This window comes from Carcharodon carcharias, chromosome 9, assembly GCF_017639515.1.
Source record: "Carcharodon carcharias isolate sCarCar2 chromosome 9, sCarCar2.pri, whole genome shotgun sequence".
NCBI lineage: Eukaryota > Metazoa > Chordata > Chondrichthyes > Lamniformes > Lamnidae > Carcharodon > Carcharodon carcharias.
The window spans coordinates 134,614,880-134,887,573 of NC_054475.1; the positions used below are offsets into that span (position 1 = coordinate 134,614,880).

A 272,694-nucleotide genomic window follows, 5' to 3' on the forward strand; every position below is an offset into this window, starting at 1 on the left:
CTGCTCTGAGACACCAGAGGGATTCACAGTCCAAAGCTTCTGGCTTGCAGTGAGTGAGTGGCTGGCTGGGTGTCCTTTAAATATGGCACCAGATCTTTCAACCCCATAAGATAAGGGTGGGATCAGCGACTTCCTACCTGCCTCCACCACAAGATTTGCTGCGCTCCTCATGCATGCATATCTAATGAGCTGAGCAGCGTGCCATCATGTGTGGTCCCTGAACATAAGTCACTCTCAGTTTTGCTCCTGCCACCCAACTTATATTCCAAAATGGAACAGCCCAATGACTACACTTCAATAAATACTTCATCGGCTGTAAATGCAAGTCTTCCCCCTTGTGGGGCAGTCTAGTACAAGGGGACACAGTTTCATAAACTAAGGGGTCTCCTACTAAAGAAGGAGATTAGGAGGAATTTCTTCTCTCAGAAGGTTGTTAATCTTTGGAATTATCTACCCCAGAGATCAGTGGAAGCTGGGTCAATGGATACATCCAAGGTAGAGTTGTACAGATGTTTGATCTACAAGGCAGTCAAGGGTTATTGGGGGCAGGCAGGAAAATGAAGTTAAGGCCATAATCAGATCAGTCATGATCTTATTGAATGGTGGAGCAGGCTTGAGGGGCCTGTTCCTTTTTTTTCTTACATTCTTTTGTTCTTATCTGGTCTACATAAACACACAGACATACATCTGCATGCACATAGAAAGGTACACATCATACACACACATACGCACATATCCTAATATTTTCTTTGTGCATATCTACACTCCTCTAATTCTGACCTTCTGTACATCCCATTGCTGGGCACGATTTCTGTTGCCTGGACCCAAACTCTGGAATTCCCTCTCTATGCCTCTTGGCTCTCTACCTCCTTTAAGACACTCCTTAAAACCTACCTCTTTGACCAAGCTGTTGGACATCTGACCTAAATACCTCTTTTTTTGTGGCATGGTGTCATGATTTATTTGCTAATGCTCTTGCGAAGCACCTAGGGATGTTCATTACATTAAATAAACTGTGCTATATAAATAAATTGTTCTTGTGGAGTTAAGTGACCAAATGATAACAGACCTCAGTTTTAAGTTTTCACGTGTCACCAGAGAGAACAGGAAAAATCTTCTCCAAAGTTATAATTTGGCTTGGCTCTACCCATCACATTTCAGATCTGAACTTATCTCTTGATCTAATAATGATGATAATAGTGTGGGCTTCCCTTTATTCTCTTTAATAGTTTTCCCTGTAACACTTGAGTGGTCACACAGCTGTGCACGTACAAATCTTATTCCACTCTCATGAAACTAGAATGAAAAATATCTTTATAACAGAACAGAATGGGAAAGCAGCACCATTGATGGTTTTGTGACTAGGGTCACTAAAGAGTGATACCTAAATCTTCTGATCTCTGTTCATGCTGGTGGAGCTGATTTCCTCTCAGGCGAGAGTTGAGAGTCTACACATGCACTTTAATGTCCTTATCCTAGGGACAGGAAATATCAGACAGGCTTTCTAATCACTATCCAATAAACTTCTAGAAAGTGCATGTGTGTAAATGTCAGGTGAGGAGAGTTGTACTATCTCACATGGTGGAATAGTCTATTCACATACACTGTTTACACTCACAGTAGTAATTATAACTTTATTCCCTAGCTTACTGTGTTTTCAGCAAAAATGGTTCATTTCTTTTGTGTGTGTGTGTGTGTGTGTGTGTGTGTGTGTGTGTGTGTGAACGAAACATGCAATGAGTTGAAAAGGGAATGGTAGTTGAGAATAACTTATTTTTCTGTATGTGAGTTAGAGCTCACCTGAGAATTTGTCCAATCTGAGTTTTAAAAACTAAATTGTACAAGTCCATAATTCATTTTCTTCATTTAATTTATTTTTGATTTGGTTCCCTCCTTCTCTGAAAGCACTGTCTCTCACTGAATCATATTTCCTCAGATGTCAGTTCCTACGTTACCTTACCCTTCAGCCAGTCTTCAGGCATGATCAGAGACTGTGAGTGTCAATGGGCTATATGATTGCAAATGGACATCATCAGCAATCCCATTTCCAACCTCACCAGGTGTTCACTCCCACATACTTTCCTGCAGAAATCGCTGGATAGAAATCAGGTGTATGAACCCTGACTGAATTTCTTCTGCTCACTAGCCTAAGGGTGCTGAAGCCAATTATATTTTTATGTCTGCTGCCCCAGCTGAGATCAGGAAAATTAGCACAGACCCTGAATCAAACTTGGGACCTCCTGGTCTGTTTGACTCAGATACAGGCTGCAATACTAATTAGGTTATCATAGGAGCTTATCAAGCTTGTACAGCAAGGAAAAACAGCTGTGCTGGTTTGTCAAAGAAATTTCAGTTTGCAGAGGTGTAATAATCTGTCAGTACATTTTTCACATGATCACTGTATTCAAAGTGTTAACGTGGTGATGATTGTTTAACATCCCTGGAAACCAGAAAGCAAACTGAAATATTCCAGTGACATTTATCTGTTATCTTTCAAAAGATACTTAGCATTTTTCCATTTGCTGTTACTGTTAAATATTGCCATCAACCACCCTCCCCATCCCCTCCCCTAATGTTATTTGATAGGTGACAACTAAATATTCATGACATTAGCATTTCTTACATGATTGGCAGCTGCATCCCTGCTTGCTTGGTCACTGAATGATTAGCATGCGACGCCCGCCTCAGCTGTTGCCTCACACTGAGATACTGCTCACGGGGCTGTTATTCAGAAACTGGCACTCTCTCTTTCTTATCTACATATAGAGTGACGTGTAATCTCTGTCGAATGGGTTTTTGCAAGGAATTTAGTGCAAGTGAAGCACTTGAGACTGATGCTGCAATCAGCTGGAATGGAATGAATTAGAAGGGGAAGAAGAAATCTCATCTGGCATGGTGGATCTGCTGGACAATTTTAGTTCAGAGCCCAGGTTGACTTCACAGAGTCTGCCAGATCCGCATCTTGAGTACTACAGTCTCCTGCATTGCACCATGACCTTGGATATACAGACCATTGTTGTATTTGCCATTATCGTAGTGTTGGTGCTGGTGAATGTGATTTTAATGTTCCTGCTCGGCACACGTTAATGGATGACTCTTGAGGTATTGAGTGACACAGCGCTTCAGAGGGACAGCTACAGTATGGCCCTGCAGTGATATGAATGACGTTGGTATATTATCTACCTAATCTTTTGTCGTGTCTTGTCTTTAATATGCCTGTAAGTCTAGTTATTTGTTGGCTAGATCTTGTGTATTTTTAAAAAAGGGATAGAAAAGCTCTTTTGTGGCATTTTTCTAGCATTGGAAGCAATGCTCTGTAGAAATTTCTAGCAAGCAGTTATTGATGGTTTGTGTATTACTGAAGGCTTGTGTAAGTGTGTGCAGTTTCTGAGCAGTTGTGGCTGGAGGATTATTAATTTTGGTACTTACACATTACAAAAACAGGAATTATAAGTCATTCCCAAGAAAGATCCTTTGTAAAATTGACAATACCATTTACAGCAATGAATTTTCTGCTGGATTGTTGGCTTTTTAAACAGTATGACTAATTGTGAAGGATAGCATGGTTTTCTTTGATTTCTTAAAACACAGATTGTTATCTGCGAGGGAATTAAGGGGTTTATTATGCACAATATGGCAGATTTGTTTCTGCTGTGAGTCAGGTTGTACTCTGAAATTACAAATGCTGGCCTTGTCTCTTCTACTGAATGGGTGAAGAGCTAATGTTTCAGACTTGAGAGAGTTAATAAACCTATTGCAGATTAAGTCAAACCCTGAGGCAAACCTCTTATTGCAGTGTTAATCAAAATGTATTTGATTTGTTGCTATTTCTGTAAAACAGCATGACACAGCTTTGTTAATCTGGCTTTACTCATTTTTGAAGCTGTGGGGAAAAAAATTGGAACTTGTTTGTGTCAATTCCTATGTATTTTAACCAAATTAGTCCAGTAGAATGTATAATAATCTGCATTTTCCTTCAGCCATTTTTAATGTTTGGGCTCCAAATCCAGCAAGCTTGAATCCTTAGAAAATTAAAACCCTGTTTGTCATATCATAATGTTTAAATAACATAAGGGGTGGCATATTATGTGCAAGCTTTTTGTAACACACCTCTATGCACAATTTTCCTCCCCATTATTAGCAAGCACTACATAACACAATTCACCTTCAGGGCTATTACTGGGGTCTCTGTGACTGAAGGGACCTGAGACATGTTTAAAAATACCATCTAGTCAGAGCAAGGAGGAGGATCAGTCGTGATTCATGAGAGCTGTAAAAGAGATGTCAAGAAGCAAAAGGCAGGCCCCTCTGCCCTGCTATCCTTTAACTAAGATGAAAGATAACAGCATCGAATACAGGCATATGAATAGGATGTGCATGTAGGGTTGCTGATGGAAGAATGTCTTAGCTGGGTAAATCTCATTCAATCTTGCAGCCTTTACTTTTGTGTCATGATGGGGATTTTTACAAGTCAGAATTATTGCTGTGACATTTGGTACCGATAGAACCTTTGTCCATCATAACAAAATAAATGATCTGGATTTTCTTAATGCAGGGATTATCGTGTCAAAATCTGATGTATTTGCTAAGAAAGGAAAAAAGGAAATTTCCTCATTTTTATTCCCACACGATCACCATTTCTCTCCTCAGGCAGCTCGCCCCCACTCTTCTGATTAGAGTTTGGTGGGTGCGGTAAACACGCTGTAAATTTCCCCTTCAAACATTTTCAAATTAATTTTTGTCATCAGCCGATTGGAATAGCTTGAGCATCTTAGTGCCCATTTGCTCTCTTCCCAAAATAGGACCTCTTTTATTTCCTTGAAGTGTTCTGTCCAGCAAGTTGGGATGGAACTGGCAGAATTCACCTAAAAAAGGTAACTGTGTTTGGGACTCAGACTCATAAGCTTCCTGTTATGTAAGATGTAACCCTTTCTGTACAAAGTAAAAATTTTGTGTTTTTTTTAAGAAGTTCAAAAAAAGTAAAAATACATGAAGGTAGAGACTACCATTGGCAATGTGATTGTTCAAATGCAGATATCAAATTTCTCTATTTACTGTTTTAGTCCAGTTATTAACCTGTTTATTTTAAATGGAAAAGTAATTCCAATATGCTAGTAGAGAAGATTTTGATACAACAATACAGTATTTGCATCAAGAATGAAATCAAAATTGTGAAGGAAAAATTATTTTTCTTTTTTTTTTCCCTGACAATTTCCTAACTACCACTCCTCCGTTCCTGATGGCACTATCTGTTGCTAGGTTACAGTTCAATGAGCTTGATCATCTGCTAGTATCTCATGCTAATGTCTCCTTTCTCCATGTATTCATCTATACATTGGGGTAGATTTCTTTTCAATGTGGTGTTATTAGTTTAATTGACTGTCCATTACGGAAAGTGCGTAATTTAACTTCCATTGATCTCAGTGGACATGAATCAGGCATCTTCCATGATGGGTGACTAACCTGCAATGCCAGCTTTGTGTCCAATCAGTGAGTTAAAAATCTACCCTGTTGATCCATGGCAGGCTGTTTGACCACAAGGATATCATTTGCATTTATTTATTTCCAGTAGGGGTGACTGGAAAGTGATTGAGAACTCAGGCTGACTATTTAATACAGGAATACTGATGACATTTGCATCACTCTATTACTGCTTCAGCTGATGGTGCTTACAATGTACCGAGATCTCTGCATTTGTCTAATTCCAGCCTTTTGCGCAACCTTGATTTCCATCGCTCTACCATTGGTGACCATGCCTTTAACTGCCAAGGCCCTTAGCTCTGGAGTTCCCTCACTAAACCTCTCTGCCTGTTCCTTTAAGTTACTCCATAAAACTGGACTCTTTGACCAAGCTATTAGTCATTTGTCCTAATACTTCCTTATGTGGCTTTGTGTCAAATTGTGCTTGATAATATATCTCTGATACACCTTGACAGGTTTTAGTACATTAAAGGTGCTATAAAAATACAAGTTATTGTTGGTAGCATTTAATTCAGCAAACTGGGAAAGAACCTGGGACCTTCTTCATCTGAATGGCTTTGCTATTCACTGTCTTAACAAGCAGAACATTTGAAGAGCTTCATTTTTAATGCTTTATGGTAATACATTTACCCAACATTATATAAAACCATAAACACTCAACAAGAATTTCTAGTTAAGCTCTCTTCACCATCGAGGAAACCAATAGATTTTTAAGCCATCATATTGTTTTTTAGGTGAGTGATTTGCTCTTCAACGTTTTTTCATTGAATGTTACAACTATTGTGTTGGCTAAAACACAACTAAAAATTCATTGTCTTATTTGTTTTTTGGAATGGTAGCCAATTGGGTCTGTTTGACAACCTTTGGACTACTTGAGCTTTGAACCACCTGCATTTGAGAAGAATTGCTTCAGAAAAATTTAAGCGGTTGTGACAGTACATGTTTTCTAATTCAACTATATTGTGCTGTTTTTAAATATCCAATTGCGTTTCCAGGATTTTAATGGTTGTGAGAGATACTGCAGAAGAGTCTGTCTGAAGTACATTGCAGCAAACAGTCCAATTTATTTAATGTTATTTTATATAATTTACTTGTTTGGATTCTGCAGGCCCAATTTCCAAACATGGGCAAAATAGCTGAATTCCAGATGTATGTTGGAAGTGACTGTGCTTGATATCAAGGCAGTATTTGGCCGAGTGTATCATCAAGGACCTCAAGTAAAATTGAGGTCAATAGAAATCAGAGGAAAAATCTCCAGTGGTTGGAGTCATAGGAAGATGTTTGTGGTTATTGGAGGCCAATAATCTCAGCCACAGGATATCATTGCCAGAGTCTATCAGGGCATTGTGCTATGTCCAAACCATCTTCAACTGCTTCATCAATGACCTTCATAAGATCATATAAGATCAGAAGCAGGGATGTCTGCTGATGATTGCAGTTTTCAGTTCCATTCATAGCATCTCAGGTAATGAAGCAGTCCATACCCACATACAGCAATACCTGGAAAACATTAAACCTTTGGCTGATGAGTGACAAGTAACCTTTATCTTACATATCTACCAGGCAATGACCATTTCCAAAAAGAGAAAATCTAACTGCCTTTCTAATTTGACATTCAACAACATTATCATTGCTAATTACCCCACCATCAACATCTTGGAAGTCATCATTGACATAAATATTGTAACTTCAAGAGCAGGTCAGAGGTTGGATATTCTGTGGTAAATGACTGACCTCTTGACTTTCCAAATGCCCTCCAGCATCTACATGGCATAGGACAGGAGTGTGATTGAATATTCTACACTTGCCTGGATGAGTACAGCTTCAACAACACTCAAGAAGCTTGACACCATCCAGGAGAAAGCAGCCTGCTTGTTTGGAAACCCATTCACCACCTTACACCTTCACTGCTTCAACCGTTAGTGTATAGTGTCAGCATGGTGCACCATCTAGAAGATGGACTGCAGCAACTCACCAAGACTTCAAGAGCGTTCGAGAGGGCAATTGGCTGAAGGTGAGCATAGGCTGTTCAGATGAGGATGTGAGGAGATGCCTGGAGTGAGAGAACTGAATGAAGCTGCATGGTGTGTTGTCCTGAGGAGTGCTGCACAGCAGAATGCTGAGCAAGTGTGGGGATTGGCATTTGAAAGTGTTACACCATTCACCTGTCATGCCCCCTTACTGTATGGTCTCCAGCTTGGAGGGAACATACTCCAGCTGATGACATCCTCGTCCACAACCGTCAATACCTGCTTGCTTAGAGATGACCTCCTCCTCTCCCAGTCCTCAGCTCACTGCAGCCCCTCAGATCCCTTTCCTGAGCCTCCAGGCAGGAGTGAGAAACTCAAGGGACCGCCTTCCCAGGTCAGGTTTTCTCTCCACTCCTCTGCATGTTGGAGCCTGGAAAACCCAAGCGCTGCTGAATTTTTCTGAAAAATGCCATGGTCGTTAACACATCTTCATTTTTCCAGCAAGGTCTATCCCAATGTTTTAATGTAATGTGGGTTAAGGCACCATTAACTTGCCATTAAGACAGGCCTGTCACTTAGAAAAAAATAACCTGATCAGTGGTGATATTGGCTTTGACCACACTACAGTCTTTCTGTACATGAGACATTACCTATGATTTAATAACCTCAGCTGAAATACACATGTCTGGGCAGCAGATGAAGGCAAATTCATGCTTGACTGTGATGCTGTGATGTGTCCAAAAACGTAAGAACACTGACTCACATGTGAATAATGAGGGAGACCCCATAGGGCCACCAGCACCCTCTCCAGCAATAATCATTACCTTAAAGAGCAAAGCGAAGAGAATTTAAAAAAAAAATGTAGCTGGTACTGTTTAAGGAAGGAAGAGGAATAACGTTCAAATTAGCACACTTATGCTAGATGCACTGGTGCATACTGCATAATGAAGTGCCAAGTTCAGCCATTTCAATTAACAATTATAAGATTAGCATCTATGATGGTTGGAATGTGACCAGCAATCTTAAATTTCTGTGTGTGGGTTATGTAAATATCTACTTCAATAAAAATTACCGACATTGATTCCTGATGTGGAGCACAACCAGTGTAGTCAATACCATGGAAACTTAAGGGATGAGATTTATAATCAAAAGGAATGAGGCAAATCACAAACCTTTTTAAACATCATGTTTTAAACACTTCTGGCACCTCTTCACATCCCCCATCAGAACAACCTATGCTCATCTTCAGCCTACTGCCCTCTTGAACCCCTCACATCCATCACTCACAGCTCCATGCTTTCTCTCCTTGCAAACAAATTAATGAGAGGCAGACTCACAGGATGGGAGGAGGTGGGCAGGGATGTGATGGGCACCTTGTTGGCGACTAGCCACACATTCTTACCTGGTCTACTAGGAAGGAGGTCTTGTTCTATGAGTTTGCAGTTGTTAGCAGTGACCTGTCATGAGAAGCTGAGCCGCCTGAGGCACTGGTATTTATATAAATGTAAAAAAACCTGGGAGAGAAATTTGTTCATGTATCACTGCTGAATGAATTTCTTCCCCTAAATGTTTAAACCAAAATGAATGAATCTCATTCCAAATATGAGATTTGATAGGCCTGGATGTAATGCTTTAAAACATTTTTGTATAAGTTTTTAAAAATTCATTTACAGGATTACAGCTAAGTCAGCATTTATTGCCCATCCCTAATTGTCCTTGAGAAGGTGGCGGTGAGCTGCCTTCTTGAGCCGCTGTAGTCCCTGTGGTGTAAGTGCCCCCACATTGCTGATAGGAAGGGAGTTCCAGGATTTTTACCCAGCGACAGTGAGAAAGATAAATTTATGACTTTTTGATAATTTTCATGTTCCAGTATATTATGAACTTTTAGTCAAGACTTTAAAATTTTGAACACAAAGAGACTAGTAAATGGCTGCTGCATATCATGTGACCATTGACATTTCGAGCGTTGGACAATCCTGAGTCTCAAGCAAATATCTAATTAAATATGGATATTCACAGTCATCTGGGGAATTCATACATTCCTTTGTTTAAGGATAGACCATCAACCAGAGAATTATAGAATTCCAGCCAGCTCTTCTTTCTGTTGCACCATGGACGAAATTAATATCAAAACTCAATGTGTGTTAGACGAATATGAATGAATTCTGTTGACCTCCCATTGTATTACGAAGGCCCCTCATCCAAACTAGACAAGGTAAATTTCAAGGTGTCAGATGACAACACAGGGTGTATAATCAACACACCACCCCTTTTTGGAATACAGGACTTTGAACTTATGGTGATGAAGCCATTTTGTGCCTGCTTTTAAAATAACAGCATGAAGTTGTTCTGCAGGCGGAGTTCTGTCAGAAAGCCATAACCAGCTGCAAGACATCTAAGGAGCCAAGGTAATAAACAGCAATATCTTGAAAGTGGGAGAAGGACTCCCCCTAACTTGTTCCAACTTCAAGTTCACATGAGAACCAAACTCCTGGAAATTTAACTACGAGAAGCCTTGCAGCTTACCAAGAATCCTCTGCTTTACAAGACCTTCACTTCAACTAAAGCATCAACTTATCTAAGAAAGTTCAGACTTGCCACAAAAAGAGATGGAGACAATCATAAATTGTAATTGTGTTGATTTATCTTCATACCTATCTAAGTGTGTGATAGTGTGTTTGAGTCAAGTAGTGAGACATCACATCTTAAACACCCAGGGCAAGTGAGTGATAATAAATAACCTTTTTAAAAAAAAATTCAAAAAGCTTGCTGCTGGGATCATTTAAATTGTGACAATCACCCTGAGGGTGAAGAAAACACACACCTCTTACTTACAAACATGTCTATCATGGGTAATAAAAAACAACAATAATTTTTTTTTGTGACAAAATTGGGGACTCATCTGGGATAAGATGTGTTTCAAACAAGCCAAATCTGGCTTCAAAGTAATTGGAAATAGAAGGGGAAAAGTAACTTAGCCAAAATTGTTCAAACAAGAAACAAAAGGGATGACAGCAGTAAGCTTTGTGAGTACTAACAATAGATAGTAAGATGGCTACTTTCAATGTGAAAGCATTGATGCAAGTGGAAGGTTTAATGTGACCGAAATTAGCATCCCTAAATATAGAACAGCTAAAAGACATAGTAAAGCAGGTAGAACTTAACATACGTAATAAAGCACAGAGACCCAAGGTACAAAAGTTGCTTGCTGAACATCTCAGTCCAGAATCGGAACAGGTAGAAGATACAGAACTGAAACAAACCAGGGGCAACATTTTCCCCCTGTTTGTGGGGGGATGTGCGGGAGCGGGTGCAGGCGGGCGGGGTCATCATTTTATGTGGGCAGGCCAGTTAAGGCCCGCCCAGTGTGACATCCGCTCAGAAGCGCTGTGCGGGTTGGGGGGTGGGGGGGAAGAGATTCCCTGAGCCAGGAGTGCGCTTTTTCATGCATGCATGTGAAAGAGTGCACAGATCTCCCTGAGGCAAAGTGCCGCCTCAGGGAGATCACTGGATGTTTTAAAAAATTTTGGAAGTGTGGAAAAAAAATTCCTGACATGTCCCCTCACATGACACTGTCACATGAACATGTCAATTTATTTAGTTCCAACATTCCATAAACATTTTAAAGCTCTCATGAAACCTCATCCCACCCGTGGATAAGGTTTCATGTTTTTACAAATGCCGCCTGGCCTCCTCGCAAACCTTAAGGTTGGACGGGCAAGTCCTTTAATTACTGTAATTACTTTTTTAAAAGCCTTAAGTGGCCGTTGACAGTTCGGAGTTGGCTGCGTGCTTGATGAACTGAAAATCTAAATGACATGGGGTGACGTCGGGACACACGCCCAATGTCACCCTGTGTCATTTTACGCATCGGTGAGGGGGGTGGGGATGGTGGCGGGTCCCACTCCCCCTCTCGCCGACCGGAAGTTGCAGCCCTAGGTTCCCTTAGCCAAAATTCACCTAGAGGAGTGGAGGCTAGTGTTACAGTTCCAAGAAAAAGAGAAAGAAAGGGAAGCCCACAAGGAAAGGGAGCAAAGAGGATTTTCTAGCTGCAGAAATTGGAGATAGAATTTCAGGCACAGAAAGATAGGGAACTTAGATTGCAGCAGCTAGAGAGAACCTGACTTTACCTGGTGATAATTTAAATACCCTTAACCTAATCACAATTTTTGATTTGCTAAAGTATTTCTAATTTGCCCCCATGTTTGAAGAGGAGGATGTGGAAACTTTCTTCACAGCCTTTGAGAAATTGCAGCTCTATTACAATGGCCAACAGAGTTTTGGACACTCCCGATACAAAGTCAACTAGTAGGAAAGGCTCATGAGGCTTATTCAATTCTGCCTGCTGAGAGATCTGCCAGTTATGATCAGACAAAAGGCTACTATTCTCAGTGCCTATGAACTCATGCCAGAGGCATACCACCAACAATTCTGGAACTCTCAAAAAAGCCTAGATTGACTTTTCAGGAATTTGAGAGAATTAAGCAGTTACTTTTAAATGGAGGGTGTGGTGAGCACCCTAAAAATTGACTGCACCTACAATAGATTAAGAGAAATAGTGCTACTAGAGGAGTTTGAAAATTGCCTCAAAACTCAAATGCAGGAACAAAGGGTTTCCAATGTCAGACACAGGGTATCAACTCATCTAGAAAACTACAGACCTACCGTGAAAGAGACTGAGACAATCATAAATTGTGAAGCATTGTTTTACCTTTCACTGCATCTAAGCTTTGTGGGCAGAATTTTCTGCCTGTCGGGCCCGACCCAATCTCCGGTGGGGAGCCGATCCCCACCGGAGAAGCGGGCCCCGCCGCCATTTTGCGTGGGCAGGCCAATTAAGGCCCGCCCAGCGTGACATCCAGCAGGAAGTGCTATGCGCTTCCTGTGCGGGCGGGGGATGGGGGGGAGGGGCAGATTGCCCAAAAGCGGGAGCGTGCTCTTCTGCGCATGTGCACGAAAGAGTGCACATCTCCCTGATACTAAGTGCTGCCTCAGGGAGATCACTGACACTTTTAAAAACATTACAAATGGAAAAAAAAAATCCTTCATGTCCCCCTCATGTGACAATGTCACATGAGATGGGATATGTTCATAAATTACACTAAAACTTTGTAAAACTTTTTAAATCCCTACATGAAACCTCATCCTGCTGGTGGATGAGGTTTCATGTTTTTTCTATTTGACACCGGGGCTCCTGGCCTGTCCGCCAACCTTAAGGTTGGACGGGCAGGTCCTTTAATTGTGTAATTGATCCTGTCAATGGTCTGAATTGGCCATTGACATGTCGGCGGGCACACAGCTGATTTTGCAGCAGGCCTGCCTTCCTGAAAATTTAAATGGGGCGGGATGATGTCGGGGGTTCCGTCTGACATCATCCCGCATCATTTTACACATCAGCGAGCGGGTCCCGCCCCCTGCTCGCCAACGGCCAAATTCAGCCGTGTGTGTGTGATAGTGTGTGAGTCGAGCAAGTGAGATGTTGCATTTTAAATATATGGGACTAGTGTGTGATAATAAATAACCTTTTTTTAAGATTCACAAAATGCTAGCTAGTGAGATTATTTAAATTTGGACAATCACTGTCTGGGTAAGAAAACAAACACTTTTTACATGCAAACACATTGGTCATGGGCAATAAAAGGAAAACATAAATTTTGTCCCTGACATAATCTTCACAGAATAACTTCAAAATATCATGCAGAAGCGTAACGTGGAAACTGTCCAGTGCATGCTTGGTGACAACCATTGCATCCTGAACTTATTTAAGGTGTTGCTTCGTTGGTCTTTAATTGAACAATCACTTTTTCAATGGATCATCTGGAGTTTTCAGAAATATAAATGAATGAGATTTGTTTAAGTCTTTTATCCACAAAGACAGTAGTTAACAATTGCTCTCTTCTCATTAAGGTGCTGAAGGCAATGCTGTCAGCTTCTAGTATCTCATTCAAGTCTTTCAGTAATATTTTATGATGGTCATTACAAACATCCAAACTGGTGCCATGCTCCTATCTTGTTTAGCCTCTATCCTGCCACTCAACCACCAATAATTCTGGCATAAATCCAATTTAAGGCCTGCAGCATGGAATCAAATCAGTAAATAACCTTGCAGCATCTGATATCAAATGTGAGTCCTTCATTAATAGAGAAATAAAGGGCTAGGTTTAATGGAGGCACTGGAGCGGGCTAGGTGGTGGATGAGCCAATATAATCACGGGGGAAGCCATTCCTGCCAGCAGGAAAACTAACTCCTTTTAAGCCAGTGGCAAGAGTGGACTGATACAGGGAGCCTGCCCACTGGTTAATTAGCCTCATGAGTGAGGTCAATGTCCCTGAGCCCACTGGGATTTAGTGGTGGTTCAGGGGACTAGTTTCCTTAGAGAAAAGAAGGCTGAGGGGGTATTTGATAGAAGTATACGAAATCATGAAGAGTCTGGACAGAGTAGATAGGGAGAAACTGTTCCCACTCATGAAAGAATTGTGAACATGAGGACACAGATTTAAGGTAATTTGCAAAAGTGATATAAGAAAAAACATTTTCACGCAGCGAATGGTTAATGTCTGGAATGCACTGCCTGAGAGTGTGGTGGAGGCAGGTTCAATTGAGGCATTGAAAAGGGAATTAGACAGTTATTTGAAAAGGAACAATGTGCAGGGTTACGGGGAAAAGCCAGAATTGCTCATTTGGAGATCCGGTACAGACATGATGGGTCGGATGGCCTCCTTCTGTGCTCTAAAAGCTCTGTGATTCTGAGCTCCCAGTTCCTCCAGAAGTGTACTCAGCAAATTCTGTTGGAGTTGCCAGCAGCCTCCCAGGGAGTCCCCTCTTTCAAAGGCATTTAGTGCCCAATTGAGGGACCTGGTTTTGGGAAGGGGGGTGCCCATTGAAAGCCAAGCCCTGCCTTGTTATCCAGCCCCCTTCTCCTCTCACCACCAGCCAATCCCTCTCCATGACCCCCAACCCATCCCACTCACCTCACACCAGAGATCCCACTATGATCTCTGATGAAGGTCTCACATGGTACTTGCAGCAGCCACCACTCCCAGTGGCACTGCCTGTACTGGAGAATACTGATTAAGGTCTGTGCTGGCCACTTATGTGCTTATCACTGATATTTAATTTGGTCGGGCCTTCCACACCAAAGAGCCATGAGCCTCCCACTAGTTTTCCAATGTGGTAGGACCCACTTCAGGAACACTAAATCAGCCCAAAATTTCAATTGAATAAAAAGATAAGTATCCACTCTGTGTGTGCTGAAAGTAGAATTATTATGAGTTTATTTTTACTTATTAATTAAGGATAGCAAGGCCTAGTTTTTGGCCACAATATCTGTTTTTTGGACACTAAACAGCCACCTCAGCCTCCAATGTGGCAGACAAAAAGTGCATCACCCATGATATTAGCGTAGGCCAAAAAATCAGTATCCAGGGCTCACACTTGAAACAGTGCTTAAGACCTTTTGTGGATTTGAATGATGGACCTAAGGCCTATTTGAAGCCACCGCTACAAAATTGGATTGCCCTGATCATTGCTCACACCAAGCCTACAAGCGACCTATCAAATGGCCCTTAAAGATGAAGGTCATAACCAACAAGGAAAACATTTAACTAAACCTATCTGAATTTGGAGCCCACATCTGAAATTTGCCCTCACCAGGGACAACTACCCACCTCCTCCCTGCAACCCTACCCTCCCAACCTGATTGCCTAAGGCCTAATAGTGTGTGTGCCTTGGATTTCTTTGTTCAGGAACAGTGCTTGTTCTAAGCATTTTTAGGAAGAGGATAAATACTTGAGCCACATCACACTTCTTCAATGGTCAGCTATACCTATTCATCATGTCATCATATTCCCCAATCTCATCTCTCCTCAGAAATGCATACCTTGAATGGAGTAAGCTATTCCATAGCTTATCCAACTCATAGAATCACCTCCAACAAGTGGAAATTTGCAAGTCATTTTATGTTGATGTCCCATTTCAAATTGCTGTTTAATTTTATAAATTTTCCCATTACGTTTTATCAACGGAATACATAATGAACATGCATTGGATAGAGTTTCACTTGTGTTATGACTGTTACTTGTTTTTGAATTATAAGATCAGTATGATATAAATAATATTCCACAGCTTTTCATTATTTAATGCTTTGAATTCAATATGAATTCTCTAATCAGGGATTCTCACAAGAACAAGAGTTATGGGTGAGCTCCAGTATAGTTCATCCATCCAGAAGAATCTATATATTCCTATCACAGTGTCCAACTGTTCCTTAAGTGATTCCAAGATGTGTTCCTCAACTATTCTAACCAAAATTCCATTCCTTGAGTACATCGCTCATTGTTTGAATGACTTCATGATATTAGTCCCTGAATTTGGCATTTCCTATTTCCATTCTGTACTCTTTTTACATTCATCATCATTTCAGTTAAAGTAGTAGTCAATTTGTATTTTTTACTATCATGTATAGCTCTAAGGTCACTTCTTAGTCATTCTTTGAAGGTTGAAGGGCCTGGGTTTCTCCAGTCTTTCCTAATAACAGTCCTTTGGCATCATGCCTCAGGTTTCAATGTCTGATAATTCATGGCAATCTGAGTCAATCACATGATTCTGGTGGTAAATTTAATTTGGAAACAAAGTGAACTATGAGGATTTAATGCGAGAACAATGGTATACTTTGGCTCTCACAGTGCAGGCTTTATATGGTGCAGTGATAGTGCAGTTGTTGACTATTGATCGGTTTTGGAAGGTAATATGGCTGATATTATCCATACACCATTTTACTCCAACTAATATCAAATGGGATCAGTCATAATTAAAGCCAAACACACTTCAAATAAATGGAAAAGGAATGTGGGCTTTAAAATTGATGTCCAACCTGTTAATTTCACATAAAAGCCCTTGAAAAAGTCACACCTTATTAAATGAGGTGTAATTGGGGTTTTAACAGCATATTAAGTTTATAATTATTGATTAACAACCTCATAATCCCTGAAAAACAAATTTTATATTAGTGGAATATCCAATTTCTCCAATTTTGATTAAAAAAATCACATTTTTAAAACACATTTTTTGTTTTCTTGGTTTATGATTTTTCAGTTTCTTCCTTAATCCAATAGGTATACTCCATTCATTTATTTTGCTCTTTAAAATTTTAATTAAAAGTTTAAAATTCAATGCACGCTACTTCCAGGTTTGCTGTCTGTGAGAATACTTCAATATGATTAGCTGCTTACCATCCTTGATGCCAAAACTGATGCTGGGTACTTGGAGATCCCCTTGACTTGTTGTCAGATTCAAATTGACATGAAGAAAAGGGAAATCCATGCCACAAGGTTCACTTGGTATTTGTGGGTAGCTTTCTTCAAGAGTGGTGGCGAATGCTATCACTTTGCTATTGACCACAAAATCTGGGCCATTGAATCAGTAGTCAGTGGAGTACTTAATGCTACAGTACTCATGTCGCACAACTCATGTAGGAAACTGTGTTGACAATGCGTGGATTTTCAATATTTTCATTTCCATCTTTAACTAATTATTTCAGTCAGATACAGTCTCATGGGGAAGAATTTAATGCTACCCTAGCAGCAAATTTGGAAGCGGGGGTGGGGGATATTAAATTGGGAGGGTCAGTGCAGTGTGGGATCCTGTTACCTCCCCACCTCTTCCTGATTGAGCCCAGGGCAGGAAGCCTCATGGACAGCCTTCCCACCGGAAACTAATTGAGGTCCTCAAGTGGACAATCACTACCCACTTAAAGGCCTCAACATGCTGCCACTGGTATTCAAGCAGCTGCAAGCAGGGGAGTCCCCATGTGAGGATCCCAAAAAGCAAATGTTATTGGGCATGTCACAAATGGATTAACACTTCTGTTAAAATAGCAGAGGAGAAAAACATTAAGTGCTCATATAAATTGTTGCCAGCTACAGTTTCTACCTTTTAGTCTTTTCAATTAGCTTTGGTCTTTCACCTTGTTTCTCAAGAATGTTTTCAAAACTTGTGAAAAATGAAGCTTTAATTCATATTCCAAAATAAATTAACAATTGATACAGTCAATCCAGAAAGATCAGTCTTCAAACAAAGTAAAGAAAAGACATTTCTAAAGAATATAAAGGCATTGAAAATGTTATTCACAAACTGAATGTTAGATGTATTCATTGCATTATGGTTGAACTGACAGCATATTATGCTAATCCTTATTGTTATCTCATGACGCACCACCTAACACAGGTGCAACTGAAGAATAATAGCACTTATAGAACAGAACATGTAGTATTTATTTTAATCAAAATATAAGAACATATAAGAACAGGAAAACACTATTAGGCTTAACAAATCTGCTCCTGATTCAGAGTCCAGCTGCATTTTGTGTTTTTTCATCATTATCCTCAATCTCCTTTTTCCAGAGAAACACATTCAGGATTTTTAATCTTTTTTTTACAGAGAAAGGATTTTGGGATTGGGTTATGATTAAGAGGCATATTGTGACACAACAGAATGCCTATTTCAAATGGATTCAATGGTGATCATTAAGGGGAGAATTTTCTGCTTGTTGGGCGGGCTGATCATGAGTGGGCGCAGGGGGGCACAGAGTCGATCGCTGCCTGCGATCGGCTCCGTGCCACCATTTTACATGGGTGGGCCAATTAAGGCCCGACTAGCGAGACGCATGGCCAGTAGTACTCAGCGCTATCTGTGCAGACTGGGGTAAGAGGCAGAGTCGGAGCCTGTGCTGTTTAATGCATGAGCACGAAAGAGCGCAGAAATCTCCCTGCGGCATGGAGCTGCCTCAGGGAGATTAAGTCCATATTGTGAATTTTTAATGAAGAAAGATAAAAATTATTTACACGTCCCCTCATGTGATGGTGTCACATGAATTATGAATTGAGCAAAATGTATTTATTTATTTAATAAAACCTTCAGGAAACCTCATCCCGCCCGTGGATGAGGTTTCCTGAAAAACACATGGCCTCTTGGGTTCTCTGCTTGCCTGCCAACCTTAAGGTTGGATGGGTAGCACTGATAATTACTTTAATTGGTTTTTTAATGGCCTTTGACAATTCAGCGGGCACGCAGCCACCTCCGCGCGCCATTTAGTGCGTCGGCATGCCGGGCCCATTCCCGCACGCCGACGTGAAAATTCTGGCCTATCTGATCTTTCCAGAATTCTGAAGTCCTCTAATTCTGGCCTTTTGGTGCATCCCCAATTTTGTTCACACTGTTGCCGTCCATTGCTGACCAGGCCTTCAGCTATGTAGACTCTTTAAACTTCTCTGCCTTTCTCTCTCTTCCTTTAAGATGCTCCTTAAAGTTTATCCCTTTGACTAGACTTTTGGTGACCCATCCTAATGTCTTCTCTGGCTCAGAGTCAATTACTATGTGATTGCACTGCTGTGAAGTGCCTTGGGATGTTTTAATAAATTAAAAGGTGCTATATAAATGTTTCTGTTATTACACTGACCGCTGTGTACGCTTCCCTTATTTTATTATAAAGGCTTTGGTCCAGTCCCTTTTGAGCTGATGGACTATATCAAATGACAACTGTTAGCCATAGGGACAGAATTCCAAAGCAGAGAGATAAAAGCAAAAAACTGTGGATGCTGGAAATCCAAAACAAAAACAAAAACAGAAATACATGGAAAAACTCAGCAGGTCTGGCAGCATCACCTTCGGTCTGTCCGCAAGAATGACCCAAACCTCCCTGTCGCTTGCCATTTTAACGCTCCACCCTGCTCTCTTGCCCACATGTCTGTCCTTGGCTTGCTGCATTGTTCCAGTGAAGCTCAAGGCAAACTGGAGGAACAGCACCTCATCTTCCGACTAGGCACTTTACTGCCTTCCAGACTGAATATTGAGTTCAACAATTTTAGATCTTGAACTCTCCCCTCCATCCCCGCCCCCCTCCGTTTCTTCCCCCTCCTTTTTGTTTTTTCCAATAATTTATATAGATTTTTTCTTCTCCCACCTATTTCCATTATTTTTAAATGTATTTCCACCCATTGTTTATTTCTACCTTTTATTATTCCCCCACCCCCACTAGAGCTATCTGTACCTTATCTGTCCTGTCTTCTACTCTTAATTAGCACATCCCTGTAGATAATATCACCACCTTCAGCACCTCTTTGTTCTTTTGTCTGTGACAGCTTTTGGTTATCTCCACCTATTACTGGCTGACTGTCCCAACAACCCCTGCACCCCCCTCCCCCCCACCCTTAAACCAGCTTATATTTCACCACTTTCCTATTTTTACTTAGTTCTGTTGAAGGGTAATAAGAACTCAAATCGTCAACTGTGCTCTCCTCCGCCGATGCTGCCAGACCTACTGAGTTTTCCAGGTATTTCTGTTTCTGCTTTTGTTTTCAAAGCATAGAGCCTGGCAGCAAAAGCCAATGGTAGGTTGAAAGCAGAGGTAATGTGCAAAAGGCTGGAGGCAGAGAAACAGCGAGTTTATGAGGCAAGCAGTTGTAGGGCTGAAGGAGGAAGCAGAGACAGGGAGGGACAATGCAATGAAGTAAGTTAAGCACAAAGCTGGGAATTTTAAATTTGAGCCTTGAGGACTCAGCTATTGTAGAGCAGCAACTTGGTTTTAGACTGCCTATGGCAGCAGAGTTTTGGATAATTTGAATATTAAGACAGGAAATTTTTGGGAGGCCACCAGATGAACATTGGAATAGTTACATCTGGAGGTGGCAAAGGCATGAATGAGGATTTAAATAAAATATGGCTTAAGGCTAGGGTGAAATGGGTAATATCAAGGAGGTGAAAGAGGCAGTGACTAGCTTGTGTGATGGAGATTATATGAAATTGAAAACTAACACCAGCCAGTTGGTTTAGCCTGAGACAATGAATAGTGTGAGGGATGGGATTGGTGGCGAGGGTATGGATTTTATGGCAGGGGCTGAAAATTATTGCTTCTCCCTTCCCCAGTATTTACCTGAAGGAAATTGCGGTTCATCAAGAGCCAACAACATAGAGACAGTGGACTAATCAAGGGAGTTGATGGAGAGGTAGAGTTGGCTGTAATCAGTGTACAGGTGGAATGTCTAAGGATAATATCATCCAAGTGTAGCATGTAAATGAGGAAGGCGGCGGTTGCTGGTGTGTCAAGGTAAGGGGTCTCCAGAGGTGATGGTTTTAGAGTGTGAGGAGAAGGTAGATGTTCTGCTTATGTTTGCGTAAACATAGTGGAACCAAGCAAGAGCAATCCAACTGTGCTATGCAGCGGAGGAGAGAGGTTGGCGAAGGATGATATTGTTGACTATGTCAAAGGCTGCATATAAGGGGAGGGATAAGCACCATAGGCACAAGCCCATACAGTGTTAATTATTATTAATCTTCATATTAGCTTTAAGGTTCTGGGTTTCTTGGGCTCACTAGCATAACTGGAAAACTGTTAGTCTAGACCATCATGAGGAAGATTTCATAATCCTGAATGCACAAGACACCTGAGGTAGTGCTTGCATTATGATGTGTGTGGAGGTTTTGTGATTGAGTCCATCCCAGTGTGAATCACCAAGGGTGGGTTGGGTGTGGGGTCAAAATACATAACAAGATAACTAGAGCTTATCTAACCAAATTTCCTCCTCCCCCCTATGCCATGCCTTGCTCAACCTTTTCAAAGGAAAATAAGGACTGAAATGCTCTGGGCCCTCCTTCAGTTGGTGCAAGTCCTTTTTTGTGATACTGAAATTTAAAGGGCACATACAAAACTTAATTATTCAATTTTTATTGGCAGTGTTGGGAGCATTTGTCAGGCAGGATTGTAGCCTGATCACTGGCTCAAATTCCTCTAGAGGTTCCCCTACAGTGTGTACAAGAATGTGGGATTAATCCTATAGCATCAAACAACTACTTGGCCCATCTTTGTGACAGTAAACAAATCTGCAGCTAGACTGTATTAGCAGAGAAGTTCTAACATTTCATTGTCACAACAGTTTCAGGGTATTTGTGTCCTGCTGCAGTACAAAAGGCTGTAAGTTATCTTAATACCTTGGATGGCGTTGCCAAAACAGGTTATGAGGTTTGCATCTTTGAGGCCATTAGTTGTCAAAGAGCTATCGTTTAGCCTTTGCTCAGCAGTTTTGTTCACTTCTTTCTTGTGCGTTTGGAACCATATCTTCTGAGTGTATCATCATGTCAGCTATCTATTGCCAAACTTGTTACACCATTCTTTACTGTTGAGTCAGCCCTTCAGTGTCAAAGCGGACAGCCTTGTCTTTGTTTAGTGTGAATTAAAGTGCACCATTAGTGAATTTAGTGGTGCATGGGCAACAAGCCTCCATTGTGCAGGGATTTTACTGCTCAAACCCCTTCTTTTATGTTGCAGGCAAGAATGCCGCTATGTAAATTATTTGCAACTGTGACCTAGGTACAAATGCTCCATCGCTGGGCTGATGGGAATTTGCAGGGAACAGGTAATATAAGTGTAGCCAATGGAAGAACTTGCTTTACACTTTTTCCCTCTTTTGAGTGTAATCTGGAATTTCCATTATCTAATTATCTAATTTCATTGCCTCCTTCAATGGACGAGCCTTCTATTCCACAACCTGCCTATCTTTGGTAAAAATCTTCCACTTGAATTACATTCTTATTTTGAGCTTCCTGGTTGTTAGCTTGAGACACCTGATATCTGCATAATCAATAATTTATCTGTAGTTTATTTTTTGGTGATTTCCTTCATAAACTCAGCAGCTTCAATAGAATTATCTCATAGTCCCCTGTTTTGAAAATAAACTGAAGTCATTTTCCATAACCCTTTCTCAGAACTTAAATTCTTGAAACTAGAATTTCTGATAAAACTGAACTAAAAATGGGTGGGAAAAATCCCAGATTATATTGTTTTTAAGCTTAGAATGTTGAAGAACTTTATTATTTTTAATGGCTTGAGATACCAAAATCTAAATATTAAACTGAACTCATCCAATTTAAATAGCTCTCCGTGCCCAAAGATACCAACTGAGTCAACTAAAATCAACAGTTCTTTTCCAGTTATTCTCCTTGAACAATGATTGATGATGCTCAGGGATTGTTCTATCTATTTACATGACTTTTCTCTCACTGTGCAATGGAACAAATTTATATTTAGTCATGATACCTCTGAAACCTACAAGAAAACCAAATTGTGACCAAATTAATGGGATTAATAAATGGGTTGGTAAATAGAAGAAAAGCTTAGTAGACATAGTTGGAGAGAGAACTGTGTGGTGTTAAGGACCAAAAAGCTATCCTGTTTTGTTATCCATTAAAAGGATATATGTTCATTATTATCAGGCTTTACTATCTGTGAAGGATCAGCCCCGAAGATCTGGTTTAAATGTGTAGGATGAAGCGTGATACCCAGGAAAGTATATTGCGGTACAGCACAGCAGTTTAGGCATTACCTTAAATTTATGAATCTTGGCTCGAGAGCATTCAAAATCATCTTATTGTTTCCTATCTCTCTGAGATTGACATGGATGTTTTTGAGAGTAATGCACGGATGACTTAAAATTTTTCCCTTACCTACAATCTAGTTCAATACTCATAGGATTTATACGCTAAGATAAGTCTGTTGAATACTTGCTGTTGTTACTAGATATAGGAAAGACAATATACTGGTTTCCATCATTGTTAATCCCAAGAGTAGAGAATAGTGATCGGTATAAAGTGGACTTGTAATTATCTGTTTGCAATGGCCAAGTGGCAGAAGTCTAAACCTATTCTCATCGTGCAGCAATATTCATAGCTTTGTATTCCCACTGGTAAGGGATTCGATCAAACTTTCTTTCAAATGTCTGTTTGGGTCGATACTTGCCTTGACTCTTATATGGCCTTGCTTAATGAGGGAAGATGAAACTGAAGGGACAATTTTAACCCTCTTCTCTGATGAAAACCAGGCAGGCAGGTAGTTAAAATCAATCAAAAGGCTTACCTGTCAACTTCCTGCTCCTTTTCTGTAATATTCAATTTTAATCTGCACTTCTGAGTAGGCAACAAGAACACATAGCTGAAACTAGCAGGATTCTTCTTTTAGCTCTACAGTTAAGTCACGGGACTGATTTCTATTTTAATTAGTATCCTGAATGGGAAAATTATTGTGGCTTTTCTACCAGGTGAAAATAGCAGGATGAAGCGTCTGGCCAACGACATAAGTTTTTAAACATTTTCTTAAAATTTCCTTATGAGGCTACAAGGATAGAAGCTCTCCTCTGGAGCCCACAAATAATGTTCAGGTCTCCCTTTCCCTAGGGTCCCCTTCAAGTCCATCACAAGGCCTTCCTGAAACGCCTCCCCTTGCACAACATACCCAAGCACCAGGAACCATAACTTCAGTCCTGACCAACCATATCATGCTGCCTGATATTCACTCATGCTCGCTGGCCAGCTGCTGCTTTTCACAGGTTTAGTTGTTGGTTCTTTCCTCAATTACTTTTCCCCTCCTTCAAATCTTTCAACATCACCTCCTCCTCAAAAAACCATCAGTTAAACTCTCTGTCCTTGCAAATTACTGACCCCTCTACAAAATCCATGAATATGTTGTCTCCCAAATCTGTGTCCAACTTTCCTGGAACTCTATTTTGAATCCCTTCAATCAGGTTTCTGCCCCTGCCATGGTTCTTATCAAAGTCAGAAGTGGCATCCTATAGGACTGTGGCAAAGCTAGCTACCATTTCTCGACCTGTCTGCAGTCTTTGACATGGCTGACTACACCATCCTCCTCTAACACTTCTCCACTGTCTTCCAGTTGGGTGGGACTGCACTCTGCAATTCTGTTTCTCTCTCCATAGATGCTGCCAGGCCTGCTGAGTTTTTCTGGTGTTTTCTGTTTTTATAATCACCTCCAACAGTTTTTGTTCTTGTTCATGTACCATTGTTTCCAGTGCCCCAAAAGGATCTATGATTGACCCCCAATATTTCTCATCTAAATGCTACCTCTCGGTGAATCCTCAGACACTGAAGCAGTCCATGCTTGCATGCAGCAAGACGTGGACAGCATTCAGGCTTGGGCGGATAAATGATGAGTAATATTCTCACCCAAGTGCCAGCCAATGATCATCTCCAACAAGAGAGAATCTAATTATCTCTGCTTGACATTCAATGGCATTACTGTCACTGAATTCCTCCACCATCAACATCCTGGGTGTTACCATTGACCGGAAACTCGACTGGACCAGCCATATAAATATGGTGGCTAGAAGAGCAGGTCAGAGGCTGGGAATTTTGCAGTCAGTAATTCACCTCCTGACCCCCCCAAAGCCTATCCACGATCTGCAAGGCACAAATCGGGCATGTGTCAGAATACTCTCCACAAGCCTGGATGAATGCGGCTCCAACAACACTAAAGAAGTTCAACACCATCCAAGACAATTGTTTGATTGCCACCTTATCCACTACCTTAAACCGTCATTTCTGGCAAACAGCAATAGCAGTGCACACCATCTACAAGATGTATTCCAGTAACTCACCAAGGCTCCTTCAGCAGCACCTTCCAAACCCCTGACCTCTACCATCTGGAAGGACAAGGGCAACAAACGCATGGGGACCTATAAGCTCCCCTCCAAACCATGCACCATCCTGACTTGGAACTATATCACTACTCCTTCACTGTCGCTGGGTCAAAAACCTAGAAATCCCTCCCTAGTAGCACTCTGGGTGTACCTACACCAGATAGACTGCAGCAGTTCAAGAAGACAGCTCACTGTCACCTTCTCAAGGGCAATCAGGAATGGGCAACAAATGCCAGTGATGGTCACATCCCAGCAACAAATCATTAAAGACTGAAGTCATTGTCTTCGGTCCCGGCCATGAGCTCTATTCCCCAGCCACTGAGTCCATCCATTCCCTGACAACTGGCATGAGGCTGAACTAGATTCTCAACCTTGGTGTCATTTTTGACACTGAGATGAGCTTTGACTATATATTCACTCCATTAGCAAGACCATTAAGTTCCACCTCTCTAATGTCACCCAGCTCTTCTCCTGCCTGAGTTCATCTGTTGCTGAAACCCCCATCCATGCCTTTGTTAATCCTGGACCTTACTATTCTAATGCACTCCTTGATGTTAAAATGCACCCCCTCATTTCCAAATCCCTCCATGTCCTCCCTCCTCCCTAATCCTGTAACCCCCTTCAATGCTACAATCCTCCAAGAAACCTGTATTCCCCCAATTCTGTTCTCATGAATATTCCTGATTTTAATTACTCCACCATTGGTGCCCATGCCTTCAGCTGCCAAGTCACTAAACTCTAGAATACCCACCCACCCCAAACCACTTTGCCTCTCTTTCTTTCTTCCTTTAAGACATGCCTTAAAACCTATCTCTTTGACCAAGTTTTGGTCATTGGCCCTTGCACCTGATTTCCACTCTGAGTTAAAATGGAGGCTAAAGCAATGATAAACAGCTTGGTACAGCTGTGCCAGAACAATGTTGTGAGGAATCCAAATCTTATTCATCATTATTTTTCCCCCTGAACATATTTGCTCCTCACATGTGTTAGCTACTCGCTAACAGGTAGCCATTATTCATCTATCAGCCTTGCCAATAAAGACCTTATTTTCAGAGGCATCAAAGGTAGTGCAGGGTAGGTAAGAAAATCATGTCCCTGGCTTCATGTGATTGATTTGCTATACACCTGATATTCCACTGGATGATTTGGGACAACAAGTGATCCCTTGCAACTGGCACGCAGAAGTCTCATTTAATTTAAATAATTCACATTGTTTGAATTACGCTTACTGATTCTTCCAACTTCAGTGAAGCTCCATGAACAACGTGCACATCACCCATATAAGTGGGATCCATTGAAAATCCTGACACATACCTTGCTTAAGTAGGTTCCTCAAGGTAGCTTCACATTGCACTATTATAAAAGTCATTTCTTCATATTTTTGGTAAATATTGCTACATTTTGCTCTGTACATTTGCTGGATAGACATTTATTTTTGCACATTTTATTTCTGCCAGTATTTTCCTTCATAATGTTTGGTTGCTGTTGCTATTTAAATAACACCACATAAAGTGGTGAGACTGGGATTCCTTTGGGATTCCAACAGTGCAGATGATTCAAATAAGGAAGATAAGCACATGATAGGCCAACAAGTGCATGTAGAATAAGCCCTGAAATGTTTTGCCTTGGGATCTGCATATAGAACATGTTTCATTAATCTGAATATGAAAATGGGCTGGCATGGCTTGTAGGAGAAGCGCCAGGGTTCAAATTGTGCTTTTCCTCAACTTGTTGCTGTGGTACAGTGAGATCCTTTTAGAACAATATTTTGTTCTGATATGCTTCAGCTCTGCTTAAGGAACTGCCATGACTGATCTGCAGCTGGCATTTTCCCACCTATCTCTGCATTTCTCACTGTTTCATCCATATGCCTGCCAAGTTCCAAGTTTTCTTCCTGATAGGGCAAGAGACTAGAGGCTGAAGGTTCTCCCACTTGTAACTCTCTGCGGTCATTGATCATGGACAACATTCCACTTTACTAAGAAAATAGAGGTCTGAATTTTCAGCCTCGAAGTAGGTTGTGGGAGTTGAGAAATTTCTTGGCTTCATGTGCACTGAAATAAGCATGGCACCTCAGGTGCTGGTACCAGGACCCTGCATGCAGACCCTTCATGTCCAGCCACATGCCATTTCATCTGTCCACTTCTGGAGAAAATGGCTCTGAAGACATGATCTTCATTGCTAGGAGGTGGGTGTGAGCTGAAGTCAGGCCTGTCGACCCTGGAAACACTTTGGAGACAGAGAAAGGACCGATTTAGGAGGCGGACCTTTCATGACTCAGGGTCTATATAAAGGGACCACCCTGGAAGACACTCACTGTGAAAGGAAGTTGTGAAGGGGGGGCAAGGCTGCATGTGAGGAGACTTCATTGCATTGTCAGATGAGTACAAGTTTTAAGTGTTGGCCACCTGGTTATATTTGTTGTCAGAGATGGCCCATTAAGAGCCTTCCATGGGAAATTTTAGATGCTGAAGTCTGCTTATTGCAAAAATGTCAGGAGTGTCCAAACACCTGATATTAACTGTTTGCAAAGATCCACCGCCCCCAGCTGTGTTGATGTCAGCATCTTTGCAGCTACACCAGTCAGAGTACATCAAGTGAAATGAGCATGGCACCTCAGGGGGCTGGTACCAAGACCCCGCATGCAGATCCTTCATGTCCAGTCACATGCCATTTCAACTGTCACATTTTCAAGTGCAGCCACCCAAAAGTGCATCACCCACAACCGTCACATCAGTGCACTGTCCTCACAGGCATGTGACTCCAATGTATATTCCAGCAGGGTCCTATAAGCTCCAGGTCACACCATGACATTCTGGGGTGCTCACACACAAGCACAGAACACTCAACCCACAAATGGACACACCATCCCCCTCCCCACACAACCCACCAACAACATAAGTCTGTGCACTATTCAAGAAGATAATCCCAGCAGGTGGTTGCACATTGAGTAATGTGGCATAAAGAGGGAATCATGATTCATAGGTGTGCTTTATTCATTGTCAAGTCAGAATGTCCCAGAGGAGCGGAGTGTCTGATTTTCATGGATTAAATGCACCTAAATTCTGTGCCCAGGACCTGGAGATCCTAGTGCAGGAGGTTAAAGGCTGGAGGGATGCCCTGTATCCAGCAGGTAGAAGGAACGCTCCTGCCTTCACAAAGAGTGTGTGGCAGGCAATTGCTGCTGCTGTGAGTGTTTCAGGAGCATATGGCTGAATGTGGATTCAGTGCTGCAAGCGATTTTGTGACCTGCTGCATTCAGGCAAGTTGAGCTGTTTGACTGAAGCATACATTTGCCTCTGGTTTGGATCCTGGAAAACTGAGACATCAGATGGGGCACAGATGCTGTGTACGTCACCATCAATAAGGATGATCGAATAGACATTCTTGTTTGTCTTGTAAGTATAAATGAGATGGCACCTGAATGCCCACTTTGACACCTGGCCACATATTTCATGCACGTACATGGATACAAGATTCAAAGTCCCCCAGTTTGTCTTCATTGTTCACTTGCAGCTCAAAATGCTAAGGCGATGGCCCGGACAGTGGGTGGGCGTGCGAACCTTGGGGTAATTCATCCAGTGGGGGAGAGGGTAATGCAGAGAGTGTGTGAGCCTTCCCAGGCCAGTGTAGGAGATGATGAATAGCCCATCGCAGGTGCCAAAAGTGGCGTTAAAACAACCTTCAATCATGGCTGCACTCTTGGTAATGATTGTTATTCAGCAGGGTGGAGGTAGAACAAACGTAATGGGAGGTTGGCTCATCATACAGCATAAAGGGAACATTCTGGGCCAAAGCTACTGCTCATATAGTTTTTGATAATGACCTGTAACTCCATGTATGCTCACATTGAGCAAAGGGTTACACTAATTACCTCCTGTTGTGTCTCACACAGATCCCACCACTGCACACCCAGCCCCCAGAGCCAGAACTTCCATTGGACATCAGAAAGGGGATGAAGAGATGTCTGAGGAGCACGATCCTATCTGACCAGCCCACAGGTCACCAACATAGATACTAGCACTGCGTAGGGAAGTAGTGAGCGTTTAGAGTCAGTTGCACGTGGTGAAGGTCACAGCACCAGAGTGCAGGAGGAGGTGTCTGAGTCAGAGACATCTGTGCATAGCCCACCTCAGAGGAGGGAGGGCAGTGATGATGATGCTCCAGCTAGCATAGAGGTAGAGTCTCAGGTGTCACCTTATGGGGCACAGTACTTGGACCAGCAGCAACAGATGTATGGACACCTGGAGGAGTTCCCTGAGGTAATGTGTGCTCATGCACTGCGAGTGGAGCAGTCCATCACAGTGATGAGCTCAAACTTGTCTCGGGGGATCGACTGTGTGAGCTTTAACTATGAGAGAATGGTGAATCTCTTGGAAAGTCACAAGCAACATCACTCCCAGTGGATGCAAGAGCAGTGAGAATTCCTGCAAAGGGAAAAAGGCTCACTCAGTAGGTTGGAGCAGTCTGTCCAGAGTGTGAGCGCTGACCTCCATGGAATGCATGAGGAGCTGTGTACCCATAAGAGGGTGTCCTCACTGGTCGCATAGCAGATGCTGCGCCCCAGCAGCCCACCCCATCCAACCCTCCAGAAAGGCAATGCAGGGCTGAGGAGATTGCAAAGGATTGTGAGTCAGCTGTGAGCATTTCTGCACACTAATCTTCCACAGCTTCCCTGGCCCCTCCACCTGTGCCCTCATCTGTGTTCCATGGTACAGAGACCATGGCTACCCCTGCAGAAGTGCAGCATTGAGGCAAGGAATAATGAAAAGGAGTCCACACGGATGTGCCTTTGCTCTTTTCTAACCTACTCTATGCCACTTCCCTGAGGTCATATAGCAGCCTTTACCTCAGAGGAAGATTCAACTTTAAATCTGATACCTCTGACAGGTCTGTATAATGCTTAGAATTCTTTACCCCAGACCCTTCAGAACTGTTCACATCTCCACTAGAAAGCCATGGAACACACACAGCAATTTCTGTGCCTTTTGATAGTGAAAATCACAACTTCCTGTTCTCTCCTATCTCTTTAAATGGCCTGGCTGATTCATAAATGCCGTATGTGTGCTTTCACACATCTTTCAATATCTGAAATGCCATGAAAGGGGGCAGGACTTCCAGATCTAGGTCCCGCCCACCCTGTTGACCCCCCAATCAAGTCTCCCTGACTATGAATATTTAACTCAGCGAATGTGAAGGAACATTTGGTTGTCCCTGTAAGAAATGCAGTCTTGGTGTGAAAAAACATTTATTAAAGGAGTTGCTAACAGGTGTGCAACATTAAAAAAACACACATATATATGACTCATTCAGTCTTTCCCTTCTTGAAAGTGGAAGGGAAAGCATGTGGAGATTGTATCTTGTCTTCCTCCGCTCTAATGGTACAAGACACTGCATTTCTTTCACTGTGTTCACAGCTTGTGCTCTGAGCTTTTCCAATAATAAGGACCTATTTTATGCGGGCACATGATGAGCTTGACTTAGGACTTTGGACCACAATGACCAACTAGATGCGACGGGGGATTGCCATTCCATTCTAATTGGTTGGAAGTACCTCACTGGACATTAAACCAGAATTCAAAGCATTTTACCTCGGCGGGCCTAAAATACAGTCCTGATGTACTTCAGGTGACAAAACTGTCATGGGGAAAATCCCAGCAAAATTTAAGCTAGGCATTTGAAGACAAAGGTATTTAAAGGATAAGTGTGCAATTGTAACACTTTTTGAAAATTTTTTTCATCATCACCTTCTTCTCTATTGCAAACCATCTTCTTAAGCCCCTCTCCCTTGTTCCTGCCATCCTCACCTCCAACAATAAGTGTGAGGAGCTCATGGACATTATTAGGATTGAGACAATCCAATCAGCTGTTTCTGCCATGTCACTCCCTTCCACTAGCCCACCTGGCCAAACTTCCTTTAATGTTCCCCGCTGCCCTCGACCTTTCCCCAATTTCTCCCCTATCTCCCCTCATGCCCTCTCTGAACTCAAGCAGTCCATGAGACCCACCTACTATGAATTCCCTCCTCCTTTTCCCAGTAAACTGATGATCACCCAGAATAGAAAATAGGATAGAAGGGGAGATACAAAAGGGGATACAACCATGGATGAATGAATACAAATAAAGATAAAAAATAAGTGGATAAAAAGTAAAAATGATGTAGAAAAAAAAAGATTAAAAAAAGGGGATGGGGATGGAGGAGAGAGCTCATGGTCTGAAGTTGTTGAACTCAGTGGGAAAAATTTTCCCCCATTGGGGGGGGAGAAGTGCAGGAGCGGGCGTGGGCAGGCGCACCTTCGATCCTTTATCGATCCCATTTGACATCCGCCAGGAAGTGCTATGTGCTCCCTGTGTGGGTGGAGGGTGACTCCCTCAGCCAGGAATGTGCTCTTTCACACGTGCGAAAGAGTGCACAGATCTCCCTGAAGCTAAGTGCTACCTCAGGGAGATCATCTCCGATTTAAAACTTTAAATAAAGAGGTTTAAAAATTTTCCCTGACATGTCCCCTGTCACATGAGTTGGGACATGTCCACAACTTTTACTGAAACCTTTAATAAAAATTTAAATACTCTTATGAAACTTCATCCTGCCTGTGGATGAGGTTTCATGCTTTTTCCGAAGCCCGCCAGGTCTCCCGGCCTGCCTGCCAACCTTAAGGTTGGGTGGGCAGGTCTATTAATGACCTTAATTAGATTTTCAATTGCCTCAATAGGCCGTTGACAGATCGCCGCCGCCAATCTGAAAATGGAAATGACGCAGGCTGACGTCAGGAGTTCAATCCAATGTCATCTCGCATCATTTTATGCGTCAGCGAGTGGGCCTCGCCCCCACTCGCCAACTGGAAAATCCTGCCCAATGTTAAGTCCGGAAGGCTGTAAAGTGCCTAGGTGGAAGATGAGGAGTATTCCTTCAGTTTGCATTAGGCTTCACTGGAACATTGCACCAGGCCAAAGATGGACATGTGGACATGAGAGCAGGATGGTGTGTTGAAATGGCAGGCGACCAGAAGGTCTGGGTCATGCTGGAGGCGTCCCGCTAAGTGGTCACCCGGTCTGCGTTTGATCTTTCCAATGTAGAGGAGACCACATTGGGAGCAGCAGATGCAGTAGACCATATTGAAGGAGGTGCAAGCGAAGTGCTGCTTCACCTGAAAGGAGTGTTTGGGCCCTTAGACGGTGAGGAGGGAGGAGGTAAAGGGGCAGCTGTTGTACCTTCTGTGATCGCGTGGGAAGGGGATGAGGTGTTGGGGGTGATGGAGGATTGGACCAGGGTGTCCTGGAGAGAACGGTCCCAACGGAATGCTGACAGTGGGAATGAAGGGAAGATGTGCTTGGTGGTGGCATCATTCTGGAGTTGGCGGAGGATGATCCTTTGAATGGGGAGGCTGGTGGGGTGAAAAGTGAGGACAAGGGGGACCCTATCATGGTTCTCGAAGGGAGGGGAAGGTGTGAGGTCAGAGGTGCGAGAGATGGGTCGGACACAGCTGAGGGCCCTGTCAATCACATTGTGGGGGGCGGTGGAAGCCTCGGTTACGGAAAAAGGAAGACATGTCAAAAGCACCATTTTGGAAAGCGGCATCATTGGAACAGATCCAATGGAGGCGAAGGAACTGGGAGAATGGGATGGAGTCCTTACAGGAAGCAGGGTGTGAGGAACTGTAGTCAAAGTAGCTGTGAGAGTCGGTGGGCTTGTAATGAATATTGTTGAACAGTCTATCACCAGAAATGGAGACAGAGAGATCAAGGAAGGGAAGGGAAGTGTTGGAGATGGACCATGTGAAAGTGATAGAGGGGTGGATATTGGAAGCAAAATTGACATATTTTTCCAGGTCCAGTCGAGAGCATGAAGCAGCCCCGAAATAGTCATCAATGTATCAAAAGAAGAATTGTGGGAGGGACCCTGAGTAGGACTGTAATAAGGAATGTTCCACATACCCCATCAAGAGACACATATAACTGGTACCCATAGCCACACATTTTATTTGGAGGAAGCGAGATGAGTTTAAGGAGAAATTGTTTAGTGAGAGAGCAAGTTCAGTCAGACAGGAAAGTGGTGGTGGATGGGGATTGTTTGGGCATCTCTTCAAGGAAGAAGCAGAGAGGCCTTAGACCATCCTGGTGGGAGATGGAGGTGTAGGGGGATTGGACGTCCATGGAGAAGAGGATGTGGTTGGGGCCAGGGAACTGGAAATTGTTGATATGACATGGGGCATCAGAGGATTTGCTGATGTAGGTGGGAAGAGATTGGACATGGGGAGAGAGAATGGGAGAAAGGGGAGTCAAGATAGGAAGAAATGAGTTCCGTTGGGCAGGAACAGGCTGACACAATCAGTCTACTGGAATAGTCCTGTTTGTGGATTTTGGGTAGGAGATAGAAGCGGGCTGTCCGGGTTTGGGAGACTATGAGGTTGGAAGCTATGGAGGGAAGATCTCCAGAGGTGATGAGGTCAGTGACAGTCCTGGAAACAATGGCTTGACGTTCAGTGGTGGGGTCATGGTCCAGGGGGAGGTAGGAGGAAGTGTCTGCGAGTTGCTGCTCAGCCTCTGCGAGGTAGAGGTCAGTGCGCCGGACAACAACAGCACCACCCTTGTCAGCAGGTTTGATAACAAAGTCAGAGTTGGACCTAAGAGAACGGTCTGGGGCAAGTTTAGAAGGAGACAGGTTAGAGTATTTAGGTGTTGTGCCTCTCTACTTTGAATCTGCTGGCATCATCCCTCTCCTCAAAAAACAAACCCTTGACCCATCTGTCCTTGCAAACTATTGTCCCATAACCCACCCCCCTTTCCTCTCTAAAGTTCTTCAACATATTGCCTCCAAAATCTATTCCCATCTTTCCCAGAACTGCATGTTTGAATAACTCAAATCAGGTTTTGCCCCTGCCACAGTACCAAAATGGCTTGTATCAAAGTCAGAAATGACATCCTATGTGACTGTGATAAAGATAAGCTTTCCCTCCTCATCGTTCTCAACCTATCTGCAGCCTTTGACATGGCTGACCACACTATCTGCCTCCAACAATTCTCCACTGTCCTCCAGATGGATGGGGCTGTTCTCACCTGGTTCCATTCCTATCTATCTAATGTAGGCAGAGAATCACTTGCACTGGTTTCTCTTCCAGCTCCTACATTGTTACTTCTAGTGTTCCCCAAGGCTGTGGCATAGTGGTATTTTCACTGGACTGGTATTCAAGTGTAATGCTTTGGGGACCAGGGTTTGAATCTCATCACGGCAGATGGTCAGATTTGAATTCAGTAAAAATCTGGAATTAAAAGTCTAAAAACTTTGCTGATTGTTGTAAAAACCCATCTGGTTTATTGATGTCCTTTAGGGAAGGAAATCTGCCATCTTTACATGTGACTCCATTGCAATGTAGTTGACTCTTAAATGCCCGCTGAAAAAAGGGTAATTTAGGGATGGGCAATAAATGCTGGCCTAGCCAGTAACACCCACATCCCATGAGTGAATAAAAAAATTATCCTTGGCTCCCTCCTAATCCTCATCTACATGTTGTGCTGCATCTTGGTGACTTCATCCAAAAGCACACTGGTATTCGCATATACACTGATAACAATCATCACTTCTCTCAATTCCTCCACTGTTGCTAAATTCTCAGACTGCTTATTGAACTGGGTGAGCAGAAATTTCCTTCAATTGGACATTGGAAAGAGTGAAGCCATTGTTTTTGGCCGCCATTCCAAACTCCGTTCCCTAGTTACTAACTCCATTCCTCACCCTGGCAATAGCCTGAGATTAAGCCAGCTGTTTGCAACCTTGGTATCACATTTGATCCTAAGATGAGCTTCCAACCTCATATTCCTGCATAAATAAGACTGCCTATTTCAACCTCCATAACAGCACCTAACTTTGCCCTTGTCTCAGCTCATCTGCTGAGGAAACCTTCCTTCATGCATTTGTTACTTCTAAACTCAACTATTCCAACCCACTCCTGGCCGGTCTCACATTTTACCCTATGTAAATTTAAGAGTCATCCAAAACTCTGCTTCGCAGCAAGTCCCATTCTGCTAATTCCCCTGAAATATATTGGCTCCCGGTCAAGCAATGTCTTGATTTTAACATTCTCATCCTTGTTTTAAAGTCATTCCATGGCCTCCCCTCTCCCTATCTCTACAATCCCCTCCAACCCCACAACCCGCTGAGCTAGCTACACTCCTCTAACTCTGGTTTCTTGTGCATTTCCAATTATCTAGCTCCATAACTGATGGCAGTGCCTTCAGTTGCTTAGGCCCCAAGCTCTCAAGTTCCCTCCTACAACTTTCTGTCTCTGTACTGCATTACCCTCCTTTAAGGTGCTCCTTAAAATCTACTCCTTTGTTCAAGTTTTTGATCATTTGTTCTAGTATCTCTTTATGTGGCTCGGTGTCATATTTTGTTTTATATCCTGTGAAGCGCCTTAGGCTATTTCATCACCTTAAAGGTTTTAACCAAATATAAACTGTTGTTTTTTGCTTTTTTTAATGTCGATTTTTGCGGGGGGCTCACCTATGGAGAGGGTTTGTTTCAGCCCCTCAATTTTTTGCTACCAAGCTATTATAGCTATTAAATTGAGGAAGTGGGTATTCCCATGGAAATCACTATTTACGTTTATACTGTTTGGAACAGGAGGAGGAAGCAAGTGAAGTCAGACATGTCAGATTACACCAGAGAAGAATTGTGACCAGCTGAGATTATCCTCCCAATTCCATAGGGGCAAAAATGAATTTATATGGTGTTTTCAGAGGCCTGTGATACCTAAGAAATCCTTAGGCCTAATTGGCCTGGAGCTTCTTTAAACCTTCTAGTTCCCTCCTTCTTTGCATTTGTTGGTGGCGCTGAATTCAGTGTCTACAGTACCCATGAAATGTTCTTTGGCTGAATTAAGGCTGCAGTGGTGGATTTTGAGCTGTCAGAGGCAACATTTTTTCAATCTCCAAGTCCAGTAATTTTAAAGAGCCGAAGTATAGCCTCTCATTCCCTCTTGCCCCAGTCAAATCTCTTTCACATATGCAAGCAGGTTCATTGCACAATCATCTTTTGAAGTGGTGTTATGTATGGGTAGTGGAATCTTCTGAATGATGTATTGCAACGTGAATGAATGAGAGAGAAATTGAGAGAAAAGCAAAGAAAGAACCAGGCTAGACAGAGGGAGAGAGAGAAGGGTCGGAAGTGAGAGAAAGTGGGAATAGAAGAGGAAGGATAGAGAGAAAGGCACAAAAACAGGGAAAGAATGAAAACAGGAGAGAAAATAAACTGACCTTTGGAAAGGGAAGATGAGGGTATGGGCAAAGGAGGTGGAGATGCAGGGAAAGTGGAGGATGGGCAAGGCTCAGTGTTTTCTTTTTCTATATGGAGCATTTGCTTTTGCCTGTATGTGGATTAAACTTATTTGTGCCTAAGAAAAATTGCCTGTTTATATATGCTGCTTACATTATTGCATAGTCACACTTGACACATGTGTCAGGCTTGCAACTTCAAAACATTGGACAACCCTGTCATGTGCTGGGGTTCATTAGGTGGGAATAGAATTGTACAGCCTGCTGAAGGGGTCACACTGTTACTGCTTATATGGTCACTTCAGCCTGGGCATTTTACAGGGGACATCAATAGTCATCAGTGCAGAAATATGCAAGCAGGTATGATGCATTATTTACCAAACTAAGCAATTCCATCAATTCCTTTGTGACCAACTATTATCCACAGTTTTTAAAATTGCACAACTCCTCAAAATATAGGACATCATTGATTGCACCAACATTGCACACACGTACTGGATTCATTAATTGCAGGGGCATTCAGTCTATTAATCAGCACAGGATCAGGCATGCCAATGCTTATTCCCCGGGCAGCAAACGTGATGCCTTTTTATAAGAAAATTTATCATGTTACATACGAATTAGGAGCATGAGTAGGCCACTTGGCCCCTCGAGCCTGCTCTGCCATTCAATAAGATCATGGCTGATCTGAACGTAACTTCAACCCTACGTTTCTGCCTACCCCCAATAACCTTTCACCACCTTGTTAATCAAGAATCTATCTAGCTCTGCTTTAAAAATATTCAGACTCTGCTTTCACCACCTTTTGAGGAAGAGAGTTTCAAAGACTCACAAACCTCAGAGAGAAAACGTTTCTCCTCAGCTCTGGTTCAAATGAGTGACTCCTTATTGTTAAACAGTGACCCCTAGTTCTAGATTCACCCACAAGAGGAAACATCCTCTGCACTTCCATCCTGTCAAGACCCCTCAGCATATTAAAGGTTTCAATTAAGTCGCCTCTTACTCTTCTAAATTCTAATGGATACAAGCATAACCTGTCTAGCTTTTGCTCATAAGACAACACACCCATTCCTGGTATTAGTCTAGTACACCTTCTCTGAACAGCTTCTAACGCATTTACATCTTTCTTTAAATAAGGAGACCAGTACTGTACACAAATTTCCAGATGTGGTCTCACCAATGCCCAGTACAACTGAAGCAAAACCTCCCTACTTTTGTAATCAATTCTTCTCAGAATAAGTGATAACATTCTATTGGTTTTCCTAATTATCTGCTACATCTGCAAACTAACCTTTTGCGATTCAAGCATTAGGACACCCAGATCCCTCTGAATCTCAGAGTTCTGCAATTTCTCACCATTTAGATAATAAGTTTTTTTATTCTTCCTGCCAAAATGAACGATTTTACATTTGCCCACATTATACTCAATTTGCCACATCTTTTCCCACTCACTCAACCTACCTGTGATACTTTGTAGCTTCCTTACATCCTTTTAATAATTTACTTTCCTACCTATCTTTGTGCTGTCAGCAAATTTAGCAATCATTCCTTTCGTCTCTTTGTCCAAGTCATTTATATAAATTGTAAAACGTTGAGGCCCCAGTATTGATCCCTCATCACTCGTCACATCATGCCAACCAGAAAAAGACCCATTTATGCCAAGTCTCTGCTTCTTGTTAGCTAGCCAATCTTCTATCCATGCCAATATGTTGCCCCTGCACCATGAGCTGTTATTCCGCAATAACCTTTGATGTGGCACTTTATCAAATGCCTTCTGGAAATCTAAGTACAATACATATCAGTTCCCCTTTATCCACAGCACATGTGACCCCCTCAAAGAACTCCAACAAATGGGTTAAACATGATTTCCCTTTTACAAAACCATGTTGATTCTACCTGATTGCCTTAAATTTTTCTAAGTGCCCTACTATAACATCTTTAATAGCTTCTAACATTTTCCTTGACAGATGTTAGGATAACTGGCCTGTATTTCCCTGCCACACCCCTAGCCAAGCTGTTCCAGTACAACTACAACTCTGGCATCTACCCGGCCATGTAGAAAATTGCCCCAGTATGTCCTGTACATAAAAAGCAGGTCAAATCCAACCCGGCCAATTACCGTCCCATCTGTCTACTCTCAATCATCAGTAAAGTAATGGAAGGGGGCATCAACAGTGCTATCAAATGGCACTTGCTTAGTAATAACCTGCTCACTGAAGCCCAGTTTGGGTTCCACCAGGGCCACTCAGCTCCTGACCTCATTACAGCCTTGGTTCAAAAGAGCTGAACTCCCAAGCTGAGGTGAGAGTGACTGCCCTTGACATCAAGGCAGCTTTTGACAGACTGCGGCATCAAGGAGCCCTAGCGAAACTGGAGTCAATGGGAATCAGGGGGAAAACTCTCAGCTGATTGGAGTCATACCTAGAACAAAGGAAGATGGTTGTGGTTCTTGGCGGTCAGTCATCTCAGCTCCAGGATATCACCGCAGGAGGTCCTCGGGGTAGCGTCCTCAACCCAACCATCTTCAGCTGCTTCATAAATGCCCTTCCTTCCAACATAAGGTCAGAGGTGGGGATATTCGCTGATGATTGCACAATGTTCAGCACCATTCGTGACTCCTCAGACACTGAAGCAGTCCATGTCCAAATGCAGCAAGACCTGGATAATATCCAGACTTGGGCTGACAAGTGGCAAGTAACATGTGCACCACACAAGTGTCAGGCAATGACCATCTCCAACTAGAGAGAATCCAACCATTGCCCCTTGATGTTCAATGGCATTACCATCACTGAATCCCCCACTATCAACACCCTGCAGGTTACCATTGACCAGAAACTGAACTGGACAAGCCATATAAATACTGTGGCTATAAAAGCAGGTCAGAGGCTAGGAGTTGTGCGATGAGTTACTCACCTTCTGACTCCCCAAAGCCAGTCCACCATTTACAAGGCACAAGTCAGGAGTGTGATGAAATACTCTCCACTTGCCTGAATGATTGCAGTGCCCACAATACTCAAGAAGCTTTTCACCATCCAGAACAAAGCAGCCTGCTTGATTGGCACCCTATCCATAAACAATCACTCCCTGCATCATCGACACACAGTAGCAGCAGTGAGTACTATCTACAGGATGCACTGCAGGAATTCACCAAGACTCTTTCGACAGCACCTTCCAAACCCACCACCACTACCATCTAGAGGGATTGGGCAGCAGATAGATGGGAACACCACCAGCTGGAAGTTCCCCTCCAAGTCATTCACCATCCTGACTTGGAAATATAACGCTGTTCCTTCACTGTCGCCAGGTCAAAGTCCTGGAACTCCATTCCTAACAGCACTGTGGGTGTACCTACTCCACATAGACCACAGCAGTTCAAGAAGGCAGCTCACTACCAGCTTCTGGAGGGCAATTGGAATGGGCAATAAATGCTGGCCCACCCCTCCCTTTTTGAATAAAGGAGCTATTTTTGCTATTTTATAATCTAATGGAATCTTCCCCAAATCTAGGGAATTTTGGAAAAATTGAAATGAATGCATCAACAATCTCACTAGTGACTTCTTTCAAGACGTTCAGGTGAAATCCCTCCAGTCCATCCAGAAATGTTACCATCATTTGATCAAGGAGAAAATGTGAAAATTGGCATCTGGGGAACAAGGCTGCTTTCCACATCTTTCTTACTCATGACTCTTCTCCAGCAGTCATGTGTACCTGGATATATCATATGTAATAAAGTATAGATATAATGAAATGTACCTATCTATGACTATCATCATTATGACATGTTAAAGCAAAGTGTCAGATGTTTAGACAAATCAGTGGATGCACTGTAATACAGTTCTAATAAAGCCTCCCATATTAACTCATGCTATATACAACTTATAAAATTCAACAACAAGGCATCACCAAGAAGTTTTGTTGCAATTATGAGCTTTATAAGATTATTATATTTTGGGACTGTAGCTTTAAATTTAGGATAAATGAAGGGGTCATGTGACTTGTTCTGGCACCTACCTGACAGTAGTCTTGGGTGGTTTGATTATTGGAGATCAAAGGAAGGCTTAGATTATTTTACTGAGAAGAACGTGCAAGGTATTTATGCTAGGAGACAATAGCAGCAGTCTCTGGGTTTGCAGTGAGTAAACTCTGAGAATCCTGAAGACCCAAAAAGGTATTGAAGATAGTGGGTTACAAATAGTTGTGCTGCAAACTGTCCATCTGCTTTTAAGATAAAAGGGAATTGGGATCAGGAATAGCTAATTAGCATTTCTACCTGGATCCAAGGTTAATGTGTTTCACATTGCCATGGGGAGGAAGATAGAGAAAGCTATTTTTGACATCAGGTTACAGGCTTCCTTACAAATCAATGTACATCACAGAGAGACAGCAGTTCTGTGTGGTCAGCAAAGGGAAGAGACTGTGGTTTTGCAAGCAACCACAACTAAATGCGGGAGGGAGATGGTCCCTCATCGAAGAGAAATATCCTGTAGCCATTTAAAGATTCCAGGCCGGTTTTATTCTTCAACCCCCTTTTTCTTAATGGCACTTAACTCATCTTCCCTTGCCTTCCCTCCTTTTCATCTGAGGCATTGACTTCTTGCTGGAAAGTCAGTCACTCCCCATATCTCACTTAAGTGGTAATTTTTCACATTGACACTTGGCAAGTTATTTACACATGGCAGCTTCTCCCCAGGTGTTCACATGCATGCTTTTTCATTGGACAAGAATCAGAAGCAGTAAACTTTTTCATTCTTCCCCTTTCCCATCAGGGAGACCAACTGGAATGCCCTCATTAATAACCAAACTGAGATTTACTCATTCAATATAGAATATTATGTATTGCCATCTCTGCTCTAGTATAATTATGGGCGGGAATTTTCCATTCGCACTCTAAGTGCAGTGGTGGGTGGGAAAAGCGATGTTTTCTCCACAGAACCTAACCACATCTTTTTGCACCATATTGTCTGCTCCTGGGGAGTGGGTTATTGATGCAAATACTGGAAGCACGTTGGATTGCGGGTGGGCAGCCACTGATTCACCCACCCTGCTGTTACCCCAGCGTTTCTTCCTTCCAGGCACCATATTTAAAGTGCAGCTGCAGTCAGCTTTCTCAATGTCTTCAGGTCAGGATAGCCCACGGAAGAAAAGGCCCCGAAAGGCAAAAAGATTGCGGCTCCCAAGTTCAGTGATGCTTCGCTGGGCTACCTGCTGCATGCTGTCGAGATGCGCTGGGATATCCTCTATCCTAGTGATGACTGGAGGAGGTTCACCAATACCACCACTCCGGCTTGGGAGGCAGTGGCTTCAGTGGCCAGCACAAACAGGGTGCAGAAACGTCTGCAATCCAATGCAAGAAGAGGATGAATAAGCTCATCCGTTCCAGCAGGGTAAGTCAATTGTCTCATCACCTTGAACTCACACATTCACAAGCCCATCAGGACTTAGGAGGATTATACTCCGCAGGGATCTCACACATTGCCAGCTGACGGCACATCGCAATTCACTGTCTCACACATACCTTCGGATCTCCATCTGGCCTCATCTCCTGTGTACATCACATCCTCATTCCATCCACTGTTCCGCTCGCCACACACACAAAGCAGGCATCCTTATCTTCTGCATTGGCATGTGTCCTGCTCACAGTCTCTCCATTTGTCTTCATGCAGGACAGGCTCACACACAATGAGCACCATATTGTCTGCTCCTGGGGAGCGGGTTATTGATGCAAATACTGGAAGCATGTTGGAATGGCTGAAATCAAGGCCCTCACTCCATATGAGGAGCGTGCCTTTGCATTGGCCGGAGAGGACAAGGATTTGGCATGTGGCAATGGTGAGATAGGTGGCACCAACTCACTGATGACCCTGTACCAGCTCATCCCTCAGACAACTATACTGTTGTTCATTCTGCTATCCCCCAGTCACTTGTCATCCTTAAGTAATCTGATCAGCTGTTCTGTTCTTCATCAGGTGAGACACGATGGCCCCTATCATCACTTATCACAGATGATGAAACCAGATGCCTCAGGTTGATGTTGTCAGCTTCCGTATCACCACAGTGTGTGGTGCGCTCTCACATTATTTCCAATATCATTGATGTCTCATCCTTAGTGTCAAGTCTGCTTGTGTGAGGAACCTCATTCACATGATGTGCTGCTTGATGTTTTCTTTATTCTTGCCTGTTTAAAATTGAGGCTAAGGTGTTCACCCGTCTCGTTAGCATTACTATAAGGTGAAGGCCTCATGTCCATTGAGATGTGTAATAACATGGAGAAGTGTCATACATCCTTACACTCCATTTACTCATTGTCATCTGGCAGGATTTCCTATCTATGAGACATTACTCAGAGATCATGTGTGATCCTGTCTGCCTTGCACATATCCAGCTCTCAGTGCTCAATTGCTAAGCTCAGAGACAAATGTGAGCACTTCTCCACATTTAAGTGCCGGAACTCTGACTCTTGAAGGCCCTTCATGTTGTTGGCCCTCAAGCCTCCAACCTTCTGCCTTTCTAACTTTGCAGTTGTCCACATGGCTCTGATCACAATGTAGAGTTGCAGAGCTGAGCCACACATTTTGAGTAGCCTACTCTCATTTGTAGCCTCACCGAGGTCATTGAAAATAAAAGCAAACGGTCATGTGGTGTGATCAAAGGAACCGTGGCACGCTGCATTTGGTAGCTTTTGACACTTTTGTGCGTACTAATTAAATGCAACTCAGATTGTAATGAATATGATGCATGCTCTTTATTATCAAACAAGCAGGGCCAAGGCTGTCCATGAGGGAAGACTGTGTGAACTTCGTGATCCTAAGGTTCTCTCAATCCATGGAAAAGTCAGGATGAATGCCTGCCCACATCCCTAACTGAGAGTGACAGATGTCAATATGATGGCAGAGAAGGGGACACAAAGGACCATGTGATGTCAAAATGGAGTTATACATGCATAGCATCCCCTGCTGCCTTGGCCCAAGTGTGACCTCTCAGTTAAATCATCAAGATGACACAGTGTTGTCTTGTTTTGGCAGATGGATCTCCTGAGGAGCTTTGTTAGAGTGAAGGCATACTGCCAAGGGTGCACTCAGGGTTGTGGAGCTGCTCCTGCCTCTACCAGTCTTCCTGGATTCGTTGCTGCCTGTAATGCTGTAGAGGCTTTACAAGAGTCCTGTGGAGCCGAAACTCCTTTGCCAGGTTGGACTTCCTCTCAACAAGGATACATGTTACCCATCTTCAACATCCTTCGAAGGACCAGGACTATGGCTGGCAGAATGGTTGAGAGCTCACTATCAGATTAAAGTGCATGGTTCAATGGTAGGGTTAGCAATGCTGGTGTTCATGTGGGTCCATGAGAGAGGACACTTGTGCAAGAGGATGGAGACTGTTACCCGTCATCCTCCTCTTGGAATCTGGTGCCTAGAAGGGCCTTACATGCCCGCCTGCCTCATCTGGCCCATGCTGTAGCCTCTTCCTCTGTAGCCTCAGCTTCTTTGAACTCTTTGCCCTCATCCCTTTTAATATCCTCCTCATCGGAGGAGATGTGTACATCTTCTATGTCTGCACCTGGTAAATCCTCCTCTCTTTGCAGTACCAGGTTATACAATGTGCAGCGATGATCCAGGAGACCCTTTGCAGAGTGTACTGGAGTGCTCTGCCAGATCTGTTGAGGCATCAAAACTGCATCCTCAAGATGCCAATGCCCTGCTGTACCAATGTTTGGGTAGCAATATGAGCATTAGTGTACCTTCTCTCTGTAGGGTTTTGTGGCCATGGCACGGGCGCCATTAACCAGGTCCTTAGCGGATATTGAGGAGCCAATCTGAATTCTGTCTGGTCCCTTGAAGATGTTGGAGACCTGTGATCTGTTCAAGATGTATGAGTCGTGATAGCTTCCTGGGTATCTCGTACATAGCTGCATTATTTGCTTCTTATGGTCGCAAACCAGCTAAACATCGAGTGAGTGGAATCCTTTCCTGTTTCTGTATTGGAGTGCCTGTCACCAGGGAGCTTTAATTGCACTCACGTGGCTGTCAATAGCACCCTGTACCTGTGGAAAACTGGCAATCACAGCAAAGCCCAGTGCTCTGGCCTGCTGGCTCTCTTGATCTCTGGCGCAGTGCCTGTAATTATAGGCCTTCACAAAATGGGCGTCTGTCACCTCATGTATGCATTCATGCTTTGGCACTTGAGAGATCCCACACAGGTCCCCGGTGCAGTCCTGGAAGGGGCCATTTAACTAGAAGTTCAGTGTGGCAGTGAATTTCAGAGCCACTGGCAATGGATGCCCTCCCAGTTCCCATGGCACCAATTCCTGAAGAATGTGGCAAACGTGAGTCACCAGATCCCCGGTCAAGCGGAGGCATCAGTGACACCATCTCTTGCTCATCTGTAAATAAGACATGCAAGGTTTGTGGGCCCTCAGTTTCAAGAGCTGCCTTGGCACCACGTTTCTGTTAGCCTCATCCTCTATATCCGGACGTGGCTCTGCTGCCCCTTGCTCATGAAGGTTTGCATCCTCCCTCTGGTGAGCCTGACACTGCAATCACAATCGTCTTTGTCTTCTCTTGTGCCTGTATGCGAGAATGCAGGCAGCAACAATCCAATATCCATCTTCCTAACATTTCCCTCTCTGTGGCATCAATGAGAAAAAAATGTGTCAGCATGAGCCTCCAAAGCTCCAATTTCTATATGTTTCTATTGTGTGACTGTGGGTTTAAGAACTTGGATCCAGTGATGGCACCTATTCAACACTGAAATTCTGGCCAGTGCAAGGAATGGTTGATGGTACACCTTCCCCTCCTTCCCCCCTCTGCACCCAGCTTGACATGAGCGGCAGTTATGTGATTGGTTTGTCTGGGTGATGGGATCCTCGATCACTGCACTATCATACTACACTCTGTGATACTCGTGAGGTCTAATGTTCATTGAGGAACTGTGATTATTGGATGAGGATGACTTCTCATACGTGAACCTGCCAGCACTAAGACTGTGAGCTCCTGCTTTAAAAACACATCTGGCATTTGTCCAGTCCCCTAAATGGTCCAGTTCTCATTATCACTGTGGGCAGTTGGCACTCTAAGAACAAGGGGTTAAAGAAAGGGGTTCTATTACTGCCGGTTATTAATCTCAAATTAATGTGCTTCATTGCTTTACTGTCTTGATTCCCTGCATTATCATTGAAAGGCTCCTAACATGTCTCAGATGTGCATCTATTCTCCTTAGGCAATACACAATTCACTTGGGTGCCACTTTAATCGGCCCCCCAAATGGCCCTCAGAGCCCTCAGCAGCTGAACTATTTCTCAGGTTAATTTTGTGCAGCGCCATCCCTTCAGGTTGCAAGATGGTGGTGTTAAGGCCTCACTACAACCTTGGGCCCTCCCTTGTGTGAGTGCTATGATCCCTGCCATCATCGATGGTGTGAATCATGTTCAGTTTTCCCTTCCTCCAAGAATTCTCAAGCCTTCGACTCCAAAGCTTTATGCTATTTTGATTGTGGGGGATATCCCTGTGTGACCCCCTGAATACATTGAGGCAGAGCTGCCTATGATCCATTGGCAGATTAACCTACCCCTTCTTGAGCCCTATTGCACAGTGAGCTTCTGAACCCACCCCACCCTCCCAGCAGCCAACTCCGGCCCATTTTTGAGCCAGAAAGCCACCGACTGAGGTGCCCATTACAATGACCATGCCCTACGCACAACTTGCTGGGCACAAATGACATTTTACGTACATGCCCTCCACCTCCCTTGCCTAGGAAAGGGACAGTCATTGCAAGATCAGCACTATAAAGTTAAGCCTTGTCACTCTGCCATCTTCCAATTCTGTCCCCAGCTCGCTTATGACCCTCTCTGAGACACTTATGACCCCCATTTCCTCATTCTGGCCCAGGGGACACTTCCAACCTGCACCCCCCCACCCCAGTCATGTGTCAGAGTGCATCCTTTTCCACTTTTTCCCTCCTCCTCATGGAGCCTTGCGCTGCGGACCCTTCCACAGCAGCCCAGTCTTACTGCTGTCTGGTAGGTAGAACCTTGCCTGTGAAACCCCCCCTGAGAACGATGTGCTGCTGCCTGCGAAGCATGGTGCAGAGTTGAAGTGCCACGACCACTGCATGATGAAAGGTAGGCAAACAAACCTCAAAATCACGAACGAAGCGCTGGTCGCCAGGTGTACATTGCTTAAATACCTTCGTGAAACACGTCAGTCAAATTAGAAGCTGACGTGACCTCTTGATCTAGCATGGGGGATTGATTCTGGCAAGCAGGCTTTATCATGAGTATTCATCACAGTTAAATTTATTCAAAAGGCTTTCCCAACATTGCTCATAGGGAAATGCGCTCCGCCGTTGAGGGCTGAGCTGACAATAGGACCCTGTTTTCAGCCGATGTAAAACAGATTTTTAGGCCATCGCAATATTTTCCACTCCTGCCAGTCATGACACCCATCACAGGCAGGAGTGGAAAATCCCGGCCTACATCCCTGCATGCACAGTTTAGATTTCCTCATTCTGGATTCCTTTCTAAGGAAATGCACTGAACAATTTTCTGTTGAGTGCCTCAGCCATGTATAGTTGGTTGTCTTTTTCACAAAAGGAGTCTCTTTCTTGGCAGTAATTTTATTTTCCTCTGTTGGGTTCTATTCACATTTTGTCAATTTTACCCAGTCATACATCATATAATTATCTAGTCAATCAACTGCCAAATGGAGTGTGATCATATACCAAAGATTGTGTGTGAGATGGCTCATCTTCATTTGTAATGATAATAACCTTAATCTCTGGTGTTTTTTCTTTCTCCCCTTTTCTGTGTTTATTTTTAGCTGATCAGTGGCGGTTACATTGTCAGTGCTGAGGCAGTATGGGATCACGTCACAATGGCCGACCGTGAGTTGGCATTCAAAGCGGGGGACGTTATTAAAGTCCTCGATGCCTCTAATAAGGATTGGTGGTGGGGACAGATCGATGATGAAGAAGGTTGGTTTCCGGCCAGTTTTGTGAGGGTAAGTGAAGGAGAAAAGGATATTTTCCATTTATGGTTGATTGCAGCTTTCACGGAAAATTAATCACTACAGTGGCACAAACTGACATTTTGTGAACAGAACTGAAAATCTAAAAGAGATAAAGAAAAACACTGCAAACGTTGAAATCGTGAAATAAGAACATAAAATGCTGGAAATACACAGCAGGACTGTTAACATCTGTAAAGAGAAAGGATTTTTTTTTAAAGAAAATATTTTAGGTGGAGATGTTTTGTCAATTATACTGAAGGGTCTATATCCCAAATTTTAGCCTTTCTATTGTGTTCACAAATGCTCAATAATTTTAGTTTTTATCTCTGAAAGCTAAGATCTGAAAATAGCATACCTGTATTGTCATGATACAAAACAATGAATGTATCTTGAAACTAATCAAATGTTTAGGCTTTCTAGTTGCCTTCCTCTGCAAGTGTACATGAGCAGTCAAGACCAATGCTCTTTGTTTATCCTCTGTCCCCAACTGCTGTGCACCTGAATTAAATTTATGTTCAGTGATGCATGACGAGGTTTATTTCATTGACCAAATGTAGCTATCATTTTGTTGTTTAATATATTGTCCAGTGATTAGAAGCAGTCAATATCAATTCCCAACTGACTGAATGAATGAAAACAGATTAAACTGTTGTCCACTCCAAAACCTTACTATTTATGCTGCTGTAGAAACTGGCCACAAATGGATGCCTGTCACTGGATGCACTGCACAGGCTGCCTTTGTCATTTTTTTGGGTTACAATGGCTATTGCTAGCAGTACAATAGAGAACTGAAAAGTGCATTGAATGTAATTCAATGAGGCTGTCACACAGATAGACCTGAGTTTGTCTAAAGTACCCATTTGGACCTGAATGTTTGGGGCTTGATGTGCAAACTGTGTTAATGGCATGCTACTGTATTTACTTCCATGCCTTCCAACTACATTCTGCTCTTTATATATCTTGCAAATTGAAGTGAAGGCCAAACAATTTCAGTCTTGCAGATCAATAGATGTAGAACAATGATCCAAGGAAAATACAACACTGTACAATAGTATACTAACATAAAGAGGTAGTCTCCGCAGAGCTATTTTGCATGATTTCTGCTGTAGATACTGGGCTAAATGGGTTATTCACATGTCTTTCATCTCTGGGATTTGGAGTCAAGTCCAGCCCAGACTGAAAGGATAATGTGAAATGTGTTTCTAAGGTATAGGTGTGCGTGACAAAACTGCCGATAATAGGTAGCTAAGTTTTGCTTACAAAATAAATGGCTGCTATATAAATAGAAAACTATCAGGAGCATGTGCTTTCTTGGGTTTGAAAAATTTGATGGGATAGTTTTATTCTGTAACTAAACATGCTGTGTTAATTAGGGAGTTATACAGCTGTTACATCAGAAATAGTGGTATTTCAGCATTGTTACAAATTAAATGTAACAGAAAGGATGGTTTATCTATTAACGAGATATAGAAGCAACAGCTTCAGAAATTGTCCTATATCAGTGAGTATTAGTGGGATCCCAAGATGCTTCAAAGCAAGTAAGTGTTGTGTGGTTTATTTGGGTGGCCATATTTACAATCATATTTAATTTGATTGGATTTACTATTTGAATACAACTATTGAATAAAAAAGACTAACAACTGGGACTAGCAAATGTATTTTACTTTACAGGGGCAAAAGTACTTCATATGAGGGAAGAAATTATCTCTCTGTTGGATTTAATTTTCTCTTATAATGCACAGCTGAATGAATTAAATCCCCCTGTTTTTAGTTGTTAAGCTGAAACGTAAATGGTTAAGCAATACGTTAAACCAATGTGTTTCTAATTCCCTGTATTAAACAGAACAAAATATGCATTTATCAAATGACTCATTTTTTCTTAAAGATGGACATTTTCTTTCGTAGACTTAAACTGGCTTTCAAAATTTTACAGAAGAGAACCATTTTTTTAAGTTCAGGAACAAAAGCATAAATAAGGAAGTAGAGTTTAGATGATGCTAAAGTTGAATTTTGAAATTCTGAAGGTTGTAAAGAAACTATAAAAATGTGCAGACCCCAACTGTTTCAAAAATTACAGGGTCAATCTGATGAACTGAATGAAAAAAGTGGTGGTCAGCTTCCAAAGTGTTTGGTTCAAGCTTGATCCCCAATCTGTGTTGAGTTAATTGATTTTGGTGAAGTGTCTAGACTATTATTGTCTCCATTTCTTATGGTAAAATGAGTGATTAATGCTTTCCTTCACTATCCAGAATCCATGGTAGGAATGTGCATTATAAAAAGAAAATGCTGGAAATACTCTACTCAGCAGGTTAAGCAGCATGTGTGGAAAGAGAAACAGAGTTAATGACCTGGATTTTCATCGAGTCGAGATGACTCAGGAGCCCTTTAAAAATGGAGGGCAGGTCTTGATCCTGGGATTCCTAGCCCCATTCCCGGCTGTCTGATTTTCTGGAGTGCCTCTAAAGAGTGCGGGCTGCTTCTTGTCGGAAGTCCGTGTCCGGCACTCCCAACCTGGCTGGCTCCATTGCACAAATAGGCATGTCCTACTCCTCTGCAATTTTCATGGAGTCAGGCCAGGCAGGGATTTTTTGGCCCCTCCATAGTGGAACACGCCATGGGGGATGCAGCAGGCCAGGCAAAAGTCCATTGACTTTTGGAGGGACCAGAAGATTGCGGCGGTGTGCAAGGTTGTAAAATCCCAGCCCAGGTTTTTAAGTGTTGTGGTTCATGGCCCCTTGGAGGAGGCGTGTACCCTAGTCTGCACGAGGGGACATTCTAAAAGGTGAGTTTAAAAGGTCCCCCTCATGCCCCCTGCGCCAAGCGCTACCCATGTATCCACTCCCTAGAGTCTGGCTGTCCATAAAAAATGGACATTTTTTTTGCAGATGGTTCATTGTTGATAAATGGAATTGTACTCTAGCAAGGAGTTGCAATTTTGGGAGAAGAGGAGGTATGGGGAGGAAATTAGCAGAAAAGGGAGGGGAATAAAAATAGTTACATGATACTATAGTATCGATAAAGGCCATTACAAGTTGACAGATAAAGTAACAGCATTTGTAATGGTTATAAAAACATGTTGAAAATAAAAGCTGCTGTCGATTAACATGTTATTCACTTTAAGAAAGCATTCAAAGTTGCTAACAATTGCTTAAGTCAGCTTTTATGATTATCCCTTGCTAACAAGCTGCCATTTTTTGTACAACACACATCCATTATGGACTAAAAATAGCTCCCGATTTCACCATCTGTAATACAATCCTCTACATGTTGTTTCTGATCATGAATCTGATTATTTTGGTGATATATAAAATTTTTAAAATGGAATCATTAAAAATCAGACAGGCCTCTGATTGATGTTACACAAGAATGTGAGCTCAGAAATGCAGACTAATATAATGAGTCAATGACACAAGACAGCTTTGTGAGATTAGTAAACTCCAATGTAGACAAGCTTGAATTTTGGTGAGGGTATACATAGTAAAGGAAAAGGTGCAGTGTGGGACCTCATGACAATATCTTTTCATTTTGTGAATTCCCTTAAAACTGTCTTATCATCTAACAGTGACCTGCTCATAAAGAACTGATATGTAAATAATAAAATAACAAAAGAAAACTCATTAAGAACTTGTTAACCTTAGTGCTTTTCTCAACTGAGAGAATTGTAAGAGGATGAGGTTGTCTAGTCAGACCTGATGTTAATTTACTCTCAGATGTAAAGCTGCTCAAGGGGATAATTCTTCTTCTACTTATAAAATTAAAGAAGAAAATATTGAGTAAACTGTCATAATGAACCGATGTTAGTACAGTTAATTCACACACCCAGGAAACCACAGCTTCAAGTCCCTGCAGGCAAGTCAGTCACTGCCTGAGATTTTTCATTCCAGGCCTAAGTCCTAAATGTTCCCTGTTGCGGAGCCCGGTGGGAATTCACGCCAAATTGTGCAATGCTGGGCTCATTAATTTAGCAGCAGAGGTTTCCCGATGTATTGCGTGGCAGGGCAGGCTGGATGGCATGCGCCCCGCCATCATATCCGGTTGCCCTATCCAGCATCAACTTCTTTGTTGCAAATCCACCACGTAAGTAGGAGATGGCCCGCCAATCCCAGGGAGCTCTGGCCCCAGATTCAGCGACACTCCCCTCGATGTGCTGGTCAATACAGCGGAGGCCAGGAGGGGCGTCCTGTACCCCAAGGGTGAAAGGAGGAGGCCGAGCCATGTGACGAACCCTCCGTTGGAGGAAGTCGCCAGGGTGGTTAGTGCCCACGTCCTCCACTGCATGGGCTCACTGCTCTGGAGAATGCTTTACCAGAACCCTTGTGGACAACCTGCAGTGCATCAATCATATGGCACACTCTCCAGGGGGTTATTTGTAAGAGTGGAAGCTTGAGAAAGATACATGAAACCCAATAGCTCTCAACCCCATCTTTCTTTGCACAGGAAAAGTTGCAGCACAACAGGATGGCAAGAGAAAGAGAGAGATGGGTGGGGCTCGCCTGAACTGAGGAACTTTACAGAGTTTGGGGAGTGGGCAGCCCAGCTGGCAGGTTGGGAGGATGGGTCGGGGGGGGGGTGGGGGGGTGGTGACCAGACCAAGCCTGCACAAATGAAGAGATTGGCGGGTGGCCTCCATCCAATAAGGATCCATGCAGAAAGTAATCACATAAAAACCCAAGGGTCATGCATGCCTCCATGTTGGAGGCAGCTCAAGCAGTCACTTGCTCTCTTCCCTCTCACATACAGCGGAAGACCAGAAAAGGAAGCCCTGTCCAGCAGTACCTCCAGCCCACAGAGGACTGACTACATTATGGGGGAGGAAGAAAGTGCACGTGTAGAGGCATCACAGCAGTTGCCTGCATCCTCCACCAGCCCAGAGACACACACTTCGGTGGATACAAAATCTAGTTCAGGCAGGGCCTCACATTCTGGTGGTCACTGTATGGACAGGTGAGCACAGCAGCAGGAGGCAGGGTCAGCCGAGCTCACTGGTACTCGGTGGACTGCTGGGGAAGAGGCATCTGCGATGTCCATGCTGGATGATGAGCCTCTGGGATCGGCCCTGCCCAAGATGCTGGAGATGCTGTGAGAGGCAGGGGAACGTCAGACAGAGGAGGCTGAGGCCCTCAACAGAGTGGCACGTGAGGCGGAGGTCCATCCACCTGCTGTCTGGTGAAGTGGTGCCAACATGTGCGCACGTGGAGGTCTTCATGGGGAGGATGGTGAACACTATGGACAACATCGAACAATGGAATGCCAAGTTTCTGATGGAGATGTGTGCAGACCTGCACTCCATTGTTGTAGCCATGGATAAGAACTTGCTGTTACTATGTGAGAGGTGGACTGGGCACCTCAAAATCCCCCCAATTGCCCCTTCTCCTCAAGGAGTCAGGCAGGGGTTATCAAGTACCCAAAGGGAGGAGGAGCAGCTGATGGACACCCCAGGACCTCTACACAGGACTCTGAGGGTGTCCGGTCCTTCGGAATCCCCCTTGTTTGTGACCCCTTCAGCTTCTTCCTCTGTGGCTGCAGAAGGAGCAGCTGCCCCACAGCAGGACAGCCAAAGTAAGCCTGGCCCTCTAGGCCTTGGGTCTCCACAGGATGGCAGCCAAGGTCAACCAAGCCTATACAGCAAACTGGTCAGCAGGCTGCCTTCAGCCCTGCTATGGACGTCAGTGGAGCACCTAGAAGTGGTAAGGAATGATAGATTAAGAAGTTATAATTTGACATGTGGTTGCACAGGTGCATTATGACTGTTAGTGTTCTGACACTTTTGTAAATAAGATTACACTTGCACTTTAATGAAGTTTGATTTGACTTAATTACGATTCATAGTCCTTAAGCCTGTGCGCAACCATCACCCTACATTCCCCACCCTACCACCCTCAGGGGTACACCCCAGGCTGGGTCTACTTCCCCTAGAATCATGTGCAGGCAGGCAAAGATCTTTGCTAGGGCCCTTGTGAGGCCTGTGCAAGAAGCCTTCCACGCACGCTGAGCCTTTGCCCTTCATGCACTCATCTGTTGAAGTGCCTTAGCATTGTCAGTACTATGTGCTGGGATTCCCCTTTAGTGGTCTAGTTGAGCTGGCCAGTTGACACTGGCCCATGTCCATTCACACCTGTTTGCACTCCCATGCCCATTCATACCTGTGTGCACTCCCATGTTATTCCACCCATTCCCGATGACCCAACTCCCATGCTGCATCTCTAGATCTCCACCTCGAGGCTCTAGATAGTTGCATGCAGCCATGGTGTGTGTGACTTTTCAGGTAGAGCTCAACACCTTCCACTATCCCATGTGACCCACACCCTCCACCCCATAACCATTGACACCCACAGGTGCGACATCCCCATAGTCACTGTACAACACTTTCCCATCACCCACCATCCCATGCAGGTGAATGCCCATGTCCCCGACCTTCCTGAGGAGCCCACCCTTGTGACAATAGTCATGCGCCCCTCATCTTGCCCACCCCCAGAATCTGGTTTTACTTCTGTGTCCCCCCAACAACCCTCAGCGTCCCTTTACCTGTCATTGTAGGATCCTCACCCACCCACTCTACTGATTCCCACTGCCCCCTTTAACCTCAACATCTCTTCCTATCAACAATTCCCTCAGTATGCTCCCCAGGACTCATTAGTTGACACTGTGGACCCCTCCCACCCTCTACTCCCCAATGCCGTTTCACACCTGCACACCCCTCCAAGTTGGTTCACACTTGTACACACCCCCATGCTCATTCACACCTGCACACACCCTCATGCCTGTTCACATCTGTACACGCCCCAACCGCCACCCCACCCCATGCCTGTTCACATCTGCACACCCCTCCACCACCACCCCTGCCCTGCATTCCACCACGGCCCTTCCCGCACTCCCACTCCATAAGCTACCTCATCCTTTCCACAACCCCAGGAGCATCTTTCCCTTTCCCCTACCACTGCTAACCTCCCCTGCTCCCCTTTAGGCCTCTACACCTGCCCCATCTCTTCATTCCTCTCCTCCCCATCTAATCCCACACCCCCCAGCACAGACTGTCATTGCCCAACAGTACCTCATGCAGCTGACCACTTGCAGTGTGTGAAGATCCACATCCTGAAAGGCCCTACACCACAATGATCCACACGGCAGATGCTTCACCCACTGCTGCATGTGGTGTTGCAGGGCCCACACTGTTGCTGGAAACCTCCACCTTCCATCCTGCAAGCTGCCCAGGCCTCCTTCCAGGTGAGTCCTGGCATGACCATGCCATGTTGGTTTGGATGTGTTCCGAGTCGGCGTGATATCCCACTGGCAGCATGGATAATTGGATGGGGGGAGGGGGTGCAATTCGATCGGAGCTTCATCTGCTTCCCATTAACGGGATGCAAAGTGTCTTCACGCCTGCCTGCTGTGACAGGCGGAAGCATGTATTCCCATCGTCATTTTACACTGGTGGAAAAGCGATTTTTCAGCTCCCACCAAATTGTTCTCTCCACCCGCCATCAAACCCACTGCTGTTGGGACTGGAAAATGCCGGCCATTGCCTGCAAATTTAACCTCGCCTGGCTCTATAGAATTGCAGCTTGACATGAAGCATTTAAGATGCTGGTGTATTTTCTTTGCTGGGTAACACTACACTTTTAGCATATTATAGCATTTACGTAGAAATTTCTGCTGAGCATTAACATATATTGTTACTATCAGCCACATAAATTGCTCTTAACACATTGACTGATAAAGCCATGCACTTTCATAAATAATGTAAATGCTCGCTGTGCCTTAACTATGCCTTTATCTTACTTTTATGCCCAGCATTTAACATAACTGCAGTTGATATTAGAGAACTATGAATCTTTTTCTGCAACCCAGTCCATACACACAATTCTTTACACTCGTTGGAACTAACCATTTTCAGCTGCCACATCAATGACCTTCCTTCCATCATAAGGTCAGAAGTGGGGATGTTCACCGATGATTGCTCAATGTTCAGCACCATTCGTGATTCCTCAGATACTGAGACAGTCCATGCACAAATGCAGCAAGATCGGGACAATATCCAAGCTTGAGCTGACAAATGGCAAGTAATATTTGTGCCACACAAGTGCCAGGCAATAACCATCTCCAACAAAGGAGAATCTAACCATCGCCCCTTGACTTTCAATGGTATTACCATTGCTGACTACCCCACTATCAACATCCTGAGGGTTACCCTTGACCAGAAACTGAACTGGAGTAGCCATATAAATACAACGGCTACAACAGCAGGTCAGAGGCTAGGAATTCTGCGGTGAGTAACTTAACTCCTGACTCCCCAAAGCCTGTCCGCCATCTACGAGGCACAAGTCAGGAGTTTGATGGAATACTCCCCACTTGCTTGGATGAGCGCAGCTCCCACAACACTCAAGAAGCTTGACACCGTCCAGGACAAAGCAGCTCGCTTGATTGGCACCACATCCACAAACATTCACTCCCTCCACCACCAATGAACAGTGGCAGCAGTGTGTACCATCTACAAGATGCACTGCAGGAATTCACCAAGGCTCCTTAGGCAGCAGCTTCCAAACCCAAGACCATTACCATCTTTCTAGACAAAGGCAGCAGATACATGGGAACACCACCATCTGGAAGTTCTTCTCCAAACCACTCATCACACTGACTTGGAAATATATTGCTGTTCCTTCACTGTCGCTGGTTCAAAATCCTGGAACTCCCTTCCTAACAGCTGTGGGTGTACCTACACCACATGGACTGCAGTGGTTCAAGAAGGCGGCTCACCACAACCTTATCAAGGGCAATTAGGGTTGGGCAATAAATGCTGGCCTAGCCAACGATGCCCATGTCGTGTAAATGAATTTTTAAAGAAGTATTTTGATCCCAGCAACCCAGTGGAATGCCTGATTCCCTTAAGGTTAAAGCATTTAGTATACACATAGCTGCTTATCATGGCGCCTCTCCCATTTGTTATACCTTTATAAAAGTGAAGTTTAGATTCTTATTCCTCTGGCTCCAGATCCAAGCTCTGAATTAATTTAGATGGTGAGCTCTCTCAAAACCTATTTACTGTTTCTGGCAATTTAACCTTTAGTCTGTTGAGAAAGTAGGCATTTCATAAGGCCCCGATTTTCTGACATGGACTCTCAACAAGTATGGCTTTCCACTGGAGAAGCAAAATCACCCTTTTAGTGGGACCAAAATAATAGATAAACAGATAGAGTGGGAGGGAAGTTTATGAACAAATATGACACTTGGTCTCTGAGTGGAGGGTGCTTGATGGACAAAATTGTTCTTTTACCGCTTTCCTTAGTTCTGATGAAGAGTCATTCGGACTCAAAATGTTAACTGTATTCCTCTCCGCAGATACTGTCAGACCTGTTGTGTTTTTCCAGGTATTTTTGTTTTTGTTCTGGGTTTTCTTATATTCTAATGAGCTACTATGACATGGTTGATAAAGACACTGCTACAGCAGTAAACTGTACAGACAGGAAGGTAATAATCAGTGCTGAGTTATGTGATCTTACCAGAAACAGTAATTGAGAAGGGATAAATCAGAAATCCAAAGTTGCCAAACAATGTCTTCTGCTGAAAAGTGCTAATGTGTGGACATCAGATGAGGAACCAATCACGTATTGATTTGAAGTCGTCAATGATTCAATAACCTGCTGGCAATCGCTGCCTAGTCTCTTATATAAAGAATGTGGCAACTTGAGCAAGGTACTAGCACTTGTGCGTGCAATCAGCAAATGAACTTCAATATAGATAAATGTTAGGTAATACATTTTAGTAGGAAGAGAAAGGAGGTCTCGTACTTTTTGGAAAATATTGTTTAAATGGAGTAGAGGAACAGATGGGTCTGGGGGTGCAGATAAATAGATCACTAAAAGCAGCGATGCAATTAATAAGGCCGTTAAGAAAGCAAACACAGTGCAGTGGTTCATTTGTAGAGGGATAGAATTGAAAAGCAGAGAAGTTATGCTAAGCTTGTTCAGAACCTTTGTTAGGCCACACATGGAGCAATGTGAATAGCTCTGGGGCCGGACTTTTGTCTCCCAATGGAAATATGAATTAGGTTGCAAAACACTGGACTTAGTTCTATTTTTCTGAGAAAACAAATTTCCTCTGTCTTCCTGAGCCCATGTAATTTTTGTGTGGCCTTTTGGTGGGTCAGGAAGGCTTTGGATGCAAAATGCACACTTCTAATTATGAGATCCTTATTGTGAGGACCACAGGAAAATTGTATTTCCTTTCTGTATGCTACTTTTGTGTGTAGTTGTGGGTTTTGAAAGCCCTTTAAAAAATGAATCACCTTGGGCAGTTCATGACCACTGAGGGAAGACTGCAGAGGAGTCAGAAACATTCTGAAAGGTAAGTGCAAAATGTTTCCACACCTTCAAATGTCACAATTAGATGCTGTATTGTAATGTAAATGTGTTTTAATGCATTGATTGATCAAAGGGCTCTGCTCTGCAAAGGTAAATTAACTATTACATTCATCAGCATTGTGTAAGTGTTGACCTGCATTACGATATTTTTTCCATTCGAAAAGGTACAGTAATGCATTCAAAAATATGGAAAATGTGTTGGTAAACTCTGTTTGTCAAATTTGGCACTGGGACTTATTTGTGCAGATAGCCCTGACTGAAAAAATCATCCTCCTCCTTTTGGAAGGTAAGAAAAATTCTGAACGTCTGTTCTCCTCCATTGATTGACAGGCAATCTGCTTTTAATGGAGAAGACAATGTTCTTTCAATTTCAGGCTCTTGCAGTTCCAATAATATTTTGATATCTGTGGCCATTATGAATGTGTGACTGAGTTCCAAAAAACTATTGAAGCATTCAGTTCTGTTGACACAGTTGTTTAGGGGAATGACTGGCAGCTTTGTGAGGCTGTAATAACATGTTCAGCCTTTGGGTGGTTTCAGAGTGCATGGTTGTTTGTTTACACAATTTAATGGCCACTTAAAGGATTAACCTATTTTTCAATGGGGCAGTTTTTTTGCAGCATCAATGACAGACCTTTGAATGAAAGTTTTATTACATTGTCACAGGGTTTTATTTTACCCCTGCATTTAAAATAATCCCTATTTCTATTGCATGGCCCCTGAGGACTTTACACAGTGGACACTGGGTGATTGACTATGGAGGATACATTGGGGGGCAAGGAGATAGCATGGAGGATCTGGGAGGCATGGATGGCATGGAGGCTCTGAGGGGACATGGAGGTGGCATGGGGATCCGAGTGTGCATGGGTTAGCATGGGTATCTGAGGGTCATGGAGGTGACATGGGGGATCTGAAGGGGCATGTAGTGGCATTGGTGATCTGACGGGGCACAGGGTGGAATAGGGAGTGGGGGGAGATGTGGGAGGGGTGAAGGGTGAAGTTTAGGGGGCCTTTAAACAATGTTGAGACCTGGGCTGCGCTGTTGGAGAACAGAGGTGAGCCTTCTAACCAGCCCACCTCTGCACTCACTCCTCCCGCACTCCATCGTGGCTTGCAAACTGCACTGTGAGCCCAAACCCTGAGTGAAGAAACAAAAGTCCCAGGCAAAGTCATGCATGGGTTAGGCATGCAGCTCAGAAGCCGGAAAAGTGCGTAAATTGTGTTTTCCCGAACCACATGAAAATCCGGACCCCAGTATTCATATTATAAAAAGGATAAAGATGCACTGGATATGGTACAAAATAAATTTACTAGAATGATAACTGAACTGAGAGATTAGTTATCAGGAAAGATTGAACAAGCTGTGGTTCATTTTTCTCGAAAAGAGAAGCCTGAAAGGGTGACCTGATAAGAGGCCTTCAAGACAATGGATGGATTTGATAGGCTGGATGTAAAGCAGATGTTTCCACTTGTGGTTAAAATAAGAACAAAAGACTATAAATATAAGATAGTCACTAACAAATTAAGAATTCAGGAGAAGCCCCTTTGTCCAGAGTGATTGAAATGTGCAACTCCCTACTTCAGTAAGTATTTGAGGCAAATAGCAGAGATGCATTCAAGGAGGAGCTAGATAAGCACATGAGCAAAATAAAAGATTAGGATATATTGATGAGGTTAGTTGAAGAGGGTTTTGATGAGGCTCATTGGACTTGTTGGGCCAAATGGCTTTTCTCTGTGCTTTGTAATTATATCTTGTCAACAGCTAACATCTTCAAGAGATGATCAAAGTCCTGCAAACTGATGTGCCTGTATCCCTTGACTGCATGTTGCCATTAACCAAAAGATTGAACCAAAATGTTTTGACACTCAAGTACTCAACCCATAGAGCTACAATTCATAGAAGGTATCCTCACTCTACTAGCCTCAAAAGTACTCTCTCAGTGGATTTAGCAGAGCAGATGGAGGCTGTTGTTGCTCATTTAGGGGTCCATGAGGTGACCATGACTGATGATTCTTGAGTGCTTGAACCTAAGAAGACCAACTGAATGCTGCTGCATTTTGGCTGCTGCTGATTTTTGGGCACCATTCTGGGTATTGATCAAGGGGCTAATGAAAGATCAAGCATGCTCTTATGAGAAGCCAACACATGTCAATTCTCACTGCACCTCTGCCATACTAATGGAGTCAGACTCATCGCTTCCACTGAAGTGCGGGAGAACAAATCGCAGTGGACAAGTAAGTCACCTGTTTTCCTATTCCACCAATTTGTCTAAGGTCTGTCTATCCAAGGTAAACCACAAATTTAAGCCGAGAGTCAGCATTGCAGCCATTTGAGCTCCCACCAAAGCTGAGAATTGTGCAGACATGGGCTGGGATTTTCCATCCCCATGGCAATCCCACCCAAAGTCAGCAGAGCTTTGGCTGGTCTGTCAAATTTTCTGGTCCACCCACGATGATTCCTGCCATAGGTGGGACTGGAAAATCTGGGCCTATAGACTTCTGTTGTGAGAGCTCGGCTACACCATTTCTGGAGATGGTCACACTCTCCAAGCTAGAGTGCTGAAGCCATGTAAGATGACACCACTCAGGCTGGAAGCAGACTCCTTTATACCTTCAGCCATGTTGATTAAATTCCTTGGCAGGGGATCCAATATTTGGTATAACTGGTTGTATGAGGCAAGCAATTTTCTCCTCATTGCTGGGATCTTGTTGTCCACAGTTCTTTTTCCTCAGATCAGCTTTGAGAGGACCTCACCTACCTGTGAGCTGTCTTCTGGACTGTCCCTTGCAGCACTAGTACTAGATGCATTAACCCTTGCAGACCCCTTAACCTCATACTGTAAAGCAACTGTGATGCCAATCTCTATGCTGGTGACTGGGGAGTGATGCAATATATGATGGTGCTTCCTCAGAAGGATTCTCTTCCTCTGAGGTGTCTTTGTCTGGAGGTTCTGGGTGTTAAGAAAGACCCAGAGGAAAGAGACAAGATTTAGGATGCTGCACAAATGGAATACACACATGGCCGAAGCCATGTATCAAAATGTAATTTGACATAGTGGAGTTGACTGCATTTTCCAGTGCTTAATGAAGGGTTACAAATAATGTCAGATACTCTTATAAGTGAAGCCTTCAGACTCAAAATTGCTGATGCACACAGCCCAGGAAACCTCACAAATTTCTATGGTTTGCATGGCTTGTTGCTTCAGCCTCCTCAGGCTTATGAGATTATTTGGTTCTTCCTCAGTCTTGTTGCTCTCATGATTATTGTACATCATTTGGAGAGGAGAGAGTTAGCGAGTAGCTACTGAAAGGAGTATGTAGCTGTGTAGGATTTGTGCTGTGAGTGTATATGCTGAGATGGAGAAGAAACAAGACACAAGAAAGATGAGGGGGGGTGTTGATTGAGAAACAAATGTGCGGAATGTCAAGTGAGGAAGGAATCCCGAGAGATTTTACAAAGATGACCAGGTGAGCAGGGAGTGGTGTTAATGTTTGGATGTGAAGGGAACAAGGAAAAAGTGAATGTATTTTAGTAATGGAAATGAAAGGTGTGTAGTATGTCCTTGTGCTGGGTGGTGAAGTAAGTGATGGAGGGAAGGGAATTGTTGATAGTGATGGAGCAATGGGGTGAAGGACTGCTACCATGCATTCTAGAGAGAGGAAGGTAAATGAAGAGCAGTACTCACCCTTACTGCTCTAGTGAGGTAATTGAAGCATTTCCTGCACTGTATCCAGGTCCTGTGGGATGACAATTTTGGGGTTGTGGATGTCTGAAATCTCTCTCCATGTTGGAAGCCAGAGTGTTTGGGGACTGTCTTGGCAATTCTGGCAAAGTGGAGTTCACCTCACCTCTTCCAGAAGCATATCTAGGGAGGCTTCTGAGGACTGTGATGCACACTTCCTACTCATTTCTCAGAATATTCTTCTTCCAGCACCTTGCAAACAAAACAATCTACAAGGGAATGCAACCTCGCTTTAAGAGGTGAATTCTTGTTTTAAACAGATTTCTTGCTGACCCATTGCAGTCAGCATGGCTTCATGAAGGGGAAATCATGCCTGACAAATTTATTAGAATTCTTTGAGGAGGTAACTAGCAGCATAGATGAAGGGGAACCAGTAAATGAAATATATTTAGATTTCCAAAAGGCCTTTGATAAGGTACCACACATAAGGCTACTTAATAAGATAAGAGCCCATGGTGTTGGGAGTAGCATATTAGCATGGATAGTGGATTGGCTAACTAATAGAAGACAGAGAGTTGGGATAAGTGGGGCATTTTCAGGATGGCAACCTGTAATTAGTGGAGTGGCACAGGGATCAGTACTGGGTGCTCAATTATTTATAATGCATATTAGATGAGGGAAGTGAATGTACTATCGCCAGATTTGCAGATGATACAAATATAGGTGGGAAGGCAAGTGGTGAAGATGACACGAGGAGTCTACAGAGGGATATAGGCAGGTTAAATGAGTGGGCAAAAAAGTGGCTGATGGAATATAATGTGGGAAAATGTGAGGTTATGCCCTTTGGCAGGAAGAATAGAGGAGCTGAATATTATTTAAATGGAGAAAGACTGCAGAAGGCTACATTACAGAGGGATTTGGGAGTCCTTGTGCATGAATCCCAAAAAGCTAATATATAAGTTCAACAGGTAATAGGGTGGCAAATGGAATGTTGGCCTTTATTTCAAGGGGAATGGAGTATAAAAATAGGGTAGGGAAGTCTTGCTAAAACTATACAAGGCACTAGTTAGACTACACTGTGAACAATTTTGGTCCCCTTATCTAAGGAAAGACATACTGGCATTGGAGGCAGTCCAGAGAAGGTTCACTAGGTTGATCCTGGGTAGGGAGAGATTTTCTTAAGAGGAGAGGTTGAGTAGTTTGGGCCTGTGCTCATTGGAATTTAGAAGAATGAGAAGTGACCTTATTAAAGTATGTAAGATTCTTAGGGGGCTTAACAGGGTAGATGCTGAGAGGTTGTTTCCCCTTGTGGGAGAGTCTAGGACCAGAGGGCATAATCTCAGAGTAAGGGGTCAACCATTTAAAACAGTGATGAGGAGGAATTTCTTCCCTGATGGTAGTTAATCTGTGGAATTCTTTACCACAGAGGGCTGTAGAAGCTGGGTCATTAAGTATATTGAAGGCAGAGCTAGACAGACTTTTAATCAGTTAAGGGAATCAAGGGTGATGGGGAAAAGGCAAGAAAGTAGAGTTGAGGATTATCAGATCAGCCATGATCTCATTGAATGGCAGAGCAGACTCGATGGGCCGAATGGCCTGCTTTTGCTCCTACATCTTATGGTCTTATTGGAAGCTACACTGCGAAAGTGGGCAGGTTTTGCCATTGGGTTGGCCAGATTCAGTGAGAATTCTATAGGTAAGATTGATAATTAGGCCCAATAATTAAAACTACTCTACCATTGCAGCAAAGAAACAGATTCAGAGGCTCAAATTTTTCCAGCTCATCACACCATAGAGCGGGATCTTCTGGTACCGCCAATGTGAACAAAGATTTCAATGGCTTGCAGGCCCTGCCGTGGGGGGTTGGGGGGGGCGGCGGTTGGAAAATTCCGGCCTCTGAGTCTGTCTCTTTGCTGCAGTGAGTGAGTTTTAAACTGAAACTAAACTGCATCTGCCAAAACCTGGCTGAGGGTGCCACACTCCTGGGATGCCAGTGTGTCAATTTAGCACACAATCATTGTCTAGATCCTAACGATGCCCAGAGCTTGGTTATAACAACATAAAGTGACTTAAAGCAAAAATGTCAGTGTATAAATGAGAAAGGGCACCACGGTAGCAAGCCACAGAGATTTCTGGATCATACAATATGAAAGCAATTACAGGTCCTGGAGTTGGAAGATTAATACCTGAGAGAAATGTTGAAAATAATTTCATAGTGTTATCCCAGCTGAGGTACGAATAGAATAAATTATTCTGGTCTCTGATTTGTGAATTAATTTAATTTGAGTTGTCCCTGGTTAATGGACTAATTCAATCACTTTTAATGTTAATTAACTGATCTGTTTGGCACCGTGATATCTAGCTAGTGGAATACTTTGGCTGAAATAATCATTGAGTCAATAATCAATGGATTACTCATCATTTAACCAGGAGGTTGTGTTCAGTCCTCAGCCATGACTAGCCCAAGCATTTCGAGGACTCCAGCAAGGGCAGGTTGAAAAATTGGAGCTCCCACCTCACATGCCTGAATCATCTGGCACCAAGTTTTCTGTGTCAGAATTTTTGGATCCAGGGGAAGCTGTAATGCAGGCATATACAGCTTTGCCTCAATGAACAGTTATGGAAATCAGGTCCTGTGTTTCATTTTATAATTTGGGCAGGGTTCTGCTCCCACTGTATATCCCGCCTTTGCAAACTGGGTACAAAATGGCTAGCATGCTTTACAATGTCTCTTACAGCAAGGTTGCAATTGTATCATTAAAGCTTGAAGTTTATCTTTTGCCTGGACCATTTCTGTGCTTGTTCATTGAACACCTTTCACACTTTATTTCACTTTGTACCTTTGCCTCTTTTGTTAAAATCTTCAATTTCCGAAGGCAGGCTTTCCTGGAGCCTAGGAAATTATTGTTGTAATACAATATATAGCTGACAAAGTCAGGAGGATGGGAATTCCATTGGTTGTTGCTATTGGGATTCATTTTTATGGATGAGTCCTAGATTAGGCCTCAACTGCCAATAAACGTCACCGATTCGGCGTCAAACCCACTGCATTTCTATATGTTTCCATATTAGATTGCTCAGCAGTGGGAATGCAACCCATATGCAACTTCCAAAAATTCCCCACCCTCCTGCCTCCAAACCTGCATCTGTTGGTAAGATTCAACCTATTATGTCCTGCAATTTTGTTAAAGGGGGTCAGACCAACACTGGTGGCAATTATATAAAGGCAAAATACTGTGGATGCTGGAAATCTGAAATAAAAACAGAAAATGCTGGAAAAACTCAGCAGGTTTGACAGTATCTGTGGAGGGGGAAACAGAGTTAACACTTCAAGTCTGTATAACTTCTTCAGAGCCAGTGGCAATTAACTGGACACTTGGGGAGATTGGTGATGCCACTAGGATTTTCTTGACAGTAGACTGGCTCCTTGCTGAGACCAAAGCTCAGCAGACGGCTGGAGGTAACTTTCTGGCTACAGGCTGGGGGCCATTGTAACTTCCCCCTGCCACTCCGGAGCCATAGGTATCAGAGGGTTACAGCTGCAGCCACAGGCCATCCTGTAGAGGAGCTTCCCCTCTTCACAATGGTGGCCTGTTAGCTGTGGGCACACTTGTTTTAACCAATATCTGAAGCTTTCAGAGAGCACTTCCTGCATTGGTAACGCCCACCTTTCTCGGAGGGGTTGCTGGTTATCCACAGAGTCAGGTGCCCTGGTTGACCCTTTGCCTGCCATCCCTAATCAGACAAGGCGCCTGGAGTCAGCTTGTTAACTGGGAAGGTCACGCAAGCAGGCAGGACTTCTAGGGTTGCGACTTATTCCCACCGACTCTGCCTGCCCCGTGTCAGTTGGCTGCAGGTGGGACTCCTGCCCCTAACTTGGGAGGAAGTTCTGCCTTGAGAGCTGCTGGCCAATCTGATTGGCTGGTAGCTCTCTAGTCCCTGCAGTGACAGAAGCTGCAGCGGACAGAAGAGAACTTCATGAAGACAACTGAACCCATGTCCCAGGACTGGATGGAAAGGTAAGTTTTCAGGATCTCAGGGCAGGGAGGGTAGGGAAGGCCTGGGGGGTGGATAGTGGGCAACTGGGAGAGAGGCCAGGGAGGTCTAATGGCCATGGGACCTTAAAGGGAGGCGGGTGTGGCAAAGCCCCTTCCCCCCACCTCCCTAATCCCCTTCCAGCCCAAGGCCTAAGCCCAATCATTTTTGGGCTTCCCCTACACCTGGGAAATCCTCCTGCCAACCTAAAAATTGAGGCTAGACAGAAACGGCCCTTACGTGGCCAATAATTGGCCACTTAAGGGCCTCAACTGGGGCAAGAGCGGGCAGCCCATCTGAAGCCTCGTCACCCCAGCTTAAAATTGCCGAGAGGTCAAGATGGGCAGGAACCCAGCGGGAAGCCCATTCATTCTATTTCACGCTTCCCCCCACCCCCCCCCACCCATCTAAAACCCACCAGCGGTGAAGCATGAAATTCTGGGTTTAGTGTCATCAAATGATGGTGATTCATTGCAATTATCCAAATGGAATGTTTGATTAATTGTCCTGTGACAATAATGCTTCTTGTTAATTTAATAAGCATAGCTGGTGGCTCAAAACCCATAATACAATACATGACCAATGTTGGGACCAGCAAAAGAGAACTTGAGAGAAATCACAAGGGAGTGATTAAAATCCAAGCTTGGATTTAAATCATGAAGATTGTATGAGGAGGGGAAGACTGATGAAATAAGATGTTCTACAGTTTGGAAATCCTATAAAAGGGCTCTAAAAGGAATCAGTTGGAGTGTGATAATATGCCATCCTCTTTGATGTCCTTCGCACCAGAAAGAATCCCTGTGTAATCAGGCAATTCCTCATAGGTGCCAAAATCATGGACACAGGCCCGTGAAAGCTATATGAACTCTGGGTAAATATTAAAACATTATCAGCGAGTGGGTATGTATATGATGCCATTTTTAGATTCAGTTGGACGTAAATATTATAATTTTGTGTGTACACTAGATCATGTAAAATTCTGGAAGCTGATGAGACCTTATCATTAAATCCATTTTGCTGCAAAGAAGGAACTCTTTGCATGTGTACCTGTATAAAAGAAAGTTTGCATCTATACAATGTCTTTTAACAGCCTCATGATTCCCCAAACTGCATTCATCAATAAAGTACTTTTGAAATATAGTCACTGTTTTAATTTAGGCAAAGCATCAGTCCATTTGCACAAAGCAAGGTCCCACTTTCAGCAATCAGCTAATGGCCAGATAAGCTGTTTTAATGATGTTGGTTGAGGCATAAATATTGGCTAATACAGTGGGGAGAAATCTCCTTTCCTTCTTTGAAATACTGTACTGCAATGTAAAATCTAAATTTATGTCCATCCGAGAGGAAAGACAGGGATATGGTTTAATATCTGATCTGAAAGACAGCACTCTGATATTGTAGCACTCCCAAAGACTATGCTGAACTGTCAACCTAGATTTTGCGCTTGAGGCTCTAAAGTGGATTTAACGAACCTAATACCTTCTGACTCAGAGACGAGGGTGCCACCACTGAACCATAGCCATGCAGAATAATAACTCGGGTTAACTGATCTCAGCCAGGGACTGCAGTGTCTCTGAGCAAGGGAAATAATGAAACAGCTTAGGTTCCCACTCCAGATCAATAGGCAGTGACCCCTGCTAGCAATTGCATACGTGCATTTTGGACAAGGACAGGATCAGATCCAATTGTAATGCCCTCACTGGTCAATAATGCTGAAAATGCTTGTCTCATTCTGCACATGAATAATGGCCATTTGAGTAAGAGACTGAAGAGCTGCAACAGCCCATGAAACTGTAAAGCAGCAAAAGCCACAGATTTCATTGAAGGGAGAAAATTGAAAACAGTCAGTAAGCGAGATTCACAAGTGTCAGAGAACTGAGTTTTAAGGGACAATGAGAAAAGCTGAGCATTATCAGCATTAAATAAAAACGTGCAAAGTAATATTTTATTGAAGTATTTAAGACACTAAGTGGAATAGAAAAGGTTAATCGAGCATTATTTTAAGTTAAATTACAACTGCAGGTTAAAGGTATATAAGTACAATCTGATAAAAGTCAATGAAGTACAAGGTTGATGCCAGAAGGCAGTTCTTCATAAAAAGAGTGATTAATACTGTTGTACAATGGTTTTCCAGGTAAGGTAGTGGCAGCAAAAATTGGAGGGACACATTACAACAAAAAAAAATCTTTGTACATTAGATACTGGTGATGGGAAGGGAACATAGGCATAGGCTATGCAGCCCCTCAAGCTTGCTTCGTCATTCAATGAGATCATGGCTGATCTGCAACTTAATAGCATATGCCTGCCTTTGCCACATCTCTACTAATACCTTTGGTTAACAAAAATCTATCAACCTTAGAGTTAAATTTTAACTCTATCTAGCATCAATTACCATTAGTGGTGGAGAGTTCCAAATTTCTACCACATCTTGGGTGTGGAACTGTTTCCTAATTTCACTCCTGAAAAGCCTAACTTTTAGACTATGCCCATCTAGCCCTAGACACCCGACCAGCAGAAATAATTTCTATTGACCCCATCTGTTATTCCCTAACACTCAAAAACATTTTAAATTCTAGGGAATACAGCCTAGTTAATGTAATCTCTCATTGTAATTTAACTTTTGGGACAACTTTTTCCAGTTGGTGTGTGGGGGCGGGGCCCAGTCGCCGACATGTAAAATTACGCAGGGTGAGGTCGGGCATGTGTCCCGACATCTCCTCGTGTCATTCAGACGCCAACCTCTCAATGGCCTATTGAGACCATTAAAAAAGTAATTGAAGTGATTAATGGACCTGCCCGTCCAACCTTAAGGTTGGCGGGCAGGTGAAGAGCCCATGTGGCCTTCCGGAAAAGCATCCACGGCCGGGATGAGGTTTCATGAGGGATTTAAAATTTTCAGAATTTTTAAAATAAAAGCAGTGGACATGTCCCAGCTCATGTGACAGTGTCACACGAGGGGAACATGTCAGGAACATTTTTTCTAACTTTAAAAAATTTTTATAACTTCAACCGATCTCCCTGAGGTGATACTTTGACTCAGGGAGATCTATGCACTCTTTCGCATGCATGCGTGAAAGAGTGCACTCCCGGCTCGGAACCCCCATCTCCCGCCCGCCCAGGGAGTGCTCAGCACTTCTGAGCCTTAATTGGCCAGCCCACGTAAAATGGCAGTGTAACCCCAACTGGGGGCGCTGATCAGGAACCCACCCGTCTGTGCCCGCTCCAGCAAAACCCCACCACCCCCCCCCAACCCCACCTCCAATGGGGGGAAAATGCTGCCCTTGGAGTCTAGGTATTACTCTGGTAAACCTATGCTGCATCCCCTTCGGGGACAATATATCCATCCTAAGATGGTGTAACCTGAACTGCTGACAGTGCTCCAGGTATGGTCTAACCAGGGCTTTGTATAGCTGAAGCATGACTTCTAACCCTTGTATTCCAGACCTCTGGGCAGAAAGGCCAGCATTCCATTAGTCTTTTTGATTATTTTCCGCTGTTCATGGCATTTTCATGATCTAAATATATGGACCCCCAAGTCTCTTTGGACGGTCACTGCTTCTGTCTTTTCACAGTTTAGAAAGGACTCTGTTCTATCCTTTTTTTAGCTCCAAAATGGATGACCTCACATTTGCCTACATTAAAATCCATTTGCCATAGTTTTGTCCATTCACTTAATATATTAATATCTCCTTGTAATTTTGTGCCTCTTCCTACAATGCTGCCTATCTTTGTCTATCATCTACAAATTTGGATATGTTTCTTTTTATCCTGTAATAATAATAATAACAATGGTATTTTATTCAAGAAACATGTTTGTATCAAAAAAACTCATATAAGGGCTAAGTAATCAGGTTAAAAACATGTAAACATATAACAATCATGTAGTAACAAAAATAGACATAACAAATTTGACAGGTAACAGGGAAGTGTTGAAAAGGATATTAAAAGAAAGATAAAATTTAATTAAAATGATAATAAAATTACAAACCAACACATCATTCCTACATTAAAGGCGCTGAAGTACATATAAATTTAATCATTTACGTGCTTTAGTGAGGACCCAAACCATGTAAGCAATAAAATTACATCAATACCTTTCCATCCTGCATCAGTTGAATTTAGTCTAACTTCTGGAGTTGCCTTGATTGCTCTGGGCATGGTGGGGGCGACCAGTTCTGAAACACGGTAGATTACATAAGAGATTTTCCTAACTTAGTAAAAAAGCGGGGCAGTAACTTCCGACTAGTGTTGTAAAGTGCTGGCCCGCAGAAATTAGAAGAAATAAATGCACTCTTACCTGGTCTTGAAAATTACACTGACACTTCCGTTCACCGGAGCTGCTTGGGGCCTGCATCAAAAGACCCCTCACAAGTTCCAGGAAATCTAAATCCAGGAGGCATGCCCCTTTTTGTACAGCACTTGCTGCTGTAAAGCTGGTAAGTTTAAAGGGCCAGGGAAATTGACAGGCCAGGACGAAGGTAAGTGTCTAAGATAAGTAGATAGGATTTGGGATTGTGGGTGTTGGGTCGGGGGGTTGTTGGGGGTGTTCAGGAGGTGTTGGGGGCGCTCAGGTTGGAGGGAATGGGTATGTCTGCAGGTCGGTGGGCTGGAGGGTTGTCCGGAGGTCAGAGGTTGAAGGGGGATGGGGGGGGGGTTCTGGAGGTTTGGGCGGGGGTGGGAGAATGTGGGTGTTCGGAGGTCAAGAGTTTGGGAGTGTCCAGTGGTCTGGGGGAGTGGGGGTTGGGGGTGTCTGGAGGTTGTAGGGAGGGGTGGGGGTGTCCGGAGGTCAGGGAGGGATCCAAGGTTGGGGGCAGGAATCCAATATTGTTGGGAGGACGGGGGTGGTGAGGTTGCTGTGGGGGTGAGGTAGGGCTGTCGGAGGTCCGGGGGGATGGGGGTGGGGTGGGGGGGGCAGGGGGGGCGGTGGGAAGGGTCCTGTGAGGTTGGTCTGTGTCTTTACTATGGCTACCCAGAAGTTAGAAGAGGTTTTAATTCTTCTAACATTTTCTGGGTAGCTATTGGTATAACCCCAGCTGAACCATCTGAAGTTTGCAATTTAAATCGCATTTTTGGATGGCTCCCAGCACAGCACAATTGTCCAGAGGAAGTTAGTGTTTCTGGGCAATTGCTGTGCAAACCCTTACCTGGGAACTGGTCAGAGGGATTCCCCAGCGCATCTTTGGGGTGCCCCCTAAATCCGACACTGGGGAGCACAGAAGTTACTGGCCATTAACTCTCCCTCTTTGTAGAGTTTCAAGCTTTGTGCCATAAAAATTAAACTGTTAAATTAAATTAAATTGTTTATACATATAGTGCATTTACATAGGCAAGAATTTTCCATCCCTGTTGGCATCAGGCATCCTGATGGGCGTGGGGTGGAAGATATGGCGAGAAGGCCAAAAATCAGTTTCACACCGTTGTGAAACCAGTTTGCGATCATTTGCTCCACCCGCCAATGGTGGGCCATGTTTCCTGCCGCCACACATCGGAATCATCATTTTAATAGATTTGCATCTAATTATAAGTCCTGCTTGCAGGAAGCATTTCCCCACATCAAATTTATCGCCCACGCCATCACGGAGGTAATGGTGAGGCGGGCAAATCAGAGACCACCCCACCAGCAATCCAGCGTGTTTCCCGGGAATGCACTATTAATGAGGCAGGAAGCACTGGAAATAGGACAATATGATATGAAAACCCGCCACTGTGGCCAGCAGGTAAAACATCCTTTTTCTAGCCTGCTACCGCATTTTGTGCATACCTGGGACAATTCTGCCCATAGATTCCAATTACAAAGAGTTTGGTCCAACTAAACTCCTCACACCTTACTTCATCTAAACCTATCATTATCACCTTCTGTTGCTTTCTCCCTCGTGTGTTTACCTAGCTTCGTCTCAAAAGGAGCTATGCTATTAGACTTAACTATTCCATGGGGGGAATTTTCTCCCCATCGGGCGGACCGGTCGGGACCAGGCATGGAGCCGATCGCTGCCCACGATTGGCTGTGCGCCACCATTTTACATGGGCTGGCCAACTAAGGCCCGCCCAGTGTGACGCGCACCCAGAAGCGCTCAGCGCTACCTGTGCGGCCGGGGGGAGGAGGGAGATTCGGGGCCAGTGCTCTTTCGCGCTTGCGCGTGAAAGAGCACAGGAATCTCCCCGAGACATGGAGCTGCTTCAGGGAGATTAATTTAATAATAAAACATTGGAAAAAAAAAATAAAATTACTCAGACATGACCCCTCATGTGCCACTGTCATGAATTCTCATAAGACATTTTATTTAATTAATAAACGCTTCGTGAAACCTCATCCCGCCCGCGGATGAGGCTTTATGAAAAGAGTGAAGGCAGCTTTGGCTCTTCGCCTGCCCACCAACTTTAAGCCCTGATAATCACTTTAATTAGTTAAGTAATGACCTTAACTGGCCTTTGACAGTTCGGCGGGCATGCAGCCAATTCTAGTGCACGCCCATCGAACTGAAGATCGGAATGACGCACGGTGACGTCGGGACACACACCCAATGTCACTGGGCATCATTTTACACATCAGCAGACCCCGCATGCCGAACAGAAGATTCTGGCCCATATGATAGCAAGTTCCACATTCTCACCACTCTCTGAGTAAAAAGTTTCTCCTGAATTCTTTCTTGCAATTGTTAATTAATATCTTACATAGGGTTCTATGGAAGGGAATAGATAAATAAAGTGGCTTTCTCATCTTTTCTATCATTGTGATGTGTGAGTATATGGAATGAGACTGTACAATTATTTAACCCCAGGGGATATCACAGCTAAACTTGATCCTTTCCTTACCTAATATCCCCATGTTGTGCACTTTGCGGGTTACTGGATATTGCTTGGAAATCAGAACTTTGGATAATTTTTCCCATGGACCACTGAAGCCAATTCCAGCACCCTAAATGCTGCATTGCCTGGGTTAATTCATCATAGGCCTGGTAAGCATCAAATCTGGCATCCCCTGACCTGTATATCTATATGCTGCACTGAGTGATGCCTTTACCCACTGTGTCATTGGGTAGTTGAAGTCAATTTTTAGATTGTAAGAAATCATTTTCTAAATGATCCAATGCACAAAAATAAACTGTATTAATCGAGAGCACAATGTTGATCAAGAACAAACACATGGATTAGGTGACTGTATGTAACATGGGAAGTGGAAAATTGCAATTGTCTGTATTAATTCCTGTTATTGTCCCTTTTGGTTTACAGCCAAACAAGTGGCATCAGGATTTTGCTGCCATCTGAATGCATTTCCTTGTTACACAATTTGTTATGAAAGTTGTGTAAAATATACCACCTGCTTGTTACAATACTTGCTGTTGCAATCGAGGGACAGTTTGAATACATTGGCCTGGATTTTCAAGGAATCGGGGAGAGGCTGTGGAGGGATGAAAATGGCAGCTGGCGCTCAATTCTGGGATCCCCAACCCTGTTCCTGGGGTTTCCAATTTTCACGAGTGTCTTTTAAGGGTGCGGGCTGATTCGAGTTGTGAGCCCGCATCCCGCACTCCCAACCCGGCTGGCTGCATTGGATAGGCATGTCCTAATCCTCTGCAATTTTCATGGAGTCAGGCTAGCTTTTCAAAGAGTCATTCATTGATAAATTCATTGATAAGTCATTCATTGAAAAATTTCTACTTGATTAAAAAAATTTATTTTTTATTACAAGTCAATAGAAGTGTCAGTTGAATATCCTTTAAAGCTGAATCTGCTAGCATTTGAAACCTCTTTATCTTCTGGAAATAAACATTGTGCAATTGACAGAAGAGATCAGAGAGCCAGTGCTATTAATCAAGCAATGTTTCCCCTGGGGCGTAGGTGTTTTTGTACTCTGATGCATTTCTGGGCTCTCAGCCAATCCTCACCATGCATTCTTGGCTGAGCGCCCAGGCATCCAATATATTACCACACCTAAGCCCCAGGGAAAACATTGCTTGACTGATAGCTCTGGCTCTCTGATCTCATGTCAATTGCACAATGTTTAGTAAATGAGCACCTGGCTGCTTTGAATTTACATTGTATCATAAAATAGTAATAAATGTATTTTTGCATTCATATGAAATTCCTTTTTCCTGCTAATTGAATACAGGTATTAACCTTTAACAAAGGAATGTGTTAACATGTTTGACACCTCATGTAATTTCCAACCATTTGTATTTTAAACTGTAGACACTATATAGGAACAAACATTATAAGTTGTAAATTGTTGTAGAAATAAAGTACCAGGGAAGGCCATTGAAACAGTTAGTATAAATGGATTCAAGGAAGAATTGGATTTTTACTGGTGAGAGGTAGGATGGTCTGTCACATTGACCTTTCCTTGTTTCTAAAATTTATTCTGAATGCCAGGTATCTACAGTACTGAAACAGGCCATTTGGCCAAGTAGCTTCATCTATTATTCAGGCCTCCTCCCATGCTTCTTCATCTACCCCGTCAACATATGCTTGTATTTCTTTCACCCTCAAGTGCTTTTCTAGTTTCTCCTTAAACGCATCTGTTATTCATCTTGCCTTCTCCTTGCAAAACATTAGGAAGTTATGGTGAACCCATATAAAACACTGATCCAAACTCAATTTGAGTATTGTGTCCAATTCTGGGCACAACACTTTAGGATGGACGCTAAGACATTATGGTCAGGATCTGAAATGCACTGCTTGAGAGTGAGGTGGAGTTGGATTCCATTATGGATTTCAAAAGGGATTTGGATAATTATCTGCAAGAGAAATATTATTGCAGGGTTCTGAAAAGGTGGAGGACTGGAACTTTCTGATTGCTCTTGCAGAGACACTGCATGCACATGACAGGCCAAATGGCCTCCGTCTTTGCTGTAACCATTCTACGACTGTGGCATCGAGATCCACATTCTAACCATTCTCTGGGTAAAAATGTTTCTCCTGAATTCCTTGTTGAAGTTGTAGTGATTATATCATGTTTATGGTCCCTAGTTCTGACTTCATCCACAAGTGGACAGGTCTTCCCCACGTCTATCCTATCAAACCTATTCATAATTTTAAAGCTCTCTAACTGTTTAAATTTCAGTCTTCTCTTTTAAAGAGAAAAGAGCTGCAACCTGTTCAAAAGCAAAATATTCTGGATTCTGGAAATCTGAAATAAAAACTATAAATACTCAGCAGGTCTGGTAGCATCTGTGGAGTGAGAAACAAAGAACAGGTCACTGACCTCTACCTCGCAGAGGCTGAGCGGCAACTCGCAGACACTTCCTCCTACCTCTCCCTGGACCATGACCCCACCACTGAACATCAAGCCATTGTTTCCAGGACTGTCACTGACCTCATCTCCTCTGGGGATCTTCCTCCCACAGCTTCCAACCTGATAGTCGCCCAACCTCGGACGGCCTGTTTCTACATCCTACCCAAAATCCACAAACAGAACTGTCTTGGTAGACCGATCGTGTCAGCTTGCTTCTGCCCCATGGAACTCATTTCTCGTTATCTTGACTCCCTTCTCTCTCCCCTTGTCCAGTCCCTTCCCACCTACATCCGTGATTCCTCTGACACCTTAAGTCACATCAACAATTTCCAGTTCCCTGGCCCCAACCGCTTCCTCTTCACCATGGACGTCCAATGCCTCTACACATCCATCCCCCACCAGGATGGTCTGAGGGCCCTTAGCTTCTTCCTCGAACAGAGGCCCGAACAATCCCCATCCACCACCACTCTCCTCCGTCTGGCTGAACTTATTCTCACACTGAACAATTTCTCCTTCAACTCTTCTTACTTCCTCCAAATAAAAGGTGTGGCTATGGGTACCCGCATGGGCCCCAGCTATGCCTGTCTCTTTATGGGATATGTGGAACATTCCTTGTTCCAGTCCTACTCCGGCCCCCTTCCACAACTCTTTCTCCGGTACATCGATGATTACTTCGGTGCTGCTTCATGCTCTCATCGGGACTTGGAAAAATTTCATCGCATCTGTTCCAATGATGCTACCTTCAAAAACAGTTCCTCTGACATGTCCTCCTTCTTCCTTAACCGAGGTTTTCCACCCACGGTCGTTGACAGGGCCCTCAACCATGTCCGACCCATCTCCCACGCATCCGCCCTCACGCCTTCTCCTCCCTCCCAGAAACATGATAGGGTCCCCCTTGTCCTCACTTATCACCCCACCAGCCTCCACATTCAAAGGATCATCCTCCGCCATTTCCGCCAACTCCAGCATGATGCCACCACCAAACACATCTTCCCTTCAACCCCCTATCGGCATTCCATAGGGATCGTTCCCTCCGGGACACCCTGGTCCACTCCTCCATCACCCCCTACTCCCCACCTATGGCACCTCCCCATGCCCATGCAAAAGATGTAACACCTGCCCCTTCATTTCCTCTCTCCTCACCGTCCAAGGCCTCAAACACTCCTTTCAAGTGAAGCAGCATTTCACTTGCATTTCCCCCAACTTAGTCTACTGTATTCGTTGCTCCCAATGCGGACTCCTCTACATTGGAGAGACCAAACGTAAACTGGGCGACCGCTTTGCAGAACACCTGCGGTCTGTCCACAAGAATGACCCAAACCTCCCTGTCGCTTGCCATTTTAACATTCCACCCTGCTCTCTTGCCCACATGTCTGTCCTGCTGCATTGTTCCAGTGAAGCTCAATGAAAACTGGAGGAACAGCACCTCATCTTCCGACTAGGCACTTTACAGCCTTCCGGACTGAATATTGAATTCAACAACTTTAGGTCTTGAGCTCCCTCCTCCATCCCCACCCCCTTTCTGTTTCTTCCCCCTTCCTTTTGTTTTTTTTTGTTTGTTTTTGTTTTTTCCCCCAATAATTTATATAGATTTTTCTTTTCCCACCTATTTCCATTATTTTTAAATCTTTTATGCTCCCCCACCCCCACTAGAGCTATACCTTGAGTGCCCCACCATCCATTCTTAATTAGCACATTCGTTCAGATAATCTCACCAACTTCAACACCTCTGTGTTCTTTTGTTCTTTTGTCTGTGACATCTTTTGATGATCTGCTCCTATCCTAACACCCACCCCTCCACTTCTCCGCCCACCCACCCCCCCCCCACCCAAACCAGCTTATATTTCCCTCTCCTTGTAAAGAAAGATCAGTTCTGTTGAAGGGTCATGAGGACTCGAAACGTCAACTCTGTTCTTCTCTGCCAATGCTGCCAGACCTGCTGAGTTTTTCCAGGTAATTCTGTTTTTGTTTTGGATTTCCAGCATCCGCAGTTTTTTGTTTTTATAAGAACAGGTCATGCCTGTTCAATCTTTTCTGATAAGCATAGCCACTAACTTCTGGTATCATTCTAGTGAAACATTTTTGCACCTTATCCAGTGCCTCTATATCCTTTCTATAATATCGAGATAGAACTCTTCACAATACTCAAAGGTCAGAATTTTCAGTTTGGGTGGGGGACGGGGCGGGGCGGAGCGGGAGCGGGCGCAGGCGCAGGCGGGCACGGACCTGATCACTGCCAGCGATCGGGTCCGCGCCGCCATTTTGCCCAGGCGGGCCAATTAAGGCCCGCCCAGCGTATTTCCCAACTGCCATGGATAGCAGGAGCGTGCGGGCAGTGGCGGGTGTGCACAGACCGCCAGGTCCAATGGCGAGCCAGCAGTCTGTTTAAAAGGAGGCCTGGCAGCCTTTTGTAGACTGCTCACAATGGCCAGTTCTAGGCTGCAGCAGAGGGGTTCAGGTGAGCAGGCCAAGCTGGAGGATTGTATCGTTTTTCTGATGACTGCCTTGCCGCCCTCCTCGGGGAGGTGGCAACATGGTGGGAGGTGTTGGTCTCCCAGGATGGGAGGAGGAGGCCCCCCCCCCACATGACGAAACATGCCTGGGAGGAGGTGGTGGAGGTGGTGAGCTCCCGTGATGTGGCGCGATGCACCTGGATCCAGTGCCGCAAGCGCTTCAATGATTTGTTGTGCTTTGGCAGGGTGAGTACCATGTTGGTATTGGGCACTTCACCCAGCAGGTAGCCTTACCCTCTGCGGCCACTCCACCCCACCAAGTCTCAGTGTCGTGACTGCATTGAATCATTGACGGCATTTTTCCTTTGCTGGGCCAGCAAGAAGATACTGCCCATGCTGAGGTCAGCCTGAGTGGGTCATGAGGAGATGAGCTTTACCCCGCAGCATGTGTCGATCTGAGTCCCACATGACTGGTTTGGGGGTAATTTGGAGGAGCTGCACCTAGGCTCAGATTCAAAACTCCAGGACATGGCCTAGTCAAGGTTATGAGTTGGTGGAAGGGGAGCCTCTAGTTAGCGTGGCAACGAACCATCTGCTGCCCTCTACGCTGCACGTGCTTGCGCCTCCTTGCTGTGGGAGGAAATACTGTATGGTTCCTAATGTGATGTAGGCAGCATGTGTCCAAGGCAGCGGTGGGGAGGTTGGCAGCAGGCCTAGCATCATTGTCTGAGTGATCAGCAGCAGCGGGGTGAAGAGGCACTGGAGGCTTGATATGTCCCACTCTGGTTGGGGTGTGCCATGCGTGAACAGAGTCCAGGTGAAATTTGCTCTAATCAATGGTTCTTTCTCTTTTTCAGGAGAAGAACGCGCAGAACATGGCCAAGCGTGAGAGGCTTGGAAGCGGCCAGGCACAGCTCTCTATACTAAGCCGCATCGAGCAGGTGGCCCTTGAACTGGAGAGGCGCCATGCACCCAGGTCTACTCGTGTCGGTGAGGCTGGGCTGACACTGCCGGGTATTTAAGGCCAACAGTGAGGTCCACATTGTCCTCCCAACAATCATAGCACTGATGATTGTTAAATTAGTTATTGTTGCAACATTGCTGGACCATTGGTTATGGAAGGTTGAACGCATAACGAGCCGGGGGGACAGGGATGAAGTTTGTAAGTGTGTGCACGCTAACTGATCCAATGTCCTTGTTCTTCCTTTCAGCATCATCAGAGCACAGCTGGGAGGAGGAGCAGCAGATGCCCCCTCTCACACTTGAGGGGCCCGAAGTCTCACCAGCGTCACACCATTTCTGTGAAGCAGGCACCAGCGCAGATAGTCGCACATCGGTGGGAATTAGAACAACGGCTAATGTCCTGGGGCACAGTGGTGAGGGCACTTCACACTTGCTGGAGGAGCTGGCAGAGACAGAGAGTGCCCATGGTGCCAGCAGTCGGAGGACTGCAGGGGACCAGGCACATGCTGAATCGGTGCCTGATGGTGTGCCTCTGGAGTCATCTGCGACACAGCATGTGCAGGAAATGCAGTCGGGTCTGCGGAAGCATCTGGATGTAATACATGAGGCTATGCTTGGCTTGGTGTCTGTGATGGAGGAGTCTATGTGGACGCTCACTGAAGCAATGAACCACATGTCCGAGTGGCAAGCGTCCTCCATGGAGAGAGTGGCAACTCTCATAGAGAGCCTACTCCAGGATACCGGCCAGGGCTTCCTGGGAAGGCGCTCTGACCAGCAAGCCCTCACATCGGCAATGGCCTCAGCTGGTCACTGCCAGTGTGGGAGATGGTGTGGGCTTCAAGCTTCCCAGCTCGTTGCCCATCCATCCACAGTGAGCACGGAGGTCCGAAGTGATCTCACGTCAGCACAACAGCTGCCTGTTGTCTCTGCGGGCTCCTCTCAAGGCGCTGCGGATGAGGGCGGCAGCTCCTCTGCCCCTCTGCCAGTGACCGTATCATCCATTGAGGCTGCGACGACTGGGGAGATGCCAGCTGTGGAACTGGCAGCTCCCTCCCAGGCGGGGCCAGCACAGGCTCCACGGGCCAGAGGACGACCGCCAAGGTCATCAAGGCCAACAGGACAGCAGAGTCAGCAGGCTGGCTCAGGTGCCACTCCGAGTGACCAAGAGGTAGCACCCGTAAACTAAAGCATAAGGCACATTAGGCACACTACGGGTTTTTCACTGGTGCTTTTGTGTTGGCCTGAGATGGGGTCCTTATGATTTCTTTTTGATTGTTTACACTATTGTTTTCTCTTTGTGATAAGTTCTTTTGCTTCACACATTAAATGCAGATGTGTCACCATGGCTGAGGGTGCCTCGTTTCTTCAGTATGTGTATGGTTGACAAAAGTGTAATGAGTGATTTGTTGGACATTCAGCTTTATTTACAAGGCCCTCAGTTGGTGCTGCTAACCCGACAGATTTTGCACTTAGGTGTTGAGTATCGAGACGGCAGCCCAGTCTTGTCCTGGTGATCCATCTGCGGTGTGCTAGCTGAAGGTTCATTGGATTAAAGCATCCCAGGTATCCCTGCCTCCTTGGAGTAGTCCCAGGTCAGCGTCTACCCCCTCAGGATTTCCCTGTGCGTGCTCATCCTCGGACTCACTGCTGGACTCATCGTGTGCAGCTGCAGCAACTGCATCAAAGTCTTCATCATCCACTGCGTCTCTCCTTCCCAGCACAAGAGTGTGGAGAGTGCAGCATGCAACCACTATCAGCGACACACGATCTGGGGGGTATTGGAGTGCGCCTCCTGAGCGGTCCAGGGACATGAAGCTCATCTTGAGAAGACTGATGGCTCTCTCCACCAGAACCCTTGTGGACCCATGGCTCCTATTATACTGCTGCTCAGCTTCTGTTCTTGGATGATGGAGAGATGTCTTGAGCCACCTTCTGAGAGGATAGCCCTTGTCACCCAGCAGCCATCCATCCAGCTGGGCTGGAGCACTGAAGAGCCCAGGCACCTGGGAGTGTCTGAGGATGTTGGCGTCGTGGGAGCTGCCTGGGTACCTTGCACAGACTTATAGAATCTGCATCCAGTGATCACACACTATCTACACTTTCATGGAGTGGAAGCCCTTCCTGTTGACGAAGGCACCGGGCTCACCTGCTGGTGCCTTGATGGCCACACGTGTACAGTCTATTGCACCCTGGATGTGGGGGAAGCTAGCAAAGGCCGCAAAGCCTTTGACTCACTGTGTCTGACTTACCTGGTCCCAACGGTAGTGGATGAAGGTCAATGCATGCCTGAAGAGCCTCTGTGACCTACTTGACACAAATGTGGATAGCTGATTGGGAGACACCGCAAAGATCACCCACTGAGCCCTGGAAGGAGCCAGAGGCATAGAAGTTGAGGGCAGCTGTGACCTTCAGAGCCACTGGCATGGGGTGTCCACCCACACAGTTAGGGGAGATCTCAGGCCCAATCATCTGACAGATATAGTTGACTGTCTCCCTTGAAAGATGGAACCTCCTTTGGCACTGCACCTGAGACATATTGTGGTAGCTGTTTCGTCACCTGTATACCCTGGCAGCAGGATAGTGGCACATTCTGCGGCCCCTTGCACCTTGGACTACCTCTTGGCCCTGCACCCCTTGTGCCTGTGCCTGTCCTCCCAAAGCTGGCTCCCCTGGAGGCTGAATGCGCACTCCAGGCCACCTCCCCCTTCTCTCCCTCCCTTGCTCCTCAGAGGAGCTGCCTCCAGTGGACAGATTAGCTCCCATACCAAGGCTAAGGGAAGGCTTCCTGAAACCTGCAGGCCCTGAAAAGATTCCTCACTGCAGTGTGCTGACCTGACGATTAAGAGTCCAGAAAAAGCAGCTAGGATGCATTTTGAAATACTGCAAATCACACAGGCAAGTTTGAAAAACTTTCAACAATAAATACTTCACAAAGCAGATTCACGACCCCACTGAGCCCCCTTATTCTGCCCGTGGATGAGGTTAATACAAATGTCACCTACCCGCCTGCCTGTTGCACCCATGCGCAGAATTGGAGATTGCACGGGCACTGAAAAATTGGCGTCGATTGAAGAATAAAGGGCCTTAAGTGGACCGTTAATTAATGGTGAGCACGCATTGGACTTCATCGCACGCCCCCTCAGCGAAATATTGCGATGGTGTGTGGTGACATCCTGACGCTCGCCCAATGTCACCACGCGTCATTTTACGTGTGGGGCCCGCCCCCCTGCACGTCAAACAGAAAATTCTGCCCCAAGTGTGGCCTAACCAAGGATCTGTTCAAGTTTAGCATAATTTCTCTGCTTTTTAATTCTATCTTTCTAAATGAACCTCAGTGCTTTGTTTCATTTTTCTCTGTCTTCCGGCACTCTTCCATTTTTGAATGACTTTATAGTGTCTCTGTTATCTCTTTCCTAACTTCTTTCATTATGCAATCCATCATTTCAGGGGTTTTAGCCTCTCGAAATTAGATTAATTTATCAATTATCCCTTCCACTTCTATCTTAAATGTCTTTCTATATGGTTTTATCTCTTCCATTGTCGTATCTACCATATTACCTTTCTGTTAAATACAGAGACAAAATAATTACTTAATATTTCTGTCATTTTGCTGTCATTACCTGTGAGTTTATTGTATGTATCCCTTAGTGGTCCTATCCCTATTCTGAATTTTCTTTTGTTTTTTATGGGCAGAATATTGAGCTCGTCGGATGGATGAGCGCCTGACCCGAACGAGTGTAAAATGACATGCAAAAATATATTTCGGTCAGCAGGCATACACAGGAGTCAGCAGCGCGCCTGCTGACAATTAACAGGCCTATTAAGGCCATTAAAGTAATATTTAAATGAAATTTTTTGCTGCCTGTTCAATCTTACGTTGGCAGGCAGGTGATAAGACCAAATGGCCTTTGGATTTTTTAGGAAACCTCCACCACGGGCGGGATAGGCTTTCCAACGGCAAATAAAAATTTTAAACTTTCATCCATAACATGTCCCTGCTCACGTGACAGAGTCGCACGAGGAGACATTTTTTAACATTGCTTAAGTTTTTAGTTTTCTATTTTAAAAATCTTCAGCTCCCTGAGGTGGCTCTGTGCCTCAGGGAGCTTTTACTGTGTGCAGCCACGCACATGCGTGAACCTCAGTGCCCGTGCTCCTCCTGCCTCCACCCCGGCAGCGCTGAGCGCTGCAGCATGCATTTTATGCTGGATGGCCATTAACTGGGCAGCCGGCATGAAATCGCGGTTGGAGCCTGATCGCAGGCAGTGATTGGCTTCCCAACCACTCCCGGGCCTGCCTACCGAGTCCACCCGACCACCGGAAAATCCTGGGCTTTGTGTCTTTCGAATACTTAAACTTTTTTTAATATTCCATAATAATGTTGTCGGTTCTTTTTGCCTTCCTATTTTTTCATGCTTCATTCCTAACATCTAGCATTTCCTCCTTATCATCATTTGTTGTCTATGTACTTAATGTATGCCTTTATTTTAGTTTCAACTTTGCCCTTTTTTTAATTCCTCCATGATATGTTATTATTGGCTAGTTTGTTATTGCTCTTTAGTATGAAATATTTCTCCTGGACTTCACTGACCACGATTTTAAATGGTTCCCACTGCTGCTCTATTACCTTGTTTGTAAATGTTTTCAATTTATTTTCCCTATTTCCATTCTCATCCCTTTAAAATCAACATTTTCCAATTTATTACTCTGGACTTTGTCTTATCACCATCTCAATATTTATCTTAAAACTTAATATATCTTGATCGTTATATTGCCTACACTTCTTACCTGTTCTAATTCATTTCATATGGCTAGATCATAAAATCGTTAGAAATAGAAGCACTGGCCCATCAAGCCTGCTCTGTCACTCAATAAGATATGGCTGAACATTGGCTGATTGTGGCCTTAACTCCACTTTCCTGTCTGCCCTCCATAACCCTTTACTTCCTTGAAGATCAAAAATCTGTCTAACTCAGCCTTGAATATACTCTATGACTCAAACTCCACTGCTCTCTGTGCAAGATTGTTCCAAAGACTAATGACTCTCTGAGAGAACCGTTGACCCTCTGAGACAAAGCTAAGTCTGGGGGTCTCATAGCAGGGACAGGAAGAAAGAACACTGAAGGAAGTGGAGGGGCAAGGGGGACGGGAGTTGACTTAGAAAGTCCAGAGGGAAGCTAGGGGGCTGACAGACCTTTGTGGGGTTGGGGCGGGAGTGGATGGTGACGGCTACCCCGATCAGGAAAGGGGACCAGTGATGGAAGGATCCTCCAGTCTTTCCAACCTGAGGCCTGAGTAGCCTTACCTGTTGGGCTTCCCCCTGCCCCACATCCTCATCTCCTCTCACCAGCCACAAAATTGCACCTGAACATTAAGCCAATAATTGGCCACTTAAAAGCCTCAATTGGGACAAGGATGGGCAGGCTGCCCCAGCACCACTAATCTACATAAAATTTCTGACAGGTCAGAGCAGGCAGGTAGGTAGTGGAAGGCTAGCCATTGAATCTTATGGGTCATGCTCCACCTGCAAACTCGCTGGCACAGGCCTGTAAAAATCTGCCTCATGCTTCACTTATTCCTAGAAAATTCTTGGAGAAAATATTATTTCTCACTTAATAAGTCAGTGACACAGCAGAGGTAACTTTAGTTTGTATTATTGAAGTGAAGGACATATATGTGTTATTATTTGTAATAATTCTTTCATGTTGAAGTCCATTTGTATCCATATTTAAAGTACAGAGTTTATTTCAAAGTTTGGATCATGTATTTTTTTTTACAACAGGGGAAGCATATTACACGGGGGCAGATGGATTGCCTCACACCCCACCACACCAGAAGTAATGCCGGTATGGAACCGAGCCATTCCATGCCAGCCCACCCCGCAGCCATAACGTGCTGCTGGCAGGCTGAATTGGGACAGTGTGGGACTTCTGCTCCTCACTGGGGAGAAATTTCCCACCCTTGGGAGCTGCCAGCCAATCGGATTGGCCAGCAGCTCCAGCAGTCCCGGCAGTGCCGAGTTCATTAATTGGCACTGCCAGGCCTACAAGCAGGAACAAGAAGGCGGCCCATGGATCCTGGAGCCAGGTAAGTCTGGGGTCTTGGGCATGGAGGTTTTGGGCAGTTTAGGGAGAGGGGTTTGAGTGTTTTGTCGAGCAGGTGGGTAGGAAGAAAGGTTGCGGCTATATGTTCCCTAGGCTACCTTCCTGTGGACATGCGACCAGCGCTGGCAGCTCACACCAAATATTTTGATGAAACCTGGAGGTAAGTTCCCATCAATCTTCATTCCTTTCGTTTCGGGTGAGTGCTGATCAAGGCATCAAGTCTGGGCTTGAAAGTGGGCCCAAACTAATTTCTAGTCCAATTAACTTTTTCATAAGAACATAAGAAATAGGAACAGGAGTGGATCATTTGGCCCCATGAGCCTGTTCCGCCATTCAATATGATCATGGCTGATCTTCTTATGTTTCAATTTCCACATTCCCATCTAACACTGATAACCTTTGATTCCCTTGCCTAACAAGAATCTATTTACCTCTGCCTTAAAAATATTCAATGACCCCGCCTTCACCACGTTCTGGGGCAGAGTTCCAAAGTTGCACAATTTCCTCACCTCTGTCCTAAAAGGGCGATCCCTATATGCAAAGGCCCCAACTCTGAAGAAAGTAACCCCTTCCTTCCTGACCTTTGAAAAAGTTTTTTTTTAAAATGAGGGCTGCCCACTTCCCCCCACCCCTGACAGCCCAAGCCAACCATTTTATGGGGCAGAATTTTGCCGTCGGCAAGTGGGGGGGGGCAGGGCCCACTCACCAATGCGTAAAATGATGCGGGATGACGTCAGGCAGAACCCTCGACGTCATTCCGACTCATTTAAATTTTTAAGAAGGCGGGCGCACAGCAAAATCAGCTGTGCACCCGCTGACCTGTCAATGGTCAATTGAGGCCATTGACAAAATCAATTATACAATTAAAGGACCTGCCTGTCCAGCCTTAAGGTTGGCGGACAGGCCAGGAGCCCCGGCGGGAATTAGAAAAATCATGAAACATCATCCACCGGCGGGATGAGGTTTCATGTAGGGTTTAAAAAAGTTTAATAAACTTATTATGTAAATTATGAACATGTCCCATTTCATGTGACATTGTCACATGAGGGGGAAAATGTTAAGGAATTTTTTTTTCTATTTTACATATTTTTAAAGATGTCAGCGGTCTCCCTGAAGCAGCACTTAGTCTCAGGGAGATGTGCACTCTTTCGTGCGCGTGCGCAAAAGAGTGCACTCTCGCTTTTGGGGAATCTCCCCCGCCCACACAGGAAGCGCATAGCACTTCCCGCCAGACGTCACGCTGGGCGGGCTTTAATTGGCCCACCCACTTAAAATGGCGGTGGGGTCTGCTTCTCCAATGGGGATCGGCTCCCCGCTCGCCGGAGATTGGGTCGGGCCTGAACGCCCGACAGCCAGAAAATTCTGCCCATGGTGTGGGCAGGGTATTGTTAACAAGCTCAAGTGACCCTAATTATTTAAGTATGGCAGGTAGGCTGCCAATTTCAGTACTCGCCCCCCCCACCCCCCCGCTATTATGGTGGTGAGCTTGCGGGTGGGTGGGAAGGTGGTTTTATGTGCACTCCCCCCATCAAAAACACACCCGGTGGGGGCACATAAAATGCAGCCCCCTATTCATTTGGATTCTCTTAATATGGGTAATATAAAGTTAGAGATAACCAGCAAACAAAACTACTTTATCACTAGTGTCAGTTCAGTATTATCAATCTCATCTGGAAGGGTATTTCTGGATATTTTCAAAGAGAAGAGACCAACCTAGGAAAGATTGGTGCAGAGGAAGGAAAGGACCAAAGGTACTGAAAAAGAGAAAGGTTTTTAGAGACTTTTGAAGCAAAAGAAAGATATCACAAGATGAGATTTGGAGCAAAAGTACCAAAGAGCCAAGGAATGGTTACTGAAAGATTGGCTAGGGTCGATAGATTGGTGAAGAAGGGAACAGACAGTAATCTGGAGGAGCTGAAACTCACTGAGGTAAAGTGGAGAGATTGAGGAGAAACTTGAAAATGAAGACTGATTTTCTGGCAAATTGATTCTGAGGCATGCAGGAGAGCATATGGAATGGAATGAGCTGGATTTACTGTTAGGAGCAGCAGATTAGAGTGGGCAGTTGTTCCAATTTGCCATTCTGAGTTTAGTTAGCAGTGGAAGTATTTTGGTATTAATCTCTCCTCAATTTTTCTGCTCATCTCTGTAAGGTAATGCACAGCTCAACACTCACCAATAGGACTATTGCTTATGGGTCAAAATCAATTGAATAGTTTGTACAGTTGCATTTTAGATCCTTAGAATGTATCTTCAAAGAGATGTTCTAGTGGTTCAGTAAGTAAAGAACATGTAACTCAGGCATACAGTTCAAAAAACTAAGATTCATGCCCTGGAGCTGCAGTAGACATTTTGCAATTGCCTCCAGTGCCTCCTTGACAAGGGATCGAAAAATCTGTCAGAGTTGCTGATCCTGGTTCTTATTCAATGATTGCATCTAGAATGTGTGAGCACTGCCACTGGCAGAATCGGATTTGAGTGCAGTGCTCCTATATAGATGAATAGTCCAATGGTACTTATTACCTAGACTCACATACAGAATGATCATTTTAGCAAAACTTTGGTGGACTGTTTGGCAGCATGTCATCCCCTTTAGGAGTGAAGAGCAAAAAAGAAGAGGCTTTGTATTATATCTTTGCACCTCAATGTCACCAGATACTTATGGACATGATGATAACCATTTTGTCAGGAAATCCTGTAATGGTCTTGAATGTGCAGATAACAATCACTTACAAGTTAACCGCTTGGGATATTTCCCCTTACAGTTACTTAAATATCATCAGCAAGCTGTTGTTGTATTAGAAACATTTAAAAAAATGATGCCAGTCAATTATCCATATTGTTTTTCTTCATTTAATGGCAGCTTTGGGTGAACCAGGAAGACACTGTAGATGAAGCCAGTAGTGAGATTCAAAATGGGCATCTGGACCCAAACTCTGACTGCCTGTGCCTTGGCAGGAGTGTTCAGAACAGAGACCAGATGAGGGCAAATGTCATCAATGAAATTATGAGCACAGAACGACACTACATCAAACATCTGAAGGACATCTGTGAGGTAATAATAACATAACTACAGCTTAAGTTCCATCATACTGATAGTATAAATTACATGGAAGAGCTTTGAAATACAATAAGCAATTGTTACACATTTGTTTTTGGAAACATTCAGTGCTACTTCAAAATGTCATCAAGAGGTTTAGACTACTTAATTATTAACAAATTGTGTCTGCAACTAAAACTTAAAGCTGCGGTATAGTAAAATATCAAGTTACTCATAAAAAGGTAACATATTCTCATTTAAATAATATTTCAGCAAAGTGAATTCCAAGTATAGCGATCGAATAACATTACAATTGAAATATTCACTGGAGGTAGGATAAGGTGTAAGATGTTTTAACTCACAATTACATTATGTATGCAGTGACTGTTTTTACCCCTGAGAGTTGAAACACAGGTGATTTGTATTTGCCTGTAAATCCCTCAATTCCATTGTTCAATATCTTTTACATGAGTCAACTCTTCTGATGGCTCAGTTAGTATGAATGAGTCACATAATTAAAAATCCCAATGTGAACTCAGTTCATAAAAGTGGCATTTGGACTGCTACATTTGGCCTTAGGAGCAGTGAGCACTTTGATTTCTATCCAATAACCCTTTAGTTTGAAATTGTGTGTGTATGTGTCTTGTTTTTAATTGTAGTTCTCTGATATATCTCTCTGACTGTTACAATACCAAAACTGGTAACTTGTAAATCATGTTTATTTTTGTAATGATTTTTAAAAAAGAACATTGACTAAGGAGCTCACTCCCTTTTTAAAATGTTGGGTTTGATTTTTTTGTCTTCAAAGTGACATGCTGAGACTGGGGAATGAAACTTGGTACTTAGGTCTAGAGTTATGTGGCATCACCTTTAAACATTGCAGGGGTCCTGGATATGGAAGTCCCACTCCCATTTCCACCAGTTCCAATTTTTGCCAGCAGGGGGAAAGGGTCATGACTCATGCAAGAGGGAAACGTGAACTCAGCAGGGCCATTTGTACTGAGTGCTGAATTCAAACAGCCATTTTGGCTGTTGCAAGGGCCTTAGCCCACAGTGTGGGAATTACAAATTGATGGAGTAGACATAAACACTCAAGAGGAGTAGATATGGTCTGCTTACGTGTAAGGATCCGAAGTGTTTTAAATCCCCCACTCTTTAAACATGAAAAATTCAGGCTGAAGCTATCAGTAAGAGTTAAAAAATATTCCTCTGCTGGATTGCTTTGATTGACAGGTCATCTGATGTGGTTAGAAAAATAAATATTGCCATCTGGTCATGCAGTTTCAATAGAGGCATTTCTTGACATTTACCCAAGGGCTATTATAAATGCTTTGCTGAGTTTCAAAGCTATAATTTTCTCAGCAGGGGGTTCTGAGTTCACAGTGTAATTGACAGTTTAAATAGGATATCAAAGCATTAACTGTCCTTGATGTGGTGTCTGAATAGAAGTTTGTTTTTATAAGAAATCAACGACTTCAGATTTAAAAGCTTTGAATGGGTTTCATGAATGGAATTTTTTTCACTATCAAGTGTGTATGAGTGTGAGGTGTGGAACGTTCGAAGTTTTTTTCATCTCCATGTGGCTCTTGAGGTCTGCCCATGGAAAGATACTAGGTGAGTGACAATGGAGGTGGCTTAGGGCAATGAGGGGCCATGGGGGGGTGGGTGGAGACATGAGTTGGCATGGAGGTGGCATGGAGCTATGAGGCAGCTTGGGGGACGGGTGGAGGGATGAGAGAGTGTCAGGGGCGAGGGCTAGAGGGCTTAACAGCTTTTTTAAAAAAGTACAACGTTCCAGAGAACCAAGGTGGGCCTTCAAAGCAGCCTGACTTGACACTCACCACCTCCCACCCACCATGGACACCTATGATCTGCTTCTGGGGTCAGTGGGCCCAATGTATCCCATCCCCAGCTCCCTGGAATGAAAATTGGGTGTAAACAAACCTTTTAAATCGAGGTGGCACTGCCAAGCCCAAGCCAGGAGTTTTCTTGACTCGAGCTACATCCCATGGTAATGAAAACCTGGCCCTTACTGTTGGTATCAAACACTTCCCGATCAGACATACCATGGACTAGATGCTGATTAAAACATTCAGCCTTCTGCTTCACAAATAGGAGTAAGAATTCTTCTATATGTAGCAGTAAATGCCTTTGTGAAGATTTCCTTTGTTTGGTATAACCTGTGTTTAAGACACCGTGTTTGATGCTGGCACTGAAAAAAAGGTCAATTGGAGCCTTTAAGGCTGGACTAAATTATTGTTGCACAAATTACCCCAGCATTTTAATATATTCCGAACTTCATTTATCCATGACTTCATTCAAATTACAGAACTCACTTGGCCCCCAAATGGAATTAGTTACTGCATATCAGATTCAACTTGTTAACCTCTCCCACAAATGTTTTATTCAAATGTTATTCATTCTGTGAAAAGCTACTTGGGTGAGGAAAAAATAGGTCAATAGAGAGTGAATATTGGACTTGCTTTTCATGATTAATCATTATGATTAAATTTGCTAGCACATGTAAAGTTTGCTAGAGGGAGCTAAATGTTTTATTTCTTATTTTAGGGGTACCTTAGGCAATGCAAGAAACGCAGGGACATGTTCAGTGATGAACAGCTGAAAGTCATATTTGGAAATATCGAAGACATTTATAGATTTCAAATGAGCTTCGTCAGAGACCTGGAGAAGCAGTACAACAAGGAAGATCCTCATCTGAGTGAAATTGGGCCCTGCTTCTTGGAGCATGTAAATTATAATCCTGTTAGATTAGATTATCATTTCCCATCATCGTCATTTCTGTGTGTAATTGTTGTGTTCCTTTGTGCTGACCTGATGTGCTGCTACTGTAAAAAAAATCAGAAGGGTGTTGAAATTGCGGTGTGCTTTATTAATTGTTAATGTGTATGAAATTCCTCTGCCTGCTATTTTAATGAAAACATTAATCCCCTTAATGGGCCTTCATTAAAAACAGTGGACAAAGGAATTTCAAATTAGTGCATTCATTAGCAACATTGCACATCACAATTTCAACCCAAAGCTTATTTTGTTAACATTATCGCCTTTATTTGTACACCTCAATGGCACTTTTGTACATTTTTTTCAAATGATTCTACCACTTCAAACATCAATATTATTGAATCGTGAAAATACGCCACAGAAGACAATCACTAATCTCATCAAATCAAAACCAGCACTAATTTTTCAACTGTAGCTATTTAATTCTATGTAATTTTTTATGCCCCTTTTTGTGTCTTTTAATATTTCTTTTCAAATATAATTCCATTTCAGTCAATTTATACTCAGTAGCCACTTGTAGTAATGCAGGTCATTTTTAATAACTCTGTGTTCTAGTAATAACCCTGAACCTATGTGCAATCCCCTTGTTATTTATTTGTCATAAATGGAAACAGTAGCTGATAAATATAGGGGGAAATATTCCTCTTTTAGATGGAGAGGAAGTGGATGGATTGTGTGCCTCTAAGGAAGCATGTTTAATTTGTTGTCCAATAATTGTACTGGACAAAAAATTGGATGGGTTCTGGTACAAATATGTTAGCTCTTCACTTGATGTTCCTCCACAAACTCCATCCAGGTAATGTTACATCCAAGTACAAAAAATAAAAATCTGCCCCATAGTATTATAATAGCTGGCTAATCAATAACTGAAAAAAATCCCAACTCAAATAGAAAAATAGACACAACTCAGGAGCTTGGATTAAAGTAGTTGGAATGCTAGCTGACACCTGCTTTAGAGTACAAATAAAGAAAGAACTTGTTCCTTTTGTGAACTCACAAAGGGGGTAAACGTCAGCTCTTTTCTTCTCCGCCAATGCTGCCAGACCTGCTGAGTTTTTCCAGGTAATTGTTTTTGTTTCACAATGTCACAAGGTGTTTTCCAGCCAATTAACTTGTTTTGAAGTGTAGTCACTGTTATAATGTAGGGAAACATAGAAGACAGTTGGTTCATAGCAAAACAGCAAAGTGACAATGGCCATATTATCTGTTTTAGTAATGTTGGTTGAGGGAAAAATATTGAGCAGAACACCAGGGAAACATCCTCTGCTCCAGTAATGCCATGGGATCTTTTATGTCCACCTGAGAGGACAGATGATGCCTCAGTTTAAAGTCTCATTCAAAAGACAGCACCCTCTCAGTGCTGCACTGCAATGTCAGCCTAGATTTTTTGCTCAAGTCCCAGGAGTGGGACTTGAACCCACAACCTGCTAAATCCAAAACAAAAACAAAAGTACCTGGAAAAACTCAGCAGGTCTGGCAGCATCTGCGGAGAGGAGCGCAGTTAACGTTTCGAGTCTGAATGACGCTTCAACAGAACTAAGTAAAAATTGAAAAGAGGTGAAATATAAGCTGGTTTGGTGGGGGGGGGGGGTGTGTGTGTGTGTGTGTGTGTGTGTATGTGTGTAGAGCTGGATAGAGGGCCAGTAGGTGGAGATAACCAAAAGATGTCACAGACAAAAGGACAAAGAGGTGTTGAAGGTGGTGATATTATCTGAAGAATGTGTTAATTAAGGGTAGAAAGCAGAACAAGCAAGGTACAGATAGCCCTAGTGGGGGTGGGGTGGGGGGAAGGAATCGAAAAAGGTTAAAAGGTAGAGATAAAACAATGGACGGAAATATATTTAAAAATAATGGAAATAGGTGGGAAAAGAAAAATCTATATGAATTATTGGGAAAAAAAGTTGGGGGGGGGGGGCAATCGGAAAGGGGGGGGGGGATGGAGGAGAGAGTTCATGATCTAAAGTTGTTAAACTCCATATTCAGTCCAGAAGGCTGTAAAGTGCCTAGTCAGAAGATGAGGTGCTGTTCTTCCAGTCTGCGTTGAGCTTCACTGGAACAATGCAGCAAGCCAAGGACGGACATGTGGGCATGAGAGCAGGGTGGAGTGTTGAAATGGCAAGCGACAGGGAGATCTGGGTAATGCTTGCGGACAGACTGAAGGTGTTTCCAAACACAGACTGGGTGACCACTTTGCAGATCAGGAGTTTGTCCAGGTATTTTTGTTTTTATTTTGGATTTCCAGCATCCGCAGTTGTTTGCTTTTACCTGCTAAATCCAACCTGCTAAATAACAGGTAAGAAAGCTACCACTGAGCTATGGCTAACACCATGTGGGAGCAATTCTCTTTAAGATTTGTCTAAGGGTATAAAGACTAGACATAGAGAATTAAAATGCACTGCTTAATTTATTATGAACATAGCCCCTTAATGTCAGCCAGTTATCTCTGCTGCCCACTCTGACGTATTCATCTATCAGCTCAGAAAATTGATTGTTTGGCTTTGCTTGCACATCTGATATACACACACACACATATATATATATATATAATATATTTTGTATTCATTTACAGCAAGATGGATTTTGGATTTATTCTGAGTACTGTAATAATCACCTAGACGCATGCATGGAACTTTCCAAGCTGATGAAGGATGGCAGGTATCAGCATTTTTTTGAGGCCTGTCGACTCCTTCAGCAAATGATTGACATTGCCATCGACGGCTTTCTCCTCACTCCTGTGCAGAAGATCTGCAAATACCCACTACAGCTTGCAGAATTACTCAAGTATACAGCATTGGAACATAGGTAAGAATTGGTAAAAAAAAAATTGTTTTGAGGCCTATTATCACTCATTTTAGAATATCACACTCTGACTGCCTTTGTGAGTTTAACATTGTTCAGCAAGAGCCAATGGCCTCAACGGGGGTTTGGGAGTGGAGTGCCTCAACAAACCTTGGGGTCCTCAGGGAACAAAAGTCGAGGAAAAAATATACCAAGTCATAGAATGGATCAGTGAAGGATGTGGAAATTAAGTTCTCTGGTACCCCACGACATGCACTAACAAAAATGATTTTGTCTATTAAATTACTTGGGTAAATTTAGGCTTCCCTCTAACTAGCCAAAGACTAGCCCCTGGAAATGCTTGAGATTTCTGCATCCAAATAAATAATGAATGGCACTGTCCATGCTGTTCCTAATTCTGACAACTTCCAGTACATGCTGCATTGAGAAACTATGAAAGCACCTGCGGCTGTACTCATTATTCTGAGATTTGGGGGAAATACTGAAATGGTATTCGTGTTCATTAATGGTCGGTTAATGAATTATTGCATTTGCGATTGCAACTCTTTTACTTTAAAAATAGGTATACTGTAGAACATAAATGATTTCAACTCCATTGGTTTGCACATGTCAGTAATCTGGATTGGATTGATATCTCTAAAAAGCAAATGGAAAGCAAAGATAGATAGGTAGATAGGTTCTTGATGGGTAAGGGAATCAAAGGTTACGGGGAGAAGTCGGGAGAATGGGGTTGAGAAACTTATCAACCATGATTGAATGGCGGAGCAGACTCGATGGGCCGAATGGCCTAATTTCTGCTCCTTTGTCTTATGGTCTTAAAGAGCTGTTGGAATTTTGCAGTGTGCTTTGCCGTAGCCCTTTGTCAGTTTTTGTAGATTATTCTTTACTTAAAACAAAATGTTCACCAGATTTCTTCCATGCTTTAAACCTTTAGCTTCGAATTTTTAGCTATAAAATGCACAAAGAACATGACAATTAGCAGGAGTCCATAAATCAGGGCCAGTACTTTGTGCTAGGCTTGTAGCATTCAGATTATGCATCCTGCTGCTAATTTAAAACTGCAGTTTTTATGTGGAGTTTAATGTGGAATTTGTCATATTGGTTTGAAATTTATATGATTGTTTAACATTAGTAATGTGAGCCATCAGTATTCAATGGTTAGCTGGCCTAAATGGCTGTGGGACGAGCTCCCCAACTGGAGGTGGGCTTGACCCCGGATTTTCCATGTGGGGTTGGGACACCCCCACTGTAAAATCTAATCCCTATTGTTTTGAGATTCTGGAAAAGAATGAGGAAAATTTGCAGTTTAGTTGGAAACATGAAGGAAAATTCAACGGACTACTTTGCATAACACAGAGTCAAGAAAAAGAGGTTAGAGGCTGGACGTGAGAAAAGAACTGCACATAAAGTACTATTTTGCTTTTTTTTTCTTAGTTTGATGTAACGTTTTCCTTTCTTCCTATTTTCGTTCTGTCTCTATTGTTGTATCTTTTCTTTATTGATCAATGCTGTTTATGTGGTTTTATAAGGAGGTAAAGAATGTATTTATGAATTTGCTGCAAATGACAAATGGAAGAAATGCTCCTTTCACTGTTTCTCTTTTTTGCAGGTATTCAGCACCTGTTCTATTTTTCTCCATTTCTCTCATTTACCCAACGCTGATCTCCATATCTCTATTGTTTGTTCCCAATCTTTAGCTCTATCTATCTCACACTTCCTGTTCACTCTGCCTTATCTAGAAACCTTAGATTGGACACCGGGGCTGGGATTTTCTAGCCGTGTTGTGGTGGGAGCCGCTGGAGGAGATTCGGCAGCCCAGCTAAAAGTCCATTGACTTTTGAGGATGGAAAATCCCGCCCCAGATCTTTAATTTAATTGTGTTAAAAATGAACAGTCAAAGTCAAATCAGGATTTGAATTTTCATTGTGCACTCTTTGAATGTAAATTAATTGTATACCACAAGGTTTGAAGGAAAAACTGGGAATACTGGGATTTTCCAAGTCAATACTGCTGTCAATCCTGAAAGACTTTAAGAAAATGGGTGTAAAAAAACCCACTGGTGTCTACCCTCCCCTTGCACCTCAGCTCAATGAATTTATATCAATGGTTGAGCTCCATTGATCAGGTTAATTCTTGGCCTTTGCTGAAGCTGCTGATCTTAGCTTATTGTAAAGGCAGAAATTATACAATTGCTCTCAGAACCTGTTGATTCAAAGCAAGGGCCCATTCTTGTCCTCAGTTGTGATTCACTCACATCTACTTTCCAGTTATTCACTGTGTAGGATTAAGGGATGCATCCAGGTTACTTCTTACCCTCACCAGCTCAAGGTCTGTGAATATAATTTAGGATTCCCCGTTTAAGAGCAGCTTCCATGTGGTGGGTAAAATGGCTTCTGCCCAAAGCCTTTGTTTTACCCAAGGTGACCTCAAAGTTCACATGACTATGGCACACAATTACCTCAGAGGTCACATGACTATAGCAAGCCACAGCACACAAAAGAAAGTATTGTACAAAGGCATTTCTCCAAACATCCCTGTTATGTTCCTTCTCTGTCAGGTCACTTTGCTCATAAACACAGTTGCACACCTATTTACTGGTAGGTAAGTTGGCAACAATATACTGTAGACACAGAGACCAATATAAGATGAAGCATATGTTGTTTACTTACACAAGTAACAGAGCACTAACACAATGTGTGCTTCTCCGATGAGACCCTACTCTAAACTACTGATTAATATTGTAGCCCGCGCTACACAGCAATTGGGTAATACAGTCACATGGTCAATCTGTTTGCATTCTCTTAAAGGTGTATTGCACCTCAGATTACCACAATCCCCTTTCATAAAAATAAAGAACAAATTGCATGCACTAACCTTTGCAATTGCATGTTACCGATATAGATGGTCTATTAAGAAAATCATCATGCATGCACATAAATCTGTTTGTTCTTTCCAGTCTGTTCTTGGATATCATGTATTATAGCAACTCTTTAGTTTACTTAGCTTGATGTTCATTACATGCATTGCATTGGCTGATGTGGTCCTTAATCTCATTGCTCATGTTTGGCCAGACTAGACTTCCTCAAACTAGATTCGATTCCTTGATGGCTTGTGTGGATGCACTTCAACGTCTCTTTTCTCATCTCCTTAGGGATGATGACTTTGGCCCCTTTGTATAAATTGCCATCTTGGGCAATCACTTCATTTCTGTATGCCTAATACTCTCTTTTAGCAACAGCTATGTCCTTGATGGTTTCAGGACATCCTTTCATCACCACTTCCAGTCGCACTTGGAGAGTTGCATCTCGTTATGCAGTTTGCTTGATCTGAGCAAGAAGCTTGTCTGTCAGATTCATTGCCTTTGCTGGGTTGATGATATCCAGGGTGTATCGTGCAGTTGCTTCTCATTAAATCTGGAAAATTTCACACTCTGAACTAGCATCATCAACTTCCTTCAAAGGGAGTGTGGCTCTTGACAGCATGTCGGTGATGTACATCTGCTTCCCTTGCTTGCCCTTCACTTCCAAATGATATCTCTGCAAATAAAGTAACATCCTTTGCAGATGTTTTGGAGCAGATAGAAGCTGTTTGAGAAAGATGCTTTGAAGTGGCTTCTGGGCAGGCACTACCATCACTTTCTCTCTCCCAAACAGGTACCCATTAAAATGCTCATAAGCAAAGACAACAGCCAAGCACTTTTTCTCAATTTGTGCGTAGTGTCGTTCAGTTTTTGTCAATGCTCTGAATGCAAATGCAACTGGTTGTCTTTGCTACATGAGGTTGCTCCAAGTCCTATTCTGCTAGCATCACACTGCAGAATGATTTTGTTGTTGACATCATAGTACCTCAGCATTGTTGTCACCAGCTGTTTGATGCAAGTGGAAGCTGCTTCTTGTCCCTTGCCCCAATACCACTAAACATTTAGAGGAGGCAGTGGTGTAATGGTATTGTCACTGGAGTGGCATTCCAGAGACCCAGGATAACGTTCTAGAGACCCCCATGAAATCCCACCATGGCAGATAGTGAAATTTTAATTCATTAAAAAATCTAGAATTAAAATTCTTTTGATGACCATGAAACCATTGTCAATTGTTGTAAAAAACCCATCTGGTTCACTAATATCATTTAAGTCTTCCATCCTCACCTGGTCTGGCCTACATGTGGCTCCAAACCCACAGCAATGTGGTTGACTCTTAAAATGCTCTCTGAACATGGGCAATTAGGGATGCGCAATAAATGAAGATCTCTTCAAAGCTTTATTGAAGTCCTTTGGACCTATACACACTCTCAGCTTTCCAGGTTTATTCACTGCTTCCATGCTGCTAATCCAGTCTGTAGGAGTTGTCACTTTCTTGATTTCTCCCATGCTGTCAAGCTCGTCTATCCTGTCTTTCAGGCTGGACTTGAGGGCAACTGCAACTCTCCTCGGAAGGTGCTGAACTGGTCTCACACATTCATCTACTTCAAGATGATATTCATCAGGAAAACATCCAAGACCTGTGAAAACAACTTTGTAATTTTTTAGGATCTGTTCAGCAGTCAATGGCTTGGTGCCATGCGTAAAACTGCAACCTCTTCTGGTACATGGAGAATTACCAGTCCAAGCTTTTGAGTTGTTTCAGCTGAGATGAATGGATTTTGTATAGTGTCTACTGTCTAGAACTGTAGATCTTCTTTCATTGCATTGGGCTGACAGATTAATTTGCTCTCTTGGGCTGAGCATCATTCTATTATGTAGCTTCAACTTTACCTTCGATGGCTTCATTTTTAGATCAACATCTTGAGCCATTTCACATAGGTCTGTGAAGCTCATTATGTTGCACGTAGCACCAGTGTCTATCTGACACTTTATATTAACTTGATGGTCTCCTTCTGCAGTCATCATTCCACTAGCCACAAACCATTTTTTACCTTGAGACTTGATGGTGCCAACCTGTTCTAGGGCATAGAGTGATTCATTAGAATCATTGTCCGACATCTCTCCAGCAACCATCTACTTAGGCTTGCTTTTCTTTTTTCCAGCAAAACACTTGCTTGCAAAGTGATTCCGTTTCTTGCAGTTAAAGCACTGCTTTCCCCACTCTGACCATGTTTCCTTTTCTTTTGCGTGGTGTCCTCTACAATAGTTACATCCAGTTCTCCGGCCTTGGTTTTTCTGCTGGCTCTCCTGTAAATAGTTCTTCCTTTTCTCCAACGTCTTGTGCTTGAAAGGCCTGAACTGAAAAGCCTCATCAGTTCTCCCATCAATACTCCTCAGTTGATGATTAAACATCTCAGAGCTTCTGCACGTCAATATCTTTCTTGAGAGTAAGTTCCTCTTCTCTCAGTAGATGTGCTCTTATGGCAGGATCTTTTGTTCCTAAGACAGTCCTAGCTCTGATCAGATCATCCTTGAGTTTCCCAAATGCCCAACATTCAGCTAGATGTCTCAGTACAATGGCATACTGGTCAATCTCCCTGAGCTCTGGTGTTGAACACGCAGCATTCATAAAGAACATTAGAAGAGAGTTCAAACTGGTTTTCAAGGCCTCCAAAATTTCACAAGACTAGCTTTTGTGCTGCTCAGTGAGGCCTAGGATGCAATACAGCTTGTAGCACTCTTACCCCAGCATTGATAACAAAGTTGCTATTCTTATTTTCCAGGCTTCTTGTTTAACTCTGTGGCAATTTTATTTCTCTGTCTACCGAGACTGGAAGCATTTCCAATTCATTCTCAAATCTGCCTTCATCTCCATAGCAGCCGGCACTAGAATGTTCAAAGCCACATTGACACCCCCAGCAGGCAATGTCTTGTACAAAGTTGCAGACTGAAGTTTAAATTATTCTCTACTGTTTCTCACACCGGCTGGCTCTCTTACAGTTATCAAAATCCACTCAATTTCAGTTGCACACTCCTGACACTGTGTTCCATGTGGTGGGTAAAAGAGATTCTGTCCAAAGCCTTTGTTTCACCCAAGATGACCTCAGAGGTCAAATGACTATGACACACAATTACCTCAGAGGTCATATGACAAGGCAAGCCACAGTACACCAAAGGCAGCAGTGCATAAAGGCATTTCTCCACAGAGCATAGAACATTTATGGAACTTTGAACCTTCCTAGTCTAGTGGGGGCTTTGTTCTACATTGGGCAGTGAACTTGCCGAATGAGCTATTGAAAGTACCAATGTCGCCACTTTGAAAGGATTGCTGAAATCGGGTATTTTCTTTATGTGGAACAAGAGTAAACTCTCATTCTTCCCCATGTCACCCTGTAAAATGAGGTTCTTACATGTGATTCTATGAATTAGATACTGAAACACATGAATAAAGGTTTTAGAAAAAGTATGTTAAAACCACCAGTAGTTAAAAGGAAAATAATGATCTTGAAAGATATCCCAGTACGCAGATCTTTGGAGCTAATTTTCCAAAAAGTTGAAATTTCCCTCAGAATATTTACCTAGTCCTGAGATTTTGTTAATTAACTGTTTTGGGGGCGTTCTTTCTCCATCTTCCGAGATCATGCTTCAATCAGCAAGACATAAAAAAGAAATGTCAGGCAATGCTGAACAAATAATATGGCTTTTTTTGATAGTGTGTCACTTCTAGACATCTTTGTCTCAACTCTTCACTCACACACTTCATAAATGACTTGTATTCTAAATTTCAGTATGTCATTGTTCATTTTGAACATTTGAGGTCCCGATTTGTTTAGGGTCTTGCAATAATAGCTGAATAGGAAACAGACTTTTCAGATTTTAACCCCCCACCCCCCCCACCACCTGCCCAACTCAAACTGCCCCTCCTTAGATTAAAATTCAGCCTGAAGTGTCTTACGCTGTAGGCTGTTACAGTCCTGTATGAAATGAGTTTTCGCAGTTTCAAAGCAATTCATAAGAGATAAGAGCCCACGGCATAAAACTGCTTCTAATTTGGCATTAAACTAACGATCTCATTCAGAAGAAAACCTTGCACTGATATTCTAGATTACTCTAATATTATCCTAAGGCTGAAAAAAGCAGCGAGAACCTTAGATCTATTATTGTGATACCCAAATTGAATTGGGACCTCAAATGTTCAAAATGAATAGTGTTTCATTCAACACAGCTAAGATCCCTCATGCTGAATGACATAATTAAAATGTCATTTTAAAAAAAAAAAATTCTTCATAATTTAACATTTCTTTAAAGAACAATTAGAGAAACCTGCCTCCAATCCATCCATTTCTAGCTTTAACTGATATTAGAAGTTGATTGGCAGCCAACCTGCTCCAAGGAGGTGGGGTGGAAATTAAATATGAGAATGAGGTTGAGATTCCAATTGAGACCCAGATGCCTGTGTCTGAGAAGCTTTTAGGATCGGGCATCCCCCACAAGGCCCCCAATCCCACCACTGGCCCAAATTCACCCCTCATCAACAAGAGGCCTCCGATTGTTACAACCATCCTCTGAACATTGATTCCCCGCCCTTGCACCCTCCATAACCCAGGTCTCTGATTCCTCACCGTAAGTATCTGGCCTCCACTGCTGAGATTAGCAATGCAACCAATTGACATGTCCCTCCTCTTCCCACCACCCCCTCCCCACCATGCCCTTGGTGGTAACTTACCTGCTGCTCAGGCCTTCATTAACTTCCTCTGACTGGAGGCCAGCATGCCATCAAGCTGACTTCTGGCCAGGGAACCCATCAGTGACATCACTTTGGAGCAGGGGAATCTCTAGCTGTGGTGCCTTGTGACTCCCTCAACAAATCTGTTCCCTGAAGGTTGAGTACCATTTTCCCATTGCATCTTATTAGTTTGTCCTGGATTTGTTTGAATCTAAGTCCCAGAAATGAATGTCAAGTCTATTTTGAACAATTTTCACAGTTTGTTATTTTAACCTCTTCATCATAGTCATCAGTCTCTCGAAACGAGGATGACGTCGGCCAGGCTGCATTTTTTGTGTGCCCTCCGGTGACTCAGCAGGCTAATCCTGGAATCACAGGTCTTTAGGCAGAGAGGACAAGAGTTACCATGAGGAAGGATGTTCCTTGAGCTGTGATTCTGTTCTTTCTCCTTCCACTTTAGTCATTTCTCCACAGCAGAGTTTATGCAGTCAGTTTCCGACTGTGTTGTACCCTGTTGGATGAGGCACTGCAATGTGACAAGGTTAGCAACAAGTCCGTCCCACGCAATTATGTCAATTTGTCCCCATTTCAATGAGGCCTTCAGAATGTTTTTAAAACATTTCTCTGTCCTCCTTGAGATTGGGTTCCATCTTTAAGTTGTGAAAAGAGAATCAGCTTCAAAAGCTATTTATTTGACAGACAGATGCGGTATCCAAACCAGCAGAGCTGGTTTCATATGATCATGATTTCAATGCTGGAGGAATTGGCTTTAATAAGAATGCTGGAGATTGTTCACCTGACCCATCACTTTACGTATCCTGTGAATCTATTACTGTTATTGCCTTTTTTTTTATTCATTCATTTGCAGTTTTTATTTATTGCCCATCTGTGGTTATCTAAAGTGCAATACACCTTTAATAGAATGTGAGCAGATTGACCAGGTGATTGTATTACCCAATGGCTGTGTAGCGTGGGCTACAATATTAAACAGTAGTTTAGAATAGGGTCTAGTTGGAGAAGCGTACATGTGTTAGTGCTTTGTTATTTGTGTAAATAAACAGCATGTGCTTCAACTTACATTGGTCTCTACGTCTGCAGTATATTGTTTACCAACTCACTCACCAGTAGATAGGCGTGCGACTATGTTCACTGAGCAAAGCGACCCAACAGAAGGAACACAACACCATCCCTAATCGTCTTTTAGAAGGTGAATGTGAGTCACCCTGTTGAAATGCTGCAGTTTGTGTGGTGAAAATGTTTCCAAAGCACTGTTAGGAAGGGACCCAGGATTTTGACCCAGAGATGATGAAGGAACAGCAATATATTTCCAAGTCAGGTGGTGGAAGGAGTGAAAGTTTAAGCTGGTGGATCAGCTGCTTGCTTTATCCTGGATGTTGTTGAGCTTCTTGACTGTTGAATGTACAGGCCAGCCAAATAATGAAATTGATACATTTCATGTGGCTGTGTAAGTGGAGTGGTCAGTTCTGCTGTGCACAGTTAAATTAATGGTCACTGCACATCCTATTGCTCTCATATGAAATTTTAACACTCATTTACACCAGTCATCATTGCAATGAGATTGTTAATTCAGAGCTAATTAGTCCTAAATTAGGCAGAATTTTGTCTGCTAATCACTGGATTAAGACAGTAAACAGGGAAAAGGAGACTTTCATCCCATTGCTTTAAACTGGATTTAACCCTACTGAAGGAAAAAGGCTAGGGTACAACCCAAACCCCAATTTCCAGAATGTGTATTCCTGCTGCTGTTGGGTGTAGCTATAATAATATATCAGCTGCTATGTTGGCCCATTGTGCTTGCATTAGCTCTTTCAAAGAGCTATCCAATTAGTCCCACACCCCTTCCCTTGCCCCACAGCTGCACATTTTTTCTCTTTCAAGTGCATATCCAATTTCCTTTTGAAAGTTACTATTCAATCTGTTTCAGGTTATGAATTCCAGATCATTACAACTTGCTTCATAAAAAGATTCTGTTTATCTCCTCTTTGGTACTTTTGCCAATTGCTTTTAGGAAGAGATATCAAAACTTGTTTTTATTCCGTTCCAGTGATTATAGGTATGTAGCTGCAGCTTTAGCAGTCATGAGGAATGTGACTCAACAAATCAATGAACGCAAAAGAAGACTGGAAAATATTGACAAGATGGCTCAATGGCAAGCTTCAGTCCTTGACTGGGAGGTAGGCCTTTCACTGTAGGCTGTGAAACATTTCAATACTAATGTTTAGTACAGCATTTTAACTTAAAGGTTTTTTCACAAGTTAAAGAATTCAATTTAAGCAATTACAGTCACTCATCACAATTAATAATGTTTTAAATTACCTTTCATATGAAAATACTGCCATTGCTATGAAGTCAATCTAAAAATTACATGATTGTAACTATAATAATGTTATATATACACTTTCATATTCTTCTTTCTTCATTAGATTCCATATACCGTGGCTAATTTTCACAATCAAATGAGCAAAACCACTAGAGAAAGACTGTCCATTTAGATCTCCTTTTTGAATCATGCAGTTTTTTTATGGTTCCCACTATTCCCTATCCTTAGCTTTCAGTTTTCTTTTATTCCTCATTGACATTAATCATAGGCTGAAATTTCAGGTCCTAATGAGTGCCGGCAGGGAGGGAGGCCTGGAATCTCACGAGCTGGTGTGCTGATTCCCTGGATCCCTGCAGGATGGGGGTGGCTATATGACTACCCGCCTGCAAGCAGTGAATAGTCAATTCAACTAAATTAAGGTCTATTGTACGAGGCTAACTGGAAAATTCAAACAAGTCAAAGGACAGTGTAGCTATCTGGATGTGACCTCCCTGTGCCAGACTGAGGCCAGCCCTCTGGGCAATCTTAGAAACCTTCATGGCCTGCCTAGCTTCAACTGCAGCTGCAGACCTGCCTGTGGAAGGACCCCTCTCCACAATCGTGGCCCAGCTGCTAAGGCCATTGTTTAATTTTTTTTTAATGAAGAGAGAGTGCCTCCATCTTGGGTCACATTTTCTCTCATTTGCATAAAAAGGCAACCCGGTGCTTCTTCTGAGCTGACGAGCTTCCTATTGGCCCTCCTTGAAAGCCTATCCCCCATCCTTAATTCAAAATCAAGCCTGCCCTCTCATTATTAATTGGCCAATTCAGGGAAAATCACAGCCAGGCTACTGTTTCTCTCACAATTCAGGGCCCACATTTCCACTGTTCTCACAGCAACACAATAAGCCTTTCCAGATATTGCAATGTGCCTTCTGAGCTACAGCATGATTTATATTCTTGGAATTCAACAAATTCACCAAAAATGCCAAGTTAGTTTAAAATCTGTATCAATAGCTACAAATACATCTGGACTTTCTATGTAATATAATCTTCAATTCAGAACTTCCAGCTTCGTTGTCTCTTTGCTATCACTTTTCTCAACCTTGGTGACATCCTGTGCGAATGTGCTGCTGTGAAATCACACATTTACAGCAATCACAATATCATAAAGGTTTCTGGAATTAAAAAAAAACCCTTCACATTGTCTGAATTCTGCCAAGATGTCACCTATAATACCAAATCAATTAAAATATTCTGGCTGCTTGAAAAATTGCTAAAATTGGTAATGGCTGAACAGAAACTTACCCAGCAGTCAAACCCAAAAACATAAAGTGTGGTTCAAAAATTTTCATTTTTTAATGTCCACTTGCTTTGGCGAAAATTAATGAGAAATCATTCAGAATGAAATGGTTCTGTTTTGTTGCATTATTACAGTTGTTCATTCTTGGGGTCAAATCTTTGTTGCTATTGTAGGGATACTGAGTAAGCATATTACACCAGCCTAAGTACAACGAGAAAGGTTGCCATTATTAATTTAAATCAAGACTTAATGATTGAGTGTGTCGGCTAATGGTTAGGATAGAACTGGTCAGGATAGGAGGTGTTACAACTGATTTTATCTCAGATGTCAATGCAGTAAATGTTTTTTTCTGCTGCTGCTGCCCATCCCCCACATCAAGCCTTTACAAAATCAACAAGAGGATAATTCTGTATTTATAAACAAAATGACAAATATGATTTTATTGTCACTGGCCATAAAGTTCCCAGTTTGTTAATCATCAGATTTCAACAACTTCCCTGAAGAGGAAAGAACATCTTTGCCAGTCATATCAGAGACTGATATTGTTAAACATCTTCTAACATTCTTTGTACCAACTTGACACTCCCTATGGAGAATACATTCAATGCCATTGAGCAAATAGTTAAGTAACTTATCAATCAGCTTCTAATAAACATACCATTCATAGGAATTGCATCTTCATTTGTGAAATTGTGGGGATTGTCTCATCCAGGCTCATAATTTTTAAAAATCTTTGTACTACCAGTTTTTTTCTGCACCCCCCCCGAAAGTGTTAACCAATAAATAGAGTATAGTTCCACAGGTGGAGATTATCTTCTGGATTCTTTTCCATTTATGTATGAGCCATGGTAAAGAATGTTGGAAAGCTATTTGACCATACATATGGGCATTTCTACTGTCCTCATCTAATGTTCACAGATGTGCTGTTGTAGATTCACCCAACGAAGAGCTCAGAATATACCAGTTGTACTGCTGCTCCAGTTGCTGTTAATATTCAGAAAGCCAGCTGGAGTCAATTTTTACGTATATTTATCAGCATTCATTTACAAAGTTACACATTACAAGGATACACCTCCTATCCCAACAATCACATTTTCAGTCTTTTAGAACAACATGTTATCAAGTTTTTTTAAGAGGGGGAGAATCATTAAATCAACACTTCCTTCTCAAGTTATCACACCCAGTACTATGGAATAGCAATCAACAAAGCAAATAGAAAGCTACACAATATCATCAGTCAGCATAGCTTAAATTGTTGGTTGTCATACTGAAACTGTACAGTGCTCTGATCTGATGATGTCTGCACATGTCCACACTCACTCTCGAAAGCCACAAAGCAAATGTGCAAGTCCAGCTGGAGGCAAAAGGAAGGACCCATGAGACTGATCCCTACTATCAAAGGACTGAATTATGAAAATAAAAATCTTTTGTATTGGCTTGAAACAAACCAACGGAGAGGGAATACATAAAATATTAAATGGTATATAAAAGTTAAATACAGAATCCTACTTTAATATATTCATTGAATATGGCATGGGACAGTAGCAAAAGGCAGATTTAAGACTGATGGCAGGCAATTCTTCACACATAAACAGGGCAGAATTTTATGCCTTGCGGGGAGGCGGGGGGGGTTGTGTTGGGGGGGTGGGGGGGGGCGGGGGGGTGCATGTGCCTGACCTGATTGGGCGTAAAATCGTGCGAGATGATGTCAGGCGAGCATCCCGATGTCATCCCGCACGCGCACAATCTTCAGGTTGGCGGGCGTGTGCGGGTGTCGGAGCTGCACCTGCCTTCAGCTAAAAGGCCAATCAATTGATCCAGATTTCACATTGCCCGCACGATTTCATGCTCGTTGCATGGGCAAAACGGGCAGGTGGGCAGTCCACATTTTGCAAAATCTCATCCAAAGGCGGAATAAAAAATGTCAGCAGCATTGGCAGTGTGGGTAGCGAGGAGTTTAGGAGATAGTTTGCTACTGGTTGCTTATTGGAACTTGACAGCTTCATTTCAGCACTGAGCTTCATTCTTAGCATTTCCAAGTTTCATTGCCGGGCTCATTGGTGTCTCCAAGGCCCCTGGAGAACTTTGACTATGTGGATCCTTCCAGGTATCAGATAGCCTTCTGTTACCATGGTAATGGAGATTATGGTCTCTGCTGGTGGCACCTCCTCTGAAGAGGAAGAGAGGGGCAGAAGGGAAAGGAGACCAGGTGTCCCAATGCAGCTTCTAGGGGAGCGATCTGTGGGACTAGAGGTGCGGGTACAAGGGGCGCAGGGCTGGCAGGTAGACCGAGGCGGAAGGGGCTGCAGAAGATGCCACTATCCTGCTGCCAATGTTTCCAGGCAGCGATGCAGTTATCTCAATATGTTCAAGACGCAATGCTGAAGGAGGCCCCACCTCTCCAGGGAGTCTGTGATGTTCATTTGTCAGATAATTGGGCCTGAGATCAGCTCCGACTGTGTGGGTGGATACCCCATGCCAGTGGATCTGAAGGTCACAGTGGCCCTCAACTTCTAAGCCTCCAGCTCAGTTACGTCAAGCTGGTGACAGAAGCTCTGTTCAGGTGGGTAATGACAGTTATTCTGTACCATACGGGTGAGGCCAGCCAGGCTGAGCGAGTCAGAGGTTTTGCAGCGATCGCTAGGTCCCCCTCATCCAGGGTGCAATCGACTGCACATGTGGCCATCAAGGCACCAGCAGGTCAGCTGTGTGCCTTCGTCAACAGGAAGGGATTCCACTCGATGAATGTACAGATAGTGTGTGACCATAGGATGCAGATTCTGTAAGTCTGTGCAAGGTAGCCGGGCAGCTCCCAAGATGCTTATATCCTCAGATACTCCCAGGTGCCAAGGCTGTTCAGTGCTCTAGCCTGACTGGGTGGATGGCTGATGGGTGACAAGGACTATCCATTGAAAAAATGGCTTCTGACGCTTCTCTGCCACCCAAGCATAGAGGCAGAGCTGTGTTATAATAGGAGTCATGCCTCCGGAAGGGCAGTGATAGAGAGGACCATAGGTCTTCTGAAGATGTGCTTCAGATGCCTGGATCATTCAAGGGGAGCACTACAATACCCTCCAGAGTGGGTGTCACTGACAGTAGTTGCAAGCTGCACTCTCCACAATCTGGAATAGCAAAGGGATGACCCACCGGAGGAAGAGGATCTTGACGCAGCTCCACAGGCCACAGAGGATAAATCCAGCAGTGCATCAGAAAAGGAGCATGGTGAGGAGAACACTGAGGGTATGGAGGCAGACCTCGGTAACCTCCAGAGAGGCAGGGACACCAGGGGCACCTTGATCCAATGCTCCTTCAGCTAGGCTGCCAAAGATCTGCTTCCACCTCATGGCAAGTCTGCCACCTCCATCCCGGATGTCTGAAATGACCCTTTCATTTGAACCCAAAGTCCACTCAGTGTCTGTGCAATAAAGTTTAGAGCCACTCAGGTCCAGCATTACATACTGGCATACCCTGCACCAAAAAAAAGGTGAAGTATACGCAGGCCATTATGACAAAAGCAAAATTTATGTAATTTTCACATTCAAAACAAATTTACATTGCCATCTCTAGTGTTCACTTCCACACCAGTAAACATATAAACAAAACATTACAGAAGAGATGATCACCAGTGACCAGTCCCTTTTGTGCTCACGCTGCCTTAAACTTACGTTTACCAACGCTGCCCCCACCCCCTGGCAGGCAGCATCATTGGAGACAACCTGTTGACTCTGATGTCTTGTTGGCTTTAATGACCTTGGTGGTGGCCTCTGACCAGTGGAGCCTGCGCTGGCCCCACCTGGGAGGGAGCAGCCAGTGCCACGACTTCCATGTCCCCAGTCATCGCAGCCTCATCAGATGCCACAGTCACTGGCAGAGAGGCAGAGGAGCTGCTGCCAAAATCCAAGCACCCTGAAAAGAGCCTGCAGAAACAACAGGCAGTTTATGCACCAACGTGAGGTTGCTCTGGACCTCCCTGCTCACCATTGATGGATGGGAACCTGGCTGGGATACTGGGTGCCTCATCCATCTCCCACACTGGCACTGACCACCTGAGGTCATTGCCTGTGTGAGAGCTTGCAGGTCCAAGCACAACCCCAGGAACCCCTGATTCTGTCCCTGGAGCTGCCTCACTATGAGAATCGACACTTTCTCAATGGAGGGAGCAGTGTGCTTGGCCATGAGGGTTAACACAGTGCTCACAATCTGCATGGACTCCTCCACAACAGAGACCACAGCATGCATACCCTCATGGATTTCCGCCAAATCCGCCCACACATCCAGCATTTGCTGCCTAATGGATGCCTAATGGAGCCTCCAGAGGCTCATCATCTATCTTCGACTCAGCATCGTCCTGGGCTTCAGCAGCCCTCCAACTGCCAGTGTCCTATGCACTCTCTGCCTCCGCTTGCTCCTCAGGTGAGTGTGAAGTGCCCTCACCTGTCCTCAGTGGCACTGCAGGGGTTAGGGAGTTGCTGGCTATCTAACTGCTATCTAACTTTTGGAAGCGGGATTCCTCAAAGGTAGGGGTCAAAGTCTCACACTGAACCAATTAACAGCACTGACATTCTAGCCAAAGATCTAATGCCCACCGAGGTGTTGGTATCTGCACTGGCGCCTGGTTCAGAGAACAGGTGTGACGCAGGTGCAGTTGAAGCCCAGGTGTCCTCTGGCATCAGGGGTGGCTCTTCGGGATCCTGCATGTGAGCACCTGTTGGTGAATCTAAGGGAGAACAACAACATGTCATTAGTTTAGGTCATCACACTGTCACTGTGCATGCCAGGCACCCTGGTGAGACAATGGAGATCTGCACCATGGTGCCATCATCTTTCAATGATCAATGGTGGCTCCAGTTTTGATGCTCCCAACAATGAAGAGACTGCACAAGAATATTTGCACCGTCTGAAACTCTCACCTCTGTGAATTGCACTCTTACCTTCGCTTGACACGCCCAGCCTCTCCACAACGAGCTGACCGAAGTGCGTAGTGGCTCTCCAGCTCCAAGGTATCCTGCTCAAGTCTGGTCAAGATTAGGAGGTTTGGGGGGGCCTTCGCCTGTCTGTGACCCCTCAATGTGGTTATGGTTCATCTTCTCCTGATTAGTCCACGCTCTACCTGCAGCATCATTGCAGCCTGGCCAACCCCACCTGAGGAACACCTTGCAGGGCACATCCAAGTTGTGGCTCTCGAGCCACAAGGCACTTAGTCCAAGCAGACAAAGCTCACCCCCTTGCCCAGCTCCGGCATCATTGACATTTGGCACTTGGACTCTAACACCCCTGAGCTCCATGGGGAACGGCCAGCCCTTAACACTTCCCCATGCTGATCCATGCTAACATGGTACTCACCCTTGTTGAGTGCAGCAGGCCGTTGATCCTTTTGCGGCACTGCACCCATGTGTCCACACAACGTCGTGGCTGCTGACCTGCGCTGCCACCTCCTCCCAAGCTTCTTTTGTGTGGTGTGGTGGCCTCCTCCTTTCATGTCTGGGAAAGAGGGTGTCCTTCCTGGCAGCCACCTCCTCCAAGAGCACCGTGAGGCACTCATCCGAAAAGCGGGAGGCCGAGTGCCCACCTGACTTGCCTTCCCGCCTGGTGTCTCCAGCCGCTGTTGAGGCCTTAACTTTGGTCTCCAGAATGCAGAAGATATGTTCTTCCCTGACAGACTTCAAGGAACTGCCTGGGCCGTTTTTAAACCGTCTGCCGGATTGCCATTGGACACAGCTCCCAACAGGCCCCCACCCAGCTCTTCCCGACTATTAGGTAGACGCATTTCATGCTGGGCGGGCCTTAATTGGCCAGTCAGCATGAAATCGTGGTCATGGGCTGATCACAGTCAGGGCCCTGTTTCTGACCAGTCCTGGGCCTGCCAATCACATGCGGCCGCCAAGGGTTAAAATTCAGGCCGCAGTGATTAACTGAATTGGAGAACCCAGTAGCGTCATAGTAGCAAAAACCCTGGAAAAATTTAAGAAATTGATTTTATGATTGGGCAATTCATGGCTGGATTTTACATTTTACATCTTAATTGTCATGGTAAACCTGCCTCTGCTTGATTGGGTTACCTTGAGCTGATTTTACAGCTGTTGGGCTGTTAATTGGTTCAGTGTGAGACTTGGACCCCTACCTTTGAGGAATCCCAATTCCAAAAGCTGCAGGGCAACTCTCTAGCCCCTGCAGTGCCACTGAGGACAATGGCCAGTGCTGGGACTACAGACAGTTCACCATGCCAAGGAGATATGGACTGATTAGAAGGCGCATGGGGGCTTTTGCCAGGGCCAGTCTGGCAGGCCCCTGCGAAGAGGGTGTGGATGACCAGGTTCAGGAGGATGGGGAGGGGATAGGTAGTGGAGCACATCATGAGGAAGATGGGTACCTAGGGGGTTATCCCCAAATGGGAATGACACATCCCCACCAACAAGGCTGCTGGATTTCATCTGAGGTCTCGCCATGTGGTGTGGTCACCCCCATTGCTGGTAAGATATCCACGATAGCGTGAGGAGGCCCATAAGTGGTAATTGGCAAAATCCCAATGGAGGTGGATAGGTGACAGGCACAGTGCCACTGCCACACTGCCCAATTTTGCACCCCCACCCACCTGCCAGCTCATTCCCAGTGGTTGGGTAGGGGTGGTGGTGGTGGGTGGTAGGACTGTTAAATTCCGTCCACAGATTTTTCTAGAGGCATGAATGGAAGCAAACGTCCTAAAGTATGACATGGTTTAAGAATTTGCCTTTGAAAGTGGAGATGAGAAAGACGTATGCAAGTGTGGTTGAGTCAGGAACAGAAAGGATTTGCATTGGCGTTAAAGCTTCAGGAAGTTGCAAAGGAAGAGGTGAAGTGGAGTGATTTATAAATGCGAAGAAGGATTTTGAGTTTGGTCTGGAATAATTTGCAAGCTTCAGGATTTGAATAAACTCAGTTCTGTTTTCCCCAGCTTGTGAAATTATGCAGTTTCTATGTGGCATCAGGAAATTTGAGCATTGAATTGCATGGCATTTGAGGAATTTGCAGGCTTCATTACAAGGTTAAATTCATCCATGGCAAACTGGGCATTTTGGTTATTTGGAATGAACTTGGGGCAACAGCAAGCTTTACATTTTGGATTTTTTTTTTACAGCTTCAAAGAGCAGCCTTCAGAAGACTTCAAAAATATAAAATAGGGATTAAAAGATGGTCTCCACTTCTGTTGCCTTTCGATAGTGCAGAGCTGACATGATTGCCATGGGAACAGTTAAGACTGTTACTATGATCACAATGTTTCCTCAGCCTTCCTGAGGGAAAGCAGATGACCTTTATGTTGTAAATGCTGTAGTCTCCTGATGAACAGAAAACCTCCATATCTAAGACAAAGTGGCTTCATTTTGCTTTCTATGCACTATTTGTGTACCTTGTTCACATATTCACTTTAATTCTTGCCTGTCTTATTTTAACAGTGATTCCCTGCTTAAAATAAATACATTAACAACTGTACAGTTAACACAACTTTAAGTAAGGCACTAAAAATAGCGCACACAAGAAATTACACCACAAGTGTGTCTACAGTTCTTTAATTAAAGTTTGATAAATTTTCCCAGTGTTTAGCTTGTTGTGTACTGATAGTATATTTCTAAATTCCATATTTTCCTTTATTTTATCTTTGTGCTCATCGAGATATGTGATGCCAGTCTCTCACCACTGCTGTTCTTGCATACTGAGGGTATGCTACTGTTTCCTAAGAAAAATTTGCATTTATGTAGGCCCTTTTATGACCCCAGGATATTCCAAAGTGCTTTACACCCAGTGAAGTATTCTTGAAGTGTAGTCATTTTTGTAACGTAATGTTCATTTGGAGTTTTCATTTAAGACTGAGAAGAAGAGAAATTACTTCACTCAAAGGATCGTGAATCTTTGCAATTCTCTATCTCAGAAAGTTGTGGATACTCCATCGTTAAATATATTGAAGGGTGGATAGACAGATTTTTGGTCTCTTAGGGAATTAAGGGATATGGGGAGTGTGTGGGAAATGGAGTTGAAGCCCAAGATCAGCCATGATTGTATTGAATGGCAGAGCAGGTTTGGTCTACCCCTGCTCCTATTTCTTGTGTGTTCTCATCTGTTCTTGTGAGCAGCTCTTTGGTCAGTTGTATACCCAGAGCTAAAAGATTCATAGGACCTCTAACAATTTTCATATTATACCTTGTAATGTTAGTTGATTGGTACATCATTCAGTGGGGTTGTAGTTAGGAGGTTTGATTTGATAAATGGTATCTGATAGTGGGTAAATGACAGACTGGGATATATCTACTTGCCTGGATGAGTGCAGCTCCAACAACATTCAAGAAGTTCCATCCAGGGCAAAGCAACCTGCTTGATTGGGACCCCATCCACCACCTTCAACATTCACTCCCTCCACTACTGTGCACTGTGGTAGCAGTGTGTCCCATACACAAGGTGCAGAAACTCATCAAGGCTTCTTCGACAACACCTTCCAAACCCGTGACCACTGCCACCTAGAAGGACAAGGGCAGCAGATGCATGGGAACACCACCACCTTCAAGTTCCCTCCAAGTCACACATCATCCTGACTTGGAAGTATATCACGGTTCCTGCACTATCGCTGTGTCAAAATCCTGGACCTTCCTTCCTAACACTGCTGTGGGTGTACCTACACCACACGGACTGCAGCGGTTCAAGAATGCAGCCCACCACCACCTTTTCAAGGACAATTAGGGAAGGGCAATAAATGCTGGCCTAGCCAGCAACGTCACATCCCATGAATTAAGAATAATTTTAAAAATGGATCTTATGGGCCACTGGGGAGGTATTATCATCCAAGTTACTAAGAATATGGGCACCTTTGTCCATAGTATTCCCCTCCTTTCAAATCCCTAGAGAAATGGATTTGTTGTTCACTTACTCCCAAATTGACATAAAAATAAGGAGTATTTAAAAATTCCACAAGGTCCAGGGATTATAGCAAAATAGTGTCATGAATAACCTGAAGATAAGAGGGTGATTTTATTGAAGTATTCAAGATTGTAAACAGTATAGGCAAATTAAATGCCAAGATGTGGGGATAGAAAATGTATGGAATGGGCAAGCATGGAAGTAATGGGGTAATTGTATCATCAAGTTCAAGCAGTAGTTTGATAATTACCTGACAAAAAATTGGTGGAAAGTACAATATATTTCCTAGACACTGGATGAGCCAAATAGACTGCAATGGTCTTTTCCAGTCCAATCCGTGTTCCTATATAAACTGCCCTAAAGTAAACTTCAGTTAAATAGTACATCAAATGCATAACTTTTCTACCAAATAAACCCAAGGGAGATGGACCATGTATCTTACTGGAACGCTGGATGTACCAAATGTGTACTCGCTAGGTCACCACATGAGCAGCGTATAGCTGTCAAGTTCAGTGCTACTTTTCTTGAGCTATCTGTTAATTTACATCAAAATTGTTCAAAATGCCTCCTATACTGCATTATTAAAACTTTGACAGAAGGCTTAAGAGGTATCATGGTTTGAACTACTGGATAATTATAATTTCTTTTGAATAAAAAGTGACCTTGAAATAACAGGAGTAGTCCGTCTATAAAGCAGGTTTTGTTCACAGAAACATAAACATCAAAATTTCTGACTGCACAACTGTGACGCTAACCACATTGTCTCATGGGAAGCTTTCCTGTATTTTGAATAAAGAATTATTTCAGTTATGGCAAAAGCTTATAACTATACTTGTATGAAAATAACCCTATAATTAGCTTTTTGGTATCTATTTTTTCAATTTAGGCATTTTTATGGCCACATTTGGGCATTATCTTTCCACCAAAAGGCTTAAAAATGTTGTACTCAATCCCAAATCAAAAATTAGTGCTAATAACAGGGTTTGAAATTACATGGAGTCAAAATCTCTGTGGCTGTTTTTAATGCCTAAATTGTTAAAATAATGCTAACATTAACTTTTGCAATAACAAAATTGTTATTTACATTTTGCAAAACATTTCACTTATTACTTCACTAAAGAAAATATTCAAACATACAAAGACCTGAGAATCCCCCAAAGGGTGTGGAAACTTTATTTAAAGGCCATTTTTGCTTTTAGTCAACATTCTCCAGTTTTTCCAGTGTTGATTTCATAAAGACCCAGTTTCAAAGTTTTGCCCTCTTTTGCTTAACGGACAGTTTTCACTTTAAATTGGGTGTCGAAATCTTCAAAAATGTAAAATTATAAAATGTAACATCAAACTCTTAGGGGATGGGGACAACTCCCAGTTGTGAGATATGTGTGATAATTTGTGTAATTTCTGATTTCTGAAACAAAGTTTTTTCAGACAAAGGTTGTGGAATGAATTACCGGGAAGGTCCTTGAAGCAGATGGTTTAAACAGAAAATCATAAAAATTAGTCCAGATGAGAGAAGCTTTTCAATTGATCTAGTTCATCCTTACTGTGGACACCTATAGGGCATAATTATCCCAGATTTGCACTAAGTTCGGTAGCAGGCAGGTAAAACAGCCGGCCGTGATGGCGGGTTTTCATGCCATATCATCCCAAATCCACTGCATTACTTATGCATTCCCGGGAAACATGCCATTTCCATGGCAGGCAGACTCTCATTTGCCTGCCACGCCATCACCTCGCCACTTCATCACACTGGGTGCCATATTTAAAGTTGAGCTGCACACACACATCTCACTGCTTCCAGCTCACAATACTGCAAGGAAGATATCCATGAAAGGTAGAAACACTGCAGCCCCCAGGTATAAAGACGTGTCATTGGAATACCATTTGGACACTGTGGAGGCCCGCAGTGATGTCCTCTACACCCACTCTGGCCGCAGGACGGGCAGTGGCATCACCACTCCAGCATGGCAGGTGGTGGCAGTGGTGTTCAGTGCCAGTGCTGCACACAAGAGGTTGGTCATCCGATGCGGATAGAGGGTGAATGATCTTGTCCGTGCAGCCAGGGTATGGTAACCATCTCATCACTCTAAACTCACACAAGCCCAGCACATACTCACTGGCATCTCACTCACTGCCAGTTCAAGGGACATCACCACTTATTTTCATACACACACCCTCAACTGTCCACCTGGCCTCATCTCCTCTGGAGACTGCCTGCTCAGCCCTCTCCATCTTGAGGCCACTTGCACAGACTAACATGTGTCTCCCACACACACCTGGGGATACCCTCCTTCCCCAGTACAGCTCTCATCTTGCAGCCTCTTCCCTTGCCTGAGGCCACTTCACCCCCTTCTCCAAGCAAGGCCTTGCCCTGCAGCCATTGAAAAGCCACCTACATATGGCTGATCTGGTAGATAGAGACTTGCTGTGAGCTCCCCTAAAAGTGATATGGTGCTGTCTGTGAAGCCTGGCACTGATGACTGCGAGTGCTGACTGAAGCAAGGTAGCAAACAAACCTTGAAGTCCCAAGCGAACTGCAGCCCGCCAGGTACACGTCACTTATGTACTGTTGTGAAGCACGTGTGCGTGTTTTCCTGCCGGTGTGGACGGACGATCCAGTGGGGGAGTTGGGGGGGTGGGTGCGCGGAAGAGTCTGGCGGGCTGACTTTATAATGATATGCTGATGTATTACAATGAGGCCCCCAATGCCCGATAACAGAAAACGCGCCCCCCCCACCCCCCCCATTGATGGGCTGAGCGGACAATCGCAAGCTGGTTTCAACCATCGTGTACGCTCACGCCACCAAACTCGCCCAACGGCAGAGGGCACGGAAAATTCCAGCCATGGTCTCCCTATCGTCATGCTTTACTGACTACTGAATAGCTCCAGCTTTGTTGCCTCTATTATCCCATCTGAAAACAATCTGCTGTGCTTCATGACATCGGTTCTGAATATGCCTTTTACCAGTTTGTACTTCAGTTGCTCCAGTTGTTTTTGAAATTAAAACCACGCTCTGGATTAATCCTTTTTATTCCACTCAAGTGGGAAATAACTTCATTCTGGGTGGTAGGGAAACGTCAGCCCATTTTGAACTCTTTCCAATTTTCTTTTCTATTGAATTTATACCCCAGAATCAGAACTAACATCAGCAGTGTTCAAGGTAGGCCTTGACCAGAGTACCTACAGCTTCATCATAATGGTCCCAGACTGATTTAGCAACAGACAACTGGGTGCATTTCCAAAGTGAACGTGGATTGAAGATATGGCGAAACAGCATTGATCTATGAAATATAGATTGGTGTTTTGTGCCCGGTGGCTGCCTGATCAATATATCGCCGTATGAAAGATTCTTGCGGGAGAAATTTGTCGGTATCTGGTATTGGAAGAGAAGGCAGTGGCATGGTAATACAGCTGATCATACCTAGAAGCCCAAGGCCAGCCCAAAATCTTGGAGAGCACTTCCACAGGCAGCTACCCTTCTGCATGAATGAATTTCAGGTCACCCACCTAATGGCAGTGGCCTTAAGTGACTGCCGGGAGTGGGGACAAGGTGGGGTTGGGGAAAATGAAAGATGGAGCTGGAGGAACACACCTTCTGGTTCCACATAAAGTTTAAAAAAAATGTATTTACTAAAAAGAAAAAAATAGAAAGACTTGCATTTATATAGTGTCTTTCATGACTTCAGCGAATCCCAAAACACTTCACAGCCAATGAAGTCCTTTTGAAGTGTAGTTTCTGTTGTAATGTAGGAAATAAGGCATGGAATTTGTGCACAGTAAGCTCTTATAAACGGCAATGTGATTTTTTAAATTTGTTCACTGGATGTGGGTATCGCTGGCTGGGCCAGCATTTATTGTCCATCCTGAATTGTCCTTGAGAAGGTGGTGGTGAGCTGCCTTCTTGAACTGCTGCAGTCCACAGGTACACCCACAGTGCCGTTAAGGAGGGAGTTCCAGGATTTTGACCCAGTGACAGTGAAGGAACAGTGATATATTTCCAATTTAGGATGGTGAGTGGTTTGGAGAGGAACTTGTAGGTGGTGGTGTTCCCATGCATCTGTTGCCCTTGTCCTTCTAGATGATAGTAGTCATAGGTTTGGAAGGTGCTGTCTAAGGAGCCCTGTTGAGTTCCTGCAGTGCATCTTTAGATGGTACACATTGTGTGTTGGTGGTGAAGGGAGTGAATGTTTGTGGATGGGGTACCAATCAAGCGGACTGCTTTGTCTTGGATGGTGTCAAGCTTCTTGAGGGTTGTGGGAGCTGCACTCATCCGGCAAGTGAAGCGTATTCCATCACACTTCTGACATGTGCCTTGTAGATGGTGGACAGGCTTTGGGGAGTTAGGAGGTGAGTTACTCGTGGCAGGATTCCTAGCCTTTGTGGTCAGACACATCACTCTGCAGAGTGAATGGGATAATGACTCGATAATCTGTTTTAGTGATGTTGATGGATGGTTAAATATTCGCTAGTTATAGAATAAACATTACTAGACCTCACCTTTTCAGTGGTGCTGGTTACAAGTCTACAATCTAGGCCAGCTAAGGCTGAGCATTACAGGTCAAGTGCCCGCTCTGCTCTTTGGGACACCAACTTCCCAAGGGGTCCTAAAACAGCTGTTTGTTTCCTCATTTATTTATATATGGTCCGTTTTGAAAAATGGTCCAACCCAGTTTCCAATTGGATGTTTTTCAAGCATCGTTGTCCCCCAACATTAACTCTCATTGCAAGTAAAATTGTTGCAACTAGGTCTTGTTTCTACCCCAGATGTATTAATGGTAAAAAAGGATTGAATTGGATTCGGTTGGATAGGTTACTATTATAAATCTTGCAGGCTACCAACACTTCAATATTAAGTCACAAGTTGTTATTTGAGTTTTTTTTTTCAATTTATTTTAAGGGTGATGATGTTCTGGACAGGAGCTCTGAGTTGATCTATTCTGGGGAAATGACATGGATTTACCAGCCTTATGGACGGAACCAGCAGAGGACATTCTTCCTATTTGACCATCAATTGGTGATGTGTAAAAAGGTAAGACAATATTGCTGACGATCCTTTATGTTTGCGGTTACCTGGCTGTGGTGAGAACTTAAGGTAAGTTTGAATAAATAAAACTCATAGACTATTTGATCTCATACTTACAAAATTTCAGAACTACCACTTTCCCATTACAGCAGCTGATACCAACTGGGGCAAAAGCTGAAGTGCTACATTTAGTCTTGGTGTCTATCTGCTACTGAGGCATAAAAACATATCCAGTGCTGCTGCTTTCTGTCCATTGACCCCTGATGATGAATAATCCCCTGGGTGAGGTGGCAGCAGTCTGCTGGTATATGAGGGACTGTGCCAAGGAGGTTTCTGTGGATTAGAGACTGTATTTATTAGCATTGTTACGATCCTTGGCCAGACCCTGCAACGTGGCAATGTTTGGTGAGGGACCAGTAACGTTTTGTTTAAAGTAATTAAAGGTTGAAATTAAAGACACCTGCTTTTTGGAAAAAGCCACAAGGTTCCACGGGATTTGAACAAACACAATAAACTTTATTATACAAAGTTAGAAAAGTAAAACAATCATATGTGTATACCTTATACCCTAACATTTAGAATTAGTATGAATTAACAGACAAACTGTGGTCGGACACACCACACTACACAGTAAGTGACAGATTCAACCAAGACAGAGTCCTTTGATTTCTCAAGAACCCACCCAGATGTTAGTCAACCAATCTCACTGAAACTTTGTCTTTCTCACAACAGTTTCCAATCTCCACCTTTTGAAGATCCTTTTTTTGGTATTCCCTCCATTACCTCAAATTGATTGAAGAAGGGTTGTCCACTGAGAGTTCATTCTTTTATGGGGATTCCTTTATAGGGATCTCCAGATTTCACTGCAGAATCTAATCACTAGCACAATTCCAGCTTTTTAGCTACTCTGAGCAGAACACTGCTTCTGGGTTTCTCTAAGCTCCAATCCCCCCAGTTGCATTGAACAAATGCTGCTTGTGGGCTTCCCTGAGCTTCTCTGAGGCCTACCCCTCAGCAGCACGGAGCCAGCGACGTTCCGCTGCCTTCTCAGCTCCCGATGGGCTTCTTCTCAACTCTAACTGCGCAGCGCTGCCAAATGGCTCCAGGGCTTTATTTAGCCCCCAGCATTTCAGCTGTATGTAGCCAGCCACCTTCTTTTTCACCCGTTCCTGACCAACTGACTAAAATTGACTGACCTTTGAACTGCTCTTCACTGATATTTGAACTGCTCTGGGGAACCAATCAAAATACTCCCAGTGGGTCCCACCCTTGTTATTAGTCAGGAACCAATGTAACAGCATTGGAACATGCCGTACCTTTAATTGTTACAATGTCCATAGACTTAGAACTTACATAACACACATAGACATAATGAATTGAATTCATAACAGCGTAATTTCCTTGTACCCTTAGAGTGCCCTTAAAGCTCCAAAATTGCAACCATGGCGCATCACACTCTTCTGGGGTGAATCGCGTTGACCATCATATTTTTTAGCTCGTGCATTGATTGTCCACTAGAAATTTGCTTAGTAGCCAGACCGTCATGTCAATCAGCATGCAACATTGATTTGATGCCAGTGGTGCCATTTTGGAGCTCAATGCTTTGGCTAACACCCTCTCTTAGCATTGGACAAGTGTACATGTGTTCAGGAGGAGGAAGGACCCCAAACCAGCACTACTTAAAGAGATCATCAACTGCTAACAGGTTAGCTGCCGGTTGTTTTCTTCTGTTACTTCAATTTTACAAATATTTTGTGTTTTTTTTTGTAGTTGTTTACAGTTGTCAAAGTCTAAAGGGAGTCTTGTGGAAATTTTTGAAGTAGTTCTGACTGACTTCAAGGCTTTTGCACAAGCAGTTGCTCCCAGATATGGAAGCAGTATTAGGTTTTCCCCTTGGAATGTAGAATGACTTGGAGAATGAACAGAGGCCACACAGAACAGGACAAGCTGCTGAGGGAGAAGGGCTCTCAGCAAGAGATCATCTCTGCCCTGGGTGTTCAGGGAACAATTTGCCCACCTGAATCTCTGCGAGGAACAATGTGTGAGATGTCTGTTTTTCGTAAGGATGTCCACACTGAAATGTGCAACCTGTTTCAGCCAGAACTGGAGCCTCAGAACAGGGCAAGAACCACATTGCCAGTAACTGTGAAGGTGATCATGGTAGTGAAGCTTTAAGAGACTGGCTTTTACCAGGTTGAGTTGAAGATATTTCCAACACCTCGTAGTTTTCCATCCACTGCTGTATAAGGGTCCCTGAGGCTCCATATTCAGTGAAAGCTGATTATAATTCATTCCCTCTTGCCAGAGACAAGAGGTGAGTGAACATGTATCTTCATTAGGTTTGCAGGCTTAAGTTGCTGGTGCCATTGACTGCATGCATATCATTTTGCAGGTGCTACATGTCAATTCTGCCCTATAACAGGACTGGTAAGGATTCCATTCCCTCAACGCCAGCTGATGTATGACCATAGGTGATATTCATGTAGGTCACATGATATCTGGGCAATAGTTTTGATGCTTTCATTCTGCAGCAGCAGTTCACTATGCCAGTTACATCTGAGGCATGATGGCAAACCAAAGAGTGACTAATGGGCATCAAGGGCTATCCACTGACAACATGACTGCAGCTGTACTCATTATTCTGAGATTTGGGGCAATACTCAAATGGTATTCATGTTCATTAATGGTCGGTAAATGAATTGTTGCATTTGCGATTGCAACTATTTTACTTTAAAAATAGGTATACTGTAGAACATAAATGATTTCAACTCCATTGGTTTGCACATGTCAGTAATCTGGATTAGATTGATAGCTTTAAAAAGCAATTGGAAAGCAAAGATAGATAGATAGGTTCTTGATGGGTAAGGGGATCAAAGGTTACGGGGAGAAGGCGGGAGAATGGGGTAGAGAAACTTATCAGCCATGATTGAATGGCGGAGCAGACTCGATGGGCCGAATGGCCTAATTTCTGCTCCTATGTCTTATGGTCTTATGACTGATGACTCCTGTCCGCAACCCATACTGAAACAATGCTGGATCAGTCTTGAGGAGCCCTGCAGAACTCTCCAGAGTGGGTGTCAAGATTTATGGTGATAAGCAACCTGCTGTATAAGGTCACCACCAAAAGGAGGCAGCCCTTGCCATCAGCTATACAGCAAACAGCTGAGTAGCAGGGGAATCAGGAAGGAGAATGAGGAAAGGAGGATTTAGACAGCTCTTTTCTGCCAGGGCTGTCTATGAGCAACTCATCTGAGTGCTACACTGGTAACTGCAACCCCAATTCCTCGTGTACCGACTGCCCCACACCTATTCCGCCTATCACTGACCAACACAGCATCCTCTTGAACACAATGAGAAACATCAAATCACTACAAACCAAATTTATAAATAAGTACATGCCGTATTGCATATAGTAGTAAACTAATTATCTCTGTGCATTCACAGTCCCTGCCTTTGTGTACCTTTACTTGTCCTAGTCCCCCTACACTGTGCTACTCCAGTGGCTGCAGCATGGCTGCTGGAGGGTTGCTGACTTTCATTGGAGGAAATTGCAGATGGCTTTACAGGACTACCATGAGCTCCTGGGCCCTGGAAGACCAATCTTTGGACTGCACCAGCATGGGCAGCATCAGTCTGAGCTGGCTGGCTGACAGCCAATGGCAAGTATTCTGGCAGATTGACAGGGGTGGGATGAATGCTTTAGGTGTTTCCTCAGCAATCATAGTAATATGTTGGAGGACAGATTGCTGGACTGCAGCACTCAGATGTTAGGTGGCTGCTGTTTGTGTTGCAATCGAAGCTGCAAAATTGGCCATCGGACATAGCATCAATTTTGAGTCCATAAGTGAGTGAATGAAGTTGGCCATCACTTCTAAGGTCTAAAGGATTGGTTTCAAGCTTTGCACAAAGCACTGTGCCAAGTTTGTGCAGAACTCTTCCATGTCTCATTAACATTGACCACAGGCTCTTTGGCAGACTTCCCAATGCATTAAGCATTTTATGGTGCACATCCATTAGCATTCTTCTGTAGACCAACACATTAAAGTGTTTACCTGAGTACTGTGCAATAGAACAAAGATGCAGCCTTGCACTCCAGTGAACTGGCACCTGTGCTATCCTTGCCTCCTGCCTTGGCTGCAGCCCACTAGTGCCAATTGTTTTACCATGTGCAGATCTTACTACCAATCCAGTCTCTACGATACAGGCAGTATCATTATCTCAGCTAATGGCTGTTAGTGTTAAATCAAGGTATAATGCTGTGGTTCCTCCACTGCCTGGTCAGGATGCAACTCATAGGAATCTGAAGGGAAAAAGGCACAAGGCAAAGATTGTGGCCTGGGCAAGAAAGAATAAGTAGTGCATGCCTACATTATCTGCAACTTGGAAGTTAGATGAGAGTGTGCGATGGAGGGGAATGGGATGACAGGAGGAGGATTAGTTATGAGGACATTGTCATCTTCGATGTTTTCAGCCTCATGGCTGACCATGGCCTGAGCAATGAGTGACCCAGTAATGGCCAGATGGCCAGCAGTGTCTCCTTCATTAAGGTTAGGACATGCAGGTGTTCCTGTTGATCTCTGATTTGCTTCTATTACTTCCATTTGTGTGCCAACTTGTCCTGCAAAAGAGAAGGAACTCAGTGAATGTCAAGCAATCCGTTTCACTGATGTGCCTGTCATGGTTTAATAGCTGGCAGTGTGTGTAAGCTATCAGAAGAGGATGTGAGGCTTATAGCAGTACTAAGTGTGTGAGGGTAAGGTGAAGCATATGATTGTCAGGTATGAATCCTGATGGTTAGAAATTGTTGGTAAATGAGCAATGGGGGTGTAGTAACTTGAACAACATCTAAGGCTAGAAGTGTCCTGGTAGGATTTGGTATTTGAAGATCATTCAATGATCTTGACTACCTGTGTGAGGTCACTGAACTTCTTGCAGCACTGCATTTGGGTTCCTGGGGATTGTCTCCTGGCATTGATGTCCATGGCTCTCTGCATCCAATGGGGATCCTCCTGGCTCCTGTTGATACAGGACATCTTTCCTACTTGCCATTTTTCCATCAAGGCCTCTGGTGCAGCATCCTAAAACCTTGGATCCTGCTCTTTCACATGTTGTGTCATTCATCACTGTTTCTCAGGTTACATCCACTTTCTTCACGACTGCCAACACCTGCTCCAGAGGTGCATGTTAACTTTAAGCAGTTCAGGCAAGTGGTGATGGGGGGGGGGGGGGGAGGTGGGGCTAAGATTTTAGGCCCCCTGCTGTGCAGTCAAAGAATAGCATGGCTATAATAAGGGCTACACACAACAATCAATCAAATGCATGAAGGTGCTGTGCTGCTTTCATTGCATTGAGGTTAACTGGGTATCACGATCCTTGTGCTTGTTTTTTAGGTCTATCCAATTTAGGGCCCCCACCCATCCACCAGATCCCCCACCCCCAGCTTTCCCACCAACCCAGAGTCTTTGGGAGATAAGGGGGGCGGCGGGGGGCAGGGTGTGGAAATTGGGGAAACTGGAACTACCTAATTACAAATGACCAGAGCACATCATTAGAAAGTCTTCAAAATATAGTCCTCGTTTAAGATTTCAAGAAATATTAACCTCCCAAATCAGTGTTCATCTTCCCTGTAACTCACTGTTTGAATCTCACCAAGTTTCTGTCCTTGGAACAGCACCAAAACAGCCTGATTCAAATTCACAAATTACATCATCTGTAATTGTGACAATGTCTTTTTTGACCTCTGAAGCCTTTGGATCTATTTACTATTGCTCCCACATCATGGTCAGTGTACTGATGGGTGTAAAAATAGCAGACCATTGCTTGTAGGTCATAAATTCTGCTTCAGTACTGCTCTCCCAGTGACCCAATAACAGTGCCAAAAAAGATTTGCAAGTTGATTTTCTACCATCCTCTTCTGAAGTGTTAATTGTTTCTGAAGTTTGGCTGCACAGATACGGGTTAATCTCCAACCAATTTCCCAAGTGGTCACTCTTTATTACAGCCTCAATCCAACATGAACAAAAGAGCTGAATCCCAGAGGTGAGGTGAGAGCAACTGCTGTTAGTTTAAAGATGGTTTAAAGGAACCCTAGTAAAATTGAAGTCAATGGGAAACTCTCCACTGGTTGGAGGCATGCCTAGCACAAAGGAACATAGTTGTGGTTGTTGGAGGCCAATCATCTCAGCCCCAGGGCATCATTGTTGGAGCTCCTTGGAGTCATGTCCGAGGGCCAACCATCTTGAGCTGCTTCAACAATGACCTTCCTCCATCATAAGTAAGACATTGGGATGTTCGCTGATGATTGCATGATGTTCAGTTGCAGGTCCTTAGATACTGAAGCAGCCCATGCCTTCATACAGCAAGACCTGGACAACATTCAGGCTTGGGCTTATAAGTGGCCAGTAACATTCACACCAACACAATTGCCAGGCAATTACCATGTCCAACAAGGTAGAATTTAACTACTTCCCATTGACATTCAACAGCCTCAGCATCACTGAATCCCACACCAGCAACAGCCTGGGGGGGCACCATTTACCAGAAACATAACTAGACCAGACACACAGGGCAGAATTTAATAGGAACATAGGAACAGGAGAAGGCCATTCAGCCCATTGAGCCTGCTCTGCCATTCAATACGATCATGGCTGATCAATCACTTCAATGCTTTTTACCCACACTATCCCCATAACCCTTTACATTATTGTTAATCAGATATCTATCAATTTCTACCTTAAACATATTCAATGACTGAGCTTCCATGGGACTCTAAGGTAGAGAATTCCAAAGATTCACAACCCTCTGAGTAAAGAAATGTCTCCTCATCTTGACCCTAAGTGGCTTCCCCCTTATGTTGAAATTGTGTCCCTTGGTTCTCGACTCCCCAACCAGGGGAAACATCTTAACTGCATTTACCCTGTCTATTCCTTTAAGTATTTTGTAGGTTTCAGTGAGATTACCTCTCATTTTTCGAAACTCTAGAAAATACAGGCCCAGTTTCCCCAATCTCTCTTCATAAGACAGTCCCGACATCCCCGGAACAAGTCTGATAAACCTTCATTGCACTCCATCTATGGCAATAATATTCACTCCAGGTGCAGTCTAACCAAGCTTCTATATAATTGAAGCAAGACTCTGCTACTCCTGTACTCAAATCCTCTTGCGATAAAGGCTAATATCCCATTAGCCTTCCTAATTGCCTGCTGCACCTCAGTGTTAGCTTTCAGTGCCCTTCCCCAAGGATAGTTTGGAGGAGGGGCATTTAATCAGGCAAGAGAGTGAAGGGTGAGGACCCTACTGCCTTCCCGCTTTTGCCTCGATTAAGTCTGTGGTGGAAAAGCTCAAGGATGGCTTTCCCACCCCATGCCAATTGAGGCCCTTAGGTGGGTAATTAATGCTGATGTTCAACAAGCAGCAGCAGGGCAGTCATCATGCCCACTTTGTGGGTGCTGAGCCCACAAAGCAAAACCCTATTGGGGTTGCTTGCGGACTTCCAGGGGAGGTCACCTGTTGTGCCTGATTGAGGGGCATGGTATTGGGGAGTGGGGAGTGGGAGGAACTGCTGAGAGCCTTCCCCAGCCTTTTCGTCTGACCCCCCTGTTCCCCACCCCCAGCCAGCCGGCCTTCCCCATCCTCATTCCCCCATCCTGCCCTCATTCACCTGCAGCATGGGTCCCACACTGATCTCCTGGGTCTCTGTTGAGCCCGTTGCTAGCAACAGCCACTGCTCCTGGTGGTGCTGCCTACAAGGGAGAGGTGCCAGCCTCTGATTCACCAGCAACCCTTGTTGGGGGGAGGGGGGAGTGGGATTTCCACTCCAAGAGTCCTTGATCCCAGGGAAGGCTTGCTGCTGGCCACTTTACTGTCTGGTTGGCATTTAATACAGCAGGCTCTGCCCAAGGGAGGTGGTTCGGGGTTCTCATTGGCTTGGCAACCAGCAGGCAAGACCCCTGTAGTCTGGATTAATTTCCGCTCATAAAGACTTTAGCTACAAGTGCGTGTCAGTTATCTACTTGGACTTCCACAAGGCCTTTGACAGGTGCCGCATAGGAGACTGCTTGGTAAGATAAGAGCCCATGGTGTTAGAGGCAAGGTACTAGCATGGATAGAAGATTGGCTGTCTGGCAGGAAGCAGAGAGTGGGGATAAGGGGGTCCTTCTCAGGATGGCAGCCGGTGACTAGTGGAGTTCCGCAGGGGTCAGTGTTGGGACCACAACTTTTCACTTTATACATTAATGATCTAGATGAAGGAACTGAGGGCATCCTGGCTAAGTTTGCAGATGATACAAAGATAGGTGGAGGGACAGGTAGTATTGAGGAGGCGGGGAGGCTGCAGAAGGATTTGGACAGGTTAGGAGAATGGGTAAAGAAGTGGCAGATGGAATACAATGTGGGGAAGTGTGAGGTCATACACTTTGGTAGGAAGAATAGAGACTATTTTCTAAATGGGGAGAGAATTCAGAAATCTGGAGTGCAAAGGGACTTGGGAGTCCTAGTCCAGGATTCTCTTAAGGTTAACTTGCAGGTTGACATGGTAGTTAGGAAGGCAGATGCAATGTTGGCATTTATTTCGAGAGGACTAGAATATAAAAGCAGGGATGTGCTGCTGAGTCTTTATAAGGCTCTGGTCAGACCACATTTAGAATATTGTGAGCAATTTTGGGCCCTGTATCTCAGGAAGGATGTGCTGGCCCTGGAGAGGGTCCAGAGGAGGTTCACGGGAATGATCCCAGGAATGAAAGGCTTAACATATGAGGAACGTTTGAGGACTCTGGGTCTATACTCGATAGAGTTTAGAAGGATGAGGGGGGACCTGATTGAAACTTACAGAATACTGAAAGGCCTGGATAGAGTGGACATGGGGAAGATGTTTCCATTAGTGGGAGAGACTAGGACCCGAGGGCACAGCCTCAGAGTAAAGGGAAGACCTTTTAGAACAGAGATGAGGAGAAACTTCTTTAGCCAGAGAGTGGTGAATCTATGGAATTCATTGCCACAGAAGGCTGTGGAGGCCAGGTCATTGAGTGTATTTAAGACCGAGACAGATAGGTTCTTGATTGGTAAGGGGATCAAAGGTTACGGGGAGAAGGGAGGAGAATGGGGTTGAGAAATTTATCAGCCATGATTGAATGGCGGAGCAAACTCGATGGGCCGATTGGCCTAATTTCTGCTCCTATGCCTTATGGTCTTATGGTCAGAGGCTCGGTATTCTCCATGGAGTAACTCAGCTCCTGATTCCCCAAAGCCTGTCGAACATCTATAAGGCGCAAGTCTGGAATGTGATGGAATACTCTCCAATTGTCTGGATAAATACAACTCCAAAAATCTTCAAGAAGCTCAACACTACTCAGGACAAAGCAACCATCACATTTGGCACCCCATCCACCATCTTAAACATTCACTTCCTTCAGAACCAGTACACTGTGGTTGCAGTATGTGCCATCTATATGATGCACTGCAGCAACTCTCCAAGGTTTCTTAAGCAGTAACTTCAAAACCCATGACCTCTACTGTCTAGAAGAATAAATTCAGCAGACACATGGGAACAGCACCACCTGCAATTTCACCTCCAAACCACACATCTTCTCAAGGGCAATTAGGGATGGGCAATAAATGCTGGCCTAGCCAGCACGCCCACATCCCACGAATGAATTAAAAAAAAAACCATCCTGACTTGAAAATATATCACCGTTCTCTTATCATTGCTGGTCAATATCCTCGAATCCTCTCCTTAATAGCGTTGTGGGAGTACCATCATCACACAGTAGTTCAAGAAAGCAGGTCACTATCACCTATTCAAGGGCAATTTTGGATGGGCAATAAATGCTGGCATTGCCAGTGGTGTCCACATTCCATACACAAATTTCTTAAAAATTGTGAACCTGAGCGTTGACAGGTTACTTAACTGAAGTGCATCACAGCCAAGCCTGTTGATCTTTTTATCTGTTGTCAACATTTGGTCACCTTCCAGCAGAGGTCACTGGACAACAAATATGAGTGTCTTTTTTACCCCTGGCTTTCTAACATGGGGTGCAGAGACCAATTGCACTGTGTCAACTTATGCCCATGTTGATACTTGCATAGGCCTACATCAAAATTTGGACCTTCTGATCTGCATGTAAAGAAAGACCTTGCAAAAGGTATTTACAAAGTACTTTACAGGGTCCAAAATAGTTCTGTTTTGAGCTTAAATGGAATGGCTAGCGACAGCTGAATTCTAGAAGAATTTACATTTGCACCAGTTAGATATCATAAAGTAAAAATTACAATCATGGAATTATTGTGTGAATGGCTAATATATTAGTTTCATACACTTCTTTCTGCTATTTTCATGAAGTTTTTAACCCCATTTATTTAACGTTTTAATTTTAAACAGGTTAGTGACTCAATTAAAATAGCGATCTAATATTTGGATAAAGCATTGACATGATAATATTGCCAGACCTAATTTCTGACCTGTATCTTCTGCATGCTCTGTAAGTGCCTTTGGACATTTTGCTATGTTAAAGAAAGTTTAAAAATGCAAGTTTTTACTGCTCAGCCTTGACATACTCACCTACTGACTCTTCCACATTATATAATGCAGATCAGCTTTTCATCTAGCAACCTTTAACAATTGTCAATGGGGAATGGCATTTTTTTTGTGCAATTGTGAATTTTGAACTGAATTTGAAAACAGTTTTAGAACTAGGAACATCTTTGCTCAATTCAAATCTGAACTAGGATGGAATGTTTATAAATGGACTGTATGCCTGTACAAAATGGCCCATTCATGGGCCAAGATTTTACCGCCCTGCAGCGGTGTGTCTCCCCCCCCCCCCACCACCACCGTCCCACCCCACCAGCGGATGTGGTGAGCCATTTAAATATCCATTCTGTTTGGCAGGACTGTAATATCCCGCCGGGCGGGAGGGGCCATAAAATTTTGGCCATGGATGTTTTAAATGGCTGTGCCAGCAGACCATTTTGCATATTTAGAATCAAACCGTTTTCCATTTGACTGAATGGACTCATTTCACACGTGTACCTTTTGAAAAATATCACACCGGCAAACAAAATTTATTTTTCTTTTGATTTTTCATTTCTGATACTGGGAAAAAATGGACTGTTCACCACAAAACCAAATGGGTGGTTATCCTAGTCAGAACAATCATTAATTGCTTGTCAGCTGGATTCAAGTTAGTTATGTATTAAAAACAAAAAACTGCGGATGCTGGAAATCCAAAACAAAAACAGAATTACCTGGAAAAACTCAGCAGGTCTGGCAGCATCAGCGGAGAAGAAAAGAGTTGATGTTTCGAGTCCTCATGATCCTTCAACAGAACTGATCTTTCTTTACAAGGAGAGGGAAATATAAGCTGGTTTAAGGTGGGGGGGGCGGGGAAGAGAAGTGGAGGGGGTGGGTGTTAGGATAGGAGCAGATCATCAAAAGATGTCACAGACAAAAGAACAAAAGATCACAGAGGTGTTGAAGTTCTAAACGAATGTGCTAATTAAGAATGGATGGTAGGGCACTCAAGGTATAGCTCTAGTGGGGGTGGGGGAGCATAAAAGATTTAAAAATAATGGAAATAGGTGGGAAAAGAAAAATCTATATAAATTATTGGAAAAGAAAAAAAAACTAAAGGAAGGGGGAAGAAACAGAAAGGGGGTGGGGATGGAGGAGGGAGCTCAAGACCTTAAGTTGTTGAATTCAATATTCAGTACGGAAGGCTGTAAAGTGCCTAGTCGGAAGATGAGGTGTTGTTCCTCCAGTTTGCGTTGGGCTTCACTGGAACAATGCAGCAAGCCAAGGACAGACATGTGGGCAAGAGAGCAGGGTGGAGTGTTAAAATGGCAAGCGACAGGGAGGTTTGGGTCATTCTTGCGGACAGACCGCAGGTGTTCTGCAAAGCGGTCGCCCAGTTTACGTTTGGTCTCTCCAATGTAGAAGAGACCGCATTTGGACCAACGAATACAGTAGACTAAGTTGGGGGAAATGCAAGTGAAATGCTGCTTCACTTGAAAGGAGTGTTTGGGGCCTTGGACGGTGAGGAGAGATTAAGTGAAGGGGCAGGTGTTACATCTTTTGTGTGGGCATGGGGAGGTGCCATAGGTGGGGGCTGAGGAGTAGGGGGTGATGGAGGAGTGGACCAGGGTGTCCTGGAGGGAACAATCCCTACGGAATTCTGACAGGGGGGTGAAGGGAAGATGTGCTTGGTGGTGGCATCATGCTGGAGTTGGCGGAAATGGCGGAGGATGATCCTTTGAATGCGGAGGCTGGTGTGAGGACAAGGGGGACCCTATCATGTTTCTGGGAGGGAGGAGAAGGCGTGAGGATGGATGCGCGGGAGATGGGCCGGACATGGTTGAGGGCCCTGTCAACGACCGTGGGTGGAAAACCTTGGTTAAGGAAGAAGGAGGACATGTCAGAGGAACTGTTTTTGAAGGTAGCATCATTGGAACAGATGCAATTCCTTCGCCTCTGTCGCATCTGTTCTGATGATGCTACCTTCAAAAGCAGTTCCTCTGACATGTCCTCCTTCTTCCTTAACTGAGGTGGGGGGGTGGGGGGTGGGCTCTCAGCCCACCTTATTCCATCCAGACTAATATTATATCTCCTAATGTTGCATCTGTTTTTTCCTTAAATCATTCCAAGGTTTCTTGCTTCCACTGCTATTCCCAAATCTTTCCGCCTGTTAAGCATTCTTTGCATGAAAAGAACCATCTGATGCCAATCCTAGTGTAATTTTTTACTAGTATGAACCTTCTAACTTAATTTTTTGTAAATGGGATTTACCTATTCTGTGTATTTACCATCTTTCTGCCTCTATTAGTTCACCTCACAGACACTTACATTGCAGGCTGAAAAGCCTAAATCTCTCCAAACTTTTCTCACAATTCAGCCTCCTGAGACTAAGAGTATCATCTGTGTGACTCTTCTGTGTCTTTCCCCTAGCACATGAATCTCTCACCTTCTCAGTGATCAGAACAATGTTGTTATGTCAAGAAAACTTCGAGTCCTGAGTGATGATAACCTTATTTAAAAGTAAATGCCCCAATGTTCTAACAGAATTTTGAGGTCCACGTTCTAAATTCAATGATATGGAAATTGGTCAAATTTACAATTCATCTGGTTCCAATTTCTGTAGGCTAACTAACTTCCAGTCTAATTTACCTGACTTGATTTCCTCTTTCTGATTTTCCTTGTGCAGCTGAGCTAATTTGGATTTATTTTGTTAAGCTGAATTACCTGTTCCAGTTGAATTTCACACCACTTGAAATGATATGTGTTTTACAGAAGTTATTCTGAGTGCATCAGCGCAGATCTTAATTTTTTATGGCATTAGGTGTTGTATTTGTGTAAAGTGTTGAAACACTCAGGGTGGAATTTCTTGCCCTCCTCCTCCGTGGTGAGTTTGGTGGCAGGGGAAGGGTGAGATTGGCATTTAATCAGGCTGGAGGGTAGTGGGTCAGGATCTCCTTGCATTCCAGCTTCCAGCCTCCACCCCAATTAGGTCCAAGGCCAGAAAGCCCGTGAACAGCCTACCCACCCCATCACCCACTGAGGCCCTTAAGTGGTCTATTAATGCTCATATAATGCCCTCGTGCTGCTGCCACCACAGGCATTAACCCAGTGGCGGGTGAGAGGCTCACCATGCAGGAAGCATAACAAGTAAATCCATGCAGAGTTGCTTGTGGGGTCCCAGGTATCCCTCATTCAAAGGCACATGGTACCTGATCGAGATTCCCAGCATTGGAAAGGAGGGGGAGGGGTGTTGCCTGCTGAGAGCCACCCTCCTGCCCTTGCTTCTAACCCCCTCCCCATGACCCCACTCAGTGATCCCATTCCCACCATTATCTTAGCTGTGGCCTGAGACCCAACGAAGTTACCAGGCCCCTGGTGGGTGTTGTACCAGTAGTAGCCACTACTTCCCTGGTGATGTGGCTGTTCAATAAAGCTTACAGCCTTTGATTAGCCAGAAGGCAGGACTTCTGTCCCCAGGGTCCTTGATCTTGGGGAAGGCCCATCACTGTCTAATTAAGTACCTGAGTGGCACCTAATTTGGCAGGCCTTCCCTAAAAAGGCATGCAGGGCTCTTGCCATCACCTCTATTAAATACCGCTCTCACAATGTCATAGAATAAGTGCATGAGTCCTACACTATGCTCTCAACTGGCACAATGCTATCTTTTACTTAACAATGCTGTTGCAATCAATGCTTTTCTGAACTTTCCTCTTTCCACCTCCCAAACTGCATCCTACTTGCAATTTTCTGCTTTGTGCATCATCATACTTGAAATCAGGGCTCTTCACAGTTGCCCACTCTAACATTACAGCCTGGAATTTGCAACTATAATGACAGTGTAACTGTCATCATTGACGTTATTATTCTGTAAAGTTGACAGCCACTTCCAGTTTCTGCATATGCAAACTCACGTATCCGGAAGTTGATGTTAGTAATACACTGCTCCTTCACAGGATGTTGTTGAAATCTTGGTAGATGCTGTCAACATGAATTGACATGAATTTCAATTTTTTACACAGTTTTCTCACTGTAAAAACCATTGAAAATGTTAAGCCTTGTTCGACGTGAGCACTTTAGGGATTTTATCATCAGACATGTCCACTCCATCTGAGCTGGGCTTTGGTGACGAGTTCTTCAATTCCAGGTGTTTCTACTCTTTTAAGTACCTTAAACATCATGGGCACTTTGTCCTACAATCTGATGCCCATGATGTTATGAATGCATCTCATGTGGAACCTGTCCAGCTGCTTAATATGTTTGAAGTAGGTAGTCCATGTCTCACAGGCATATAAGAGGGTAGGTATTACCACAGCTTTGTATACAGCAAGTTTCGTTGCAAGTTTTATATCACGTTTCCTCCACAGTCTCTTGCATAAAAGGGCAAATGCTGATCTTGCTCTGATAGTTCGTTTGCCACCTTGCTGTCAATACAAACATTTCTGGAGATTGTGCTTTTGAGGTATGTGATGTTATTGCAGCCTTCAGAGTTATGTCATTGATAGTTATAGTCGGTGGGGTATAGTCCGAATTTGGTGGTGGCAGGTGGAGTATCTCTGTCTTCCTTAGGCCGACGTTTAGCTCATAGCTGTCGGCTGCTTTTGAAAAACAGTTCATAATCCTTTGTTGGCCATGCTTACAGTGTGACACCAGGGCACAATCATTGGCATATAGCAATTCCCATATCACCTCTGATACCTTAGTTGAGGATCTCAGTTGCCTCAGGTTGAAGAGATTGCCATCTGTTCTGAATTGGATGTTTATTCCTTAACATTCCCATCAAATGCCCAAGAAAGCATGGCAGCGAAGCATATAGTGAAGAACACAAGGGCCATGATACATCCCTGCTTCACACCACTTGTTACGTCAAAGAGGTCAGTGTATTCATCACAGTCAGTGACTCTGGCTGTCATTCCATAGTGAAACTGCTGCATCAGATTTACAGCTCCAACAATCTAAATTTGGCTAATACTTTTCACAAAGACTCTGTATTTACTGTGTCAAAGGCCCTTTGTCAGGCCAGCAAAGGCACAGCAGAGTCTCATCTGTTGTTCATGGTATTTCTGTTGCATTTGCCAAAGGGTGAAGATCATGTTGCAAGTGCCTCTGCTTTTCCTGAACCCACTTTGACTTTCTGGCAATACACATGCTGCTTTGTGGCTTGCCAGTCTGTTGAGTAGAGCTTTTGCTCAAAACTTAGCACCTATTGCAGGCAGCGAGATTCCTCTGTAGTTGTCACATTCAGATTTTTATCCTTTTCTTTGTACAAGTGAAAATAGAAACTAGGAGCAGCAGGCAGTAGGCCATTCGGCCCTTCAAGCCTGTTCTGCCATTCAATATGATTATGGCTGATCTTCTTTCTCAACACCATATTCCCACTTTCTCTCCATGTTTCTAATGTCCAAAAATTTATCAATTTCTTTCTTGAATATACTCAGTGACCTGGCCTCCACAGCCTTCAGTGGTAGAGAATTCCACAGATTGACCACCTTCTGAATGAAGAAATTTTTCCTCATTTCAGTCCTAAATGGTCCTGAGTCCCTGTGTCCTGAGACTGTGGCCCTTGGTTCCAGACTCCCCAATCAGGGGAAACATCCTCCCTGCATCCAGTCCTGTCAGAATTTTATACATTTCAATCAGATCCCCTCTCATTCTTCTAACCTCTAATGAATACAGTCCCAGTTGAATGTCATATGTTGTGTGTGGGGGAAAACACATGGCAGATGCAGTATAATGTGGATAAATATGAAGTTATATGCTTCGGTGTGAAGAACATAAAGGCAGAGTATTATTTAAATGGTGATATATTGGGAAATGTGGATGTGTAAAGGGATCTGGGTGTCCTTGTACACCAGTCAATTAAAGTAAATAGGCAGGTGCAGCCAGCAATCGTGACATTCTTAAATTTCTGGGGAATGGTTTGTTGATCCCACATTCTGTGATATAATTGTGCAAGTTTGATGTCTAGCTAGGGGCCCCAGATTTGTAAATTTATCCTGGGATCCTGTTTGAACTTGGAACTTTCCTTGAGGGTGTGGATCTGATGGTTTTGTCAACCTCCACAACAAAGCTTTTGCTGTCCAGGTTTTCACATTTGGGCCAGTCTGGAAGTTTGTATATAGCTACCACATTTACAGTGGATGGGCAGTTAAGTACACCTCTAAAGTGCTCATCCCAGCGCTCTTTGATAACTGTCCTGTCCATCAGGAGAGATTCGCTGGTAGTGCTGAGACCAGGCGAGTAGCTGTGTGAGGGAGGACTTTACTCAATCTTCAGGGCTTTAGAGAAAATTTTTCACATTGTGCTGATCAGTATAGGCTTGAAGCTCACTGGGTTGTTTGTCCCACCGTGTGTCTTGCATCTTATGCAGTTTCTGTTGCAGCTTCCTTTTGTTCTCCTGGAGTGATTTCTTAGCAACAGATGTGTACTTGTTTTCCAGCCACGCTTCACATGCTGCATTTTTCTCTTGTAGCAGTTCTTTAATTTAATCATGTTTTCATTGAACCAATGTTGATAGTTTCTCTTCTGTGTTCCCAGGACATCACTGGCAGTTTCCAGAACTGTTGATTTGCAGCATGATGATGTCACTTCAACATCATCACATGGGTTTTCTCAAACCTGAGCCCGAATTGTTCCCAGCACTCCGGGGATGCCAGTTTCTGCACACCAAGCTTTCTTGGGAGCTTTAGTGCATGTTGTTATTATTCTCAGTGAGATAGCAAATTTCATGTTGGAGCGTAGCATCCTGGGGTCTGTAGAAAACTCTTCCCCTCTCATAACCATGATCATAGCATTTTTTATGTTGCTCTGCGATGTGAAATTAAAGTCAATCTGATCCCTATGTTTAGATCTTGAGTGCTTCCAAATGTTTTTCTACTTTGCTTACTGCCTACAGATGATCTTAGTAATTGACATATCCCAGTGGAAGCAAAGGCTAAAGAGAAGCATGCCATTGCTGTTGCATTTTCCCACACCTTGATTCCCCAGGACACCATCCCAAGCCTGATAGTAAGCTCCAATCCTTGCCTCCTGTCACAATGGGCTCGTCCTCCTGTGGAGTATTTTCTGTAATTCTGTCCAGTTCCTCATAGAATTTGTCCTTGATAGCCTCAGGGCTGGTCATTATTGGAGTGTATGCACTGACTAGTCATTATTGTCACGTTCCTGTTGTTCACAAGAGGTAGGTGTAGAGTCATGAGTCAATCATTTATGCCCCTAGGGAGAGTAACTAAGCATTTTGCAATGTCAGACTTGAAAGCAAAGTCGACACCTGCCTCTCACTTTTCACCCTTTGGCAGGCCTACCCAGAGGAATGCGTAGCCTGCTGATAGGCCTGTAGCTGGCCCTTCTCTGCTAGGCTGGTTTCACTTAAAGGAGCAATGTTAATATTGTAACAAGATGCCCTCTGCAAACCAGAGCAGCTCTGCACTGGGCTCGGAAGCTGTTACCTTTATCAAGTAAAGTTTGTACATTCCAAGCTAAGCAGAGTTTGTGTTTCTGCTTCTTTTTGTTTCACCCACAATATACTGTGGGGTTTGTGTGAATATTAACACAGTACATTTTGGGATATGAAGGGATGTATGTGAAGGAGTCCATAAGATGTGAACCCAAGAAGTACTTGCACATGAGCTGATTACAGTGGAGATGGATTGCACTTGGTCAGCACCATTCTCTCAGTCTTACAAATCTGTTCCTAATGGCTTGACAAGTCACGTTAACTGGAGATCTTGTCGCCTGCAGTGGATGATTTGCAGCACAATCTGGAGCACGTTCTGCTCCCATGCCAATGAACTTTGCAGCTGTCCACACAGCTGTGCTGCGATGCTTTCAGTACCAGTAAGGAATACAATTTCTTCTGCTACATCTGTCAAGGCAGCTTCTTTTTTGTGCACTTGAGGAAGGATGGTTGGAGATAGGAGTTCTCCTTAACATATTGATGCTAGTGCGAATGCTACCCTCACCTGGTTTGGCCTGCGAAACGTTTCAGTTACCAGAGTAACGATAGTGTACGAGTCATCATTAATGATGAGCAATCTCTATGGCCCTGAAAAAAATATTTTCTAAGTGTGGGGTCTCATTTCAATTGGATAATTTTTAAATTTCCGAGCTGTTTATATTTCAACTTTTACCTTAATCCCATGTGAGATGGAAAAGCCCTCACACTATATTTTTATATATAATATATTATATATTATATCCTCATGCCTATTTCTTAATTTAAAACTGGACCTGGACTTAATAAAGACTTAAGATGGCTGACCCTCTTTCTGTGAGTTTTTGTCTGTGACCCCAGAACAAAAGATGCCACTTTGCAGTTTTGGAAATCTCACACCTCATTATCTCTGAGGAGCTACTAATGATCATCTGGGGATTGCACAGCCTAACTTCAAGGGGAGCTACGTCGAAGGCCTTTTGTATTTGATAACCCAGAATTGCCAACGGAGACAGATCATCCACGAGAACAATGGCCTCTCAAACATTCCTTTTAACCCATAATGGCAGGGATGTTTAGCAGTCTTAAAGACTGAATCCCAGACACTGGGTAAACATCCCTGTAGAGAGGTAATGTCACATGACCTAAGTCGCTGGCTTCTTGAACAAATTAATAATGCTTTGTGGAGCTGCATAGCTCAGTTTACTCTTTAACATCTGACTAGCAGCCACACATACAAAGGAGTTCTGCCTAGGTTGGACACCTGGTCCCATCTGCTCTGCTTTTGTTGGAAGTTATGTACCAAAACTGATTCTTCTCTGAGTGCCTATTTCATTGTGTGAAGTTAACACCACCATAAAATTGAATTATACTACATTAGTTTCCAGCCTGTAGAACTCCGTGAAGGAAGGCTTCATTGGACTTTGGTTTTGGACTCTGGAACCCACATTAACCAATATTTATTTTCTTTGTAGTCTCTACTGTAAATCCTTCTTTTCTCTATCCCTCTTTTTACTGTCTGAGTGTGGAGGTGATGTTGTGAACCCTCTTTTCCACATCTATCCTGGTTTACTGTGGGGTTATTAATAGAAAATTGGTTCACATTAAAACCAAGGGGTTGAGGAAATATACCACCACTTATGAAGAGGGAAATAAATCAAACCATCTTTCTGTTTATGGATGGGTGGTGAGAGGAGAAATTAGTGCTGTTTAAATTAACCCCCCTCCTGTCTGTAACACATGTCCAGATCTTTACTTTGTTTTGTATACAATGATTAAAATGTGTTTTAACCCCTGCTTTTTACTTTATGCTTTGTTGTCTATGGAAATTCTTCAATCTCTTTGGTTGATCAGCCTGCTTGCTGTTGTCGGGCGCCACAGACAGTGCCAACTTCAAAGTCACGTCAAAATAGCAGAAGTACGTGCTCTAGAGCCTGTTAAATCTTTATGGGCTATTTTTTTCAAGGTCTGTGGTGAGCACCGTCCGTTGATGCTAACCACAAGCACTGGTCGTTTTTTTTTCCCCAAAGACTTCAATACGTTTAAACTCTACTTCCTCCTTCAGCCTTCAGTCCGTCCACCATTTATCATCAAGCTTCTAAAATTGAAATTTAGCAATATCTGAACATTATTTCCTGACATTACTCATTTTCTCCTTTCCTTTCTTCAGTCTTGGCAGCATCTTCTCTGAGAAACTTGCCTTTACACCTTGATTTTCAAATATCCATACATATATTTTTAATAAAAAAATCTCATTTCCCACAGTTGAGGCCTGGATCCATCATGTCAAGAATTCCAGAAGGGGCTGAAATTTCTAAATCTGCCCCCCAAATGCGTCTCCCATCTTCGCGGGGTGGTACTGGAGTCAGGGCAGGGTTCATGCATGCGCAATTTGTGGAGGCAGCTGGGAATTTAAATCACCAGCTGCCTCCACTGAAGTCAGATTTTGGAAGAACAGGAGTGTGAAATCTGGAGTGTGTAGTTAAGAAGAGGTATGAGGAGGTCTGAACTGGGTGGATGCATTTGGGAAGCTATGGTACCCCTTTTGATAGGTAAGGTATTCTTTTGGATAGGGTGCTGGGAGACCTTTGGGAGAGGTAAGGCACCCTTTGGGGAAGATAAGGAGCCCTTTGGGATTGTTAAAAGTGAGCATGTTTACGCACTGTTTATGCACAAACTCACTGGAACTGTCAAGGTCAAAGAGCTGTCCAGCTGTCAAGGAACAGTCCAGCTATCAAGGAACTATCAGAGAGCTGTCCAGCTGTCAAAGCTGTCCAGGGAGTGTCAAAGCTGTCGAGGAAGTGTCAAACCGCTCAAAGCTGTCCAGGGGTTGTCAAATCTGACAAGGAGCTGTCCAAGAATACTAGGTGAGTTGGCATGGAGTTGATAAGGGCAAAGGGTGGGTGGTATGAATTGGCATGGATGGGGCATAGGGGGTGTGTGGCGGGGGGGTGAGGGGTGAAGAGATGAGAGGGCTGAAAGGCTTTTTAATTATTATTTTTTTATTTATTTAAACACAGTGCCGGGGCACAGAGGCAGGCCTTGCATCCAGCCTGTGCAGTCACTCTGGGGTCGCCTGCCCTGACTCCTGTTTCAGCCTGCCCCACCCTCCCCTGACCAAATGTCTGACATGAGGGTGGACATTTTTAAAGGTCGGTTTCGCCAAGCCGGGAAATCTCCTGTCTCAACAAACAAGGCCCGAAACGTGGGGTGAAAATCTGGGCTTGAGACTGTATTGAGGCTTAGTGTGAAACATTTTTGCTTTGCATTGATGCTAAAGGTTTAATGCAAATACAAAGCCAAGTTGAATTCAATACTGGAGCAGCCATGGTAGGTTAGGTCAGGTCCGGCTCTGAATTTATGCTTTGCTTTCTTTTACTGTAACTTCTTAATATTGGTGTGAAGTGAAACTGCTTCTACGAGTTGTAATATAAATCTGGCTTGAGTAAGCAAAAGAGTGATTTGACCCAAGGCACCTGCCATTGCTGCCTGCAATCGATCTCTAGGAGATGGATGAGAGTGGCCCAAGGTGACTCATTCTCTGCTTCTCCCTACTTTCCCTGTTGCCATGTTACTGTTACCAAGCACATTTTCTCATAGTAACCCAAAAGTGGCAGCAGATTCTGTGTAAAACCATTGGTATAAATCTGTAGCCTATCACTCTGTGGCATATGCTGTTACAACAGCAGAATAAGTGCACCAATGTCATCTCACAAAACATTCTAAAGGACAACATTTGAAGACAAACATCTACCAGATTGAGAAAAATATATAGGACATAGTACTTTTATCGGAAAGGATGAGATTTGAGCTGAGCAGTAAAATTCAACAATTGCGTAATTTATACTTAACTGTTCTTCAAGTAATTCAATCTGAGCACTCAAATTAATCCAAAGTGGCAACAAAATCAGTTAATAAAATCCTTGATTCAGGTTGTTAAAAGCCTCCTGTAAAGGTTAATGCACTCTCGATCAGCACAGTAGGGTGAAATTTTCCAGTCCTAAGAATGGCAGGTTTTATAGGGGGCGGGGGGAGACAAGGCTGTGGGAGATGAAAAATCGGTTTCCCACCGGCGTGAAAGTATGGTGGGAATGTGCACTCCCACCCGTTATGGCAAGTAGCCATTCCCACGAGAGGCTGGCGTCAAGCAGTTTTGCATCCCATTAATAGGGTGCACATGAAAGTCCAACTGGAATTGTCCCACTATGTCCAACCATTTGTGCCATCAATGGGATACCAAGCCAGACCAGAACACATCTGGACCAACTTGGCATGGACGTGTCAGGACTCACCTGGAAGAATGCTTGGGGCAGACTGTGGACATCGGAAGATGGAGGCCTCCAGCAACCCTGGACCCTGGAACACCACGTGCAGCAGTGGGTGGGTGGAGCATCTATCACATGGATCATTGCACTGCTGAAGCTTCCAGCAGGTGGATCTTCTAGTTGCAGGTGGATGGTTGCATGAGTTACTGTTGGGCAGTGATGGTCTGTGCTGGGGGTGGGGGAGGGTGAGGATTAGACGGGGAGGAGAGGAATGAAGAGGTGGGGCAGGTGTGGAGGCCTGGGGGGCAGCGGAGGAAGTTGGGGGTGGTAGGGGAAAGAGAGAGATGCTGCAGGGATCATAGAATGAATAAGCTGGTGGAGGGTTGGAAGGGCCATGGTGGAGTGTGGGCAGGGAATGGGGGGGCAGGGTGTGATTGGCATGGGGATGGAGGAGGGGAAAGGAGTTCAGAGGAAGGTGTCTGTGGTGTCAACTGATGAGCCCTAGGGGGCATACTGAGGGAAATCTTGGCAGGAAGAGATGGGGAGGAATTCGGGGGGCAATGGGAGCCAGTAGGGCGGGAAGGTAAGGGTTTGGCGATGATGGGTGAAGGGCGCTGAGAGATGTCAGAAGGGATATGGAAGTAAATGTGGATTCTGGGGGTAGGCAGGATGAGGGGGACATGTCTGTTGTAAAGGGGTTGGGCTCTTTGAGAATGTAGGGGAGGTGGACCACGGAGGGTAATGGGGTTGGGTAGAAGGGTAACTGTGGGAAGGTCAAATGTTACACCTGGAAAGGTGGATCGTTATGAGGGGGAGGCTGTGGGTCATGGGGGGTGCGGTGGTGTAAAGGTATTGGACTGCACGTCGAAGGTAACGCAGACAATGGTCACTCGTAGCGATCCAGAGCCTCATGTTGGAGTTCACGCGATGCTGCATGAGAGTTAGGTCATTGGGAGTGGGCAGAGATGTAGGTCTTCTCAGTTGAACAACTGAAGGTAAACCCCGGTATGTAATACTTACAATGCTAGGGTGTTGTAACTGATGAGCACGTGAAGGACAAAGGGAGCAGGGGAGCACAGCTCAGTGTGCACGGGAGATTTCTCGCACATGGCTCGCAAGGCCCCTGGCACATACCTTTCCCTCTCTGCACGTGCCTGTTTCCGGGGGACATATACCCAGCCTGGGGTGTCCTTCTGAAGATGTTGGGGCAGGGTTAGGGTTGGAGGGGGGCACACGAAATGCAAATAAACTATATCAGACCTTATTAACGTCCAAGCGAACTCCATTTACAAAGATGTCACAACATTAACAATCATAGTGCACCCGTGCAACCCTTCAGGGGAAGGGGCACCTGGAGGGAGCTTGAGGTGCCCCATCCCCCTCTTGCGTAGCCACTGCAAAAGCTTACCCTTGGTTACAGCGATGGATTGCAGTTCTGCGCACATCTCCAGCAGAAACTTCTCACGTTGAGTCGCTCTTCCGTGCAGGGGCTGCACGGATGATGCCCTTGCCACTGAGGCCCATGTCCCCTCTACCATTCAGTGAGGTGACTGTGAGCAGCTGAGGGTTCACTCATCCTTTTGCAGCATTGCAAGACATTCCTCCAATGGACGCTGTGGGCACTGACCACCCTGGAGACTTCCTCCCATTCAGGGTTGGTCACACAGCTCGGCCTCCTCCTTCCATCCTCAGGGTACAGGGCACTCCTCCTGGCCTCCGCTGCTTTGAGCAGCACATCGAGGGAAGTGTCACTGAATCAGGGGCACTAAAGCTCCTTGTGATGGGCAGGCCATCTGCGTGGTGCGTAAGTTGATGTCTGGGCGCCTTTTAAATATGGCACCCAATATAATGACAGGGTGCACGGCATCCAGCCCGCCCTGCTGCGCAAAACATTGTGAAATGCCTGACTGCATAATTAATTAGGCCAACATGGTGAGATTCGGCGTGAATTCCCACCAGCCTCCGTGGCAGGAAACACTCCTGGTTCCCACCCCTTAGGCCCAGAATGGAAAATTCCGCCCATAGTATCTGCATTATGAGTGATGCTCCATAAAGTCAGACAGGCCTCAATAGGAACATTTTGGGCAGAATTTTGCCCTTGGCATGTGGGCTTGGCGGGGGCGGTTGGTAAGCCGCCCGCCGCCCGCAATCGGGCCTGGAAGGCAATTTCACGCTGGTGGGCCAATTAAGGCCCGCTCAGCATGAAACGCGAGTGGCAGTGCTGAGCGCTGCCTGTGCGGCGGGGGTGGAGCGGGGTAGAGGATTGTGAGCCAGGCGAGTGCAACCTTCGCGCAAGTGCTCACTGCATAATCTCCCTGAGGCAGAGAGCTACCTCAGTGAGATGAACTGATTTTGGACAAAAAAAATTAAAGACTTTATAAATGTTATGAAACGTGTCCCCTCATGCGACTCTGTCACATGAGCAGGGATATGTTTTCACTTCACGTGTAAAGCTTTTCTGTGATTTTTATTTACTTTAGGAAACCTCATCTCATCAGTGGTTGAGGTTTCCTAAAAAATGTAAAGGTCATTTGGCCTTTTCGCCTGTTTGCTGACCCATTTGGTTGGACGGGTAGCGTAAATTTGAATTTAATTAACTTTTTAATGGCCTTAATAGGCTTTTTAATTGTTGGCGGGTGCGCTGCCGACATCATCACGTGTCATTTTACGCTCGGTTGTGTCGTGCGCGCGCACGCCTGCTGAACGTAATTTTCTGCCCTCTGCCTCTGATTAAGTGGTCAGATTCTGCAGCAGGTTCAGTGTTGAAATAGAGGCCAGAGAATTGATTGCAGCACAAGGTGGAGATCTTGTGCTTCAATTAGCTTGAGGTCCCTTTGTCCAGTGTAGAATCTGCTAGTCTTAAGCATTACCAGATTGATTGCATTTAGTGCCTCTTTCAGGACATTATAATGTTATTCAAAAGTAAGGCCCTCCTGGGGATTAGTGCGTACATGTCAGCTAAACCAAATGTGTAAAACATGTAGCCTAATCAGTCATGGTGTATAGGGAAATGTAAGTCATACATTTGAAAACCATTAAAAATGAAACTATACTGTCAAATTTAGAAAAAAAAAGATATTTCACAGAGAATAGTACTCAGTCTGCAGCTTAAAATAAGTTTGCAGTGGCTTCCTCAATATCCATATGTGTGCCTTCTCTCACTAGGGTAGCCACTCTCAGGCTGTTTGACAATGGGGAAGCATGATAGCCCTGTCCTCACTCAACAAGGGTCTTTCGTTGTTGGACCAGAAACTTCAACTGAGGTCAATGGAAAAGAAAATTGGGTAAAACTGTAAATCTAGCTGCCAAATCACTATCAAGCATTTTTTACCCATCAATAAATGTTCAAATGACCCCCAGCATCCTTAGATGTGCAGTTTCCAGCAGGAGTCATGAAATTAGGTTTGATCATTTGGAATCCTGGCTCATTTTTTGCCCCCATAGTTTCTTCAATGGCTCAGGGGATAATTGCTGCACAGCGGGTCCATCAGAAAGATTTGTGATTTGGTTCCTGCAAGTTAGTCACTCCTGGGCAGTGGGCATTGTTGGCAAGGCCGGCATTTATTGCCAATTCCTACAATTGCCCTTGTGAAAGTGATGGTGAACTGCCTTCTTAAATACAACTGAGTGGTTTGTTAGGCCATTCCAGAAGGGCAGTTAACCATCAACCTCATTGCCGTGGGTCTGAAGTCACATATAGGTCAGGTCGGATGACGATGGTAGGTTCCTTCCCCGAAGGACATTAGGGATCCAGATGGGTTTTATAAAAATCTGTTAGTTACATGTCCACTGTTACAGACACTAGCTTTTTATTTGAAATTTATTTAATTTATTGAATTTAAATTCCCCAGCCACTGTGATGGAATTTGAATTCATGACCTGAATTTTTAGCTTGGTGGGTGGAATCAGCAGGCCCATGATCAGCCGGGGAACTGACTGCCGACAGCGATTGGCCCCCGAGCGCGACTTCACGCTGGTTGGCCAATTAACAGCCAGCCAGTAAGAAGCGTGCGCTGATAAGCTTAGCGCTGCCAAGGTGGGGGCAGGATAAGGGTGGGTGATGACCTCAACACGGGCACAGGTGAGCGCTGAGAGAAAGCTCCCTGAAGGCAGAGAGCTGCCTCAGGGAGCTGAAGATCCGAAAATGTTCCAAGAAAGTTTTAAAAAGCTGAAAAAACTGTCCGACCATCACAATTAGGCACCTGAAAATATAGATGTTAAAAATGCTGCCCACAGATTTTTATTTTTACTTTATTTCATTTTGGAAACCTCATCCTGCCCTTGGATGAGGTTTAATGGAAAATGTAAAGGCCGCCTGGCCGATTTGCCCATCCGCCAACTGTAAGGTTGGACGGGCGATAAAAAATAGCAGACAATTGTGTCATTAATGGGCTTAATTGCCCTCTTGTCGGAGGGCGTACTTCTGACTTTTGCATGCGCCTGTTGAGTGAAATATCGCGCGAGTGCGCGATGACATCAGGAAGTTTGCCCGATGTCATCTCGTACAATTTCACACCCGATCAGGTTGGGTGCATACCTGCCCAGTCAACGTAAAATTCAGTCCCGTATCTCTGAATAGTTAGTCCAGCCTCTTAGTTTACTATGTAATTTGATAATTATGATACTGTTCCCTCAAAGTCTGGTAACTGCTGAACCAGGGTCAATAATTCGTCATGAAAACAGTTGGATTTTCAGTTGGCCAACTGACGTTTTTCAAGGAAGAAATTCACTCACCTGCTTGGTTTACAAATGACCCCAGTTCCAGATTATGTGATTATCTATCACTTAATCACCTCAGGAAAATATGGATGAGTAATAAATGTTGCCCATGACCCCAAAACAATTTTTTTCAAATGACACATAGTAAATTTTGCCTGAGCTAATACACACTGCTAAAGAGTTTAAACAACTAAAGATAACTAAATTAAAATAAACTTAAAACACAAATTATAGTATAATGTATAAATGGAATGTAAACACTTATGCCTCCAAACTCTTTTTGCCTCTCACACTCCATTACTTTCTTTCAATATATTTCTTGAGCATGAAATCAATCAAAATCTATTTACTAGATCCATTTTTCCTGTTTAAAGTTGGTTGATTGATTCCTAGGGTATACTGAGTTAGCTCATCATAGCTGTGGAAATAGGACAAACACTGTAATTGATCTCAACATTGCTGAAGAAACATCATCCAGGGCTCTCATTTCTCATTGTTATCTAATGACATCTGTTGAAAATGTGTGAAGGTCAGAAGGGGGAGGTTTGGGTTTGTGTATGATATCTTCTGCAATCAAATGGGCTGCAGAATCTCTGTCTGGGCTTACACGTGAAGAATGCCTATGTGAGTGAGGTGCTACTTGGCTGCGGGGGTAAGTGCAACAACAAATATCTGCATCTGCCAGAAAAGTTGGGAGGGAGAAGGCGGCAAAATATACATAGATACGAACATACAAAATAGGAGCAGAGGTAGACCATTTGGCCCATCGAGCTTGCTCCACTGGTCAATAAGATCATGGCTGATCTGTTTGTATTACTAATTCCACGTTCGCATCTAATCCCTATAACCTTTGATTCCCTTGCCTAACAAGAATCTATCTTCCCCCGTCTTAAAGATATTAAATGACCCTACCTCCACTGGAAAAAAAAGAGAAAGAACTTTTGTTAGTAGAGAATGTTCTAACCAGTAGCTGTTCGCTAACATCATCAAAACAAGCCAGACTTGGCATTTGCATTGTCACAGCTGAGAACTACATTTAAATGTCTTCTATTACTAGTTGATCAAGCATTCTAATACATTGTCCTCATGATCTAGGGAAAAAAAGAATTGCTAGCAGCAGTGCAACTTCATAAAAACAAATCGGAAACCCACAAAAGCTAACATTAGAGAGCAAATTCACTTGGATTTTGATGTAACTGGACAGTTTAATGGTAGAATTGTCTGACAAAATGGTAGCCTCGGATATCTCAATGAAGTAGATTTCACTACATTACAGATTTTCTTCAGGAAATGCCTGAGTTAACAGACAGTGCTAACAAGCTAAGTGAGCACAAATGACTTAATGTTTATAATTGGGAATTCTCTGTAAAACCTGATGGTAATATCTCAAGAAATGGAAAATAGAAAGATCAAAGACTATATTGAAATTCTGAAGCCAGGAAGGAACTTCTAAAAAAAGAAAGATATGTTAATATTTCAGAAAGATACAGATAAATTGATGCCTCACATTGAAAATATATTTGCGGACAGCATTGTGGAAGAAATAATGTTTCATTTCCAATCCTTACTGATGAAGCTATTAATTCACAATTTTTAAACAATTTGTGTGGGATTGGATTGACATTACTGGAAAATGGAAAGACTCGGGATCCTAACTTCTTCCTATTGGGTCAGGAGCAACATTTCCTGATAAATTTTGTTGTTGTGCTTGGCCAATATTTTTCAATGTGCAGTAGCTTTCAAATTTTTTGTAGTTGCATGTAGACAGTATTTCACAGAATCACAGATTTGTTACAGTACAGAAGGAGGCTGTTTGGCCCATCATGTCTGTGCCAGCTCACTAATGAGCATTGTGACTTAGTGCCATTCTCCTGCCTTTTCCCTGTACCCTGTACATTGTTTCTATTCAAATAATCATCCATTGCACTCTTATATGCCTCGATTGAACCTGCATCCACCACACTTCCAGGCTGTGCGTTCCAGACCCAAACCACTCATTGTGTGAAGAAATTTTTTCTCACATCGCATTTGCTTTTTTGCAAATTACTTTAAATCTGGACTCTTTCGCTCTTGATTCCTTTATAAGGGGAACAGATTCTCCCTATCTATTCTGTCCAGACCCCTCATGACTTTGAACATCTCTATTAAATCTCCTCTTAGTCTTCCCTTCTCCAAGGAGAACAGTCCCAACTTCTCGAATCTATTTTCATAACTGAAGTTTCCCATCCCTTGGAATCATTCTTGTAAACCTCTTCTTCATTTTCTCCAATGCGTTCACATCCTTCCTAAAATGTGGCGCCCAGAACTGTACACAGTACTCCAGCTGAGGTCTAGCCAGTGTCTTATACAAGTTCAGCATAACATCCTTGGTCTTGTTCTCTATGCCACTATTAATAAAGACTAGGATACTGCATGCTTTATTTACTGCTCTCTCCACCTGTTCTGTCACCTTTAATGGCTTATGCACATATACACCCAGATCCCTCTGTTCCTGCACACCCTTTAGATTTGTACCCCTTATTTTATATTGTCTCTCCATGTTCTTCCTATCAAAATGGATTACCTCACACTTCTTCATATTGAACTTCATCTGCCACTTATCTGCCCACTCCACTAACTTGTCTATGTCCTTTGGAAGTTCTATACTGTCCTCCTCCTAGTTGACAATGCTTCCAAGTTTTGAATCATCCGCAAACTTTGAAATTGTCTCCTGCAGTCCAAGATCTAGATCAATAATATATATCAGGAGAAGCAAAGGCCCCAATACCGACTCCTGGGGAACTCCACTACAAACTTCCCTCCAGCCAGAAAACTATCCATTAACCATTCCTCGCTGTTTTCTATTACTCGGCCAATTTTGTATCCACATTCCTACTGGCCCTTTTATTCCAAGTCTGTTGTGCGGCACTGTATTGAATGCTTTTTGGAAGTCCAAGTACACCACATCAACAGCATTAACCTCATCAACGTCTCTGTTACCTCTTCAAAAAACTCCAGCAAGTTAGTTAAATATGATTTTCCCTTAAGAAATCTCTGCTGGCTCTTTCTAATCAACCCATATTTTACCATGTGACTATTAATTCTATCCTGAACAATTGTTTCTAGAAGCTTCCCCACCACTGAAGTTAACCGTCTCCGACTGAAGTTAATCTGACTGGTCTGTAATTGCTGGGCTTATCCTTACAACATTTTATGAAAAAGGGTGTAATGTTTGTAATTCACCAGTCCTCTGGCACCCTACCTGAGTCTAGGGAAGACTGAAAGATTATAGCCAGTGCCCTGCATTTTCCACTCTCACTTCTTTCAATATCCTTGGATGCATCTCATCCAATCCCAATGCCTTGTTAACTTTAAGAATCGACACTTTATCCAATATCTCCTCCTTATCAATTTTGAACCCTTCGAGTGATAAGAGTTTCCTCCTCTCTCACTGTGGCCTGGGTAGCATCTGCTTCCTTGTTAAAGACAGATGCAAAGTGTTTATTTAACACCTCAGCCATGCCCCCTGCCTCCATGTGTAAATCCCTTTTTGGTCCTTAATCAGCCCTACTCCTCCTTTTACCACCCTCTTACTATTAATGTGCCTATGGAAGACTTTGGGATCCCCCTTTATGTTGACTGCTAATCTCTTCTCACAATCCCCCTTCACTTCTCTTATTTGTTTTTTCACCTCCCTTCTGAACCTTCTGCATTCAGCCTGGTTCTCAATTATATTTTCTACCTGACACCTGTACTTCGCACACTTTTTCTTCTGTATCTTAATTTCTATCTCTTATTTCATCCAGGGAGCTCTGAATGAAAAAGGAGATGGAAATCTCCCTTTTTAAGCTAAAAAAAGGCCTGTGCTGTATCTTTCAGTGTGCTCTGTGGCCTACACAGTTTAGCTGGACATTGATCAGGAATACATATTCGGGTATATAATAATGAAATAGGAAAATATCAACAAATAGGAAGCGATTTATTGCACTAGATTTTTAAAAATTGAGTCAACAAGATATTTTGATTTGATTATTCTTTCACAGAAGTAGGTTATTTAACATTTTAAGGACATTAAAACATTGGATTATCTATTTTGTTTCATTTTCTCATCTGTAGCTGCTGAGAATAATTATACATCTTTTCATAAACACTTCCTTTTCTAATTTCTTTCTTCCTTCTATCTTTGTTATTGTAAGTATTACTCGAGTTGGGTACTGTGCACTAGGTGCCATTCAATCTTCTGTACCTGGCACATGTAGCAATTTGTATGCATCTGTGTGGGCGCTATTTGACTGTGGAGGCTACTGCAGGTGTGGCTGATTCTGTTTAATTTGATGTACACACACACACACACACATATTGCACAAGAGATCACTGGACTGTGATCAGTAGTGGGATTTTTCTCTTTTGCTAGCTGAGTAATAGTGAAGCCAATTACAGCAATCAAATCGATGTAGCTCAAGTAATTCACGCAAGAACAAAGTCAAAATTGAAAGGGAGGTTAAGCTTGGCTTCTTTGACATTTTTCACAGAGGGTCCAGGGCTGATTCTGCCAATTGCACACGTTGTTAACTGTAAAACGTAGATCAACCTGTTGTGAATTTTTGTAGTGCAAGTTCATCAAGCAAATCATAACCAAGATTCTTTGTTTGTATATTTGAGTTTTACATTTAATTATTCATATCACAATCCTTATTGAGATAGATGCCTTGCTTGAGGGAGCCACAAGTTATCTTTTTACCCCACCTATCACGTACAAACCTTTGATTTCTGTCTATACATGCATTCCTCGCTTGACCTTTATCCTCCTCCACCTCACTATCTGCCCTAACACTCCGGTTCCCCTCCCCCTGCAAATCTAGTTTAAACCCCCCGGAGCAGCACTAGCAAACCTACCCGCAAGGATGTTAGTCCCCCTCCAGTTCAGGCGCAAACCGTCCCGTCGGAACAGGTCCCACCTTCCCTGGAACAGAGCCCAATTGTCCAGAAACATGAAGCCCTCCCTCTTGCACCATCTCCTTAGCCACATATTTAGCTGCATTATCTTCCTATTTCTAGCCTCACTAGCATGTGGTACGGGTAGCGCTCCTGAGATCGCAACCCTGGAGGTCCTGTCCTTCAACTTTGCACCTAACTCCCTAAACTCTCTTTGCAGGACCTCCTCCGCCTTCCTATCCACATGGACCATGACATCTGGCTGCTCACCCTCCCTCCTGAGAATACTGAGAACTCGATCCGAGATATCCCGGACCCTGGCACCAGGGAGGCAACAGACCATCCGGGATTCTCGATCTCTCCCACAGAACCTCTTATCTGTCCCCCTAACTATCAAATCCCCTATCACTACTGCTCTCCTCTTTTCCCTCCTTCCCTCCTACCTTTCTGAGCTGAGGGTCCAGTCTCGGTGCCAGAGACGCGACCACTACAACTTGTCCCTGGTAGGTCGTCCCCATCAACAGTATCCAAAACAGTATACCTATTGTTGATGGGAACGGCCACAGGGGTGCTCTGCTCTTTCTGTCTATTCCCCTTCCCTCTCCTGACAGTCACCCAGCTACCTGCCTCCTGACCTTTAGGGTTGACTGTCTCCCTGAAACTCCTGTCTATTACTGCTCTGCCTCCCGTATGATCCAAAGTTCATCCAGCTCCAGCTGCAGTTCCCTAATTCGGTTTGTCAGGAGCTGTAGCTGGATGCATCTTTTGCAGGTGTAGTCATCAGGGACAATTGTGCTGTCCCAGACTTCCCACTTGCTGCATTCGGAGCACTCGACTGCCCTAACTGCTGCCTCCGTTACCTACTCCTAATTTAATTACAGGAACTTACCCGGCCTTACCTCACTGGGAGCAAGCTCGTCCTCAGCCTCTGCTCGCCGAAGCCTCTCGAGCCAAAGCCTCAAAGCTCCACTCCACCTGCCAAACAAAAACCCATACAACTGCCCAGGTACTTACCTCCACCCAGATATCACCATCCGTGACTTTATTCAGACTTCTGGACAGGCAGTTTGTTTACCCTTTCAAAGCCACCAGGATGCCACTTTAAATATGCTAAATGGGTTCTGATGATGTCAACTCAACCTTGGCAGCATTTTCGCAGGCACGCAAGTAGGCAAGCAGCTGCAGTTTTGCCAGCAGGTTAAGCCGAGTTAGGACTTGCCAGTAAAAGTAAATTTGAAATTTTCCTTTGTGGGGACATTGGTAGCTGCATGTCCTATTCTGAACCCCACATGGGAAGTCATGGTCTCCCTGCCCCAGAATCTCGCCCTCTTGCTTCCCTACCACAAGATCACTTTCTTCCACTTAGCTGAAGGCCAGTGATTTTTGGAAGGTTGGAAGGTGCATCCTGCCCACATTTCACACCTACAGTGTGGGAAATGGACTGACACCATCTTAATGAGGCATGGCAGCTGCAATCACCATGGCCTCGCGCTGCCATGATGGATGTGAAACTAACTGAAATCATAAAATTAAATGAAAGACCTTACTGGTGATAAAAGCCTTTTATAATAAAGGAAGAGCACTTGGCACATCATAACATTCAAGGCTATGGGCCAAGTGCTGGTAAATGGGATTAGGTAGGTAGGTCAGGTGTTTCTCACGTGTTGGTGCAGACTCGATGGGCCGAAGGGCCTCTTCTGCACTGTGTGATTCTGTGAAAATGCTAGCATAGATTAGCACTTTCCACATGTACACCATGAGAAATATCATCATGAGGACTGCCAGTTACCAGCCAGCCTCAGAAGCCAGTGGGGAAAAGTCATGACATGCAACAGCAGCTGACAGACAAAATGCCTGAAATGGCAGATTGAAAAATAAATACTTTATATAACATCTTTCATGTCGTCAGGGTGTTCCAAAGTGTTTCACAACCCAAGAGATCTTTTTGAAGTGTAGTTACTGTTTTAAGGTAAGCCAACACATCAGGCAATTTATCCACAGCAAGATCACACAAATAGCAATGAGAAAAATGGCCTGTTTTCCAGTTTTTCTTGATGTTGGCCGGGAGAACTCCTTTGCTATTCTTTGAATTGTGTCATGGGATCTTTACATCCACCTGAGTGGGTAGGACCGTAGAGATAGATTATCATCTGCATTAATGTAAGGTACAATAGGGCATCTATTATCCATAATTGTTTTATCTGTTCTTAAAATTATTCAGCAGGATTTTTGCATGGCAAAACTTTCTGCCACACATCACCTCAGGGAACAATTCTTTAGTTATAGTCTACTCCTGTTAGTTTGACATTGCTTAATACAAATTACAGAACTATTAAAATTGCTTGACACAAAGAAATGTTTGAATTAACTGGACTAGACTAGACTATATTTGTGTTTCTTTTTGGATCTAACTTCATTGTACTTTTCTTTGGGCGGGATTTTCCAGCTCCACCCACGGCGGGCACCTTGGCGGGTGAGAGTGGAAAATACCGCGAGATTGGAAAAATCAGTTTACTGCCATCGTAAAAGCAATCTGGTGGGCCACGTTTCCCACAGCGCCATGCCGGGGACATAATTTTAATACATTTGTATCTAACTATAAGTGCTGCAGGCCAGGATCACACTCCCCCCTACCCCCACCCCGCCACGTTCGATTAAGAGGACACCTCAGCATCCAATTAGAGCAACATGTTTCACAATGATATATAAGCAACGTGCACCCAGTAACCTGCACTTCGGTCATGACTTAGAGGTTCATTCGCCTACTTTGCATCGCGCAGTGCCCTCAGCAACTCAGACTCAGCGTCAGGCTTCACAGGCAGCAGTACATCACTTTCAGGGAAGTGTCAGCTGCAATTCTCTATCTACCAGACCAGCGGTGAGGTAGGAGTGGCTTTTAATGTACTGCGGGGTAAGGTCTCCACTGGGGAAGGGGGTAACTGGCCTGAGGTAAGGGAAGCAGCTGCAGGACAAGGGCTCTGGGGCGGGTGGTGGGGGGAGGGGGGTAAGAGTGGGCAAGGTTGCACTCAGACACATGACTGGGAGGGTGGGGCAGTGTGTAAGTGTCCTCAGCACCAGGATGCAGAGAGAGTCGGTTACAGAATCACATAAGAGACTTTGGGCCAGAATGGGAGGATAGCTGAGTGAAGAAGCGCTTCAATGTTGAGCTTGCAAAGGCTGTCCCTGTCCCAGTCCAGGCAGCGGGAGGGCATGTCAGTCATGTCCAGGATGTTGTGTGCAGGGCACTGTTGTAACATGACATGCTTTGGTCCGGGGGTTTTTTCTCGCATTGTACTGAGCCCCAGATGGCACAGTCTGTCAGGGGAAGCATCTGAAGCCTTCAGATGGGGAAAAATATTGTGGGGGCATTCAAGGGTGTTTCGGAAAGGGGGAGGGTATACGTCAGACTTTGCAAGTGTCATGAGTGGGGTGGAGTGAGGCCTACATGGGGCATTGGCACATTTACCTCACCATGTTCTGGGGGCAACAAAGGGTTATCCACCATAATCATAATTGGATCAAGGGATATAGGGCGAGGATTGAGAGGCTTTGAAGGGAGGGAAAACTGATCATTAAGCTCTTCCAGGACAATGGGAGGGATTTTCACAATCACACAGGGAGGGTCCAAGCTGGTCTGCTGGTGAGACCTCAGCACCATTATCTTCCAACCTGCAGTGATGACGCAGTACAAAATTAAACTGAGGAGATACTTTGCTGGTGAGGGCGTTGAGGGCTGATTGGAGGGCAGGTGCATGCACTAGTGGGGCGGGGGGGCGGGGAGGGGGGGTGCAATTAAAGGAGCACCCAACTGAACTGTGCATTCCTAAATGAGGAGAGACGCACAGCTGAGAAATGTTAGGAACCTTTCAAAGTCAATGCAGGGAATCAGGAAAGTGAAGCTATAATGTGCGTTCATGTGAGACTAATTCTGCAAAGTGGCACTAATCGATCTCCTTGTATTAACCCCTTGTTCACAGCCTGGAGATTCCCCAGAGCAGTAACGCACTCCAGAGCAACTGGGAAACTGGGCAAGCTTCAGAGGCGTGTTACAATTGTGGCACTGGCAGATTCACTGGAGAGAAGCATCAGGCCCCCCCTCTCAAATAATCTCAGTTCCTGACCAAACAGTTTCCCTCAGGTATTGAAAATAGTGTGGTCTTAGAGTGCAGTGAATGAGGATCCAAGCACCTGGGCTGAAAGCAGCACATCCAAGCACCTGGCCAAAGTAATCTCATAGCAATCTCATAGCACCTCACAACATTTAAGAAGTATTTAGATGAGCATTTGAAACACCATAGCATACAGTGCTATGGGCCAAGTGCTGGAAAATGGGATTCGAATAGATAGCTGCTTGATGGCCAGCATGGACACGATGGGCCGAAGGGCCAGTTTCTGTGCTGTATAACTCTATGACTCTTTGACTCAGTTGGTCATGTAAAAATTGGGACAAGAGGGGAGGAGGTGCACCTTGAAATGAACCCTGCGCTGGCCTGGAGTTTTAGGGCGATTAGTTTCCAATACTGGATCAAAGCCCTTGAACCCACATTCACTGACGAGTCATTGACAGAAATGGGACCTTTGCAGGCTGATGGTGACTCACATCTGCTTCTCATTGACGCTGCAGAGGGGAGACCATTAGGAAGACCCTGGATTTATTGCTGCCTGCATAATCACACACAGGCAGGAGAGAAGAAGGAGAAGATTGTGATGGAGGCATCAGGCTCACCAAAAGGAGGAGCTAAACTCTCAAGAACATGGAGCAGCAGGGCCCCCTCTAGATGCAGTGGATGAGGCTCATGAGACATCGTGCATTGGCACCTCGAAAGACCGAGGGTTTACAGAACTTGCATGTATTACTTGCAGATGAGTGACAGTCTTGTCAACGTCTTCACATGTCGAGGAATCTGGTGACTCAAATTTGCCATGTTCTCCAGGAATTGGCGCCACGGAGCCTATGAGGGCATCCATTGCCACTGGCTGTGAAAGTAACCACTGCACTGTACTTTTACATGAGTGGCTCCTTCCAGGGCTCTATTGGGGACCCCTGTAGGATCTCTCAGGCATTCACTCATAAATGCATACACAAGATGACAGATGCCCTTTTTGCCTAGGCCCACAATTACATCAACAGAGTTCAAGCAAGCCAGGATGCCAGAGCAGTGGACTTTGCAGTGGTTTCCAGATTCCCACAGATGCAGAGTGCCATCGACTGCAGTCATGTAGCTATAAAATCTCCTTGGCAACAGCCACTCCAATTCATAAACCGGAAAGGCTACCACTCACTCAATGTACAGCTGATTTGTGACCATAAGCAACTTATCATGCAGGTTTGTGCCAGATACCCAGGAAGCGTCTATGACTCATATGTCTTGAGGAGATCACAGATCCCGGACATCTTCAAGGAACACAACAGGACCCAGGACTGGCTCCTCAGTGACAGGGGGTACCCGCAAAGAGCGTAGCTGATGACTCTCATGCGGTGGCCACAGAATCCTGCAGAGAGAAGGTACAACGATGCTCATGCCGTTACCCGAGCATTGGTGCAGTAGACCACAGGCATCTTAAAGATGCAATTCCAATGCCTCAACAGATCTGGTGGAACACTCCAGTACACTCCCTAGAGGGTCTCAAGGATCATCGTGGCTTGTTGCACTCCGCATAACCTGGCACTGCAAAAGTGGGAGGACTTGCCAGAAGCTGACATGGAGGAGCAGTATGTGCCCTCCGATGATGAGGCCATTGAAGGGGATGAGGGATAAGACGTTGAGTACGAAGAAGCCAAGGCTGCACGGGAAGAGGCCCTAACAAGAGCCAGAAGAGGCAGGCATATGTGTGAGGCCCTCATAACAGATTACATGAGGAGGATGATGAGTGCTAGTGAGTACCCTCTTGGACAAGTGCCCTCCGTCATCAGCCAACATTAAGACCAGCGTTGCTATTCCTCTCATTTCAACCATGCACTTCAATATGAGTGACTAGTTATACATCAGGCTCACATCATCCTGATCTTTTGAATGATGATGAAGACTTGGCAGCATGTGTCCTTGTTGAGATGAGGTGCTAACTGGAGGAGGGAGTCCCAGCATCAGACATCAGAAGGTGCTGCCTTTTCCAGCTTCTCTCCAACATCCCAGTTGCAACAGCATTCTACAAGAGCCAGGAACTGTTCCACTATCCTCAGTGGGCTTGTAGCTATATGTTTTCAAAATGACAAAGCTTATCAAGGAGATCCATCTCCAGCAATGGGACAACACATTCTGTGTCACCTCTCTGGTGAAACTGATAGGTGACACTTGGGCCAAGGCAACCGAGGACATTCCACAGGGGTGCAGCTAATTAGAGATGACTGAATCCTTTGTGCCACCTTCTTATCTATCACTTTCACATCCAGCACTCTCAGTTAGGGATGTTGACCTGCTTTTATCCTCACCTTGCTATGCATGTGGACCACTTCTGTGCCAGACATTAAAATGCCTCCTCTTTAAGCCACACATTGTGCCCTCATGGCCAGCTCTGGATCCTTGCAAACTCCAAAATGCCCAGACACCATGAGGCCCTCAAGGTGACGAGTCATTGCTAATTAAAAAGCAGACTTCAGCTTCAGTACATCCTTGCTGCTATCCCATTGCTCCCCTCAACATTGTCTAAAGCTACAATGTACACTTCCAGAGCATGCTCAAAGACTCTATTGATTGCCAAAGATCACCATTTGCAATTAGCATCACACGTCTCAGCAAGTGCTTAGGTGATGGGACGCATAGCTCTGCATCCCAGCATTGTGATGAGAGTCTTGTGGCCGCAATACAGACAATTACTCGTTGAGAAACAATCAAGGTTGTAAGATCGAACGCCAGGGCATTAATGTGGCTGAGAGGGGCAGAGCTTCAGCACCTTCAGGTGCCAAGGTGCTCCCACTTATTGGTGAGTTCAGCAGATGTACACTCGGAAAGTCGGAGATGTGGTTAGCAGACAGGAGCTCACACAAGCTCTGAGTATGGGCTCATAGCATGAAAACCCTGCCAGATGACAGACAGCACATGGAGTTGCATGATATATGACCTTTCACCATGCGTGAACACATCTCTCCTTGTACACTACGCCATCAACTTTCAAGAATGCACATGAGATAAGAGAACACTCCTACCTCAGTCTTACACAGCCAAAAATAAACATGACATGACATGCTGTAAAGCATATGAACCAGGTTCCTTCCACAAGCACACTTAACATTATGGTCGAGACATCACTGATATCGGGAATGATCTGAAAAATGGGCACATACTGTGAGGATATGGAAGCACACTACATAGATGAGAAGCCATGATAGCAACATCTGCGATAAGTGGGGGGAGGGACCATGGTATCACATCTGATTGGCAGCAAATCAGCTCATCATAAAAAGAAGGCATATACAAGAGGAGATGTGAAATGGGTGTGATTCTGTTTAAATTTGTGAATATTATACATATGCTGTGAATGCCCGTGCCACTGTTGTGCTTCAAAGTTTTTCTAATTTTCTTAACCCCACCGTTACGTCTGGGTGCATCTGTGACATTCACAGTGGAGGTGGAGGCAGCCTGCTGACTGTTAAGCCCTGTTGTCTGTGATGAGTTTAGCAGGCGTCCCCTGGAGGACTGAGACTTGGAAGGCCCCAGCCTGCTCTGGGTGGCCTGCTGTGGGGTAGGTGGGTCCTCCTCCTGTGCAGCTGGAGGTGATTGTCCCGTGAGCCTACTCACCAATGTTCCACTTAAAGTAGCCATAGATATCATGGTGAGCTAGGCCCGCCACCATTGTGCGAATCAGTATTCATTGAACTTATGAACTCGTCAACTCACGCAGTTGAGTTCAGTTTTAATGACACCGTGTATGCACAAATAGACGGTGTTGCCATGGGATCCCCTCTAGGCTCAGCTCTTGCAAACATCTTTGTTGGGCTCCAAGAGAAATGTGTCGTCGTTGGAATGACACCTAACCTCCTAACCTTCCCATATTTCCGATATGTGGATGATATGTTTGCTATATTTAAATCTGCAGCTGCATTTAAAAATGTCCTTACATGTCATAATGGGCTCCCCTATGTGCTCAAATTCACCTATGAAATGGAGCAGCCAAATACATTCCCCTTCCTTGACGTACTAGTTGAGAAACCTGCCATGGGGGTTCTCTACCACGGTCTACCGCAAGCCTACCTTCACTGGTTAGTGTACATGTTGGGATTCCTACAGTTACACATGCTATAAGATTGGTCTTATTGGTAACCTTGTAAATAGGGCCTGGGCCATTTGCTTACCATGCAGGCTTGCTGCTGAAACAGAGTGCATCAAAGGCATCCTGAATGATAATGGTTACCCTGATCAGATCATTTCACACTGTATATCACGCAAGCTCATGAATGGACCTAAGGCTGTCACTTTCTGCCCTGCAAGTGTTCAGTCTATCTCAGATTACCCTGGAAGGGCAAGGTGTCTCAAAAATTTGAGCAATAGGTGAAGCTAGCTGTTTCATGCTGCTACTATGCAGTAGCAACACGAGTGGTTGTTCACCACTAACAGGATGCTGCCATCAAGCCAATAAGACATTCTAGGTATGTAGGCCGTGCGTCCCAAAGACTGGTGGATTGTATCAAACAGCAGGTCCCAGCCACTGTTTGCAATGGGCAGGGTACAGACCAACCAGCCCGTGCTTGCAAAACTCAAAACCCAGTGTCCAACATTAGATGCAATTCCACGATTGGACAATATTTGCTAATCCTCAGTATGCTAAGGGTCACTCTGACAACTAATTTAAGATTGTCAGTCAGGCTCTCAATGTGGCGCACTGGTGGGTACTGGAAGCTACATATATTAATACACAAGGCCCTTTTCTTTGCAGATAGAAAGAATATGTACATACACTGCACCTGTTTGATATAAACAAAATAAGTGACAGCCATTCGCTGATTTATTCCTCAGGGCAATGCTGACCAATCAGGGTCAAGCTGCCTGGTTTAAATTTCAAACAATGCATGTCAGCTAACTGTCAGTCACCATCAATGGTGCCTTCTCCATGGCAACAACCCTTGCCAACCAATCAGCACTCTCTTCACATACTATATAAATTGTTGTTTTCCCCCTTATATTGATATTCTTGCGAGTGCCCTGATGAGTGCGAGACAAAAAACTTAAACATGTCTCTTTCTTCAGCAATATTTAAGTTCTATACTATCAAACCACTAACAGTAGCAATAATTGGTGCATGGCAGGAGATTCTAAAACAGAACAATGCATGCACAGTATGGTTGTCTGAGGGATGAGCTAGTAAAGATACTCACATGGGTGTTTTCCACCAACCTCACCATCGCTGCAGGCACGGTCCATGTCCTCTCTGGCCAGCTCAGTTGCTCAGTTTTCAAACTGAGAGACCTTGAGTTCCGACACTCCACCCCCTGGTCTAGGACCTCTCCCTGCAATTTTGTATGATCTTGTACTGCATAAAGACTGTTGAAGAGAGTGTGAGCAAGACATATGCCAGGGCAGGTAATAAGGATGCTTAGCATTTGTGGGTGGTGAGGAGACCCACGGACAAGATGAGGACACGATCTCCAGAGGAGATGAGCCAGATGGAAAAGTGAGGGTGTGTATGTGAGAGTGAGTGACGTGTACCCTGAGCTCGCAGTAAGTGAGATACCAGTGAATGTGTGATGGGCTTGTGAGTGTGTGAGTTGAGAGTGATGAAATTGTTGGCAGCAGGGATAAGATCATTTGTTCTCTTTCTGCACTGGCTGCCTGACCTCTTCCATGCAGCATTGACACTGGTCACCACTGCCACTGCCTCCCAAGCTAGATTGGTGAGCTTGCTGAACCTCCTGTGGTCAAAGCGGGGGTAGAGGACATCACAGAGGGCCTCGACTGTGCCTAAAAGGCATTCCACTGAGGCGTCACTGAATTTGAGGGCTTTTGGGGCCATGTCTTCAGTGGAGCAGTCCTGGGCTGCAGGCATGGAGAATGCTGTGTGCGACTGCACTTCAAATATGGTGCCCAGAGTGATCACAGAGTGGTGAGCTCACGGCAGGGCGGGCGAATCAGAGGCCGCCTGGCAGCGCATACTTAGTGAGGCGGGAAGTGGACGTTATGGTGTGAAAACCCACCATTACGGCCATCAGGTAAAGTGCTGAATTTCACACCCATTAACGCACTTAGTGCACTGAGGGGAAAATCCCACCCTCCAAATCTGTAACATGCTTTTAACATCAACGTTTAGGGATGCTCAATAATCCACAAGATTTATTCATTCAGAAGTACTCCAGGCTCAAAATTAATGTTGAGGGTGGTGATGGTGGTTGGATGTGGGGGACGGGTGGAGGCTGTTTGTACCTTTCAAGTCTATTGGGGTAAGAAGGGGCAGAAGTGAGGGAAGAACTCCCAGAATCCCAAGTTTCCCTGACCCCGGATCTCATTGGCAGTGATACACATGGTGGAAACGAACAGAATATACCCCAGAATGCACCCCTCAAATGTCGGGATTATTTTAAAGAGGTCCAAAGTGGCCCCACTATAAAGAAGGAAGATCAAAGTCCTTTTATCAGGGGCACAGCTCACTCACCCCCAATCCCCAGAATTGGCAAGTTTTCATCAGACTTTTCAGCATGTTAGGACTGGAATGTGCCATAGTTGTGCCCCAAGTATTTGCATTTCAGGAAAGCCAAGTTTTATTCACTGCAGCAGATGTGGAGCATATGACAAAAGGATACATTGTTGTCTTTAGGGGAGGTAGCAGGGAGCTTTGCAGCAAGGGGCATATATCATGAATTTGGGCGTAAGAGTCACCCTCACCGTTTCTGGAATACAGTAAAATTTGCTCCAAGACTGTTTAAATGCAACTAAGTTAATGGGGAGTGTCTACTGCATTCATGTTATGCAAAAGATAAATGTAATTGCCATTGTTTGGAGAAAGTATGAAATTCACATCAAGATGGTAGGTGTAATTGGCATTTAGCTTAGCTGGCAAAATATAACTCAGTATTCTCTGATTTTCAGGGATAATTTATTCAGCAGAATTACAATAAAATTATATTCTAATGCGTTTATGGTTTTTTATTTACATGACATTTGTTTTAGAAGTTTTACAATGCCTACTCAAAGGAAGTGACACAGAGATAAACCCGCACAGAATTATTTCTGAAATGTATCACAATTTTCCTTGACCAGTTTCTTTCCTCCGTTCCTTGCTGGACCGTTCTTCTACAGGCACAAGGTGTTGCCTAGTGCCTCAAATGATAACTTTAATAGTGGGTGCTGATATGGTTTTTTAAAGTTCATTCATGGAATGTAGGTGTCGCTGGCTAGGCCATCATTTATTGCCCAAAGCCTAAATAGTCCTTTTTCGCGCAGAGGGCATTTAAGAGTCAACTGCATCACTGTGGGTCTGGAGTCACATTTGGGCCAGGATGGCAGGTTTCCTTCTCCAGTGAACTAGATGGGTTTTTATAACAATCAGCAATGGTTTCATGTCATCATGAGACTTTTATTGAATTCAGATTTCACCACCTGCAGTGGTGGATTCAAACCCAGGTCCCCAGATCATTACCCTGGGTCTCTGGATTACTAGTACAGTGACAATACCACTATGCCACAGCTTTCCCCATGCCACAGTCTCGTCCCTCCCCCCATTTGTCATGTTTGATAACACATGCTAAACTCAATCCTGTCATTATCTAATATCTGCATGCAGTTCTAGATGTCAGAAGCTGTGGTCTTGTTTGCTGCCTTCTCCCTAGCATGTGACATTGAGTCCAATTGCAATCTCCCTACAAACACTAGTCAAGATTTGCACAGCATAGATGAAAGATGGTCTACTCGCTGAATAAACATGCTGAGCTACAGGGGGGAACCAAATAATTTCTGATGCCAAATGCTGTTCTTAATCCAATAACTTGACTTTTCTCAGCGAAATTTTGGCTTCTGTCTCTAGAGGAGCAGATGCACAGTGCAAACTGCAACAAACTTTATTAATCCTCTGTCAAATTTGCTTCTTTAGAAAAGAGCCAGATAAACACTCAGTGAAGATGTGGTGAAGGTTATCATGATAAGTATAGACAGTTTAACAGATATCCTACAGAAAATGCCTCCTGTACTTTTGGGGCCATCAAAGATTTCCTTGAAAATGTAATAGGTCAAGATGAACGGTGAAGGTTTGAATGTATAAAAGAGATCAATTTTTTGTTTGTTTTAGAGGTCAAAGAAAAATTTTCACAAGGCTTTACTTTCCTTCATGGTTCTAAACACATCGGACATTTTCCATGCTATAAGTAATAATGTATTGCCTTTGGAAGAAGCAAGTCAGAAAGCCTTATCCTGTGCTTCATTTTCCTGCTTCAGGAGCACAGCCTTATTAAATTAACCCGACAGATACAGCTCTATATGAAAGGTGCCAATTGGTCCTTAATTAATTATTTGCTAATCTGAGAATTTGTTCAATATATCAATAACCTTTGGGGAACAGTATTTTCTTAGCTTCAGCCCTGCACAAGCCTTTTGAATCTTGTCCTAACACCGGTCTGTCTAATGGTCATTATCCAAGATAAATAGCTTGTTTATTTCCATCTTACCTATACCTTGCATTATTTTGATTGACTTATTAATTTGTCTTTGATGAGGTTGGTTGAGAGAGAAAAACAATAGATAAAGATATTAAGAAAATTCACTGCTCTTCTTTAAATTGTTCCATGGGTTATTTACTGTCTAGTTCAAGCACAGAAATAGGCAGGTAGGACTTCAGCTTAATGTTTCATCCAAAATAATGTATCTTTGACTATGCCACAGTCCCTGGAGTGTCAGGCTACATTATGTGTTCAAGCTCTAGTGTGGAGGTTGAACCCACAACCCTCTGACTCACAGGAAAATGTTCTCTCAACTGGGCTGAGCTGACACATTGATGCAAAATAGATTTAGACACTGCACATACTATTTTTCTGTACTCAAATGTTGGTGCTTCTTGCCACTTCCAGAAGCAATCCAATCTTCACTGTAGTGCTGCTTGCATTTCACAGTACACTGATAGAGTTCCTTGTGATATAATCACAGCAGGTTTAAAAGAAAATCATTTGCAGTAGATTATAAGGAGATCCCATGAACTTGTAAGTATTAAGACCTTATAATTAGTAAATTTACCATGACAAACAGATTCAATCATTTTGTAACAAATTTGAAGTATTAGTTTACTATAAAAGTAAAAGTTTGGACATATAATTTATACTGCTAAACATTGCAAGTATCGATGGTACACCTACAAGTGAAGATGTAGAAAAACATTTCTCCCAATTTCCTCCTCTTTTCTTCTGAAGGCATTGACTATTGCCACTGGTTTATTGTTACATAGGTGACCAAGACCCCCAGAATCTCACACAAATAGTTATTCTTCATGTGACCTTTGTTAGAGAGTATTGCTAAGCTATTCAATCATCATGATGAACATAGGAACAGGAGTAGGCCATTCAGCACATCGCTCTCAATGTTGTCCCACCATTCAATTAGATCAGAATTGACCTGTATCTTAACTCCATCTGCTGATCTGGTTTCCATAACCTGTAATACCCTTGCCTAACATAAATCTATCAATCTTAGGTTTGAAATATTTATTTGATTCAACAGCTTTTTGGAGAGAGAGTTCCAGATTTCCACCACCCTTTGAATGAAGAAGCGCTCTCTGACATCACCCCTGGATGGCCTTGCCCTGTTTTAAAGTCATGCCCACTTGTTCTCGACTCTCTCACCAGCGGAAATAGCTTCTCTCTATCTACCACATCCAATCCTTCAATCATCTTAAACACCTCAATTCAATTACCCCTAATCTTCTATATTTAACAAATACAAGCCTAGTCTATATAACCAATCATAATAATTTAATCCTTTTAGCACCAGTATCATTCTGGTAAATCTATACCTCAACTCCTCTAAGGCCAGAACTGAATGCAGTACTCCTGATGGGATCTACACAACTTCCACCCTTTTGCATTCCTGTCCTCTGCGATAAAGGCATTCCCCTTCGAATATAGCATGACTTGGAAAATGAACAGAGGTCACAGAGAGCAGGCCAAGCTGCTGGAAGAGGGAGGATCAGAGGGAGAACGGCTATCAGGAGCAGGCCATATACAGCCAGGGTGTTCAGTGAACAATTCTCTTAAATACACTTCAACAAGGAATAAGTGTGTGAAATCTGCTCATGAATAAGCACATCTTCACTGAAATCAACCACCTGCTTCAGTCACAACTGCAAGAGCAAAGATTGCATTGCCAGCAGCTATGAGGGTGACCATGGCAATTATGTTTTACCCATCTGCTCCTCTGAGTCTGGAATTGGAGATATTTGCAATATCTCACTGTATGCTATTCTCTGTTGTGTAAAGGAGGCCACAGAGATCCTCTTTCCAATGAAGGCTACATTTCATTCTCTCTTGCCAGAGGCAAGCAGGTGGAGTGAATATGCAGCTTTGTTAATTTTTCAGGCTTTCTCATGTTAAACTTGCCCTATACCAGAACTGAAAGGGATTCCACTCCTTCAACATCCAGATGATGTGTGACCAAAGGCAGCAAACCATCAGGTCAATGCCCAGTATCTGGGAAACAACTATGATGTGACAGTCCGCTGTGCTAGCTGCACTTGAGTCATCATGGTAAACCAAAGGGTAGCTACTGGACAGCAAGAGTTATCTGCTGACCACATGGCTAATGACTCTGGTGTTCAATCCATTTAAATGTTCACAATCTGCATATGTTGAAAGCCATGCTGCCACACAAAATGAGATAGAGCTCACCATTGGTATGCTGCAATAACACTTCCACTGCCTGGACCGATCTGGAGGAGCTCTGCAGTACTTGGTAGAATAGGTATCAAGATTTATGTTGCATGCTGCACAACCTCACCATCATGAGGGACCAGCCTGTGCCACTAGCTATCCGGTGAGCCACTGAGCGCAGGATCAGGAGGACGATGAGGAAGAAGTGGAAGGAAGGAGACAATCTAGACTGCCGCTTCCTGCCCGGGCTAACTGTGAAGAACTCATCCGAGTGCGATACAAGTAACTGCACCCCCAAGTTCCATGCCTTACCTTATCACTGACCACCAAAGAAAATTCATCACAAAATAAACATTCCATTCAGTTGTTGGGTAGCTGCTGCTTATGCTACCTGGAAGCTGCAATATCTGCCGTCAAATGGAAGCATTGGTGTGAGAATGGATTTAGCCATCACTTCCATGCCTGAAAGGATGGGCTCTATCCTCTAAGCAAAGCCCTGTGCTAAGTTTGTGTTGGATTTCTCCATGGTCCTCGGCATTGACTGCAGACTTTCTGGCAGGCTTCTCTAATGCGCCAAGCAATTTGTTGTGCATACTCATCTGTGCTCTTCTGTAAACTGCCCCATCAACATCCTCATCTGAATCATCTGCAGAAGAACCCTTGCTCTCTGGCAAGCTGGCACCTGCACAGTGCTTGCACCTGTCTTCTGTGCAGCCCACGTGTGCCCGGTGTCTCATCACATGCAGATCCTGCCTCTAGTCTACCCCTTAAGATATGTGCCAATATCTGAGTTATTTAATGCAAGTATGAAATCAAGTCACAGTACTATATCTTCATCATCATTCTCTTCTTGCAGTTCCTCTACAGGCATCTGAAGTGTTATGGTACATTCAGTGAGAGAAACTAAAAGGTGCATGTTTACATTATATGTGGCTTGTAGATCAGAAGAGAGTGTAAGATGAGGGAGAAGTAGAATGTGAGAAAGAGGATTCAGTCTGAGAATACCAATAGTTTCAGCCACTCCACTGGCCATGGCCTTAGCAATGGCCGTCCTAATAGTGGCCAGCACTGTCTCTTTCATGCGGTTAGGACATGAACGTTTGCTTGTCCCTCTCTAGTTAGCTTCTGTGGCCTCTGATTGTGTGCCATCTTGTCCTGCAAGAGAAAGGAAAGTGTGTCAGTGTATGTTATGCAATCTGTGTGGGTGATGTGGATGTCATGGTTGAATTGTTGGCTGTCTGCAGACTTTGAGATGTGGATCTGAACTTTGTAGCAATGTTTAGTATGTGAAGATGAGGTGACACATATGCATGTGATGTATGACACTTGACTGATAGAGACAGTTGGTAGGTGAGTGATGGGCATGTGATGATTTGAGCAGTGGCTGAGGCTGGTGGTGTATTTGGTAGCATATGAAATGTTGTCATGACCAGGGATCATAGCCCCAAATTACTTATGGACATATTGAACTTTTAAGTAAGACATGTGTTTTTTACAAAAAAGGACATGCAAGCAAAAGCTGGCTGAGACTGTGAAGGAGCCACTTGCTGGAAAATTCCTATGTGGATTACACTTGACCAACAAGTCCAGAGAATGGAATGTCGCACCTAAAAAGGTGTCAAGGCCTACTTCAGACAAAGATACTTCAAAGGAAAAGATGCAATGTAAAAATGAACTGTAATCTCCTGTGGTTGCGGAGATGATGAAAGCTGATTACCGTCTTAGCAGAAACTCTCCAATGAGTTATATCCCTGACTGTGCACATGATGTGATATGAAAAGAAAGAAGATCTGGGCAAAAGACATGTTTGTTTTTTCCCTTCCAGGAATACATAAGAAAAGGGGTTAAAAAGCCAACTGCAATCCTAGTTCTTCGTGTTAGTTTTGGTGTTCCAGGCCTGGTGTGTGAGGGTGTGCTGTGAAGGGCACAGCTGAAGAACATCAACCAGGCAACCCTGCGCTTGCAGGTTAAAAAAGTCCTCACTCTCTGATTGCTGGAGGAAAGTCACAAGTCAGCAAAGCCAGAGTTGAAAAGAAAACAGGACAACTCCTTTCAGCTAAGCTGAAGAACCAAAAATCTCCAAACCCACTGCTCAACTATCAAAGTCAGCTCTACTGGAATCACCCAACTTAACTGCCACAACGTTTTGCCATCTACTCCACAGACAGGCCAAAAGACTGATTCATATACATCTCTTTAACTTTTATTTCTGGACTCACTTCTCATTTATGATCTGTATGTATTTGTGTTGCATATTTTTTCTTGTGTTTTAGTAACTAATAAACTCACTCTTTCTTTGACTCAAGAAAGCCTAATTAAATTGGGCTTTTAAAACATTTGGACTGGGAAAAGGGATCCACAAAGGAAGGGATCCTTTTTAAATTAACCTTGTTGCGACCAACCGAGAGGGTTGAATAAAGAAGGGGAGCCAGTTCATCCCTCTTCACCCAGGAGCATAAGTTTGAAGTACCTTGTCCGGGATCATAATAAATTGGGGGAGCCTCAGCCAGGGACTGGTCGTAACAATTTGAAGAAACATTCACTGATCTTGACCACTCTTGTGAGATCCTTGAACATTTTCAGTACTACATCCAGATCCTCGAGTCTTGACTTCAGGTTATCTGCCATTTGAGTTTGTGTCTGGAACTTTCTTTTCCCCCAGGACCTCTCTCCTCTTTTCCACCTCCTCCACCAAGTCCTCTAATGCAGCATCAAAAGACATTGGAGCCAGTCCCTCCCCTGCTGTGCCATTCCTCACCCTCCATCCTTCTTTCTAAACTGAGGATGGTTGGCACTCTCAGATGGACATAAAAGATCCCATGGCGCTATTTTGAGGAAGTGCAGGGAAGTCGTTCTTGGTGTCCTGGCCTATGTCTATCCCTCAATCAACAAAAATACTACATTATCTGATCAGTATCTCTTTGATGTTTGCTGGAGTTTGCTGTGCAAATGTTGGCTGATGCATTTCCTGTATTCCAATGGTGACTACACTTCAAAAGCACTTTATGGTTGTAAAGCACTTTGGTATATCTGGTAGCCATGAAAGGTGCTATATAAATGCTAAATTTTCCCCCCAGGTTAGATTCCCTTGAATAAAAGCAAAGAACTGCGGATGCTGGAAATCCAAAACAAAAACAAAAACAGAAATATCTGGGAAAACTCAGCAGGTCTGGCAGCATTGGTAGAGAAGAGCACAGTTGACGTTTTGAGTCCTCATGACCCTGTTCTGTTGAACTGCGCTCTTCTCTACCGATGCTGCCAGACCTGCTGAGTTTTTCCAGGTATTTCTGTTTTTGTTTTTGTTTTAGATCCCCTTGAACCCTGACTCCCAACACAAGGTCCAGCCACAATGCACACCCCTTTTAAGAGGTGCACATTAGCTTTAAACTTCGCAGGCTAGCAGTACTCATGATGATCCTGGGCTCCGTGCTGAGGGTCCAGCCAATAAAAAACGCGATTAGCTCTGACTTGACATTAGAGATCTTTAAGATGAGCAGGTACCACCAAGTTGTCATGCTGCTTGTGTTACACTGAATGAGCTTGCATTAGTCACACATCATGATCCCTGCACCTGTTTTCAGGGGCAATCCAATTTAGTCCTCATCAAATCTCCCCCATTGTTGTTGTATTTTCATTGGTTTAATTTGTGTTTCCTAATTCAAATAGTTCAGTAAAAATGCCATCTCTAATTCTCCTTGTCTCGCTCCCCAATCCTTCTTTAAGCTTTTCTTTGAATCATAACTTTTTTGACTGAGCGTTTAGTTACCCCCCATTATCAGACATTTGGCCTAGCACTATTTCCTTTGCAAATTTTGGTTTTCAACAGTTTTAGACCCATGTGTTATTCATATACAGCCACTTAAGCAAATATGCCATTAATTACAACCAGCTTACGATTGTATCCAATAACCTCCTGTTGTGAAGTGCACAAATGTGGATATTGGATAGAGAGACTCAAGCTTATCTTTGCCATCACACATAATACAATATTCTGCCAAAATGATCACAAAGATAATTACAGATGAGGGAGGCCAAATTGGCTCATCAAGCTTCCATAGAAACTCACAGTCTTCATGTATATTCACACATAAAGAATAGGTACTTGGGTGAAGTCACAGAAGGGAGCTGATGCTTACGGAATCATATGTCCAAGCATTAGCAAAGGAAGAGAAACAATTGGTAATGTACAAAATAAAATAATGAAATATCCTGTCTGCTTTTTGTGTTTTCGGTGCCACATTCAGAGTAAATCAAATTTTGGAAACCCGGTGTTAGTTTTTCCACCTTTATTAAGTTTATCAATGTTAAGTTTTTGTGAAGTACTTTACTCGAGAGTGCTATTTTTTGTGGCAATTGGAGATACATTTCCTCTGCTCAAGATGGAGCCTGTATTGTTATTCTTAATAAGATCTTGGAGCTGCAAAGAATGGTTTTGATAGCCTCTAGCCTGCTTTCAATTTTGATAAACTGGCCTGAATCAAGTTACTTCACTAGAAATTGCTACTCATTTATACCATATCTTTGCAGAGGTTATAAAGGGAGCCAGTAATCTAGATTAACGCGTGATGTATGCATAAGGTGCCCAGAACAATTTTCGTGCACTCCCAATAGTACTTCACTGATGTGAGAGGAAATGTAATACTGTACTATACTAGCTGAACCACTTTTCATTTCAATCCAGCAGCTTAAAATCAAATTTTAAAATGGCTAAAGGATTGAAATCCTGATTGAACCTGTGCTGCGATGAACTACATTTTAATGTTTCTTTGGAGTGACCCAGTGCTGCATTTGGCTTGTGTGTGTGTATATATATAATATATATATATATATCTGTAATTGTGCAAGCAAGGAGATGCAACATAAAAAGAATATAGGGAAATGTTCAGAAAAATCAAATGTTAACTACTTATTAAAAAAAGAAATTGCTGGAAATACAAAGCAAGTCATTCAGCGTTTTCTTTCAATCAAAACCCTTCTGTTAAGCAGTGTGTAGTAACTATAGTTCTGAGAAATGTAGGATTGTAGCTTTAAGAATAATCCTGTGTTGTAAGATCACATGACCTGTGTAAACCATTCAGTTAGCAGTGCAGGGGACCTCTAGGAGGGAGTTCTTCTTTACTTATAGAGCTAGATGTACACATGTAGCTGCTGCTGCTGTCTTGTAAATAAAGTTCAATGTTTCCACCAAGAATCAACTCTATAACAAACTGGTGACGAGGATGGGAGAAATAAGATCCGGTGCTGCCCCTCGCCCAGCGATTGTGAGTATGTAAGATAATTAAAAAGAAAGGAAGATATACTCATCCGAGATGCCACAGTTTGGCAGAAGCAATCCCTTTGAGACAGCCACAGATGACTGGTCTCAATATATAGAACATTTTGAGTTCTACTTTCATGCCAACAAAATCACAGGGGAGGAAAAAAGGAGAGCGATTCTCCTGAATGTTTGTGGGAACAAGACCTACAGGTTAATTTGAAGCTTGACGGTCCCCAGTACCCCTGATTTGAAGACCTTCAGTGAATTAGTAGACCTCGTTAAGGGATATTTTCAACCCAGCCCTCAGTCACAATGCAGTGGTTCAGATTCAATTCACAGGATAGAGCCCCAGGGGAGACCATTGCTACCTACATGGAGAAATTAAAACAACTAATAGAATATTGTGATTTCAGTGAAACCCTGAATGATATGCTCAGGGATTGTTTGGTCTGTGGCATGCAATGGGATGCTGTTCAGCAATGATTGCTGGCTGAAGTGGATCTTGATTTTAAGAAAGCGTTAGAAATAGTGCTTGCGATAGAAAGCACTGTAAGGGATGCACAAGCAATTCAAGGTGGCGCTGTTTTCCTAGTTGGGCGGTAACGGTCAGCCGAACTTGGCGTGAAAAGTTGGGATTCTGCTGCAAAGCAGGAAACAGACCTTACTACCCGAAAACTTAGAGGAAACAGCTCAGCAACAAATTCAAAAACTAATTTTTATCAACGTGGAAACAATCATTAATTTAAAATGGAGTGTTATTTTTGTCACAAAAGAGGGCACATATTGAAACATTGTAAAGCAAGTTTAAAACAGGCTTCCAGGCAACAAACAAAGTCCAATGAAGTATATAGTGTGGAAGAGCCAGGAACAACCAATTCTGACGTTTATTCCTTATTCAACACGAAAGTTGGGAAGTCAGAGCCAATTACTATCACACTGCATGTGAACAGTAAACCTTTAAAAATAGAAATAGACACTGGTGCTTCTACCACTGTAGTACAAGAGCACACTTTCAGATATTTGAATAAAGGTGTTCAACAATTACATTTGTAACAAACTGCTGCCAAGTTGAAAACTTACACAGGCGAAGAAATCTGGGTAAAAGGTATCACCAGAGTAACTGTTTATTATAGACACCAAACAGCACAACTACTAGTGATGGTATTAGAAGGCAGAGGACCAAGCCTTCTAGGTCAAAATTGGTTGAGGGAAATTAACCTTGATTGGCCAGTGAGATTTCAAAAGAAAGCAGGAAGAGTTCCTGAGTTGGAAAAGGAACAAGGCAAGGTACTTCAGAAAGAGCCTGGAGAGCCTAAGGACTGCAACAGAATAAAAAAGGAGTGTGTGGCCATTCAGCATTATGAAGAAATGAAGACTGTCTTAAACAATGACATGGAAGAACAGCACAAGAAACTCAAGGAGACTCTGCTGAATGACAGATCTCAAGTTGAAGTGAGTGAGCTTCGCAAAAAAAAAAGGAAAATCCATGGAATGACCTTCACACACTACAAGGATCCCTCAGGTCAAAGTTTGTACCTCTGGAAAATTACAAAGAGAAAGAGGAAGAATTTAACGTCACTCTGAACAAACTGAAGAACCAGTTGGCAGAAAAGACAGCAATGTTCAAGATTCAAGGAGGAAGCCAACAAGAAGGAGACAGAAGAGCTGAATAATCAGCTGAATGAAACTGAAGAGGTCTTGAAAGGAAAAGATGTAGAACTTTCCAAGATGTGAGTAGATAATGAAGTCTTGGGTAGCTCAACTAAGACAAATTGAGATTTCTGGGAGATTTCTGGCTGACAGTGATGTCAAAAAGAAGGCCAAGAGTAAACTCTGTGGTAGAAAGAAGAAGACATGTAGGAAGAGGATGCAGAGTTACTGATCAGTCTTCGAACAAGACTAAGCCTGATACTTCCCAATTTGAAGGGGAAGGTGGAGAAAAGTCAAGGGAGCTCATGATTTGCATGGGCGTGAGCGACAATTTACTATTGGAGAAGCAGTATATGCAAGGAATTTCGGTGGAGGACTGAAATGGTTACCTGGTAAAGTAAGCTCTGTGACTGGACCATTGTCATACCATGCAGAAGTGGGGGGCCGGGTCACCCATAAGCATGTGGATCATTTAAGAAGAAGGGAAATACCCCAACAAAATGATATTCCAACTGTAACAATTGTTGAATCTCTTATTCCTGTTAAAGTTGCTCAACCAAGGACAGACATGCCTGATGTTTCTGTTGGAGTGGGCAACACTGAACTGCATATATAAAAACAAAAAACTGCGGATGCTGGAAATCCAAAACAAATGTTCTGTTGAAGGGTCATGAGAATTCAAAACGTCAACTTTGCTATTCTCCGCTGATGCTGCCAGACCTGCTGAGTTTTTCCAGGTAATTCTGTTTTTGTACTGAACATCAGGTACCTGATGTTAATGTGGTTCCAGAGAATGTGGTTCCTGCAAAAGAGTCTGATGTTGTGGAGCTGCGACGTTCCATATGGAACGTCAGGGAACCACCTGAAAGAGGAAACTTGTAATTTCATGACCTGTATAAATATTGTAGTGTCATGAGATAAGTATCCTTGTAAATACAATATCTACAGAAAAGTTAAAGGGGGAGGAATGTAGTTCTGATAAACTTAGGACTGTGGCTTTAAGAATTACCCTGTGTTGTAAGATCACATGTTCCGTGTAAACAAATCAGTTAGCAGTGTGGGGAACCTTTAGGTGGGAGTTCTACTTTATTTTTGGAGTTTAATGCACACATGTTGCTGCTGTTGTCTTGTAAATAAAATTCAAAGTTTCCATCAAGAAAAGTTGCCTGGAAAATCAACCCAATGACGTAGAGGACATTTGAAACTAACAAAGTAGTTAAGTGACATCAAATAATACTACCTCAATGTTTCTCGGGAGATTGAAGAAGGAGCTAAAGGCCTGGATATTCTTTGTTGGCTGCTCACTGTCACAGCAGAAAATGAGCTAAAAGATAGCAAAGAATAGGTAGCAGTTCCAAGTCAGTGGAAAAGAAAATTAACAAGGCATAACATGAGTGCCTGAACTGATCCAATATTGTCTGTTCTACACTATAATCAAATGTGCAGATTACTCTCATGGTGTGCTGCCTGCAGCCCTAAACACACTTGGAGTTATGATGATGGGATTAGGTGTAAAAAGAACAATTTTCGTTTGCACCCTCCTTCCAAATTCCTTTCAAGCTCACACAATGCCAATAGCTGCAACTCTGCTCTGGATGGGGCACTTCAATGTCCATCGCCAAGAGTGGCTTGGTAACACCATAATTGACCAAGCTGGCCAAGTCTTGAAGGACAGTGCCACTAGACTGGGACTGTGATAGGTGGTGAGAGAACCAACATGAAGGAAAAGCTTACTTGACTTCACCCTTGCCAATCTATCTGTTCGGGGTGCATCCATCCATGACAAAATTGGTAGGAGTGACAACAGTGTAGTCCTTGGGGAGACAAGTGCTCGTCTTCAGACTGATGTACGAAGCTATGACTATGTTAAATGGGATATACTCAGATTAGAACTAGCAGCTCAAAACTGGGCATCCATGAGACACTGTAAGCCATAAGCAGCAGCAGAATTGTATTCCTTCAGAATCTGTAAAATCATGGCCCAGCATCTCCTTCACTCTACCATTACCATCAAGACAGGGTGCCTTTTTACATTCTTTCATGGAATGTGACCGTTGCTGGCAAAGCTAACATTTCCCTAATAGCCCTTGAGAAGGTTGTGATGAGATGCATTCTTAAGCTGCTGCAGTCCATGTGGTGTAGGTATTGTGCTGTTATGAAGGGAGTTCCTGGATTTTGAACCAGCGACAGTGAAGGAAAGGATTATATAGTTCCAAATCAAGACGGTGTTTGGCTTGGAGGAGAACTTGTGGGTAGTGGCGTTCACATGCTTATGCTGCCCGGTCCTTCTAGGTGATAGAAGTTGTGGGTTTGGAAGGTGCCGTAGAAGGAGGTTTGATGAGTTGCTGCAGTGGTGGAAGGAGTGAATGTTTTCAGCGGTGGATTGGGTGCCATTCAAGCAAGCTGCTTTGTCCTGGATGGTGGTGAGCTCTTGAGTGTCATTGGAGCTGCACCAATCCAGGCATGTGGGGAGTATTCCATCACACTCCTGACTTATGCCTTATAGATGGTGAAATGGCTTTGGGGTGTCAGGAGGTGAGTTACTCACCACAGAATTGTCAGCATCAAACCTGCTCTTGCGATCATAGTATTTATATGGCTAGTACAGTTCAATTTCTGGTCAATGGTAACCCCCAGGATGTTGATGGTGGGTGATTTAGTGATGGTAACGCCATTGAATGTCAAGGATAGATGGTTAGATTCTCATATTTTGTAGATGATCATTGCCTGCCACTTGTGTGACATGAATGTTACTTGTCACTTGTCAGCCCAAGCTTGGATATTGCCCAGGTCTTGCTGCCCTTGGACCTGGACTGCTTCTGTATCTGAGATGTTGCAACTGGTACTGAACATTGTGCAATCATCAGCAAACATCCCCATTTTTGACCTTATGATGGAAGCAAGGCCAAAGATGAAGCAGCTGAAGATGATTGAGCCTATGACACTAGCATGAGGAACTCCTGCAGCTTGGGACTAAGATGATTGACCTCCAACTAGCACAACCATCTTCCTTTGTGCTCGATATGTCTCCAACCAGTAGAGAATTTTCCCCCAATTCCCATTGACTTCAGTTTTGCTAGGGCTCCTTGATGCCACACATGGTCAAATGCTGATTTGATGTCAAGGCTGGTCACTCTCACTTCACCTCTTGAGTTGAGCTCTTCTGTCCATGCTTGGACCAAAGCTGCAAAGAGGTCTGGTGGAATCAAAACTGAGCATTATTGGTAGATACCATGCTGTAGTTGTACTGGAACAGCTTCTCTTGGGGAAAGGCAAGTTCTGGAGCACAAGTCTTCAAGACGACTACTGGAAAATTGTCAGGTCACATAGCCTTTGATCTACACAGTTTCTTGATGTATTTCTTGATATCACATGGAATGAATGGAATTGGCTGAAGATTAGTATTTATAATACTGGTGACCTCAGAGACCTTTGGCTGAAAATGGTTGCAAATGCTTCAGCTTTGTAAATTTGCACTGATGTGCTGGCTTCTCCATTATTGAGGATGGGAATATTTATGGAAACTCCTCCTCCAGTTAGTTAATTAATTGCCCAGCACCATTCATGACCAAATATGGCAGGACTGCAGAGCTTTGATCTGATCCATTGGTCGTAGGATCTCTTAGCTCTGCCTATTGCCAGCTGCTTCCACTGTTTAGCATGCATGTAGTCCTGTGTTGTAGCTTCAACAGGTACACCTCATTTTTATGTATGGTTGGTGTTCCTCCTAATATCCTCCCCTGCAGTCTTCATTAAACCAGGGTTGATCCTGTGGCCTGATATTAATGGTAGATGTGGGATAGGCTAGGCCATGAAGTTATAGATTGTGGTTAAATACAATTCTGCTGTCGTTGTTGGCTCGCAACACCTCATGGATGCCCAGTTTTAAACTGCTGGATCTGTTTTGAATCAATCCCATTTAGCATTGTTGTAGTGCCACAGAACACAATGGACTGTATCCAGAGTTTGAAGATGGGACTTTGTCTCCACAAGGGTTGTGCAGTGGGCACTCCTACCAATACTGTCTTAACTCTACAAAGTCTGTTCACCATGTACAAGGCACAAGTCATGAGTGTGATGGAATACTTTCCACTTTCCTGGATGAGTGCAGCTCCAACAACACATGTTACGATCTCCATAGTGAATGTTAACTTTTAAAGAAAAATTTGAACTTCATGTTTTAAAAACACTTATAGTATCAAATGACTGAGAAACATTACTGACTGAGCACCATTTTCTTTTGTAGACAATTTATACGTTAAATTATAGAAATAAACTGTTCTTTGCCACTTATCCCTCTCCACAGAAAAACATCTCTTATAGCAAAAGTTTTAGAGATCTTCTTAAGGTGATTCTTAAAGATCTTTCTCTCAATTGCAGAGGAGTGTTTTGGTGCCAGTAGCTCCTTACTCATGGCTATTAAAGGCCATTAAAGGCCATGTTTCCATGTATTTGTTTAAATGGTTGGCACAATTGATTCAGTCTGGGAAACTTTGTCAAGAACAATATTGCTGACTTCTGATAGTCCCTCTGGGGTTTGAATGCCAGCAGGTGTACACTGTAGTCTCAGTAGAAGTTCTCTGTCATTGCACCTTTAAGGGGATAGGCCAGGAGACACAGGAAGACTAATAATGGGCAAAAGGCCAGGAGAAGTAGTCATGTATGCAACTTTACAGAGATCAAAGTACATCGTCAATTGAGAAAGAAATATTGCTACTGTCACCCTGATTGGTCCTGCAGTAATTTACTGATAGGCGGTAGTGGCATAGTGTTAGCTCAATAATATCACCAATATATTGGAGCCAAGATTTCAGTAAATCACTGTTGGCATTGGTGATATTTCTTCCTGAATTCAAGCAGCACTTTGATCTCTGTAAAGTTGCATACATAAGTGTTCAAAGAAAGAGAAGGAAGGCCAGTCTGAGTCAAGGTTGCCAATTCTTGTTGGATTTATTCCTGCAGATTTCACCTTATGATCTCCCACCTCCAACTTCCTCAGGCTTCTTTACCCCATCTCCAATAGTTTTATAACTAATAAAAGAAAATGTTCAAAGAAAATTTTAAAAAATCAAATTGGTGAAGGAATGCTATAATGGGTTCTGTTATATACCCTGTCTGATATTCTTTTACCTTACTTATGCAACTTTACAATGATCAAAGTGCTGCTTGAATTCAGGAAGAAATATCACCAATGCCAGCCACCAATAATGGGAGGCTCATCAAAAAATGCAAATCCAAATCTTATTATGCAAACAGGACCCTAATGTTATTTCAATTCCTTAAAACAGACAAAAGTGTCAATGGTTTGTGGTTGGTAGGTGAGCCCAGCCTGCCCATGGAGGTAAGGGAAAGAATCAACACATACAACCTTATTTAAGGGGGGAAGCACCTGGAGACAAAAAAAAAATGAATACTTTTGGTGAAAGCCTCAGTTGCATGGCATGAAACCTTCTTTGACTTCCATACTAAATATGATAGACAGATTAATTGAAAATCCTTGTCAGAATTTATTCTTTATCTTCTGGGAGGGCAAGTGTGGACAGGAGGCATGGGAGTGATTTTTGCATTCCAATTGTGCACAGAGGAGGGGAGAGAGGAGGGGAAGCACCAGCAGCAGTAGCAGTAAGGTGGGTATGCTGTCAGATCAGCACATAGAGCACAGAGTTTGTCTGCAGGCAGTGATTATAGAGCTCACTGAAGATTAGTGTGTTAGGAGACTCTGATTCTCTCAGCAGACAATGTCAGAACTGTGCAAGTTTCTACAAGAGAACCTGTAAGTTTCTGTGCCAACTTGTCACTCTCTGCTTCAGGCTCCTTGCACACAGTAACAGGCAGTATGGAGCATGCTAGCCATTCAACTGCACGTGCCCACATAAAGCAAGCCAAAATATCAAATTCCCCTTAGATGCCATCATTCAACACATCAGAGCAGTGAGATTCGCAGGAGTTGCTGGGTCACCACAGTCCAGGCTGCTTTTCAATGCCCTCATGTGCGGAGTAAGGCACTTGTCACATGAGCCAGCACCTGTTATGAGCAGGAAGGAGCACCACTCTCTCAGTGTGCAGCTGGTCTCAGGCCATTGTTGATGTAGGTGTGAACATAGTTCCCTGCATTCATGCTGCATCAGTAAACATCTCAGCACTTTTTGAGCAAAAACTGTAGGCAAATGATCATCATTATAGGACAAAGGTTATCGGTTATTAACATGGTTGATGAGAAACCCATTCAGCCACTACAAATTTTAGTTGAAAGGCACTACTATAATAAAACATGGGAGCATATAGGGCAGTCATGGAGCAAGCTATTAATGTGCTGAAAGAGTGATTCAGATGCCTGGAGAAATCACCAGAATTCCTTCAGTACTGATACCATCAAGTCTCACAAAATCATGGTTGTCTGCTGTACTGTATTCTGTATAATCTGGTTTTGCAGTTGGACCAAGACATTGAGCCTGCTGCATCTGAGGAGGAATCATCATTAGAGTGACTTCCTCCAGTGCTTCTTTTGCAGCTTCTGTAGAATGAGGAGAATCTAGTGTAGGAATTATTGTTACTATGACAGTAATAGCTAATGAAACAGTGGATTATTGCCAACCATACTCCCCCAATCCTCTGCATAAAGAAATTAATTTTATCTCTTTCCTCACACTGTTAGCAATCATTTTGTCACCAACATCCCACCCAGAGGAAATCGTCTTTTCTTTTGTATTTGATCAAAACTCTTCATAATTAAAAAACCCGTTCTATAATCTCCTCTTAACCTTATTTGCTCCAGTGGCTTTATATGTAGCATAATAAAGGAATTTGATGGGGTCAGTAACAAGAAACTATATTCTATGGTGGGGAATAAAGGACAAGGGGGCGGAAACATAAATAAAGCTGCACCATTTAGGACTGAAATAAGGAAGCAATTTTTCACACAAGGAGAAGTGAAAATCTAGAACTTTCTTCCCCAATTGGCTGCGGATGCTGGATCAATTCAAATTTTTAAGACTGAGAACAATAGATTATTTGTAAGCGAAGTTATCGAGGGATAAGGAGAAAATGTGGTTAAATGGCGTTAAGGTACAGATCAGCTATGGTCTGATAGAATGGTGGAACAGGCATGAAGGGCTGAATGGCTAATTCTTATTCCTTATCTTCAGTTTTTGTCATATAGTTTTCCATCATTGACAGATCTATACTAAACATTCTTTATGGCTTTTGTGTTCTTTCAATAATGGAGTACTCGAAACTGTATACAGTAACTATATCCAAACCGAATGTTTTGCATAAATTTATCATTACTTCCTTTGTCTTGTATTCTATGCACCTACTTATAAAGCCCAAAATTCTGTTTTTTTTAATGACTTTATCCATCTGCATTTGTACTTTTAGTAATGATGTATTTGAATCCCTCATCCCCTGTTTATCCACGTCCAACAATGTCTTTCCATTAAGCCTATTCTTTGTTTCTTTCTCCCAATATACTTTGTTTTGGATTTCCAGCATCCGCAGTTTTTTGTTTTTATCTATATACTATCTCACGCTTAGCTACATTCACTTGCACTCATGCCCATCCCACTGTCTGTGCCTTACTGAAGTTTTCTGTTGCCTTCCTACTTTTGTGTCTTCAAAAAATGTTATATTGCTCCCTATATACAAGTGTGACTCTTTTCCAGTCCAAGTAACACCTATTAACCAAAGCTCTTTCTTCATCAACCAACTTTGTGTCCTCATTTCAACTTGTAACATACACCTGAATTTTTTGAACAAGTTTTTATGAGACATTTTATTGAATGGCTTTTGAAACCCAATTTACACTACATTGAATGCATTCCTTCATTTATCCAATTGGACAATGATTCAAAAATTTATTAAGTTTGTCATACCTGACTTGCCTTTAAGAAATCTCAGCTGCCTGTTGGGTGTAAGAGGCTTGTGTTAAGTGAGCCACAACAGTTTCAGCCCAGTTTTTTGTGGATATTAACCTACATCATAAAGCTATCCCAAATTTAACAATACTTTGGCATTCTGACCAGCAACTGGAAAAATGCTGTTTAACTGAGAATTTAATATTTCAATTATCTCAACAGGGCACAACACAGCATATGTAATCAAACAAGTTAAGAAATTATTAAGTTTAAAGATTTTTTAAAATTCATTCATGGGATGTGGGCTTCGCTGGCTAGGCCAACATTTATTGCCCATCCCTAGTTTCCCCTGAGTAGGTGATGGTGAGCTGCCTTCTTGAACCGCTGCAGTCCATGTGGTGTAGGTACACCCACAGTGCTGTTAGGAAGAGAGTTCCAGGATTTTGACCAAGCGACAGTGAAGGAACAGCGATATATTTCCAAGTCAGGATGGCAAGTGACTTGGAGGGGAGCTTCCAGGTGGTGGCGTTCTCATGCATCTGCCGCCCTTGTCCTTCTAGATGGTAGTAGTCTTTGTTTTGAAGGTGCTGTCTAAGGACCCTTGGTGAATTCCTGCAGTGCATTTTGTAGATGGTACACACTGCTGCTACTGTTTATCAGTGGCAGAGGGAGTGAATGTTTGTGGATGTGGTGCCAATCAAGTTGGCTGCATTGTACTGGACAGTGTCCAGCTTCTTCAGTGTTGTAGGAGATGCACTCATCCACTGGGGAGTATTCCATCACATTCCTGACTTGTGCCTTGTAGATGGTGGACAGGCTTGGGGAGTCAGGAGGTGAGTTACTCGTTGCATGATTTCTAGCCTCTGACCTGCTCTTGTAGCCATAGTATTTATATGGCTAGTCCAGTTCAATTTCTGATCAATGGTAACCCCCAGGATGTTGATAGTGGTGGATTCAGTGATGGTACATTGAACATCAAGGATTGATAGTTGGATTCTCTCTTGTTGGAGATGGTCATTGCCTTACACTTGCATGGTGCAAATGTTACTTCCCACTTGTCAGCCCAAGCCTGGATATTGTCCAGGTCTTGCTGCATTTGGACATGGACTGCTTCAGTATCTGAGGAGTCGTAAATGGTGCTGAACATTGTGCAATCTTCAGTGAACATCCCCACTTTTGATCTTATGATCGAAGGAAGGTCATTGATGAAGCAACGGAAGATGTTTGAGCCTAGAACACTACCCTGAAGAACTCCTGCAGTGATGTCCTGGAGCTAAAATAACTGACCTTCAACAACCACAACCATCTTCCTTTGAGCTAGGTATGACTCCAACCAGCAGAGAGTTTTCCCCCTGATTCTCATTGAGTCCAATTTTGCTAGGGCTGCTAGATGTCACACTCTGTCAAATGCTGCCTTGCTGTCAAGGGCAGTTACTCTCACCTCACCTTGGGAGTTCAGCACTTTTGTCCATGTTTGAACCAAGGCTGTAATGAGGTCAGGAGCTGAGTGGCCCTGGCCAAACTCAAACTGGGCATCAGTGAGCAGGTTATTGCTAAGGAAGTGCCGCTTGATAGCACTGTTGATGACCCCTTCTATCACTTTACTGATGATCGAGAGTAGACTGATGGGGCGGTAATTGGCCAGGTTGGGTTTGTCCTGCTTTTTGTGTACAGAACATACCTGGGCAAATTTCCACATAGCTGGGTAGATGCCAGTGTTGTAGCTGTACTGGAACAGTTTGGCTAGGGACATGACAAGTTCTGGAGCATAAGTCTTCAGTACTATTGCCATAATGTTGTCAGGGCCCATAGCCTTTGCAGTATCCAGTGCCTTCAGCCATTTCTTGATATCACGTGGAGTGAATCGAATTGGCTAAAGACTGGCATCTGTGATGCTGGGGACCTCCGGAGGAGGCCGAGATGGATCATCCACTCAGCACTTCTGGCTGAAGATTGTTGAGAATGCTTCAGCCTTATCTTTTGCACTGATGAGCTGGGATCCTCCATAATTGAGGATGGGGATATTTGTGGAGCCACCTCCTCCAGTGAATTGCTTAATTGTCCACCACCATTCACGACTGGATGTGGCAGGACCGCCGAGCTTAGATCAAAGATTCAAATTTCACTAATTTAGGGAGAATCCTGTTTTAGTGAAAATAAGTTATGCAAAGTCTAATATTCTAACCTTAAAATACTCTTGTTTTTCTGTTGAGTTTATTAAATGCTACTTTTCAGACCATAGAAAGAGACATTATCAACTTTTTATGTAAATCTGATTACAGTCTATTTATAGCAGTGACACTGAGTTTATAATCAGATGTGAGCATGGCTCTCCTGCAAAAACAGTAAAGCAAAGTGAATGATGCCAGCGAAGTGCAGCACTGTAATACTCTGCCAATATTTGCTGCCCCAGGCTCATACATGAAGCATAGACTTTTAGGTTTTGTACTGAAGTTTGACCATGGGACAGCAGGCACTGCAAAGAGCCAGCCCCTTCAGGACAGGAGAAACTGAGCAGGAAAAGAGAAATAAATTCTTCTCATTTATTTCAACCTAAGATTCAAGGCACAGCCTGGTGTAGTTCTGAGCCATACAAACAAGAAGGTGCCAGGTCCAAAGTATGAATCGATGTTAAGTAAAAACAGCCTCATTATTGAATCACAGCTAATATTCACATGTTTAGGTTCATGATGAAGATCTGTGGAATCTCACCACAGCAGAAGTCTTTTCATTTGCTGCTCATTTTAATTTTTTTCCTTCCATTAGAAAGGGAAAAGGAGTTTGGCCATATGCTTAGTGCCAGTTCCTTGATACTGTTATTTGAGAGAGCGAATTGCTAGCGATCGGTTAGCACATAGTTTAAGCACATTGGGGTCAATTTTAACTGTATTTGCCTGGGGTGAAGGCCTCATGATGATGTGAGTAGCCTTAATGCCCTGTTAACATGGGCAATGCAGTTGACTTCATTTTGAAAGGTGCTCACTGCCAGGTGCTCAAAGTGCCTGTCTGTTTCCAGTAATTGGCCTCTGTCAATATGGAAATGAAAGTTCTATGATGTAAGTAGGACCATGATCCTGATTTCCATTGTTATGCTGAGCACCATGCAGGTTTGATCAGTTTCACAGGCGATGGAACCAAAGAGCACACCCAACCTAATTGTCAAATGTAGTGCTCTTCTGGGATCAACCAAAATAATCTGGGCCACTGTTATCCCGAGTGCCCTATTCCACCTCGTGATTATAATACCCACCCTTCCCCATGCTCAACTTACCTAACTGGTGAACATCCAGCCATAACTTGAGAGCTCTTGATACTTGAGGTAAGCTTCACCAGATGCCTGATTCAACAGCCTAGTTTAAATAAAGTAAGGACCTCAAAATTGCAGGAGGCCTCTTTGTTGCCAAATTAGGCAATTGGCCGGCCACAAGTCAAAATGATCACCATTGTGAGAGGAACAAACTTTAGCTCCTCAGTTATGAAAATTCTGAAAGCTCTGGTGTCATAACATGTGGAAGTGCATGGAATACCATTGACTGTCATAGTCACCGGCAAGTTTCATACAATGTTGGATAGTTGGCAGATCTATTGTTTACTATTGCTTACTCTCTACCTGTATTTTATTTTTTAACTGTTGACTACACAGAACTCTGAACCAGGAGCCTTGCCTACATCAATTAAAAAAAATGTCAGACATTGGTGGTCAATGGAAAAGGATATTGGGTGAGGTGGAACAGGCAACTGATCTGATGATAGCAGTTTTGCACCCATGCCCAAATTGAAAGTTCTCCTCGTTGATTCAGCAGGATATCCATTAGCAGGACCAATGGTTTACGGTACCTGAGTGAATCAAATTATGTGAATTCCAAAATTTTTCACTGGTTTTTTGGGTTTCCTTTTTATGATTTTCTTTGTTTTCCTGTTGACCGTCAACACAATTGGAATTGTCTGAAATGTGTTGACAAGCCCTTAGATTACATCCATCTCATCAGGTGCTACGAAGGGAAAACGTTGTAACAAAAGAATAACTACATTTTTTTTACAGTGGAAGTTTACTCAATCCCAAGTTTAAGCTGGCTACTTTAAAACTTGGGGAAGATCTCCTGCATGCACTATGTAGCATGAAATTATGATCCCATTTATAGAGCAATTTTATTATGAAGAGCTCAGAAATGAAGCCTTCCAACTTATTGGTTTATTTTTGTGCCTCATGGGAATTGGTTGTTAACTTAAATGATAAATAATCCTCAGAATTAAGACTGTGAAATAGAAATGTTCTGTGTTACAGTATGTGGTTGATATTACAGACACTTGGGCCAGAATTTTACGTCCTGCGGGCGGGTGTGTGCCTAACCCGTCCGGTTGTGAAGCAGCGCGAGATGATGTTGGGAGAGCCTCCCAACGTTATCGCGCACTCACGTGATATCTCACTTGCCGGGCGCGAGCGGCAGTCAGAAGTGCGCCTGCCGACAATTAAGCGGGCAATTAAGCCCATTAAGGAGGCAATTGAAAGCAATCTTTCATGGCCTGTCCACTTTTAGGGTTAGCAGACAGGCCAATCAGCCAGGCGGCCTTTACCTTTTTGCTCAAACCTCGATCCAGGGCGGGATGAAATCTCTGTGGGGAAATAAAATAAAGAGATATCTGGGGAAGGTTTTTTTATGAGGCGTGCTTTCAGATGCTTGATTGTGCTGCTTGGACATACTTTATAGCATTTTTATTGTTTTGTTTATTCTGTGGAGGTCTGCAGCTCCCTGGAGCAGCTGTCTGCCTTCAGGGAGCTCACTCGAAGAGCTCACCAGCACCCGCCCTCTTCCCACCCCCACTGGGAGTGCTGAGTCTTTTTCAGTGTGTGTTAATTGGCCAGCCAGTGTGAAATCATAGTCGGGGGCTGATCGTGGTCGGGGACCAATTTCCCATCTGCTCCCAGGCCCGCCGATTGTGCGGGCCTGACGAGTGAAAAATTTAGGCCTTGAGCTTTTCAGTGTCAAATCAACGGTGCAACCTCTAGCTTGGATAACACTATAGACAGAACATAAGAATATAAGAAATGGGAGCAGGGTAAGCCATTCATCTTCTTGAGCCTACGCCGCCTTTTGATAATATCATGGCTAATCTGATTATAACCTTAACTCCACCTTCTTGGCTGTCGCCGATAACCTTTAACTCCCTTGTAGATCAAAAATATGTCTAACTCAGCCTTGTATACGTTCAATGACCCAGGCTCCAATGATTTCTGGAACAGAGAATTCCAAAGAGGAACTGAAGATGGTATACTCTCCAGTCCCGCAACGACCACAGAAACTCAGGCTTTCTTTTAACTGGTGTTATTCAAGCATATGCAAGGGAGCTGCAATCGTTCCTAAGAATGAAGACCCAGCTCCCAGATTGATTACATTTAATTACTTTTTCTTATCATAATTCATTTGAGTACATTTGAATACATCCAATCGGTAACCAACACACCGGTCCCATACTAACTCTATCCTATTGAGTACATAAACAGGTGATTTTGCTAACTAATTATTCTAAAGGATGTGTACATAATTATATTATCCAATCAAAAGCAAATACCTTGCTTCTCACAACTCAAGACTGTTTGTGTTTCATCAAAGCCCCCTCTTTGTCCCTTGTCCAGCTTCCCATATCTAAGCTAAAACCATCTGCCCCTTCCCTATGTGATAGGTGAGTACACTTAATCTAATTTATATCATTCTTTTTGTCTCCAGTCTGACTCTCAAGGCTGTGCTATGTTCATCTGGTAATCTTCAACTCTTAATATATTTTGCAGCCATGTGTGCCTGGAGATTTTAAGGGTTTTTCAGTAAATTCTTACTGTATTCTCTTTTAGCATTTTTAATTACCCCCTAACAGTAACGATCCTTTGAGAGATGAAATTCCTCCTCATCTCTGTCTTAAATGCAAGACCCCTAATTTTGAAACTGTGCCACCTAGTTCTAGATTGCTCCACGATTTGAAACATCCTCTCAGCATCTACTCTGTCAAGCCTCCTCAGAATCTTACATGTTTCATTCTTCTAAACTTAATGATTAAAGGCTCAACCTCCTCAACCTTTCCTCATAAAATAACCCCTTCATCTGAGGAATCACCAAGTGAACCTTGTCTGCACTTCACTACTGTCACCCTACAGAGTTTGTTTGGCACTGTGGGCTTTGGTTTTATCACCCCAATTTAAAAAGAAATAGGTTGTCATCGCAGGCCCAACCACCTTCAGCTGCTTCATCAATGACCTTCCTTCCATCATAAGGACAGAAGTGAGGATGTTCACTGATGATTGCACAATGTTCAGCACCATTTACAACTCCTCGGATACTGAAGCAGTCCATGTCCAAATGCAGCAGGACCGGGACAATGTCCTGGTTTGAGCTGACAAGAGGCAAGTAACATTTGCTCCACAGAAGTGCCAGGCAATGACCATCTTCAACAAGACAGAATCCAACCATTGTCCCTTGACACTTTTCACTGAATTCCCAATTATCAAAATCCTGGGGGTTACCATTGACCAGAAACTGAACTAGCCATATAAATACTGTGGCTACAAGAGTAGGTCAGAGGCTAGGAATCCTGCGATGAGCAACTTATCTCCTGACTCCCCTAAGCTTGTCCACCATCTACAAGGCACAAGTCAGGAGTGTGTTGGAATACTTCCCACTTGCCTGGTGAGTGCAGCCCCAACAACGCTCAAGTAGCTTGACTCCATTCAGGACAAAGCAGCCTACTTGATTGGCACCCCTTCCACAAACATTCAGTCCCTCCACCACCGACACACAGTAGCAGCAGTGTGTGCCATCTACAAAACGCACTGCAGAATCTCACCACGGCTCCTTAAGCTGCATCTTCCAAGCCCCCAAACACTACCAACTAGAAGGACAATGACAGCAGATATATAAGAACACCACCACCTGGAAGTTCCCCTCTAAGCCACTCACCATCCTGACTTGGAGATACATCGCTGTTCCTTCACTGTCGCTGGGTCAAAATCCTGGGACTCCCTCCTTAACAGCATTTTGGGTGTACCTGCACCCCAAGCCTGCAACGGTTCAAGAAGGCAGCTCACCATCACCTTCTCAATGGCAATTAGGCATGGACAATAAGTGCTGGCCCAGCCAGCCACGCCCACATGCTGCAAATTAATTCTAAAAAATGATTATTTGTTGTAACTTAAAGTTCTGCAATATATCAAATTAATTTCTATGTAGCATAATTTGGTGTCACATTTTTGCATAAAATTCCCAGCAACAGTGAAACTAATAGTTTCTGAGCAATAAAAAATAATTTCTCACAACAATCATCAGTGCTTTTCAGGAATGGAACTATCCTATGCCTTCTGTTTTAACACTTGTTTTTCAATTTCTTTTCTCAAGGATTTAATACGACGGGACATACTTTACTACAAATGCAGAATTGATATGGACAAATATGAAATAAATGACATTATTGATGGGAGAGATGACGAATTTAATGTTAATGCCAAGAATGCCTTCAAACTTAAGAACAAGGAAACAGAGGAAGTGCACTTATTCTGTGTAAAGAAGCCAGAGGAGAAGCAAAGATGGTTGCGAGCACTTCACGAAGAGAGGAAAATGGTTCAAGAAGATGAAAAGATAGGCAAGATCATTTGTTATTTCTCTTCCCCTACAAAAGGAGTTGTGCTACATAATGTCATATTTATAGTAAGAACCATATCAGTTTGTTGAACATGTGCAGAGCAGCCCTTTTTATCACACAAATAATGTATTAGTGAAGAAAATAGTGGATTCTGGATGGGTCGGAGCAGATTATAAAGATTAACTTTTGAAATAGTTAATAGGTACTTTTAGGTTGATAATGGGATACTGGGAGAATGATGGTCAAGGAAAGATCCACAACTTTCAACTTTTGATTTACCAGAGTGCTGCTGATTATTGTTGTGTTAATTAGTAGGAAGGGACACCATTTTCTATTACTGTCAACCCAAGGGAAGTTGGATTCCAGAAGCACTCACAGACTGGTTGTTTTCTTTACCTTAGTCAGATATGATCAGTGAGAGATGTGTTGTACTTCTGCCACTGAGGGCATATTATCAACATAAAAGTGCCTTGTAATTCTCTCTCATTTGTTTTAAAGTATGGATTGCTTGGGGTTGAATGTCCAGCACACAGTTACGGCAGTGAGCTGTAACTTCAACAGAATTGTATCATGATGGCTAGAAGTTAGACTGGGATCTGAATATGCCTAGTCCCAGCCTTATGTCGGGAATTTCAGGCTTTCCCCACTCAAAATTGGCTATTGAGGTAAGGGCTGGAGGAGTCTCCAATGCCGTGAATTCCTGTGCCCCTGTGGGCAGAAGTACCAGGAGTAATCTGCCAACCACCAATGGAACTAGAGGCCAATTGGAAGCCCGGGCTAGGATTGTGGTTGCTTCGACTGGTGTGACCCTAGTTATGTGGATGCTTGCCATTGTCATGATTATTAAAGGACTTCTTTCTGACTTTGAAAATCAGAGGTTACCTCATGGCACTTACATCAGTATACACTCTAAGGCAGATTTGCAGCTCCCTCGTGTTTTATTACAGTTGTTGGGATAATGCCTTGTGCCATTATGCTTGGTAACAATGCAGAAAAAACTAGCTTTAAATATAGGAATTCAACAGTGATCAATGAAGTGTTGCACTTAAAACTCTTAAAGAAAGAACTTGATATAAAGATAAGTAGGTTAATATCTCCAGTGTAAAAGCAAGCAAGCTAACAAAAACTATACTTCAAATGATGTAATTTCAAGACTGCTGTTTATTGTTGCTTGACAGTGGTAGTTTCTTGTTAGTGGTTTATTTTTTTTCAAAATTGGTCCTGTCTGACTGCATTGCTGAAGGTTTTGCTAATTGTTATATGTTGATATGCATATTAACTTGGATTACAGTGTGTATACTGAAGTCAAATTGAGAAAGCAGAGGCTGTTAATTTCTGTGAGTGCTGGAGGATGTGGATTCTGAAGTATTTACTTTCATCCATGATGAAAGCATGACAAATGAATCAGCTCCTGTCCTCACCTAACATCCACGTAACCAGGGGTCATTGGATAGAAATCACGATCAGGAACTCACGCCTATACTCAGTTTTTTAAAAAATTGTTACCACTTCTATGTAAATGACAAGCAGTGGGTTTTATGCTGGTGCATATTGCACATCTAGATGTTTTGAGGTCAATTCCAATTACACAGCAAGCTCCTGGCCTGGATTGGAGCTCTTGCTGGGAACTTGCAAAGTGATGTCAAGAGGAGTAGGAGGCATTTTTGGCACACCACTGCAGTCATTTTAAAGGGCTTGGTTTTTTAACCAATGAAAAATTCATCTGAGCCTGAAACTCTCTGCTGGAATATGAAACCATGAACTTCCTGCTTCATTAATAAAGTGGATCTGCCATTTCAGGCAGCGATGAAAGGGGACCTATTCCATTTAGCACTTAAGGCATCCTCCTTACAAGATAATGTTCAATCGGTGTTGGAGGAGGTGGCAGAAAGGTTGAATGCAGTATCCAACAAGATAAGGCCTCAGAGTAGATGAGAAAAAGTCAGGAGAAAATTCACAGCTATGCCACCTAGCAAATCCCGATACTAAGTAGCAATGTATGTATAACCTTAAATTATTTCCTCCCAATCCATGCACTTTGACTACAGTGTATTCAAAGCACTCAGACAATCCTATAGCTCTTTAGTTTCACATGCATGTCTCTGCTGCAGCAAACATTTTATCCAGATGAAACTTAAAATTGAAACTATTTTTGTACTTCAAGCTAAATTATGTGCTCAACCATCAATATTCCCAGCTAGCCTAGGCGGATGGTGCTTGCTCACTAACACACACAAGCTGGGATGACAGAATGAGCTGAATTTTGTTTAGATTATAGAATTCTCGCTACTAGATCCGAAAGCGAGAGGCAACCCTTCTTCAGCTGGCAGTGGGACCCAGGGTGGCATATTTCTGGTGGTCGCCAATTAAGAGGTCGCTAAGATAAAAGCAAAATACTTCAGATGCTGGTAATCTGAAATAAAAACAGAAAATGCAGGAAAAACTCAGCACTCAAAACTCACAGGTCTGGCAGCACCTGTGTAGAGAAACAAAGTTGTAAGATGGCAAAGCTGTATAACATGCAGCAAGCAAGATAACCTTTGAGAAGTAACTGGGTACTTTGGTGGAATCGAAGGGTTTGGGGCTTGCTAATTCATCTGAAGCTTATAGTTTCGAGTCGGTATGACTCTTCTTCAGAACATCAGAGCATTTTCTGTTTTAATTAAGCTCTGGGATCAGATCACTGTCCAAGTAAATTTGGCAACCCACCTCCCCAAAAGCTGCTAGCCCAATCAGAGGGCCAGCAGCTCAGTAACATCAATAGAGCCACGGCTAGTGGTGTCCAGCACTGAGGCTGCAACACCAGGGACAGGACACCTCAATAGCTGATGCATCCTCAAAAAGGGGTATGTAAAGTTGCAGGTCACCGGGGCCGGGAAAACAGGAACCTGGCACTCGATGAGGTGGGGAATAGGGGTTTGTCACTGTGCACCAGCGGCAAATTTACAGTGAGGGTGACAATTGCCACCAGTGGACCACTCCTGGAATGGCAATAAAGTCGGGCAACTCTCCCCCCCTCCACCACCCCAAAACCGCTGGGTTGCTGCCAGGTTTCACCCAGCGATGTTCCCAGGTAGCAGTGGGCCTTCAGAGGTGGGAGGTGATCTTTAATTGGCCACTTAAGTGGCTTAATAGAGCTCCCAGCAGCCATCCAAGTCGGCAAGTTTCCCCCACAGCCAAAATGGGTTTAGAGCCAGAAGACATCGAGCAACCCCTGCTCGACGCCTTCCCATACCATTTTGCCAGGCTTTCTGCCTCCTGGCCCATCCTAGAAAATTCCATCTATAGACTCATTCTATTTGCTCTTCAAACACCCAGAATCTCAACATCTCTTCTCCCCTTGCTGGACAAGCCAGGACATAACAGAAAGATGGAAGTTCCTACAATTTCAAACTTTTTAGTTATTGAAGGAACAATTCTGGAAATTGTGAGACTGAAAGCACTGAGCAAGTGGAGTAAGATAAAGTCTCCCAAGCTCAAGAACTAATACCATTGATTGCCTGCTACTTTTTTCCATTTCTACACACTCACTCTCATTCATACACTCTCAACGATACACTGAAGTACTATATACAGTGCCATATATTGTTGAGCCAGTTATCTTCTTAATCATTGCCATTGTCCAGCAGACTTCCTCCTTCACCTGCTCCATAGTTTACAGGTCCATGAATGGCAAAGCTGTATAACATGCAGCAGACAAGATAACGTTTGAAAGGTAACTGGGTACTTTGGTGGAATCGAAATGTATAGGGCTTGCTAATTCCACTAAAGCTTATAGTATGTTCAATAATTAGTATGGTAGCTGTGTGAGCCTCATTATATTTACAGGAAATTCTGGAAATACTCAGCAAGTCAGGCAGCATCTTTGAAGAGAGAAGCAGAGTTAACGTTTTAGGTCTGTGGCCCTTTTTTCAGAATTGTTCTGATGAAGCATCCAAGGAATTGTCACCAATATCCATATCCACTGTATTTTGACTTTTCAGTGCATTTCTGTAACTTCCTTCCAGACCAAGCAGGTTTCCGCCCCGGCAAATCAACAACAAGCCAATTGCTCAACCTCACACAACATATCGAAGATGGTTTTGAGCAAGGGATGATAACAGGTGCTGTTTTTGTAGACCTGTCAGCAGCATACGATACAGTGAACCATAGACGTCTCCTCTGCAAGATCCTAGAGATGACAAAAGATATTCACTTAACAGAGCTGTTAGAAAGCATGCTTCAGAATCGCCGGTTCTATGTTGAACTAGGTGGGAAGCGCAGCAGGTGGCATATTCAGAAGAATGGTCTTCCACAAGGAAGCGTACATGCACCACTGCTGTACAACATCTACACGACTGACCAACATGTAGATGGTGTCACACGCCGTTTTATATATGCTGATGACTTATGTTTCACTGCCCAAAGCACTGATTTTAACACTGTGGAGAAAACGCTTTCTGAGGCCTTGGAGGGACTAACATCCTACTATGAAGAAAACCACCTTTGCGTAAACCCATCAAAGACGCAAGTTTGTGCATTCCACCTCAGAACCCGTGAAGCCAAACGCCAGCTTAAAGTAACTTGGTGTGGAGCAACATTGACGCATTGCGAGCACCCTATCTACTTAGGAGTCACCCTTGACAGATGCCTCACCTTCAAGAACCACATCGAAAAGACAAAGGCAAAAGTGAGCGCATGAAACAACATCCTGAATAAGCTCACTAACACAAAATGGGGGGCAAGCTTGAAAACATTGCGAACCAGTGCACTTGCTCTTTGCTATTCCACTGCCGAATACGCCTGCCCTGCATGGGAAAGATCTACTCATGCTAAGAAGATGGATGCCATTCTGAATGCGAGCTGCTGACTTATCACAGGTTGTTTAAAACCAACAAACACCAACAGCCTATATATCCTGTTGGGTATCGCACCCTCTGATATAAGAAGAACGGTAGCCAGCAAGAAAGAGCGACTCCGTCGAACATCAGATGAGAGGCACCCTCTACATGGTCATACGCCTACACCCAGCTGCCTAAAGTCAAGGAAGAGCTTCATGAACAGTGTTGTTCCATTACAATCAACCCCATCTGAAGCCCGCATCGCCTTGTGGAAAGGCCGGCCCGCCAGTCTCAAACAACCACCAGCGATGGAAATTCTACCAGATGAAAGCCTTCCCCCAGGAGCTAATTGCAACTGGGCAACCTGGAAGTGCCTTAACAGACTTAGGACTGGTGTTGGTCATTTAAAGGTGTCACTAAGCGAATGGGGATATACAACCTGCCCGACAACTTGTGAATGTGCAACTGAGCCACAGACTATGCAACATCTCCTGCAATGCCTATCGCTAGAGGAACCCTGCATTGTTGCAGATCTTGCCGAATTCAACAACAAGGCGCAAAAATGTGTCCGATTCTGGCTGGGCCATGTATACACTGTCCTTGGACACGATAAGAAGTCTTAACCTTAAACTAAGTGAACAAGACTGTTTCATTAACATGTATGATCCTGTGTTCCAGACGACTGATCAATTTTTACATTTATGGAGCGGAACCCCTTGCGATTTTTGAACATCTATGTATGGCCCCAGATTTCTATGTGGGTGCAACCAATAATGCCCTAGTAAATGTCCTGAAAATCGAAAATAAGTTTTCCAAAAGACACCTGTTGTAATATTGGCAGCAGCTTGCTTGATTGGACTGGGATCTCTGTCGAAACTCAAATGCATAGGATCTCAGCCTTTCATTGAAGTTTGCTCTGTAGCTAGTTAACAGCAGATCTGCCACAGTACTCAAGAATAGTCATTAGCGGAGATGTGGATGGGGCTCTGAACTTTGCAGTTTGTTCCCATGTCCTGTGCCATTAGGATAACCTGATAAATGGCTGACAGAGGTAAGCCTGATCTGACCAGATGTTGAGGCCAACAAGGAGCAGATGTACACCCCACCTTGGATCCAGGCTAAAATTGTGACCTGCATTTACAAAGGTTTTTTTTGTCGGTGATAAAAAAGTAATTTGTTAGGGAAAGTAATTCTGAGGGATCCAGAGATCACCTCTTCCCCACCACGAACATCTTCCCTACCCTCATGTGGTCATTATCGCATCAGAGTTTTCCTTTGCTTCACTGAGACAGAGTCCTGGATGTGCCTTCCTCTGGCAATCAAATTAGGAATCCTCCTTCAGAGGTTTCTGACAGGTGCATCTCAACATTTGTAATGAGATCTGGTCCACAGCACATTTTCAGTGTTGAAATATTGACTGTGGCCATGTTCTGCTTATTTCCTGCTTGCAATTTGATCCAAACTTCACCTCCTCTAGTGTTAACTCAGTTTACTTGAATATTGAAGGGATACGCTGGCAAAATATGAAAGGATTCAATGAAGATGCTTAAGTTATGCTATTATACAAGTAGATATGGGCCAGTGTGTGTTAACTCCCATAAAAGTAAGGTACTCTGAGTGATGAAGGGCACAATTAATGCCACAGAATACAAGATGGAATCTACTGTAAACTCAAATTTGTAACACTGGCCAAAAGTGAAATATTACTGAAATAAAGGTATACCTAATTATTTTTGAATAATTAGAATTTGTATAAACACAGAGACATATCTCAAGGTGTTTCATAGATGAGAAGGAGTTGAGGTGAGATCTAAGGAAGATGATTTAAGGAATGGTCCAAGAGTTAGGCTTTGAAGGGAAGGAGAAAGTTCACAAGGAGGAGGGATTTGTGAAGGGATTTCAAGCCTGCAAACTAGTGATGAAGAAATGCCTTACTGCTTTGTTTGTAAAGGGTTTTTTTTTACAGGAGAAGGAGGATTTTGTGAGATGAAAAGCTTTATGGAGCTCATTGTGAGTGAGGGTGGGACAGTGCAGAATACAATACAGATGTTATATTTCTCGATGGGTTGCAGACATATAGGGTAGAGTTCAGGAGATTCAGAGAAATTGCATCTGGACTTGATGTAGGCATGGATGAGAGTTTTGGCTGTGATTGGACTGAGGTCAAGATGGAGGTACGTGGTATCAAGGCAGTTTCCATCCCATTATTTACATATCCTTAATTTACTCAACAGTCACTTGGTAGTACAGAACTTGAGTATTGCTGAAAAAAGGAGATACATGTTGTTGAAGCTTTTTGTCTTGCACTCATCAGGACAATTCGCAAGATACCAAATTATGATGGGAACAACATTTTATACTCCGTGAGAAGAGAGCGCTTATTGGTTGATAAGTTGAGTCCAACTGGTAGAGGCATTGCCATGGAGAATGGACCAGTCAATTGATAACTGACATTTAACTGTTAAGCTTTGTTTAAATTCAGGCCAGGAAGATTGTTTCTGATTGGTCAAGGCATTGCACTGGGGAATGCACAAGGGAATGGCTGTTGCTAATTTGGTTTAGTTGAAAAAGGTACAATGTGTGTACATGTTCCTTTTGTCTGCAAAGAGCAGGGCCCTGTGTGTGAATATATGTTGCTTGCAGCACGTGCAAGTGAACCATATTGCAAGCCCAATTGATAGTATTAAGTTGATTGTCAGCGTAATTTCTAACACACTCAGGATCGTTTAGCAAATGTTGTCCAACCGCGGGGTCACATCCAATGTTGGATAATTGTTTCTTCAATTATCAATTAACTGGTGCATTCTCCATGGCAATGCTTCTACAAATCAGAGTCCACTTGCCAACCAATCAGCACTCTCCTCTCATGCAGTATAAAATATTCCCATTATAATTTGGTATCTTGCGAATTGCCCTGATGAGTGCAAGATGAAAAGCTTCGACAATATGTGCCTCCTTTAATCAACAATAGATAAGTAATCTTGATTTGGAAATAGTCCCTTTCGGCTTTGATAAAAATACTCCAAGTTGAAAAATACAAGTTGAACTTGTTTTCTACCCACAAGAAACCTTAAGCAATTAGTGAGCAGATTGTGGTGATGCTTTTAAAGCTTGTAGAATAACGTTGCTTCTCTGCTTATAAATTCATCAGTATAATTTTTTAAAAATCTAAACTTCTTTAATTCCTTGCAAACTAGCAAAAATTATGCTTGCATCAAGAAGCATCTTGAACTCGAGCACACCAGTGCTAAGAAGAATGGATACTATAGATACAAGCTTGTTATTCAGCTTGGACAGTAAGTGCAAAATTAGAGAAGACAAAAAGAACATTAGCAGACTTCAATCAACACTTGATTTTAGAAGTAGTTTTATTAACATTGAAAAGTTATGCATAAGTGGTACATATTCCCAACTGGGCAATTGATCCAGTCAGAATTAATATTTTTCTAAAATAACTGGGTGAATATTTGGTTGAGAATGGGATTGAAGGCTAGCAGTGGAGAGACATAGTATTTAATTATGTGAAGTGTGATGGAGCCAATTTTCCCACCGTTCGAACCCCATGTATTCCCAGTACACCAAAAGTTGAACAAAACACTCAAGAAATGGTCTGACTATGCCACTGTATAGTTTTAATATGATATCTTCTGATTTATACTTTACTGATCCAGCAATATCATTCACCATTCTATTTGCTTTGAGCAGAGCTGCTGCACCGACATATAAGCTAAATTTTTCTTGCCCATTTTAGCCAGTTGAGTATAGTATACGTCAACTGTATATCTCTTTCATTTTCATCTATAACAATTTTTACATCATTCATTACACACCTGGAGCATCCATTATTCCTTCCAAATTGCAATACCTTGCATTTGTTTATAACTAATTCTATTGTTCCCCTACAGATGTTATTTAACTCATTTTATAGGTTCTCTGCTACTTCCTCCTATCCAACTGTTCCACCCCTTCCTAATTTAGAATCATTTACAAATTTGACCAGTTTTCATTCGATTTCTGAATCCAAATTCTAAAAATATATTAGGAACAGTAGCCGTAGAGCTTTACATTTTTGGATGTTTTGCCTGTGTTTATATAAGTCATTATGAGATAGAGTTCATGATGGTGGAAATTGTATGCAGTCTGTTGGAAGAAATGGACTTGATGGACAAAGCAGTCTTATCTCATTCCATGCCAACATATGTAACAATAAGTGGTGAACAGTTTCATGTGATTGTCTTAAATTAACATCACTGAGGCTGCTGCCACTTATATTTTGGTGTTCCCCTTTAATGCTGTATTTTTCATTACATTGTGGTTTTATTATTTCTGTTATGTGAGTTATCCTGATAAGAATCTGGCACAATGGCTGTGAGTGAGAAGGAATGCCTGCCAAAAAAGGAATAATTGTATGGGAGAAAGCAGCACAGTGACTCATGTTTTTATTAGATCTGTGCTAAGAACCAGAAATAACTTGGTGTCTGATTTTTCAGAGTGTGGTAAGATGTTTTCTTCAGATAAGATTCTGGAATATTCACTTATAGATGTAAAAAAATTCAAATGAGAGACAACAGTGATTACTTATTTCACATGTTGATGTCAGGCTGTAGGCAAGCCTTAATCTTCATTCCTATGTGCACAGATTCACAGCAAGCTGATGCCTCACAGGGAAACCCATTGATGTGAAATTAACATTCTTATACAAGTTAATTTTTTTCCCTAAATTTGCCCCTTTTTCTGTCCTTCTCAGCTGAAGGCACTGAGGTTTGCTAAGGCATGCTACCAAATGCACTGGTGCCAAACTAACCTGCACCCATCTCTGGCTATTGATTGTAGACTGCTGGTCTAAGCAAAGTAGCTCAATGTAAACCTGTCATTTGAACTCCATCCTAGAAGGTTGTCCTTCAAAAGGGTTAGAATAATAAAATGATGCACAGAAGGAGGCCATTCAGCTCTTCATGCCTGTGCTGGTTCATTGAAAGAACTTTACAATTAGTCTCATTTGCCTGCTTTCTCATCAAATTCCTACAATTTCTTTCCTTTCAAAACTTTATCCAATTCCCTTTTGAAAGTTATTATTGAAACTGTTTCCACCATTCTTTCAGGCAGTGCATTCCATATCATAACAACACCTTAAAGAGAAAAAAAACCTCATCTCCCTTTTGTTTCTTTGGCTGATTACCTTAAAGCTGTGTCCTATCGATATGGATTCACCTGCCACTATAAGCATCATCATCTTATTTACTCTATCAAAACTTTCCATAATTTTGAATACCTCTGTAAAATCTCCCCTTAACCTTTTCTGCTGCAAGGAAAACAACTCCAGCTTAGTTAACCTCCACATAACCAAAGTTATGTATAGTTAAAATATTCCCATTTAGTTCTGATGAAGGAGGGAAATCTGAAAATCAGAACCTGTCTTTTCTTTCTTTACGACAGATTCTTTTTTTAATTCATTCACGGGTTGTGGGCTTTGCTGGCTGACAGGCCAGATGACTGACCTGCTCGGGATTTCATTCATCTTAAATTTTTATTTCAAATATCATTCCCTTTTTCTAAGAAAAGGAGAAGGATTAGCATTGAATCACCCCTTAGTTAACACCCCAGATAGTTAACATCCTAATCGAGCAGGCTATACATGATTTATAAGGAGCAGCTTGTCTGCCAAGGACCACAAGTGTTGGAGACGGGAACAGCAAATGTCTGCCAGATTGAATAAGTACAGTTACCTAATGGCATTTCATGTGAACAGGGATTACAGTGCAAATGGCAATAAGAGGTGCCCAAAGCTGTAGGGGAATTAATCCACAGATATCGAATATTGTTTGGCAGCTGCCAAGAAAATAAAAATTAACCCACTAAGAGTCAGTCAAATAATTATTTATATGGTACCATTCCAGTAAATAACCCACAAAAAAAACATTGGCCCTGCTCATAGGCACAGCTCATGTTTTCACCTTCAATTATCAGTCAAAGAATCACTGAGACTGAGACTTAGTACCGGTCATTACCGAATGACCTGCAACTACATGTGAAGAACTGTCAGGACAATAAACATTAATTCTTTTGCTTGGCTGCCATTCCAAGCCGATTGCTGAGGAAAACTACTCCCCAGTTTGGAATGTATGTGATGAATGGGACACCATCAAAGATACTATGAAATACCCAAAGCCTCTGTATTTAATTGACAATAGCATATGAAAACCATCCTTTCATTCCAACAGAAACAAGTCACAGACTCACTACTTTATATACAGTTCCCGGTCCATATACAATGGCAGCAACCAGGCTTGCTTTCAGTGAGTTCCAGAACTATCATTTTGCATTGGGGTGCAAATATTAGCTGAGCTGTGTAATATAATTCACCCCCCACCACTGCCCCCCAGTTGACAGAAAGCAATTGGAAATAAAAATGATTGTAACTCTTTACTACTACCAGTGGAACTTGAAACACAAAAAATATACTTTTGTTGAACCCACATTGGAACCATCCTACAGATTGTTCTCATGAAACCCGTAAATCATCCAGCTGGAGTGCTCAGTTCCGTGGATTTAGGAGGATAAGGATCCAGTGAGGCAGGTTTCCCATCAAGTTGGCAGCATGCCATCCCACTGTAGCCAGGCACCACAAACTATGAAGGAAGCGCCAGAGAGTAGACCGCAGCCACTGTGGTGTCAGATATGACTTCAGCTGTTACAGGAACATTGCATGAGCTTCCACCCAGGGACTCAAAGCCATCCCAGCAGGTTGTATTGCCCAGTCTCAGATCATGAAAGAAAAACAAAAATCTCATTTAATTATGATAGCATTAGCACTAAACCTAACCTTGTCCTCCCCAGCATTCATAAATCTTTCAGCAGGAGTCTTTGGGTAGCAATAAGGAATAGGAATCTGAGCATAATCTTTCATATTTCTGAGGTTAAGAGGCCCCTTCTACCATGCTGGTTGAGATCAACAACTTCAGGGCAGACTGATCATTGAATTTGTGACTTTCCTAAAGTACATGACTCAGTTTCACACTGGGCAGTGCCCTTACCAAAATCAGGGAGGTACAAAAATAAGTAGCTCGTGCGCCAACGTGAGGTCGCTCTGGACCTCCCTGCTCACTATTGATGAACGGGCACCTAGCTGGGATACTGGGTGCTTCAATCATCTCCCACACTGGCACTGACCACCTGAGGTGCCTGTGTGAGGGCTTGCAGGTCTGATCACAGCCCCAGGAACCCCTGATTCTGTCCCTGAAGCTGCATCTCCATGAAAGTCGCCACTTTCTCAATGGAGGGAGCAATGCGCTTGGCCATGATGCTCCTGCTCCAAATAGACTCCTCCACAACAGAGACCATGACACCCATACTCTCATGGATCTCTGCCAGATCCTTCTGTACATCCCGCTGGACATCCAGCATCTGCTGCTTAATGGACAACTCCAGAGGATCGTCACCTGCTTTCTACTCAGCATCGTCCTGGTTTCCAGAAACCCTCCAACTGCCGGCGCCCTGGGCACTCTCTGCCTCCACCTGCACCTCAGGCGAGCGTGAAGTGCCCTCACCACTGTGCACTGACATTCTAGCCAAAGATCTAACCCCCACCGAGGTGCTGGTATTTGTGCTGGTGCCTGGTTCAGAGATTGGGTGTGACGTAGGTGCAGTCCTCTGGTGTCAGGGGTGGCTCTTCAGGGTCCTGTGAGCAAGTGCCTGCTGGTAAATCCAAGGGAGAACAAGGACATGTTATTAGTTTAAGTCATCACACTGTCACTGTGCATGCCAGGCACCCTGGTGACACAATAGAGATCTGCATCATGGTGCCATCATCTTTCAATGATCAATGGGGACTCCAGTTTTGAGGCTCCCATCAATGAAGAGACTACACCAGAATGTTTGCACCATCCAAAATTCTCCACAACATGGTCTATATGGAGCAGGAGCACTGCGTTGACCAATGGCCAAGAGCACTGCACCCTCCATTGCACTCTTACCTTCGCCTGAAACCCACGACACCCAGCTTCTCCACAACGGCTGTGCAAGATGCGTGGCAGCTCTTCAGCTCAAATCTGGTCAATATTAAGAGGTTTGGAGGGTGGAGGGCCTTCACCTGTCCATGACCTTTCAATGTGGTAATGGCTCATCTTCTCCTGAAAGGACACAGGAGCATTGATTAGTCCACTCTCTACCTGCAGCTCCATTGCAGCCTGGCCCACCCGAGGAACACCTCGCAGGGCACATCTGAGTCATGGCCCTCGAGCCACAGTGCACTCAGCACAAGCAGTCAGGGCTCATCCCCTTGGCCAGCTCCAGCGTCATTGATAGTTGGCACTCAGACTCCAACACCTCTGAGTTCCACGGGAGAGGGCCATTCTTAATACTTTAGACACTGATCCATGCCAACACAGTACTCACCCTTAATGAACGCAGCAGGTCGTTGAACTTTTTGCGACACTGCACCCACATATGCCGCACAACATTGTGGCTGCTGGCCTCAGCTGCCACCTCCTCCCAAGCTTTTTTTGTCTGGTGTGGTGGCCTCCTCCTTCCATCTCTGGGGATGAGGGTGTCCCTCCTGGCAGCCACCTCCTCCAGGAGGACCGCGAGGCACTTGTCTGAGAAACAAGGGGCCAAGTGCTCATCTGACTTGCCCTCCTGCCTGGCGTGTCCAGCCGCTGTTGAGGCCATAGCTTCACTCTCCAGAACGCAGAATATATGATTCTTCCCTGGCAGCCTTCATGGAGCTGCCTGTGTCTTTTTTAAACCGCCCGCCATGTCACCATTGGTCCCGGTGCCCAATAGGCCCCTCCTGACCACTGGGAAGATGCATTTCGCACTGGGTGGGCGTTAATTGGCCAGTCAGCGTGAAATTGTGCTCATGGGCCGATCGCGGTCGGGGACCTGTTTCCCGACGGCTCCAGGGTCCACCTGGAGCATGCGTGCAGCAGGGGTGAAAGTCAGGCCATAGTCTCTTGTTATATTAGCAATTTCATTTCAGTATCAGGTGGCTGAGGTGTATTAATGCAGCAGTGCCAATGTAATTCAGGAATTACGTCAAGGATCTGTTTCCTACCCCTGCTTGCACTGAAGGAAGAAGTGTATAACCCACTCTAATAAGGGTTTTGCATTGCTTGGCCTGAGTAGAGGAAGCTGTCTTCTGCATCTACACCTAACCTGGATGTGCTTAATGTGCCAGCAACCACAGTTCCCAAATACCAGAATGCATTTAGAAAATATGTAATGGAAATCACAGATAATGTTCCATTCCCCTGGACTAACATTCTGCATCTTGATTACATCAGTCATATTTCTTAGCGTTGAAGCTGTATCGAAGTCTTCCTGTATATTGATATTTTAAAAGTTATAGAGTTTATTAGTGCAGAACTTAATTGGTTTCTGTTGTAATAATGCACTTGTTTTGGATTAGTTGCTTCTGCTGGTTAAAACATTATCCTTTCCTTTCTGCAGTCTGAGTTTGAAGCTTGTGTAACATGAAGAAATGATACGCTATACTTTTTGATATTTGTGCTGAACTAAATTACAGAAGTCTGGGCAGTTTCAACATTCCATTCTAAACTAGCAGCCTCTCTTAGGAAGGATACTTGACTTGCTAGTGCAGGAAAAGGATATGACATGTGGATGCAATAAGAGCTCCCTTTTGAGGTTACAGATTAGATTGTTGCAACTTTATCCTGCATCAATTCTTTATCTGAAAATGGTAGTACTCACACTTAAGTGCAAAATAATTATTTCACCAGCATTGAGATCACTCACCTTCATGAAGATTAAATTACTTTAAAAATACCTTGTTTGATTTGAAAACTCTCTAATTTATTAAACTGTTTTTCAGGGTTTGAAATCTCGGAGTATCAGAAGAGACAAGCTGCAATGACTGTAAGGAAAGTCAGCAAACAAAAAGGTGAGTGTGTATTCTTGCACTTGACTTTCATTCTACAGGCAGTATTGCAGAAGCGGATTTAACTGCTGAGGTAAGAAAACAGATAGAACAGCACCTCTGATGGCCCAGTGAGCAAAGGCACTAAACCATACTGTTCAGAAGATCCCAGCAGGTTTAATTCCTGGTTGGTTCCAATTTCGCTGGGACTGAAACCAGATCATGTGTGAAGTGGTTGGGCATTGATTTAAAACAAGATCAGGCTCGACCTCGGTGTCCACAGTTCTTGAATAGTTTTCCTATCTCACTGTAGAAGAGATGCTAGAGGGCGACAATTGTACAACAGCAGAATCACAGAATTTTAACGGCACAAAGGAGGCCATTCGGCCCATCGTATCTGCACCGGTTCTCCAAATGAGTATTATGACTTGGTGCCATTGCCCTGCCTTTTCCCTGTGCCCCTGCACATTGTTCCTATTCAAATAATCATCCAATGCCCTCTTAAATGCCTCAATTGAACCCACCTCCACCACACTTCCAGGCAGTGCAATTCAGACACAAACCACTCGTTGTGTGAAAAAGTTTTTTTCTCATGTCACATTTGCATCTTAGAAGCTATCAAAAGAGTGGTTGGAAATTTTGGAGAAAAAATACAATAGTTTTAGTCACTGGAATGAGAAGTCTGAGATACTAAGATGAGGGGCCAGATTTTCATCTCCAAATGGAGGAGAGAATGGAGGAGAATTCTCCTCCAAAATAAGATGTCCTCTGCCTTGCTGATCCCATGCCATTTTTGTGTGATCATTTCATGGGTTGGGAAGGCAAAACACACATACACTTCTTTTGAGGTCATGGTCCCCATTGTGAGGATCACAGGAAATTTGTATTTTCTCCTGCACACTATTTTTCTGTAATGGTGCAGGTTTTTAGAAATCCTAAAAAAACACATTTCCTTGGAAAGGTCATGACCACTCCTCCTGCTGAGGAGTTGGGAACATTCTGACAGGTAAGTGTAAAATGTTTTAACATCTTCAAATGTTACTATTAGATACTGTATTTTAATGCAGATATGTTTTTAATGCAGTGATTCATCATAGGGATCTGTGCTGCAAAGGTAAATTCACCCTTATATTGATAACTATTGTGAAAGTGTTATCATGCATTCCAATAGTTTTCCAATTGTCAAAAGTGCCATAATACATTGAAAAAGTAAAAGAACAATGTCTTGTCGGCCTTTGCTGTCATGTTTTGTGCTGTGATTTAAATGAACTGACAGCTCTAGGGTTAAGAAAAATCCTGTTTTTGGAAGTTGTAAAAAAACTCTGCAACTGCTCCCCTTCATTGATTGGCAGGCACCTGGCTTTGAAATAGAAATGGGGCATCATTCTGTTCTGTCAGTTTCAGTCAAAGTAGTTGGAAGCTTTTGTTGTGGCAGCTGTAGCCATTATGAATGCTTGACTGGGTTTCAAAAGATCTAATGGTTTTAGCTCAGCTGGTGGCCTAATGATCCAAGAATGATTGACAATTTTAAAGGCTGTAATAGCAAAATATGCCTTTTATGCAGTTTCTTATTTGTTTACAAACCTAATTGTTACTTAAAGGGTTATTTTTTTGACACTGGAGTAAATTTTTGTCTTTACAGTATCAATGATAGTGCATTTGAATTCAGGGGTTTACTAGATTGAGAGGGGTTTAATTTTTTCCCAAAGGTTTTAAAATAGTCCCCATTGCTATTGCATGGCTCCTGAGGGCCACACGTAGTAGATACTGGATGAGTGGTGTTGGAGGATACATGAGGGGCATGAAGGTGGCATGGGATGGCATGGTGCATCTAAAGGGACATAGGTTGACATTGGGGATCTGAGGTGGCATAAGTGTCATGGCGGTGGGTGGGGAGTGGCAAGGGTGATCTAAGAGGACAAGGGGTGGCATATGGGGTGGGTAAGGGGCGAGCTTTAAGGGGCCTTTAAACGATGTTGGGAGTTGGGCTGCTATGTTGGATAGCCAAGGCTGACCTCTGCATCCACACTCCTCATGCATTCGATTATGCTCGCAAAATGCACTGCGAACTGTGTGAAAAGACAAAAATCCTGCAAAGTCACACATGGGTGAGTGAATTTTGGAAGACTCAAAAGTGTGCATGTTGGGTTTTAATGAGGCTTAACAAAAATCTGGCCTGAGGTATAATTTTCCAGCTTTGTGACGACAGAGGAAGTTTCATGTATATGTTGAAAATGCAGTGTTCACTGCACATAATTTTCTGACTATTACTAATCAAAACATAATGTGCAGTGCATGCCAAAACTTCTTATACTCTTATGAACAGAATACTATTCATGTATTGGTTGCCTACAGTGTCCTAAACCAAAATATTCCAAAAAATACCCAAGGATTTAAGGCAAATGTGCACAATAGCAAACTAAAATTACCCTAATGGCTTGTCCATTTAAGGTAGTTGAACTGAACAGAGCAAGAGCAACTCAGGCTTAACTGACAGTCTATGATGAATTAGCTGTTTTTGGCTGAGGTAGCAGCACGGTCATTATAACCTGCCTCAGTGCCTCTATGATAGGACAGCCAGAAATCAACTGAGGTTTCTGCTTCTGATTACTATTCAGGACCCCTATGCGCAGTGGATATCAGTTTTTTTTGTGGTGATATCTATGCCTGACACACAAGGGCTGGATTGCCCCTGCCAGTAGATTTGAAGGAGGGGGGTATATGTAAGATCCAGTGGCTGTCCTTCCTATCACCTACCTACCTGCCCCTGACTTGTCTGAAATTTTATAGGAGGAGGGGGCGACATTGGGTGGCCCATCCACCCTTGGGCTTATTGAAGCCCTTAAGTAACCAATTAATGGCCACTGTCAGCCCATTGAAAGTTGCCCTTCCCCAATTAATTACTTTTACTCCGGATTGCTCTTTGCCCTTTTCCATAGCTAACCTAAACATTATGGCCAGGGTTTTGCAGCCCCTCCCGCCTGATGGGGTCTTACGGTTCCGCTGAACTGAATGGAGATTTAAAACAAAAACAGAATTATCTGGAAAAACTCAGCAGGTCTGGCAGCATCGGCGGAGAAGAACCAAGTTGACGTTTCGAGTCCTCATGACCCTTCAACAGAACTAAGTAAAAATAGGAGAGGGATTAAATATAAGCTGGTTTAAGGTGGGGGGGAGGTGGGGGGTGGTTGTAGGGACAAGCAAGCAGTGATAGGAGCAGATAATCAAAAAATGTCACAGACAAAAGAACAAAGAGGTGTTGAAGGTGGTGATATTATCTAAAAGAATGCGCTAATTAAGAATGGATGGCAGGACACGCAAGGTACAGCTCTAGTGGGGGATGGGGTGAAATAAGACTAAAGGGGCATAAAAGTTATAGATTTAAAAATAATGGAAATAGGTGGGAAAAGAAAAATCTATATAAGTTATTGGAAAAAACAAAAGGGAAGGGGAAGAAACGGAAAGTGGGTGGGAATGGAGGAGGGAGTTCAAGATCTAAAGTTGAGCAACACCTGCCCCTTCACTTCCTCTCTCCTCACCATCTAAGGGCCCAAACACTCCTTTCAAGTGAAGCAGCATTTCACTTGCATTTCCCCCAACTTAGTCTACTGCATTGGTTGCTCCCAATGAGGTCTCCTCTATATTGGAGAGACCAAACGTAAACTGGGCGATCGCTTTGCAGAATATCTTCGGTCTGTCTGCAAGAATGACCCAGACATCCCTGTCGCTTGCCATTTTAACACTCCACCCTGCTCTCTTGCCCACACTTCTGTCCTTGGCTTGCTGCATTGTTCGAGTAAAGCTTAATGCAAACTGGAGGAACAGCACCTCATCTTCCGACTAGGCGCTTTACAGCCTTCCGGACTGAATATTGAGTTCAACAACTCCCTCCTCCATCCCCACCCCCTTTCCGTTTCTTCCCCTTCCCTTTTGTTTTTTCCAATAATTTATATAGATTTTTCTTTTCCCACCTATTTCCATTATTTTTAAATCTATATCTTTTATGCCCTTTTAGTCTTATTTCACCCCACCCCCACTAGAGCTGTACCTTGCGTGTCCTGCCATCCATTCTTAATGAACACATTCTTTTAGATAATATCACCACCTTCAACACCTCTTTGTTCTTTTGTCTGTGACATCTTTTGATTATCTGCTCCTATCACTGCTTGCTTGTCCCTACAACCACCCCCCACCCACTTCTCTCCTCCCACCCCCCCCCACCTTAAACCAGCTTATATTTCATCCCTCTCCTATTTTTACTTAGTTCTGTTGAAGGGTCATGAGGACTCAAAACGTCAACTTGGTTCTTCTCCGCCGATGCTGCCAGACCTGCTGAGTTTTTCCAGATAATTCTGTTTTTGTTTTGGATTTCCAGCATCCGCAGTTTTTTGTTTTTATGAATGGAGATTTAAATGGCTCGTCACATCCGCTGGGGTGAGTCACGCCCTGGGGCCGTAAAATCCTGGCCTATGATTCTCTGATCAGTGTCCCCTAAATATTTTTGGCCCCTCTAGGATATCCTCTCTCGAGCACAATTATATTCTCCTTGGATCAATACTACTACTCCTCCTCCTTTAATCTTTCCTTCACTATCTTTCCTGAACATCTTGTTTTCAAGAATATTCAGTACAGGGTCCTGCCATTTTTTGAACCAGGTCTCCATTATCACCAAGACATATTATTCTTACATGGCTCCCTGTGCCTGCTGCTCACCAATCTTATTTACTACGCACTGTGGCTTAAATTTTCAGCTCATGAGCAGGCGCGATTGGTGGGCCGGGGATCGGCCAGGAAACGGACCGCTGACTATGATCGGTCCCCGACTGCCATTTCACGCAATTAATGGCCAGCCAGCATGAAGCACGCGCTGAAAAGCTCAGCACCGCCAGGGTGGGGGTGGGGGGGGTGGGGGGCAGGAGCGGGTGAGCGATGACATCAACCCGGGCGCAGGCAAGTGAGAGAGAGCTGCCTCAGGGAGCTGCGGACCCAAAAACCATGAAATAAAGTTCTGAAAATCAGAAAATAAAATGTCCAAGCATCATAATCAGGCATCTGAACATATAGATGATAAAAATGCTGTCCACAGATTTTTATTTTATTTCATAACAGAAACCTCATCCCGCCCTTGGATGAGGTTTGATGAAAAATGTAAAGGCCATTTGGCTGATTCGCCCATCCACCAACCGTTAGGTTGGACGGGCTACAAAAAATAAGACAATTGCTCTATTAATGGGCTTAATTGCCCTCTTAATTGTTGACAGGCACACTGCTGACTTTTGCGCGCGCCCGCCAAGCGAAATATCATGCGAGCATGTGATGATGTCGGGATGCTTGCCCGACATCATCTCGCGCAATTTCACACCTGATCGGGTCCGGCACATGCCCACCCAGTCAACATAAGATTCAGCCCCATGTGTTCACATACTGTGTTCTTCACTGGGAGGGTGGTGAATTTTTGGAATTCTCTGCTCCAGAGGGCTGTGGAGGCTCAGTCATATCAAGACTGAGATTGATAGATGTCTATATACTTAAAATAACAAGGGATATGGGGATAGTGCAGGGTAATGGTTTTGAAGTAGAAGATCAGCCATGGGGGCAGAGGGGCTTGAAGGGCTGAATGGCCTACTCCTGGTCCTATTTCTTATGTTCTTATACATGCACAGTAAACTCAATTTAGGCCTTATTGTACTTCCTCTTAGTCTGAACCAGCTGTGGTGCCATAGACTTGGCTTTGGCTGTAGGAACTATCAGTCACAGAATCACAGAATCTCTACAGTGCAGAAGGAGGCAACTGTCGAGTCTGCACTGGCTCTCTGAAAGAGCATTCTACCTAGTCCCATTCCCCTGGCATATCTCATAACCTCTTACATTCTTTCTTTTCAGATAGCCATCCAATTTCCTTTTGAATACCTCAATGCCTCCATCACCCTTTCAGGAAGTTCATTCCAGATTCCAACTGCTCTCTGGGTGAAAAAAAATCCTCACATCACTTTTACTCATATACAATATGCTTTATTAACTGCTCTCTCAACACACTCTGCCATTTTCAATGACTTATGTAAATATACACCCCTCTGGTCCCTCTGTTCCTGCACCTCCTTTAGAGATTTTCCCTTTATGTTGTATTGTCTCTCCATATTCTTCTTGCCAAATTGAATCATCCCATACTTCTTTGTATTGAACTTCATCTGCCACTTGTCTGCCCAATCCACCAACATGTCTATATCCTTTTGAAATTCAAGACTATCCTCATCACAGTTGGCAATATTTCAAATCTTAGTATCATCTGCAAATTTTGAAATCATGCTCTGAACACCACAGTCCAGGTCACTAATATATATCAGGAAGAGCAGAGGTCCCAACACTGACCCCTGGGGAACTCCACTACACATCTCCCTCCAGTCTTAAAAAAATCCATTAACCACTACTCTTTGTTTCCTGTCAATCAGCCAATTTCTTATCCAAGTGCCTACTCTCCTTTTATTTCATAAGCTAGAATTTTGCTCACAAGTCTTTTGTGTGGCAATCTTTCAAATGCCGTTTGAAAATCCATATACAGCACATCAACAGTGTTGCCCTTATCAACCTTCTCTGTTACCTCCACAAAAAAACTCCAGCAAGTTAGTTAAGCATGATTTTCCCTTAATTAATTCATGCAGGCTTTCCTTTATTATCCCCCACTTGTCTAGGTGACTACTGATTTTGTCTCAAACTATAGTTTCCAGAAGATTCCCCACCACTGCAGTCAAACTGACTGGTCTATAGTTGCCGGCTTTATCCTTGAACCCCTTTTTGAACAACAGCATAACACTCACAATTCTCCACTGCTCTGGTACCACCCCTGTATCTAAGGAGGACTGGAAGATGATCATTAGTGCCTCTGCAATTCCCACCCTCACTTCCCTCAGTACCCTTGGATGCATCTCATCCAGTCCTGGTACCCAATTTTAAGTAAAGATAGCCTTTCTAAAACCTCCTCCTTCTGAATTGTAAATTTTTCTAGCGTACCAGTAACCTCCTCTCTCACCTCAGCCTGGGTAGCATCTTCTTCCTTTGTAAAGACAGATGCAAAGTACTCATTTAATACCTCCACTATTTCTCCTGCCTCCACATGCTAGTCCCCTTCTTTATCCCTAATCGGCCCTACTTTTTCTTTTACTGCCCTTTTATTATTTATATGTTTATAAATGTATATGTCTATATGTTTATAGAAGACATTTTATACTAGCTGCCAGTTTCTTTTCATTCTCATTCCTTGCTTTTCTTATTAACTTTTTCACTTCCCCTCTGGTCCTTTTATATTCATTCTGATTCTTCATTGTATTTTCTACTTGACATCTGTCATACGTGCACTTCTTCCTTTTCATCTTCACCTCCATCTCTCTTGTCATCCAGGGCCCTATGGATTTACTTGTGCTATCTTTCCTCTTCAAGGAAATATACCTTGACATTGCCTGCAATACTTTTTCTTTGAAGATAACCCACTGTTTAGCCACTGTCTTTTCTGCCAACATTTGATTCCAACTCACACCGCTCAGATATATTCTCATCAAAGTTGGCTTTCCTCAATTAATTATCCCTGCTCTGGATTGTTCCTTGTCCTTTTCCATGGCTAACCTAAACCTTATGATACAATGGCCACTGCCCCCTAAATGCTCTCCCACTGATAGTTGATCCATTTGGGCCAAGTCATTCCCTAGAACCCGGTCCAACAGTGCCTGCCCTCTTGTTGGACTGGAAAAAATTACCTTGAATACATTTCAGGAACTCTTGCCTCTCTTGTCCCTTTTTACTATTCCTATCCTAGGCTATATTTGGATAATTGAAGTCCCCATTATGATTACTCTATGGGTAGAATTTTCGTGTCAGCGAGCGGGGGCGGGGCTGCTCACCGACGCGCAAAATGACGCGTGGTGACATCGAGCGGGTGTCCAGACATCACCGCGCATCATTTAGATTTTCATTTCAGCTGGCGGGCGGCCGGTCTGTTAAAAACTAATTGAAATGATTAAATGAGCTGCCCGTCTAACCTTAAGGTTGGCGGGCAGGTGAACAGGCCAGGCGGCCTTCACATGTTTCATGGAACCTCATCCATGGGTGGGATGAGGTTTCATTAAGTGTTTAAAAATTCAATAAAAATTTGATTGACATGTCCCAGCTCATGTAACACTCCCACGAGGGGATATGTTTTAAAAGTTTTTAATTTCTTTATTTAGATGTTAAAAACTTAAGCAAATGTGCCTCAGGGAGATTTCTGCGCTCTTTTGCGTACATACGGAAAGAGCGCAGGCCCCGACTCGGAATCTCCACCTTCCCTGCCCGCACAGGGAGTGCTCAGCGCTTCCGGGCGAGCATCACAGTGGGTGGGTCTTAATCGGGGACGCCGATCAGGTTTGCGCCCAACCCCGCACAATCCCCCCGACGGGGGGAAATTTCTGCCTTATAATTCTTGCACCCCTCTGTAATTTCTTTGCAGATTTGTTTCTCCACATCCCTTCCGCTAGTTGGTGGTCTATATATTATACCGATCAATGTTATTGTGTCTTTTTCATTCCTTGCCTCTAGCCAGAGAGATTCTGTCCTTGACCCCGCTGGAACATCCTCTTTCTCCAGTACTGTAAAGCCATCTTTAACCAGTGCTGCCACTAACCCCATGACTTTTCTTCCTTTCCTGTCTCTCCTAAACACTTTGATCCCAGGAATATTTGACACCCAGTCCTGCCCTTGTTTGAGCCAGGTCTCTGTTATAGCAATAATATCATAATTCCATTTCTCAACCTGTGTCATTCACCAATCATATGAACCACACTCCATGCATTCACATACATGCACATTATCCCTGATTTAGGCTTTTTTACTTTCCCCTTTACTCTGACCCCATCTAATGATTTACCAGTACCTACACAAATTCTATCAAACTCTCCAAGTATTCTATCTACCTTGATACTACTCTCTGATATATCCTCCTTATCAGTTAATATTTCTCTACTTCCCACTGCCTGTTCTTCTCTCCACTCTGAATTTCCCCTCAGGTTCCCATGCCCCATCAGTTTAAACCCTCCCCAACAACACTAGCAAGCCTCCCTGCGAGGGCATTAGTCCTAGTGCTGTTAAGGTCCCACTGCCCCAGAACCAGTCCCAATGCCTCAGAAAACTAAAGCTCTCCCTCCTGCTCCATTTCTTCAGCTATGTGTTGAACTACTCAATCTTCCTATTCTTATGCTCAATAGGGTGTGGCACCGGGACTAATCCTGAGATTCCTGCTCTTGAGGACCTGCTTTTTAATGCCTTCCTAACTCCCTAAACTCTGCTTTCAGGGCCTCATCCCTTTTCCAACTCATGTCATTAGTCCCAATGCAGACCATGACCTCTAGTTGTTCACCCTCTCCCAAAAGAACGTCCTTCAGCCACTCTGTAACATCCTTACCCTGGCATCAGGGAGGCAACATACCATCCTGGAGTCATGTCTACAGTCATAGAAATGCCTGTCTGCTCCCCTAACTATGGAATCCCCTACCATGATAGCACTTCCACTCTTCCTCCTCCCTTCCTGTGCAGCTGAGCTACCCATGGTACCACGAACTTAGCTCTTGCTACATTCCTCTAAGGAACCATTTCGCTCATCAGTATCCAAAATGGAAAAAATGGTTAGAGAACAAGATAGCCTCTGGAGACTCCTGCACTACTTGTCTGTTTCTTTTAGATACTCTGGCAGTCACCAATTCACTCTTTGCCTGTGTACCTCCTAGCTGTGGGGTGACCACCTCTCTAAATGCACTAGCCACATAATTCTCAGCCTTGTAGATGCACCACAGTGACTCTAGCCGTCGCTCAAGTTCCGCAACTTAGAGCTTAAGTTTCTGCAGTTGGCGATACTTCCTGCAGATGCGGTCATTGAGGGCACTTTGTGGCCTGCATAAAGGCATGACTTCCTATATCCTGCAGGATACACATTCCACGTGCCTGAGCAACACTGATATACCATAAATTTTATATAATGTGTTTACTACAGTCGGGCATAATATAATAACTCACCTGTCACTCATCAATCATCTCCTCTGTGCTGAGTCAGGAAAGGCCTATACTTACCAACCAATCAACTTATAGGACTCCTGTGAAATCACTTTTAGATTTTTACCTGCAAACTCCCAGCTCTCTCTCTCTGCTGCTTTATGGGACCTCTGTCTCTCTCCAAACTCCCAATGCTCTATGGGCTGTCTTATGTTGTTTAGTTAGCTTAATTTACTTACTTCCTGAATTAACTTAGAACAATTCTTATGCACACCACACCCTATCTCCTATGCACTGAATTCCCACATGAACCTAATTCGCTATTCAGTTGGTCTCCATCTCACTCAGGCTTAGTCGCCTGTCTTCTTACGCACCCCATAAAGATTATGCAGTTTGAGAAGCCTGTCTCTTTTATAGACCCTCTGATGAGTCACTGGCTGGTTTAGCTTCCTTCTATAGTAATTAAGACCAATTGAACCAATCATCGGTATTAATATTGTTTGGAGAGCAAAATCCACTCAGTGGACTTCTCCACTACCTGCCAGGACTGTCTGGTGGTCACTAGTCCCTTCTTTGCTTGCTGCGGGGTGACCACATTCAGAAAGGTGCTATTCTTCTAGCTTTCAGCATTACAGTTGTACTGCAGTGATACCAGCTGCTACTCAAGCTCCGAAACCCAGAGTTCGAGCTCCTCTAACTGCTGACACTTCCTGTACATATGGTTGTCCAAGACATGAGAGGTTTCCTGGAATACATGGAAGAGAATGTGCACTCCATAGGACTGCAGATCCCTGCATTTCCTCTATTCATTGGACTAAATAAATTTCATAGAAATAAACAAAAGCCTTATAAAAGACTTGAAAAAACAAACTCTCTCTTAATTGTGCTGATGATATTTGCAATTTTTTTTACCCTGCTCCCTGATGCTCATACTCATTCCGTTCTCCTGTGCCAGGGAAACACCTTCAACACATGCTCCTCATATCTGGGCTCTCCAGACAACCAATCACCCACCTGCTGCCCTATTGTTCTCTCCTTGAGTTTATTAATTGATTTGCTCTCCCAGTGTTCTCTCTGACACCCACTGACTCCCCCGAGGCTCATTCTCTCTCTGTCCCTCACTGATTCCTGACCAAGCTCTCTCTCTGTCCTTCTCTTTCTGCCTGCCACTGACTCCCACAGGCTCATTCTCTCTCTGTCTCCCTGTGACTTCTGATCAAGCTCTCTCTCTCTCTCTGTCTGTGTGCCTCTCTCTCTCTCTCTGTCTCCCACTGATTCCTGATCAGTCTCTCTCTGTCTCTCTCATTCTGCATCCCACTGACTCCCACAGGCTCATTCTCTCTCTGTCTCCCTGTGACTCCTGATCAAGCTCACTCTCTCCCTCTCTATTTGTCTCTCTCTCACTGTCTCTGTCTCCCTGTGATTCCTGATCAAACTTCACTCTCTCTCCCTGTTTGTCTCTCTCTCTCTCTCTCTGTCTCTGTCTCCCTGAGAGTCCTGATCAAGCTCACTCTCTCTTCCTGTTTGTCTCTCTCTCTCTGTCCCTGTCTCCCCGTGATTCCTGATCAAGCTTCACTCTTTTTCTATCTCTGGCCGAAATTTTCCCAGATTTTCACTAAGTGCGGTAGCAGGCGGGTAAATGGAGTCCTACCTGCTGACTAAAATGGTGGGTTTTCAGGCTGTATCGTCCCGAGGCTGCCTCATTATTTATCACTTCCGCAAAACATGCCGTTTCCATGGTGGGCAGGCTCTCATTCGCCCGCTCGCCATCACCCCGCCACTGCGATTCACCGGCAGCCAACTTTAAAAGGCAGCCGCCAGCAAAGCGCTCATCATCACCAGCTCACCACTGCTGCTCGGGAGACATGGCCAGCAAAGGAAAAAAGACTGCAGCCCCCCCGCTTCAACGGCAGATCCCTCGAGTGATGGCTGGATGCCGTGAAGGTCGGCTGGAATGTGCTCTACCCTGCTCTTGCCGCAGAATGGGCAGTAAAGTCACCAACCTGGCTTGGGAGGTGGTGGCTTCAGTGGTCAGTGCGAATGCCCTGCAGAGGAGGACAGCTACCAAGCGCAAAAGGATGAATGATCTCCTCTGTTCCGCCAGGGTAAGTCACTCTTTTCATCACTCCCAATTCACACACTCACAAACCCGTCACACGTCCACAGGGCCCTCACTCACTGCCAGTGCAAGGGACATCACCATTCACTCTCACACACACCTGAATTGTCCTCATCCCATCCATGGGACCGCTCACCCCCCACACAGGCCAGGCAAACTTATCACCTGGCCCGGCAGGCCAGATGGCCTCCCCATCTCTATCCAGGCAGGACAAGCTGGCTCACAACAGGAGGGAAAGGTCGCAAACAGGTGGAGGAATATTGGACATTAAAGTCCTGAAAGAATTCGAAAACAGCCATCTAGCTGCCCGGCGATGACCAGAACTGGTTCTGTGCTGACGGTGAGGTCAGCGCTGCTCTACCAAGTGAGGATCCAGCAGTGCAACATCCATCAGATAACCACACTGTGAGTGATGTGTCCTGTTTCAGAGACCACTGCCAGGCACTAATTATCTCCACTTGCTTTCACAGGCATATCTGCCAAACAGCCAACAGAGTCCATGACCTAGGGCCTCCAATCAAACTCCGAAGAAACCTCTGAAGAGGAATCTGAAGGCACCCTCCCTGAAGACCCGTCACAGCGCTCACTCACACCCTCCACCAGAGTAGGCAAACACCTCAGTGGGACCTAGCTTTAAAGCAGCCTCGGGATCACAATCTGATGAGCACATGGCACATTCTGATCCACAGCAGGCAGAGGCGGGGACTTCCCAGGTCCCTGGCATTCGGAGGACTGCTGGACCCAGACGTTGCTAAGTCCGAGTCAGACGGGGAGCCTCTGGACTCAGTCATGTCACAGTTGCTGGAGCTGCAAAGGCAAGCTCGGGAACATCAGGGAGGGATGTCCACTGCACTCCCCAGATTGCAAGGCACGATGGAGGAATTTGTCTGTCTTCAGGCTGAGGTGATAGCACTGGCATGCCAATGCACCGAGGTTGACACTGGCAGGATGTCACTCCTACACTGCTGCATGGGCTTAACTCCATGATTGATGCCAAAGTTGGCCTCCAACAATGTGTATGCGAGAGGGGTGCTGGGCAGCTCGATCTCACTCCCCTCCGCTCACAGAGTCAACCAGGAGCCCCTGGGCACCCATAGGGAGGAGGATCAGCTCTGGGGCCATCCACACAGGCGACTCTGGGAGTGACTGGCACATTCGAATCCCCTCTTCCTGTGATCTCCGCAGCTCCAGCTTCACAGGCCGAGGAGGGTGCCACTGCCACACAGCAGGACCCCAAAAGCAGGCAGGGACCCCCCAAGTCTTGGCCATCTAGAGGATGCCTGCCAAAGACATCACAAACAGGGCACCACAGTCAGCAGGCTACCTCCACTCTGCTATGGATGTCCGGGGAGCACCAACACGTAGCAGCAGGGTTAGGGAAGTTAAGTAAAAGTAGTTGCACAGCCTGGGCATGGGTGTTGATCACTTGTACACACTGCTCACTATTGCCAATAAACTCCTAAGAATGTCTCCCTGCCTGTGGCTCCTTTTTCTGAAGAACAGTGTTCTTGTCACTCAGGTGTGAAACCTTTCTGCACAAGATAAAAAGCAGGTGCCTCAGTCCAGGGCCTCTTCCCTGTGCTCTGTGAAACCTTCAGATCAAAGTGATGGTCCAACTTCACACTCGCTGGAAACATTACCGGTGCCTGCACCTTGGCAGTGCTGGTCATTGCTGCCAAGGTATAATGGGCAAGTGCCACAGAGTTCTCTCATACTCTCTGTGTACTCTCAGCACCTTTAAGGTGGGGCTGGCCCCCATCACAGCAGCAACTGAGACAACTGATGCTGTGCACCAGCTCCTGAAGGGCTGAGGTGCTGAAGGCAGACACAGCATCAGATGTGTCTAACCTTTCATGGCTGTGACTCACTGAGATGGTCCTGACAGGAATCAGACATTCTCAGAGGCCATGTGAAGATCTATGAAGTGTCCGCACTACATGTTGTCATCACCCTCCTGCGATTGAGCGACTATTAGGGCCTTCACAGCATCTCCATGACAGGAGCATTCTCTCAGAGGGTATTGCTGCTGCCATGAGCCAGACTGGAGTCAAACATTCACAACTACAATGTGAGGATCTATGGGAAAACCTAATTGCATGACGTTATCATCCTCCACAAATCTGGCAACCATGAGAGCCTCCCAAGCGTGCCAGCCTCATCTAGCCAATGCAAAAGCCTCATCCCCATCATTGTCACCACCGAGGACCCCCCGATCCTTATCCCCATTGGCATCCTCCTCATCCAAGGACACCTCCAGCTCCTCCGTTTCCCCCTCAGCCAGCTCGTCTCATTGTTGAAGCGCCAGGTTGTAAAGTGTGCAGCAGACAATGACAATGTGTGACACCCTCTGCGGACTGTATTGCAGGGCTCTACCAGACCAGTCCAGGGACTGGAACAACACCTTCAGCATCCCGATGGTCTGCTCCACCAAGTTGCGAGCTGCTGCATGAACCTCATTATAGTTCCGCTCTGCTGCAGTCTGAGGTCACTGCACAGGTGTCATCAGCCAAAGCCTCTGCGGTAGCCCTTGTCCCCAAGGAGCCAAGCCTGCAGCCTCTGTGGAGCCTGGAAGACTGCAGATGATACAAAGATAGGAGGAGGGACAGGTAGTATTGAAGAGGTGGGGAGGCTACAGAAGGATTTGGACAGGTTAGGAGAATGGGCAAAGAAGTGGCAGATGGAATACAACGTGGGGAAGTGTGAGGTCATGCACTTTGGTAGGAAGAATAGAGGCATAGACTATTTTCTAAATGGGGAGAAAATTCAGAAATCTGGAGTGCAAAGAGACTTGGAAGTCCTAGTCCAGGATTCTTTTAAGGTTAACTTGCAGGTTGAGTTGGAATGTTAGGAAGGCAAATGCAATGTTGGCATTTATTTTGAGAGGACTAGAATATAAAAGCAGGGATGTGCTGCTGAAGTTTTAAAAGGCTCTGGTCAGACCACATTTAGAATATTGTGAGCAATTTTGGGGCCCATATCTCAGGAAGGATGTGTTAGCCCTGGAGAGATCCAAAGGAGGTTCACGAGAACGATCCCAGGAATGAAAGGCTTAACATATGAGGAACGTTTGAGGACTCTGGGTCTATACTCGATGGAGTTTAGAAGGATGAGGGGGAATCTGATGGAAACTTACAGAATACTGAGAGGCCTGGATAGAGTGGACATGGGGAAGATGTTTCCATTAGTAGGAGAGACTAGGACCTGAGGGCACAACCTAAGAGTAAAGAGAAGACCTTTTAGAACAGAGATGAGGAGAAACTTCTTTAGCCACAGAGTGGTGAATCTGTGGAATTCATTACCACAGAAGGCTATGGAGGCCAGGTCATTGAGTGTATTTAAGACCGAGATAGATAGGTTCTTGATTGGTAAGGGGATCAAAGGTTATGGGGAGAAGGCGGGAGAATGTGGTTGAGAAACTTATCAGCCATGAATAAATGGCAGAGCAGACTCGATGAGCCAAATGACCTAATTTCTGCTCCTATGTCTTATGGTCTTATGGATCTGTGAGTGACTCAGGATGTAGGCATCGTGCACAATCCCTGGAAACCACGCACATACCTGCAGGATGCGTTTCTGGTGGTCGCACACCAGCTGCACGTTCAATGAGTGGAAGCCCTTGCAGTTGATGAAGTCCACTGAGTGTAGCGATGGAGACCTGAGCGCCACATGAGTGCAGTCAATCGCACTCTGCACTTTGGGAACCCAAGATCAGGGCAAATCCAATGGCCCTTGCACCCTGGCTGTCCCGGTCAAGGGCAAAATGCACAAAGTTGTGTGCGATGTAGAAGGTGGCATCTGTGACCTCATGGATGCATTTGTGGGTGGCGGATTGGGAGATCCCACAGAGGGCACCTGTGGAGCCCTGAAAGGAGCCATTGGATAGAAATTGAGCACCGCGGTCACTTTCACAGCCACTGGCAGTGGATGCCCTCCATGTGCCCTTGGCACCAAAATTTTTTTTATTCATTCATTGGATGTGAGCATCACTGGCTAGGCCAGCATTTATTGCCCATCCCTAATTACCCTTGTTTGAAGGGCATGTAAGGGTCAACCACATTGCTGTGGGTCTGGAGTCACATGTAGGCCAGACCAGGTAAAGACAACAGATTTCCTTCCCTAAAGGACGTTAGTGAACCAGATGGGTTTTTACGACAGTCGGCAATAGTTTTGTGGTCATCATCAGACTTTTATTGAAATCCCACCACAGTGGTATTTGAACCCAGGCCCCAGGGCATTACCCTGGGCCCCTGCTCCTTTAAATGGCTGTACTTAGCACCTTTCCTGGTCCCGTGTGACCGCCCCTTAATGCTTCCCAGAGAGTGCTGGTCACCCCTCGGATAGCCGGAGATGAGTGCGCTGCATGGCTGCCCTGTCAACCACTATGTCACCACCTCCCTAGTAAGGGAGTAAGTGGCAGATGTAAGCCACCAGGGCCCTAGACATGCGCAGCCGTTGGTGACACTGGTTCTCAGCCATCAGCAGGAATGGCAGGTGGCGTCTATAGACCTTGGGTGTTTCTAAGCACCAACCAGAGAGAGAGAGTGCGTGAGAGAGAAAGTGCGCGAGAGAGAGAGTGCGTATGAAAGGGAGAGTGCGTGTGAGAGAAAGTGTGTGTGTGTGAGAGGGAGAGTGCATGTGAGAGAAAGAGTGTGTGTGTGAGAGAGTGTGCACATGAGAGAGAGAGTGTGCGTGTGATAGAGTGTGTGTGTGTGATAGAGTGTGAGAGTGTATGAGAATGTGTGTGAGGGAGAGTGTGTGAGAGAGAGTGTGTGAGAGAATGTGTGCGTGTGTGAGAGAAAGAGAGAAAGCGAGCAAGGGAGAAAGAGCGAGAGAGAATGTGTGTGCGTGAGAGAGTGTGTGTGAACATGTGTGTGAGAGAGTGTGTGTGAACATGTGTGTGAGAGAGTGTGAGTGAACGTGTGTGAGAGACAGTGTGAGTGAACGTGTGTGAGAGACAGTGTGAGTGAACGTGTGTGAGTGTGTGTGTGTGTGAGAGAGAAAGTATGTGTGAAAGAGAGAGACAGAGAGAGAGAGTGGGCAGAATATTACTGCCTCGTTGCGACAGGGACTGGACCCTAAAATGCGGCGAGCCGTTCAAAAGCCCATTGACTTCAGCTGGACAGTAAAATCCTGCCGGGGTTAAATTCTACCCAGTGTATGTGTGTGCAAGAGATTGTATGTGACAGAGATTATGAGAGTGTGTGTGTGAGGGAGAGAGAGAGAGTGTGTGTGAGAGAGAATGTCTATGAGAGTGTGAGAGAGAGAGAGTGTGAGAGAGAGAGAGTGTGAGAGAGAGAGAGTGTGAGAGAGAGAGAGTGTGAGAGAGAGAGAGTGTGAGAGAGAGAGAGTGTGAGAGAGAGAGAGTGTGAGAGAGAGAGAGTGTGAGAGAGAGAGTGTGAGAGAGAGAGAGTGTGAGAGAGAGAGAGTGTGAGAGAGAGAGAGTGTGAGAGAGAGAGAGTGTGAGAGAGTGAGTGTGTGAGAGGGAATGTGTATGAGAGAGTGTGTGAGAGAGAGAGAATGTGAGAGAGAATGTGTATGAGAGAGAGAGTGTGAGAGGGAATGTGTTTGAGAGAGAGACTGTGTGAGAGGGAATGTGTGTGAGTGTGAGAGAGAGAATGTGTATGAGAGAGTGCGTGAGAGAGAACGTGTGAGAGAGAGTGTGTGTGAGAGAGAATGTGTATGAGAGTGTGTGAGAGAGAGAATGTGTATGAGTGTGTGAGAGAGAGAGTGTGAGAGAGAGTGTGTGTGAGAGGGAATGTGTATGAGAGAGTGCGTGAGAGAGAAAGTGTGAGAGTGTGTGTGAGAGAGAATGTGCATGAGAGTGTGAGAGAGAGAGAGTGTGAGAGAGAGAGAGTGTGAGAGAGAATGTGTGTGTGAGAGAGAATGTGTGTGAGAGAGAGAATGTGTGTGAGAGAGAGAATGTGTGTGAGAGAGGGAATGTGTGTGAGAGGTCATGTGTATGAGGGAATGTGTGTGAGAGAGTGCGTGAGAGAGAGTGTATGTGTGTGAGGGAGAGAGAGTGCGTGTGTGACAGTGAGAGAATGTGTGTGAATGTGTGTCTGACTCACTCCCAGTCTCAGGGTTCTCACTCGCCCTTAGCCCACACATCAACGCATACTCACACCCACTCACACAGTGGGTGAAGGTGAGTGAGTGAGCACCCTGAGACTAGGAGTTAGCTGGACACACACCCTAACCCTCGCATGCTCCAATGGTCATCTTTATGAATTAGTCCTTTCTAAAAATTATCAATTCTTTGCTTCATTTCTTCTCAGCAAGTTGTTTATTTTCTTCATATTTAATGTTGTCAAACTTTATCTTTGCTCATCCTTGAGTGAGAAAAAAATGGAAGTGTGACCCCACCCCATGCGAAAAGATTGGACAAGCCTGGTATAAAACATAGTTTGACAGCATTGTTAAGAAGTTGATAGAGTACTTGGGGGGAGGTGTTAGTGTAATGGGTTAGTAAAATAATTATGATAATGAGTGATGTAGACCATGATGTAAGTGACAGCAGCACATGGAAAGAGGACAGAACAGTCTGTACTCATGAGATACATTCCTACTATGAAAACAGGTTTCTGTCTTTAGCAAGGAAGAAGATGCTGCCAAAGTCATAGTGAAAGGGTAGGTAATTGAGATACTGGATGGGCTAAAAATTGATGAACAGGAGGTATTAGAATGGCTGGCTGTTTTTATAGTTGATGAAATGAATTTTCCTGGCCTCATGATGGTGAGCTGAGAGGCTGTGGAGCCAGAACAATGGGGAGTCCATGTTGGGACAGTTCCCCACAGCATTCCTGCCACCAGGGAGCTTTCCCAAGGGCAGACTGGGAATTGGTTCAGCTGAAGAGCCAATTACCCTTGTTAAAGATTCCAATTAGGGGTGATTTTGCCGTCACCAACTCAATGGAGATAGGCTCTCTGTGGCAGGCTGGAGGGTCATTGGGGGTAGAGTCTCCATGTCCCCTGGATGGGGCTTTGAGAATTAAAGCCCACAATCTTGACTGCGCCGGATGCTTCAGAGCGGTGTTCCCTGCATTCCTATGGACTTGTCAGCCTAGATTTTGTTTGTTTCTACACTGCTGAGCAGGCCAGCGAGGACACCTCCATGTTGCGACGCTCACATGGGCCCCAACATGCTTCAGCAGCATCCAAATTGCCTTCTGATTGGCCCTGGAGTATTGAGAGCCCATAGACTAAAAGGGACAGTGGCAGCATGGATACAAAGGTGGCTGAGTGACAGGAAATAGGGAGTAGTGGTGAACAGTTGTTTCTTAGTCCTTCTCAGAAGATATATGTTTGGATTCCCCAATGGTCGCTACTAGGACCACTGCTTTTCTTGATTAATATTAAAGACCTAGACTTGGGCATAGGGGGCACAATTTCAAAATTTGCAGGTGACACAAAACTTGGAAATATTTTGAATAATGAGGAGGATAGAAATAGACTTCAAGGCACAAAGACTAGTGGACTGGGAGAACCTTTGGTGCTTAAATTTAACACAGAGAAGTGCAAAGTGTTGAAATATTTGAAATGCTAGTACAATTTATTGGTAGCTGAAAGATTTTCTTCATAATAAAGTTTTTGTAATAGCAGTAGCAAAGCTGATTGGGAGTAGTAGGGTTTATTATTTAAAATACATTTTTGAAAAATAAATATATATAAACAAAGAAGCTAAAACTTTTCAATAAAATAAATACAATAAAAGAATTAAAATAAATACCTAAAACGCATACATTTATTAGAAATCTAATTAGTCTTAGGAACATTTTGCAATAGGGCTTTAAGGATTAATGTTAGCTTTTCTATAAAGGTTATTTTGACAGCCGACTCGCTTTCCCTAAATAATGGTAAATGAGAGAATCTGTCAGCTTTGTTGATATAATGCAAGGGGGAACTGAACAATATCCAATCAACATCAAACTCATGGGGCTGGATCTTACCGTTGGCAAGCAGGGCGGGGCCCACTCGCCGACGCATAAAATGACCTGCGGTGACGTTGGGCGGAACTCCCATCACCACGCCCCATTTAAATTTTCAGGAAGGTAGGGGCGCAGCAAAATCAGCTGCACACCCACCGACCTTTCAATGGCCAATTAAGGCCACTGACAGAGCAATTAAAGTAACTAGTGGACCTGCCCGTCCAACCTTAAGGTTAGAACTAGAAAAAACATGAAACCTCATCTATAGGCAGAATGAGGTTTCATGTAGGGTTTTAAAAATTGTAATAAAGTTTTTTGGAAATTATGAACCTGTCCCAACTCATGTCACATGAGGGGACATGTAAGGGAAATTTTATTTTTCTATTTTTAATATTTATTATTGTACAGCCGATCTCCGTGAGGCTGCACTTAGCCTCAGGGAGATGAATGCGCTCTTTCGTGTGCATGCGCAAAAAAGGGCACCCTTGATTTTAGGAATCCCCCCCGCCTGCATAAGGAACACATAGCACTTCCGTGCGGACGTCACGCTGGGTGGGCCTTAATTGGCCCACCCACGTAAAATGGTGCCGTGCCTCCGATCAGGGGTGCCGATTGGAAGCGCACCCACACGCACCCACCCATCAACTTCCCCCCCGATGGGAGGAAAATTCAGCCCATGGAGAAACTTCATGGCCTTCTTTGCCAACGAATGTGATGTACAGCTTATCCGTTGAAGATCTTTGTGTGAATAGGCCATAACCTGAGTGAAGGTGCCTTCCAGCAAGTGATCCTGTTGCATAATTAACCTGCAAAAGATAGATCAGAGTTAGAGTGACAGAGTAGAGGCAGCTGTGTGGGCTCCATGCTGCCAGCAGGATTTTTACAGCAAGGAACCTTTCTTAGTAATTGAAAGCATATGTAAGCTATATATAGAAAGTCCCAAATTATTTTTCTTGGCGAATGCATGTACATTTTTGATCCGAATTATTCACTTACTAACAAGCCTCTTGTTAATGGGCTCTACCTTCACAAGAAGCTGCTTTTCTTTGAAAATATACAGCTTATTTTCTTTGAAAATATGAGCTCTAAACCACGATGAAATGCATCACTGCACCATTGGTTGTGATGCTGCATGGTTCTTCTTTCTCCCTGAATAAAACCTTTTTCCAGGAAGAAAGAATATGCTCTCTTGTCACATTTTATCATGATTTTAGAATTTACAACTAATGGACTAAATTGCAGTTTTCCATGTGTTCAGTCCATAGGTTACCTGTGTAATTAAGTAACATGTAACTTTTAGTTGTAGGTGTTATTAGCTTTTGATAAACAGTAAATTATAGCATACTTAGGAATTATTTCAAGTTAATTAAGAAAGTAATTAAATGAAAATAGCTAATTAACATTAAAAAAAACAATGGCAGGAGAGGTGTTATGTTGCAGCTCTGAAATGTGGAGTCTTCTGAACACCAATGTGATCCAGGACAAACACGTCTACAGAAAGCGTAAGCATCTAGAGGAATTCCAGATCAGGATTATTGATCCTTGCTCCCTTGCTTTTGTCCTCTTGACCAAGCTTTTGGCCATTTTACCTAATATCTTCTTATGTGACTCAGTGTCATATTTTGTTTTGTAATTTCCCTGTAAAGCACATCAGGATGTGTTATCAAGTTAAGGTCACTATATAAATATAAGTTGTTGCTTTTAGTGAAACTTCATAAAACAATGGTTTGGCCTCAATTGGAGTACTGTCTACAATCCTAGACACCATACTTTTGGATAGATGAGAAAGCTTTAGAGCCAATGCAGAAAAGGTTTACGAGAATGGTTCCAGGGATGAGGAACTTCAGTTACCTGAATAGATTGGAGAAGCTGGGGTAATTCTCCTTAGAGAAGAGTAGGTTGAAAGGAGATTTGATACAGATGTTCAAAACAATGAGGGCCTAAATTTTACGATTGCCATTTGGTTATGAAGCAGGAAAGATGCATCACGAAATGGCACATGATGACATCGGGATGACCTCCTGACATCATTGCACCAACTCGAGATATTTCGGTTGGTGGGCGTGTGTGGATGTTGGAAGTGTGCCCGCCAGCAATTAAAGGACCAATTAAGACCATTAAAAGTCCAATACACCCCGATTGTGAGTGGCCTATGTGCTTTTATGCTTGGCGCACAGGCCAATCGGGCAGGCAGGCTTCATTTTTTTTTAATCATTCTAAGCCCAGAAAGAATGGAGAGGTGAGGAGTTAGGAACATTGAAGTGAGTTGGGAGTGTGTGGATTATGGTTCATTTCTGGAATAATTTTGTTCATTTGGATAATTCTAGGAGGGTTAAATCTTTGCAGAGGCTTTCTGCAGATAGGCCCCTTCATTGTTCAAACCTGTGAAGTGGCTGCCCTTGACATCAAGGCAGCATTTGTCCAAGTGTGGCCCGGGGAGCCCTGACAAAACTAGTATCAATGGGATTCAGGGGGGAAACTCTCCCCTGGTTGGAGTCATACCTAGCACAAAGGAAGGTGGTTGTGGTTGTAGGAGGTCAGTCATCTCAGCTCCAGGACATCACTGCAGAAGTTACAGCAGTTGATTGGCCAACAGTGTGTAATCACTGTTGGGAGCCAAACACAGATTTCACAACAAAAACAGAATTACCTGGAAAAACTCAGCAGGTCTGGCAGCATCGGCGGAGAAGAAAAGAGTTGACGTTTCGAGTCCTCATGACCCTTCGACAGAACTACACATTTCACATCCGCTTCCGGTCCCGCAGATCGAACTTGCCTGATGACCCTAAAAGTCAGGCCAAGGAATCTAAACAGAGTGTTCCCAGTGGCAGAAGGGTTGACAACCAGAGGACACTTTAACGTGATTGGCAAAAGAACCAAAAGCAACATGAGAAAAATCTTGTTTCATGTGGCAGGTGGTTAGGATCTGGAATCCCCTGCCTGACAGTATGGTGGAGGCAGATTCAATCGTGGCTTTCAAAAAAGAATTGGATAAGAATCTGAAAAGAAAAACAATGCAGAGGTATAGCGTAAGTGTGGGGGAGTGGGAGTAGCTACATTGTGCTAATAGAGAGCCAAAACAAATTCAAAAGGCTGAATAATCTCCTTCTATGTTGGAACCATTATATGATGCAGATGGGGCCATATCACCAGATTCAGGTTGTGTATATATTATAAGCAACTTTGGTATGAAGTAAAGCTACTTTGCACCAGTCTTACAATTGTAGTTCTAAATACCCCTTTAGCCAGCTACTAAATATTGTACTATGAAGAGAATTCAATATAACATGTAACATTGCCTAATAACTTTTTTCTTTCATTTCAGGAGTGAGCTACACAAGGTCATTACCTCCTTCATACCCAGCACCCCCGGATCCTGTCCATCAGAGAAACTTCATGCTCACTGATGGCATCCCTCAGGGGTCAATGTATGAACTAACGGAGCCCAAACGCAGCCAGTCTCCATTCTGGCAGAACTTCAGTAGGTTAGCGCCATTTAAAAAGTAACAGGCCATATTGTTATAGGAGGACCTGGCCCTTGACGTTTACTCTTGGCAGTTAAAAACAAAATGTGGACCAACAAACAACATTTGGATCATGGATCTAGGTGATTTAACCATCTGCTGACACCTTCCCTGCTGAGCCTTGGTTCAAAGCAACATTTTAGCTAATTATTTCTTAATGTGGGTTCAACTGTTCAAAAATCGTACGGTGTATGACAACCGAAGGTCAGAAAGGAAAACTGAAATTCAGACTCAAACTTCATCACATTATTTCATTTGTGATATGTGAACTTAGGTGTGCTCTTCAGTGCACTTTAATGCAGCTGTACACAATTACATACACAGACACACACACACATATATATATTTATATTATATATGTATTATATATATATGCGCGTGTGTATATATACATATATCTTGCTTCTGTTATCCTATAAGCTTATTACATATGTACCAGAGTGTGAATGTTTTATTGCTTGATTAGTTCTACATAAGCTACTACAGATGTTTTAATGACAAATAATGTGGCCACACTTTTGATGATTTATTATATATCCATGTATATAGGTTGTACCGAGTGAACAATCCCAAACTCCGTTTGAAGAGGTAAGTGTTTGAGAATGCTGGACTATTAGTCATTGTGTTAATATATCAGTCGCAGCATTTCCAGTACTTGCCATGGAGTTTGTAGTTCTTCACAAGGTAAGAGTTAATTGACAGGACCACTCCTTTGTTATCTCTGTACTTAGGTGGTTAAGAGCCAATTTTATTCCTCAATACAGCAAAATCATTCAACACAATGGATATATAATTACTACCTTTTGACCAGAAAAATCAATTGTTTAATATAATTAACATTCATTGTTATGTTTTAAACCACATTTGTTACAGTGTTATAATTAACAGTTAATAAGCATCAATAACAGATCCAAATGTATTTTACATTGAGAAGGCGTGATCTTTTCAGCAGTCAGTTTATCCTTTCTTCATCTTGTGCATCCTTGGACATTTGCCAGCACTTCCACAGGAACAGCATTAAATATCTGATCGATCCCATGTGGTAGCCCTACGATATCTCTGGACTGTTTTAACTGAAGTGTTTGCAATTCAATGGAGCTGTGTGGATTGAACAGTGTACTACACAGTAGATTACAAACTACGTTATGAAGGAACCATTACAGATTAAGGCGTTAAGTTATCTTTAAATATTGTCCTACAAAAATGTTTTGTGCCACAAGTGATGTAAGCATTTGTTTTGTGATGTGCTAAAATTTCATTATATTGCATTTCCAATGCATATGATGAAATCATACATAGTATAAAAATGGTAAAATAGCCAATCTTTTGAAATAATAATGAACATTTTTATAGAACTACAGAGCTACTTTTCCAATAATCATAGCTAGATATTATTTTCTAACAATCTAAATAATTAAATATTTATTAAACTAGTGCCAAAAATATAGAAGTTAAATTCAAAAAGAAAACCTAGTTAGTATTTGATTCAATACACAGGCATTTAGCTATATGAGGGTCATTCACTGCCAACTGGGAGATCGCTCATTCTGTGCTGTCATTATATAAAGGTTGTTGGTGCCCTGTAACTAAAGTAGTTAGCTAAAATCCTGTTTAATCAAAAATGTATTTTCTAAAACTGAGGATACAGTCCTTCAGGTATATGTTATTGCTATCCATTTAGTGGCTTGCTTTTGTTTTATTTCTACTTTATTGACTTATTAAAGCCCTAATTACTTAGTTTCATTGTAATTTCTGTGATATTTGGCCAATCATATTCAAGCTCTTTGCTCAGGTAAATTCTAGAATGATGTGCCATATAAACTAGTGATTGACTGGTACATAGTTCCACCAGTCCAGTTTTCTGGGATTCTCAGTACCTGCCTGTATTGGTAAGGATATCAGGTACTGTTCAACCATCAGTTGGACCAAATGTGAAACTATGGATTGTAATTGGAGATTGACATTGTGACACACACCAGCAGAGTATGCAGCCTGTATGAAGAAGAAGGCCAAGGCTTCTGTGCTTGCTGTAATCTGAAGGCAGGCAGTCATTATCAATGACATCTTTGTATAGCATACAGTCAAATGACCGCATAGGATGATGCAAATAGTGCCTATGCATTTGTATTTAAGGCATCCTTTTTTTGTCACTTGACCCGGTACTGGATAAGAGGTTTCTCAGGGGAATATTGGCCAGAACACTGATCTTGCTAGCTCTTGCTCTTTGCAATATATGACTAAGGGATCTGCTGTGCCCAGTAAGCCAGGTGAGATCTTAATTCAAAATCTTGAACAAAATAAAGCACCCTCCCCCATATGTACAACAACGCAGTGTTGGATTGGAATGGCAATGTGAACAAACAAAAGTGGTCCTTGAATTTTCGAGTGTAGAGAGAGAGAACTTCTGCTGAACCAACCAGTGCTATTATGATAAATAGCATAATGATTTATCACTTAACATGCTTACCTGGATGGGAACTGGATACCACTGATGAATGAATAGATATTGATAAGCTTCCTTTGTATATTTTTGCTAAACCTATTCACCACACTTAAGAAAGAGTAATAATAGCTATCTGTTAGCCTTTTGCAGAGGGTAGCTGAATATGGTTTGGGCTTCCTCAGTGGTCTACTGGGTAAAATCATGAACTGGTGAAATACCCTGCCACACAGAACAAAATTTTTGATTTTGAATGACATGATCTAGGTCAGCAATAGAAATACTAAAACTGATCTCAACAGCCATGGGCTCTCATTCCTGATCACTATCCTATAATACCTGCTAGAAGGTGCACATATGCAGTGATCTAGTAAGAACTGTCCAGATTCATATGTGAAGAATAGCTTATTTGGCAATGGGGTTGGAATATTGCTAAACCCACAGATCCATAGTCCATCAACAATACTCAGAGTGTTCAGAGGAGTAAAAAAAGTTGAAGATTTTTTTAAAATATGGGAGTTATTTCTCTTTGTTTGGATATGAAATGAAATGAGATTATGATTTCTACACCTTGCTGACTTTACCTCACTACAAGTATAAACCTCTAACCCAAAAGACTGTTTATAAGGTTAACTAAAATTCAGAATCATTTTATCTTAGATCAAATTATCTCAAGGCAAAGTATTCCATGCTTGTAAGCATATTAACTGATGCCAGTACAAACCAGGTTATTGTACCAGTCTATCACTACATAAAACCCCTCAATTTTGCCTAATTGCATTAACGCAGTAGAGCATAATTGCTTCACACAAACGGGTGGTAGCAGCTTCCCAATTCATATTGTATTGATCAGACATCCTTGGATCATTTAGATATATGTAAGTCATAACACTCTGTGCAACATTGCCATTATGGAAACCAGACATATGGCATTTATGCACACATGCACACACAAGTCAGTGTACAATTTTTCCGTGATTTTATGCAGCTTTGTGTCAATATTGTCACACATTCTGTCTAGCAACAGAGTTACTGTCATAAAAAAATACTTCAAATTAACTTGCTCGGGAGTGGCTCCACCTTCCAGTTCCTGTGGAACTAAGGGTAAACTGCCAAATTTTGTTTCTTACTTTATAACTCATATAGGAAATGTCTGATGATTGAAGACATGGTCCATTATTTCCAATATGTCAGTGAAGTGCTATGTAAAATTAATTCTGAAAACTGCCAGTGCACATAAAGTAAATGTAAGAATGAACATTTGGAATATTAGTGCACAGATTAAAGAACAAGTTCACGGGAGGGGGAGGGGGTGGGGTGGGGATAGTGGTCAGTAGACAGAGGGATGTGAAAAGGCTTAGAAAAGGCCATGGTTAGCAGTTAAAAATAAAATTGTGAAGCAGCAGCCTCTTACAATTGAGAAACTCAGGTATAAGAATTACCATTAAATGGTTCTTACCTGTGAAAAAAGAATCGTTACAAAGGATGTGGGTCACAAGGGCAGGAACAATTCTCTAAAGTCCACACAATGTAGATTAGAATTATTGCATCTAGTAAAGCAAATGCTTCAGTTTTGAACTCTTTGTACCAAATGTTGCATAGTTACAGGCACTGGATTTGTAAATGATGTCTAATCATCAATTCGAGTGTACTGAGAAATAGCGTGAGGAATGCCATCTCCTTGCATTGGCATATAATGTCACAACAAAAGCAATGTCCAATTACAAAGCTATAATAATGCGATCTAAGCAGTCTCGACTGTTTGAAAAAATGAATAGGACTTTCTTGCTATTGATGCGCATGTCCAAATACACCTTGTTCAATACAGAAGTGTGATTCTCAGTACATAACATATTGCAACATGCCATGCTATGGGTGATCAATTGAGTAACAAGACAATCCTGTTGAAGCCAGTACTGTAACGTTCATTAATTAGAATGAAGTCTTTAAGTAACCATTATAATTTAGCTTGGCCCTGTAAAATATCAGCATTTTGCTCAGAATTTCATTTCTACATATGTAAAAATTTGCCGTAAAGGGATTATTTCATGGATTCATTAATTTTATTTTGTAAAATTGCTGTTTGAATTTGAAAAGCAACGCATGCATGATGCCATTGGATGCTATGCATGGTCCCACTGCTGTTTTTTGAAACATACATGGCGTTGTTTGATAATTTTTAGGAAGTGATAAAACACCAGTCAACAAAACCTAATTGCAAATCCTGACTTCTTGTTGCAAGACAAACCATAGCATGGTAAAATCACTAGTTGAACATGATTGTGTTAAATGCTAGTTGCTACCAATTTAGATAGGTTTGAGATTCCTATGTGAATCATGCTGCAAAGAGTAGGATAATATTGGCATAGATCCAGCCAAAAGCTCCAGCAGACCAGAGCTTAGATATTCACTTTTCAAGATAGAAATGGCCAATATTATAAATGAAGAGGTTGCAAATGAATTTTGTCAGCTTTTGGATGTAGATAGGTAGGTAGAATTAAACACATTCTTTCACGGGAAAACTTTCTCCTGAATATAGATTCACTTCAGTTTTATTCATTCATGTAGAATACAAATGGGATATTCCCTATAATGCACAAATATATCTCTGGCTCACTGTCATTTATCCTAAGTCTACTGTGACTATGAGTAGTACTTAGCAATTTATATGCACTTGTATCATTGATTCCTTCACATGAAAACGTATATATAATAATGACATATCTGTTATTAATTATAACTTACATGTTAATTATAAAGGCATTGATACCTGCAATGTGTTGAAGGACAAATTTTAGGTCTCCACTTGGCACAGGAGCATGATTTTGTGGAGAACAGGCAAATTGCTGATTGTCAAGTCGTGAGTCTTATTTGCTGCAGCTGCTTCCTCAGTGCTCCATTTAAAGTTGGAACATCCTGAGTAAAACAGGATCGTTGAGGGATACAACTATAGCTGACTCACATTATATGGCCATATTACATCTGGAAGTTAAGAAAAGATTTAATTAACTAACTTGCTACTTTCCACAAATAGTATCGATTTTCTGCTATATTTATATGAAATTAATCTGTGAAGTTGCTCCAAGTAATATTTTAGATACCATTTAGTTAAACTCAAACCTTTTGATTTGGGCATTAAATATGTTCATAAAAGATTAATTTGCCTGCCATTTAATCAAGAATTTTGCCCATAATTAATACTTTTACTAAAACAGAAATCCAGGATGAATATTTTAACAAAATGTTAATATTGCACAGTGCTCTAGCCCCAATATTATAAATGTCCCAGTTAAACACATCATGACTTAGAAAGTATTAATGGTAAAGTATTTACAATATATTTTCTCTGTAATAGCCTAAATGGTAATATCCTTACTCTTTATGTTGTAAGAGAAGTTTTTAACAAAAGGATATTTTCTCTATATTAGAGCTATAAAATGCCAATAAAAGAAGTGTAGAGAATGAAATAATTAGTTATAATAATTAATTTATACAGCTTGATGTTCTGATGTTTGATGGATGTTTTATTTTATGGACGAATTCAGATAATATCAAATGGACTGATTGGCTATAACACTTGAAATTATTTCTCCAATGGATTAGTAGGTAAAGGTATTGCCCTGTGTGGTGACAAGTCCTATAAACCAGAAGGTTACACAATTGATTGCTGATCTTAACTGGGCCAGCAACTGGAGGGCTATAATTGACCTCAGTCACTGGAAAATTACTTATATGTGAATGAGAGGATTAGGACTGGGGCAGGGACTAGTAAGGACAGTCTGTACAATAAATTAATCTGCTGACATCCACATCACTTTATACTGGGTGGAGAGGTACTGGCACTCACCTTTATACTAAAGGTTAGCACCTTTAGAAGGGAGAAAAGTTTGTTTCTTTCAGAGTATATATGAAAAATTCCAGCACAGAGGTCAGTGTATCAATATAATTTCACATTCCTTTTGTTAAAAAAAAATCACCCATGTAGCCCTTGAATAACATTCTCTTTATAAGTAAGTAAACTTGTTCCCCCCCCAAACAATGTAGAATAACAGTTACTCTGGGATATAACTCTCAATTCCATTGTAAGATATATATATATATATATATATATCTTAAGAGCATTAAAGACAATTTCCAACAAAAAATAACGTGACATATGATCAGCTGGATAAATTAAATCACCTAATCACCTGCAAACAGACCAGCCTTAACTTGCTTATAAAAATACTTTTATAGTCTTCAGTTCCTTAGAAGACCAGCAACATAGCCAGAAAGCCAACAGAGTGATGGTGTTAACCAGAACACTAAGGACTAGTGATGGAGTATCTCTTTGGCCTGGGTTTAAAATCAGCCTACTCTGAATGGAATAGAGGTCTCTCTGTCTATTGGCTATAAAGGTCCTATATGAAATTAATTTGGGTATTCTTCATCCATTTACTGCATTCGCAGCACAAAACTGCCCCTAATTTGCATTAAATGTGTGTGTGGGAAATGGAAGAGTTTTGCAGTGATAGAGATTGTTGTTCTAATGTTGGATCTGAGGTATTTTGTTAGGTAGATTAGAGGGAGGTTTGTTCTGCATATCCATGCTATATCTGACCTGAAAATTATTGATACTGATACTAGATGTATCCATTAATTTAGTAATCCCAGTTATCGGAACTGAATTTAACTTGTTTCAGGTTTCTGGTGTGAAGCTGTGGGAGTCAATTAATTTCTTGCCAGTCCGTGTTAGAAGGAGGCAATGGTAATTTTCATCACTGGGCCTCATTAACACGCCATCAGTTGGCTGGAACTGAGCATGGTGTAGCTATAGGCCTGTTAAAAATAAATCAGGAAATCTTTACCAGCTTGCCCTCAGTTAAGTGTGGGAATGGCATTCAGGGGGCATCGCATGGTACAGAACATAGGGAGACTGGGTCAGGGAAAGCCTCACTTTGACCTTTGGTGCACAAAAGAGTACTGCAGCTCCTCCTGGACCCACAAAGAAAAGTAAAACACTTACGTTGAATGGTCTGTATTTCTTCTGAACCTCTTCTGACAAGTTTGAAAAGCTCACTTAAGCTAGAGTTCAAATTGCAATCGGGGTGTGATTACATCATCAGACCTCAACCTACATTTTTAAAGATGGAAAGTGCCAGTTTAGCCATAGTGTAGTCATATCAGCAAAAATCATCAACAGTAGGATCAGGATGGGACATAGCCGGATAACGTGCCAGTAGATATTAACTGCTTACTTTCCAGCTTCCATTAGGCAGGTAGGATTAAAATCCCCTTCATCATTTCCTATTGTTGAAGACATTATTATTGTTTTGCTTGAACAATCATAGGGAGTTCAATATAAGAAGATTCTCATCACATTTTTTACACAATCAATATTAAAGTGATAATTTGGTATTGATTTTAATATGTATTTTTGTTAAGTTACCAGATCTAGTTATAATGTTCCTCTTGACCATAAGTGACCAAAGGCCATAATTAAGAATAATTCACTATTGACCAAATCAATGTAGAGACAGGGAAAAATATGAATTGAAAACATTGTATCACCAGTGAATGGTAGAGGTTGGAATTAGAATATTTCTGCTGTAGTTTAGCTCAGTTTGTCTTGATGTGAACCTTAATTGTGATGAGTATTGACTCTCAGGCTTCTCTAGTGGGATCTGTTTCAGTGATTGAAAACTAAGTACAAATTTGGCTGAACTCACAACTCTACAGTAGTCACATGCTTGAGTTGGATCTTGTTCTTAGGTTCTCTTGCTTTAAGTTGCTTTAATTAAAATTAAGGATAGAGAGTCAAAACAAAAAGAATGTGTTGGGAGGGAGAGTTGCTGTGCTCATTCATACTGTAACACCCAACTGGTCAAATTCAAAGTGTCAAAATTCACAAACATGTCTGTAGGGTCATCAGTCCTCCAGAGGATAGCATGGCTTATCAGGGCAAAACATATCAAGAACAAACATAAACTCATCATTCTTTGCTGACTGATGATGCAAATTTTTGCTTTTCCTAAAATTTCAGGAGAGGTGAATAGCAGCTGGGTTCTGCATGAAATAAGTTTTTCTTCCTGGAATGACATAAATCATGTTAAGTATAATGATTTTCCTGGTATAATATAATTCATCCTCCATTTTATTGAGAAAAAACATCCAAAAATTGCATTATCTCCAGTGTACTTTCCATGGTGATGCTTGAGTTTGCCATTCTGGTAAAGTACCATGGCCTGCAGAGTACCACCTTAAGAAGTTGGCCGATTGGTTTTGAAATGCAGTGATCTCACTGACAAAGTCAAGCCTCTGTTCAAAAACACAAAGTAAAATGGCTTCCAGAGGAAAGGGAAACCTAGCAGTTATTTTTAAGAACTGTTGCCTATAAGTGCTAATGAGAATGAATGTCAAATTGCAGTGTTTACTAGACCCATGGTTAGAAAGATTTTAAATTGTACACAATTTTCTGAATTTTTCAACTAACTGTGCCACTATCTTCCCTACCCACTGCTGGCAGAACGTGTTTTAGGTAAATCCTCCTCCGCCCAACACCACTCTCCCCACCCACTATGAATAGTTACAAAAGTATGTATGTAAGCTTGGTGCTGTAATGTTGGAAAAGAAAAAAAATGTTCTTTCTATTTTGTTTATCAAATTTAGACATAAGAATTTTGTAACTTTTGTGAACGTTTGTCAATGTTGTTCTACATGCATTAAAAGCTGTCTTGCAATTAAAAAAGGTAACAGCTGATTTCCAAAGGTTTTTTTTTTAAAGCTTTGTTGCTACTCATAAAATGGAACATTTGTCATTTGTATGGAAATTGTGCAGAACGTAACTGATTATATTCCAAACCATTCTTAATTTGGTCTTTTTAGGAAGTATAATTATGTCCATGTTGGGGCCCACGGCTGTCTGTAATTGTGAACTCAATGTGAAATTAGACAGCTGCAATAGAGCTTGAAAATATCAATGCACACATCTTGTGAAATTAAAATAGATCTCCTATTTTGATCTATAAAATCCCCCTTTAAAGTTTTTTGACTGAGTGACATAATTTTCTGCTTTCTCACTGGGTTCATAGTAAGCTCTTCTATTATTGGTTTAAAGTTTGTGAGAGAAAACTCACTCAAATAACTCATTGGTTAGTTATCATGAGGTCATACAAAGCAGGAGATCCTAGGTGTATGGTGAGTTAGTGCAGTCAGTAGTTTTGGTGTTGTCCTACTGGAAAGTATGTATTGTGGATGTTGAGTGAGGACAACATTGGCTTTAATACTTTTTACAATTGAAGACCTTGCTGTGAGACTATCCTGTCTCACATCTGACCAGTCAGGTGGGGTACTGGAAGGTTGTCCACATCCATGAACGGCATCAGCAGGAGAGATGAGGAGAAGCAGTGGAGGAAAACTGAGGCATTCAGACTTCATGTCCTCACTTATTGATAGTAAGTGTGCCGTTGATAGGTTTAGATATTGTGAGAGGTACAAGTGTTTTCACATCAGCAAGACTCATAATTATACATTGAAGAATTAAAATCATTAGTCATTTATTGCTGACTCAAGTAATCATTTGGCCATTTCATGATTGTAAAAGGAAGGCAAACTAAATCACATATGAGGTGTACATTTAATAATCATGGAATGCATAGAGTACAAGTCAGCTAAAAGTGGGCAAATTGAGATTCAAAATCCCTTTTAAATCAGATATTGTCTTTAAAAAAAGCTTATTGACCATTTTTGTTGCTGGATATTTGATTGCCTTTTGTGAAATAATGATCATTAAAATCTCAACACCTTTCCGTCTGATATAACTTGGTTTATGTTTTGCAATATTGCTGCTTACTTGCTTTTCAGTATTTTTATGAATGCCTTTGGGTGTTTTTTCACAGCATATATTTTTATGTGTAAATAAGGAATAATTTTTTTCTTTCACTGTTTTCTTGGTTCTAGGGATTTTAATTTCCTTTTGTTTTATGGCCCTGTGTATGTATATTCTAATGTTTGTGGCTGAACAATATTTTGTTATAGTTTTGTACCTGTATTGAAATCCCACAATGTACACAATAAATGCTTTCAGCTACTTAGTGTATTGTATGTGCCTTTGCCACAAATAGTGGCTTAAGGTCAGGTTCATACTTGGCTTATTGCCTTTTGTGAATTTATTTCCCAATCCTTTCTTGAAAATGATGGTGTTTGCTGCAGTTCAATTTTTAGGGGAAGTGGTGGTGTAGTGGTATTCCTACTGGACTAGTAATCTAGAGACCTATGGTAATGCCCTGGTTCAAATCCTGCCATGGTGGAACTTGTATTCAATAAAAATCTGTAATGATGACCATGAAGCCATTGTCAATTGTTGTAAGAACCTATCAGGTTCACTAATGCCCTTTAGAGAAGGAAATCATCTGGCCTACATGTGACTCCAGACCCACAGCAATATGGTTGACTCTTAAATGGGGTGGGCAATAAATGCTGGCCTAGCCAGCAATGCTCACATCCCATGAATTAGTTTTTAAGCATTATGAATTATTGTCACCCTTTGATGCGTCAACCAGAGATCATTCATCATGTATGAATCTAAACAGTAAATTTAACAGAATATTGGACCTTCAGTGATATTCAGGGGTATGGATGATTCTTGCCTCAACTGATGTCCGTAACATGCAGTTTTCAGTAAAAGTCACCAGACAGTGATAAGGAAGAAGGCTTTGCATTGCCTCCCCAACCCTCAGAAGTTTGGAGTGCTGTGGTTGATTGTAGTACCCACCTATTGCCATGGCTAAAATTAGCTAGTTCACCTGAGTTAAAACCTGGATGTTTCTAGATCTGCAGGGCCCATTTACATGCTGTATTTATTCCCCATTCTATCAAAAATGATAGCTACTTTGGGGCAATTTCTAGTAAACGTGACTCAGTCAAAGGGCCCTAATGGTATTATTAATCTCAAGCTCAAATCTTGTAAAACAGCAAATTATCCTACTGTTAATATTTGAGTCACAAACTACATATTGTGTGCAAAACATAAATCAGTCAGCTCTCCTGATATATCTCTTGCTAAATATGGAACAAAGCCAACATTCAATTCTTTGTTTATGCTGAGTTGTGGAGTGGAGAGGGTGTGAGTAATTGTTCTTCAAATAGCTAAGGAGGGATAGGAGGAATCAGCAAGGATTCCTGCTCTTGGTCACTATACACCAGCACTTCAATGTCAGGCAAGAGTAAAATCAGGCTGTGGTTGCACAACTTGCTTTCACTCACTATCAATGCCCACACATGAAAAGTAGTTTCTTGGATGAGATAGTGCAGGATGGCTGGGCTAGGGGGTCCAACGTAACATAAGAGGTCAGTGTTTTCACGAGGCGAGAAAATTCATGCAAAAAAATTAAGCCAGTTATAAGCACAATTATAGATTCACTCAGATTTACTCCAACAGTTGCGGGGAAATGATACTTGGAATGGTCAACTATTGGCTTGTAAATCAGACCCTTCAAAACCAATAGGGTCCATACATCTCTAGGACAATGAACAACTGAGAATATGTAACTGTGATAATTTATTGGAGGATTGAAAATTGTAAAGTGAAACTTGGGTAGTTTGTTGTATTGTCTGAAGGCTAATGTCAAATGATGGTCTCACACTCACTCACGGGTTACTTTTTATTTAAATTGACTCTAAATCTGATTTTCTTTCCTCTAAAGCAGTTAACTAACATTATGGAATGAAGTGAAAATTCAGTGTTAAGAAGTGCAAGATCATCACTGCAGAAAAATTATTGCATAGAGAGATTTGATCAACACGTTATCTTGTATTTATAACACCAACTTAGAAGGAATTAAATTTTTCTTGCATCTCATACTCCCTCGACAGGATATAAAAAAGGTATGTTACGTGATAGGAGCCCACTTCTTATTTACAATTTTCTAATTTCTATTTGGTCAATAATACTGTGGTCAGTGTTTCTCTGACTTTATTTTTCTCCCAATCTAAAAATATGTCATTGACTATTTCAGGACTTTTATTTTGACTGTTTTGCTATAAAACGGATTTGGAACGAGAGTTACTTTGACAAGCTGTGGTTTAAAGCATAATGTATTCATACAAGATTAAAACAAGTACTGAGGTAATCGGTAGTTAATGTAGAAAAATAAGTTATTTTCCTCAAAGGCTGTAAACAATGAGCAACTAATTAGCTTGTCTCTGTAATTGGGAAGTTATTAGTACCAGATATTTGCATGTGGTCCTTTCCAGCTCTGAACAGGAGAGGAAAAACTAAGAGGTAGAGCCACAGGCATTAGAGCCCAGCAAAGGCTATGAGAAGGTTAGAATGCAGGTACTAATTCAAAATTATTTTGTTTGAAGTCAAGCAACCCACTAATGTGGGGAGGATTAGTGTTTTTGTTATTACGTAAAGACAAATTGTACTGATCTAAGTGAATTTGATCCTTACTCTGTATGTTTAATCTGTGTGAAATAAAACAACTTAACAATTTGTATCTAGTCTTATCTCACAAATCTCTTTGAAAGTGGACCAAGCAAACACGTGAAGCACCTGTATGAAAGGCAGTTCAGAACACAAGGGGATATTGTTGATAAAGCCTGGGTTATAGTTACATATAATGGATATGAGACAATAGAAGAACATGAGATGCTCAGATTGCTCATAGGAATTGCTTCTAGTAATGTACGCAAAACGTATCTAAGGCAAGATCTCAAACTTGTACTGATTGGAGCAGCTATCTGAAAGACACTGATGATAAAGGCAATATAAACTGATTAAAAATTCACATGAACAGCATAGAAACAGTGATGTATCACATATGGCTAAAAGAGCAGAGATTGACTTAGTCTGATTGTCAATTGGGGAGAAAGGCAAGGAACGGGTTTTCCAGATGGAAATGTGAAAATTGAAAGCTGTCAAGGAATAAGAGTGTTGTAAACAGCAGGAAGACCAATTCAAACTTCAAGGTGAGATAGAACAACATGGAATTCAAGGCCAACCAGAAGGAGAAACAATGCTATTATGCTGCGAGAAAGAGCATCATCAAGCTCTTGGACTGGCAGAGAAATTACACTCATCACCAGCAAATCCAGTCGTGGATTTATGGAACTCTGCCTACCTGCCATTTTATCAAAGTCAAATCTTATTCCAAGTTTTATAGAGGCAATGATATTGTTAGTTTTATCTCAGCATTTGCATTGTTAACTGTCAAAGGTAGGCCAAAACTGAATGGACCGGGTACTTAGTGACACCATTAAAATGGATAGCACTTTCAGCATTTTCTCATGTTAATTCTTCTGATAATGTTAATTATGATGTTGTAAGACAGTTATGATTGGGGCTTATGAGATTATCACCTGAATCATACAAACAGAAATTGAAGAAATTAAGTAAAATCCACACAGTTCTAGTTGAGAAATGATTATCCAGCTTGAAGACACACGGGAGGTGTGGCTGGGAAGCAAGTGTAGAATAGATTATCAGTGTATTTTCTATTAAATGCAAGACAAGGATTTCTGGAAATAGTTCCAGATGATTTAAGAACCTGGTTACTTGATCAGGAGTGTAAAACCCTCAAGCAACCAGTCACACAATGTTAATTTTATGAACTGATGAGCACAGGTAGGCTATTTGAGAGATGGAAGATCAGATGAATCATGCAAATCAGTCGCTCAGACTGCCTTGAGTAAGGCTGGAGGAAGGCAGCCAAGCAAAATTTAAAGAGCTGAAGACATAGGTCTTGATGGAGGGGTGTGGTTAAAAAGATGAATGCAACCCAAACCTACCATTTACAAGCCCATTGCCGTTTTTACAACTGGGGATATCGGGGTGCCTGAGTATCCTGCTCTGAATATGCTGAAGGCTTATAAACATACTTAACTCAGGCTGTTTGTAGTGTTAATGGGAGCCTGATTTGAAATGAAACTGCGGCTATACAGATTTCCCAGGGGTCAGGAAACTCAGCAGTGAAACAGAAGCAGGAGCTAACAATTCCCCAGGTAAGTGACTCTTTACAGGATTTGTGGGCCAGGAGGAATAATGTTTTCCCTAAGCCCTTCAAAGGAAGTCTTTGGCATCTTCCTTCTGTCACTGTAGCCTCCCCTCAGCCCTCCCAAACTGATTGCTAATCTTCCCCAAAGTTGCTAATTCCACAATACACCCATGCTGCAGCCTCCTGGCACTGATGTTTCCTCCTGGGCTGTTCATTTGACTGGCCGGCAGGCAGCAAGTGGAGCTACATGATGTTAATGAGGCCCTGCTGCATTATCATCAAGTCCTCTGCAGCCTTGGCATTGCCGGAGCTTTCATTTTCGGACTCTTCCACGCCCTCAACACCTCGCTGTGAATATTGGGGTAATGGGGACCATTAGGAAAAAGAGACAGTTTAAGTAAGTTATATGTGTATTTTGTGGGTGTCAGGAATGAGTTTTAGCTTTAAAGTTTAAGCTTGATTTGTATTTGTATTTCTGTGTCTGTGTGTTAAGAAAGGTCAAATTGAGTTTTAGTTTCACTTTAAATGTGTTTGCATTTCTAATGAATTTTATGACTGTAAGCTAACTTAAATAAACAAGAGTAGAAAAGAAACAGTGCTGTTGCCTAGCAACATGGGTCCAGAGAGGTAGGTCCCTCCCACAGACACCACACAGAAGAAACTAGAAAACAGCAGTTTGATTTGGAAGCTTTTGGAGTTGAGTTGTTTTGGAGACAGCTGTCATGCAGAAACAACCAAGAAGGAGAACATAACCAGACCCAAGCTAAAGAAGAAAGTCCCAAAATCCAGGGGAGTGGAACAGGAGAAAGTCCCAAGCAGACCTTCTAGTCAAATGAAAAACAGGAACCTGGGAATGGTCCTGTTAAGGGAAGTTAAGAGTGAGGGGTAGAGAGAAAGGCTCCAAGCTTCAGATTTAAAGAAACAAAAGCTGCAGAAAGCAGATTTATTGTGAGAACAGCTTGCAAGAGATAAGATGGTCCAAAGAGATGGCTGGAGATCTGTAACTGTTTGCTATGGGCATGTGAATCAGTGGTGTCCTGTTGACAACTGAGTTGTTGAGAGAGAATGCTTGGAAGAAAGCTTGAATGCATGTGCTGACCCAGGGGAGAGGAGAGTTCAAAACCCTGGAGGTGAACGCTTGCCAAAGGCATCTAAGAGAGAGTGTGGTTTGAGGTAAGATTATTTCTTGGAGAGTGGAGATTGGAAAGCTTCATGTGAAAGACAGAGTTCAATGACATCAGTTGGCTCATGGTGTGACAAGCGTTTGGGAGAATTTGAGAGATCCATAGCATGTGGTTGAGATGGCATCTGTCATTTGGTTTCAGAGTGTCTTGTGTCTGACCACAGGGTGCCTATTGGTTTACATGAACTATGTTGGCAGGCTTAAAAGTGGATAAATCTCCAGGTCCAGATGATTTAAGTCCCAGACTGCTGAGGGAGGCAACGGAGGAGATCGCAGGGGCTCTGACCCAAATTTTTAATTCCTCTCTGGCCACAGGGGAGGTGCCAGAGGACTGGAGAACAGCTAATGTGGTTCTGTTATTTAAGAAGGATTATAGAGATAAGCCAGGGAACTACAGGTCAGTGAGTCTCACGTCAGTGGTAGGGAAACTATTGGAGACAATTCTGAAGGAGAGAATCTATCTCCACTTGGAGAGGCAAGGTTTGATCAGGGATAGTCAGCATGGCTTTGCCAGAGGGAGGTCATACCTAACAAATTTGATTTAATTTTTTGAAGAGGTGACCATGTGTGTAGATGAGGGTAGTGCAATTGATGTAGTTTATATGGATTTCAACAAGCGTTCACCTCCAGGGTTTTGAACTCTCCTCTTCCCTGGGTCAGCACATGCATTCAAGCTTTCTTCCAAGCATTCTCTCTCATGGGACACTTATAAAGAAGGCAAAAGCACTTGGGATACAGGGTAATTTGATAAGGTGGATTCAAAATTAGCTTAGTTGTAGGAGACAGAGGGTGATGACAGAAGGCCTTGATCAGAGGAGTGCGGGTACACTGGCATGTTCTGTATGCCAAGGATGGCTCCTGGAAGCATGGCAGCCTCATGTCTCCAGCTTGCGAGGCTGTTGCAGAGGAAGTCAGCACAGCTGGCAACTGCGCACAAAACTCCAACCTGTGCAGGAAGAGGATGAACGGTCTCACCTGCTCCACCAGGGTATGTCATCCTTCAACTCCTTCCAGTATCAAACCCTCATCATGGCATTATGAACTCAAATGGCTACTCTCTTCAGGGACCTTACACACATTAACGGGGGACACCTAGTGTCATTCATTCTCTCACAGAGACTTTCACATCACCACTTTAATAAACTTAGGGTACCGGACAGGTTTCTTACTTGAAACAGAAAGCTTTATTACAGAGTTTGTTTAGAAGCTACATGCTTAAACCAGGTCCATGACTAAAAAGCTCCACCCTAAGATTACTTGCGCTTAGGGCTGATTAGCCAGTACAATCACATGGACCCTAAATGGAGTAGGAAAGGTTTTACCTACAATTACTACATTTCCTCCCCTTTTAGTTTTTTTTACATTTCTTATTTTCAAAGAATATTTTAATCCACAACATACACAAGTCATGCAATTGAAGATTAAGTCCCTGAGGTGGTTTTCTAATTGGTTACAGTGATGCGGCTCTACGACTAGAGATTCTTCCACTGGTTCGACATGATCAAGAACTGCAACATCAGGGACATCCTTAGGTAATGGCAGTTCAGAATTAGGTAACTCAACAGAGACATCAGGTATGTCTATTCTAGGTTGATCTGTCACCTCACGGATTAAAGGTTCAACATCAATTACAGGCATTCCTCCTGCACTCACTTAGAATATTTCTGACCAGTTGAGCTTAATCTCTTTTAACCAATCATGGCCCAGAGGACGAGGTCCTTTACCTGTTACAATGATCACTCAGAGTTGGGCTGTCTGTTGCCTATAGTACACAGGTACTGTGGTGATGCCCTTTTCCTGTATTGCCTCTCCAGTGTACATCTTTATCTGAGCCGTGGTTTGTTCCAGATTCAATGGCTGGGTACCTTCACTCAGGTATTTAAATGTGTGTTTGCCCGCCACTGTGGTCGAGGTTCCTGTATCTACTTCCATGACTTGAGGTTTCCCATTCCCTTGAAGGGTGACGGTTAATGGTTCAGTTTTTGCTACTATGGCTTTGTATTGGGAATAGATATCAATACCAGCAGCTTCTGATTCTATTATATTGTGCACTTCAATCATCTTGGCTGCTGTCTGATTGGCTGTCTCGATTTCTCTCTGCATTGCTTTATTACATGCCCTTTTTTTGTGGCTGTAATGAATTTGCAGGTTACTGGTACATGGTTACCCCCACGTTAGTAACAGATTAATTTCTGAATCACTGGTGAGATGTTTCCACTATGCCTGTTCATTTTTCGATCAGTAGAGACTATCTCCTGTTTCGCTGCTGCTTCTCTGGTTTTCATGCCACGCCCAGTAGTAGGTTCCTGCCCCATCTGAAGACTGGCGCCATGATACACACTCTGTAATGCCTGCAAGTCCTTCTCAGCACTCTCCATGGCTCATGCTATCCCCATGGCACACTTCAGATCGATGTTAATTTCTTCAAGTAAATGGTCCTGCAGCATGTCATTGAGTGTATCTCCGAAGTCGTAGTGTTCAGTCAACTGTTTCAGCTTTGCAATATAATTTGCTATGGACTCACCTGGGGCCCTTAATCTGGAGTTAAACTTACACCTCTGCATAATTACAGATGGCTTCAGCTGAAAATGCATCTTCAGGAGGTCTACTAGCTCCTTAAAAGATTTAGAATTGGGCACGTTCAGGGCCGTCAGATTGCAGATGAGGTTGTAGGCCTTGCTACCACAGACACTTAAAAGAATTGCTTTCTTTGCTGTTATTTCATTTGCCACGAAATAAAAACCTAGGTGCTCTATGTACTGGCTTCAGTCTTCCAAGGGCAAGTCATAAGGGTCAGTTCTGCCATTAAGTGTCATGAATTATGAGTATACCTTTCTTTCCATAGGAATTGATGAACTCAGTTTCACAAGGCGAGGTGCAGCATCAGAGCAATTAATCCTCATCACCACTTGTAATAAACTTGATGTATGGGACAGGTTTCTTACTTGAAACAGATAACTTTATTACAGAGCTCATTCAGAAGCTACATGCTTGAACCAGGTCCACGACTAGAAAGCTCCGCCCCCAAGATGACCTGTGCTTAGGGCTGATTCGATCATGTGACTCCTAAAGGCAGTAGGAAAGGTTTTACCTACAATCACTACAACCACCTATTGTGTTCCTCACACTCCATCTTCTGGCTCTTCTGGGGAGGGCTCATCACACACAGGGGCCATGTATCTCACCCAACCTTTGCTCCCTCCCTGCTCATCACATGCCTTTCTTTCTTCTTCAAGCTGACACACAATAGGTGTGAAAGGTCGCAGACTGGGGGAGGGATGGTCAACATCATTGCCCTCTCAGAGTTCGAGGAGGCCACAGCCGAGCAGGCTGAGGAGGTCAGGATTCAATCGCTCCTGTGGGGAAGGAGAGATAAGTCTCTCCCAGCAACCTCGTACGGATCACAGCTCCATCACTTCATCAAATCCTGACAATTACAATGACTCATATGCAATCTTATAAAGCTCATACTCATCAGCTGAAACTCTATTTTCTATTTTCTAGGTGCCAGCGGATTGAGGCCCACAAGGCAGCTGAGCACCAGTTCGAGCCCCCAAACACATCCGAAGAGGAAGCTCTGAAAGAACCATCACAGCACTCACACGCACCATCCACCAGCTCAGAGACACACATGTCAGTGGGGCACAGCTGTATATTAGGCTTGGGCTCACTTTGTGGAGAACACTGCTGTTAACACTGATGGTAAATGTTGAGCTGCTCAAATCCCAGAGGGGAAGCTTGAAACAGCTGCCACAACTGTTTTGCAATTTGTATTTTTATTTTGAGATGCCTGTCTTGAATTCAATAGTAATAAGTCCACTGAGCCTTAGAGGTTTTTTACAAAACTAAATTAAACATTTATTAATAAAAGAAATTATTTTAAGCACATACATAGATCTAAAAATTACTACTATGATAATTCCATGCTCCCCTAATTAATATAACTCCCAGTTACAACTCCATTCAGGCAACAGTAAAACAAAATAGATTTCAACAGACCCAGGCAAAGCACACAATACAACACAGTGGTATTGAAAATGAATTCTTTTAGCTTCAATTTCTAGAGACAGCAGCTTGGTATATGGAGGCTAGAGGTTTTTCACACTTGTTGGATCTTAGAGTGCCGCCTTCTTACACATAACCTCATCTCCTTTATACATGTTTCTCCCTTTTTAATATAAATTCCATAGTTCCAATATGTCTTTGCAACTTTACTTTTTCCCTAATATAAATCTTTCATCGTATTCATATTAGCAGTAATCTTTGGGAAAAATGAACACACTGTTGGGCTTAGCCTCTGTTGGTTACCATCACAATTTACTACTCTGGTTTATCTAAAAATGCAAATTTTCCTCACACCTTACATTCTAAAACTTCAGCCATGTTTACATATTTAGCAGTTTAAACCTAGTTTCCCTTCTGATACGTCAAGGCACGCAGGCCAGTTGTCTGTAATTCATTTCAAACCCCCACACACATGTACACCTACACACAGAGAAACTAACCCAAACCCTGCTATTAACCTACCTTCACAATAAATTACAATACTATTATGAAAATTATTATATTTTCATGACAACTTCACTGACACACCCCTGCAGCAATTAGAGGCAGGGACACCCCAGTCTCCAGCACTTAAAGGGCTGCTAAGCCACCCATTCAGTCTGTATGAGTCTGCTGATCCTCATGGCATTCCCGGCCAGCTCTGCTATCATGAGCCCTGTACTCCTTTAGGGGGGGGGGCGTGCTTGCGCAGGAGAGCGAGAGAACCACACTGTGAAAACAAAGAGAAGCCACTCACCTTCACATTGCCATCTGCTCCTCCAATCAGAGACTGTTTCTCTCCTGCATTTGCTGCTGATAGGCTCACTGGAGAGAAATGCTTGTGGCTGGAAGAGCAGCTCCTTGCCGAATCTTTCAATGAACTTATCTGTAGTTTGAACAGTGAGTCCGCCAGCTAGGTGGGCTGGATAGTGGCCCGTGGGCCATGGGTTGGACAAGCCTGATCTATATCATCAAAAATAAATGTGGGTGTAGGAAAAAGTGACCAGAGAAACAAAATAGTTTGTTGAAATTCAAAGCAGAAAGATTCCATTGTCGGGGGGCAGACAGCCATTTCTGTAACTGTCATTGTGAGACCTGCATAGTGCACCACCAGCACCCCACCGGTGCCAGGGTAAAGGACCTCACAGAGAGGGTGCGGTATATTCTGCAGGGGGAAGGGAGTGAGCCAGAAGTTGTGGTATATGTGGTACACAAGTTGAAAGAACATAAGAAATAGAAGCAGGAATAGACCATTCAGCCCTTCAAGTCCGCTCTGCCACTCAATGAGATCATGGCTGACCTTCTACCTCAAAACTATTTTACTGCACTATCCCCATGTCCCTTGATGTTTTAATATGTGTGCATGGCTGCAGGGAGGTGGTGGTGTAGACGTATTGTCACTAGACTAATAATCCAGTGACCCAGGCTAATCATTCCTAACACCCACAAAATACACATATAACTTACTTAAACTGTCTCTTTTTCCTAATGGTCCCCATTACCCCAATATTCACAGCGAGGTGTTGAGGGCGTGGAAGAGTCCGAAAATGAAAGCTCCGGCAATGCCAAGGCTGCAGAGGACTTGATGATAATGCAGCAGGGCCTCATTAACATCGTGTAGCTCCACTTGCTGCCTGCCGGCCAGTCAAATGAACAGCCCAGGAGGAAACATCAGTGCCAGGAGGCTGCAGCATGGTGTATTGTGGAATTAGCAACTTTGGGGAAGATTAGCAATCATTTTGGGAGGGCTGAGGGGAGGCTACAGTGACAGGAATGAGTTTTAGCTTTAAAGTTTAATCTTGATTTGTATTTGTATTTCTGTGTCTGTGTGTTAAGAAAGGTCAAATTGAGTTTTAGTTTCACTTTAAATGTGCTTGCATTTCTAATGAATTTTATGACTGTAAGCTAACTTAAATAAACAAGAGTAGAAAAGAAACAGTGCTGTTGCCTAGCAACATGGGTCCAGAGAGGTAGGTCCTTCCCACAGACACCACACAGAAGAAACTAGAAAACAGCAGTTTGATTTGGAAGCTGTTGGAGTTGAGTTGTTTTGGAGACAGCTGTCATGCAGAAACAACCAAGAAGGAGAACATAATCTTTACCAAGCTTGACTCAAACAGTGGATTCTGGCAGGTACCACAGGATCAGGAGTCAAAATTCCTAACCACCTTCATAATGCCCTTAATGTAACTGTTTCAACCGTCTGCTTTTGGCATCATTTCTGCACCAGAAATTTTCCAAAGGATGGCATCCAGATTACTAGTGGGCATGGAAGGCGTCATACACCACATGGACGATATTTTAATCCAAGGCTCAACAAAGGAAGAACATGACACAAGGATAAGGAGAAGTCTTACGAATGCTGCAAGATGCTGGCTTGACACTCAACATGAAGGATAAGTTTTCCAAACCCACAATAAAACTCCTAGGCCATATTATACAGGCAACAGGAATCAGCGTAGACCCACAGAAGGCACAAGCCATAAAAGAATTCCTGCCACCCAGGAGTATCACCAAACAAAAAGATTTATTAGTATGGTGAACCAACTGGGAAAATTCATACCTCACTTAGTTCAAGTAAATGAACCTCTTAAAAAAAAGTTTTGACATGTCTGTTTTGCAGCAAGACAGCTTTTGCGACAAGTCTAGGCATGGTACTGGACAGATCATTAGCAGCAATCATCTGAACAAATCAAAATAATCTTCAGAGATCCTAGATCATTACGATCCTGAATTTCCAACTATTGTAATGGTGGATGCATCAGCAACAGGGCTGGGAGTAGTGCTCTTCCAGTTCCAGAGTGATGGGACAAGGCCTATCTATTATGCATAAAATCCCCTTAATTGAGACTGAACAGTGCTAGGCTTTCATAGTAAAACAAGCCCCTGCAGCGGCTTGGGCACGTGAGAAATCTTCTGATTAAATTTGAAACTGATCACAAGCCACTGGGTAACCTTGATGAACTCGAAAGAAATCGCAAAAGTGCTACCCTATATCCTGAGATTCTGATTGAGGCTCATGCGATTCAACGTTATTATGGAGTATGTGCAGGGTAAATATCAGACAATGACCGACACACTGTCACGGATACCCACCAACTACCCAGAGCAGGGAGATAAAACTATCATTGAGGAACCTGAAGCCTTCATGAATTTAACCACTCAATGCTTACCAGCAACAGAGTGGAAGTTGCTAGAATTTCAAGGTGCTCGAAGGCGAGATGAAGGTTGTATGCAGATTCGTACATACTGCCTTGACAGATGGCCGCAGTACATTGTGAGTAACCCTGTCCTGAGGCAGTACTTTGAACAATGTCACCACATTCACATCATAGATGGCCTCTTGGTCTATGATAACTGATTGGTGCTACCACAAGCTCTCTGCCTAGCAGTGCTCCAGAAGATTCATCAAGGACATCTTGGTAATAACAAATGTTGAACCAGGGCACAACAGTCCGTATGGTGTCCAAGTATTTCAAGTTCTATTGAAGAGATGGCTCTCAACTGCATCACCCACAGCATTCACAGGCAGGAGCATGAAGAACCATGTCTGCCCTCTATCCCATCCAGACCATGGGAATGCCTTCAAAGGGAAAGTGTTTCTCATAGTAGTAGACTAATATTCCCACTGGGTAGAGGTGCAAAAGCTACATGCCTCACCTCTGAAGCTATTATAACCTCTGTGAAGGGGATGTTTTACAGAGATTGTTGTCTCTGACATTGGGCCACAATACACCAATAAGTGTTTCCAAATCCTTTGCAGCATCATATGGATTTACCCATGTCACAAGTTCACTAAAGTACCCTCTGTCTAATGGACAGGCTGAGAGAGGAGTACATACTTTAACAGATCTGCTAAGAAAAAATGAAGACTTTGAGCTAGCCCTGCTCAGTTATCACTCTACACCTTTGCAGAATGGTTTTGCCCCATGTCAAGGAACTACCATATTTTTCCTAATATTATTCTGGGATACTTTAAAGCAGGTTTATGTGTGTATGTTTAATTTAATTAAACTAGAGACGGTTAGACTGCAAGGTTTAAATTGTCAAAGAAGTGAGGTGTAAAACAGGCATTTGAAATGGAGATGAGTAGAGCTAGGGTCAGGTCAGCAGATGCAATGTGGATGAAATTTGCACTTTTAGATAAGTGGAAAAGTATTTGACTTTCAAAGGGACATGGAAAATGTATCCAGCTGGCAAGATAAATAAGGCCAGGATATTACGCTGATTTTTCCAAAAAGCATTGGCCATAATGAGAACATGAAAGTTTTTTATATTCTGGGAAAAGTAACTTCTGGAATAACAAGTGGAAACAATGGGATTTGCACATCAAAAGGGATAAAATATGTTTAAAGAAGGATGTAAAGCTATGGGAGGGCGTAGCTGTGTGAGATCTTGAGAGATACACCGTGTGAAGCAGACTTGATAGAAAAAGTCTCAAGCCACCCTGAAGAAACGTGCTGTTCCACTAACCAAAGTTATGTTAAAAGCCTTGGGAAGTCCATTGTCCAGTCGGTGCTTGTGACAATATTGCTGGATGACTTTATAAATTTGGAATCTATTTAGACTGTTACCATAAAGGGTTGTGTAGCTGGGAGACTGGTTAAGTAGTAATTTTGGGAATTGTTTTAACTGTGTAACTGTAATCTTGTGTGTGTTATTTGGTTTTTTTCTTTTGTTAATAAATGTTTTAATTTAGTCTTTAAAATCTCGAAAGGTGGTAGTGGACTCATTACTTCTGACTTCAGCGCACAAGCCTTCTCATAATATTTACAAACTGCAAAAATCGTTGTGATAGTGTAACCAAGTTTCCCTTGTAGATTTGGTTAGCCCGGCAAATACCATCTGCCATATCATAACACCCAGGTGAGCATTTGATAGGCCACAGGCTAAGAACCCAACTTCCTTTCCTTCCCCTGTGTTGAGACCAAGGGTGGAATTGTCCAGATTTGCACAAAGTGCAGTAGTGGGCGGGAAAAATGTCTTTTTACTCACCGGCCGCAACAGAAAGTTTTTGCGCCATATCCTCTCCTTCCCCGTTCATTAATTATGCGGCCACAGGAAACACACCGTCTCGCTGGCGGGCAGCCTCCAATTTGCCTGTCATGCTGTTACCTTGCTGCTTCCTCACGCAGGGCACCACATTTAAACTGGAGCCACATGCACACTTCGCAATGCTTGCAGCCGTGGACTGCTTTGGTGAAGACATGGCCCCAAAGGCCAAGGACAGTGCAGCCCCCTGATTCAGGGATGCATCCTTGGGATGCCTTCTTTATGTCTTGGAAGCCCACCACTATGTTCCGGTGAGCAGGGCTAATAATGATATACGCAGACATATTAAAATGAAGTTCCCGATGTCCGGCAGCAGGAACGGCAACCTGCCATTGACAGGCAGAGCAGACATAAATTGGCTTCACAATGGTGTGAAACTGATTTTTGGCCTTCCCACCATATTGTCTGCTCACGCCCATCATGACGCCTGATGCCAACGGGCATAGAAAGTTCCACCCATTTGGTTCATTAACTTCACCAACTTTAGGTATTAGGTTCAGATCTATGCAGGCTCTCCTGTTCAACAATGAGCATTCCTGATTCAGAATTACGTATAGTGTCTCAGAAATGTTCTTGTCTTTGTACTTTAGTGTCACATCAAGCAGACCTTTAATATTTAGCTTGATTCTTCCTAGACTTTGAAGTTATATTGATGAAGATTGCAGAGTAATTTTTGCAGCTGTTGAATTCTGTCTGATAAACCTGAGACTCCAGCTCTTGTATCCTACTTTAAATTTGGTACTATGTCCATTGACTTCAATGTTAGTGCTCCATTATTTGATTTTATTTTCTTTTATTTCTCTGAGGAAGGTGATTTCCTGGTTGTCTCGTTCCTGTATCACTTGGATGGAGCTTCCTTTCGCAGGTTTCTCCTTTTGGTTTGTAAATGTAGGCTTCCTTGAATGACGTAGTGTTATAAAATGACCAATCTAGCCACACCCATAGCACCATGCGATTCGGGTGGGGCAGTCTTCACATCTGTCGACCTTATTTCTGGGCAGTGGGGACATTGGAAAATGGCAGTTGGCATCTTTTCAGCACACTTCCCTGGTTACTGCCGCAATGTACTTTCAGATTTACAGCCCACAAACTGAACAACTTCAGGCCATTCTGCTGGAGTTTCCGTGCAGCCCCTACAAACACTCTATTCTGCCTCCACTCTTTGGCCTTCCTGGCCAGTTTCTCAGCTTTACTTAGTGTTAAATCTTCCTGAGAATGTAAAGGAACACAAAGGTTTTCACCTAAAACACCTACAATGATTCAATTGCTGATCAAGTCATCTTTTACTGTTCTGTACTCACAATTGTCAGCTAGGCAGTACAATTCTGATGAATGAACCTGTTTTTGACAGCGTCGATTAAATTTTGTTCTCTGTATTATAATGTTTTGACAGAGACTAAAGCATGAGCCAAAGGTTCCAATGACCTCCTCAAAGGAGACTGCCTCTCCGTTCACCCATTGTCTGGCCAGCACATTGTCTCCATTGTCACCAAGAGCATATAACAAAGTGCTAACCTGGACTTTATAGCTTTTACTTGGAAGATGTAAAGCTTTGCGGTACTATGTGAAATGCCTTCTCCAGTTTTGCCATTCCTCAACCTGTATGGGGCCCTCTAGAACAACTTTAGAACAATCCTGGGAGAGGTAGGGCAGCATTGCTCACGATGGGTTGAGGCTACTGTTTCCTGCACTGCTGCCTTGCTAGTTGCTAGGCTGTCTTTGTGTTTTCCTTCTCCAGTGTGGTTGCTGGATTGGCCTTGAAGCCCTTCAGCCATTGTTCTTTGCTGCTGCTGGACTTCTCTTTGGTCAATTTCCCATCATTTCTTACTGTTCCTCTTTGGGTGTAGTCACCATTTGTCATTGTTGGGTTATTGCGAGAGACATTAGTTTTTTTACTCTAGAAGAGGTCTTGCTGGAGGCAATGGTCTTTCCTTCAAAACTCTTTTACTTACATAGCTAACATATACAAGGTTGCAGAACATCAGGAGATAGCTCCAGCTCATCTCTAAGATGCTTCTCACTCATCTCTCTCAGTGAGTGACCTCACTATGACATAGCTCCTTACGCACATGCTCAGTAGCCATTATTAGAGTTAACCCTTCATTCTACAGGTTGCTATTGCTGAAGGTACCATAAGCTCACATGAGAGGAGAAAATTAAGGGAAGAAATGTTAATATGGATGAAAGTGATGGCATTGCTTCAGGTTCCCATTTAAAATTATTTAAATAGCTACAGATCATGATGAGCAACAAATAAAGCTGACCACATTCACATGCTATAAATGCTCCACATCCAGCTACCCTGGATGTTTAACAATGAGCTTCTGACATGCCTCATGTGGATTTAGCCAAAGTTTGATCCTGGTTTTGGATATATGATGCTAACATCAAATATTATCTCAAATCCAGGGCTACTTTAAAAGATGCACCATTGCTTACAACTGCCAAAATGATAGAAAAATTCCCAGATTTCTTTTTTAAATATTGTCCTGCCAGATGAAGGTATGTCTACTCATAACTTAAAATATGGACTGCGTTCAATATATACATTTCTAGAATTCTCCACCAGTACAGAAACTTGATCTCCTGATAAGGAAACTCAAGTGACTCGCTTCGTGACCTGCTGAATACCCACCTGTTCGAGCGAATCCTGCACTAGTCATGATATACAACTCCAGCTATTGAAATCACCTAGTCTATCCTTCAGGAGTGAAAACAACTTCTTCAATGGGCCCGTAACAATTCTTACAATGAGCCAAATGCGTGAACTATGAACTATTCTTTTGTTTACAACTTGTAAAAGTACACTATCCTCTTTATATATTTTTTTTTCTTGTGTGAGCGAGTAACATGGTATTTAGGTTTGCAGGGTGAGTGCATGGATAAATAATTCTCTTTATTTAAACCTACAAAATCTTGCTGTTGGTAATTTCACTTGACCACACACAAGGGTTAAGAAACCTACACATTTTGCTTTAAAAAAACACTGATTACAGTCAGTAGGGAAAGAGAATGGGAGTTTCAGTTCTGTACCATTCCTGTCTATAACAACATAAAGCAAAAAAACATTGAAACACACAGTAGGTTCATCAGTATCTGTAAAGAGAAAAGCCAGATCAACAAACTCAATTGTGAAGGGTCTCCATTTATAACATTAAGCTGTCCTTTCGTTTCTCAAATGTTGACAGAAATATTCCACACATCTGGTATTTTTTGTTTTTATTTTAGGTTTTTAGAAAGAAAGTATTAATTAGTTTGCTTGACAGAGCTTGACAATTTCTTGTGAAGAAAATGAGATATTGCTTAACAGGGAAGAAATAGTTGTTAATTGCTTTCAAGACTAGTCATTTAATTTGCATATCAAAAAGGATATTTTAAACAGCATAGTGTTTGCTCTTGACATGTTGGTGTTTCTGTGATTTTTATTACAATTGTAGAAAGTCATTTGTCAAAAATGAAAAAGAATTGAAAGCTGAAATATTCTCCAATCCTTGAGTTAAACATTTTAGGTCCCATCTATCTCTCACCCGCCAGACATTTTTTAATACCTAAACTATGGGTGCGGGCAGCTATACATTAGTCTTTCATTTCTGGAACACAGGAGAAGTTCAGCCTAGGCAGGTGGCTGCAAGCTTCCTGTAAGATATAACATAAGAACAAGAGTAGACCCTCCAGCTGCTAAAGCCTGTTCCACCATTCAATCAGAACAAAGCTGATCTAAATCTAATTCCAAAAAGCTACCTTGTTTCTGTAACGCTTAATACCTTAATCCAGCAAAATGCTTATCGATTTCAGTTTTGAAATTTCTAATTAGTATTTGAGTGACTGCCTAAGAAGAACACAAGAGCACAAGAAATTGAAGCAGTAGTAGACTATATGGTCCATAGAGCCTGCTCCTCCATTCAACACGAACAATGCTGATCTTGGGTTTCAACTCCACTCTCTGTCTGCTCCCCATATCCCTTGATTTCCTGAGACCAAAAATCTGTCTATCTCAGCCTTAAATATATTCAACGCTGGAGAATCTGCCACTAACTGGGGCAGGAAATTCCAAATATTCACAACTTTTTGAATGATGTACTTTTTCCTCATCTCAGTCTTAAATGATTGGTTCCTCATCCTGAGACTGTGTCCCATGTTTTAGTTTGCCAGACCAACAGATCTAACCTTGAAAATACTGATTCATGTTGGGGTATGAATCCATGGGCGCTTGCAGATTCTTAGCACCATGCAGAAGTCTCCATTCTCCAAGTGGTGAACCTAGATAGTGAGTTAACCAACTGTGGAAATTATCTTTTTTGCACTCAACAGCCATGTACATAAATAAAAACAAAATACTGTGGATTCTGGAAATCTGAAATAAAAACAGATAATGCTGGAAAATCTCAATAGGTCTGGCAACACCTACAGAGAGAGAAACAAGGTTAACGTCTTGAGTCCAATAAGACTCTTCTTACTTTCCAATAGCGATCTAGACAGCCTTCAGGAATAGGATCCCAGGTTGATTTCCCCCCTTTCTAGCAAGAGATACTGATGCCTATTGTAACATCTCCACACCCAGTTGAATCAACTAACTTGTTACAGAACATGGATTAAATTTGATTCAATCATTTTGCTTCTTTCGCCAATATTATGAAGAGGAACTGGTAAACTTTAGGGATGTGAAATTCATTGCTGCTGGATATAACTTTACAGAGGTCGAGTGCCACTTTGCTGGAGTATGATGCGTTGCCAGCCCTTCATGGCACATGCATGGGCTCATGTGCCATTCTATTGGGAAAAGGACAGTCACCAGTGTGTGCTCAGCCTGTGCCGGGAGGCTGTGAATGTGTGCTATCCTGATGTCACATGGCTTAATCATCTGATGTAAAAAAGGCCCAGGCAGTGAATTCATCAATCATTCTGCAAACAACACGGGTGTAGTTGCAATATGGGCCCTGCCCCAGCAGTCCTTAAAGGGCCAGGCAACTAGGTTGCAGTTAAAGTACTACAAGCTGAAGGAAATGACTATGAAGTGTTTTAGGGGTGTTTTGAGTTCCTGGATTTGCCAGAGAGTGTTGTTCCATCCTCCAGGGAGGGCAGAGAAGTAGGTGGTCTGTCCACATAAAGGCTGCAACAGGTATCGGGGAGAGAATGTAGTGACTCTGGGTCTACAGCTTGAGGAAGATGGAGCAGAAACTGCAGAAAGGGGAAACTCTGCACCATGTCTTTGCCAACTGTTGTGAGTGGCGGCCGAGTTGGCACTGTTGATAGTGTTGATCAACAGACACTTCTTGGGCGGAAACATTAAGTTTATTTACAAAGTACTCAGCAGCAACTACATGTATGCTTTCACCTCCAACTCTATCTCTACAATTGTGACTACTGAGGTAGCCCACACTACTATCCTACTGGTTACTAAAGATCATGTGATCTTCCTTAACAAGCATTACTCTTAAAGGTACATTACACACTAAATAAAACCATAATTATTACATTCCTCCCCTTTAACTCCAATATACATATTATATTTACGAATACAAATTTTTTTAAAGCAAAATATTTGCACTGGGTAGGGAAAGTTCAGCCTTTCAAATGATTTCCTGATGCGTATAGAACATCTCAGCTCTACAACCTCAGTTGCTTTGCCTAGAACCTCCTTTTCTGGAGTTGTATGAACATCAGATGCATTGGTGGGCACCTGCAGTTCTGTATCCTCAACTCTTACAGGAACATCAGACGTGTCTGTTTTGGGTTGAGTATTCTCAACAGGAAATGCTGACCCAGTCGTGATCACTCATGGAACCAATTCTTGGTGATTTGTTTCTCTCTTCCTTAAATGGTCCACATGTTTCCTAATAATTTGACCTTCCACCTCCATGTGGTAAGATAGAGGTGCAGTCAATGCACTTACTTCACCTGGTAACCACCTTAGCCCTTCTCCGAAGTTCTTCATGTATACCATCTCTCCCACGGTAAATTTCCTCTCGCGACTATAGCAGTCATGCTATAGATTTCTGGCTTCCCTGACTCATTTCCACCTTCCCCTCTAAATTCGTCATTATTAAGCTCAATCTCATCCTGGGATAACTCCACTACTGTGACACCTGTTGTGTGAGGGGCAGTCCCGTAATGAAAAAGAAAGCCTGCTAGCTTGGATGTTAAGGAATCACCAGTTAGCTTTTTCATGCCTGCCTTGAAAGTTTGAACCACCCTTTTGGCCAGTCCATTTGAGGAAGGGTGGTATAGTGAGGTTTTACATGAGTGATACTGTTGAGGCTGATGAACAGTTGAAAATCAGCACTCGCAAGTGCCGTGCTATTGTCAGAAATAACTACCTCTGGTAGTCCATGAATGGTAACACTTTGATGTAGTTTCTCAATTGTAGCAGTTGATGTTGGTGACTTCAGCTCATACATGTCCAACCATTTTAAGTGGGCATTGACAATGAGCAGAAACATTGTTCCAAGGAAAGGTCCCACATAGTTATTGTGTAACCGGACCCAGGTTCTACCTGGCCACTCCCAAGGGTGTAACGAGGCTGTTGATGGCAACTTTTGCAGTTGCTGACATTGCACACAATTATTCACTAAACTCTATGGGCAGAATTTTCTGCCTGTCGGGCAGACGGGCCCAACCCAATCTCCGGCGGGCAGGGAGCCGATCCCCACCGGAGAAGCGGGCCCCGCTGCCATTTTGTGTGGGCGGCCCAATTAAGGCCCGCCCGGCATGACAACCATCGGGAAGTGCTATGCGTTTCCTGTGCGGGCGGGTGGGGGGGATTCCTCAAAAGCGAGAGTGCGCTCTTTCATGCATGTGCACGAAAGAGCGCACATCTCCCTGAAACTAAGTGCTGCCTCAGGGAGATTGCTTACGCTTGTAAAAATATTAAAAATAGAAAAAAAAAATCCTTAACATGTCCCCCACATGTGACAATGTCACACAAAATGGGACATGTTCATAAATTACATTGAAACTTTATTAAACTTTTTAGAACCCTGTATGATACCTCATCCCGCCGGTGGATGAGGTTTCATGTTTTTTCTACTTGCCGCCGGGGCTCCTGGCCTGTCCACCAACCTTAAGGTTGGACAGGCAGGGCCTTTAATTGTTTAAATGATCCTGTCAGTGGCCTCAATTGGCCATTGACAGGTCGGCGGGCGCACAGCAGATTTGGCTTTGCTCCCACCTTCCTGAAAATTTAAATGGGGTGGGATAACATTGGGAGTTCCGCCCGATGTCATCCCAAGTCATTTTATGCGTCAGCGAGCGGGCCCCGCCCCCTGCTCGCTGATGGCAAAATTCTGCCCTATTTCACAATCCATTCCAGGCCACCATAGATAGCTGCATGCTGTTGTCTTCATTCAGGAAATTCCTGGATGGGCACTGTGTGGTTCAATTAAAAGTGGCTCCCTTCCCTTTGGAGGAACTATCACTCGTGCTCCCCACAATCAGATGCCATCCTGACTGGTTATTTCATGTCTTCTGTTGAAGTACGGTTTCATTTCATCAGATATGGGCTCCTGTGACCAACCATGAAGTGCTTGTTCTCATACTTGAGATAGGACTGGGTCTGGCCTTGTCCAGTCTCTGTCTGTTGAGTGCATACCAGCGAGGAATCTAAAAAATTTAACAGTAAAACAAGTTCCTGTGGAACTGGGATGTCCTCATTCATTTTCTTGTAAAGGCAAATGGTTAAGGACATCGGCGTTTGCGATTTGCTTGCCAGACCTATGTACAAAAGTATTTTCATATGCTGCCAGGATTAAAGCCCATTTTTGCTGAGGCTATGGGTAGTATAGCCATGTCCTCACTGAACAGTCCTAGCAATGGCTTGTGGTCTGAAATGATTGTAAAATGGCGGCCGTGTACGTACTGGTGAAATTTTTTGACACCAAAGATGAAGGACAGACCTTTCTCTACTTGTGAGTATCCCTTTTCCACTGTGGTGAGTGCTCTTGATATGTAGTCTAATGCCCATTCCGTGCCATCATCCATCCAATGAGAGAGCACTGCTCCCACTCCATAGGGGGATGTGTCACGTCAGGACCAATTTTTTTCATCTGGTCATAATGCACGAATAGATTGGATGAGTGTAACAGTTGTTTCACCTTTATGAAAGCTTCTTTCTCATTTGCCTCCAGGACCAACGTTAGTTCTTTTTGAGTAGAGAATGCTGTGGAGGCCAGCACTGTAGACAAATTGGATAAGAACCACCCACAATAGTTGATCATTTCTGGAATGATTTGAGCTCTGAGGCATTCTTAGGTGTAAGTGCCTCTCTTATGGCTCTCACTTTCTCCTCAACCGGGTGGAGGCCCTGTGAATCTACCCTGTGACCCAAATAGATTACCTCCCTCTCTTGGAAGGTGCACTTTTATTTTTTTAAACGCACTGCAGCTGGCAAGAAATGTTTTAAGACTTCTAAGTTTGCCAAATGCTCTTTTTCAGTGAATCCTGCCACCAAAACATCATCTAAATAGACTACAACCTGGGGCAGTGCCTCCAGTAAGCTTTTCATTGTTCTCTGATAGCACAAGCTGGGGAGACACTGAAAGGCAAATCGTGTATATTAGTGCCACCCTTTGTGTGTATTAATTGTGACAAATTCCCGGAACACGTTATATAGTTGTTGATGAGCATGACTCATCGTTTTAGTTGTTGATGAGCATGACTCATATCAAGCTTCGTGTAGGTGGTTCCACCTGCCAGCTTGGCGTACAGGTCTTTGATTTTTGGAATGGGATGCCTGCCTTGCTTAGCTACCTTATTAACTGTTAATTTGTAGTATCCACAAATTCAGATGCTTTGGTTGGGTTTAAGGATGGGGACTGTGGGCGCCGCTCATTCTGTGAACTGCACAGGTTGTATAATGCCCAGTTTCTCTAGTATGTGCAGTTTGGTGTCTATTTTTTCTCACAATGCGTATGGTACTAGTCTCGCCTTCATGAACTGTGGGGTTGCTTCTGAATCCACCTGAATTTTTGCCTGCAGCCCCGGGATTTTCCCAAATTCGTCTTCAAGACTGTGGTGTACTTTCGAAGTAGCTCTGGCAACCCACTTGCTCTCAACTGGATAATTTCAGCCCGTTCTAACTTAATCTCATTTAGCCAGTTTCGCCCCAGGAGGCTTGGCCCTTCACCTGCTACCACCATCAAGGGTAACTTTGCCAGTTGGCTTCCATAATGGACAATTAGTCTGCTTATGCCTTTTACTTGAATATTTTCACCCGTGTATGTTTTAAGTTTGGCAGCTCTTTCTTCTAAACTTAATCGATTTCATCATTATTCAGATATTTAAAGTATGTTCCTCAATTACTGTAGTGGAAGCATCTGTGTCCATTTCCATTCTAACAGGTTTGCCATTTTCACTGTGACAAATGTTGGTTCTGTTTTCCCAACTTTCAGATTAAACAACGAGTAAATGTCTGAATTTGTTTTTTCAGGCTCTTCTACATTGTAGATTTCATTGGGCTTCTTCTTTTGTTTACAAGCCTGCTTGAATCTTTCCTTGCACTGTCTCATTATATGTCCATTTCTATGACAATAATAGCATTCGATTTTTTTTAAACTGCCAGTTGTTAAAAGACTGCTTCTTTTCACTTCTATTAAAATTATTCTTCAATCTTGCTGCTAAATTATTTTTCTTTATTCTTTGGCTGGAGGTAGCTGTTTCCTGCTTTTCAGTAGAGTCTTGTATTTTCACACCCTTTTTGGCTGGGGTTTCCCACCTGATGTGGAGAACAGCACCATTTTGCATACCCTGCATTGCTTTTGAATCTCTCACTGTGCTTTCCATGGCCAGTGCTATCTCTATTGCCTTCTTGAAATCCAAATTCACTTTGGATAATAACCTTTTCTGAATAGTGTCCTCATCCATACCACGCACTAAACGATCTCTGAGCATATCGTTTAGAGACATCCTGAGTTCACAATGTCCTGTTAGCTGCTTCGAATTTGTCACATAGTATGCAATTGTCTCCCCCGGGGTTCTATTTCTCAAATTAAACTTGAACCTCTGCATCGTAACTAAGGACTTTTGTTGAAAGTGACCCTTCACGAGGTCCACCAATTCATCGGAATTTTTCAAATCTGGGGTACTGGGTGCTGTCAAACTTTGAATCAAACTGTAAGTTTTATTTCCACATGTAATTAAGAGGATCACTCACCTCTTTCCCCCGTAATCTCGCTCGCTTGAAAGAAGAATGTGAAGTGTTCCATGTAATGAGACCAATCATCCATGGCTGGATCGAAAGGATCACTTCTCTTGAATTGTGGCATTTTAAGAGGTGATAGCTCCTTCAATTCTAATGGCGCTTTCTACTTACAATCACTGGGCGAAGTAAAGTGCCAATTTCTTTTCAACTTGATTTTTTCTGTTCAACCCTGTTTTATCCTCATCACCAGTTTGTTGTGAGTGGTGGCCGAGTTGGTACTATTGATAGTTGATCAGCAGACACTTCTTGGGTGGAAACATTAATTTTATTTACAAACTATTCAGCAGCAACCACATGTGTGCTTTTACCTCCAACTCTATCTCTATGCTACCGACTAATAAGGTAGCCCATGCTACTCTCTTAATGGTTACTAAAGATCATGTGATCTTCCTTGACAAGATTATTCTTAAAGATACATTACTCACTAAATAAATCATAATTACTATGCCGAAGAAGTCAGGCTCCTCCATGCTCAGTAACAGTGACTGGAGGCTGTTTGGCAGGCCAGACAATGCACCCAATATCTCATTGTGCAAGTGCTCTTCTGTATGCTGCCCCAGCAAAGTCCTCATCTGTGTCCCCTGCAGCAGAACTCATCTGTGAACTCACTCTGCAGGGAGCTGGCAAATGAACCATCCTTTACCTCATGCCCACATGACTTACCAAGTGCTAATTCCAATTCTCTAGCCTCTAAGTTACACACAGCACCTGTATCTGTATATGTATATGAGGGCTCCCTCCTATTTGAGCAGCCTCTGTCCAACAGAGAGACCCACCAGCAGCATGGGCCATTATCGCATGACAATTTCTGCTTGGCCTTGAAACTATTACCCCCTCCCCCTTCCCCTCACACAGGCCTTCCTTGACAGGCCCCGGCAAGCCCACCTAACCTATCTTCACCCTGGGCTCCAGGGACGATCTGCAGCCTGGGCCTCCTGCAGTTCAAGCAATGGTCACCACTCCCAGTGGCGTTGCCAGTACTGGAGAGCTGGTGGCTCCTGATTGGTGCTAACCATTGCCAATCAATTAAATGTCTGGTTAACATTAAATTGGGTTGAGGAGGGTGGCCACAAATGTCAGGTCAAGTGACAAGCCCTCCTCATCAGCGTTGTTCTCATTCTTCCTCCTGAGGCTGCTGTGAATGGACAGGCAGCAGTTCCTAGGTATCTAAAAGCAGAATATAAGAAAGGTAAGGTTGAGGTGAGGGAAGGGAGTTGGGTAGGGAGCAAGAGGCTCATGGTCACACTATCAACTGTTAGCTCATAAGGCCAGATAGCAGGTTAAGGATGATTTGGGAGTTGTGAAGGACATTAAGGCAGGAACATATAGGCAGAATTTACACTCCCCCTGGAGCTGGCCTGGGAGGTGGAGGACCTGTATAATCGGGCAGGCAGATACGTGGTGGAGATCTCGTTATCTTCCCAACTCACTCCAATAAAACCCGGGGTGGGAAAGGTTGAGGACAGCCTTCCCATCAGGAGGCCAATGGAGGCCCTTAAAGGTCACTTCAGGATCTCATCCGTTAATCGTCCAGTGGCTGGCAAGAACCATGCCATGTGGGCAACCCATCAAGTAAACCCTGTGTGAATATGCCTATGGCCTGTTGGTGAGAGGGGTGTGTAGGTGGAGAGGTCCCTCCTACCTGTGCCCAACAGAGTGACCACCGGCAGCATGGGCCACCATTGCATGATGACCCCCGCTTACCCTTAAACTATCCCCACTTCCCTTCCCCCTCACTTGGGCATCCCTGGCAGGTCCCGGAAAGCCCACCTAACCTATCTTCACCGCAGGCTCCAGGGATGACCTGCAACCTGGGCCTCCTGAAGTACCAGCAATGGTCACCACTCCCAGGGGTGCTGCCAGTACTAGAGAGGTGGTGGCCTCTGATTGATGCTAACCATTCCCAATCAATTAACTGTCTGAACAGTGTTAATGCAGGTCAAGGAGGTCCTCGAATGGTTGCGGCAGAGTTGTCACTGGCTCTCCAGCCAGTAGACGGGCCAACCGCAACGATTATTAAATTCTGGCCATTTTCATGTTCTCAGTGTTCTCAATGTTCACAGTGATGCCAGATGATATAGGTTCTGTCACAGCTGGTCCCAAGATGCTGAAAACCTTTCCCTCCATAGCTCTCAGGAGATTCAAATGCCCTTGGCCCCAGGGTTCTGCCCTACCCCTGACTATTATGCACCACCTTGTCCTGAAAGAGGGAGGGCAAACAAAATCACTGATTATGCAGCACAGTGTTTGGGAGATTTCCCAGCCATAGATGAAAACCTGGAGATATGTGGATGCATTGAGACATGCTTATGATGCTGCTAGCTGGTAGGTGGGATTTTCTTGCATCCGTTCATGAGGTGTGAGCACTGATAGCAAGTCCAACTTTTATTATTTAGCTCTAATTGCCCTTGAGAAGGTAGTGGTGAACCACCTTCTTGAATCACTGCAGAACATGTGGCAGGCACATCCAGGATTTTGAACCAGCGACAGTGAAGGAGGGGCAATATATTTTCAAGTCAGGGTGGTGTGTGAGTTGGAGGGGAATGTGCAGGTGGTAGTGTTCCCATTTGTCTGCCTTATCCTGATCCAGGGTAAATTCCCAGGATGCTGGTAGTAGGGATTCAGTGATGGCAATGCCATTGAATGTCAAGGGGAGATAGATTCTCTCTTGTTGAAGATGACCATTGCCTGCCACTTGTGTGGTATGAATGGTACTTGCCACTTATCAGGGATGGGTAATAAATGTTGGCCTAGCCAGCAATGCCCACATCCCATAAACAAATAGTAAGAAAATAGCCCAAGTCTGAATATTGTCCAGTTCTTTCCACATGTAGGCACAGATTGCTTCAGTAGCTGATGGGTTGCAAATGGCACTAATCAGTAAACAACTCTACTTTGGGCCTTATAACGAAGGGAAGGTAATTGATGAAGCAGCTGAAGATGGTTGGGCCTAGGACACTGCCTGAGGAACACCTGGACAATGATGGCCTGGGCTGAGATGTTTTGCCTCCAACAACCACAGCCATATTCCTTTGTACTAGGTATGACTCCAGCTAATGGAGATTTTTCCCTTGTTTCCCATTTACTTCAGTTTTGCTAGGGCTCTTTGATGCCACACTCGGTCAAATGGTGTCAAGGGCAGTTACTGTCATTACACCACTAGAATTGAGCAATTTGTCCATGTTTGGACAAAGGCTGCGATGAGATCTGGAGTCAGTTGGCACTGGCAGAACCCAAACTAATCATCAATGAGTGGGTTATTACTGAGTAAGTGCAGCTTCATAGCACTGTCAGTGGCACCTTCAATCACTGTACTGATGATCAAGAGCAGTCTGATAGGGTGGTAATTGGCCGGTTTGGATTTTTCCTATGTTTGTGGACAGAAACACTTCGGCAATTTTCCACATTGTTGGGTAGATTGTCCACCACCATTCGCGACTGGATGCAGCAATTTTGGTCTGATCTGTTCATTGTGGGATTGCTTAGCTTTGTTTACAGAGGTTACAGATTGTGGTTGTATACTGTTGCTGATGGCCTACAGTGTCTGAATGCCCAATTTTGAGCTGCTAGATCTGTTCTGAATCTTTCCAATTTCACATGGTCTTAGTGCCACTCATGATGGAGGGTGTCTTCAGTGTGACTTTGTTTCCCTAAGGACTGTGTGATGGTCACTCCTAACAATTGTTCATGGACTGATGCCTCTGAAACAGGTAGATTGACGAGGATGAGGCCAAGTAGGTTTCCCTCTTGTGCTGGTTCACTCGCCACCTTCACAGGCCCGGTCTAGCTGATAAGTCCAAAAGGACACGGCTAGTTCAGTCAGTATTGGTGCTACCGAGCTACTCTTGGTCATGGACATTGAAGTCACCTACCCAGAGTATAGTCTGTGTCCTTGCCACCGTCAGTGTTTCTTCCAAATGGTGTTCAATGTGGAGGAGTACTGATCATCAGCATAAGACCATAAGGCGTAGGAGTAGAAGTTGGCCTTTTGGTCCATTGAGTCTGCTCTGCCAATCAATGAGGTCATGGCTGATCTGATAATCCGGAAACTCCACTTTCCTGCTGTTTCCCCATAATCCTTGATTCCCTGACTGATTAAAAATCTGTCTATCTCCGCCTTGAATATACTTAATGACCCAGCCTCTAGAGCTCTCTATGGTAAAGAATTCCATAGGTTCACTATTCTCTGAGAGAAGAAATTCCTCCTCAGCTCTGTCTTAAATGGGCAACCCCTTACTCTGAGATTATGCCCCCTGATCCTAGACTCACCCACAAGGGGAAAGAATCTCTCAGCATCCATCCTGTCAAGCCCTCTAAGAATCTTATGGGCAGAATTTTCTGCCTGTCAGGTGGGGGGAGCTGGAGTGGGCGCGGATCCGATCAGCGCCTGCAATCGGGTCCACGGTGCCATTTTACACGGGCAGGCCAATTAAGGCCCGTCCAGCGTATTTGCCGACTCCTGTGAATAGCGGGAGTGTGTGGGCTGCGGCGGGCATGCACAGACCGCTGGGTCCAATGGCGACCCGGCAGTCTGATTAAAGGAAGGCCTGACAGCCTCATGTAGGCTGCTCACAATGGCCAGTTCGAGGGCGCACCACAGGGAGTTGGCTGAGTAGGCCAGGCTGGAGGGAAGGGCAGAAAAGCAGTCCAGGCTGCAGGGTGTGTCACAGGAGCAGGGCAGGCTGCAGGGTAGGCCAACAGGGGCCAATGCGCCCTTTGCTTTTCAGATGAATGCCTTGCTGCCCTCCTCGAGGAGTGCCAGCACGGCGGGAGGTGTTGGTCCCCCAGGATGGGAGGAGGAGGCCCCCCCACATGACCAAACCTGCCTGGGAGGAGGTGGTGGAGGTGGTGAGCTCCCGTGATGTGGTGCGGAGCACCTGGATCCAGTGCCATAAGTGCTTCAATGATTTGTTGTGCTCTGGAAGGGTGAGTACCATGCTGGCATTGGGCATTTAACCCAGCAGGTAACCTTAGCCTTTGACGCCCCCCACCCCCCTGCTGCAAGTCTTACTGTCATGACTGCATTGAATCATGTTGGGCATTTTTCCTACGCTGGGTGGGCAAGCAGATAGTGCCCATGCTTAGATCAGCCTGAGTGGGTCATGAGGAGGTGAGTTCTCCCCTGCACCATATATTGCTCTTAGTTGCACAAGACTAGTCTGGAGGAAACCTGCAGGAGATGCAGCTAGGCGCACACTCAGAACTCCAACACATATCCTATTCACGGTGTTGAGATGGTGGAAGGGGAGCCTCAAGGTATCGTGGCCAAGAACCATCTGCTGCCCTCGATGCTGCACGTAGTTGCGCCTCCTTCCTATGGGAGCAAAGACCGTGTGTTTCCTAAAGTGATGTACGCAGAATGTATCCAAGGTGGCCGTTGGGGGGGATTGGGAGCAGGTGTACTATCTATGTGTGAATGATCAGCAGGGGTGGGGAGAGGAGGCACTGGAGGCCTGATATGGGCCACTATGGCTGGGGTGTGGTGTGCATGTGCAGAGTCCATGTGCAAATAGCTGTAATGAATGGTGTTCTATCTTTCTCAGGAGAAGAATGTTCATAATGCATCTGAGCATTTGAGGACTGGAGGCGGCCAGGCTCACGTGATGATGTTAAACCGCATCAAACAGGAGGACCTGAAGCTTGAGCGATGCCATGCATCCAGGTCAACTTTGTCGATGAAGCTGGGCTGGAACCGCCAGGTATTTGAGACCAACAGTGAGATCCACTATGTCCTCCCAACATCCATAGCACTGATGATTGTTTAATTTGTTATTGTTGCAGCATTGCTCAGTCACAGAGTGATAGAGTCAGAGGTGTGGATCATAGAAAAAGGTCCTTCGGTCCTTCGAGGATGCGTACGTCAAACACCTTCCTAAGTCTCCTAATCCCATTTCCCAGCACTATGCCCATGGCTCTGTATGCCGTGGCATCGCAAGTGCACATCCAAATACTTATTACATGTTAGGAGGGTTTCTGCATCCACCATCCTTTCAGGCAGTGCATTCCACATTCCCAACACACTGTGTGTGCAAAAGTTGCTCATCAGATCCCCTGTCAACCTCATGCCCCTTAACTTAAACGTATGCCACATGTTTACTCATCCCTCCACCAAAGGGAAAAGTTCCTTTCTGTCAATCCTATCTATGCCACTCATTAGTTTATATACCATCAATCATGTCACCCCTCAATCTCCTCTGCTCCAGGGGAAATAACCCCGGTCTATGCTATGTCTCCTCATAAGTCAAACTCTCCAGCCCAGCCAGCATCCTGGTCAACAACCTCTGCACTCTCTTCACTCCAATCATATCCCTCCCGTGCAGCGCATTTCAGAACAGCACACAGAACTATAGCTGTGGCCTAGGCAGCATTTTCTGCACTTGGAACATGACCTCTCTGCTCCCATATCCTATGCCTTGGCTAATGAAGGTAAGTGTGGAATTTGCCTTCTTAAGCACCGTATGTACCTGTCCCGCAACCTGAAGGGATCTGTCGACATGCACAACAACGTCCCTCTGACCCTCATTAATTGCCACGATCCTACCATTCATCATGTATTCCTGTGTCTTGTTTGTCCTGCCCAAGTGCATCACCTCACACTTAGACACATAACATTCCATTTGGCATTCATCAGCCCATCTGACCAGCCCGCCTATATCCGCCTGTAATGTAAGGCTATCCTCCTCAATATTTGCCACCCTATCAATGTTCGTGTCCATTGGTTCTGGAAGGTTGAGCACATAATGAGCCAGGGGGAAAGGGATGAAGTGTGTCACTGCGTGCACACTAACTGATCTACTGTCCTTGTTGATCATTTCAGCATCATCAGAGCATTGCCGTCAGGAAGAATTGCAGATGCCCCCTCACACCTGAGAGCCCTCAAGTGTCACCTGCATCACACCATTTCTGTGAGGCAGGCACCAGCACAAATTCTAGCACCTCGTTGGGCATTGGAACATTGGCTAGTGTCCTGGGGCACAGTGGAGAAGGCACTTCACAATCGCTGGAGGAGCTGGCAGAGACAGAGAGTGCCGAAAGTGACAGCAGCCAGAGGACTGCAGGGGACCAGGCACATGCTGAGTCGGTGCCTGATGATGTGCCTCTGGAGTCGTCCGCAATGCAGCAGCTGCAGGAAATGCGGCCAGGTGTGCGGGAGTATCTGGGAGTGATACATGAGGCTGTGCTTCGCTTGGTGTCCGTGGTGGAGGAGTCCACACCGAGCATCAGTGATGCAATGAGCCTCATGGCAGAGGGTCTTGCTTACTCTATGGAGAGAGTGGCGACTCTCGAGAGGGGCCTCCAGGAGAACAATCAGGTCCTACTGGGGTTATGCTTGGATCTGCAAGTCCTCACAGCGTCAGTGGCCACAGCTGGTCAGTGCCAATGCGGGAGATGGTGGGGGCTTCAAGCTTCCCAGCTCATTGCCCATCCATCCATGATAAGCAGGGAGGTCCGGGGCAGCCTCACATCGGTGCAGCAGCTACCTGTCATCTCTGCGGGCTCCCCTCAGAGCGCTCCGGATGAGGGCACCAGCTGCTCCGCCCCTCTCTCAGTGACCGTGTCATCCGGTGAGGCTGCAACGACTGGGGAGATGCCAGCTGTGGAATTGGCCACTCCCACCCAAGTGGGTCCAGCACAGGCTCCATGGGCCAGAGGACGACTGCCAAGGTCATCGAGGTCACAGGACAGCAGAGTCAACAGGTTGGCTCAGATGCCACTCCGAGCGATGGGGCAGCACCAAGACATAGCACCCATAAACAAAAGCATAAGGCACCCTAGGCATCCCACGGGTTTTTCACTGGTGCTTTTGTGTTGGCCCAAGATTAGGTCCTTATAATTTTTTTTTGCTTGCTTTACGTTTTGTTTTGGAATTGAGAGAACATCTGATGTTTCAAATAAAAATCAGATGTGTTACCATGGCTGAGGGAGGCTCCTTTGTTCTGACTGTGTATGTTTAAGAGAAATGTCATGAGTGTTTCTTTGGACATTCAAGTTTATATCCAAAGCCTTTGGTTGCAGCTGGTGACCTGGCAGATTTAGCACTTAGATGCCGAGTATGGAAGCGCCAGGCAAGGCTGGTCCTGCTGATCCATTTGTGTGGCGCTAGCTGTAGGTTCGTTGGATTAAAATCTCCGGGTGTCCCTGCTTCCTTGGTGTAGTCCCGGGTCAGCATCTACCCCCTTAGCATTTCCCTGTGCTTCCCCATCCTCAGAATCAGTGCTGGACTCATTCTGTGCAGCTGCAGACACTGCATCAATGACTTCATCATCCACTGCGTCCCCCCTTTCCAGCGCAAGATTGTGGAGAGCGCAGTGCGCACCCACTATCACCGACACACGATCTGTGGGGTATTGGCGTGCACCCCCTGAGTGGTCCAGGCATCGGAAGCGCATCTTGAGAAGGCTGATGGCTCTCTCCACCACAGGCCTTGTGGAGGTGTGGCTGCTATTGTACCACTGCTCAGCTTCTGATATGGGATGGCGGAGAGGCGTCATGACCCACCTTCTGAGGGGATAGCCCTTGTCACCCAGCAGCCATCCGTCAAGCTGGGCTGAAGCACTGAAGAGCCCCAGCACCTGGGAGTGTCTGAGGATGTAGGCGTCGTGGGAGCTGCCTGGGTACCTTGCACAGACTTGTAGAATCTGCATCCTGTGATCACACACTATCTGCATGTTCATCGAGTGGAAGCCCTTCCTGTTGATGAAGGCACAGGGCTCACCAGCTGGCACCTTGATGGCCACTTGTGTGTGCAGTCTATTGCACCCTGGACACGGGGGAAGCCAGCAATGGCCGCAAAGCCTCTAGCTCATTGTGTCTGGCTTGCCTGGTCGCAGTGGAAGTGGATGAAGGTCAATGCATGCCTGATCAGAACGTCTGTGACCTGTTTGACACAAGTGTGGATAGCTGATTGGGAGACACCGCAAAGATCACCCACCGAGCCCTGGAAGGAGCCAGAGACATAGAAGTTGAGGGCAACTGTGACCTTCAGAGCCGCTGGCATGGGGTGTCCGCCCACACAGTTAGGGGCGATCTCAGGCCCAATCATCTGACAGATATAGTTCACTGTCTCCCTTGACAGATAACTCCTCCTTCGGCACTACACCTCAGTCATATTGAAGTAGCTGCTTCCCCACTTGTATACCCTGGCAGCAGGATAGTGGCGTCTTCTGCGGCCCCTTCCACCTTGGACAACCTCTTGGCCCTTCGCCCCTTGTGCCTGCGCCTGTACTCCCAAAGGTGGCTCCCCTGGAGGCTGAATGTGCACTCCTGGCCTCCTCTTCATTCTAGCTCTCCCTTCCTCCTCAGAGGAGCTGCCTCCAGTAGACATGTCAGAACCCTTATTCAGGCTATGGTGAGACCTCCAGAAAGCTGCAGGCACAATAAAGATTACTGTCTGCAGAGTGCTTACCTGAAGGTTCAAAGTACTCAGAAAGCTGCTGTTGAAATTTGTTCTGAACTGCTGCAGATCACACAGGCAAGTTTAAAATACTTTCTCCAATAAATACTCATCAAAGCAGATTGACAACCCCACTGAGCCCTCTTGTCCCGCCAGTGGACAAGGTTCATAGAAAAGTCTCTTACCCGCCTGCCCATTGCGCCCACGTGCCGACCCAAAGATCGCATGGATGCCTAAAAATTGCCATCGATTGACGATTTAAGGGCCTTAACTAGCCCATTAATTAATGCCAGGCACGCGCTTCATCGCACGCCTGCCCAGCGAAATATTGCAATGGCGCGCGGTGACATCGGGACGCTCACCCGAAGCCATCATGCGTTATTTTACCCATGGACATGTGGGGCCCACCCCCTCCCAAGGGCCCACTCACCCCCCTCTGGGGCCCACCCGCCCCCCTCCGGGGCCCACCCCCCCGCATATCAAACTGAGAATTCTGCCCTATATGTTTCAATAAGGTCACCCCCCAGTCTTCTAAACTCCAATGAGAACATGCCCAACCTACTCAACCTCTCATAAGAAAATCCCCCCATACCTGGGATCAACTGATTGAACCTCTTCTGGACTACCTCCAATGTCAGTATATCTTTCCTTAGATAAGGGGACCAAAATGGTTCACAGTATTCTAGGAATGGCCTAATTAGCAAGACTTCCCTATTTTTATATTCCATTCCCCTTGAACTAAAGGCCAAAATTCCATTTGCCTTACCTATTGCCTGTGGAACTTGTATGTTAGCTTTTTGTGATTCATGAATGAGGACCTCCAAATCCCTCTATGCTGTAGTTTTCTGCAGTCTTTCTGCATTTAAATAAGATTCAGCTCCTCTATTCTTCCTACCAAAGTGCATAACCTCGCATTTTCCCACATTATATTCCATCTGCCAAGTTTCTGCACACTCATTTAAAGTTGTCTATATCCCTCTGTAGACCCTTTGCATCATCCTCACCACTTGTCTTCCCTCCTATTTTTGTGTCATCCGCAAACTTGGCGATAGTACATTTGCTTCCCTCATCTAAGTCATTAATATATAGTAAATAACTGAGGTCCCAGCACTGATCCCTGTGGCACTCCACTAATTACAGGTTACCATCCCAAAAATGCCCCCCTTGTCCCAACTCTCTGTCCTGTGTAATGTGTAATGAAGCAGGTTTAATAAATGGCCTCAGATTAAAGGAGCCCCAAGGAAATCGTAACCATAATAACGGTAGAATTTAGCATTCAGTTTGAGAGTGAGAAACTTGGGTTGGAAACAACTGTGCTAAACTTAAATAAGGGTACTTACAATGGAATGAGGGCAGAGTTGGCTGGAGTGGACTGGGAAAGGAGTTTAGCAGAAAAGACAGATGCTGGACAATGGCAGACATTTAAGAAAATAGTTCATGATTCTCAACAAAGATATATCCCAGTGAGGAAGAAGGATTCAAAGAAGAGGATAAACCAATCATGATTAACCAAGCAAGTTAAGGGTAGTATCAAATTGAAAGAAAAAACATATGATGTGGCAAAGATTAGTGGTAAGCCAGAGGATTGGGAATGTTTTAAAAACCAACGAAAGACAACCAGAAAAATTAAAGAGGGAGAAAATATATTTTGAGGGCAAACTAGCAAATAATATTAAAAACACACAGTAAGAGCTTCTTTAAATATATAAAAAGGAAGAGAGACGCCAAAGTGAACATAGGTCCCTGAGAGAATGAGGCTGAGGAAATAATAATGGGTAACCAGGAATGGCAGAGGAGTTGAATAAATAATTTACATCAGTCTTCACGGTAAAAGACACTAATAGCTTTCCAAAAATACTGAATAATCAAAGGGCAAAAGCGGGTAAGGAAATAAATACAATAACTATCAGTAGAGAAAAAGTACTAGGGAAACTAATGTGGTTAAAGGCCGATAAGTCCCCTGGACCTGCTGGGTTGCATCCTAGGATATTAAAGGAAGTAGATACAGAGATAGTGGATGCACTGGTAGTAATCTTCCAAGAATCCTTAGATTCTGGAAAAGTCCCAGAGGACCGGAAAACTGCTAATGTTATACCTTTATTCAAAAAGGGAGACAAAAAACAGGTAACTATAGACCAGTTAGCTTAACATCTGTCATTGGGCAAATGTTAGAGTTTATTATAAAGAATGTAATAACAGAGCATTTCAAAATGCATAATATAATCAAGCAGCGTCAGCATGGCTTCATGAAGGGGAAATCATGCCTGACAAATTTATTAGAATTCTTTGAGAAGATAACAAGCAGGATAGATAAAGGGGAACCGGTAGGTATAATATATTTGGATTTCCAAAAAGCGTCCGTTTTTATATTACTTGCTAGCTTACCCTCAAAGCTTATTTTGGAGGTTTCCTTGCCAGTGTTTGACCTGGTGCCATGACACTTCATGGGGTCCAGGAGCAATGTTGTGGATTCCAAGGGCCACTCCCTCTCAACTGTATAACACTGTGCTGCTGCGTCTGGTGGATCTGTCCTGCTGGTGGGACAGGACATACCCTTGGATGATCCTGGAGGTGTTTGGATTTTGGCTGCATGGTACCATTTGATGAATTTTGATATATCATTTTATATCATTTGGATATATCAGGTTTTTGCTTGACTAGTTTGTGGGGCAGCTCTCTCAATTTTGGCACAAGTTGCCAGGTTGATTCCAAGTGACCCATTCAGCTTTTTCCTTTTCCAACTTTTCTATGGTAGTTTGATACAATTGAGTAGCTTGCTAGGCTATTTCACACAGCATTTAAGAGTCAACCACATTTCTGTGCATCTAGGGTCACATGTAGGCCAAACCGGATAAGTGTGGCAGATTTCCTCCCTGAATTTAAATTGCCCCAGCTGCTGTGGTGGGATTTGAATAGGGCATTAGTCCAGGCTTCTGGATTGCTATTATGGTAACATTATCACAAATGGATAAGATGGACTATCTGCTTGTTAGATGTGAATCCTCAGTGCTGGTAACTGAGTGGTGGGGGTGTGAAGCATTGAGCAGTGTAAGAGGTTGATGGAGCAGTGGGTAGCAGATGTCATGTGAAGATGCATTCACCGACATTGACCACACATGTGGTCATTAGATTTCTTGTGCTACTGCAGCCAGGTCCTTGAATCCAGACACCATGAGTTGACCTCCGTGGCTCACTGCTCCCACTTCTTTCTGAAGATGGCCTTTGAACTCCCTGGCCCCCTGCAGAACCATGGCATCTCTCCTCCTGCTCAGCTTCCCCATTAATCCCTCTAGTACTATATCCATCACCCTAGAACCATCTCTCTTTCCTGGTATTCAATTACCCATCCTTTAAATTCCA

General features: G+C 43.5%; 1 protein-coding gene across 1 annotated transcript; it reads left to right on the forward strand.

The window, feature by feature from the left end:
- The first annotated feature begins 2,701 nt into the window (after positions 1-2,701).
- arhgef9a (Cdc42 guanine nucleotide exchange factor (GEF) 9a) lies at positions 2,702-225,034 on the forward strand. Its single transcript, XM_041196400.1, has 10 exons — positions 2,702-3,170; positions 47,015-47,194; positions 86,895-87,086; positions 89,640-89,819; positions 92,440-92,672; positions 102,321-102,450; positions 117,660-117,791; positions 186,535-186,778; positions 201,428-201,496; positions 224,853-225,034. Exons 1-10 carry the CDS (start codon positions 3,162-3,164, stop codon positions 225,032-225,034), a joined length of 1,551 nt encoding a protein of 516 aa, XP_041052334.1. The 5' UTR covers positions 2,702-3,161.
- Positions 225,035-272,694: the final 47,660 nt, after the last annotated feature.

Coding starts and splice junctions, on each gene's coding strand:
- arhgef9a (XM_041196400.1), top strand. Junction 47,195..86,894: donor TTCCGGCCAGTTTTGTGAGG/GTAAGTGAAGGA, acceptor ATTTAATGGCAG/CTTTGGGTGAACCAGGAAGA. Junction 117,792..186,534: donor AATTGGTGATGTGTAAAAAG/GTAAGACAATAT, acceptor TCTTTTCTCAAG/GATTTAATACGACGGGACAT.